We start from the raw sequence: 259,121 nt of genomic DNA, 5'->3' as shown, positions 1-259,121 counted from the left end.
CTTCCTCTGAGGGTGTTTACAAGGTCACGGGATGGTGGGGATGAGGAACGGTATGCTAAGGGTACTCAGCATGCCTTGTTCTTTATGTGCATTTCCCCACTTCATTTTCAGAGCACCCACTAGAAGAGAAAACAGTCATAGTACAGTGTTTCTCAGATTCTCCACCAACACACCCCCAAAGTTAGGGAGCAAAGAGAATATATGGGTCCTTTGGGATCTGGGGATGAAGTTTGAAGCTCTGTATTTTAGGTTAAAACTACATACGAATGTTGCCTTCTACTCCATCATACCTGTTCTCATCTAAAAATGGGGTTTTATACAACCAATTAAATCAGTCTTCAAAAAGTCTTTGAAGTTGCAGAAAGATGAGATGTGATAAGGCCTGTGTACCCCACTTTGAGAAGCAGGGATGGAGAGCTTCAGCTCTGGATGAGGTGGGGGGCAGAAACAGCTCCCACAAAGGGGCAGAAGAGGGACTTCCCACCGACACACCCTGAATTTGCAGGCCCCGTCCAAGCCCTTGGGGACCAGGATGCCCATGTCTTGGCTGGCTTTTGACCCACTGGGTCAGGAAGCACCCCAGCCTGCTGGTAGAGCAGGACTTGGCGTTGGCTAATGAGGGAAGCCATATGCACAGCCCAGCCAACTCACAGAAGAGGACACGCTGAGTGATAGATGAGAGCGCCAAAGGCTCTGAAAGCTTCTAAGTTTGGGGGCGATCCCCTTTGGTGCTAACCTGCCCTGAGGCTATTTACAGGCCTTGTTTATTGGGTGAAAAGTTCGAGGGTTCCTGCACAAAGATTGATGTGTTTGATATAGAGAATTGCCCCAGTCAGCCAACTGTAAAACACAGGAAGATTTATAAAATAGCATCATCAACCACCACCACCAATGATTAAGGTGTCATCTTCACATTACTGAGGTGAGACTGAGCTCCAGATCTGGTGCCAAGTAGAGCCTGCCTCCGGGGTGGCAATGTCGCGGCTGAGAGGCAACTCTGTCAAGAGGTGAGTTTGTTTAAGGTGGGTAGAGGGCCCTGTGCTGATGCAGTTCCCAGTTAAAGTTGGGGGCAGGGAGCGGGGACACGATTGGGGTTTAAAACAAAGGAGTCCAGAAAGTCAGGCAGCAAATAGGATGAGTAAACCGAGGCACTCAGTTTACATCCTCCTCCACGTGCCTGGTGAGCAATGGAGCCAAGGATCCCAACTCCTGTCTGCCTGACTTCCACAGGAGGCAAGTCTTCACCAGGCCTTCAGAAGGCCGGAGAACCCCCTTGAGCAATGGGAGCTCTCATGCCCTGCTGGTGGGAATGTTCAATGGTGCAGCCACTCCAGAAGAGAGCTGGGCAGTTTCTTGCCTAGTTAAATATACGCAGACCACGTGATCCAGCATTTCCCTGCCTAGGTATTTACTCAGGAGAAAGGAGGGGGTGTGTCTACTCAAAGACTTAACGCTGTTGTTCATAGCACTTTATTTACATTCACCAAAAACTGGGAACAACTCAAATATCCGTCAACAGGCCAACAGATAAACAGTCGTATATCCAATATAATGGAACGATTGATAAGCACAACAACATGGATGAATCTCAAAATAATTATGTCGAGTGCACAAAGCCAGACAAAAATGAGGGCATCCACTGTAATGCCACTTACATTGCTAGAATATGCAAGTCAGCATCTAATGACCGAAAATGAATGGTTATCTGGGATGGGGTGCGGTTAGAAAACTTTGGGTGATGATGAGTATTGTGGCAACAATTTTGGAGGTGCGTGCATATGTCAAAATTCATCCACTGGGCATTTTTCATATGCATGGTTTATTGTGCATCAATTATGACTCCATGTGGCCATTTTAAAAAAGATTTTTTAAAAGCTCCTTTTGGTCAGTCTGGTGTTATCGTGTTATAGCGCTCCTGCAAACAACCCTTTGCTTATGTGATTATTCTGGGTCCTGGTGGGGCATGGCCTTGCAGACCCCCACCAGCCCTGGTGATGGTGTCACCCTGGGTTGTGGGTTTGCTTGGCAGGTTTGGGGTCGCCAAGATCTAGCCATGGACCCACTTGCCTGCAAATGGACAGAAGCCACCAGGGGGTGCACTGTGACTCCTTTTTTCTGGAAGGAGCTTTAAGAAGTAAGGTTATCTACGAGAGATTAGGTGGCTTTCCCACATGAGTCTCCTTAAATCTTAACAAACCAGAATCAAAAACAGCCAAACAAACCACTGTCAAAAACCTTTGTAAAGGTCCATCTTCTGTGGACCAGCAGTGCCCTGAGGCCATGTCCAGGATCTGATGTAGAGAGATTCTGCTCCAGAGGAGTACACCGACAGCAACATACTCCGCAACCTTGGTTGTAACAGACAACCAAAATGCCCTTCAAGAAGTGTTATCAGGGAAGTTCTTCAAACTTTAATGTGCATAAAGTGGCCTGGGGATTTTGTTAAAATTCGGAGTCAGATTCCCCAAACACAGGGTGTGGTCCAGGTGATGCCCGTGCTGCTGGTTATAGGAGCACGTGTTGAAGGTACTCGTTCAGCAGCTGGATGACAGACCTCAAAGAGCAGTGGCTTCAACAAGGACCGTGTTACTGCAGCTCTGTGTCACTGAGTCGTCTGGCTGTATGGAGCCTGGGGATTATCAGCCCCAGGCTCCTTGCATCCTTGAGTTTCCTTCATCTTCATAGGCCTGGATATCTCCCTCCCACAGTCACATCCTAGCCAGTGAGAAGAGAAAGAAACAGTAGCATGGGAAAGGACGGCATACCCATTCCCTGTAAGGGCTTGACCCCAATGTCAGTGCATCTCTTACGCTCACCCCCCATTAGGCAGAAAATTACTCCAAGCTGGAAGGCTGCCCCCTATAGTCTTTATTCTGAATGTCATTTCCCCATCAAAATTGTGAGGGTTCTGTGATTACAGGAGGAGAGAGTGGACATTGGGCAAGAGCCAACAGTATTTGCTCCAAGAAGGGACCAGTTAAATAGTTCATCCAGAAGCTGGGCTATTCAGCCTCTCGGATGATGAGATAGAGCTACATAAACTGCTATAAAAAGGCATGTCTGACATAGTTAAGTGAAAATGTACAGTGGCAGAAAACCCTATTAGTGTGATCTCTTTTTTTTTTGTACAATTTATTTCTAGTTTTATACCTTTGTGATCTGAGAAGCTGGTTGGTAGAATTTCAGTCTTTCTGAATTTACTGAGGTTCTTTTTGTGGCCTAGTATGTGGTCTATTCTGGAAAATGTTCCATGTGCACTTGAGAAGAATGTGTATCCTGCTGCTTTTGGGTGTAGAGTTCTATAGATGTCTGTTAGGTCCATCAGTTCTAGTGTGTTGTTCGGTGCCTCTGTGTCCTTACTTATTTTCTGTCTGGTGGATCTGTCCTTTGGAGTAAGTGGTGTGCTAAAGTCTCCTAAAATGAATGCATTGCATTCTATTTCCTCCTTTAATTCTGTTAGTATTTGTTTCACATATGTTGACCCTCCTGTATTGGGTGCATATATGTTTATAATGGTTATATCCTCTTGTTGGACTGCCCCCTTTATCATTATGTAATGTCCTTCTTTATCTCTTGTTGCTTTCTTTGTTTTGGAGTCTATTTTGTCTGATACTAGTACTGCAACACCTGCTTTTTTTCTCCCCATTGTCTGCATGAAATATTTTTTTCCATCCCATGACTTTTAGTCTGTGTATGTCTTTGGGTTTGAGGTGAGTCTCTTGTAAGCAGCATATAGATGGGTCTTGCTTTTTTATCCATTCAGTGAGTCTGTGTCTTTTGATTGGTGCATTCAGTCCATTTACATTTAGGGTGATTATTGAAAGATATGTACTTGTTGCCATTGTAGGCTTTGGATCCATGGTTACCAAAGGTTCAAGAGTAGCTTCTTTACTATCTAACCATCTAACTTAACTCTCTTATTAAGCTATTATAAACACAGTCTGATGATTCTTTATTTCTCTCCCTTCTAATTCCTCCTCCTCCATTCTTTATATGTTGGTTGTTTTATTCTGTGCTCTTTTGTGTTTCCTTTAACTGCTTTTGGGGGTAGTTGATTTTATTTTTTGCCTTTAGTTAGTATTTGGTTGGTCTGCTTTCTTTGCTGTGATTTTATTTTCTCTGGTGACATCTATTTAGTCTTAGGAGTGCTCCCATCTAGAGCAGTCCCTCTAAAATACCCTGTAGAGGTGGTTTGTGGGAGGCAAATTCCCTCAACTTTTGCTTGTCTGGGAATTGTTTAATCCCTCCTTCATATTTAAATGATAATCGTGCTGGATACAGTATTCTTGGTTCAAGGCCCTTCTGTTTCATTGCATTAAATATATCATGCCATTCTCTTCTGGCCTGTAAGGTTTCTGTTGAGAAGTCTGATGATAGCCTGATGGGTTTCCTTTGTAGGTAATCTTTTTTCTGTCTCTGGCTGCCTTTAATACTCTGTCCTTTGATCTTTGCCATTTTAATTATTATATGTTTTTGTGTTGTCCTCCTTGGGTCCCATCTGTTGGGAGTTCTGTGGCTTCCGTGGTCTGAGAGACTATTTTCTTCCCTAGCTTGGGGAAGTTTTCAGCAATTACTTCCTCAAAGACATTTTCTATCCCTTTTTCTCCCTCTTGTTCTTCTGGTACCCCTATAATGTGAATATTGTTCCACTTGGATTGGTTACACAGTTCTCTTAATATTCTTTCATTCCTAGAGATCCTTTTCTCTCTCTGTCTCAGTTTCTCTGTATTCCTGCTCTCTAATTTCTATTCCATTAATGGCCTCTTGCACCTCATCCAGTCTGCTCTTAAGCCCTTCTATCGATTGTTTCATTTCTGTATTCTCCCTCCCAACTTCATTCCTTAGCTCTTGCATATTTCTCTGCAGGTCCATCAGCATGGTTATTACTTTATTTTGAATTCTTTTTCAGGAAGATTGGTTATATCTGTCTCACCGGGCCCTCTCTCTGGGGTTGTCTGAGTGATTTTTGACCGGACCAGATTCTTCGGCCTTTTCATGATGATAAGTCGCAGGCAGATGGCAGAACAAAGTCCCTTCCTGCTTGTTGGTCACCTTGCCCTTCTCTGCTGCCTGTGCCGGTTACCCACACCCCGGGAACAGACTCTGGGACAATCTCCTGAGCTGCTGTGGGCAGGGCTGCCCTCAGGCTAGCCTAGAGCACTGCGGGGGGTTGCAGCCGCACCGGGTGTGTTCTCCTGCGAGAACAGTGCCCCTTTGTGCCTTCCAGACCTTACTTCGGCTTCCGCTGCCTGTCCCAATTAGCTGCGCACTGGGAGGGAACTCTGGTTGCTGTGGGCGGGGCTGCTTTCTGGCTGCTCCACAACTGTGCGGGGTCGGCCAGTTTGCTTGTAGCACCAGCCGGGGGGAGCGAATGGCAGGCTGCTTATCGCCATGAGGAGCTTCAGGGCTGCTTTACCCCCCAGGGGGTTAGGGGGCCCAAAGTTCCTCAAGATTCCCAGCCTGCTGGGCTGAGTGTGCCGGGACAATTCCATCCAGCTGTTAAGTCCCTGTCCCTTTAAGACTTTTAAAAAACCCTGCTTTTCTTTTGTCCCAGGGGAGCCGGCTGTGCTGTGGGGACCCTCTCGCAGTCTCTGTCTCGGACCCTACCCTTCCATTTCTCTAATATCCAGCATACCATGCAGTGCGTGTCTGTGCTCCCAGTGCAGATTACGAGGGCTGGTTCTTCAGCAGTCCTGGGCTCCCACTCCCTCCCCACTCCTACTCCTCTCCTCCCGCCGCCAGTGAGCTGGGGTGGAGGGAGTGCTCGGGTCCCGCTGGGCCGCGGCTTGTATCTTACCCCCTTCGTGAGGTGCTGAGTTCTCACAGATGTAGATGTAGCCTGGCTGTTGTACTATATCTTCTGGTCTCTCTTTTAGAGTTGTGTTTGTTGTATTTTCAATAATACATATGGTTTTGGGAGGAGATTTCTGCCGCCCTACTCATGCCTCCATCTTGAGCTGGAAGTCCTAGTGTGATCTCATTTTTATTTTGGGGAAAATAAAACTGATGGTCACACATGCAGTCTATGACTACATTGCTTAGTTTAAGAAAGAGTCTGAAAGTCTGAAATGGTTCTCAGGAGGGGTATGGATCCAGGGGAGATTGTGTGATAGGAAAGGGTCATGGCAAGAAGATAAAGGACTGTCTCTGTTCCCAGGCACATCCACACTTCCATGGCAGGGGTTTGGGGGCATCCAATTTTCTGATGAGCAAAGACAGTGGATGTCCATTGGTTTCGTCTGTCCATTGTTTTGTCTTCCCCTTTCTAGAAAATACCAACCTGACTTTTTCAGGGACAACCCAAAGATTGCAGAGACAAAGAGCTTGCACTCCTTAGCCCAGGTATTTGGTTCAGGAATAGGCGTGTGACCCAGGACTGTTAAGACTGTTGTCGAATCTGTTGGGGAATCTCTGCTTCCTACTGGACTTGAACCTGAATGGATGTTAGCTGGAGCTTCTAAAGGCCATGGTGAAGAAAAAGTCTGCTTGAGAGGAAAGACAAGAAAGCCTAGCCAGAGAAACCAGGCCAGGATGACATGACCTGAGACACTGGATCCTGCCAGACCTGAAGCTTTGGACATTCCAGTCAAGTGAGCCAACATTTTTGCTCCAACTGGTTTGAGTTGGGTTTCTGTAGCTTGTATCCAAAAGAGTGTTTAATGATATAACTCCCTGCAGGAAAAAAAAGCAGGCAACTAGACCCCCAGAGCCTTTCTCCTTGGAAAATCTACTAAACTCATGCCAAAAAAGAAAGTAGAACTCCACACCCAAGGTCCAAGCAACCAAGGAGGGCAGTAAACATATGGGCAAATGATCCTAGTAGAGTGTACCATATGGAATTTATGCTACAGACAGTGGGAAGCCTTCTGAGTCAGGGCTCCCTCATGAAAGAGAGATATCACATGCAAAATAACTTAAAGACAATTTCATAAAGGGAGTGTTTACTGAGATTAGACAGGGTTAGGAGCACCAGCAAGGGCTGGTGAAACACTTGTCATCTAGCCATTATAGGGAGCAGTTATTCCCAGACTGGCAGGTGGAGAGAAGAGTGTTTTGGAGCTCTGCAGAGCTGTGGCCACAGAGGAAGTAGCTACTAGAACCACAGGGAGGCAGCAGGGAGGCAGGGGTGATGGGGAGCACACAGAGGGACCGGCTGCGCTCCTCCAGCCTCTGATCTCCTGCTGGTGCCTCTCACTGTCCAAATCTAATTGGATGCCAGAAAGCAAAGGCTTCCCGGTGGTACAACATGTCAGAATCAGCCTCCTGGGGCTCAGAGCCCAGAGGGAAGAGTAGAAAGGCGATCCTAGGTGGGCATGCGATTGAGCAGGGGCGATTAGCCATCTCATTCTGGAAGGTTGTGGAGGAAAAACTGGAAGCAGGTGGAACTTGAGGCTAGCTGGGAAACACATGGAGATTGAGGCAAGAAATTATAAAAGCCGGAACCAGGACTGTAGTGTAAAGATCCAGGGAAGAGAGGAACGCCTAAGGGAGGGCCACTGAGATTGATGCTGGGATTGTGGAGAGGCGTCCAGGATGATCCCCCCATTCCTGATTTTGTGAACTGCTACTAGCCAGGGGAGAGGATCCTAGAGGATAAGAGTGGGTTTCATCTGAAGAAACAAAACAGCAGCAGCCTCAAGAGACTCCAAGAAGGAACTAGTGGTCACCAAAGGGGAGGCGTGTGGGAGGGTGGGTGGGAGGGAGGGAGAAGGGGACTGAGGGGCATTATGTTTAGCACACATGGTGGGGGGGGGTCACGGGGAAAACAGTGTAGCACAGAGAAGGGACATAGTGGATCTGTGGCATCTTACTCCACTGATGGACAGTGACTGCATTGGGGTGTGGGTGGGCACTTGATAATATGGGTAAATGTAGTAACTACATTATTTTTTCATGTGAAACCTTCATAAGAGGTATCAATAATACCTTAATAAAAATAATTTTTAAAAAAGAGTGGGTTTCATGATGGAGAGGGTAGCAGAGAGTTTGGCTTGGCTCTTTGTGAGTCAAGGAGTCGAGGGAAGAGCCCAGTGGAGCTGTCCACGTGGCAGCTGGGTGTTAGTAAAGTGGACGCTGCATTTGCTCATCACTGTATCCTTAGCTCTTAGCACAGGGCCTGGCACATAGTAGGTACTGAGGAAATACTTGCTGGAAGGAAGGAAGGGAGGGAGGGAGGGAGGGAGGAAAGATAGGTGGATGGATAGATAGATGGTTGGATGGATGGATGGGTGGTTAGAGAGATTGCATGTATATATGTTTAAAGAAGAAGTTGTAAGTGGAAATACCAGTTTGGGTTTATCAGAAGCAGTGGCTGACACCGTGGAAATTGAAGTGGCTGTAGAATGAAGGTTCAGGTAACACCATCACCTGAGAAGAGGAAGGAGCCTGGGGGCCTGGGAAGGAAGGGTCAAAAGTTCAAAGAAAAAGAGGATGGGGGTGGGAGGGTGGCAGGAGAAAATGGAGATCTCAGAATCTGGGGAGGAGGAAATTTCAGGGGAAGAAAGCCCATTCTCCAATGTTGTCTGTCGAGAGATGAAATCTGGCGGGAAAAACTATGCGTGGATTTGAGACAGAGGGGACCATCCATCGCGTAGGAGCAAAAGCTGCTTCACAGAGGGGCGAGAGGCTAATGGAGTGGGCATGGTGCTGTGGGTCTGAGAGTCACGTTCTAAGAGGACATCTGTGCCCCCTTGTGAGAGAGGGAGGGGGGCGGGACTGGGCAGAGGGAGAAATCGAGTGATGATGGGGTGGCAACAGAGACCTCCACCCACCTCCAGGGACTGTGTAGCTGGGACGGCTGTCACAGTGGAAGGGCCTGGATCCCCCACGGACCCCTGCTGGGTCCAGGACAGTTCTTAGGGAGGGACTCACGTGGGAGGCACCAGCAGCTGTCCCCTCAGTGGGTGAAATGTCTGGGCCCTGTAAGGAGACCTGGTTACCCTCCAGAGCATCCACTGCAAGCGGCCAGTGTCGGCTCGTTTCCCAAGGAACTGGTCTACAGAGAAAAAGGGGGAGAGACTGGGGCAGCTAGAGGGAGACAAAGAGCCAGCAAAGCTTTTGCGTGTTTCTATATTGGATAACTCGGGGAAACACTGGGGTGTGGCTGTAAGCTGGGAGAATGCGGACAGGAGGATGGAGAACAGTGTTGGGAAGCCCGGTGAGCGCAGCTTTGTCATGCTTTCTGTTCATCCTCAGAGCTCAGAACGTGGCCTGGCACGTAGCTATACTTGGTAAATGGCTGAGCCCATGAATGAATGAATTCGACTTTTTAACACCAAACAGAAGAAACAGCACCAACATGTATCCTCTAAGAAATACACACCCATTTAAATATAGATACAGGAGGAACCAGGGCACCCACATGCCTCCGCACCTTTACAACCACACTCTGTGGAGTCCACGTGGACTCACAGAAACCCCTTAGAAGCCACGCAGGTCCCCTGATTCTCCCCCCTGGGCTTTAGTCCCACTGCTTCTCTTTCATGTTGGGATGGTCTACATTTCCGTGTAAGACCCCGTTTATAGAAAGGCTCTTATACCTCCCCAAAACAACTTTTGAGTATAAATGACATATGATAAACTGCACATATTTAAATGTACCATTGAAAGAGCTTTGATGTATGTGTAACTGATAAACCATTACAACAATCAAACTAATAAGCATGTCCATCACCTCTGAAAGTTTGCATGTCCCCCTTTATACTCCCCCTCTGTTCTTGTGCCCCCATCCTCAAATGAATGTTGATTTGTAGCCATAACAGATTCATTCATGTTTTCCAGAATTTTGTGTGAACGGAATCATGCAGGACGTACTCTTTTTCATCTGGCATCTTCCCCTTGGCATAATTATTTTGAAATTATATGTTTGGAAACATCTCACACAGAGATGTGTCTTTAGAGAATACTTTGTTCACAATCCTGTCCTGTTCAGTGCTTATCTCCGTGGCTTAGACAAAAATAGGAAAAGATTATATTTATATTGAAATCCTCAAACTAACCATGTTGATGGCAATGGTCTGTCTTTCAAACTGTAGGGCTTCTGAGGATGGCTCATCTTTGTTACCAGACAGCTGTTTGGACTACTTCCTCTCCCACCTACATTTCCCCCACCTCAAGCATTTTACTACCTTCTGAGAGGGAAAGAGGGGCACGTAAGTCTTCCCTGACAGTGTCCTGAACTCTGGGGACGTTAACTCCTGGGTGATTTTGTAGGTCTGGTGGTAGCAAAAGTTTTTAGTGAAGAGCCAGGCAGTAAATATTTTAGGCTCTGAAACCCATTCAGTCTCTGTTACAAATACTCAACTCTACGGATGTAGTACAAAGCAGCCAGAGACAATACATGAGCAAATGAACATGGTTGTGTTCCAATAAAGCTTTATTTACAAAGCAGGCAGGGGGCCATATGGCAGGGAAGTGGGGGAGGAGGCAGGAGGTGTAGTTTGCCGACCTCTGTCGGCCATGAATGCTGTGGAAGGGCTCCCCTCCTGCTGCTCACTGTGGGGTGTCAGTGTGATCGTGGAGGTTGCACAATTCATAGAATATTAGAGCTGTGACTTACGAAACATTTGGGACTGTTTGCTTTCTGGAGTCAGGCTTGGATTAAGGTGTCGACCATAACCATGGTGTCAACAGGCTCCTTGAGCACAGGGACATTTCCTAAGACATGGCTACTGGACCCCATTACCTGCTTCTCTGTTTTATTCCAGAATAAAACTCAACAGTTTGTATAGCTTATCTCACTAAAGCCACACCACTCCCCTGGGTGGGAGGTGCTATTATCTTGCCATTCTTTACCAGATGATGAAGTAGGTTTGGGGAGGGGACCTATGACACCCTTCCAAGTGCTTAGCACAAAGGTTTTAGGGTAGAAGACTGTGCTGTTGTGCAAAGACACCCAGCAATGACATGGCTTAAGGAAGGAAATCCTTTCTGTCTCTCTTCTGAGTCCCTGGGGGAGGCTCCCTCTGGCTTCTCTGCTGCCTCAGAGGCTGCAGTACCATCTTCCATCCGTGGACTCCAAGGCCATTCTGGTGGCCACCATCCTGACCAGTGGGAAGGCAGAAAAGAATGAAAGCTTGGGGTCTGGAGCTCCTTCTTGAGCAAGGGAGACAGATGTCACATAGACCACATCCTTCCTCGTTCATTGGCTGGCCGGTCTGGGAAAAAAAATCACAGATTTTGCGGGCCAGTCCCCAACTCAAATAATTCTTTTATTTAATTGTTAAAACAACAACCCTAACTATTTGACAAATGGAGAGACGGAAGCACAGAGAGGCAAGCTACAAAGGCAGTAGAGCCAGGACTAAACCCAACATGGAAAGCAGAGCCCAAGCACCTGAGTTTGTGCTACACAGCAGGCCCCACCCTGGACTCACATGATGCCAGCGACCACCAGTCGGTCAGACTGCCTCTCGTAACCCAGACTCATGCTCCTGGAGGTTCTGGCCCAGGGGGCTTCCATGGGGCCCTGTTCCACTCTAATAATCACCTAGTGTGTAGAAGTCACACTCCAAACTTCAGCTGTTAACTTGCTGTTAAAGTGTTTAGCGATTAATTTAAATAGAGTCCCTGTTGATTCATTAACAATCTGCTGCACATTGACCAGCAAGATCTGTAGAGTTGCAAAAACTTTCTCCCACCCATCCTATTCCCACAAATGGGCTTTCCAGAGAAGGGTTACTTTCAGCAGAACACACCTGCTAACACACTGTATGGCTTTGGGTTGAGAAAGGATATTTAAGAGGATTTTCCTAGATGCACAGGTTCATACAAGCCTGTCACAGAGCAGCAGTTCTCAAACTTATGATTTTAGGACCCCTCTACAAGGAACGACCCCAAAGAGCTTTCATTTATGTGACTTATACCTATAGCTATTTGCCAAATTAACATTTAAATGAAGAAACAATTTTAAATATTTAGTAATTCTAAAAGAACAATAAAAAACCATTGCATGTTAAATAAATACTTTTTAAAAGCGAAAAACAACCATATTTTCCCAAAATATTTAGCAAGAAGAGTGGCATTGTTTTACATATTTGCAAATCTCTTTAAAGTCTGGTTTAATAGAAGACAGCTGGATTCTGACATCTGCTTCTGCATTCTGTCTGTGGTGATTCCTCACATCATGCAGCCTCCAGAAAACTTCACTGGACATTAGTAAGATAAGGAGAGAAAAAGGAAAAATAACATCTTTTTGTTATGAAGATGTTATGTGTATTATCTCACTGTGTCTTTCTGATAAAATAATAAGCACTGTTATTAAGTCATCCCCTTTTGCAGATGAGAACATCTGGGCTCAGAGCACTTAAGTCATTTACACAAGAACACACAGCTGGGAGCAGAGAAGCAGGAATGAGGACTAGGGTGGGCCTGGCCCCCACCTCTGGGTTCTTAGCCCTCACTCTCCTGCGGCTGCGGTAGGTAAACAGCCACCCAGGGTTGTGAGAACCAGGACTCTGGGAGCAGAGAGTCAACCAAACCTAAAGAGAGAGAGAGAGAATGCAGTTTTTCCTTGTTGAGGCCACCACAGTAAAGACAAGAAATAAGGCTTTAGATTCTCAGTGGCAATTTAAATGCAAGGCAGGCAGCTCCAGTGTAAGTCAGGGGTGGCAACATGGTCCCTGCTATGCTTCATCCTCATTTACTGCCCTGTGAAGTGGGTGTCTGGAGCATCATTTGCCCTGGAGGAAACTGCTCAGAGAGGCTGCTGTGACACCCCCCAGGCCTCAACAGTTACTAAGTAATAAAAGGTATCTGGTTTTGAGACAGGAACCGTGGGTTTAGGCAGAGTAGGGTGAGGGCCTCCAGAAAAAAAGGCAATGGAAGATCATTACAGACAGAACAGTGCAACAATGTGCAAAGAAGTCCCTATGGAAACTCTGTGTTAAGCACTATGCAAAGTCAGAGTCACAGTGATTCTCTAGGATAAAGATACCAGACTAGGAATATAGACATTGTTCAGTGAAATCAGTTAAAGCTCAAAAGGACAAGGGCAACTTGGCCCGCAATGTTTGAGTGTTCCGCAGATAAAGAAAAGTATCTCAGCATAGCCCGTGACTTTATTGTATCCATTAGATCATGAAATTAAATCATAAAATTTATCTTAGCCTGCTAAAAGGCCCAGCCTATTTTTAAGTGTACCTATGTGCTATGTTTCCTTCTCTAATCCTAATCAAGTAATCTGCAACCTGGACAAAAGATTAATTTGGTAAGCAAGCCCAGCTATAATCATTCCAAAAAGTTAAGAAGTCAGATTCTTAACACACTCTAGCAAACAGGCAACAGTCCAGCCCTTGGGGACAGGGCAGGCAGTCTTAAAATTGATACGCTCTCAGAGGGAAACTGCTATCCTGAGAAAAATCAAAACAGCAAATTTCTTGTACTCATCAAAAATGAGCTTTCTGGGACCACTCAACAAATCTGCACACCTAGCCCTTTACCCCCATTCCTGAAAATCCTCAACCGCCTATAAATCCCCTAGACAACTCACCACCACGGACTCTCTTGTCCCCTCCTGGCCTGAGCCAGGAGCTCTGTCCTCTCACTTTATCTCTAAATAAAAGCCTGTCCCTTGCTCTCCCACCTCGAGTGTTTGTGAAGCTCATTCTTTGGCTTTGTGAACAAGAACCTTGATATCAGTTTTACTCCTGCTTTGACTTCACTTGGTTTTCTCTGGACAGCCCTTGCCTGCTGGTTAGGAAGGCTTAGCTGTTTCAGAGCTCAGGCTTTGCTCTTTTCAATTGTTAAAATAAGTAGCGATATTGGGTGGGTGGGTGGGTGAAAGGCTGTAGAAAATTCAGGAAGGAATCACACCTTAGAGCTCAGCCAGGATTCCAGACTAGGAGGGGGTGTGACTTGGGGTCTCAGGGTAAGATTCAGGGACCCTTCTGACACGTGGAGTTTTCCCACCACCATCAAGCAATTCTCTGACACCAGCAGGGTGTCCTACTCTTCAGCTCAGTTCTGACATGTACCCTGAGATGGCATCAGGTCCCCCAGGTCAGGGGCCAGCCCCACAAGACTGCCCCAACTTGCTGATGTAAATAGCAAGTCTAGGGTGTCACCTGTGCTCATGGCCCACGGGCTGTAGACTGGAGGTGCCAAAGCCTCCTTCCTCAGGTTCCTTTAGCTGAATCAGCTAAGTTTGCTGGGGTGGCTCTCAGAACTCAGAGAAACATTTTACTTCACTAGGTTACTGGTTTATTACAAAAGGATGTAACTCAGGAAGAGCAAGATGAAAGGGAAGCATGGGGCAAGATGGGGAGAGGGTGTGCGGCTTCCAGGCCAGCTCCGAATGGCCACTCTCCCTGAACCTCTACATGGTCACAAACCCAGAAGCTCTCCTATCCCTGCTTTTTCTTTCCTAATGGAGGTTGTCATTATATAGGCATGATTGATTACATTATTGACCATTGGCGATTGATTCAACCTCCAAACCCTCTCCCCTCCCTGGCAGTTGGGGGTGTGGGACTGAAAGTTCCAACTCTCTATAATCACACGGGTGGGCTCCCCTGCCAACCAGCCCCCATCCTTAGGTGGGGCCCCAAAGCCACTTCATTAACATAACAAAAGACCCATTTAGCATTCTCATCAGTTAGGAAATTCTGAGGGTGTGTGGAGCTCAGCATCAGAAACAGGGACAAAGACCAAATATACATATTTCTTCTTAAAAATTACAATATCACACAGGGTTACAAACCAAATGTCACATGCACTGCTTGACACAGCGTTTTAACTATACTTGTTAATTTAAAATTACTTGCCATACCACATAAATCAGAGTGTTTTGCATAAAAATCCCAACTTTGGGCTTCTCTTGAAAAATCGAGTGCATTGGCAACACTGGGACCTGCCTACTCCCATGGAGACAACAGGCGAGGACTAACCCCAGGGAGGTCAGATTTGGGTAAGGACCACCACAGCCTCAGCCATCAGAGGAGTGTGGGTAAAATTGTATTATTTCCAGAATATATCACCTAGCTTTAGTGCATCCTCACAGGTGGAGAAAAGTATGGCTTTGGTTCATCTGCATATCAGTAGGCGTTCCTCAGGGGTGGATAAAGGTTCATCTCCATATCAATGGGTAGTTACCTGGGCAACTGAGGGCTTATGTGAACCTGAGAGGGGAGGGCTGGTTGGCTTCTGCTGGAGCAGGAGAGAGAAATGGCCCTGGACTGCAGTTTGTAAGCAATAAATGGGTTTTAAACTTTATTTCTCCCTTTGACTGATTTCGGTTTTAGAAGTATTTTGCCTCTTCCTGGACTTATAAGGAGCAAGAACTCATTGCTGTTACATTCTCTCCCATTTTATTGAGATGTAATTTGCATTCAATCAAATGCACAAATCTTAATCATTCAGTCCAATGGGCTTGAACGATTGCATATACCCAAATGATTATCACCCAAGTTAAGATACAGACATTTCCATCATCCCAGAAAGTGCCCCTGGTCCCCTTCTTGTCATTTCCTATCTCCCATTCTGTGATTTGTCACCTGTCTCCTTTCTGGAACCTCACAGAAATGGAATTGTCAGGTATGTACTCCTTTGTGTCTGGCTTCTTTGGCTCAGCATGATGTTTCTGAGATTCATCCATGGCATTTGTTCCTCCTGAAGATTACTATACTTTCTGTGGGGTATGAAGGCAGCAGCAATGGTTTGTCTGTGCACCTGTCAATGGATGTGGGGTTGTTTCCACATTGGTGCTATGATGAGCAAGGCTGTGTGCAATGCACATTTGTGTACAAGTCTTGGGGGGAACATAAGTTTTCATTTCTCTTGATAAATACCTAAGAATGGAATTGATGGCCTGTAGTGTAGGAGTATGTTAACTTTGTAAGAAATCTTCAAAAAGTTCTCCAAAGTGGCTGTGCCATGCTCTCTCCTATTCTTCACAGCACTGAGGTAGGGCAGGGACCTGGGATGAACTTTTCCTGCCTATGATGAAAAGTGCTGAGATGTAAACAGTATGGTAAGAACAGGAGGGACCCCATCTTAAGGCTGAGATTCCATTTTAATAAGCAGAGAGTTGAGAAGTAAGATTCCTAACATAGTCTCTGGTAATCAGACAATAACCCAGCAGCCTACCTTCAGGCAGGGCAAGCAGCCTTAACTGATACATCCCCACTGCTTGAGGGTAGCCACTACCTTGGAGAAGAACAGGATAAACAAATCCCTTGTGTTGGGTTATCTAGCAGAATCAGCTGGAGGACTGACAATAAAGGAAAGGAGACACAGTGTCTTTCACCAAAGATAAGCACCTTGAGACCACAAGTACCTTGAGATAAGTCAAGCCTACGCCCAACAACTCCCTTCTGAAAGGCTGTTTTTTGCCCCATTCTTCAAAGCCTTAGAAGACAGGGTCCCCAGCCTTTCAGTGCGCCTCCTCTCTGAGGACGCTTCACTTTCCTTTCCTTAAGTGCATACTTTCAAATACAGCTGCCTCACTGCTCACATTATTTCAGTTTGTCTCTTTGTTATTTTGTTTCCAAGCTTTCACTCTGTCTCCACTTTGCTCCTAATAAGTAGGAAGGGGCTGCTAAGAGCTCAGATTTGGGCCTGAGTGTTTCCATTGCCTGGGTGACCCAGACAGAACTGCTGCTGTGTGTGTGATCTGCTCTTAGTAGCCTACCTGAAAATCTCCTTTCTTTGGGAAGTTCTCAGAACATAATCTCACTCCATCCTGTGCTCCGCGGCTCCCCCAAATCCTGGGGTGGCTGGGATTAGACCCCATGCTGTGCCTATCCAAGCAGACACCGGACAGACGCCAGGTGACCCTGGTGGTGAGAGGATCTGCCGGAGGCTGAGGACTTCCCCTCTTTCCCTCTGCACTCCTGCTCTCTGCTGCCTGCAGGGCAGCTGCCATTCCCCACTGCTCTCGCTTTAATGAATTCCTCCCTTACCTACACTCGTCTGACCTGCTCGAGAATTCTTTCTCACGCAGTCAAGAACCCTTCCCTGTACAGGCTGAGGTTTCTCCTAGTGCTTCACCTAGTGAGCGGGGAGAGACCCCGCAGATTCTGCCCAGCAACAGCACCATGAGGGTAGAAACCCCTGACAGAGAACCTGTCAGAGGTTATAAGCCAGTGGTCACTGGGCCACATCTGGCCCTCACAGATTAATAATCATGAGACTTTGTACAAAATTCTGGACTTCTTATTTTTCTAGAACAATTGGAAGGTCCAATCCCACTGGGCCTGTGTCCCCACGGTTAGAGCTGAGTCATGGCTGCCCCTTTCAGCTGGGACATGTGCACTCTAGTCACCCACAGCCCCACCTGCCTGTCTCACTCACCAACATGCCTCCTCTCCAAGCACTGTGACCCTGGAAACATGCCCGTGGCCCCCTGGACATGCCCCGAGCAGTCAGGCCCAGACCTCCAGTTGGCGGAACACTGTACCCTCCATGTCACCCTGCTGCCTCCCAGGTATCGTTGCAGTCTTGTGCCATCTGTTTCCTGACCCAAGGTCTGTCCCCCTTCTCCAATCCCAGCTACTCCTTCTGTACATCTATGCCCTCAACCCCGGCCCTGGGCAGGCCACTACCCTGTGGGCCCTTGTTCATGCTGTTATCAGTCCAAATGCTGGTCTTCCACATCTGGGCCCCCCTTCTTCCAGAGGGACGCATCTCTCAGCCACCCTCCATGGCTCCTCTGGGTTCTAATCCTGCCTTTGCCTCATACAGCTGGGTTGCTTGGGGCAGTTCCCCACCCTGTGTCCTCATCAGTAAAATGGGGATAGTCATAGCATCCGTCTTAGAGGTCCGTCAGGAAGACCAATGAGCTCAGACAGAAGTGGAAGCCCTCAGAGCAGAGTTTGGTACATATTCATTATCACTGTTTGGTGCCAAGGCTGCACCCCAGGGCCCAGGCTGACCGAATGAAGTAAAGACGTTGGGTCTGCAGTGAGAGGGGGTGGCCATGCCTCTGCTCCAGCCCTGGGCTGTCCTGTGGCCATGTGGGCCTGCTGTGGCCAGACTTTTAGAATGTTCTAGTAACTAAACAGTGTTTTGTGTGCTTTAAGCCTCCAGGGAAAGCCTTCCACTGTCTCCCACGCCTGCCCTGGGGTGGTGAGCCAGACTTGGCTCCTGGCTGTGGGTCGGTCACTCCTGACAGCTCCTCTGGGCTCCAGACCCTGGAGTCCACCTTGCCCTGCCATGGTCTGGAAGGCACACAGGAAAAGGGGCTGAACAAAGAGTGGTCACTATTCCTGCTGCAGCAGCGGCAAGGCCACGTCAGCCAGCGAGTGCCCTCCTGGGACTCTCCCTCTGCCCCTGCCTCCCTGCCAGTGTCTCCCCTCCCCCTTCCCCCAGCTCATCCCCAGCCCGCCCCGCTGGCACGGAGGCGGGCCAGTGGAGGAGTGGTGAGTGGAGTAGGACCGTGCCCCTGGCTCCTGAGGCCCCCTCTCCCTCCCTGCCATGGGCCTCTGAGCAGGTGAGGGCCCTGATGGGGGCCATGTGGGGGAGCTCAGGGCATGCCATCTGCCCCACAGGGGCATGCTCAGAGTTCAAGTTCAAGGGTTCAGGGCTGGGCTCAGCCTCTCTTCTGCTCCTGGGGAGATCATTCATGCTTCCTCTAATCCGTGCTGCAACCGAGACTGGAATTTGGAGTTTGACCAGTGAGGAGGCTGTCAGCACCATGCCGTGCAGGAGGTAGGGCCACCACCGTCCTCTGGCTGCGAGGCAAGAGGGGCCCAGGAGTCTCCCTTCTCCGAGCCATCTCTACCTACTGCTGCCTTGAAGCCATCGACGGGCTCCAGGGCAGGTAGGCCCTGTATCCAGGGGAAGGTAAGACTCCCTACCTCCACCCCAACCTGACACCCATTCTCCAAACTGGGAAAGCTGGTCTGGTGCCAGCAGGAAGGACTCCAGCTGTGAGCCATGGTGGGGGTCTAGGGTGACACCAGGCACATGGTGTGTTTTGGGGGGTTGGATACAGCCAGTGGCACCAGTGTGATCCCAGCTCTTCCACTTAGTAAGTTCAGGACATTGGCTGATCATTTTGCCTCCTTGAGCCTTAAGCTCCTTATCTGCCAAATGGGAACATGAATCTCAGCCCAGCCCAGCTCCCAGGTGTGGTGTACTCACATGGACCCAAAGAGATAACTTAATGAAAATATCTGTACAAACAGCAAAAAACTAGAGGGACATATCAGCATGACTGCAGTGGCTGTCACAACATGCAGGGGTATAGAGTAACAGTTCTGGAAGTGCCACATTTGTTATACAAATGTTTATTGAGTGCCTGCTTTGGGGACACTACATGAGCAAGATGGACATGGTCCCCACCTTCATGGAGCTTACAGTGTAGTGAAGACAGGCAGTAAGGGACTCGTACAAATCCAATGTCATGCTTCATTCAGTGGTGATGCAAAGTCGTGTTTGCTATGATGGCAGATGACTTAAGGACCCAATTTAGATTGAGGCCAAGAGAAAGCCCCTTAGGGGGTGTGGTACCAGGGTGACATCTGAGGGGTGAGGAGGAGTTCATCAAGCCAAGTGCATAGAAAAGCATTCTAGGCAGAGGGAATAGAGTGGCAAAGAACCTGAGTCCAAAAATAGTGCCCAAGGAACAGAAAGGTGGGTGCTGTGATGGCCCTGGGATTGCACCAGAGCACATGTGCACGGAAAGGGTCTGATCTGATCTCTGTTCAAAGATCTTTCTAGTTTCCGTGGGAGGGGTGGACTAGAAGGAACCAAGAGTGTCAGCGTGGCAATGTGGGAAGTTCTTCCTCTAATCTAGACAGAGGTGATGGTGGATTCGACAAAAGTGAAAGAATTAAGTGAGGGAAAATGGATAGTTTCAAGCTATGCTTTGGAAGTAGAATAGACTAGATCTAGGGGTCCATAGATTCTGGGAGCTGAGGAAGAAACACTATAGATTCTTTGGTGCATGTTTGCATGGCACAGCACCTGTGGTGTTGGGCACATAGTAGGTGCTCATAGATCACTTGATGAATGAGTGAATGAATGAATGCACGACTTAAGGCTGGCCCTCAGCTTTCTGGCACGAGCAGCAGGGTGGCTGCCGTTGCTATTTAGTGAAACAAGGAGGGCTGGAAGCTGTTGAAGTGTGGCCTCCGCTCTGTATTTGGTACATTTGACATGCCGCCCTGGCCTTTGGGCGCACAGATCTCAGGCTCCCATGGTGCTTTTGTGACATCTGTTCTCTCTAGAATCAGGAGGCAAGGTCATGACTGAAGGGTCAATTCGGGTGGAGAATCCTCCAGGTCAGCGAGTATTTACCTTTCATGCAGTGTTTGGGAAAAGCTGCCTTATGGTGCCTAGAATTTCTTCCCTCCTTACTAGGGCTGTGGCTCTTCCTAATGCGCTGGGGACAGTCCCGGCCTCTGCTTCAGCCCCAAGACCCCCAGAATCTGTCCTCTTGTCTCTTTTTCTAGAGACACACTCCTAAAGAACCCCAGAGTATCCACTGACCTTCCACAGTTCTGGGTTCTGATGGTGCCTCTCTGCCTTGCAGACCTGGCCGCCTCCGTCCGGTTGGGCGGCTTCCCCCAGCAGCGTCGGGCATCGTGAGCTTGAGCCAGCCCCAAGCCCGGCTTGTGGCTGTGGGCCGAGCCGTTTCCTCCACTGCAGGTGAGCTCAGAAGAGTGGCAGGAAAGAGGGTGAGTAGCTGCCATCCTGGAAGGTGTGGCCAGTGCCTGCCCTTGATGTCACCTCTGGAAATTTTCCCTGCCAAGGGTCCACTTGTGGAGCCGCATTAAGAGCTCATAGGTTAAGCCTGGGTTGGAGCCCTGGTTCAGTCATTTACCAGCAGAGTGACCTTGTGCTCAGGCCTCGGTTTTATTTTCCTCACCTCTTCAGTGGGGTTAATCAGAGACTGACCTATTAGGGGCACCATGTGTTTAAATTGAGATTCACACACACCCAGTATTTTGGGCCTAATCATGTTATGTAATGAGCTGGCTTTATGCTTTGAACAAACCTGTGCCATGAGTCTGATTATTGCCCCCACTTCACAGATGGGAAAATTGAGCCTCAGAAAGGCCACTTGCCCAAGATCCCAGAGCTAATAAGAGGTAGAGACAGGATTTGAACTGGGCAACACAGTTATAATGTCTTCACCCCTTTTATCCCGACACAGCCACTTCCTAGAGATTTGTTGCCTATAATTAAAATGTCTGAGCAGATGGTCACTGACATATTTGGTCATTGGGGTGTCCTTCCCTGGCCTGTCTGTCTGTGTGTGTCTCTCATTCTCTGTCCCCACTAATGTGTTTGATGCCACACAGTTGGTGCCTAAAGAAATGTTTATGGAAAAGAGGAGAGAAAGTGGGAGTGGGGGTGGTGAGGCAGGGGAGGCAGGAGGAGAGGGAGGGTGGGAGGGAGGAGAGGCAGCCTACTGTCCCCCGCCGTGGATGCGCACGCAGAAGCCAGCCTCAGGGACCAAGTGCAGCAGAGACAGTCAGAGCCCCCGCACCCCCTGCACACACGTTGCTCAGTCTTTTCCTCACACTGGGGCGTGGAAAATTCCCACATCTGCTGTGGCAAATTATGTAACCGGCCAAAAGGGAAGAAGAAAAAGGGTGAGCAGCCTCCCGATTGCTGAGCTGCCTTTGTTCCCTGGTCTGCGGCTGAGGGGCAGGGTGTTATTGCAAACAAAGCTGTTGTTATAGCGCCTGATTTGCACAGACTCCCGTTATTCCGGCACCCCTGCGCCCCACACAGGGAGGGTCCCTCACAGGAGGTGAAGTGGAGCCCACCCCCAGCTTGGCCCTCTTAGGGCAGTGCAAGGGGCAAAGGGTGCTTGGGGTCATTTCACTGAGCGGCCCTGCGCACATACAGCGCTGCAAAGGGCCAGTGCCAGGGAGCCGTAAGGATGGGACCAGGTCCACCTGGCTCATGGCTTTGTCCTCCACGTCTGGTACACAGGCCAGCACACAGCTGGTGCCCAAAGAAGTATTTATGGAAAAGAGGAGAGAAAGAGTGAGTGAAGTAGTGAAGCAGGGGAGGAGAAAGGAAAGGGCGGTTGGTGGGAGGAAAGACAGACGGACTAGCCAACACGGGCTGATACAAGGAGGTTCAGCGGGCTCAGCGCCGGCTTCAAATCCCATCTCTGGCATATATTGTGACCTGAAAGCAAGTGGCATGGCCAGGACTGGAACCGAGCTCCCTTCCACCTCTGTGCCAGTTTTCCACTTGTAAAATGGTCAGGTAATAGTGCTCATCTCACAGGGTGGACGAGGACGGAATAAGACAGCAAATGTAAAGCAAGTCCATGACAGGCACTTGAGTGAACAGGGCCCACACTGGAGGGCTCCGCCTGGGAGCGCATGGCTGAGGCAGCAGCTCTGGGGCTTCAGCACCTTCTCTGGTCCATGCTCCTTCTCCCGCCATGGACACGTGGCCAGTGCCTCCCAGCCCCTGGCAGGGCCCCCAGCTCCCTGGGACTCAGGAGGAGCCTGGAGTCGGCACCAGCCTGCCCAGAGTGGTGATGAATAACTTGTTTATCTGCTCCCACCCCTCTCGGTGCCTGGCAGGCAGAGGCCTGGAAAGGGTAACTAGCTGGGGGAGGGGCTGGGGACAGAGGAGGTCTGGCTCACCAGTCAGCCCAGGGCCCTTCCTCTCTCCGTCTTCCCGTCCGCCTTTTCAGACCTACTGTGTTCTAAAGCAATCCACCCCACTCCTCAATTCAGCATCCACCTCCACCTCGAACTGCATCCTGAGCTCCTTGCCCAAAGTACGTTGTTTTGGAAACCGCAGGTTGAAATGCAGGCTGTAAACTCAGGCAGATACGGGTTTGACTTCTGGCTTTGGACATGACACTAACCTGAGCCACAATGTCCCTGCTTGTGAAGTTCAGTTACACTGCCTACCTTCCTTCGCCCTTGGGATAACCTTAGGGACCATCTAGCACACCCCTCCCAAAGTCTCCAGAGTCTGCTTTCCTGCTTACACGCTCCTTTATGAGCCTTGCTCCACCCTAGAAGGGGTCTCCAGTCCCAGCTGGGTAAGTGTCTGAGCAGAGTTTGCCCAATACTGGCAAGTCTGCCCTCCTTTCCCATCATTCTTCCTCTCTTCCATCCATCTTTCGTCTCCATAAGTGCTGTAGCTCATAGTTGCTTGGGTCTTCTCTTCAGTGGAGAGGGCCGCCCTGTCCCAGGTCTGGGAAGCTGCGAAGCTCCTCCCAGCAGAACAGAAGCTAGGCCCAGCCCCAGGAAGAGTTCAAAGCTGTACTCAGCAAGGGAAGGGACTTCAAGATCATTGAGCGCTCCCCAAAGGCATCTTCTGTAAGTGAACATCCATCCTCTTGGGGTGCTTAAGGCAGTGGTGCTCAGCCCAGGGGACATTTGTATGATCACCTCTGAGGGGAGGGTGCTGCTGGCTCTAGTGGGTAACTCCCAGGAGTGATGACCAGCACCCTGCAGCCCGCACCCCAACAAAGGATTATCTGGAGCAAATGTCAGTAGTGCCAAGGATGAGAAACCCGCTCAAGAACAAGGAGCATGCTGCCCCAGGCTCTTAGGCTGTTCCATTTAGGGGCAGCTCTCATCAACTCAGGAAATTGTTCCTCAGTCCTCTTATCCAGTCAAGTAATCACCAAGTCCTATTGATTCCAACCCATATTATTTCTCTAATCCATTCTTTCTTACCCTTCCCCGTACTTCCTCTGGAGTCGGGTCATTACAGAATAACCTTCCTGTCCACCTTTTTGTTTCTGGCAAGCCACCCCCTTCACCCTATCTGATCATGCCACTTTCTCATTCAGATTTCTTCAACTGCCTCCCTTAACTTAAGCACAGGTGTAGGATGGAAGCATAGCTGCCCATCATGAGATATTCTAGAAACTTATGAGAGCATTTTTGGTTGTCACAATGATTTGGGGGTGCTACTGGCATTCAGTGTGTAAAGGCCAGAGACACTAGATACCTTGAAACTCACAAGTGTCCCAGGCAGCAAAGACCTTCAGACATTCCATCAGACATTCCAGTGGGCAGAAAACATACTGATCATTATCTGAGACAAGAACCTTCCAGTTTATGTAAAACACTAAGTGTTGGGGTTTTTTTTAAACATAATAATGTACCTGCTTTGATATTTTCACAACAGCTTCTCAACTATCTTTCAGGGGGCTCTGTCTTAAACTGAAAACGTGGTACCTCATGGCAATTGCTTGGATTTCTTCACATTTAAAATCACAAAGCATGTTTACAAATTTAAACATTTGGTGTATACACTAGTTTCAATGCCAGGGCTTGTGGGCACATCTGCTCTTTATTCTTTGCTTCTTGCATTGAATGGCTTCTGATTTCCTTATTTCTCTTAAAGTAAAAACTTAGTATCAAGTGAAAGTATCTGTGGTCCCTTTGTGTCTTCCACAGGCATCAGATGGAGAAGTTGGCTGGTGAAGCATCTGTCACTTTCTTATAAATTGCCTTCCTTTTATTTCTCTTTTATATTAGAGTTAGAGCACCCTATTGATTTTTTTAAATGCATGTAGGTAGGTAACATTAACTCTGTATTTCATTTCAGTATTCACTAAAAGTGGTATTACAAAATATTTTTTAAAAAAGCAGAAGATAATATCTGATAGGCTGAGAACTACTGACCTCATAAATTCTTTGAATAGCATCAAATGGTGGATACAATCACCTTCATTTCTGATTAGTCTCACTGTCCATCTATCTTTGCCAAATCTTAACACTCAGGCAAGAATCTGGTGGGTCCTTAAATATGGACTGCTTATTCACACCTCTGTGTCTGCAGATGGTATTGTCCTGGCCTCAAATGCTCCTCCATTCTTGCTCATAAATATAGGGCCACTTACTCATTCTTCAAAACTCAGCTTATATGCTGCCATGTGGATTCTCTTACGTAAAATTAGGTGGCCCTATCTCACTGTACCTGGTAGAACATAATAGTAATGATAACAGGAGCTACAATTTTTTTTTTGAGAGGGCATCTCTCATATTTATTGATCAAATGGTTGTTAACAACAATAAAATTCTGTATAGGGGACTCAATGCTCAATGCACAGTCATTAATCCACCCCAAGCCTAATTCTAGTCAGTCTCCAATCTTCTGAAGCATAGCGAACAAGTTCTTACATGGTGAACAAATTCTTACATAGTGAATAAGTTCTTACATGGTGAACAGTACAAGGGCATTCATCACAGAAACTTTCAGTTTTGATCACACATCATGAATTATAAACAATCAGATCAAATATGAATATTCGTTTGATTTTTATACTTGATTTATATGTGGATCCCACATTTCTCCCTTATTATTATTATTATTATTTTTTTAAAAATAAAATGTTGAAGCGGTAGGTAGGTGCAAGATAAAGGTAGAAAACATAGTTTAGTGTTGTAAGAGAGCAAAGGTAGATGATCAGGTGTGTGCCTGTAGACTAAGTGTTAATCCAAGCTAGACAAGGGCAATAAAACATCCACGGATGCAGAAGATTTCTCTCAAAACAGTGGGGGTGAGGTTCTAAGCCTCACCACTGTTGATCCCCAATTTCTCACCTGATGGCCCCCCTGCGACTGTGCCTGTCTTAGGTTGTTCCTCCCTTGAGGAAATGTACCCGTCTCTGGCTAACCAGTCATCTTCCGGGGCCATACAGGGAAATGTAAAGTTGGTAAGTGAGAGAGAAGCAATATTGTTTGAAAAGGTTAGCTTTTTACTTCTTTGCAGATTTATGTCCTGTGGCTTCTATGCCCAGCATTTGTCTTGAGGTATCTTTACTACTTGGAAGAATTATGATACTCGGTAAATTCGATATGAGGCACGAATTCTATTCAAGGGTTGTAATTAGGAAAGGAGCTACAATTTATTGAGCACATTCCTGCACAACACAACACTTCATAAGCATTAGCCCACAGCAACCCATGAAATACAAACTCTTATTGCTCCGTTTAGGGAATTTGTCCAATTTCACCACTCAGCATCAGTAAATGGTGGAACCAGCTGTGGGGCTCCTAAGCTTGAATCCTGAACCCACTGTCTCCACACACCGTCACCACGTGAAACATCATACTGTGTATTACCTTATGCGTGTGTTTTCCCATTACCGGGCTGCCCATCATGGCAGGCAGGGACTGAGTCTTTCCCTTCCCAAACCCCCAGAGAGGAGTCACATTATAACACAGGAAAAGGTCAATGCTCAAGTCACTTATACTCAAAATCACCCTTGGGAATTTTATTAGCTTCCAATTGTTGCTGTAACAAATAACCAGAAATTTAGTGCCTTGAAACAACATGAGTTTATTATCTTTGAGTCCTGGAGGTCAGAAGTTCTAAATGGTTCTTACTGCATGAAAACCAAGGTGACATCAGAGCTGAATTCCTTCTGGACTCTCTAGGGTACAATCTGCTCATTTGCTTTTTCCAGCTTGTAGGAAGCCACCTGCATTCGTTGGCTTGTGGCCCTATTATTCAATCATCAAAGCCAGCAACACTGGGCCAAATCCTTCTACACTGCCATCTCTCTGCTTCTCTCTTCTGATCCCCTCTTCTACTCTGAGGGACCCTTGTGATTGTATTAGGCTACCTCAGATTATCCAAGATAACCTCCCTATTTTTTTATTTTTTTTTATTTTGCTGTCATTAATCTACAGTTACATGAAGAACATTATGTTTACTAGGCTCCCCCCTTCACCAAGTCCCCCCCCAACAAACCACATTACAGTCACTGTCCATCAGTGTAGTAAGATGCTGTAGAATCACTGCTTGTCTTCTCTGTGTTGCACAGCCTTCCCCGTGCCCCCCACACATTACACATGCTAATCATAATGCCCCATTTCTTTTTCCCGCCCTTATCCATCCCTACCCTCCCATTCTCCCCAGCCCCTTTCCCTTTGGTAACTGTTAGTCCATTCTTGGGTTCTGTGATTCTGCTCCTGTTTTGTTCCTTCAGTTTTTCTTTGTTCTTATACTTCACATATGAGTGAAATCATTTGGTACTTGTCTTTCTCCGCCTGGCTTACTTCACTGAGCATAATACCCTCTAGCTCCATCCATGTTGTTGCAAATGGTAGGATTTGTTTTCTTCTTATGGCTGAATAATATTCCATTGTGTATATGTATCATATCTTCTTCATCCATTTATCTACTGATGGACATTTAGGTTGCTTCCATTTCTTGGCTATTGTAAATAGTGCTGCGATAAACATAGGGGTGCATCTGTCTTTTTCAAACTGGGCTGCTGCATTCTTAGGGTAAATTCCTAGAGGTAGAATTCCTGGGTCAAATGGTATTTTTATTTTGAGCTTTTTGACGAATCTCCATACTGCTTGCCAAAATGGTTGAACTAATTTACATTCCCACCAGCAGTGTAGGAAGGTTCCCTTTTCTCCACAACCTTGCCGACATTTCTTGTTGTTTGTCTTTTGGATGTTGGCCATCCTAACTGGTGTGAGGTGATATCTCATTGTGGTTTTAATTTGCATTTCTCTGATGATTAGCGATGTGGAGCATCTTTTCATGTGTCTGTTGGCCATCTGAATTTCTTCTTTAGAGAGCTGTCAATTCAGTTCCTCTGCCCATTTTTTAATCAGATTGTTTGCTTTTTGTTTGTTGAGGTGCGTGAGCTCTTTATAAATTTTGGATATCAACCCTTTATCGGATCTGTCATTTATGAATATATTCTCCCATACTGAAGGATACATTTTTGTTCTATTGATGGTGTCCTTTGCTGCACAAAAGCTTTTCAGCTTGATATATATATATATATATATAGTCCCACTTGTTCATTTTTGCTTTTGTTTCCCTTGCCTGGGGAAATATGTTCATGAAGAAGTCACTCATGTTTATGTCTAAGAGATTTTTGCCTATGTTTTTTTCTAAGAGTTTTATGGTTTCATGATTTACATTCAGGTCTTTGATTTCAAATTGACTTTTGTGTATGGGGTTAGACTGTGATCCAGTTTCATTCTCTTACATGTAGCTGTCCAGTTTTGCCAGCACAGTCTGTTGAAGAGACTGTCATTTCCCCATTGTATGTCCATGGCTCCTTTATTGAATATTAATTGACTATATATGTTTGGGTTAATGTTTGGAGTCTCTATTCTGTTCCACTGGTTTGTGGCTCTGTTCTTGTGCCAGTACCAAATTGTCTTGATCACTGTGGCTTTGCAGTAGAGCTTGAAGTTGGGAAGTGAGATCCCTGCCACTTTATTCTTCCTTCTCAGGATTGCTTTGGCTATTTGCGGTCTTTGGTGGCTCCATATGAATTTTAGAACTATTTGTTCCAGTTTGTTGAAGAATGCTGTTGGTAATTTGATAGGGATTGCATTAAATCTGTATATTGCTTTGGGCAGGATGGCCATTTTGACTATATTAATTCTTCCTAGCCAAGAGCATGGGATGAGTTTCCATTTATTAGTGTCCTCTTTAATTTCTCTTAAGAGTGTGTTGTACTTTTCAGGGTATAGGTCTTTCACTTCCTTGGTTAGGTTTATTCCTAAGTATTTTATTTGTTTTGATGCAATTGTGAATGGAATTGTTTTCCTGATTTGTCTGTCTATTAGTTCATTGTTAGTGTATAGGAAAGCCACAGATTTCTGTGTGTTAATTTTGTATCCTGCAACTTTGCTGAATTCCGATATTAGTTCTAATAGTTTTGGATTGGAGTCTTTAGGGTTTTTTAAGTACAATATCACGTCACCTGCAAATAGTGACAGTTTAACTTCTTCTTAACCAATCTGGATTCCTTGTATTTCTTTGTTTTATCTAATTGCCATGGCTAGGACCTCCAGTACTATGTTGAATAACAGTGGGAAGAGTGGGGATGCCTGTCTTCTACCCAATCTCAGAGGAAAAGCTTTCAGCTTCTCACTATTCAGTATGATGTTGGCTGTGGGTTTGTCATATATGGCCTTTATTATGTTGTGGTACTTGCCCTCTATGCCCATTTTGTTGAGAGTTTTTATCATGAATGGATGTTGAATTTTGTCGAATGCTTTTTCACCATCTATGGAGATGATCATGTGGTTTTTGTCCTTCTTTTTATTTATGTGGTGGATGATATTGATGGATTTTAGGATGTTGTACCATCCTTGCATCCCTGGGATGAATCCCACTTGATCATGGTATATGATTCTTTTGATGTGTTTTTGAATTCAGTTTGCTAATATTTTGTTGAGTATTTTTGCATCTACATTCATCAGGGATATTGGTCTGTAATTTTCTTTTTTGGCGGGGTCTTTGCCTGGTTTTGGTATTAGGGTGATGCTGGCTTCTTAGAAAGAGTTTGGGAGTATTCCCTCCTCTTCTATTTTTTGGAAAACTTTAAGAATAATGGGTATTATATCTTCTCTGTATGGCTGATAAAATTCCAAGGTAAATCCATCTGGTCCAGGCGTTTTGTTCTTGGGTAGTTTTTGATTACTGCTTCAATTTCGTTGCTGGTAATTGGTCTGTTTAGTTTTTCTGTTTCTTCCTTGGTCAGTCTTGGAAGGTTGTGGATATTGTTCTGTTTGGATTGGTCACACAGTTCTCTTAATATTCTTTCATTCCTGGAGATCCTTTTGTCTCTCTCTGCCTCAGCTTCTCTGTGTTCCTCTTGTCTGAATTCTCTTCCATTAATGGTCTCTTGCACATCATCCAGTCTGCTCCTAAGTTCTTCCAGAGATTGTTTTATTTTGGTATTCTCCCTCCTAACTTGATACTTTAGCTCTTGCATATTTCTCTGCAGGTCCATCAGCATGGTTATTACCTTTATTTTGAATTCTTTTTCAGGAAGATTTGTCATATCTGTTTCCCCAGGTCCTCTCTCAGGGGTTGTTTGGGTTATTCTGGACTGGACCAAATTCTTCTGCCTTTTCATGGTGATAGAGGTAGTCGTAGGCAGGTGGCACATGTGTCAGCTGGGAGAACAAAGTTCCTTCCTGCTTGCTAGTTGCCCTGCCCTTCTCTGCTGCCTGTGTCAGTCACCCTCACAGTGGGAGCAGTGTCCAGGTTAATCCTCTGAGCTGCCTCAGGTGGGGCAGCCCAGAGCCCTGTGGGAAGAGGCAGGCATGCCGGGTGTGCTCTCCTGCGAGAACAGCACCCTTTCTCACCCTGCCCCAGTTTCCTCTGCCTGTGCTGGGCAGCTGCATGCCAGTGGCAGCCCCAGGTCTGTCCTGGGTGGCTGCGCGTTGGAAGCAGGCTCTGGGCAGCTTCTGTGGGCGCTGCCGCTCTCAGGCTGCTCTGCCAGGGCCGCGCAGGAGGGGGAATGAATAGCAGGCTGTTTATTGCTGTGAGGGGCTTCAGAGTTGCACTGCCTCCCAGGGGCCTGGGGCATCTGAAGCTCCTCAGAATTCCTAGCCTGCTGGGCTGAGTGTGCTGGATGGTTCCGTCCAGCTGTGAAGCCCCTGTCCCTTTAAGACTTTCAAAAAGCACTCGTTTTTCTTTTGTCTCAGGGCAGCCAGCTGTGGGGACCTGCTTGCAGATTTTACTTTTCTGTTTCCCTAATATCCAGCACACCATGCAATGTGTGTCTGCACTCCCAGTGCAGATTACTAAGCTGTTTCTTTAGCAGTCCTGGGCTTTCACTCCCTCCCCACTCTGACTCCTTTCCTCCCACCAGGGAGCTGGGGTGGGGGGAGCCCCTGGGTCCCACCGGGCTGTGGCTTGTATCTTACCCCCTTCGTGAGATGCCAAGTTTTCACAGATGTAGATGTAGCCTGGCTGTTGTACTGTATCCTCTGGTTTCTCTTTTAGGAATAGTTGTGTTTGTTGTATTTTCAAAAATATATATGGTTTGGGGAGGAGATTTCTGCTTGCCCTACTCATGCTGCCATTTTGGCTCCTCCCTCTAACTTCCCTATTTTAAAGAGAGCTGACTAATAACCTTAATTCCATCTGCAAATTTAATGGTCCTTTACAATTTAACTTAACATATTCACAGGTTCTGAGGATTAAGATTAAACATCTTTGAGGGGGACATTATTTGGACTACCACAGAGGAACAGTATACTAAGAAAGAGCTTAGGATAATGGTTCAAGGCGTGGATTCTGGAGCAAGATTATTTGCCTTCAAATCACAGCTCTACCACTTGAGCTGTATTACCTTAGACAAGTTACTTAACTTTTCTGTGCTTCTGTTTTTACCCATCTTTAAAATGGAAGTGATAACAATGGTGCCCACTTTGCAGGTTTGTAAGTACTTAAATAATACCTGGCATGTAGTAGGTGCTATAGAGGTGTTTATTAAATATACACAATACACAATGTTATGGGCCTATGCAGCATTGGAACACAATTGTAGTGTCTGGCTGAGACTCAGACAAAACTGTTGGTTTGACCCTCACTCAACTGTGGGGATACCTTGCAAAAGGGGAATGACTCAGGTGTCTTGTTTTTCTCTCACTCCTGGACATGTGCTTGTTAAGTGAGAGAGGATAGTAAAACCATCCATACATTTTAAACAGTCGATTTTTCTTAATATTTGGCCAAGTGAGTGGTTGAATTGATAAAAAAAATTAGCTGTTGATTTGATGTGGTTTTCTTGTAAACATTTGTTGGATGAATGAGTGAACAGAGGGATAGATGGATCTGTGTCCCTGAAAGTCTGTCTCCACCCCACATTCCTCTGCGTGTGTCCACTCACATGGATGATCCAAGGAGGCAGTGATGGGCAGGGTGGGGACAGTGGCCCCAGGTTCTGGCATCTGACGAGCATTTGCCCTTCTGCAGGATTGAGAGTTTGTTCAGGACCATGGAGAGCAGCCCCAGCGGCCCTCAGCCCACGCAGTCGAATCCCCCGGAGACATTTCCCCAGAGGAGCATGGAGCCAGCTGACATCACAGTGTTGGTTCTGTACTTCCTCTTTGTCCTGGCTGTTGGACTGTGGGTGAGCCAGTCCAGGGAATGGGAGGGTAAGAAACCAGCTCAAGGTCAGAAAGTAATCTGAACTTTACAATGAACAAAAAATGCATTAAATGTTGACTGTGTGTCAAGAAAGTGTTAGGCGATTTCACTTAAATTATCTCACGTAATTTATACAGTTCCCTATGAGGAAGATACTATTACTATCCCTATTTTATAGATAAGGAAACCGAGGCTCAAAGAATTTAAGTCATTTATATCTTAATAAATTAGCAGAGCTGGAGTTAGAATCCGTATCTCCTTCACTTTGAAGCCCATGCTCTTTTTTTTTAAAGGCAATACAGTCATATAATTCAAAATAAAAAGAACTTAAAATGACTGACATACTGTGAAGTCTCACTAACCTTCCTTCCACAAGTAGCCACTGTTACTAACTTTTTAGTTCATTAGTGTATTATTCCAGAGTTTCTTTATGCAAATCTAAGCAAATACCACTGTGTGTATTTACCTCTCTCTTAAACAGAAGGTAGCTTATTACACATTGTTTTTTACCTCGCTATTTTTGACTCATCAGTGCCTCTTGGAAACTTTTTTCATGTCAGTACATAGAAACTTCCTCACCTTTTTAAAAGTTGCACAGTATTCCATTAGATGATTGCACTGTAACTTATTTAACCTGTCTCCTGCTGAGGTCATTTGGATTGTCTCCTATCTCTTACTATTACAAATTATGCTGCAATAAGCAAACCTTGTACACTCATTATTTTGGATGTGTGCAACTATAGCATAGGATAATTCTAACAACCTATGGAATTGTCAGATTAAAGGATATATGCATTTTTGATTATAATAACTTGTGCCAAATTGCCTTAAGTGCAGTACACATCATTCATATATGAGAGAAAATCTATTTAATCACATCCTCACTAACACTGTATTATCAAAGTTTTCTTTTGCCAAATTGACAGGGGAAACATAGTATCTCAATATATTGTTAAGATGTGTGTAACATAATAAGAGAGTCTGGACATTCTTACAATATGTTTAAGGACTATTTATTTCCATTCTGTAAAGTATGGTTTGATGTCTTTTTCCATTTCATTAGGTGCTTGCTCTTTTATTATCAATTTCTAGGAACTCTTTATATATTAAGGCGATTAGTGGGATGAGGATGGTGCAGAGGAGGTGCTACTATCTGGTTTTCAGGTCACTTGTTGCAAAGGCCTTGAAAACTATAACCCAAGGTGTCCCCACGTCAATCAACTCTTTGTAGATCATTTTTCTACTCTTACTCCTTAGCTTTCCATCCTCCAGTTCATGAAGGGGATAAAAGGGCTAGACATTCCAAAGATCCTAGATCTGACCTTTCTCTGTCTATCCCATCTTAGCAGGACATCTGAGACGGATGAGACATTTTTAAGGGGAAGAACTTTTGTGTCAGACAGCCTTGAGATCAGGGCCAAGGATAGGGTTATTGTTGCTGGGAATGTATATTTTCCTTGAGGTCAGCCTTGAGATCAAGGTCAGGGGTAGGGTTGGTGTTGCTGGGAATCTGTGTTTTCCTAGAAGAACCAGGAGACTCTGATGTGTTACTAGATTGAGAAGCCCTGGATTTAGATTACCCCTTTGGCGAAAGGAGTTCTTTGTTCTTAAAAAATACTTCCTGTATTCAGCAGGAATGAGCCACAGTCTGTTCTCTATGGTAAGATCATTTGCAAGGATAAAAAGGTACCATTTCATGTCACCTCATATCCAGTAAGAATTCAACATTCACACCCAGAGGCTCAAAACTCATATACTCAACTTACAACTCATCTTACAATGCATTAAAAACTTATGCAAGATCACACAAACTATGTAGAGGCCGAAATATCTCTATTAAAACACCTTTAATGTCACAAAGCTCATTCCTTCTAAAGATGGTTTTGTAGCCAGCTAGGAACACAGGCTCCAAAGTCAGGCTGATCTGTGTTTGAATTCCTGGCCCTTCTGCTGTCTAGAAATAGGACATTAGACAGATGACTACCCCTGAGTCTCAGTTTCTTCATCCATTATATTGACTAAAGACACCAACCCCAAAGTAGTTGGTAAGGATTAAAATGGAATAATGCTTTAAAGTGCTTAGCATGGTGTTTGACACTATGCTAGTATGACACTGTGCTAATACATTCAGTAAATGGTACCCATTATAAGCCATGGATTTAAAACTCAAATGCTTAGAAGGGCCAAGTAGGTTCATAAATGTGTGAAGCAGGGAGTTTAGGGGTTGTGTTACCCTGAATAGTTTGTGTCTCTGGTAGAGTCATTCAATTTAAAATCTTCTTAAAAACCATGGGCCAACAAAATATATTTGATGTCCAAATCTGGCCTGCTGGCTTCCCCATTCACACTCCATGGCCTAGATCATTTGGGGGTGCCTCTGACTGTTAACATCTTCCCTCACCCATCCCTCTTCTTTGTTCCAGTCCACAGTGAAGACCAAGAGAGACACAGTGAAAGGCTACTTCCTAGCCGGAGGGAACATGGTGTGGTGGCCAGTAAGTGGTCTTGGTGCTGATGTCTTCTAACCTTTGCTCTCTGGGGTCTCTTTGGTTGCATGATGTGTGGACGTCACAATCTGAACTAGAGAAGGCTTAGCTCCAACTCAAACTTGTTTTAAAAAAACGAGAGCTCATTTGTCTCTCTCTGTGTGTCTTCTTTATTATTTCAGCAGAGTGGCAGAGGTGGACCCGTAGCTGAACATGCTACTCTCCCTACCCCCAACCCCCTGCTATATACACACCTCCCTGGGTCATACAGCCCCAGTCTAAGAGACCAGCAGAGATGTCCTATTTCCAGATTCTCGGGAGAGAGAGGATGTGATTGGTCCAGCTTGGGCCAGGTGCCCGGGCCTTGTCTGCTCTAATCAACAGAGATCAGAGATTAGGGTCATTGGGTACAGTCTTGGCCACTTGGAGTTCTACTGTAAGGAAAGCTATCCACTTTGTTAAGTCAGAAGCAGAACTGGGGAATAACACAGGGGGCCTGATTCTCATCACGAAGCATTCTCTACAATACCTGTCCTCCCCCTACCCAGGTTTGCTGCATATGGTTGTTCAGGCTGTGCACTGCACAACCCTATGGGGCACAATTCACATTTTAGGCATAGATGTGCATATTTATCATGCCATCTCCTGATAGGTGGAAGTAAAAGAGTCTTGGGGAAGGAAAGTATTTTTCTAATTTGGAAAAAGGTGCCAGTTAGGCTAGGGATGGCCCTGCCTTCTCTACGTCTTCTGTCTTGGCCCCTTCAGAGTGTGGGAAGAACTGGTTGCAGGGGGAAGGTACTCCAGAACTGGGATCCGAGATCTTACCTGTTCATAACCCCACAGGTGGGTGCGTCCTTGTTTGCCAGCAACGTCGGAAGTGGACATTTTATCGGTCTGGCAGGGTCAGGTGCTGCTGCAGGCCTTTCTGTAACTGCTTATGAGTTAAATGTAAGTATTTTACCAGGGCACACACAGCTCACCGTCTGCCTCATAGGTAGATCCTGGGAGTCTGTTGTGCGATGCCCTGCACTTTTAAAAGTAGAGCTGTGCTTTATGAGAAAAAACACTGGGAAGCATCAATACCACCTCTGGTCAGCAAAAATCTGTTTGATCTGCAAGTGTCAAGTGGTCTCCTTGGGATTCCTTTAATGGGGGGATAATGAGGCCAGGACCCCAACAAATAGACGCATGGAGAAGGTGGCTCAGAATCTCTCCCTTGCAGATACAGGAGGAGGTATTGCGGGCCTGGAGGGTGTTGCTATTTATTAGATGTCAAGTGACCATCCCCAAAATTAGGTGGTTCAGTGGTTCCTGACCTTTTGGCCACCCTGCAGACACACAAGAGATAGGACACACTTTCCTGTGTAGCGGGGCTCATTCAGGATATGATTTTCACTGGTGCGGAAGGGGGTGCACTTGTTAATAGTGATATTCATCTTCGTAATGATGACCATTTTACAAGTGCTTGCTCTATGCTGCAGACGTAAGGACACTACATGCATGATCATATTATGGGATTCAGTTACAGGGTACAAGCAGACTGCCTGGGGTCACATCCTAGCTCCAACACTTACCAGCTGTGTGACCTTGGGCAAGTTACTTAACCTCTCTGTGCCTCATGTATAAAATCGGGATACTACAGGTACTGCTGCATAGAGTCATTGTGAGGATTACGTGAACTAATGTTTGTAAAGAGTGTCAGAGGAGGGCCTCGTATATAAGCTGCAGGTCACCTATTTCCTTACAACAACCCAGCAAGGCACTGTTACTTCCATTTCACAGGTGAGAAAAATGAGTCTCAGAGACCTGTGTAAAGCCTTCCAGCATCACCAGTACTCATTGGCATGGCCTCCCTGGCCTAACAGCCTGTTTTAACCACTCCAAGGAGGGCAGGGAACACAGCTGGAGGAAGGGGATGATGACCTGGGGTTTAGAGGACACTGAACTGGGAGTCGCAGAGAAGCTTCTGTTTCCACTGTTCTCTACTTCATCTCTTTCTCCTGTTTAAACATAGACATACGACAGCCAGGGAGGGTGAGCTACTCAGTAAGTAAGAGACTGAACCAGAGGTGGCACCAGGCCAGGCTAGCCCAGGATGCAGAGGGTAACCCAGATGGGCACCTTGATGTGTGGGGAGCCAGTCCTGACTGTTTTCTCTGGCAGGGCTTATTTTCCGTGCTGATGTTGGCTTGGCTCTTCCTGCCTATCTACATCGCTGGACAGGTAAGTCTGAGGGCCAGGGGGCTCTGGCACGCAGAGGTCTTTTGGGAAGGTGGAGCCCATCCTTTAGACAGTCCCTGAGAGGCCCCAGAGCTGGTGAGGGCTGATGCACATGTGAGACTATTAGGAACCCTGGCCTTTGCAGTTCCCACCTAGGAATCAACATTAAAGATACGGGGCTTTAGAAGCTAGAAAAAACATGGGCTCAAGAATAATTTTTTTAATGCCAAAATACAAATATAAAACTCACAGTGCCTTTTATATGTTTAAGTCATAACATGTTACTGCTTTCAACTTAAAAACAAAACAAAACATGATTCAATGGATTTTTTTCTTCCTTTGCACCAAACTATAAATAATTGAGTTATTTCTGGCTGATGTGAAATGTCAAATTCTTGTTACCAAATAATGATTTCACTTTTTGAAAAGGTAATTTTAAGAATCATTTCTTATCTTACTGCCCGCTGTATGTCATCCATACTATCCAGGCAGAATTTTATTTTGGATGTCCTACCAGAGAGGGCAAGACAATACAGTAGCATAGTGTTATTCTTAAAGCAATAACCTTAAGTTATTAAATAACTGGTTTTAACTTTTTATTATGGAAATTTAAAAAAAATACACAAAGTAGAACTGCTTAATGATCAGAGAAATCATTTAAAATCACTTTGCACCAGAAGTAGCACAGTCCTGTGTGAAGGGCAGTGAGGCAGGGATAAATCACCTCACTTGGTGATAATGCTGAGTGTGAATAAGCAAGGCCTTTGGTGAGTAGGGGCTGAGTTGGCCCAGTCCCACCTGGGACTAACCCCACAGAGACAGATGTCTGGGGCATAACAACGCTGAGCTGAGAGGGAGGGTTTCTATACCAAAGCATCAATATTCACTGAGCACCTACCATGGTAAGGCATAAGCATGGTGGAGATGCAGGTCAGTTCACAGGCAGGGTGGCTGGATGTTCTCAGCTGACAGTTTCCATTTTCTCTGACAAGTGGAAGATCCTGTCACCTGTTGAGTGAACGAGGAGCTTGTGGGCTGAAGATTGAGAAGAGTCATGCAGACTTGCAATGACTGCAGTAGCAAAGCCCAGGAGCAGCCACAAAGTCTATCAGTAGGGGTCTGAGCATCCACAGGAGGGAATGAATATTATGCCTTACAAGAGGGTGTAGTCGATAGAGGTATGCTGTCTGTCAAAGGCTCTCCAAGATATGTTAGTCCATCAAAAGTTCCCTGGACCTAGATGTTCTTTTGACATCTTACAAGTAGTCAAAGGAATGATTAAGCCCATACTAGATAATAAATGTCAGAGTGCTGAGAAATGATTAAAAACAAGACTACCTGATCCATTTTTATTGAGAAATAAAATAAAGCACAGAAAAGTGATAAAACACAAATATGCAGCCTAGTAAACTATTGTGAAATGAGCAACCAGATCACGTCATCAAACATAGAATCTTCCCGACGTGCCCTTTGCACATCACACCGCCTTCCTTTCTCCTTTAACCCACTTAGTTCCTTGCTTTTCTTTATAGTTTTAATTATGCATAACTAGACAGTATGGTTTTTAATTTTACTTTTTAAAAGGCTGTATGTGCCAGTGAAATCAGGGTAACATATTCTTTTGTTGCCTGTAGCTCATGTGTTCATTTCTACTGCTCTGTAGCATTCTGCAGCAGGACTACACCCCAATATATTCACCCATTCTTTTGCTCATGGGCATTAAGGTGCCTCCCAGTGTTAGGCTAGGATGGACACTGCTGTTATGATCCTTTTTATACAAGGTTCCTGATGTACATAAACACTTGTTCATGAGAGAACCTACATATAAATAGAATTGCTGGATTGTTGGATGTGCTTATCTAGTTTTATCTGACCTTATCTATTTATCTGGCTTTGGATACTGCCCAACTTTTCCCCAGAGTAGTTCTAACAATTTATACTCCCACCAACAGTGTATGCAAATTTCCTGTGCTCCATTGCTCCACATCCTTGCAAACACTTGGTGTTTTCCAACTTTAACATCCTTGATCATCTGATGGGTGTGTAGCAGTATCTCCCTGGGCTTTCAGTTGGCAACTCTGTCTACATATTTCCTGGCCAGTTGGATTTCCTCTTCTGGGAAGTTCCTTGTCTAAGACTTTAGCCAACCTTTTTGTTAGGTTATAACACTTCTCACTATTTTGTAGAAATTCTTTATATACTCTGGAAATTATCCCTTAGAGTGGTTATATGTGTTGCTAATATCATTTTTTCCTACTCTGTGGCTTGCCTTTTGACTCTTTTAATGGTGTTTTTGATAAACAGATCTCAAGTGTAATATAGTCGCATTTATCACCTTTTCCACCTCTCACGTCTTGCTTAAAAAATCTTCTACTCCGAAGTCATAAATATATTTTCCTATGTTATCGTCTAGAATATTTCACATTTATGTCAATTATCTGCCTAGAATTGATTTTTTTATTGAAGTATAGTTGACATATGGTATTGTATTAATTTCAAGTATATAACAGTGATTCAACAGTTACACATACTCTTTTATTAAAGTGTCATTGATATACAATCTTATGGTGGTTTCACATACAACACTGTGGTTTCAACATTCACCCATATTATCAAGTCCTCACCCCCTCTATTAGCAGTCACTGTCTATCAGCATAGTAAGACGCTATAGAGTCGTTACTTGTCTTCTCCATGCTGCAGTTACACACATTATTAAATGCTCACCCCAACTAGTACAGTTACTATCCATCAACATAAAAAGATACTACAGAATCAAAGGCTGTATTCTCCATGCTGCACTTCCACCCCCATGACCAACTTATATTATGATTGAGATTTTTGTGCTTTATCCCCTCACCCACCCAACCCACCCACCCCAACTCCTCCCCCATGGTAATCACCAGCCACTTCTCGGTGTTTATGAGACTGCTGCTCTTTTGTTCATTTTGTTTTGTTTTTAGATTTCATGTATCAGTGAAATCATATGGTATTTTTCTTTTTCCACCTTGCTTATTTCACTGAGCATAATACCCTCTAGGTCCATCCATGTTGTCAGAAATGACAGGGTTTCTTTTTTTGGTGGCAAGATAATATTCCATTGTTCTATGTACTGCATCTTCTTTATCCATTCATCTATGGATGGACACTTTGCTCCCATATCTTGGCTATTGCAAATAATGTGGCAATAAACATACGGGTGTGTGTGTCTTTTCAAATCAGAGATTTTGTTTTCTTCAGGTAAATTCCCAGGAATGCAGTTCCTGGGTCATATGCTTCTATTTTTAATTTTTTGACGACCCTTCATACTGCTTTCAGAGGTGGCTACACCAATTTACATCTTCACCAACAGTGCGGGAGGGTTCCCCTTCCTCCACCTCCTTGCCAGCACTTGTCATTTCTTGTCTTTCAGATAGTGGCCATTCTAACTGGTGTGAGGTGATATCTCATTGTGGCTTTGATTTTCATTTCCCTAATGAGTGATGTGGAATATCTTTTCACGTGCCTGTTGGTCATCTGTCTTTTTCACCTAGAACTGATTTTTGTCAACCACATTATAATGATAGGATAATGCTAAGAAAAGTAAAGATCAATTTACTTATGAATATGGAAAGTAAACCAAACTTCTTAGGGGGCCACCTGCTCTCTGTTCACAGTGTTCTTCTGTCAGTTCATTCATTGAAGAAGCATTTGTGGAGCTGAATGCCAGCTGTTATCCAGCTCCTCGCAGTGCCCCATCCTGGCCTGGCTCTCTGCGTCCTCAGGCCATGACAAGGCTTTCCCTTTTTGCTAGAAAGTTTTCCCTTTCCTTTGTCGGGTGGCTAACTCCTCTTCATCTTTCAAATCCCACTCTAAGCAACAATTCCTCTAGGAAGCCCTTTCTGGCCTCTCTGATTAGGTTAAATCTCCTCCTTCCCTGAATTTGCTAAGTTGCTGTTTTGCATTTGCTCGTGTGACTATTAATGTGTCTCCTATGAGACCAGGGTTTCTCAGCCTCAGCGCTGGAGACATTTTGTGCTGACTCATTCTTTTGCTGAGAGCACCCTCAGCCCCCAAACTGTGGCAGCTAAGATGTTTCCAGACATTGGCATATGTTCCCTGGGGAGGTACAAAATCTTCCTTAGTCAAGAACCACTATGCTAGATGTATGTCTCTCCCGTTAGACTACAAGCTCCAGGAGGTCGGGGCCCATCTGTTTTCTCCTGGAATAGTGCCTGGTACGTAGTAGTTGAGCAATAAATACTTGATGAAATGACTCAACAGCAGGGGTCTTATATGAATTCAGAAGGAATGAGGAGTGAGCCAACACCCAAAAGAAGAGGCACCAGTTAAGGACTGGAAGTCTCGGTCAAGTCCCAAAGCAGGGGTCATCAGAGCCAGCAAATGAGAGAGCTGCACTGATGGAAAGTCTGGGCATCAGGGGTGGATGAGGCCCTGCAGATGACAAGGGGCAGGTGCTGGTCGGAGAAATGGGCTGCTAACATGGAAATGCCCAATCATTGCTGGAGCTGATAAACTAAGATACTGTATAAGGTGTCGCCTGTGGGTTCTCGGCACTGTTCTTGAAGCTGCTCCAGACTGGAGAAAAGTCTAGAAAGAGAGGAAGTCAGCGAAGGATATGGAATCCCCATGGAAGTCTGGGTAGGGCTCTGGGGTAAGGCATGGGGTTTTACATGGGAGTGGAATGTGACTGGGAGAGTACACAGGTGCTGGAACACCCTCCCTGCCCTCCATCCCCAGGAAGAGAGGGGTGTGTGTGTGGAAGGGGGAAGCGTCCAGCAGCGAGGCCTCAGGAACAAGGGTGGTCATCTCTCAGGGCAGCTGTCATTTACTGCATTTATTTCCTGTTAACACCCCACGACAGCCCGAAGGTGGTTCCTGTGCTAACAGCTAGTCATTCCTCACCTCTTTATCTCTCTCTCTCAACCTTGCTTGCTGGCAAATTGCCTTCTTAGCTACTTTCCAACAGCCTAACCATTGTTGCCTGCCATCTGTCATCTAGCTTCATATTTCTCCCAAGAGTTTGATTTCTAGATACCAATGCAGCTCCCCTTCTGATGACTTTCCTCCCTCCTTCCTCTCTTAGCTCATTAGAAACTTCCCATGTGCAGAGACCGCACTGCTCTCTCTAGATTGAAACAAAGGTTGACCCATAATAAAGGCCATCAGGCAATGATAGGAGTCTAGCTCTCAAACAAGACCAGCTGGGAGTTGCCATTCACGGATGAGATAATGAATCTATCATAGGGAAATCCAATCCGGGGAGGTCTCTCTGAGAGCTAGGTGAGATCTCAGGAGTGGGTTCTTGATTCTTATAAGAAAGAAAGCACCAGTAGGTCGAGCAGGTCCAGCAAAGACTAGTTCAATAAAGCAAAAGTACACACTCCAGGGAGTGCAGGCATGCACGGTGGGGTTCGGGTTGGGTGGTTTCACAGCTGGAGTTTAAGCAGGGGGTGGAATTTTCTCAGAATAGGGAGGCTATTTCCAGGAAATAGGGTGATGCCCCCTTTTTGTCCTTAGATGGTCTGCTTGGAACTGTCCTGGTGCCAAGAGGTGGGATTTTGAGTACACTAATGGGTGTATAATGTATTTGGAGGTGAAGTCAGGGTCTACCTCTTCACCTGTGTTGGAACAGCCAATTTTGGGCAGGTCCTCACATCCCATGGGAACAGTTTACAGGGAATGTTTAGAATGTAAAGGAGCATCTAACCCAATGTAAACACCAGCCGAAGTCCCCAAGCCCCTCCCTGCTTGTCCCTGGCCATCTACCTACTGTAACAAATCCATTTGAAGAGCATGGTTCTCAGTCCACTTACCTGATTGGACTGAAGTTCTTATGCCTTCTCTCTAATTAGCTCTCATACCATCACCAAAGCTGTGTCCCTTCAAAACAGTTTGATTAGATCTCTCTCTGTGTTATTCCTTGATAGAGTTCAGTACGACGTGCTTTTCTGGAAAATCCCTTCTGTGTATGCCTTGCAGCAAATCAGAGGGTTCAGGCAAGACATTCATGAGGGTCAGAATCCCAAATTGCCCTTTTGGAGAAAGGGAAGAAAGAAAAGCTTTTCTCTTTTTTCCTATTTCAAAATGTCCATTCATTCCTGGAGCTCATTTTCTTTTCTTGGACAATGTTTATTATTAAAAATTTTTCAAACATACATCAAAGTAGAAATAATTTTGCACTGGACACCCCTGTATTCTTGAATACCCTTATTTTACCATTAACCATTTCCTCTTCTCGAATCAAGCCTGATCATCAAATGTCTCCCAATCTGCCCTCCCAGCTTCTTCTGCCTTCACAATCTGACTTTAGGATGGATGGCCTGCCATTCATGAGCTCCTGATTGAGACTTGTTAGTCTCCTCCTTACGTTACACTTGAGGACACCGAAGCAGCAAACAGCCTGGGGGAGGAGCTGCAAACATTTCTGCAGATATCATTACTCTGTGCTTCCCTATCCAAGATCTAGCACCTCATGGAAGAACAGTTGTTTGAAGTCCCAGAGTTGAGACAATCTCAACCCTAAGGCTGGGTGTGAGACCGGGAAAGGACACGGCAAACCCCAAGAAAAGTGTCACTCAAATAATGCTTCTCAGCACCACGGCCCAGTCCCCGGGGTGTCCCACATGGCTTTGGGTCACCCACCCTAGGGCATGAGGGAACTGCCATCGTTCAGGGCCTTCCTGGTGAAAGTGGTCTCTGGTCTCTGCTATCTCTGGGGTCTGCATATTTTGCTGTTAGAATTTCCGGGCTTTTCCTGATAAACTGACTAAGGGCTTATAGTAGAGTAAATAACTCAAAGTTTGGGACATGGACAAATGAAGATTCTTGAGATGATTTTAGGTGTTAGACATGGGACCAGCAACACTGGATCATGCGGGGAAGGTATTTCCCTTTCCACTGCCTTTCAGTTGTTTGAGGAACTCAGGGGAAAGTCTCATGTTAGCGCTAGCGTGCCTTTCACTCCTGTCCAACACTTCTCCTGCAACTCTTTATTTTATTTTTAAAGAAAGAATGAGTGGACTCTGGGCCCAGAGTCTTTGCTGTGCACCAGCAAGCTGCTAGAAAAGAACAGAAAATAAACAAATTGTTACGTTATGCATGTGTTTCTTTTTGCTAGTTCCTTTAAATTCAGGATCCATTTTCCATTAGAGTGGTGATTTGAAGGTCTCTTTTTAGGTAAACAAATATAAACAGCGAGTATGTTTAAAGAAAAACATTAAGCAATTAATAATACAGGAGATGGCAAAAATTGGGCTGGGGTTGATAGGCAGGTAGCTACCCCTGCTCAGAACCCTATTCCTCCACACCCCACCCCTTGTCCTCATTTTCTCCTCCTTTCTTAGGTCTGTGAGAATCCTTAGAAGACCCTCTGTACCTCCGAGGTCGGGGAGGAGGGAGTGTGTGTGGAAGGGTAGGTGCCCTGAGGCCATGTGCCCAGGGTCAGGTAGGTGTTAAAGCTCAGCTCTGGCCGCCAGGTCACCACGATGCCAGAGTACCTAAGGAAACGCTTTGGCGGCAACAGAATCCCGATCACCCTGGCTGTGCTCTACCTGTTCATCTACATCTTCACCAAGATCTCGGTAAGGCGGGGACGCCGCCCGGCCGCCCTCCTCCAGCGGCCGGGTGGGGCGGCCGGCCCGGGCACCACCGCCTCCCGCAGGCCGGTCGGAGGGGGACGCGGGCGGGCGCAGAGGGAGGCCGGAGAAGAGGCGGCAGGAGGCCTCGCCCACTCCTGCCACAGCTTCCTGGGCAGCATCTCCGGATGCCGAGTCACGGCCACCAGCCCTGAGGCAGGGCGGTTGTCTGCCTCCTGGGAAGGCGTGGTGATCAGCTGTTAATCAGACTTGCTGACGGGCCCGTTGAACCTGCGCAACCCTGACCTTCGAATGGGCAGATCTCTAGAAAGAGGCCAAGGGCAGATGCTTGCAATGTCCAGGGCCGCACTGCTCAGCTGGTCTGACTCGCAGAAGCGGTCTTCTCTTCCAGCGGGAACTCGGGCAGAAGCTTGTCCTCTGTGAGGGGGCTAAGGTGGGGCAGAGGAGTTCCATTCAGTCCAAACAATGACAGACTCTGCGCCAGCTTCAGCTGTGAATGCCAGACGTAGAATAACAACATCCTCTGGGCACTAGTCTGGAGGGAAGCTGCAGATGTGGGGAAGCCTTCATGAGGGAGGCTGCATCGGAGGAGTCTGCTGATTAGAGAAAGGGGGATTTGCATCCCTCATGGATGGACTAGAAGAGGCAAAAGGTCAGAGGAATGGGTGGACTGACTTGGGGGGAAACGGAGCATTTCCAAGGGTCTGGAGGACTGGAAGAAAGTAACAGGAAGGAGGCCGCGCGGCTGGCACACCACCAGGCCCTGGCATGCAGCCCTAACTTATTTAGACATTATCTTGGGAGTGATGCAGAGCCACTGGAGAGTTTTGATGGGGACCAGGATGTGACCGTGATGGTATTTGTGAAGGTTGCAGTGGGGCAGAGGGAGGGTAAGAAGACCAAGAGTAGAAGCAGGAAGACCACTGTGGAGCCGTTTCAGACGTAATTGCCCACAAGGCTCTAGTCTGAGACCCCTGATCTGGGAAGGGATGGCTGCCAAAGAGACAACATATGACTCTTCATTGGTGTACATGGTGTGTATGGGGTCACGGGGAAGACAGTGTAAGTTTGCTGGAATCTAGGCTAGGAGAACTTGTGCTGCAAATGTCTACTTATTCATTCACTCATTCATTTGTTTATTCATCCATTAACTTCATGCCTCTACAGGTGGACATGTATGCAGGCGCCATCTTTATTCAGCAGTCTTTGCACCTGGATCTGTACCTGGCCGTAGTGGGGCTGTTGGCCATCACTGCTCTATACACTGTTGCAGGTATGACTGAACAAGGGGTGATGTTGGGAGAGGTGGTGGGCATGAGCTGTGAGCCACCCCATCTTTTCCTGAGCCATGTTCAGATGATGCACTGTGTTAAAACCATTTATTCATCACACTTCAATCTGTTTCCCCAGAGGATATGATTTCTCTTGGCCTTTGTCCAAAGGAAGAGGGTGGCCTGATAAGAGGGAGGATTTAAAAATGCACCATAACTTAACATTACACAATGGAATACTATTCAGCCATAAGAAAAGAAATCCTACCATTTGCAACAACATGGATGGAGCTAGAGGGTATTATGCTCAGTGAAATAAGCCAGGCAGAGAAAGCCAAGTACCAAATGATTTCACTCATCTGTGGAGTATAAGAACAAAGAAAAAAACTGAAGGAACAAAACAGCAGCAGTCTCACAGAACCCAAGAATGGACTAACAGTTACCAAAGGGAAAGGGACTGGGGAGGATGGGTGGGAAGGGAGGGATAAGGGGTAAAAAAGAAAAGGGGGGGACATCACTATTAGCAGACATAATGTAGGGGGGGCATGGGGAGGGTTGTACAACACAGAGAGGACAAGTAATGATTCTATAGCATCTTACTATGATGATGGACAGTGACTGTAATGGGGTATTGGGAGGGACTTGGTGATGGGGGGAGTCTAGTAAACATAATGTTCCTCATGTAATTGTAGATTAATGATACCCCCAAAAAAAGCACCACAACTTACATATACACAGTGGAATACTATTCAGCCATAAGAAAAAAAAGAAATCCTACCATTTGCAACAACATGGATGGAGCTAGAGGGTATTATGCTCAGTGAAATAAGCCAGTCAGAGAAAGACAAGTACCAAATGATTTCCCTCATTTGTGGAGTGAGTGTGCAGCTGAGTGAGCAAATGGTTATTCAGGTTGCGTCCTGCCTCCAGGGGGCTGTGCACACAGACCAGAGTGAGCGGCACAAAGCAAATCAGAAGGAACAAAACAGCAGCAGACTCACAGACTCCGAGAAGGGACTAGTGGTTACAAAGGGGAGGGGCATGGGAGGGCGGGTGGGCAGGGAGGGAGAAGGGGATTGTGGAGTATCATGATTGGTGCACGTGGTATGTGTGGGGTCATGGAGAAGACAGTGTAGGTCAGAGAAGACAAATAGGGACTCTGTGACATCTTGCTATGCTGATGGACAGTGACTGCAATGGGGTATGGGGGGGACTTGACAATAAGGGTGAATGTAGTAACCACGTTGTTTTTCTTGTGAAACCTTCATAAGAGTGTATATCAATGACACCTTAATAATAAAAAAATAATAATAAATGCACCACAACTGCATACAGCTATTCCATTTATTTAAGAACTATTTATTGAGAATCTACATAGTGCTGAGCACATGTACTCTCATGCACTATACAAAGCTAGATCAAAGCTAGGCTGGGGCCTAGAAGAGTGGCTGGAGTACAGCAGCACCTTGACAATATCTGTTTCAAATATTCACCTTTTCATCTTCATCTGCTCTGGCTTCACCATTCTCTGCCTCCTCTTGGTATAATATAATTCATTCCACAAATATATCTATATACACACACAGACAAATATATATAGTATACACACACACACACATGTCCATGTATATGTATCACCTATGATATGCTAGATATCATGCTAGGCAATGGGATACAGCAGTAAACAAGATAGACAAAATCTCTACCCCAAAGGAAATTAGAGTGGCGATGGGGAGACAAGTAAGGCCTCTTTAAGGTGATATTTGGACCAGACTTAAATGATATGAAGGAATTAGCAAAGAGAGTCTCAGGGAAGAGAATTCCAGGCAGAGGAAAGGGCAAATGTAGAGACTGAGATGAGAACATGTTTTGCTTGTTTGAGGAGCAACGAGGAGGTCAGTGTGGCTGCAGCTGAGTGAGCAAATGGTTATTCAGGTTGCGTCCTGCCTCCAGGGGGCTGTGCACACAGACCAGAGTGAGCGGCACATCCATCATTGGGTGATGCTACAGCACCACTGGTGGGAGCGAGGCTTGGGTCCCTGAGCCTTGAAGTTAGTAAAATGAGCCTAGATTTTGTTCTGCGCACCATGGAACACCATTGGAGGCTCTACACAGCAGACACATGACAAAATCTAACATATGCAAAGGCCTCTGATGAAGGAGGATCTTGGCTGAGGTCCCAGCATTCATAGAAGCCATGTGCCTGGAGCCCAGGGAAAGGGAAGGCTTTGTGTTCCCTCGTCTGGGGTCTGTCACCCCAATTAGACTGTCATCTCTATGAGGATCAGGGACGTGAAGTTTTGCTTGCCAATGTATCCCTACCATGTAGAACTAGGTAGGGCACTCACCAGGTATTTGGTGAACAGTTAAATAAAACTCTAAACATCAATGCCATTATAGAAATGGTGGTGAGTGTAAGTGGTACCAAACTTCAGGATCTCACCTCACTCAGGATGGCTAATTTCATGGGAGAACAGTGGAGAATTGGGGCCAGAATCTAGGCCAGGTGTCTCCCCGTTTGTGCCAGGGCGTTATTCCTGCTGGTGAGGAAGGAGGAATCATAGGAGAACACCACGCCCATGCATATATTTTTTATTGCACTGTGACTTTGCCCGTTAGGAAACGTGTTCATATCAGATAAGTGTCCCTTCCCCTTCTGGAAAGAAAGGAGGGAGGTATGAGGAAGAGATTGGAATGACTGCCCTGCCCAGATGCTGATAGATTTGCTATCATTATTTTTATTACAAGGATTTCTGTAGGTGGCAAAACTAAGAATCCCCCAAGGCCAAGGAGCATAACCCCGTTCAGGAAGCTTACTAGGGCTTGGAATATGTCCTTTCCCAATACTAAAAATGAAGACTTTCAGAGCTTGGGACTGTGGCCCAAGCATCACTTTCTACCTAAGTTAGAAATTACTGTGTAACAAACCACCCACAGGCATAGGGCCTTAATATTATTCCTCACAATTCACTGCATGGGTCATCTGGGCGATTGTTCTGCTGGGCTCACCTGGCTCAGCTGAAGTGTAGTTGGAGAGCCCCTGGGGCAGCTGACTGGAACCCGACGACCTCACCCATGCGGCAGGCTGCTTGGGCTCAGCTGGCCTTTCCCTCCACGTGGGCCGTCATGGTCCTTGGGCTAGACTGGGCTTCTGAAAGAAGCATGGTGGTCTCAGGGCAACACAAGAGCAACAGCAGAAGCCGCAGGGCCTCTTGAGACCTGGACTTGGGGCTGCACAATATTATCTCCACCATGAAAGGAGCAAGAAAGCCACACTGCAAAGTGTGCCTGCCCACAGGAGGGAGATACTGTGGCCCTCCCTGCAAATGTCAGCGCTCAGGATCTCTCCAGTCAGGGGCTGAGCTTCCAGCTTCCTTCTGCCCCTCAGTTAACTCCTCCCCTTCAGAGTGCCTGACCTCACCTCAGTGCTCTCCGTCCCTTCCCTGCAGGTGGCCTGGCTGCTGTGATCTACACGGATGCTCTGCAGACTCTGATCATGCTTATAGGAGCGCTCACCCTGATGGGCTACAGTAAGTGGGGTCCCAGGGTCACTTGGGTGGATGACAGCACCTCCCTCAAGCAGGGACGTGTGCCCTCAGCACTGCGGATCAGCAGACTCAGCTGTCAGAAGCATACCACTTGGGTGTCCCCGGTGCTTTGGCTGAGAATTGTGCTGGAAGAAAACTGTGCTCATCATGGAAACACACTGTTTTTTTAAAAGTAAAAATTAATAGCTCTTTCTATATTGATATGGATGAATGATTAAATAACTACAAAGGGGAGGGGCACAGGGGCATCTCTTCCTTACCGAACAATTCCAATTAATAAATGCAGATGGAGTGAGGGAAATAGAAAATCACCATTAGGACACCACAGTAAAAATTGCTAGAGGCAAGATCCAGCAATAAATGCTAAAGGTAGTAGGTGAGAGTTTATGAAGAAACGAGATATTTGCAAGGTCTCAAAGTGTCACATCCAGTGAAGAACCCAGCACGTACCACTGTGACTAAGTGATCAAGGCTGACATTCACAATAATGAAGACACACTGACACTGTGTGTCTCCCGACACTGCACACCGAGGACACACTACCACCTCTGCGTCATTCTTGCCCAAAATATATAACCTCAACTTCATCACGGGTAAACATCAGACGTCCAAATTGAGGGACATTTCACAACATATCTAACCAGTATTCTTCAAAAGTGTCAAGGGCATGAAAAATAAGGAAAGACGGAGGACCCACACAGAGTAGAAGAAACCAAGGAGACACAGCAAATAAATGCGATGTGGGATTCTGGATGGGATCCCAGAAGAGAAGACAGAGAACATCAGTGGCGAAATCTGAACAGTCTGTATGTAGTTAACAGTGATGTACCGATGTTGACTGCTTCATTTTGAGAACTGTAGTGTGCTCATGTGAGGTGATAGCATGAGGTGGCTTATGGGAGAACTCTATACCCCTCAGACAGCTCTTCTATATGTCTAAGATTTTCTCAGAATAAAAAGTTTAAAAATTATTAACTATTAAAACACCTGTGAACCAGGGGTATTAGCTCATTTAATACTCATAACAACCTAATGATACTTGTCACTTTCTTGTTGGATAATTGTCACTTTCTTGTTGGATGAGAAAACCAAGGCCAACTGCTGAACAACATGCCCGAGGTCACAAAGCTAGCATTCAAAGCCAGGAACAAACCCAGGCAGACTGGCTTCAGACGTCCTACCCTTGATTGTCAGACTGCCTGGTAATAATAGTGGGGAGATAACCCAGTTGTAACCTTTGTGGGAAGAGTCTAGGGGCAGGGGTCAAAGAGTATAGGCAGGAATTTTACCTTAATATTGTGGCTTTATGCACCATTTGAACTTTGTTCCTGTGTTACTTGTATTTTTCAAAGATGGGAAGAAATAATCACAGGAAAATAGTTTCACAATACAAACAGCAAGAAAAATTGCTTATTATTAACTCTAACAAGAAATGTTTTGGACCTTCAGGAAGAAAAATGTCACTAGTACATATAAAGAGGAAGTACAAGTAAGTAATATATATATGAGGGACAAACGATTCAGCCTCACTAGATAAATGCTTGATGTGGATGCTAGCATCAATAGCAAAACTTTGACCCTCTCAGTGCACCAGGAATGACTCATGACATTTCAGATTTTGGAGGCAAGAGAGAATCAAAAGAAAAATCTTCATGTGATCTGTTATTCATAGCCACAACTCTAGATCTTTCTCCATGAGAGTATGGGGTCTCAATGGGGAAGTTCTGTTACCTAATACATTACATAATCAGTCAGGAGATTACAGAAGAACCCTTGACAATCTTCATCAATCTGCTGTATCTAGTAAACCTCCTCCCAAGGCATTTGCAGGTTTTCACATGTTGAAAATTAATTTGACTATATATATATATATACATATATATATGGGTTTATTTTTGTGCTCTCAATTCTGTTCCATTGATCTATGTGTCTTTTTATGGTGACACCATACTGTTTTGACTACTATAACTTTGTAATATAGTTTGAAATCAGGACATGTGGTTCAGTTTTCATATGATATATCTAGATGGAAATATATTTATCTTGCTTGAGATTTTCTGAGATTTTTGAATTGTGGTTTAACTACATTCATTTTGGATAATTTAGGGACATTATGTCTTCAAACTTTTCTTCTCCCCTCTTCTCTGTCTCTGGAATTCAAATGTCACAAATCCCAAAGGTCAGACCATCTGATACTGACCCACAGTTCTCTTTTCTCTTTGTATTTCAGTATGGTCAATTTGTATTTCAGTGTGATCACTTCCTTGGCTGTGCTGAGCGTATCAAGTCTACTGATAAGCCCATTGAAGGGATTTGTTATGTGTTACTGGGTGTTTTTCCCTCTAGCATTTCTATTTGACTTTCTTAGAGTTTCTATATCTGATGAAATTACCCATTTGTTCATGAATGTTGTCCACGTTTCCCACTTCAGCCTTTAGTCTATTAATTATAGTCATCTTTAATTCCCTGTCTGATGCTTCCAACACCTGGCTCATCTCTCAGTTTGTTCATTACTTTGTCTCTTGACAGTAGGTCATTTTTTTCCCATTTTGTGTTTGTCTCATGTATTTTTTGGAATGTTGGACATAATGTGTAGGACAGTAGACACTGGAGTAGATTGTATTTATGTTTGGAAATGTGCATGTTGCTTCTGCTGGGTCACTGATGGGGGAGCCACAGTGCTCGGGAGTTGAGCTGGGTTTAGATTTTTTGCTGTTGCTCTGGTTGCCTTCAGTGCACCATCAGCTTAGATTTCTTCTGGCACCTCCTGTGCTCAGGATGCGGGTCTGGCTTGCCGGGGTCCTTATCAATGTTCATGCTTCCAACCCCAGCTTCTGCCTTCCTGTGTATTTGTGATTTGGAGAGGTCTCTGTCCAGGCTCTCGCTCCTCTCTCAGACACAGATTGCTGCTGTGTACTCTCCAGTGCTTGCAGCCCTACTGTTGGGACACACGAAGGGTGCCACATTGTCGTGATCCTGCCTCAGTCACAGATAGGCCCTTTGTCCCCGGTCCCGGTAAGCAGTGGGGCTGTCTTCCTTCTCCCAGCAGGAGACTTGATCTGAGCCTAGGACAGTCTCCTGCATTTACCCTGAAGATAACTTTGCTTTCTCCTTTTCCTTCCCCATCATAGGTCTGCACCCTGGGGCAACAGTTTGCTGCCCTTCCTCCCACATTACTCCAGGATCTGTTTGAAAAGAACCCAAAATACAGTGGCAAATCAAATCAAGGAAAAGGGAGACAAACAAGCAGTGTAACTTGGAATGAGAAGAAGAACTAAACGCAGAGAGAAAAAAAACAGATGATAAGAATTTAATATGCAAGCTTTAGGCTCATAAATATGAAAACTTGCTTGAAATCCACTTTTTCTAGGAAAATCTAAATTACTAAATTTGACTCAAGAGAAAGTAGGAAACCTTAGCAGTCCAATAACTTAAAGAAGAAATTAGAACATTTGTTTAAAAAAAAAAAACTCAAAAAGTGGCCCCAAGAAACACTAGCTACAGTCCCATTGGAATCAGAATCAGAGTGCTAATTATTTATGCAGTGGGAAATAAAGCTCATAAGATACATGTATTGAAAAGAAAGAGACAAAATTATTGTTATTTGTAAATGTTATGTCTTGTTACCTAAGAGACACTGAAAAACTGACCTAAAAAGGAGGTTAGTAAAGTGGCTGAAATCAAGATTAGTATTCAAAATCACCGACTTTCCTTTATGCCAAGAGGACTCTGCATTTCATTTGGTACCCTGATGTCTCTGACATCGGTGCTACTCAAAGTGTGGTCCATGGACAAGCAGCATCAGTGTCAGCTGGGAGCTTTTTAGACAGGCAGAGTCTCAGGCCCCACGGGGTACCTGCTGAGTCAGAATCTGCATGTTAATGATTCCCAGGTGATTCATGTGCACACTGACGTGCACACCCTTGCAGGCGGTCCATTCCCAGTGCTTCCACCTGCTATGATCTATATGCTGGGTTAAGAGCACTCGGATGAGTGGATCCAATTATTGATAAAAACATTATCTGCCCTCCCACCCCCACCACCTCAACTACCACAAAAATCACTATTCAGGGAAATAAAACATGACAAAAATTTATCATCACAATAATTTTTTTGCCCCTGTAGCCATTGTCATCCACAATATGCAGCAAAGATAAACCAGGATGCAGGTTGCATATCACTCCTGCCCACGTGGGACCACCAACTGCCTCTTTTCCACACACACACAAAAAGTTTGCCAGAATATAATCCAGTGAGAGCAACATTATTTTAGGGATAACCTTGAATCCTTCCAATCAGTGAAATGAAGCAAATTATCTGCTGCCATAGTCCTTTATTATTTTTTAGAACAGCTCATGTTTGTGCCAGATGCTGGCATTTTATGTGCATGATGGCATTCAGTGCTTGCTCCAGCCCAGTAACATTGGTGCTGCATTGTTGCCCACTCACAGGAGAGGAAACCGAATCTCAGAGAGAGGGAGTGGCTTGCTGAAGGCCCTGAATTACTTGAACCATCTTGCAGTACTGTAAATTGAGTGCAGCTGAGAAGTTTAGCCATGAAAGCATGATTACTTAAAGGTGGGGTTTCTTAACCTGGGGTCCATGGATAGAATTCAGGGGGTCCATGGACTTGGCTGAGAAAAAAAATTCATCTCTATTTTCCTAAAGCTATATGTAAAATTTACCACTTCCCAGTGGTAAATGTAAGCACCAAACCGCAGGAATATCAGTGATACCTGTGACTTTGATATCACAAGATACCCCAGATGTTTTATATGATGATTTTATCCAGATGATTTTACAGTTGTTACAGAGGTATTGACATGCTATGGGTGCTCATGGCTACTTTGAAACTAAATTATGACAAGACCTACTGCTAAGTCTTAACGTTTAATGGTGCAAATCAAGTACTATGTCATGGTTTATGTTTTGATGTTTTGATGACTGCTTTCAATGCATCAGTTTCCTTTACAATCCCTTGCATTTTGTATTGTGCATTTAGCAATATTCTGAGAAGCAATCCATAGTTGCTACCAAAGGCATATATTTTAAAAAGGTTAAAAACCTTTAAGGGGACTTTCCTTGGTAAGCAGGATTTCACCACATCCAGCCATGCCCTCATCACTTGCTTGATGGGTCTGAGGTCCTGGCAAATCTGGGCTTCCTCTGATTTGTAGGTTTTGCTGCAGTTGGTGGGATGGAAGGCCTCAAGGAGAAGTACTTCTTGGCCCTGCCTAGCAACCGGAGTGGGAACAACAGCTGTGGGCTGCCCCGAGAAGACGCCTTCCATATATTCCGAGACCCGCTGACATCTGATCTCCCATGGCCCGGGATCCTATTTGGAATGTCCATCCCGTCCCTCTGGTACTGGTGCACGGATCAGGTACACAGCAGTGCCCTCTGGGATGCTTGTCTCCTCAGGGTGGCCGGAGGCTGGGGGTTTTCTCCTCTGTTTCTCTTCTCCCTTTTTCATCCACCTCCCCCACTGCACTGACTACTTCCTTTCTACTGCTGTACATGTTATTTTACCTCCTGCTCTTCCTCATATAATGGCAAATCCAGAGCTACTAATATTTGCAAAGGGGAAAGCTTAATACATCCCGCTGAATGTCTGCAAAGATCCAGTAAGCAAAGAGATGATCCATTTTAAACTGGAGGCTAAAACTGAGGTGGGATAGCATTTGCTCACCGAATAACCACTGGGTGTCCTCTGTGTACGAGGCACTTGGAAATCCTGCGGCAACAAATTAGACAGGATTCTTGTCCCTTGTGGACACCTTATAATGGGGGCAGAGAGGCAATAAATAAGTACATTGTGGGGAATGTTAAAAGGTGAGAAATGTCATTTAAAAACAAAGCAGAAGAGGGAAGCGGATTGAAAGCATGGGAATGCAATTTAAACAGGGCAGTGAGGGGAGGTGTGGTGGAGAAGTGACCTCTGAGCAGAGGCTTGGAGAGGAGAGAGCAGGTGGGCTTCCTTGGTGTGATTATTGGGGAAGAGAGAGCTCACTGTGAGGGAACACATATGGTGTGAAAAAAGAAACAAGATGAGCAAAAGGCACAACAGTGTGTCTAACAAGCCCTTTGTTAAAAGGGATGGCAGTGGATAGAATCAGTATTTGCATTTGCTGTGTATGTATAAAGAAACTAGATGGAGCGGATACCCATGGGTGGGGAGATGGGCATATCGGCCAGGATGGATGGCAGGTTGCAAACCCAACGATATCTCTCCAGTGGAAATGTGTTCTGTTACATTAAAAATCAGAGACTTGTGTGCCATTTTGGAAGCTGTATTGCTTAGCCATGGCTGATGAGAGTTTAATTAAGGGTCACGGAGTTGGACGACTGACTTGATATAGGGGACACTGCAGAGCATGAAGCCCAGGTCCCCTCTCGGGCTGCAATGCCACTGAGTGAAGAGTTCAACATGAGGCAGGGTCTGGTGCAGTGCATAGACCCTCCACTTGAAGAGAGAGACCCTGTGCTCCTTGTTAGCAAACCTCAGGTGGGACAGACCTTGGGAGGCAGTTCAGATCTAGGCTCACAGGTGGGCTTTAACCTTACTGGGCCTGAAGTCAGGTTCAGGTGACATAACCTTTTTAACACCTCTGAGCCTCTGTTTCGTCATCTGTTGAGTGGAGTCACTAATGGTTATTAGTGAGGAATTCGGTCACAGCTCTTTTCTGCAGTGACGTTTTAATAAACAGGCCATTAAAAGTGTTTATATTTTTGTTGTGGCTCATGTAACAGCTCTTGACACAGCTCACCGGCTTATGCTTATTCATTTGTACAAATATTTCCTGAGGATCCTCAAACCCTTATTAGCTGGGGTTCCAGTATGCACCCCTTGGAAGCCACCTCCAACCCATGCCACACTGTTCAAGAGCTTTGAAGCTTAGCCAAAGAGGACTCAGTCTCCTTCCAAACGCTAAGCAGAGCAAGAGAGAGGGTCCAGGGACCCTCACCCTCCTTGGCCCCCGATTCTGGTCTTGACCACACAGTGTTGCTGCTGAGCTGGATTCTGAAGAGTCCAAAGACTGTGTTGGTTCACTGAGCAGTACTGCCCTGGGAAGTGCACATCCTGGCCAGCCCTTTATCTAGGCTCATATCAGAACAGGAGGAAGGCAAAGCAACACACAGTGTTCACCAACTGAGAGCACATCCCAGATCTTCCTAGGCAGACAGAAGAGCTAAATAATAATTGATAAGAGTAACGATACTTCAACATTTATCAATGCTGTACCATTTGGCAGCCACTGATCTAACCATTTTCTATGTATAAGCTCTATTCATTTTCATAACATTCCTATGAGCTCTATTCCATTACGTGGTTCTGCATGTTGTCCTACAGAAGGACACCCTCCTCCCAGGGCTTGTGGGTTTTCAAGCAGTACAACTCTCTTGAAACTTACTCACCTGCCTCTTCAATTCATATTTGGAGGCTCCACATCATGGGGACAGGAACCAGAATTCTCTTCGGGCATGACTTTGGATCTGCAGCAGAAAGGGCTCTGCTCTCAAAGCTGTGAACTCTTTCCCCTCTGCTTCCAGGTGGACTGGCGAGGAGGGAAGCTTGCATGCCTCTTTCCACACTGTAGTAAAGCAACAAGAAGTATTCTACAGACTCTAATATCCTTACATTTTACTACCACATTCTTTTTTTTTATTAAAGTATCACTGATATATAATCTTATGATGGTTTCCCATAAACAGTGGTTTCAGCATTCACCCATATTGTCAGTATTGTCAAGCCCTCATCGCCTCTACTGCGGGTCACTGTTCATCAGCATAGTAAGATGTTATGGAGTCATTACTTGTCTCCCCTGTGCTGTATTGCCTTCCCCGTGACCTATATTTTGAGTGCAAATTATAGTGCCCCTTCATCCCCTTCTCCCTTCCTCACCACCCACCCTCCCCAGTCCCCCACCTTTGGTAACCACTAGTCCCTTCTCAGTGTCTATGGGTCCACTGTTATTGTATTTCTTCAGTTTTTCTTTGGTTTTATAGTCCGCAAATGAGTGAAACCATTTGAACTACCACATTCTTAAGTGCTCTAGAAAGTCTCAATAGGTATATGTTTGAGTCCTGAGCAATGACAGATAAGAGTCAAACCAACTTCTAAACAAGAAAAGCTAACTTCCCAGCTCTGAATTGAGGCTCCTCACTGCTCCCCACCTTTCCTCAAATAAGCCAATTCCACATTTTACAGTCTTTCCATTACAGTATCCGAACAAATATAGTTTGTGCATGTAAGGGTACACTTGGTTGCAAGGGCCAGAGTGCAAATCAGACTTAAACTAGCTCAGGAAAAGGGTGGGGAGCTTATTAGTGCATGGAGTCCAAACTGCAGGTGGTTGAATTTGCCTTCAGAAACTGCTAGAGCATATTCCAGTTTCCTTCTCCATCACCTTTCTCTCTTACCGATTGACTTCGTTATCTCCAACTGCAGACCAACAGGAAAGAAGCTGATAACTCCTTAGGTCCCAAATCCAAAAATCCTGCAGAAGGGCTCTGATTGGCCTAGCTTGGGTCATGTGCCTAACCCTGGATCAGCCAGCTGTATCTAAGACTATAGGGTGGCCATATGGAGAGGGGGTGGGTTTCAAAAGAAAGGACAGGACACTCCAGGAAGTCTGCCCCATTGATGTCTGCTATTAAAAAAACGGGGGCAATTCCAGCTTTGCCCTGCTCACCACAACATCACAATGTCAATGATGTGGCATTTCATTCCTTGTCCATGGTTCACTGAACCAGCTCATAAAAGCTCTGGTAACTCACCAAGGCCCCTGTAACTTTTCCAGAGGCTTCAAGACCCACAGCCTAAGAAAACAGTAGAGAAAGTTCTGAGCTAGATTCAATCTGATTCAAGTAGATTCGATCTGAAGGCTGCAGGAGGAGTTTTGGCGACCAACCTCATACTCAGAAAACACTCTGGAGCAAGTCATTCCCTTGGAGTGGATAAATCCTTTTCTTTTATTTGACATTTGTATATGTTGTAAAATGATCACTGTTAGAAGTCCAGTTGATGTCCATCACCATACATAGTTATAAAAATTTTTTTTCTTATGATGAGAACTTTTAAGATCTACTTTCTTAGCAACTTTCAAATATACAACATACTAGTCTTACCTTTAGTCGTGAGGCTGTACATTATATCCCATGTCCATTGTTTTTTTATAACTGGAAGTTTGTTTTATATCTTATACTATTTTATAACTGGAATTATTTTATTTAATTATTTTTTAACTGGAAGTTTGTACCTTTTGACCCCTTTCTCCCAGTTGCCCACCTACACTCCTCACCTCTGGTAACTACGAATCTGAGTGGATAAATCTTGACAAGAACTAGCCTCACCTTATTCAATGGACAGGCCTTAGTGAGGGGGTCAGAGTAAGACCTAGGCATGCTGTATACAGCAACGATAATACAGGCCAGACACTCCAGTGCTGTTGGGAGCAATATCTCAGACCTTCTCTCTGTCTGTCTCTTAATTTATCACTCCTGCAAAGACTTTATTATTTCCAGTTCTCCTCCATTATCCTTCCTGCTCTTGCTTTCTTTCCTTGGCCCTTTCAAGACACCAGGACAAAAATCATTCATAAAAACCAGCCATAGACAGTTACATCTACCCAGGTATTCCCCAAAGACCACCTTCCTGCTGCCTTTATTAGCTCAGTGTTAGCTGTTTTCATATTTCTGTACTGTAGACCTGTGGCTCTCTGGTCCAGTTTCCAAGATCTGATTCTTTCTTCCATTAGGGTGGGGGGGCCTGTTTGAACTTCTTTCTCTGGTTCTATCCAACACCAATAGCATCCGATGGTGATGACAATAATCACTGCTTTTTTCACATAAGAACTGCTAGGTGCTCCAAACAAGTGCTGTTATTACCCCCATTTTGCAGATGAGAAGACTGCACCCCCCCCCCATAAAGGTTGAGGGACTTACCCAAGCTCACAGAGAGCTGGTGGAGCGGGGACTCACAGTAAGACTGCACTTTTATCCACTGTGTTCATTTGCTCCAACTCACTTGATACAATCAACTTGCTTGTGAGTTTTATCCAGAGCTTTGTGCAGGAGACAGCCCGCCCACAGCTGCATTTCTGTGTAGAAGCCCACTGCCTGGTCATCAAGCCCACCACCAGAGCTCCCCCTGACAGCTCTGTCCGCCCCCTCTCCACCCCCATGAAGGGGCACTTTGTATACATTTGTTGGAGGAAGAGCAAATGAAGATAAGGTGGGCAATGACAGATGCCATGATGGATGCAGATACGGCTTGCTAACGCTCACTCCTCTCCACATATTTATATTACATGTTTGTTCTCTTTATTCACTTCTTAAAAATTTCAACTGAGATGGTACTTATAAAATGCCACTCAACTGCTATCCCTTTTAGGACAGTTATAGAAAACAGAGCCCTCAGTCTGGGCAACCAGCTCGTGACCATGGCTCCTCTGAGTTGGGACCGGCTGTCTGGGTCGTGTCCAGTGGGCACAGGTGCTGATCCTTGAAAATTGTCCACTGGCTTAGTTTGTGTCACTGTCATTACCAAAAGTTGCACATTTTACCTTGCTTCTGATAATTTGGATGCCCTCTAGCAATCGCCTGACAAGGTCCAGGTCCTCGGGTTCTGCAGAGCCCCCAAAGGTGCCAAAGGTGACATTTACCAAAGACATGTACACATTTGTACTGTGGGGCCTAAAAAGTTACTAAGAGTGTGGTGTGGGGTAGAGGGCAGGTCCTACCTCTTGACACTCTTCCCATTAAGGATTCTTTGCTGATTTAGTGAGGATTCTTAGTTGTTTGTAAGGGAAAAATAGTTTAAGCATAAAACAGCAGTTTTAAAAAACTTAGAAGACTGAGAAGCCAGAGATGGATAATGACAATGTTAACAAGTAAAGTTTACTCAGCAGTTGCAATGTGTCAGACACTATTATATTATTCTAAATATATTTACTTCATTTAATTGTCAAAGTTGCCCTGGTATTATCCCCTCCCCCATTTTATAGATGAAGAAACTGAGGCAAAGAGAGGGAAAGTTGCCCAAGGTCACATAGTCAGAAGTGGGGAGGTAGGATCTGAACCCAGGCTCTCTGTCTCCAGAGGGGGCACCATAAACCAGATCTGGCACAGCTCGATGGAGGGCTCATACTATGACGTTAGAAACTGTTTTTTTCTCTCTTCGATTCCTGGTTTGCTTTCCTCTAGGATGACTTCAGTCTCCGGGAAGCTTTCCCGCTATGATGGCTGAGATGCAGCCAGCAGTCTGTGCTGCCTTCACAGTTAGCAGTTCCAGGAGAGGCTGTAGTTGGTAGGGTGCCTCTTCTTCCCTTTGCCTCTGTTAGGAAGAAGTTCCATGGAGAGTTGTAATTGGCCTGCTTTGGATTCACTTTTCCTTAACCAATCATAATAGCAACAGAAGTGGAGTAATTTTATGGAGAAATCTTATTGGCCAGGTTTAACCCCAGCTGGACTATAGAGATTGAGAATAGGAAAGAGATGCTTTCCTTCTCTTTCCTCAAAGAGAAGCCAGGCAAGCCGAGATCCCCAGCCCACCATGCCTACCTCAAAGTTATGCACACTTAGTTTGCCTTAGGAGAAAGCCGTCTCAGCTTCAACTGGCCTGCTGTTTTCCAGGTGATTGTTCAGCGGACTCTGGCTGCCAAAAACCTATCCCATGCTAAAGGAGGCTCTCTGCTGGCTGCATACCTGAAGGTGCTGCCCCTTTTCATGATGGTGTTCCCTGGAATGGTCAGCCGTGTCCTCTTCCCAGGTGAGAAGAGGTTGGGAGGAGAGGTTACCTGCGTTTCAGTCTCAGACCAGTGAAGCATTCTGTACATATCACTGAATGCCTTCAGAGATACGACTGGAATCCCTACCTAGTGATGTGACAGAGGTGTCTCCACCTAGGCACCTCCTGACCCTGTGCTGTTGCCCAACATTGGTTCAATGGGAACATCCTATTGATGTCCCAGGCTCGTGGAGTGGAGACTCATCTGGGGCCTGGCTACAAAACTGTTTATTTGGAACTGAAAACTAGGTTAATATGTTGTGGTTGCAGATGTTCATCCCCTAAAGTCTCATATGAGAGGTCCTCTCATGCTTTAGTGTTTGAGCCCAGTGGTTGGTGAGTTTGGCCCAGTGGAACCCTCTGGGGGATGCTTAACAAAAATCAGGGATATCAAAGCCTCTAGGATATTTGCCTTTGAGTTTATTTTTTTAATTTGGTAAAGTGATGAAGTTTGTGCCAGGAGGATAAGCAGAACTGAGGTTGGTGATGTGACTGGGAGCCCCTGTGAAGTCAGGAACTAGTGATCTGTACAGAAGAAGGCTCTTTTCTGCCTCAAACGGTGAGCTTTCTCTCCCATATTCAACAAGGCTATTGTTAACTCAAAAGGAAGATAAGGTTGAAGGTTCACTCCCCTTGCCTTACCCTACATGATGTCATGAAGAGGTAAAGAAAGGGGAGGATGAAGTGATTAGTTAATTGGCCCAGAAGTTTTGTCAAAATAATTTAGGACAGTAAGTATTCAGAGGAAAGAGTTGGGGAAGGAAGTGGGGGAGGGGGGCGTTGTCAGTGGTGCTAGACTCTGGGCTCATGCTCCTCCAGCAAAGAGGGGATGAAGAATGCAGGGAGGCACTGGTCCTGTTTCCAGGGAGGGGGCACAAGGTGTGGAGAAACCAAGAGGAGAATAAGAAGTGGTACTTGGGGTTTCTGGTGACTTGATAGACAATGTGCAGCTTGTGGGCTTGACACATGAACAAAGAATGTGGCTTAAATCCACCAACCTTCTTTGTGCTGAGGTCTAGTCCCTGCATGAAGAGCTTCACCGTGCCGTGTGGTGCTGATGACTGTGGACTCTGATCTGAACTGCCTGGGCTTGAGTCTTGGCTCTGCCACTTACTACCTGTGTGACCTTGGATGAGTCACTTAATCTCTTAGCCTCCTTTTCCTCACTCTAAAGTGGGGATAATACTTCATTAAGGCTTAAAGCAGTTCCTGGCACATGGCAAGCACTATATAAGTGTTCACGCTTATGGTTTTATACCCGCATCATCTCATTTATTCCTCAAAACAGTCCTATGAATTAGGTACCATTATTGTTATTTTTATTTATAGGTGAGGAAATCAAAGCTTAGAGAAATTAATTCATCCTTTATTTATTCTTCCATGTATTCAACAAATACTTTGAGACCAATTATCTGCGAGGGCTTATTCTAGAGGACCCTGGGATCCATAAGTGAATAAGAGGAATCTGGATCCCTCCTAAGTTAAGTGACTCACTGAAGTTACTTGATCAGGGCTAAGTGAGCCTGGATTTGAACCCAGGTGCATTGCCTCCAAAACCTGACTCTTAATCATGGTACTGTTTCTCTTAGCAAATCACATCCCAAGCTTTGGATCAATGCCTTTAAAGGTCAACAGCAAGATCCCCTCATCACTCTTTACAGTCAGCTAATCAACAATCATTATTAAATGAAATAATATAATGTCATGTTCCATGCCCTTAAAGACTTTGTAATGTGACAGATATGTCTGGTAATTGTGAAGAAATAAGATAAAATATACATCAAAACACTCTTGCATATGGTACCAGCAACAAGTGCAAAGGAATCTAAGAGAGTGAAGGAGGGTAGAGAGGGAGGTGGGCATGGTGTATCTGGAGGCCTGGACAAGCACTTGTGTGGTCCCTCGCCCAGCAGCATCATTGTTGCCTTGGAACTTGTTGGAAATGCAAACTTCAGGCCCGTTCCAAGATCTGCTGAATCAGAATCTCTAAAAACATCATGAAGTTTTAACAAGCCTACCAGAAGACTGAGAAGCCCTGGTCTAAAGTGCCGGGCCTGGGGCCAAGCCCCTCTACCTGTCTATTTCCACTTCTCACTCCATCTCAGCCCCATCAGCTCCCCACTGAATCTTCAGCTGGGTCTGGAAATGCCTAAAAGTTTGCTCCAATCCTGAGCTTTCATGAGCCCAGACAACACCCTCTTCCACTTAATCTGACTGAGAAATGGCACCCTTTTCAAGGATCTCTAGTGGAAATTAAGAGAAAAACCAAACAATGCTCTAAATGATAAAATGCAAAGGTATAGAAATGTGCCTATTAATGCAGCCTATCTATGCGCCACCTGAGCTTTGGAATAAACCAAGGGTTTGAGCACTATCACGACACTTACTAGCTGTATGATTGGGAAGCTTTTTAATCTCTCTGGGCCTCAGTTTGCTTGTCTTTAAAATAGGTGTAATAACAATATCTTCCGCATGGAGGAAGATGTGAGGCATATGTGAGGCATATGTGAGGCATATGTACAGTGTTTATTTGCAGCATCTGAGTCATAGGTAGGCTCCAGTGAACACTGGCATTTGGAAGAAGGATGGTTTGTGCTGTTTGGATAAAGGAAGCTCTTGGCCGGAGGGTTCCTTATCTCAAGTATCAGAGGGTCTGACAAGAGAACGCCCTCCATGTATGAAATGGTTGATTAATTAACCCAAGACCGGTGGGAAGATGTTTCTGAATAGGGGGTTAAGGATCACAAGGCTGTTGACTCCATTTATAACTTAGATGAGTCATCTAATTTCCCTATGACGAACATATTCTTTAGACTGAATGGACAAACACAGCCGCATATACATTCTTTATGAACTGTGTCTGTCATGTGATAGCTGAAGGTTGCATTCCCAGAAGGTTAAACAAAAACTTTGTAGTTAATTAACTGTCTCAGGGAGAGTCCTGCTCCTTCTCAGTGTACCTTGACAGGAGGTTTTAGACAAGCAGCAGAGCCTGTAAGACTAGGGCACAAGCAAGATGTTTGCCCACCTGGGAGGTGCCTTATATATAGTACCCTGGCCACAGAAATGAAACTGTTTTCTGATCTCCTAAACTTTCTTGGAAGAGTCAGAAAAAGCCAAGAACTTCAACCTCCCAAAAGCATTTTTCTCAACAAGATGGTCCTTTTCAGCACTTCTTATCCAATGTCACTGTTGGTCTGAAGTCTTCATTTTGCCTAAGGATGAATCAGAGGTTTGGGAGCATCTACTTCTATCTTATAGCAATTGTTGCTGGTGTTATTAACGGGAGTCACAGCCCCCTTTCCTCTCTCATTGGTGGAGGGAAGGTCCAGCCTTGAGAAGACGGCACGACGATGGCCAGTGGGGAGATTCTACAAAGACCAGTGCCCTAGGGCTTCCCCGTGGACGAAAGGCCTGGGACTACTCGCACTTCATTTCTTAGGTTTTATGTTACCTTAAAAAAGAAAATAAAGATACAACAATAGTGGATTTTTTAAATTGTGGTATACTTTAAATGATTATATTGATTAAATTAAAAGTTTTAAGGCAGGTAGAAATGTAGAGACTAAGTATACGATCTCATTTGTAGATACTGTCAAACCTCTTCATTTGAGGCCACTTATGAATTCGAGGCTTCAGCTAACTAGTCATCATGACGTTGACATTGCATCAGAACCAGGGGGGAAACCAGCATGAGCAGTGAAGGGCTCCAAGTTCACCCCTAAACTGAGGTCCAGGGAAGTTTTCACTTGCCATGGAAGATGGGCTGGAAGGCACCTTGAATGAGGCAGGACCAAAGTCTCTAGACTGGACAGAGGGAGGGCCTCGGAGTGACCTATCAGAGTCTGTCCTAGGTCCCCCTGGAAGGAAACCTGACAAGTGCTAAGTGCTCTAGCTGGTAAGAGTGGTGCTGAGGGAGACAGAAGGTGACAGGAAAGGTGTCGTTCAGACTGAGGTGCCAAACCTTCAAGAGCACATGGAGAGTTCTCAAGGTCCTGGTGGGCAGGGTGAGGTCATGGGTGCGGTGACCCCTAGACTCATGAGGGACAGGAAAGCATCCACGCTCTTGGCCTTCCTTCTCTGCAGACCTGGATGGGGAGTCGGGAGGCCTGGGTTTTGTTTCTGCCTCTGACATGACCTTGCTTGGTGTTTATTGTAAGGTCCCCTCTGAGACTTTCTCTTCATCTGTGACATGGTAAAAGTAATCTCTTCTTTCCTCATACAGTTATGAAAAAGGGAACAAGAATACCGGGGGAGCTAGCCTTGATCTCCCAAACCTTAGGAGATCAAAAAAATTTACTGAGCACCTACTCTGTACCACACACTAGTATAATGTTTTTTTTTATTAAGGTATCATTGATAAACACTCTTGTGAAGGTTTCACAAGAAAAACATCGTGGTATCTACATTCATCCATATTATCAAGTTCCCCCCACACCCCATTGCAGTCACTATCCATCAGAATAGTAAGATGCCACAGAGTCACTACTTGCCTTCTCTGAGCTACACTGTCTTCCCCGTGACCCCACACACACCATGTGCAGCAATCATAATACTCCTCAATCCCCCTCTCCCTCCCTCCCCTCCTGTCCTCCCACACCCCTCCCCTTTGGTAACCACTAGTTCCTTCTTGGAGTCTGTGAGTCTGCTGCTGTTTTGTTCCTTCAGTTTTGCTTTGTTGTTATACTCCACAAATGAGGGAAATCATTTGGTACTTGTTTTTCTCTGCCTGGCTTATTTCACTGAGCATAATACCCACTAGCTCCACCCATGTTGTTGCAAATGGTAGTATTTGTTTTCCTCTAATGGCTGAACAGTATTCCATTGTTCATATGTACCACATCTTCTTTATCCATTCATCTACTGATGAACACTTAGGTTGCTTCCACTTCTTGGCTATTTCAAATAGTGCTGCGTTAAACATAGGGGTGCATCTGTCTTTTTCAAACTGGGCTGTTGCATTCTTAGGGTGAATTCCTAGAAGTGGAATTCCTGGGTCAAATGGTATTTCTATTTTGAGCTTTTTGAGGAACCTCCATATTGCTTTCCACAATGGTTGAACTAATTTACATTCCCACCAGCAGTGTGGGAGGGTTCCCCTTTCTCCACAACCTTGCCAACATTTGTTGTTGTTTGTCTTTTGGATGTTGGCCATCCTTACTGGTGTGAGGTGATATCTCATTGTGGTTTTAATTTGCATTTCTCTGATGACTAGCGATGTGGAGCATCTTTTCATGTGTCTGTTGGCCATCTGAATTTCTTCTTTGAAGAATTATCTGTTCAGCTCCTCTGCCCATTTCTTAATTGGATTATTTGTTTTTTGTTTGTTGAGGTGCGTGAGCTCTTTATGTATTTTGGATGTCAACCCTTTATCGGATCTGTCATTTATGAATATATTCTCCCAAACTGGAGGATGCCTTTTTTTTCTATTGATGGTGTCTTTTGCTGTACAGAAGCTTTTTAGTTTGATGTAGTCCCATGAGTTCATTTTTGCTTTTGTTTCCCTTGCCCAGGGAGATATGCTCATGAAGAAGTTGCTCATGTTTATGTCCAAAAGAATTTTGCCTATGTTTTTTTCTAAGAGTTTTATGGTTTCATGACTTACATTCAGGTCTTTGATCCATTTTGAGTTTACTTTTGTGTATGGGGTTAGACAGTGATCCAGTTTCATTCTCTTACATGTAGCTGTCCAGTTTTGCCAGCGCCGTCTGTTGAAGAGACTGTCATTTCCCCATTGTATATCCATGGCTCCTTTATCGTATATTACTTGACCATATATGTTTGGGTTAATATGTGGACTCTGTATTCTGTTCCACTGGTCTATGGGTCTGTTCTTGTGCCAGTACCAAATTGTCTTGATTACTGTGGCTTTGTAGTAGAGCTTGAAGTTGGGAAGTGAGATTCCCCCCTGCTCTATTCTTCCTTCTCAGGATTGCTTTGACTATTCAGGGTATTTTGTGGTTCCATATGAATTTTAGAACTATTTGTCCCAGTTTGTTGAAGAATGCTGTTGGTACTTTGATAGGGATTGCATTGAATCTTTAGATTGCTTTAGGCAGGATGGCCATTTTGGCAATATTAATTCTTCCTAACCATGAGCATGGAATGTGTTAATTTCTCTCATGAGTGTCTTGTAGTTTTTAGGGTATAGGTCTTTCACCTTATTGATTAGGTTTATTCTTAGGTATTTTATTCTTTTTGATGCAATTATGAATGGAATTGTTTTCTTGATTTCTCTTTTTGCTAGTTCATCATTACTAGCAAATATAGGAATGTGACATATTTCTGTGAATTGATTTTTATATCCTGCAACTGCTGAATTCAGTTGTTTGTTCTAGTAGTTTTGGGGTGGATTCTTTAGGGTTTTCTATGTACAATATCATGTCATCTGCAGTGACAGTTTAACTTCTTCCTTACCAATCTAGATGCCTTTTGTTTCTTTGTGCTGTCTCATTGCCATGGCTAGGACCTCCAGGACTATGTTGAATAAAAGTGGGGAGAGTGGGCATCCTTGTCTTGTTCCTGATCTTAGAGGAAAAGCTTTCAGCTTCTTTCTGTTAAGTATGATATTGGCTATAGATTTGTCATATATGGCCTTTATTGTGTTGAGGTACTTGCCCTCTATACTAGTATAATGTTTTTTAAATCCCCTCTCTGTCTTCTAAGCAGGAGGCCTAGGCTTGTATGTTTGTATCATCATAATAGGTAGAGATAAAGAACTAGAGATGCCAGGAAGGCTAGATGGATTTATGTTAAAAAATCATATTGCTACTCCGGAGAAAAATGAACTGATACAGAAATGCAGAAAGAGGAGAGAGAAATTCAGAGCCAGCAGAGTTATCAGGTTTTCATGAGTCTAAAATGAGGAACAGCTGTTGAACTATATGAACTATTGACAAGGAGGTAGGAAAAGGGATTAAAAAATGTTTGCCACGTGTCAAAGGATGGCATTCTCCTTTGCACCTCTGAGAAACTGCAGGGAAGATGTAAATTGTTTGTGTCCTGTTTTCGGGGCTCAGGGGTGGAGCCTGATGAAGACCATGTGCTGAGACTGGCCACCAGCGGTTGAGCTTTATGAGGTTACAGTGACAATAGCTGGAGTGTATTCGGCCCTTCCTGTGGATCAGACTCCATACTATGTGCCTATCATTGGTCAGTCCTCACTATAATCTTACAGAAAGTTATGCTATTGCCCCAATTTTAGATATGGCAACTGAAGTTCAGACAAGTTAATAAGAAGATTATAGTTGATGAAGTCTAGGCTGCTCTTTATTTCACTGAGCTGTAATCTTACGTATGATAATCCTGTCTCCTGGGGCTGCAGGCCTGGCTTGGGGCTCTGACGGTCTGTCTACTCAGGTCTGTGCCTTGCTTCCTCCGCAGATCAAGTGGCCTGTGCAGATCCAGAAATCTGCCAGAAGGTCTGTAGCAACCCCTCTGGCTGCTCTGACATCGCGTATCCCAAACTTGTGCTGGAACTCCTGCCCACGGGTAATGTCCCCTGGCCCCTTCATCGAGTCCCCTAGAGCACCCAGAGAGGAGAACATTGGCCGGCTCTGATCTGAGCAAGGGTTGAGATGGGAGGGTGGTGGAAGGGCATAGACTGAGGGACTGAGCCCCAGAGCAAGGGCCCCCAGATGAAGCGCAGGCCCTGGCTGTCCTCAGGGGGACACCACCCCTGAGTTCTGCCTCCTCAGAGTCGAACCTGCTGGGACCAGCTGGCTGTGGGCCTGGGGTAACAGGTCATGGGTAAAGATAGTAGCTGTTAGCAGAAGAAGCCCGAGGCCCACAGACCTCCCTTCTGCCCCCAGGCCTCCGTGGGCTCATGATGGCTGTGATGGTGGCGGCGCTCATGTCCTCCCTCACCTCCATCTTTAACAGTGCCAGCACCATCTTCACCATGGACCTCTGGAACCATGTCCGGCCCCGGGCATCTGAGAGGGAGCTCATGATCGTGGGCAGGTAAGGCCAGCCTGGATGGGGCCGGCAGGGGAATCCAAAGTCCAGATACTCAGGGAGGAGAAAGCTGAGCCCACCCATAGGCCAAGTCCAGCCAGCGTCTCCTCCAGGCCGGCTCAGCCTCCCCTGGTGGCAAAGGAGCAGTACATTAGGACTCCATGTATGAGTGTCATTCATGCATTCATTCAAGGGTTGCTCAGCGGGTGCTATGTGCTGGGTGGCAGGGCACATCGCAGTGAGAAACAAAGACTAGGTTTTTGCCTTCATGGAGCTAGAGCAAAAGAAGGATAAGTCGGCAAGGCTGTCACAATCCCAGTGAGCACTAAGACTGGGAGCCGGGGGACCTAGGGGTTCAGAGGAGGAGCCCACAACCTGGAGTGGGACCTGACAGATGAGCAGGAGCTGGCCAGGTGAAAGGGAGGGGGCTGTTCAGGGAACTGGGGGAAATGGTGTCTCTACCAAGGCTTCTGCAAGGTCTTGACATCTAATGGAGGGAATGGATAAGACCCAAAGGAGTGGCATGTAAATTTTATGTAAAACACATGCTGATAAGCTTTCAGGGGCTCTGCCCCTCAAGGTGCACCCTGAGGGCTGTATCAGGGCTTGGGAAAGAGTTCTTAGGTCGGACACCAAAAGCATAATCCATAAAAGAAAGATAAATCAAACTTCACCAAAATCTGTGTTTTCGAAAGACACCATTAAGTAAATGAGAAGACAAGCGGCAGATGGGGAGGAAATATTTGCAAGCCATATGTCTGACCAAGGACTTCTAACCTAGAAGAGTTTACAAAACAAGGTTGTGATCTAGAAAAGCAGCGTGAGCTACTGCCGCCCACCTCCCCCCCAGAGACTGTGATCAAAAAGACAGACAAGGAGGGGGAGAAATCGCCGCTGCTCATACACTGCAGGTGGGGCGTGAAATGGTTCAACTGTTTGAGACAGTTGGGCAGTTTCTTAAAAAGTTAAACATAAACTTACCATCCAACCCAGCAGTTGCATTCCTGGAAATGAAAATTTATGTCTCCACAAAGATGTATACACAGATGGCCATAGCAGCTTTTTAAACAATAGCCAAAATAATGGACATTCCGAATGCCCACTGGCCAGTGAAGGATAAACAATGCTATACCCACTCAATGGAATACTTTTCAGCAATAAGAAGGAATGAAATTCTGTGATACATGACACAAGGACAGACTCCACACACAGCTACATGAAAGACACCAGCTGTGAAAAAGGATAGGAATAATACCCATTTATTTGAAATGTCCAGAAATGGCAAACCTATAGAAATGGAAGCAGGTAAGTGGCTCCTTAGGGCAGGACCAGGAATAAGCTGTAAGTGGACATCAGGGAACTTTCTGGAGTGATGGGTGTTTTAAAACTTACTTGTGGTGATGGGTGCACAACTCTATACACATTTACCAGAAGTTACTTTTTTGTACACTTACAGTGGGTGAATCTTATGTATGTAAATTATACCTCAATGAAGCTGTAAAAAAAAAAGTGAGAAGTAAGTGTCCAGGAGAGAGAGTGCTAATGGGGGTCTCTCCCCGCCCGGCACCAGGGTGTTTGTGTTGCTCCTGGTGCTCGTCTCCATCCTCTGGATCCCGGTGGTCCAGGCCAGCCAGGGCGGCCAGCTCTTCATCTACATCCAGTCCATCAGCTCCTACCTGCAGCCACCTGTGGCTGTGGTCTTCATCATGGGGTGTTTCTGGAAGCAGACCAATGAAAAGGTAGCTCTGCATCAGCCCCCACTCTGCTGGAGCCAAGTGCTGCCCATGAGGAGGGGAGAGGAGGGGAGAGGAGCGGATTGGATGGGGGACTTAATGCCACGGGTGTCACTGGGGAGGCTGAGTTCTGTGGAGGGAGATACAGAGAGGGGAGCGTGTTACCTGGCCTTTGAAAAAAAAGCCATGGGGGTTCTGTTTTGATGCACTTTGTCATTAAACAGGAAGCTGATTTAACAGAGGGTGAGTAAGTTATGCATACTTCATTAGTTATATATGAAACACAAACAGATAAGTTACTCCAGCCCTTTCAAATCACTGACCCCTGCAGTGACCCTAGCTGCAAAGACAAGCTCTTGAGACAGGCGGTGGAGGTTTTGGGAGGCCAGAGCCAGCAGCCCTGCTGCCCTGGATGTCTCTAAGATGGCCTTGCTCTGATTTGCAGGGTGCCTTCTCAGGTCTGATCTCCGGCCTTCTCCTAGGCTTTATTCGGCTGGTCCTGGACTTTATTTATGTGCAGCCTCAGTGCGATCAGCCGGATGAGCGCCCAGCGGTGGTGAAGGATGTCCACTACTTGTACTTCTCCATGATTCTGTCTGCAGTCACCCTGATCACTGTGTCCATCGTGAGCTGGTTCACAGAGCCGCCCTCTAAGGAGATGGTACGTTTGGGTTTGATGCTCTATCCACTGGGAGCCTGCATTGCAAGTGACAGAAAGCAAACCCAAACTGGCTGAAGCCAAATGGGTTGATTGTTCAAAAAGCTGCAAAAATACAAGGTTGGGCTTCAGGGACAGATTGATTCTGAACACAGGAAAGAGCATCAGAATCCATCCCTCAGAATCCCCCATTCTCAGGCCCCATGCAGGGCCAGCAGCTTCTAGGGATTCATCCTCTTATTCTTGTTAAGCAAAAGGATAAACATTTTTGTCCCAGCATTTCCCGCCAAGTTTCTGGTTTCCATTGATGGAGTCAGCTCAAGACACATGTTCACCCATGAACCAATTCAGTCCCAGTGGCCAGAGAAATGGGTGAGCTGAATGGCTGACCTCTGGGTCCCACAACACCCCAGGGCTAGGGCTAGGCTCTGGGGACTAGAATGAGGGAGGGTGAGATCCCAACTAGGGCTGAAAAAGCAAGATGGGGGATGCATGGGTAAAATGTCCTTTGCTTCTGAAGTTTTGGTGGGGTGGAGTGAGAGGCCGAGGCTGGGAGCAGACTCAAACGTGAGGGCTGAACTTGGGGCTGGAGGTCCCCCTACCCCCCACAACCATCCCATGATTCCTCTCTGCTCCTTAGGTCAGTCACCTGACCTGGTTTACTCGTCATAACCTCATGATTCAGAAGGAACTGGGGCCACCAGCAGCTCCCCTCCCTCTTACCCTCCCCCAGAACGGGACACCGGAGGCCAGCAGCACCAACATTCAGCTGGAGACTATTCAAGAAAATGTGTCCAAAACCCACAGCTGTGAGTTGCCTCTCCTCAGTTACAGTAGGAACTTCAAGAAGCACTCTGTGTTCAAGGGGCGATTTTTCTATCAAATCGCAAGCCAGGAAAGGGGCCAGCTTGGAAGCCTGGCATCCCCTGACTTCCAGTTTCTGACGCAGCCATGGGGAGACAGTTCCTTAATAACTCTGAACCAAGTGGGCAATAACAGCAGACACTTGTTGAGCACTTTCTGAACATGGTTTGTATAATCCTCATGAAACCCCACAAGGTGGGCTGGAGTAGTACTGGCATTCTCTAAATTACACTGGTTTCAAACAGACATATTTTGGTTTAGCTCACCTACTATTCTAATAAAATGTGAGCTAACATTTTAACGTAGGAAGATTCCACATAAAATTCCAGATTTCCATCTTCTCTTGAAAAGTGGGATGATCTGGCAACACTGGGTCCACAGGTCTGCATGGCAGACATTGTCTGGATCCGAGAAGCAGATGCCCCTTAGACCCAGGGTGTGCCTTTCACGTAGCCAAGGTCGCTATTGTCTCCCTGTCCTTGAGGCTGTGGGTTGCTATTTATCATCACATGTGGCCTTTATTTATATGTATATGCATATATATAAAGTCTGAAAATAACAAAGAGTTTATGAAAATGCCCATCTTCCAGAATTCAAGTCTTCCAAAATTAGAGTATTAATTAATGCTTTCCAGAAAATGTGCTTGAAGTATTTATCACAGTGCATGGACACACACCCAGTTGGTCCCCTCTTCTGAGAGACACAGCCCTTCCTATGTCTTTTATATGGGTTTTTTTTAGGTGACATGACGCAAAAGCAGTCCAAAGTGGTGAAAGCCATGCTGTGGCTCTGTGGAATGGAGAGCAGGAGCAAGGAGGAGCCCCCAAGCAAAGCAGACCGGGTCATAGTGTCCTTGGAAGAAAACCCCTTCGTGAAAGCCCTCCTGGACGTCAGCCTCATTGTCTGCATTAGCTGCGCTATCTTTGTCTGGGGCTACTTTGCATAATGTGGGGTGACTGCAGGGGTCCAAACTCTCCATTTGTTTCCAATGCCCCATTTTTTTTTTAATGAAAGAAAAATCATAATAAAGCTTCATTTGTTTACTATGAGCCTTCAAAGGTGTTTACAGGCCATTTTCAACATGACATTTAACTCTTTTCTTCTTCGAAAGGAATGACGGTTAGAAACTGGAAAAGGAGAGAAGCATAAAAACTTCTTTTCCCCAAAAGGCTACTTCTTCACAATCCCTGTCCATCAGGCAATATCAAGAGCCAGCTTCAAACAGATAAATAAGCAAAGACCCACGAACCCTCCCAGCCCAACAGCAGCCCCATCTCCCGGGTGGGGAGTGTTAGCCCTTGAACTTTCACCAGCTCACCTTCAAAATGCAAGGAATGGGACTTGAATACTATCTCTTGCCTTCCACTCCTGCCGGCTTTGGGTGAAGGAATAGCTGGTCCCCAAAGGTTTCCTCATTGCAATCCTTGCTCCTTGATATTCTCTCTGGGAAATAGACCTGAGTCGGTTCCCTGGATTCTTGTGCTATAAGAAAACCAAGGAATTGTGTGCGCTTCCCAAGGTCTGGTGTAGACTGTTTCCCTGCTTGATTCTCCGCAGTGCTGCTTCCCGACAACAAGCATCCAGAAGGATGAGCACCTCCACGACGACTCTCTACTGGCTGAGGGCAGTGGGGCTTTTGACCAGAAGAGCAGCCACCTCTGTTCTGGATAGAGCCAGCCATCCTAGTTTCTCTATTCTGGGCCCTGATGGGATCTGATGGAATGACTTGTAGGGTCTGTGTTTGCAGCATACACAGCTGAGTTAGTTCTGAGACCATCTCTGGAGCAGCCCAGGGCCATGAGCTATTATTCTAGTCTTAGGATAAAGGGAGCTAATGGCGAGGATTGGAACAACTTGCTAGCCTGACAGAACTGGAGAATTGGAACAGTATCTCAATTTCCAGACTTCAAAGGAATATGGACAGGAATCCCTGGGCTAAGGAGCCACCAGCTCACCTGTCACTCAGTGCCATCTTTTGAATTCCTACTTGATGCTCTCAACACCTGGGACCAGCCTGGTCCAAAGGTAAATGTATTAGCTGGGGCCCTACCCTTTTGGAGGCCTGATCCAAATGGTAGCTGTGGGTTGGACTAAGGCACACTTCAGCCAGCCTAGAAAAGGTGTGTGTGATGACTGCTTCCTAATGTCGCTAGGATCCGGCCCCCCATAACTGGCTCCTGGCAGGAGCCTGAGATGGGTTTCTGAGGAACTGGGCTTGAGGGGAGGCTGAGCGTCCTCTCCAAGAGTGAAGCAGAGGAGTGGAGGCTCTAGAGGCTCCACTGGAGTCCAGAGCACCCTCCCCGAATCACCCCCCAGTCAAGCTCCAGTGGCTGCACTGGCCCGTCACACCCAGGCCTCTGCTGCCTCCGGCTGGGTCAGAAGTGTGTTTCAGTGGGAGTTATCAGTTTGGATGTTCAGCTCACTGCCACCTCGCTCCTGGTTCACTAACACCAGCCTCACACTGGCCTTCCTGCCTCTACTCTTGACCACTGACCAGTCATAGGGAGAGAGAGTGAATCTGATCAAGCCACTCCTCTGCTCCTTCAGTGACCTCCCTAAACTCCCAGGATGAAGTCCACATTCCTTACTAGGAATGACAAGCCCCCTGATGGCAAGGCCTCTCTCTGGTTTCAACTGATTGCTCTCCTTCCACAGACTAAGGTGGTATCATATTCATGCTTTCCCACTCCTGTGCCAAACACAGTGGCTGGCATACAGTGGGCCCTGAAACATATGAGTATAAATGTCCAATAAATGGGTTTTTGCCTCTGCTCTTCCCTTTGCCCATACTATCCCTCTTTCATCTTCTGGCTCATTCCTATTCTAGGTGCATCTTAAGCATCACTTCCTCCAGGAAGCCTTCCCTGATTATCCCATTCCTATTATGACATGTGCCTTCAAAGCAAGTATCACACTATATTATCAATTGCTTGACTGCCTTCCCAACTTCAGGGAAAGTTCCACAGTGGCAGTGTGTCACTCACACTTAGGCCTAGCACAGTGCCTGGTGAGGGAATGAACAACGACCTTCAGAACCCAGATACCCTCTCACCTCCACCAGCCACACCCCTCCCAGGCCCGGCTTCTGCCTATGACCAAGGAACACCCACTATTCCTGCCCCAGTTCAGCTCCCTGGGGTCTGAGCTCATGGGGGTGACCCACTGGCAGGACAGTTATCTTTGGAAACTATGCCACCTCAAAGCCCTCCTGGACAAGACAATGGCCTCTAGAGCTGCCCTTCTGATCAGTTCTCACCTTTGAGAAAGGCCCACAGTCAGCAAATCATGTGACTCTGCCTCCCTAACGACCATGAGCTGATCTGCCCCCTTCACTCCCTCCCTGCTGCCTCTATGTTAAGCTAGGCTGGTATCAGCTCTCTCCTAGAGACTTCCTGCCTCTAGTCCTGCTCCACACCAGTCTGTGTTCTGTATCAGAGCCACCGGGGTCTAAACTACTGACAGGGCTGCTGCTGCCTTCCAGCGGCCTGAGCAGCTCCCTAGCCTTGGACACCTCCTGGACATGAGCTCTGAGGCCCCTGGTATTCCAGTGCTTCCTGGCCTCACCAGCTTTGTTCCTTGCCTGCTGCCGCCTCCCACTCTGTTTTGTGCTGGCTCTCACCCCACAGCTGCTGCTCAAGCTCTTCCTTCTGTCTTAAGTGCACAGCTCCACCCTCCAATCAGCACCAGGAGCTTAGGCCTTCCTCTTGTGCTCCCTCGGCTTCTCCCTCTCCACAGCACTCTGTTTCCCGGGTGTGCCTTCTGCTTCCATGTCTGTAGGGTTCGCATTGGCTCCCCAGGGTCCCCAGGGTCTAGGCCAGTATATGGAAGAGCAAACCCTCAGTATTTACCTGGAGGACACACAGCAATTACTTAAAGACCTCACTTCAATTCTAAGGGTCTTTGTGTGAAAACAAAAATATTGACTTTCTACCATTAAAGGACATGCAAATGTTTTTCTGGTCAAATATAATTTATTGATGTGCATAAAAACTCAAATTAAATACAAGCAGGGTGAAAGTGGAACCCTGGTTAATTTTTTCATTCAAGAAAAAATGTGGCTCAAATATACCCCTCACTTGTGACGTAACTTGTGATGACATTTTGATGTGTGTGGTTGAGGGACCCTGAGGTGACCCTCAGTGATGCCCACCTGCTGGTGTTCATGTCCTGGTCTAATTCCCTCCCCAAGTGTGGATGCACCTGCTTCCAGCCAGTCGTATACGGCAGAACAGATGCACTGTCAGTCTGTGATTACATCACATCAGGTAAGACCATCTTGCTAGTCTGCTAGACTGTAAAGGATTGCAGGCTTGATGAGGTAGTGGCCACAGTGGAGAAGCCCATGTGTCCAGGAACTGCAGGCAGCCTTTAGGAGCTGAGGATGGCCTCCAGGTGATGGTCAGAAAGGAGCCAGGGCCCTCAGACCTTGTGCTTCCATGACTACGAGGACATGAATTCTGACAACCTGAGGTAACTTACACATCGATCTTTCCCTAGTCGAACCTCCAGATAAGACCCCAGCCCTGGCCGGCACCTTGATTGTCAGCCTGAGACTCTATGCAGAGGACCCAGCTAAGCTGGCCTGGACTCTTGACCCACAGAAACTGTAAGGTACTAGATGTGTGTTGTTTTAAGCTGCCATTTGTGGTCACTTGTCCAGTGGCCATAGGTAACTGACACAGTGTGTGTGGTTTGTGAACGTGTGTGCATATGGGATGGAGAGCATGTGGGCAGAGGAGAGTTCACCTGCAAAGCCACAAGAGGTCAGTAAAGCTGTGTAGCTGAGTGAGCAGGTGGGGACAGCCTTTTAGGAGAGCCTCTAGTAGGAGTCATTTGGTTGCAGGTAATAGAAACAAACCCAAGAAAGTTCATGCAAAAAAAAATAAAAAAGGCAATTTATTGTCAAGGGGTGAAGCCAGGAAACGCAGAACAGCCTCAAGGACCCAGATGGGGTGTGGGTGGGAGGACGGGCTGCAGAGACACCTCTAAAAGTGGCATCCAGAGACAGGTGCCCTGACTGCACCTTCCGCCTTGCTCCCCCCGAGCTGGCAGCTTAGGCGGCCCGGGTCATGTCACTTTGCCTTTTGGTTGCATCAGAGCAGGCAGAGTCACCATCCAGCAGGCCTTCCCTCCTCCCCAGCTCTGTCACTACAATATTAGAAAAATGGAAGCCTCTGGCTTAGAAATATCCGTCAGTGAGGTACCACCCAGCCCAACGCAAGACCCCTAGACTGTGAGTCAGAGATCACCTGCGATCCTGGACTGAAGACAAGGTAGAACGGGATCTGTGAACAGAGGGAGAAGTTTCTGGAATCCAGTCACTACCAGGCCCACAGTGCAGGTGGGAAAATGGGGGAATTGATCACAAGCAGAGAAGCCAGAAGGAGGGTTGATCTTAAGACCTTCAAGTACAAGCACTTGTGGGACTCACTGGACTCGGGGAAGCACTAGGAGCTGGAGTCCCAAGAAGGGGTCAAGGGTCCACCTACGGAGCCCCCAGGAAACCAGGTCCACCAAGAAGGCCCAGGGGTTCAGTCCCTCCACTCACCTGACTCTTGGGAATTCACAGGGTAGAACCCAGCACAATTAAGGCAGCCAGATGCCACCCATCCCCGACCCCCTGTGGTCTCCCAGTGGCAGGTGGACAGGCGCTGAATGCCGGGTATGGGGAGAGGAAGGGACCCTGCCCTGGGGTGGCTGGGTGTGGGCGGCGGGAACAGGGGCCTGAGCACACACGCTGGGCCCCCTGAAACAGCAGCTCTGCAGGGCAGGGAAGAAGCAGCCCAAGGGGCATGGAGCCGGCAGCACTTTCCTGGCTGCGGGGTGGCCCCGACTTCCCGCTGGACCCCACCTGACAGTGGGCTGGGTGAGAGGAGGTGACAGCGACGTGGCGACCTGGAGATGCCTCCACTGTGATGTACTGATGGCCCCAATTGCACCGAGCCCCACGACTGGGCTCACCCACCCAAGCCTGACAGGAGCCTCGATGCGGTATTTACCTTGATGCACATACAAAGTCAAATAATTATCTTTCTTTAAAAATCGGAGCTGTTGGGGCAGGGAGATTGCTATTAACAATGGGCGAGTGAAAACTGCCATTCTTAAATAATGAAGGTACAATCTGTAGTCATTCAGAATCAGTGGGAACAAAACCCATGCGACATGCTGGTCCCCAGACACCAACACCACTTCCTCAGCGAGCACAGTGTCCTGGCTGCCTCCTGAGCACTGGCAAGAAGCATCTCCAAGGTGCAGTGCCCAACTGGGGACAGCAGGCTGCTTGGAGAAGTGGCTCAGCACTGATGGGCCAATTGAGACCTCTGCTTTCCCCACAGGGTTTCCTGCAGCTTCTCTAGTTTCTTCCTTCTCTGTAGCTAAAGCAGGGTACAGAAAGATCACACATGGATGGGGCATGAGGAGGGGACCTTAAGCAAACATCAATTTACAACATGGAGCAAAATGGGTTTCTAGAGACATAGTTTCAATGTCATTAGAAAGTGTAGGAAGTACTTCAGGGCACAGGGAACTTTGAGGTAAGAGGAAAAAGTGATTTCCCTGTCCACTTTTCCCAAGTATTTCAATCCTGGGAAAGAGGTGATTTCCAGCCACTGGGAAAGGGAACCCCTTGGAAAGCAATGGCTCCTGACTCGTGCACTGGACCTGTGAGTTGGCCTCCCAGAGTCTACGTGTCCCGAGATGGAAGAGGAAGGGTGTCAGGACTGCTACGTTTGCTGAGGCATGGCCAGTACAGGAGGCGTCTGGGGCACCTGGCGGCTGGTGTCACTATGACGCTGTTGTTTGTTCACACCTGTACAGTCACAGTCAGACCCTCAGGTGTCCCAGTGACAACACGCATATACATACACACAATGCACAGTTCTGCCCCCAAGAATTATAAAGTTTTCATATAAACCACAGAATTTATTTAATTCAAATTAAACATGAAACTAGAATAATGTTCGGTCCTTATCAAGTAGCAATTACATCGTTTAAAAAAAAAAACCAGTACATTTCTTTCCATATCCTGGCAATCCACCAAGGCACAAGCAACATCGTTTGCTGAGGTGACAGATCCAGCAGTCACCATCAGCGCCCGTGGGGCTGAGGGGGTCGGGGACACACCGACCATACTTCATACAAAATGATTCTGCGGCGAGCCCGCGGACAGGATCCTCTCTCTTGACGTAAAATGAAAGTCCCAGTAGCAGGAAGTAGGCGGCTTGCACAGTGGGTGTATTTTCTTAAGTAGATAGTTGACGCAGAGCTTCTCACTCAGTCCAAATTGCCCCTGGTGCCGCCTGCATTAACTGCAGCGGCAGAAGCTTCCTATACATGTCTCGGCAATAATAATCTCTTCCACGCTACATATTTCTGTTCTTTTTAAAACCTTTTGGCGTGATTTCTGCCCCATGTAAAGAAAGCTGACTCCTTCAAGACACAGGTCATTCAGCTTTAAGTGTCGGCCTCCACTTGCTCCTCAGGCTGTGGGAAGGCCGCCTTGTGCCCTCCACTCAAAGCTTCTCACTGTTTGGTCTGCAAAGGGAAGTGTCTGCCTGCCCCCATCCCACTCAGTAGAGTGGGAGGGACGAGGGCTGGGGGTTGTCTTCACAGGGCGGTACTCTCAGTATCATTATCTATTTCCAGCAGAAGGTGTCCAGGCAGGTCTTTGCTTGCTGAGTCCGAATGCAGTTCAGGAAAGATGATGCGAAGCGGGTCTGAAATCCTAGAATTGGAGTCTGGACAAAAACATGAGACATGGTGTCAATATAAGGTGATGCCGTTGAGGCCACCCTAGAACACTCTAAGAGAAGCTGGAAGGTTCAAGAGTCAGCCCACGCACACACATTCCCCTATCAGAGGCACCATCTGCCCTCAGCAGTTTAGTCAAGCCTTTGAGACCCGAGGGGCAGCCACATGGCACAGTCCCACCTCCAGGTGCTGGTGGCCTTTCTGTGAGCCTGCAGCAGCCCTCAGAGACACACCCTTGCGGGATCTGACTGCTCTGACTGAGGAAAGGATGCCCCACTTTTACCAATGCCGCTAATGCACTAAGTGAAATGTCCTGACATCTGGGCGGCAGTAATAGATGAACTTCCCTGGGAAGAGCTTGTTCTCTGAGGCCAGTGAGTTCTTGCTCCTGTTGCTAATGCTATGCGCTCATCCTCGGCACTAGGGACATTTGGGGCTGGATCATCCTGGGCTGTGGGGGCCGTCCAGTGCCCTGTGGGATGGACATCAGGTCACATCCGTGGCCTCTACCATATGGACGGTATAGAGCTCTCTCCCCCAGCGTGGCAAGTAAAGATGTCCCCAGACACTGCCAAATAGCAGATGCTCAATAAATTTTGTGGCTGCTTGGCTGGTCAGTTGGCTGGCTGGCTGGACAGACAGGTGGATAGGATAGTCATCCAACCTAACCATCTTTCTAACCCTCCCCCCTATAGCCTCAGATAAAGAAGTAGCTGTGTCTGGAAGACAACAGTGGTACAAGAAATCCATTGAGAATTCAACCCCTTTACCATTATCCTAACCCAATAAGACAGGTGCAACCAGCCAGGATCTCTTCTGTGCCCAGAGAGTTTAGAAGAAACTGTGGAACTGCTGTGCCTGGTGGCAGATGCATGAGGCAGAGGCTTGTATAGACTAATCAGATTTCTGCTTGGTAATATCTGGGTTTACATGCAAACTAATACCTATCAGCCACAGATCCTTTTCAGAAGACAAACTTGCTATCCTTTTTTTCAATGTCACATATATAATTTATGGATTTGCACTTTTCTGAATTTCCCTATTTATGATGAACATACATGACTTAAATATTCAGGGGAAAAAAATGTGTGGTAGGAGCACAAGGAAGCCTACTTCCCCTGCCTCCTGCCTGCCCCTCTGCTTTATCTGAGGTTGGCAGGTACATTTCTCTCTCCAGCTCCTCTCTTATTCTTACACAAACCACTGCTTGAAGAAAACAACGGATCCATTTACACCCAAGAAGCAGTAAGAGTCACAGCATGTGTACAGAGCCAGCTTTCAGAATGGGGCTGACCTTCACACGATCGCTGACATCACTGAGCAGCCACCACCCAGACACGGTGCTGAGCACCCCACACAGGTCATGACATCAGCTCACCAACCCCCGTGAAAACACCCAAGGCAGCAGGAGTCACCACTGCAGAGGTACGAAAGGGGGCCTCTGGCACACTCAACTCTTCATGCAGGACCAAATTCTCAACCAGCATAAAGCTATCCCTCCTCTCCAAAGGAGTTTGTATGTCTTTGAGTGAGTGTCCTGGGAGGGAAGACAGTATCTGAGGAGATAATGGGTTGAGTCTCAAACACTCTGGTTCATTTTAGTTAAAAAGGAGGAAAAGGTTATTTTAGAAAGAGACCTGCAGGAACTCTTCTTTCTTTGTTTATTTTTTTTTCGAATGCCTCTAAAAAACTTTCTGGCTGTGAATTTACATAAGGCACCATTTTTCATTATATGCATTCCAAGGAGGGCTGGACTTTGACTATATTGCTTGGAGCTAAGTTCCTATGATTGATATTATATTTAAAACAACAAAAACAAAAAAAACCAAGAGAGGAGGCCCAGGACACAGCCTAAGCTCACAGCAGAGTGGGAGGAGGCTCACCACTGAGCTGGGGCTGGGACAAACATAACCAGCTTTCTTCCTTTTTTGAATATCTGAAAGGAAGACGCTCAAAGGAAGGTGGTGGACCCTCTGAGGGCCAGGACTGCCACTCTCTAATTTAGAGGATGGTCCTAGAAGTTTACGTGTCACTTCAACAATTCAGAATTTGTGCTTTAGGTTGTGAACCTACCCTTCAAAAAGCCCAAGGATACTGTGGATAGCCACTTTGCCAGGTAACAGATTTCAAATCCTTGAAATGAAACGTCTCAGGCACAGTTGCAGGGTGAATCAGCTCCTCCTCCGACCATTCTCTAACCCAGAGTCTGGGAGAATGACTTCCTCTATTCTAGGCTATAAGAGCCTTTCCAGTCTCTAAGAGACTTTGAGTCAACTTTTTATTATTCTTGTTCAAGAAAGATTCTGTTTACATCTCACTGGATGTTTACCTTGACATGATTCGGTTATTTATTTTAGAAATAAACTATAAGTAAAAGCCACTTAAATGTCCAACTGACATAATACATCTGCTTAATGAAATACTACTGAAATAATGAAGTAATTACCATCATGCACCCCGCTGGACTTTGAGGAAAAAAATAGACTATGAATAGTGTACTTCAATTGTAGAAGGGTGACGTACTGTTTCTAGTTCCCAAATTTTCTTCAACATCAATGTTTTTTTTTTAATGCATTACTTTCATGACATTACAGGGTTTACTTTTAAAAGGAACACTATGAGAAGCAGCAAAGTGTCGAGTTTTTAATGACTGCTATGAGAGTGACTTGGTTTACCATCGCACAATGGATGAATGACTCATGGGTATTCTCATGCTCACTAAATTAAGAAATACCTTCTACTCCTGAGTATTGTCTTTTTACCCAGTAAAGAACCAATATTAGGAAAAACAAGTAGTGCATCAGAATCAAAATGTGGATGCCTGGGCCCCAAACCTCCTGTGTCTAGATCCTGGAAGGCTGGGTCTGGGCAAACAAGCATTTAAAGTGTTGACATATGAATCTAATACATAACTCTGATCATTTTTTCAAAATAAAAGTGGTAATAAATAGCTACCATTTATTCAGACCCAGTGTATATTACAAACTGTAGATGCTCTTCTAATTTTATCTGATTTAATCTCTTGAACAAAAATTCTCACAAAATCACCATTTTACTGAACACCCAGGCTGCCCCTTGCCTGGTGTTACGGAGAGAGCTGAAATTCTAATTCAGGCATGTCCAACTCTGCAACGTGCCTTCTTTCTGCTACACCTCAAGCCTGCCCAGGATAGGAAAGGATGGAAATTAAAGAAGTAACAAGGTGACCACCTGTCAAACATCTGTGACCACACTTAGTACTCAGGGAAATTGACAACATGCATGAAGGAAGCCCAGCTCCTTTAGCACATGCACTATTAGTAGGGATGCAAGCAGGCGGGGTTATGGTGACCGGTTAGTAACAGGCATTAGTGCACGAATATGATCACAGAGTAGCAAAAATGCTTTGGCCAATCAGGTGCCTTTTCCTTACCATTAAATATTCCAATTTCAGTTCTTACTGAATATGGCAGCTCATACATCTAAATTATTTAATAAAATGTTTCAATTAGAACACTCTTGTCTAAAATCTATTACTTTAAAAACAGCAAGATGTAAACTCTTTTACTTGTGACACTAAAATCCTACTGCTTTGTAGAGTAACAACAAAAAAGAGACTCCAAATGAAGCCAGAATCCATCCATTCTCCGGTGCTGGATGCTAGGAGATGGCTGCTGAACCTGCTGGGCAGCAATAATCTACCCCTAGAGTTTATCTTAATCCCCAGGCTTTAATTCAACTTTTTAGGATTAAATGCTCCAAACAAATAACCTCTTTTGGGGAATTTGTCTGTTTAAAGTTTTCCAAGTGAAAACATGATGGCACAGTGAAGGACTGCCTGTCCAAGGAAATTACTTTTTCTCCTTCTTGAAATACCCCATGGCTATATCCAAGAATGGTCATTAGCAGCATGACCTACACTAACAGATTTATAAACTCTAAATGCTGGCCTCTTGTGCACTCCGAATGGCAGTCCAGGGGATTTTAAGAAATTGAAAGTTAATTCTGTAATACAAAGGTAATTGTGGTGACCTGGAATTTGAGTTAGGAGAATTCATAGCATTGGTTGTTTTTTAAATATTTAGCTACTATCTAAAGGAAAAGCATTTTTAATATAAAATTTCACTTAACTCATAAAGTATAGAGCATTACAGTATTGTAGCAGATCAATAAAATAGCTTTCTGGAATAAATACACCCCAGGTAACAACAGTTTTAAAGAACAGATATAATTCTGGTTTGTAGTTTTCCATCTAAATATAAGGAAAGATCTGGGAATAAAATCTGGTGTGTCACCAGTACGGGAGTTGTTAAAAGGCTCAGCCTTAATTAGGGCTTAGTCACTTCACTCATGTAAATAACCTCCACACCCAACTGGGCAACCCCAGTTCTGGGTTAGTCACCAAGGAGTCGGGAAGGCAGAGTCACGCCTGTGCTCGGCGACGTGTTTTAAAGGTTGCATTCTTGTTTTCCTCTCTGGCTCCTACAGAAAGTCTTACTCAGACCAAAGCTGTGAGCACTCTAAGTAGCCTACCAAAGGCTATAGGATCAGACCTGCCGATTAAGGCAAATGTCCATGTAATGAGAGCCTTCTGTCGCTCAGATGTGGACCAAGAGGCATGATTCACGTGAGCTCCCAGCGCCTTCTGAAAAGCTCATATGGTTTAAGAAAGCAAAATGGAAGCACGCTAGAATGCGAGGGGATTTAGTGTGGGATTTGTGCAGGAAGATGTTTTTTTGGTCCTGAGAATTTCAGACATCAAATTAAGAAGCTCCATGCAGTTAACTTGCACTTAGGATATAAAATAAAAAATTACAGCTCAAGACACAAGGGACACAATTTTTTGTGCTGACTGCAGCCGAGTCCTCTTTGGTTGGATGTGATGAGCCAGTCAGTGACAGGTGAATCATGCTGAGAAGAGCAGGACACTTGGGAAAGGCTTACCAAATAGGAGGAAGACATTCTCAGTATCTTAATGTAAGTGGCTTGAAATTGGGCTCCCAATCTACTGACAGCTACCTCTTGAATTTAGAGCACTGCAGCTCAAAATGCTTAGGATAAAAACAAAAGTGATGTCTATGGGCTTGGAACCGAGGGCCTGAGGTCAAATGGCTGCTCCTGAGCACAAAGCCAAAAGCACATATGCAAAACACGGCTAAGCAGGAGCATTGAGCTGTGGTGCCAGCTGCTGGGGGCGGTTACAGACCTTATTCCTGGAAACCTTCCCCACCTGTGAGAGCGCTAGGAAGGGCATCTATGGGGAAACAAACAAACAAACCAATGTGGCTCCGCTTTTTAAAAATTAAAGTGGAGGTGTCATCAGAAAGGTTATTACCCATTTATAACACATGCAAATTATGCATAACATTCCTGAAAAAAAATATTGTTGCAAGATAGAAGTCATTTAACCCTCATCCTTTGGAGTACCAGGCTGGGGTGTGCCCTTGGCTCATTTTCAGCCAAGAAGTCACTCAGTATGGCTGGAGAGCCCAGAGGCAGATTTCAGCTTCTCTAAAAACAGCTTCTCCACTTTGAAAATTTTAAACTAGGCTGTTGTAAGAAATAATTCAAAGCTCCCAATGACCATATTTGAAAACACATTAAAAGAAAAAAGTCTGTCCATCCCATCCTTAAATCAAACAGTATATTAGAGCACCTGGGATGGAATTTCTTTTTTAAATCATAAATGACAAATGTTCTAGACTGCCATTAGGTAGCCCACTAAAATCCCACTGAAATCCCATTGGGTAGCCCACTAAAATCTGTACAATCAGCACCACCTAAAACAGGTTTCCATGGCAATCACCGGACAATCCTTGGTTTTCCCCTCCCTTACCACTAGAGGCTGGCACTCCCGACATGATCAGGCCCTGAGGTCTCCCTTCCCAGAGCAGCTAATTTGGCACAAACCACGTTTTTAAAGGTACACCTGAAATGCTTCACTTACTGTGAATATCTTTACTCTCAGAAGGAAATGAGAATGAGGAATTCACTAAGAAATGAATTTCATGCTCATGTTGTATATAATACTGTCCACCTGCATCAGGTCATTAGACTTAGAAAAATAAAATTGTAGACAGGTCTTAAACACATGACAAACCTACAAAACAGGAGCCAGCAAACTTCAAGGGCCAGGTAGTAAATATTTTAGGCTCTGTGAGCCATATGGTCTCTGAAAGGACTACACAACTCTGCTATTTGAGCACAAAAGCAGCCAGAGACAATAATATGTAAACAAATGGGTGGGACTGTGTTCCAGTGAAAGTTTATCCACAGAAATAGACCAGGGGCCGGACTTAGCCTGTGGGTGTAGTTTGCTGACCCCTACTATCAATGGAAGCATACATGAAGAGGCGTACTAGGAAAAGCAATGTTGAGTGGACAGGAGAGATGTCTCAACCGACTTCGTACTTACCCGTTACTATTTTGGAAGCGGTGGGAGCTGCGCTGGTGAGGCCACCGTCCCCAGCTGAGTACGCACCAGGAGGCTGAGGGGGCGGGGGCACGCTGGGTCGGTTTCTGGGCTTCGGGACTGGTCTTGGCCTCGGCAAGGTGCCAGTATGTGCCTGTGCAGTCTCAGGGTTACTCGCCACCTGGGTCTGAGAAGCTGACAGGCTGGAGTTCTGTTTCCCTAGGGGTGGAGTACTGGGGGGCGTTGGAGTCTGGGGAGGGGTGTGAGATGGCTGCTCAAGTCCATGCTCACTGGGCAGAGCCCCGGGGGCAGGCTGGCCCTGGCCACTCGCTTTGGCATGCACCAGAGGCACGGCCTGCATCGGGGGCTGTGGCGGCGGGTGACTGGGCGCTTGTATGGGAGAGAGGCTGCTGGAGTATCTCCGGGGTGCTGAGAGCTGTGAGGGGGCAGAGGGCTGGCCTGGAGCCTGGCCTGGGTGCTGAGAAGGAGGAGAAGGGCTTCGGGCAGATGGCTTTGGTGACAGGCCGGGTGGATGCTGAGACGTTCCTGGAGAATTCTGGCTCCCAGGATGGCCAGGGGGTAGGTTTCCAGGTTTCGGAGGTGCTGGAGCAGGCTTTTTAATAGCTGCGGGGGGGAAAACACTTTTCAGTGAGAACAGCACAGCGATTGCCCGCACCATCTCCACCAGGCGGCCTGGCCAGCAGTGAGCCCGGCTGAAATCACGGGCCCACGGGGTGCAGTTGGGAAGGCACTCCCCAAAGCATGTGGCCCCAGCCCAGCCAGAACACCTGACAAGTGAAAACTGAGAGGTTCCTTCAAAATGCCTGAGCAGCACGACTGCCCAGTCCATCAGGGCAGTGGGAAAACAGGGAGACTGTGTGAGACTGTCAGACCAGAGGCAGCTAAGGGTGCACAGTGACTGAATGTGGCGGTCCCCTAGGTGAGAGCATGCCTGGAAGAGAAAACGGCTAGTCATAGAAAAACTGGTGAAATTCAAACAAAACTGGAGTGTAGTGGATAGTGATTAATGAACCACTGCTGGTTTCTTCTCTTATAAACCACGGTGATATAAGATGGTGACAATGGGGGACACTGGGCAAGAGGTATATGGGAACTCTCTGTTTTACCTTTGCAACTTTTCTGTAAATCTGAAATTGTTTCCAAGTAAAAAGCATGGTTTTAAGAAACACATTATATAATTATGGGCCTCTAAAGACCTGTCATTTTGAAAGTTCAATAATGATAAGAAAAATCAGTTAACAGAGGCCACCCCCCGTGGAGTTGTTGCACTAGCCCACTCATCAGCACCCTTGTTCCATGACCTGAGACGGTGGGAAGAAACGGAGAAAACCAAGAAGTGCTAAGGGGTCGGCCCCCAAGCACACTGATCTGTCTGGATACACCAAGGCCCCTTGTCCTGAGTCATCTTCTCCTACAGGACTTGTTTTTGTTTGTACTAACAGCATTTCTACCAATTCCAGAATAATGCGAGCTAAGAGATGTGTTCTGGATAAAAGTACAAATCAGTCTGGGAGGTTGTCTTGGAATTTTTTCTCTAAGGAGAGTTGAATCACATCCTTCTCTCCCAATGCCAGCTGAGATCAGCATCACCTAAGGGGTGGGAATTTGGAATAGAGGAGGGTGGGATGGAAAATAATGGGTCTGAAGACCTGATTTTTGGGCTGGGAGAGGCAGGTGGAAGGAAATACTTCAGCATTTTATAATTTCTGTTGAGATCCTACTAATCTTCCCAAAAAGGAAGTGGGAAGTGAAGGAAAGAAATTAACACATATCATTTACCTAACACATCACCAAGTTAGGCCCTGACATACATTGTTTCCTTTAAGTCTCATAAGCTCACTACAAGACAGGCATTCATATCCATTTCAAGGTGGAGAAAACTGAGGCTCAGAGAGGTCAAGTATTTATTTACAAAAGGTCACACAGCTAGTAACTAGCAGAACAGAGGATCACATCCATGTCCTGTGGACTCCTTGGGCTCTTTCCCCTCTTTCTCCTTCCTGTGCTGCCTGGTTCTCTGCTCATAGGGCCCAGAATTCAGGAATGACAAGGGTATACAGTCTCTCTGCTATGCTGGCCTAGAACTTGACCTTGGAACTTGGATGACCTTTTCCCACAGAAACAACCAACCAGCTGACAAAGGAAGGGATCTTTGGCATATTAGCTGTACTCTGGTTACCAAAAGCAATCTTAGAAAAATCTCTAGTATTCTAAGCAATATTGACTATAAATTCATATTGAATAAAAGCTCATTCCTGACATTTAAGGGTACAGAGGGGCTTAGGAGAGGAAGCACGAGAGTAGTGTGGTGGGGCCAGGCTGGGAGAAAGGCAGGCCTTGTCTAAGACCCCTAGGAAGGTGCTGGGAGGCTGAGGTGGGGGCCTTCGAGGAAGCCTGAGACCTGTGATTTCAGGAAGCAGGAAGCAGGAAAGACTCCTAGTGCGGCTAGCATGCAACAGCTCAATCTGAAAGGGTTATACCTGGAATACAGGACCTAATTTCCCTTAAGGATCAGCTGGGATGCAGATGAAGATGACGGTGGCTCAGAGGAGAGGATGGACTTAAGAAGAGACGGAATAAAGTGGGGGTCTGCAACTAAGCAGTGTACTCAAATTTGCCTCCCTGCCTGTAATTTATACAAATTTCACCTAAAACTTATGTAATGCTTCATAAAGACAGCACTTTCAAAGACATATCACATTTATTCCCTACAATGCACTCCTTAAGAAAGCATTTTTATTTCTACTTTATATTTGTAGGAATTAAGTTATAAAAGATTTAATTAGCAGCTTTTAACCAGCTATGTGACTTTAGGCAAAAGCTTTTGAGTCCAACACCTTTTCCCATTGATCACATTTGCCTCTCACCATGACCAGCATCCTGTGAGAATATCCAGCTTTGCTGACATTGTCCATTCCTGAGGCCACTACTATGCCCCTAGGTGAGACCTCACCCCTTTGCAGGCATTTCTGCCGGTGGCCTCCTCTATAGCCAGCCAACCTCTGAAAACGCTGCTTTGACACCCACTCCACTTCCCCTAGAACGGCCGTCTCCTGCTTAGCAGCCTTGTTTGTTCATGCTCCTTGGCACTGCAGGACACCCACCTCTGCTGCACCGGGCCTATCCATCTTTGTTTCTCACTAGGCCTTGGGGACAGTTGGCCCTGGGGGACAGGGACCAGTGTCCACTATTCCCCACTACAGTGCAGTTATCAGTGGCATGCATTAACACTCAAGACTTCAACAGTCGGAGCTCAGCCACAGAGTGGTAGGGAAAGACCAACATGTGAACGAGGGAGCAGGGCCGCTGCTGCTCCCTGGCCAGTCCCAGCCCACACACCTCCCTGAATGGGAGCATCTTCTATTCTGACATTATTTTTGATTCCTGCTGAGCACACACATTTTTTTTTCAAGAGCAGTATCGCCCCTAAACTTGAGTCAATGACTGAGGAATTGAGATCTAACATGGGGGAAAAAACTCACCTAGTACCCCGGGTTTATTGAGCCTCCAATGGGGCACCCTTACAGAGATTCTCGAGAGTGATCGTGCTCATAGCTGACTTCTGTCCTATGGCTGTAAGGCCCTGCCTCTGGAGTAAGAGGTGCGGCCTCTCAGTGCACGCTGCAGCTTGTCTCTGCCCAGTGGAATCCCTCTACTACCCGCCTCTCAGAAAGACCCACCCACATACCTCCTCAGCTTCCCTCAGCACTGTCACTCATCTATGCAATATTATTACAGACTTATATATGTGTGGCCTTCAAGTTTTTCCCCTAAGTATTTAGCATGTCTATTTATTTTCCCAAGTAACTAGAGGTTTCTCAATGGCAAAACTTATTCTATTTCCCTGGTCCTGGTTACAGAGAAGATGACAAAAAGATATAGACTCAGAATTATATTCCTTACCCATTTTTAAATTGCTTTTAAAGTGATTTTAAATCATTTCAAAGCAATTGAGTTGTATGTGTTCCTTATATATTTTGGATGTTAACACCTTGATTGGGGTAATCACTTCACAATATATAAATATATTAAATCATCACATTGTACACCTTAAAAAAACATAAAAGATGAAAAAATAAATGCAATGTGGGATTCTGGATTCATACTGGAACAGAAGGAAACCTTTACTGGAGAGATGGGAAAATATGGTTAAATTCTGAAGTTTTACTAATGGCACTGTGTCAATGCTAATTTTCTGATTTCAATAATTGTTCTATAAGATGTTAAAATTAAGAGAAGCTCAGTGAAGACTACATAGGGATTCTTTATACTATCTTTGCAACTCTCCTGTAAGTCTAAGATAGTACTGAATTCAAATTTTTTTTAATACAAAAATAAAAAATATATTCTTCACTATATACAAAATGCACTTGTCATAATAAACTGTTTCTTAGACTACCAAAAACACAATTCAGTTCACAGTGAGGAACATTCACATTCTAATAAATGAAGTTGGGAGTTAAGACATAAGACAGCCTAATTCACATGGAATTTAATTGGCTTTAGAAACATTTTCAATGAGTATGTCCCTTTCTAGACCAGAGTTTCTCAACCTCTGCAATACTGACATTTGGGGCTAGATAACTCTCTCTGAGTTGGTGGGGGGCATCCTGTGCACTGTAAGATGTTCACCAGCACCCTGGCCTCTACCTGTTAGATACCAGTAACACTACCCTCCCCAGTGTGACAACCAAAAACGTCTCTAGAAATTGCGAAATGTCCCAGGTCGGGGAGAGAAAATCATCCCAAGTTGTTCCAGAACTAAGAGGCAGATGGAGCTCCCAGACCACAGATATTTACTGAGTGCCCACTCCATGACAGGTACAGTACAAAGAGCTAGGGATACCAGACAGCATGAGCTGGGTGAGCTCCCAGCTCTAAGAGCTACAATGGGAGACTGGCAATAAGCTAAAAAAAAAACTTAAAAATGTTAGAGCAAGAAAAATACTCCAATAGAAATAGTGATATGACAGAGAATTACTTGTGTGTGTGGTGGGCACGGGGCTGCAAGCTGTCAAGGAGGGCTCTCAGAAGAAGTACTCTTTGAGCTAAGACCTGAATAGTAAGAAGGAACCATGTGTGGAACAGAATAGAGAGCCCAGAAAAAAATCCATGTATATGTGGTCCATTGATCTTGACAGGGTACTAAGAATACACAAAGGGGAAAGGATAGTTTCTTCAGCAAATGGTATTGGGAAAACTGGATATCCACGTGCAAAAGAATGAAATTGGATCCCTATCTTACATATTACACAAAAATCAACTCAAAATGGATTAAAGACTTAAGTGTAAGACCTGAAACTGTAAAACTCCTTGAAGAAAACACAGGGGCAAAGCTTCATGCATCAGTGCTGGCAGCAGTTCCATGGACACGAGACCAAGAGCACAGGCAACAAAAGAGAAAACAGATGTGTGGAACTACATCAAACTAAAACGCTCCTGCACAGCAAAATAAATGATCAACAGAATGAAAAGGTGACCTACAGAATGAGAGAAAACACTTGCAAACCATGTATCTGATAAGGGGTTAATTTCTAAAATAATAAGTAACACCTACAAGTCAATAGCAAAAAAACTAATAATCTGATTGCAAAATGGGCTAAAGACTTGAACAGATGTTTCTCCAAAGAAGATGTACAAATGAGCAATAGGCATATGGGAAGGTGCTCAATATCACTAACTATCAGGAAAACTCAAATCAAAACTACAAAGAGTTAACACCTCACACCTATTCAAATGGCTGTTGTCAGAAAACGAAGACAAAAAGTACTGGTGAGGATGTGGAGAAGGTAGAACCTTTATACACTCTTGGTGGGAATATAAATTGGTACAGCCATTATGGAAAACAGTACGGAAGTTCCACAAAAAAATTAAAAACAGAGCTAACATATGACCCAGCAAACCCCCCTCTGGTTATTTATCCAAAATAACTGAAATCAGAATCTCTCGGAGCTACTTTTGCATTCCCAAGTTCATTGTACTAGTCACAATAGCCACAATATTTATCCAGATGACTGGGTAAAAAACTGTGGCATATATATCCTATGGCATATTATTTAGCCTTAAAGAAGGAAATTCTACCATATATGACAACATAGATAAACCTTAAGAACATTATGCTCAATGAAATAAGCCAGTCACGAAGGACAACTACTGCATGATTCCATTCACATCTTGTGTGTAAAATGGTCAAACTCACAGAATCAGACAATGGAATGGTAATTACTAAGGCTGTGGGGAGGGAGGCATGGACAGGGGTGATGGCAAGCTGATCATCAACAGACATAAAGTTTTAATTTATGCAAGATGAGTAAGTTCTAGAGCTCTGCTATATACAACATTGTACCCACAGTACAATACTGTATCACACGGTTAAAAATTTAAGAGGGTAGGTCTCATGTTAAATGTTCCCACCCAATGAAATTAACAAAACAAAACAAAACAAAAAACCTACAGGAAGACGTAAGCCAGGATGTTCTGGAAGAGAAAACGAACGTGTAAACTCTGAACGGGGAATGAGCGTAGTGCAACCAAGGCACAGAGAGCAGACCAACATGACTGAAATGCAGTGAGACAGACAGAGAAGAAGTAAAGTGGCCCCAGGCCAGCCCACTTAGCGAGGTCTTCATGGAAGGCATTGGAGAATTCCAACCAAGAGATGACATATCTGCTTTGTGTTTTAAAGCAACTCCCCTGGCTGCTCGGCAGAGGACACAGGAAGCATGGGTGGGGACAAGTCAGAGTCTATGTCAATCAGAACCCAGAAAGCCCCTGACCCCAATTCAGAGGGCACAGAGGCTCACAGACCCATACAGCCTGGCTCATACAGAGGTGTGGCAGCTCCCAGAGTAAGGGCTCGGACTGCCCTGTTCCTGGGAAACTTGGAGTGTTTCTGGAGAAATGACTTTTTGGTTGTTAAACTTCATTGCTTAAACATATTCTTAAATGCCTGCTTTTCATGCTTCCCATTTTTTCATTTCTCTTTAATGATTTTTCTCTTAAATGACTGATTTTTCTGTTGCCTTTTTATAACAGGCATAGAAACGAACTGCTAGAAAGCCTTATGACCTGAATTCCTTCACTAGCACAAGGAGGTCTGCACATGTCTTCCCAAGCGCATGGAGAAAACGTGGCTACTTACCTCGGCGCAAAGCGTGGGGGCTGGGGCCAGCGGAATTGTGCACCTGGCCCACAGAGAGCTGATGGGAGCTGGCTACTGTCTGGGCCTGGTTTTGGCCAGCGGCCATTTGACTGTTGTTTCTCCCGGGTGCAGAAGCAGATGCAGCTGAAGAGTCCTTGGGTTTTGGAGGACTAAGAGGAGCAGAAGTCAAGTCAGATGTCAGGCATTCCCAGCTAGAAAGCTAAGCATGCTATAGAATATAAAACTCCAACCAGTTTTTACCTCAGGCAAGGAGGTGATCCAAAATTCTCAAGTTTACACTGGGCCTATGGAGCTAGAATTTGGTGCCACACAGCCTACACAGTTTATGAGAATCATTGCATTGAACTGTTTTCCAAGTATTCTGCCACTCAAATATCATGACAGAGACCATTTCACAGCAAACAACAGGAAATTTTAAGTTCCAGTTTTCTTGGACTTAAATTGGGCAATATTAAAAAACATGAAAGGGCTTTTGGACTTTAAAATAAGGAGATTTTGACATAAATATTGTAAAAAAACTAAGCAAAAGCTGTGCAAATACTAATGCCCTAGATTATAAAGTTCTTGGTTATTATCAATACTTGGGACTTGAGGAAAGAGAAACTCTATGAGGCTGAATGACTGCTCGAAGCCCAAAGCTGGTTAGTAGCAGGGTAGAGATCAGATCTCAGGCTTTCTAATTCCTGGCTCAGAATTTTTTATACTAAACTTAATAGCTACATTCTGTCAAGGTCACCAAAGAGTGAATGCCATGAGTGAAAGGTACACAAAAATATCTAGAGTATAAAAAACAAAGAGCAAATTGACAACAGGCATTCTATTTGTCCTGCCATGCAGACTAATTATTGTTTTTAATATATTTAGCCTTGATTAAACAAATTGAATGCCACAGGTAAGGGAAAATATGTGAATTTGCTAACATTTTTCTTAAAAAAATTTAAGCTGAAACAAATACATGTATGGAGCAGCAATTAATTTGCAAGACAACATAGAGCTTGTGATGTGCATATGAAGCCCTAGGAAGTTTGAGGCCTTAGTTATTTTTAACCAAAAAGTAAACTTCCCCAAATTATGTAAAACAGAATTCAGGAATACAAAAAGCATTCATAGTTCAGCTATGAGGATTTCACATGATTCGTGTCTTTCAAGCAGCTGGTTTCACACACCATGAGGCACTCCCCCTCCCACCCAAAGAAGCTGAGGTGAGGGAGTTCTCCCAAGGCAAATTCATCTCTGTGGGGGGAAAACTGCAAGGATAAACAGGCCATCCCTGCTTTAGGCACTTATTTTACTTTATATATGATCATTTAGTGCTTTCTGGATGGCCAAGGTAGAGCAAATGACAATAAAAATCTCAGCACATACTCTGTAGAAGGGCCCATCTTTCACAGCAGCTGCCAATTCTGAACCACCTGAAGTGGCCTCTGGTGGTCACCTGCCTTGGTCAGTGTGGAAAAAATGAATCCATGCAAATGAGGTAATAATCTCAAGTTTAAAGGTACTTTTTCTTAAAGTTGCTATATATTTGCACTCAACTCCAGGTTGCTAATCCAAACGTTAAGTCACAAGAGCCTTTGAAGAAAATCTACCTTCATATTTTCTACCTCATACTCATGTATCAACTGCCCTACAAAACTGAAAGCTGAGGGGTAAGGGGATCTTATTCACCTAGTATGCCTAGACGAGTGTCCAGCACACAATCAGTACTCAATTTCAGTACATGTGACCGAATGGGTAGGGAGGAGGAAGGGATGAGTAAGTGAGTGAGTGAATGAATGAGGAAATGAATGAATGAGTGAACGGATGAATGCCAGGAATACTCTAACCTATATTTAAATGTTTACTAGTTAGCACACCAGATGACAACAAGAAAATGAACACAGAGTAAACATCAAACAGGTAAGAGAGATTTATAACATTGTTAAGACACCTATTAGCTTAGCTTCCAGCACCAGAGCAGTACGGCAAAGAATGCAAACAAATGTTGCTTTCTTTTGAAAGCAGGGAGGAAGCAGGCAATTTGCAGTCTTTTCCCATCCTTCGCCATCCAGAAGAGTGAAGGTAAGCCTGGTTCACTCTATGCTGAGTGATTTTGGGGCCTGGAGGCCATGCCCACAGGCCCACACCTCAAGAAGGTTGGGGCACCGAGCACCCACTCAGAAGCCGGCCTCCTTACCTGTCGCCCGGGCTTGGCCCCTGCTCCAGTGTGCCCGCAGAGGAGGGGACAGTCCCACCCCCTGTGCTGCTTTCAGCCCTAGAGCTCTGGGGAGGGGGCTCTGGGCCCGCTGGAGCCAAGGTGCTGCCATCTGTGGGCGGGAGTGGTGGCTGGAAAGCAGGGGAAATGTGCTTTCTATTTAGGGTGCCACCCCGCCGGTGGGCCTGGAAGTCCATAAGCTTCACACCAAAGCTACATAGAGAGAAGAAACAGTCAACACACCATGCAAGCCGACTACTGAGAAAGAAGTCCATCGGTCCACACGTGTTAAAACCCACATAGGGGAAGGGATACCCAAGTTGCCCAGCATGCAGTGAAGTGGGAAGAACCAGATCAGTGGTCATTCTTATCACCCAAGCAAGCAATTCAACTTGGCTTTAAACCTGAGCAAACCAAATGAACCTGGAACCGATCAACGTCCTTTCTCAACTTCGGTGCAAGCAGCCAAAAGCACAAAGGCAGGCCTCATCTTGAGTGAGTGCCATCATGTCAGCATGTTTATTTGCACCTAATGCCCATCTCAAATCTGTGTGTTTGGGAACAAGGTGGAAACTGAGTGCAGAAGTCCTACCAGTGGCAATGTCAGGTTGTCACACCACATTGCCTCTTAAGTTGAGATGCAGAAACACTCAACTGTGCATATGCAAAGGATATAACACTGGAAAAAAACTAGTTGCTTTTGGGAAGGGGATGGTGGTTGGGGGATAGGGTAGAAGGAAGTTTCACTTAAGCCCACTGGTGTATGAACTTCAAAAATTTTTATTTCAACAAATAAAAAGACACATGGCTCTGTGAGTTCATGTTTACTTGGTCAGCTGGTGGGGGGAATCCACCCAAGCAGGTAACTGAGAATTGTTTATTGTGTGCCAACTGGATCCAGAACATTGCATTCTGTAACTTAAAATACAAGAAGGCTAATTTTGTTGTGGGCTGTCTGTCATTAGGAAGCGCTATCAAATGTGTGAATGGAGGCTCAGGTAAGTTAAAACTTCTGCACATAGTAAGTGTGGGTTTATTATGTGGGAACAGAATAGGAAAGTAAAGCATCTTCCTTTGCTATGGATTAAAACAAACAAAACAAAGCAAACAAAACAGAAAACAAACCTCACTACAAAACTGGGCAATTAAGATGAGAGCTTGTTTAGTTTTAATGTAGAACTACTTCTAGTAATATTATTACATGTATGCAAGAAAAGCACATTGCTTCACGCGGGCCTAACACTCAGCATTCCTGGGAACACAGTGGCATCTCATCACACATCCAGGATAGGTTGGCATCTGAAGGCAAAAATCACACATACCTTTCATAACTTTTGAAACCCCCCCCAAGATTGCCCATGGAGCCTAGTACAGAGACACACTGTCTCTCACTAGGTCTGACACAGCCATTTTCTTCCTTCCAGAATTGGCAAATACTGGCATTTCTCCAGCTGAACATCAGCTTTGGTGGTTGTCCTCCATTGAGGGACCAAGTTATACCAGGAATACGTTTCTTTAAACACCAAAACATACAACTCACCAGGAGAGATGGGTCATTCTCACATTCACTCCTGGACATATATCCACAATATTTAACTTTTTTCCCCTTTTCTCTTATATTCCCCTAGTCAAGTACACTTAGGTGAATTTTTAACATGTGCACAGTGCCATTCCACAGTAGGCTCATCACAGACCACCAAGCATATGGCACAGAAGTCAACTAACAAGCCACCTATCTGCTTTATGGTCAGATCAATGTATGGAATGAGCTAGAATAGAATCCCTGAAGCCACCTGGACACTAACAGTCATGGAAGCACAGTGGGTCAATGTCACATTCCAAGTCCACTGAGACAGTACCAGACACAGAGGGGCTGATTTCTCTACGTAACATCTACTGCTGCCCTGAGGGAACAGCTCTGAACATACCTCTCCTTCTTCACCAAGTCCCCTTCCATCACCGCCATGCTGGCAGGTCGCTTCCTTTCCAGGGACCCCGAGTCAGAGTCATTTCCAGTTTGGGTTGAGTGATTGGAATTTGGGGTGACGAGAGGTACAAAAGCTTCTGATACATTAAATTCCACCTCTGCAAGGAGAAAAGAAACAAGTGTACAGGCATACCTCATTTTACTGCTCTTTGCGTCTCTGTGCTTCACAAATATTGTGCTTTTTACACATTGAACGTTGGTGGCAACCCGGTGTCAAGAAAGTCTATTGACATCATTTTTCCAACAGCATTTGCTCACTTTGTGTGTCTGTGTCACATTTTGGCAACTCTCACGAGATTTCCAACTTTTCCATTATTATTATATTTGTTACAGTGATTTGTGGTCAGTGATTATGAGCTGCTGAAAGCTCCGAGATGGTTAGCACTTTTTAGCAATAAAATATTTTTGAATTAGATGTGAATGTTGCATTTTAGACATAATGCTATTGCACACTTGACTGATTATAGGATAGTGTAAACATAACTCTTATGTGCTTTGGGTGATCAAAATATTCATTTGACTTGCTTTATTGTGACACTTGCTTTATTGCAGTGGTCTGGAACCAAACCTGAAATATCTCTGAGGTCTGCCTGGACAGGAGACGCACAGCACACAGGCGGAGAGAGCTTTCAAACACCCCACCAGGGCAGAAGCCTCTTTCTCCCATCCGCACACCCTCCCTGTTTCACAAGTGGAAGCCCCAGGCAATCCATCTTCTGAGAATGGTTTATCAAACCAGGGAAGGTAAAACAGGAAAGCTAGAGACAGGGGAGGAGGGATGACTCAGAGGATAAGTTGACACTGCTTTCCTTTTTGTAAAAAAAGAAATCATGAATTATGGCAGAGGACAATGAGCATGGATTACTTATTTGATTCATAAAAAAAATCAGAGATACTTACAGTTTGATACAAAATGCTACATCAATGCCATACTGCCTATAGCAGCTTTGTAAGGCTCCTTTTCTCAAAGGAAGTCTTAGGCAAATGCCAATATCCATTAATTTGTTGAGTAAGCTACACAAGTGAGGCATGGTTCTTTCTTTTTAAATTAAGGTATCATTGATAAACAATCTTATCAAAGTTTCATATGAACCTTGTGGTTTCAACATTCACCCATATCAAGTCCTCACCCTACCACTGCAGTCACTGTCTATCAGCATAGTAAGATTCTATAGTCATTACTTGTCTTCTCTGTACTGGACTGCCTTCCCCGTCACCTACCTATATTGTGATTGCTAATTATAGTGCCCTTTAATCACCTTCTCCCTCCCCACCCACCCTCCTCTTTGGTAGCCACTAGTCCCTTCTCAGAGTCTGTGCTTTGTTCCTTCCGTTTTGCTTTGTTTTTTTTACTCCACAAATGAGTAAAATCATTTGGTACTTGTCTTTCTTCACCTGGCTTATTTCACTGAGCATAATACCCTCTAGCTCCATCCAAGTTGTTGCAGATGGTAGGATTTGTTTTCTTCTTTGGCTGAATAATATTCCATTGTGTATATGTACATCTTTTTTATCCATTCATCTATTGATTGACACTTATCTTGGCTATTGTAAATAGTGCTGAGATATACATAGGGGTGTATATGTCTTTTTTTAAGCAGGGATCTTGTTTTCTTCAGGTAAATTACTAGGAGTGGAATTATTCGGTCAAATGGTATTTCTATTTTTAGTTTTCTGAGGAACCTCCATATTGCTTTCCACAACAGTTGAACTAATTTGCATTCCCACCAGCAGTGTAGAAGGGTTCCCCTTTCTCTGCATCCTTGCCAGCATTTGTAGAGGGGTGATTCTTGATGGTGGGAAGATAGTGGTAAAGAAAAGATGAGGGTGCTCTGACATCATGGAACTTATACTCCAGTGGATGTGACAAAGGGCTGCTCTGGGCAAAGGAAGTGAGGGAGAGCCAGACTCCCAACACTTGCCCAACCAGTACCCCCAAAGTGGGCCATGGAATCTCTGAGGATACCGGGATTGTAATAAAACACAATTTGAATATCTGTCACCGATAAGATGAAATCCTCATTCTCTGACACAGCCAACTCTGATCTTCACAAACTGGCCCCAGTCAACATTTCTGGCTCTGATACTTTTGCATAAAGCCAGCTATCTGCCTCGTGAAACAAAAAGCCTTCTTCTAAGTGGAAAGCTAATATTCAATGTCACCTCTTCTATAAAACAACCCCTGGCTCTTTGTGCCTAACATCTGAATTTGTCAAATCATTCTCCATCCACCTATCCTTCTAATTTGCCATAGTTTCTCTGCTTATGTGGCCTGCTTCTCCAGTGGCCAAATTCCTCCAGGGAAGACAGCATGTCTTACCAGCAAACATATGGCACCTAGTGGGTATTCAATATACATTAGTTGAATGAATGACTCTAGTGTTAAGTGAAAACAAAGTGGAAGACAAAAATAACACGGTTACCATTATGTTAAAATATGAATGCAAACATTCTAAAAAGCAATATGAAAAAGTAAAACCAATTATGCCATCATGAAGGGATTACTTATGTATTTCCTTCTTTTTTAAATTTTTTATTACTTATTTATTATTATTATCTTTTAAAATTTTTAAGGTATTATTGATATACACTGTTATAAAGGTTTCACATGAAAAAACAATGTGGTTACTTCATTTACCCATGTTATCAAGTTCCCACCCATACCCCAATGCAGTCACTGTCCATCAGTGTAGTAAGATGCCACAGATTCACTATTTGCCTTCTGTGCTACACTGTTTTCTCTGTGATCCCCCACACCATGTGTACTAAACATAATACCCTCATCCTTTTTTTTTTAATTAAAGGATTATTGATACATAGTCTTATGGTGATTTCAAATACGTAACACAGGATTTCAGCACTCACCCAGATTATCAAGTCCCCTCCAGTGCGGTCACTATACATCAACACAGTAAGATGTTACAGAGTCATTAACTGCATTCTCCGTGCTGTACTACTGTCCCTGTGACCAACCTGTATTGTGATTGGGAATTACATGCCTTTTAATCCCCTCTCCCTGACCCAGTCTGCCCAACCACTCCCCCCACTTGGTAACCACTAGTCCCTTCTTGATGTCTATGAGTCTTATGTATTTCCTTCTTTAAAAAGTTTTTTTATACTATTATACAATTACTGTGTGGCTCTGGCAGTCAGTGAAGTGGAAAGGCTAGTTACCTTCAGGGAAGAACCAGTCAGCGTGCTGGATGATGGGCTCAATCACGGCAACCACGTGGACGGATGTGGCTGCTGCCATTTCAGCTAGTGTTCTGCAAAGAAGTTCACAGAGTTAAAATACTTCCCCTAGGCAGCCTCTAGTTTCTGCAGATGGTATTGGGGTGATTCAATTATCTTTGAACAATAAAATATTCAAGTACAAATAGAAAAATGAGATCCACAAGGCCTGGTCCATGACTGAGGCAATGATCATCCAATAGGAAAATTACCCTGACTCAGCTGTCACTCCTTAGTCTGCACGGCAAGGGCTGAGCTAGAAAAATGGTATGTCAAAATGCTGGCTTTCAACTGGTTTGGAACAGGGTTGCATTTTCCCAATGCAACAGTATTGTCATGGTAGTTAGCTTCTAATCTCAAGATTACCACAGACCAATTTTGCCTTTAATATAACCAAGAGCTATGGAAAACGGTATAGAAATTCCTCAAAAAATTAAAAATATAAATACCATATGATGCAGTAATTCTACATCTGGGTGTTTACCCAAAGAAAATAAAAACACTAATTCAAAAATATTTATGCTCTCCTATTTTACTGCAGCATTATTTATAATAAAAACTAAGATATGGAAGCAATCTAAGTGTCTATCAATAGATAAGGCAGTGGCACATATATACAATAGAATATTACTCAGCCACAAAATCTTGCCATTCACAACAAGGTATGGTCATAGATGATAACTACACTTATTTTCATGAGCATTCTGTAAAGCACATTGTAAAATCACTATTGTCTACCTGAATTAATATACTGTATACCAACAATTTCAATCAAAATTTAAAAATAGATATATATAACCATGAGGATGCATTGTTTCACTGTGCCTCTTATTATATCAGAAAACCTGAGCATCCATATTTACACACATTATTAAGCTTGTTATATCTATGGACTGGCCCCAAGCTGTGTGTTCAGAAGCATGTTCAGAAGTTAGAAATATCCAAATACAGAGCTCAAAAGGAAGAAAATAAATAGGAAACATCCCTGCTGTCAAGGAGCTCACATTCCAATTCAGAGTCAGAATACCAAAAAGCATGCAAGCTGCAAAGGCCTGACATTTATTGAGCACCTTCCATGCTTCAGGGCTTCAGCTTTTTCTGCTCATGTAGTTTTTATAGCATGGGGACTGTTACTGAGGCTTGTTTTATAAATGGGACACCGAGTTCCCAAGAGGTTGGATCTCTGTCTGGCTGCCCCAAACCTGTCTCCTCTCATCATCCCTCTGACCTCTCTTCCCACCAGGAAGACCATGTTCACCCCAATTTCCAAACAAGCAGAAGTCTAACTCCTTTCAAATTCCAGCTTAAAATGTAAGCTCTGCCTGCAATCTAGCCTCCCTTCCCATTCATTCTTCCCTTCCACCCATCTGGATCCTGACCACTCCCATCTTAGAACCTGTTGGATTGTGAAGAACTGCCCATTCATGTTCTTCATCAAGTCTTCTTTTTGAGGACTGAAAATCTGTCTACTGATTTGCAAGACCGTTTTATGTTTCCCAGATATTTTTGGAGGAATTGCCTAATTTGTGAATTCCCATTTGTTTAAGGAGCTTTCTGACATATAGAAGTTTCTAGCTGTTATAGACTCAAATATATCATTTTTTAATGTGTAATTTGCACTGCTTTTATGTACAGAATTTTTTTTCTATACCAAAAGCTAGAAAATACTTACCTACTATATTTACGACATCACTTTTTATATTTAACTCTTTGATCTACCAGGAATTTATTTGCTATAGATTATAATGTATGTAAGTCACCTTTGCATATGTATTTATTTTTAATTTTGCCTTACGATATTGGATCTTGGCAAATAATCATATAAATACTTTCTGAAACAAGACTGGTCATACGTAAATGAATGAATTAATTAAAGATAGAAAGATTTGATTCAGAAAGTCACCCAGCTGACAGCAGTGCTCCAAGAATGCTGGCTAAATGGAAAGACCAACTTCAGAAGTGCATCCTACACTAAATATGTATCTTGAGTTATATTACTATTCTTCCCATCAGGTGGAAAGAAGTTAAAATAACAGTATAGGGGAAAGATTACTTACCCTTCATTTTTGGCCCACAGTAAGTTAGGGCCTAACACGATTGCAATGTTGCTGGGAGTCATTTTATTAATGTCACTGGTCTGAGCAAGCTTTGCAAGGAACTTGATTAAATATCTGCAGAACAAAAGAGAAAGTGGACAAGCACACCTTCTGAAATATCTGCAGGAATAGTTATCTTCCTGCCCAGGTGCTCAGTCCTGGATTGCTCAGGTGCTAAATGCAGTGTGACTAAATCAGAATCTGGCTCTGGTTAAGCATTTAAAAAATTCCCTGTATTCTTTGTTTCAGAGAATAGTAGTTTGGAGCTTAGAAGAGGAAAACAACTTAAATGTAAACTTCAGTGATTTGATGTCTACTTGCTATAAATTTCGAATCCATTTCTCCTTTATGCCTTATCTGTCTACCCCTAAATAAATTATGAGTGACAATGGGCTCAATATATTTTTAAAGCAAACATAATAAAAAAGTACATTAATATAGGTATACTGCTTAAAGGAAACTATATTTGAAATGCTTTATAATTATGAAGATATCTAACCATTTAGATATTACTCTCTTATGTACAAGTGTAGCACTATAAAAGTAAAAAATTAAGAACCCATCTATCTATCAATAAGGGTTGATTAAAGAAGTCAGAATATATCCTTACAGTGGAGTACCATACAACCATAAAAATTATTATGTATTAAATGGAATGATATGGAAACATTTTCAGGATGTATAGTAAGCAAAGAAGGCAAGGAGGAGAATGATGTACACAATCTAAACTACCATTTGAGATGTGTGAGAGAGAACTGTATGTATATACAAAGTGTATGTACATTTGATAGTGTATGCATCAACTCCTGCTGAAAGAATATACAAGAAATGGAAAACACTGGCTGTGTCTCAGGAGAAGAGATAGTTAGTTGGGGCATAGGAAGAGGACAGGAACTTTCACTGTACACCTTCTGAATTTTGAACGATGGCAATGTATTCACTATTTAAAAAAACAATCAGTAAAACTTAAAAAGAGCAAAAATAAACAAAATAAAATGCTAAAACTCAAAGTACCAAGAACTGTAGTTTGGTTTCCATTGAATACAGTAAAAGCATCTGCAACTCAAGATGGGTATGTTAAATGAATCAATAAGGGATATTATAAGTATTAACATACAAGTATTTAACTTAGTAAGAGAACCTAAGACTGAAATTGAAGTTCTAGTAACATGCAAGTAATTTTACCAGAAAAGTACCTGTTGTTTTGGACCAAGTCCTCTCCCTATGCTTCTTCAAAGTTACATTTTCAGTCAAAGGGAAGACAGAGATCGAATTCTAGAAATTTACTCCAAAGTTAAGTTTTCTTAAAAACATAGTTATTCCATAAAGTAATATGTAATCTCCATTACTTGAAAATTTGTTTAGTAGGATGATTTATGTTCTATTTAAATTATGTGCCATACATGAAAGATAGTACAGAAAGTACAAGTATTGATTAATATTTGCTTTTTACATAATGGACAATTTAGACTCCAAATCCAACAAAGTCAACCAAACTTGTCACTTTAATTTTTTCCCAATAGCTGCAGTGGTAAAACGATCCAGGTAACTTACCTATTAATGCCAGACACGATGCTATGCTTCAGATGCAACACAATAATACACATCAATTCCATTCCCAGCAAACCCAAGTTACTCTCCACAGCATTTTTTTAATGTGCCAAGCACGCCTAAATTAAATGGCCTTCCTGCTGCAAATTAAATCTTTCTTCATTCCAGAATCACTGCAGCTTGGTGACTTAGAATGCCAATCATACATACCTAAAGTTAACAAAATTTTGTGGTGGCAACTTCTGACACGTTCTCCATAAATCTTGAAGTTTTTTGTCTTGATCCTGCACACTAATAAAAGAAAATTATTCATAGCCATTTATTAAAACACATTATTAGTAATACCTGTGTTAGTATGCTACATTAACAATGCCTTCATTAAGAGAGAAATCACAGTTGGAAAAAAGCACAGATTTTGGAAATACGCACATTTGGAGTCAAACAACAACGAACCATGAACAGTTAGTGAACCTCACCAAGACTCACTCTCCTAATGCACCCAACTGGGGGCAAGAATGTTCATTCCACCAAGTGACTGTGAGGGTTTGGGACATAACCACATGGAACCACCCAGACCAACGCTTGGCACACAGAAGACAAGATACCGCTGGTGATCTGTCTAGGAAATGAGCATATTCAGGTACAGCTTGGTGAAGCCCAGATCTCTCGTCCCAAGTGCGGCCCAGCCACTAAGCTCCTAAGCCCCAGAGCCCCGGGTTTTCCCTGCGCTCAGTAATGCTCAAACGCTCCAGGCCCAGAAGCATCCCTTTTCTTCTGGGGAGCAAATAGACAAGCTATCCTGCTATAGTTTCAATGTGGATACTTTCACAGACACAGAAAAGGAAGACAAGCCCGCCCACCACCAGTAGTAAAGACTGCTGGGAGTTGCCTACACAATGTCTCAATAAAACATCCTCCATAACTGAGCCATTCCTGAGTATTACAGGTAGGAGTTAAAACACAATTATACCCTAGAGGCCTGTTGATGTGTCACCAGGATGGTATGGTGGCCCATGTGGACATTTCTCAAGTATAGAATCAAATCAATATACCAGTAGACAAATAACTGCTTTTAAAAGTTTATTCCCTTACAGGAACAAGTCTGGGAGTCTCAGAACAGAGAGAAGAGTCCAGGTGTAAAAGGAGTAGAGAAAACTACCCAAGAAAAAGCGATCCCAGAACTCTTGCCTACCCGGCCCTGATTGTGGGGTTCCATTGATTAAGCCTCATGAACATGGATACTTACAGCAGGCTGGGCCCTGCAGTAGGTTCCCAGGCTATGACCATGACTGAGAACTTACTCTCACTTTAAAAACCTCACCATCTACCAGGGACAAAGTCTCTCATTCCACAGCCACAGAGGAAAAGCTCAAACGCAAATGCCTAGTTAAAGTGACAAGAGATGGATCATCCCACTGAAGTACAGTTGACCCTTTAACAATGCAGGGGTTAGGGACACTGGCCCCCCACGCAGTTGAAATTATTAATATTCTCTTGAGTATGACAAGGGGTAAAGCTGAGAATCCGTGCATAACTCAAAACTCCCTCCAAAATTAACTGCTAATAGCCTGATGACCAGCCTGATGAGCCAGCCTGATAAACAATTCTGACTGACACATATCTTATATGTTATACATATCATATACTATATTCTTACAATAAAATAAGCTAGAAGAAAATGTTTTTTCTTAAATTGTTAGCAATCTTCAAGAATTTTCCCAATATATTTATTGAAAGAAATCCACATGTAAATGAATCCTGCACAGATCCAACCTGTGTTGTTCAAGGGTAAACTACACAACTGATCAGAGCAAATGGCTTCTTTTAATCATGGCCTATGTCACCCAGGTGACAGTGTCTGGAGATGGAGGACAAGGTAGGAGGGGAGGGGAGATGAGTGAGTCAGAACCATGAGGGACAAGGAGGACAGGCCGGCTGGCCAAAGAAAAGCCTCTAGAACTATTTGAACAAGGCTCCCCTGCTTAAAACCAACTACTCCTAGACAGACCGAAGTGGGGAGGGAGGGTAAGGGATAAAGAACAGAAGCACCATCTTTGGGTCAGATGGGTCAGGGTCTGAATTCCAACTCTGCCAATTACTTGCTATTACTCTGACCCTGCTCCTCCTCAAGCCTCAGTTTCCTCATTTGTGAAGTGAGGATAACAACATCTGCCTTTTAAGTCACCAATTATGATTACAGCAGAAAATGGGTATGAAGATTAGTACAGTACTTAGTACACAGTAAATGCTCAGTAAGCATTAACCATTATTACTAACAACATCAACATTCTATCACTGCCCAGATGAGTTTCCACACAGCTCAACAAGAACACACTGCCATGGGCCAGGATGACACCTATCCCCAGTCATGGGGCTTTCTTCAACATAAAAGGGGTTTCTAATGAGGCAGTCCATTAATGCAGGTACCACTTAATGTCTCCAGCCACATAATCACACAAACTGAAGCCAATGTGTAAGTGGTGACCTTCCCTCTCTAATATTAATACTCAATATTTTTACCCTGAACTTAAGAACTCAGGTACATGTTACTTAACACATATGCTATTTGTGTGTTTTTTTATGATCCCCAAAAGTAAGATGATTTACAAATGGAAAACAATGTTATATCATTTCCTTTAACTCTTAAAACTCAGTGCTTAAACCTACCTTGCAACTTGTGTCCATTCTTCATACAGATTAAAAGTCATCAGGGGTTCAGGCAGTTCCCGTAAATAGGACTTTAAAGCACCTGAAATTATTAACACTCTCTTTTAAGTCTGATAAGTGGTAAGACTGGGAATTTCGGGACATATTATTTTGCAAATTGAAATTATCTCAGACACAATCTTCCAAGATATAGAGAACAAACTATGAATTGGCAAGAGTGGCTAGGGAATGAAATGCTCCTAAAACAAATGCTGTCTCTTGCAAGATATATATATTGAGAGATCAACAGAAAATAAAATTAGCTTCAAAATCATCTTCTTAATAGATGTCATTTCCCCAGGCAGATCGAGGTTTTGAAGGTGAAAAGGGAAGAAAATATAAGCAGGTCTCCAAATACTTGGATCATAAACTACATTTTTTACTCAGTAATCAGAAGGAAAAAAACAGGAATAGAAGAGATGTGTGTGTGTGTGTGTGTGTGTGTGTACACCCTTTTACAGTTTTATTTTTGTCATTTCAGTTTTGTCACTTAAACCTGAAAGGAGAGTTGGACTTTTAACTGCTGAGCTGTCTGAGATAAGACTTCCCCACCCCTAGGAGGGGGACCCCTTGGAGCTTACCCGCTACAGCGTGGGGGTCTGAACAGAACTCATCCAGGTGAGAAGTAGAACAGTCTAACGCAGCTTTCAGTTTCTTTAGCTTGGAGGCCCCAGCCCCAATTCGGAAAAGCCCCTAAAGACAATGAAAAGCCATTAGTATCAAGCTCAAGGTGTGAGCTATACACTGAGTGTCCGTATGTGGTGGAAGAGCCCTCTGCCCTGCACCGACTCCAGCACACCTTGTCTCGGAGCACAGCAACGTGGGCTGCCCTGCAGGGCTGCAGAGGGCTGGGACAAGGCAGGGGCAGAGTGACAGGCTGGCCAGCATTTAATGAATCGTCCAAGCCCCATTGCAAAAATATCCATGCCCCTTAGAAGTCTACTTAGAAGCTGTATTTTATACTTATACAAGGTTAATTATTATAGATTTTTTTAAACTTAGGAATATATATTTTTTAAATTGACATCTCAGGAACAATTGCCAGATGAGGTTATGGGTCACTTTCACTGCCCTGAATGTTAAATGTTACTTAGAAAAAGGACAGAAAACACATGAAGGCTCAACCAAGAGGCAGGACTTTGAAGACCCTGGACTAGGAGTTATAAGACTTGGGTTTTAAGGAAAATTAATCTAGACAGGGCTTCCCAGCCTCAGCAGTGCTGGCATTTGGGCCAGGTATTTCTTGTTCCAGGGGCCATCCTCGGTACTGCAGGATGTTGACCAGAAGCCCTGGTCTCTACCCGCCAGATGCCAGTAGCAACTCCTCCCTGCGCATCCCACCCCCACCCCAAGTTGTGACAATCAAAAATGTCTCCAGACTTTAAAGGTCTCCTGAAGGGGAAAAAATTGGCCCTGGATGAGAGTGCTGATCTAGGCTAGCAGAAGCTGGGGTCACATCGTGGGGGTGGGGAGAAGTAACTGGAAGTAAACACGGGAGGGCTTCTGGGTTATCTGGGTGATGATCACAGGCCAGCTCAGTTCGTGAAAATTTACCAAGCTGTTCACTTATGATACGTACACTTTTCTGTGTGTAAATTCTGCTTCAGTGAAAGGTTTTTAAAAGGATCAAAAAGACTTGTGTTTTGCTTCTGGCTCCACCCCAGTGTGAACTCTGCGCTGCACTCCTTGTCTACACAGGAGAAATGAGACCTGGCGGGCTTGGTGCACAGGTGTTTCTTGGGTAAAGATTCCATACAATAAAGTATGTAAATGCCCCCTCAAAATTGCACAGTACTACAAAAACGTAAGATTCTTGCTATAAAAAACTAAAGTTCACAGAAGCTCTGGTCCATTAGTGCATCATAAAATTCATTTTCATGTGTCACAACCAGAGTCTACAATGAAACGATCATATGACACACAAAAAAGTCCAAGTGTGCTCTCAGTAGGGAAGGGAAATATTATTCCATGAAGCCTGTTTCACTTACGGTGCGCCTACACTAGATGTAATGTATAGGGTCTCAGTTAAACTTTAAAATGTGGGTCACAGTAACAGAAGTTCGAAAGCCACTGGACTTCACGGTTCCAACAGTGGCTATGTGAGAAAGAAGGGTGCTGTGGGCACGGAGACTTGGCATGCAGGACCCTAAGGCCCCCTCACCTCCTCCTTCATGCCTGTCCCCAGCAGCAGCATGACACAGGCTTCAATGGGAAGTGCAATCTCACGCCCACTCCGCTTCAGGTGTTCTTCCAAAGGAGTCCCGAAGGCTGGCTTTTCCGCCCACTTATCTAGAGCAGCAAGCCACTCAGTAAGACACCCAACAACCTCATGGCATCACGGTTATTTTCTCCCCAAACTACCACAAGGAATTTTTTTAGCAGGCTGGTAGAGTTGAAGCTTTGGAAAAAGGGAAAACATCTGTTTGATTTGCTTTTGTTATTTACCATTTAACAGAGCAAAAATATATGCGAAGCTAGGAGGTTACTCGCAGCACAGAAGCCATGTTCATGCCTATGTGGCACCCAAGGTGAGTTGCCCCTAGATGTTGCAATGACACTCCTGCCCCCAGCATCCCGCCCTCATTACCAAGGACAGGAGGGTTGCTTCACACTAAAACCAAGGATTCATGAGTGCAGTGTTTTCACTGAAATTATTCTAGCTAGCAGAGCAGCACTGGCCTCCCACCTAGAGGACAAGAAATAGACTCCTTCAGTGTGAAAAAAGGAAAAAATTCCTTAAAATCTTAAACATAAGCCAAGTATCGTCATACAAGACTGGAGATGGTCAATGTGAACTTATTAAATGCAACATCTCTGTGACACGCAGTGCTTCCAAATCTGTATATGTACCCCCAAACAAGTCAAGAAAATGCTGAGTAGGAAAGAATGCAGTATCTGTGGTCCCATAGCAGCATAGGGGAAGGCTGTGCTGACAGCAGTAAAGCAATATTTTATATTATTTTTTGGGTCATATACTCACTCTGCTTCATTCCACAAAGGATTTGAGGCAGCTCAGCAGAAATACAACAGTGAAGCAGTAAAACAGAAACAGGAATTTGGACAATGGATGCATTAAATTAAAATAAGGAGTATTTGGGTTGGGTTTGGCCTGCCTGTGGGAGCTGCAGAGATCGAGAAGCACACAAAGCTAAAGAGGGAAAACTAATTGGTTGAAAAATGCTCCACTGAGGAACACTTAATTTTTCCCCAGAGACAGGCAGGGTGTCACATCCTTCTCAGCACCATTCACACACAGCTGTTCTTTAGCAGCTTTGCTGTTTAAATCTTGGATTCTGAGCAGGTGATACTCTAGTGTGTCCTTTTACACACTCCCCTGGTCAGAGCAGGAACAGGGCCATCACTTGATCTGCACGAAGGGTAGGGATGTCAAGTCCCACAAACCCACATCCTGAGAGCCTGTGAAAGTTACCAATGGATGGAAAGAGCAAGTGGGTAGAGGCTGAAGGAAGGGGTGAGGGAAAGTGAGGTGGTGGATGAAAGCAAGGAGCAGGCCACTCTCAGAACTGTCAGGCGCCCTCCTCACCTTGGCCAGGCCCCTGGCCAGTGTAATTCCTAATAGAAAATACCTCTGGGGATTTTGCCCTTCTCGGAAGACAGAGCTCTGCAGAGGTCCTCTCAGAGGCCAAATCTTACCTTGAATACTCTGTCCCTTTTATCTAAAGAATGATTCTGAAAAGAGGCAGACAATGGCCACATGACCCTTCCCACGGGGATACATCAGTCACCCAGGGGAGTTCTGCACACGCACCTGCCATCACCTCCACCACATTCCTGGTGCTGAGAGTCAGGCGGGATCCAAACCCCCGCTGAACTTTCCAGTACACACTGAATGGTGTGCCCCCCACCCCCTGCCTCAGTGTCACGTGGGCAGAGGGCAAATGGGAGAACCACTGACCCAGAGACAACTGCCGAGGCAGACTCCACCCAAGGTGCTGGCCTCTCAAACAACAGACCTACTAGGTGCCAGGCACTGCGGCGGGTACCCAGAGGCACACAGACGCCCCACTCTCGGGGTGAGAGCAATCTAATCGTGAGGAAAATACAGACATACATGTAAACACGACAGTAATTAACAAGACAGGACATGTTTGCTAAGTCAGAGCAAAAAATGGTGTAGACAAGGGTCGCAAATGCCATTGTCCACAGGGGCCAGACAGGCTCCTCAGGCGCTCACCAGCCAAGGGGGCATGTGGCCCACTATGGGCAGCAGCTGCTCCTCAGCACCAGACCACTGCTGCCATGGGGGAGGCAGGTCTGGTGCCACCAGGCTTTCTGAACTTTCAGGAAAAGCCAGAAATCAGGACTGCTATGTCAAAGAGTCTGGTTTTTAAGCTGGTTAAAAAGATTTTTTTAAATGAGACATGGCTGTTTGCGACTTCTGGTGTAGACCATAAATGCTAGAGCAGTTCAAGAGGCAAAGTGTTCACTGTCAACTTCAGTTGACAGAGAAGGCTTCTCAAGAGAGGGGCTTGAAGGGTTCTTAGAGGACAGACAGGAGTGAAACACACCAGGAAGACTGAGGCTGAGAAGAGTCGGGGACCCTGAGTGTCAGAATTCACAGTTTACTCCACAGCTGGGGCAAAAGGTGGTGAGGACATGGGGTGGACCGCGACAGCAGGAAGCTAGAGGAAGGCACAGCAGCGGGTATAATGGGCAGACCTGGTGACAGAGCGTGAGAAGGGAAGAAGACAGCTCCGAGGTCTCAAACCCGGATGGTCTGGAGGAAAATGTACCTGGGAGGCGAGGCCAGCTGGTGCAGGGGAAGCTCAGCTTGCCTTCTGAGATGCAGTGGGTTTCAGGTGACAGCCAGTCCTCAGAGGGAACTGACACAGAGGAGGACGCCAGGACTGAGGCACAGGGGAGACTGAGGCTGTCAAATGAGGGGTTCAGGCAGAAAGTGGAGACAAGCGGGGGGAAAACACAGGAGCAAGGGCTGGACCTCAGAAAGGCTGACTCTTGGGGTGGGAACAAAAATGGAGAAAACACAGCCCTAACAATGAAAGGAAACAATCAAGTGATATGAGGGCAAAAATTTAAACAAGGAAGAGATGCCCCAAGGCATGTCAAATGCCAAGATGCGACAATTAAGAGGCCGTCGGTCCACTAGAAATTGGAATATTTTTTATTTTTAATAGCAGTGATTGGAACTAGAAGCCAGACTGTGAAGTGCGATGGGAAATGAGTCATTCAAAGAGCCTACCAGAAAAATAGAGGAGGAGATTAAATGGGACACCATGCTGACCACAGGCAGGTAACCAGCTGGCCATGAGTATGAGTTCAGGGTGTGCAAGGGCACAGGAGGCAGAGGGGTCACGTGTGTTTAATTTTTTAAAATCGTAACAACCCTCTGAGTCTTCTGAGAACAGAGAATGAAAAGGAAGAGGAAGACAGCACCAAGATGAGAGGCAGACATAAGGACAGGCAGAGGTGGACAGGGTTGAATTTCAAGGCTCAGGTGAGGGCAGCTGCCTTAGAAAGAGAGATGCATCATATTTTCTTCACTGGATTTCCTCCCCAAGCACCAGCTTTCCTTGTTCCATCCTAGACCTCTTCCCTGCCCCCTTCCAGTTCCTCATAACTTTCTGATATATTTCTCTAGGGAAATATATCAACAGCCTTGGGAAGAGAATAGAATGAGAGTTAAAAAAAGAAAAAGGACTGCTAACAAAATCCAGTCTTTCTTTCATGCTTGTTAGTCACCTCTTTCACCTCTGAAACACCTCTTTAAGACTTTAAGCCACTTAAAGGCTAAGATGATGATGTTTACTATTTGGTTCTAGGCAGGGCCCAGCACGCAGTAGGTATCCCATGAATGCATGCTCTCAATGCTCTGAACTTGCCCAGCATGAGTCTGCCTCTTGCAGGACTGAATGTTCTCCAGCAGCTTTATTCCTCTGCATGGTGACTCAACCTCGTCATTGACAAGCCAGGAAACTGGATCACTTAGGAAAAGAAAGCAAGGGCAGCTCATCCTACAAGGAGTCGCTGAGTAAATCAGACACAGGGCACTCGCAATACTGAACATCTGGCTATGTGATCAGTCAAGATACTGAATTTTCTAATTCTGTTATCCAGAATCTTTGAGGCAAAGCCAGAACCTATCAAGACCTTCTTAAGCTGAGGGGAGAAGAGGCATTCTTGAGGGTGCCGGTGTGCGTGCACATCCATGAGCCTGCCCCCCACCCTCCGCCCCCAACAACACACACTTGCTCACGCTCTGTCACAATCAGAGTCACCCCACTCAGCACCTGGCTTGATCCTCTTCAAGACCAATGGTTCTGCAGGGGGAACCTGAGCTCCAAATGTTGGGTCTGAACCACAAGCAAAATAGTGTAATAGGCCTAAAGAAGACGGAGCAATTTTCTGCCTCTGTTTATGATCCCTGTTGGCAGATGCTCTGATGGCAAATCAGAGCAAATGAGAATCAAAGCTTTTAGTGTTCACTTAAAACTAAACATCCAGGGAAAATTCAGTTCACTCATGACTGGTGAGTCAAACTGCAGTGTGTTTGAGGATGGCAGGCAAAATATGAATGCTGGTAAGAGTAAGAGCCTTGTATACAAGACAAGGAAGAGGCCTGAAAGAAGTGGTCATGGGCTTACGATTCAGTGCCTGATGATGGGGGATCAAGAACTGGGCCTCTAAAATTTCTTCTGGAAACTCCAAAATATTTTCCCTAGAATATATGCTCTTGGAGTCAAAGGGCCAGAATTAAGCCCTGTGAAACAAATAACTGATTTGGAATAGGATAACTAGAGGTTAGAGTTTTGCGCCTATTTAGAAGACAGAAAAACATACAGGCACTCTCCTGAAGGGTCCAGCTTTCTCTTCAACTGAAGATTTCAGAAGAACTGCATACATTCCATTAGTATGTTAATTTGCATTTGGAAGAAATTATAGAGAATGCAGCCAGGAGAGATGAAATTATGCTGGGAAATAGTACTCTCCTAGGCAGAGACAGCTTTATCCAAAGGAAATGCATGCAAAGGAGTCAGGGTGAAGAACAGAGGGAGAGGTGGCAGACGGCAAGGAGAGGCATCAGCCAGCACGCAGGTTACATTACCTTGATGGGCTCGCATTTCGGGAAGGGCCTTTTCTAAGACTGCTAATGCCTTTCTATGGTAATCTGCTTGGGCTTCTAATAACTGAGAACAGACCCACATTCAAAAACAAAAGTAACGTTAGCATTGGATGGACACACACACAATGGCTGAGCAAAACCAAAAATGAAATATTTTGCAAAAAAGCTGAAATGACTCAACTTTTTACAATGTTTTAATATTTTGTCAAGGCAAAGTGCTTACCGTAACAAAGAATTTGCCGTACTCCCCTTCTTTGGCCATGAAGTTGTACATATCTGCTGCAAGTTGATCCTGGGTAAGTGGAAAAGAAGGTTTGTCACTGAAGAAAGAAGAGGTGAAAGAAAATGGCACCGGGGAATTAGTCTCCATGAGCTCCTAGGACAAAATGTGGTGGAAACAGCCCCAGGCTGAATGTCCACCAACTGGGTACACAGCCATACACTAGGACATCAGAAAGAACAGGAGCTTATGGAACAACGTGGAAAGATCTCCAAGATACAGTGCTAACAAACCTTGTGAACAAGTGAAGTACAGAGCTCTATTTACAGTAATGTTACCATCTAGGTAAAAATGGAAAGGAAAAAAGTCACATTTTTTATTGCCATATTTGTAAAAAATCATCTCTTGAAGAAAAAACAAGAAATTAGGAATGGTGATTACCTGCTGGCAGTGAGGAAATAAGGCAGGAGGAGGACAGGGGTGGAAGAAAGACTTCACTTACATTGCTTTATACTTTTGATATTTGAACTAATTGAAATGAATTACATAAAAATTAAATAATTCATTTTAAAGTGATAGATTAGGCAATTGGACACATTTTCAATTTGCATATATACATGAGAATATATATATATATATATATATATATATATTTTAATGAACTGCCTTGTTTTCAGCATCAAGGTGTTCAAATTAACACAAAGGCCCTCTCATTTATGAACAAACCTGGAAATGCTAATTAGGAGTAACAAACAACCTTTTAGAATAACAGGGAAAGTAACCAAGTAAACTCATGGAGTCTCACCCTCACCCCCCAAAATAGAGAGAAGAGAGAGGGAAAGAAGAGAAAGAAAAAGAGGAGGATAAAGAAAGACAAAGAGAGAAGAGAAGGGAAAGAAAAAGCCAGGCATAAGCAGAAGTTGGGTGTGGCCTGCGGTGAGTCTGCTGATCTCAGTTGCCAAGGTGTCCCAGTCTGGCAGTCACATGGGACGAGGGGACAGACTGCAAAGCCTCAGGCTGGTGAGATGAGGAACTGTACCCAAGGCAGGGACACACACAACACACAGAAAGCTACGGTTCCACAGATACTTAGTACACCCTCAATGAAAGGGTGGGTTAGAGAACATTTGCTCAGCAGCACATGGAAATAATCGAGAGTATGTCTGTTCTGCACTGGGCTCTGGGTCTGGGAAAGAACAAAACATTTCCCCGAGACTTCACAAACATAGACCTGCTTTCATGAAGGTTTGACATCTGAGTTTATTAGTCTATGTCAGGAATCCTCAAACTGAGAAAGTTTAGTTAAAAATGGCTCCAACTGGGGGGCAGAGCCAGGATGGCAGTGTGAGTAGAGCACTGGAAATCTTGTCCCAAAAACACATAGAGCTATGAAAATATAACAAAGAAAAATCTTCCTAAAACAGAGACCAGAGGACACAGGACAACATCCAGACCACATCCACACCTGCAAGAACCCAGCGCATTGTGAAGGGGGTAAGATACAAGCCCCGGCACGGCGGGACCTGAGCACCCCACCCCCCGGCTCCCGGCGGGTAGAAAGAAACTGGAGTGGTTTTTTTTTTTGGTGAGTGCTTTTTGGAAGCCTTAAAGGGACAGGGACCCCGTTGCTAGGGAGGCAGGGTGGCAGAACTGGTGAGCGGGTGCCTGGGACCGGCGCCTGAGGACAAAGAATATCGTGCATTTTTCCCTACGGGACCGGTGGGCGGGTGCCTGAGACCGGCGCCTGAGGACGGAGGAAATCGCACGTTTTTCCCCTTTTTTTTTCTCTTTTTGGCGAGTGCTTTTTGGAAGCCTTAAAGGGACAGGGACCCTGGTGCTAGGGAGGCAGAGCAGCAGGACTGGTGAGCGGGTGGCTGGGACTGGCGCCTGAGGACAAAGAATATCCCACGTTTTCCCTGCGGGACCGGAGGGCGGGTGCCTGAGACCAGCGCCTGAGATGGAGGAAATCGCGCGTTTTTCCCCCTTTCTTTTCTCTTTTTGGAAGCCTTAAAGGGACAGGGACCCTGGTGCTAGGGATGCAGAGCAGCAGGACCGGTGAGTGGGTGCCTGGGACCGGCGCCTGAGGACAAAGAATATCGTGCGTTTTTCCCTGCGGGACCAGAGGGCGGGTGCCTGAGACCGGCACCTGAGGACGGAGGAAATCGCGTGTTTTTCCCCCTTTCTTTTCTCTTTTTGGCGAGTGCTTTTTGGAAGCCTTAAAGGGACAGGGACCCCGTTGCAAGGGAGGCAGGGCGGCGGGACTGGTGAGCGGGTGCCTGGGACCGGCGCCTGAGGACAAAGAATATCGTGCGTTTTTCCCTGCGGGACCGGTGGGCGGATGCCTGAGACCGGCACCTGAGGACGGAGGAAATCGCGCGTTTTTCCCCCTTTCTTTTCTCTTTTTGGCGAGTGCTTTTTGGAAGCCTTAAAGGGACAGGGACCCCGTTGCAAGGGAGGCAGGGCGGCGGGACTGGTGAGCGGGTGCCTGGGACCGGCGCCTGAGGACAAAGAATATCACGCGTTTTTCCCTGCGGGACTGGTGGGCAGGTGCTTTTAGGAAGTCTTGAAGGGACAGGGACCCTGGTGCTAGGGAGGCTGGGCAGCAGGACCAGTGAGCGGGTGCCTGGGACTGGCGCCTGAGGACAAAAAAAAAATCGCGTGTTTTTTCCTTTTTTTTTTTTTCTGTTCCCTCTCTCATTGTTGCTGTTGTTGTTTTGGTTTGGAGAGTGCTTTTTGGAAGTCTTAAAGGGGCAGGACAGGTCACTTAGACCAGAGGCAGGGAATCTGGGGATCTCTGGGCACTCTAACCCCCTGGGCAGCAGGGAGCACAGAGGCCCCTTACGGAGATAAATAGCATCCCGGCCGCTCCCCCTCCAACGGGGCTCCACCATTTTGGAGGAGCAGCCCCAGCCAGGCCACACCCACGGCAACAGCAGAGATAAACCCCATAGCAACCGGGCAGGAAGCAGAAGCCCTGTCTGCGCACAGCTGCGCAGCACAAGCCACTAGAGGTCACTATTCTCCCAGGAGAGGAAGGCCACAAACCAACAAGAAGGGAAGCTCTTCCAGCGGTCACTTGTACCAGCTCTGCAAACTATCTCTATCACCATGAAAAGGCAAAACTACAGGCAGACAAAGATCACAGAGACAACACCTGAGAAGGAGACAGACCTAACCAGTCCTCCTGAAAAGGAATTCTAAATAAAAATCATGAACATCCTGACAGAGATGCAAAGAAAAATGCAAGAGCATGAGATGCAGAGAAAAATGCAAGAGCAGTGGGATGAAGTCCGGAGGGAGATCACAGGTGTCAGGAAGGAGATCACAGAAGTGAAACAATCCCTGGAAGGATTTATATGCAGAATGGATAAGATGCAAGAGGCCATTGAAGGAATAGAAGCCAGAGAACAGGAACGTATAGAAGCTGACATAGAGAGAGATAAAAGGATCTCCAGGAATGAAACAACACTAAGAGAACTATGTGACCAATCCAAAAGGAATAATATTCGTATTATAGGGATACCAGAAGAAGAAGAAAGAGGAAAAGGGATAGAAAGTCTCTTTGAAGAAATAATTGCTGAAAACTTCCCAAAACTGGGGGAGGAAATAATCGAACAAACCATGGAATTACACAGAACCCCCAACAGAAAGGATCCAAGGAGGACAACACCAAGACACATAGTAATTAAAATGGCAAGGATCAAGGAAAAGGAGTTTTAAAGGCAGCTAGAGAGAAAAAGGTCACCTATAAAGGAAAACCATCAGGCTAACATCAGACTTCTTGACAGAAACCCTACAGGCCAGAAGAGAATGGCATGATATACTTAATGCAATGAAACACAAGGGCCTTGAACCAAGGATACTGTATCCAGCACGACTATCATTTAAATATGACGGCGGTATTAAGCAATTCCCAGACAAGCAAAAGCTGAGGAAATTTGCTTCCCAAAAACCACCTCTACAGGGCATCATACAGGGACTGCTCTAGATGGGAGCACTCCTAAAAAGAGCACAGAACAAAACACACAACATATGAAGAATGGAGGAGGAGGAATAAGAAGGGAGAGAAGAAAAGAATCTCCAGACAGTGTATATAACAGCTCAATAAGCGAGCTAAGTTAGGCAGTAAGATACTAAAGAAGCTAACCTTGAACCTTTGGTAACCATGAATCAAAAGCCTGCAATAGCAATAAGTACATATCTCTCAATAGTCACCCTAAATGTAAATGGACTTAATGCACCAATCAAAAGACACAGAGTAATAGAATGGATAAAAAAGCAAGACCCATCTATATGCTGCTTACAAGAAACTCACCTTAAACCCAAAGACAAGAATAGACTAGAAGTCAAGGGATGGAAAAACATATTTCAGGCAAACAACAGTGAGAAGAAAGCAGGGGTTGCAGTACTAATATCAGACAAAATAGACTTCAAAACAAAGAAAGTAACAAGAGACAGAGAAGGATACTACATAATGAAAAAGGGCTCAGTCCAACAAGAGGATATTACCATTCTAAATATATATACACCCAATACAGGAGCACCAGCATATGTGAAGCAAATACTAACAGAACTAAAGAGGGAAATAGACTGCAATGCATTCATTTTAGGAGACTTCAACACACCACTCACCCCAAAGGATAGATCCATCGGTCAGAAAATAAGTAAGGACACACAGGCACTGAACAACACACTAGAACAGATGGACCTAATAGACATCTATAGAACTCTACATCCAAAAGCAACAGGATATACATTCTTCTCAAGTGCACATGGAACATTCTCCAGAATAGACCACATACTAGCCCACAAAAAGAGCCTCAGTAAACTCCAAAATACTGAAATTCTACCAACCAATTTTTCAGACCACAAAGGTATAAAAGTAGAAATAAATTCTACGAAGAAAAAAAAAGGCTCACAAACACATGGAGGCTTAACAACATGCTACTAAATAATCAATGGATCAATGAACAAATAAAAATAGAGATCAAGGAATATATAGAAAAAAATGACAACAACAACACTAAGCCCCAACTTCTGTGGGACGCAGCGAAAGCAGTCTTAAGAGGAAAGTATATAGCAATCCAGGCACACTTGAAGAAGGAAGAACAATCCCAAATGAATAGTCTAACATCACAATTATCAAAACTGGAAAAAGAAGAACAAATGAGGCCTAAAGTCAGCAGAAGGAGGGACATAATAAAGATCAGAGAAGAAATAAACAAAATTGAGAAGAATAAAACAATAGCAAAAATCAACGAAACCAAGAGCTGGTTCTTCAAGAAAATAAACAAAATAGATAAGCCTCTGGCCCAACTTATTAAGAGAAAAAGAGAATCAACACATATCAACATAATGAGAAATGAGAATGGAAAAATCACGACAGACTCCACAGAAATACAAAGAATTATTAAAGACTATTATGAAAACCTATATGCCAACAAGTTAGAAAACATAGAAGAAATGGACAACTTCCTAGAAAAATACAACCTCCCAAGACTGACCAAGGAAGAAACACAAAAGTTAAACAAACCAATTACGAGCAAAGAAATTGAAACGGTAATCAAAACACTACCCAACAACAAAACCCCGGAGCCGGATGGATTTACCTCGGAATTTTATCAGACACACAGAGAAGACATAATACCCATTTCTCTTAAAGTGTTCCAAAAAATAGAAGAAGAGGGAATACTCCCAAACTCATTCTATGAAGCCAACATCACCCTAATACCAAAACCAGGCAAAGACCCCACCAAAAAAGAAAATTACAGACCAATATCCCTGATGAATGTAGATGCAAAAATACTCAATAAAATATTAGCAAACAATTCAACTGTATATCAAAAGGATCATACACCATGTCCAAGTGGGATTCATCCCAGGGATGCAAGGATGGTACAACATTCGAAAATCCATCAACATCATCCACCACATCAACAAAAAGAAAGACAAAAACCACATGATCATCTCCATAGATGCTGAAAAAGCATTTGACAAAATTCAACATCCATTCATGATAAAAACTCTCAGCAAAATGGGAATAGAGGGCAAGTACCTCAACATAATAAAGGCCATATATGATAAACCCACAGCCAGCATTATACTGAACAGCGAGAAGCTGAAAGCATTTCCTCTGAGATCGGGAACTAGACAGGGATGCCCACTCTCCCCACTGTTATTTAACATAGTACTAGAGGTCCTAGCCACGGCAATCAGACAAAACAAAGAAATACAAGGAATCCAGATTGGACAAGAACAAGTTAAACTGTCACTATTTGCAGATGATATGATACTGTACATAAAAAACCCTAAAGACTCCACTCCAAAACTACAAGAACTGATATGGGAATACAGCAAAGTTGCAGGATACAAAATTAACACACAGAAATCTGTAGCTTTCCTATGCACTAACAATGAATCAATAGAAAGAGAACTCAGGAAAACAATTCCATTCACCATTGCATCAAAAAGAATAAAATACCTAGGAATAAACCTAACCAAAGAAATGAAAGACTTATACTCTGAAAACTACAAGTCACTCTTAAGAGAAATTAAAGGGGACACTAATAAATGGAAACTCATCCCATGCTCATGGCTAGGAAGAATTAATATCGTCAAAATGGCCATCCTGCCCAAAGCAATATACAGATTTGATGCAATCCCTCTCAAATTACCAGCAACATTCTTCAATGAATTGGAGCAAATAATTCAAAAATTCATATGGAAACACCAAAGACCCCGAATAGCCAAAGCAATCCTGAAAAAGAAGAATAAAGTAGGGGGGATCTCACTCCCCAACTTCAAGCTCTACTACAAAGCCATAGGAATCAAGACAATTTGGTACTGGCACAAGAACAGAGCCACAGACCAGTGGAACAGATTAGTGACTCCAGAAATTAACCCAAACGTATATTGTCAATTAATATTTGATAAAGGAGCCATGGACATACAATGGCAAAATGACAGTCTCTTCAACAGATGGTGCTGGCAAAACTGGACAGCTACATGTAGGAGAATGAAACTGGACCATTGTCTAACCCCATATACAAAGGTAAACTCAAAATGGATCAAAGACCTGAATGTAAGTCATGAAACCATTAACCTCTTGGAAAAAAACATAGGCAAAAACCTCTTAGACATAAACATGAGTGACCTCTTCTTGAACATATCTCCCTGGGCAAGGAAAACAACAGCAAAAATGAACAAGTGGGACTACATTAAGCTGAAAAGCTTCTGTACAGCGAAAGACACCATCAATAGAACAAAAAGGAACCCTACAGTATGGGAGAATATATTTGAAAATGACAGATCTGAAAAAGGCCTGATGTCCAGAATATATAAAGAGCTCACACGCCTCAACAAACAAAAAACAAATAACCCAATGAAAAAATGGGCAGAGGAACTGAACAGACAGTTCTCTAAAAAAGAAATACAGATGGCCAAGAGACACATGAAAAGATGCTCCACATCGCTAATTATCAGAGAAATGCAAATTAAAACTACAATGACGTATCACCTTACACCAGTAAGGATAGCTGCCATCCAAAAGACAAACAACAACAAATGTTGGCGAGGCTGTGGAGAAAGGGGAACCCTCCTACACTGCTGGTGGGAATGTAAATTAGTTCAACCATTGTGGAAAGCAGTATGGAGGTTCATCAAAATGCTCAAAACAGACCTACCATTTGACCCAGGAATTCCACTCCTAGGAATTTACCCTAAGAATGCAGCAATCAAGTTTGAGAAAGACAGATGCACCCCTATGTTTATCGCAGCACTATTTACAATAGCCAAGAATTGGAAGCAACCCAAATGTCCATCGGTAGATGAATGGATAAAGAAGATGTGGTACATATACAGAATGGAATACTACTAAGCCATAAGAAGTGGAAAAATCCAACCATTTGCAGCAACATGGATGGAGCTGGAGAGTATTATGCTCAGTGAAATAAGCCAAGCGGAGAAAGAGAAATACCAAATGATTTCACTCATCTGAGGAGTATAAGAACAAAGGAAAAACTGAAGGAACAAAACAGCAGCGGAATTACAGAACCCAAAAATGGACTAACAGGTACCAAAGGGAAAGGAACTGGGGAGGATGGGTGGGCAGGGAGGGATAAGGAGGGGGGAGAAGGAGGGGGGTATTAAGAATAGCATGCATGGGGGGGAGGGAGAAAGGGGAGGGTGGGCTGCACAACACAGAGAGGACAAGTAGTGACTCTACAACATTTTGCTAAGCTGATGGACAGTAACCATAATGTGGTTGTTAGGGGGGACCTGATATAGGGGAGAGCATAGTAAACATAGTATTCTTCATGTAAGTGTAGATTAAAAATTAAAAAAAAAAAAAAAGAAAGAAAGAAAGAAAGAAAAGGGGGATTACTCCTTGATAGGATAAAACTATTGGTAAATCAAAGATCAACGCATGCTTTAAATATCCTTAATGTTGATCACTTAAAGGGTGTCAGATGATCAGCTATGGAGGTACTCTTTTCTGATAATATTCCTTTCTCTTAATAAAAAAAAAAAAGCAGTTACTGTGTGCTGACCTCCAATGAGTTCTGCACAGTGGTATAGAGGGCATGTCAAAGTGTGGGCAAAGGGTCTGTTTGTTTCTATGCAGAAGATCAAGGCCTAGCTTGGATACCCAGAAAATGAACTAAGATACGATATGGTAGGAGCTTCCGGCATCAGCACTCTCTGGAGGACTTGTGCCGGGGGATGATCATCAAAAAGCCTCCACAGGGATCCGGACGATGCTGCAGTTGTGGCTGCATCCAGCCCACCGTCTCCTGGACTTGCCATTGGAATGAGGAGGGAGATGTCTAGGCTGGCATGTGCATACAGTGAGACAACGAATTTGACCGGATCTGTACTGACTGTTGGAACTCAACCAGGAGTTGGGAGGGGTGCAAGTTGTAGCACTCCAAAATCTTATGACTATAGACCATCTACGGTTAAAAGAACATATGGGATGTGAACAGATCCCAGAAATGGGCTGCTTTAATTTGTCTGATTTCTCTCAGACTGTTCAAGTACAGTTGGACAATATCCATCATATCATAGACTAATTTTCACAAATGCCTAGGGTGCCTAAATGGTTTTCTTGGCTTCACTGGAGATGGATGGTAATTATAGATTTGCTTTTTTTATGTCACCGTATTCCTATTATGTTAATATGTGTGTGCAAATTAGTTAGTAGTTTAAAACCTATACATGCTTATGTCACTCTACAAGAAGATATGTCAAAGAAATAATCAATCTTCCCATATTTTCTTCCGCCTGCTACTTCTATAGCTTTTCTTCTTCCTTCCTAATTACAACCCTTAAATAGAATTCGTGCCTCATATCGAATTTACCGAGTATCATAATTCCTCCAGGTGGTAAAGATACCTCGAGACAAGTGCTGGGCATAGAAGCCACAGGGCATAAATCTGCAAAGAAGTAAAAAGCTAACCTTTTCAAACAATATGGCTTCTCTCTCACTTACCAACTTTACATTTCCCTGTATGGCCCCGGAAGATGACTGGTTAGCCAGAGACGGGTAAGATTCCTCAAGGGAGGAACAACCTAAGACAGGCACAGTAGCAGGGGGGCCATCAGGTGAGAATTTGGGGATCAACAGAGGTGAGGCTCAGAACCTCACCGCCCCCTGCTTTGAGAGAAATCTTCTGCATCCGTGGATGTTTTGCTGCCCTTGTCTAGCTTGGATTAATACTTAGTCCATAGGCACACACCTGATTATCTACATTTGCCCTCTTATAGCACTAAACTATGTTTTCTACCTTTATCTTGCATCTACCTACCACTTCAGCATTTTATTAAAAATAATAATAATAATAATAATAAAGGGAGAAATGTAGGATCAACATATAAATCAAGTACAAAAATCAAACGAATATTCATATTTGACCTGATTGTTTATAGGTCATAATGCGTGATCAAAACCGAAAGTTTCTGTCATGAATGCCCTTGTACTGTTCACCATGTAAGAATTTATTCACTATGTAAGAATTCGTTCACCATGTAAGAACTTGTTCGTTATGCTTCAGAAGATTGGAGACTGACGAGAATTAGGCTTGAGATGGATTAATGATTGTACATTGAGCATTGACCCCCCTATACTGAATTTTATTGTTGTTAACAACCATTTGATCAATAAATATGAGATGCCCTCTCAAAAAAAAAAAAATGGCTCCAACTGATAATCTCTGGGGAGACTCACTCCCAAATCCCCAGGAGTCCCACAGATAAAATCCCTCTTAAAATGAGCTCACAGACAAAACTGTGAAACACACGAGGAAACAATCCACCACAGAGCGAATTTCCACCGCTCCCACAGAGAGCTCAGGACACAGAGCTACCAAAGACTGTCAAACTAAGTATGCAAAATGGCTAAAAACATTTTAGAAGAAATAAGCTCTAGAAAAGGATAATGCACTATCAGAAAAGGCAGACTTGAAGAATTAAAACCTTACAAATGAAACACAGACTAAATGAAGTTTAAAACTCAATGTTAGTTAGTGAAAGAGCAGATCACACAAAGTTAGAGAGAGAATCAGTAATGCAGAACTTAAACCTCAGGAAAGCACCTGGAGGTTGACATAAAGAGAGAAAGAAACAGAAAATACTTTCAAAAGTTTTCACCATTTGAAATGACAAGCCACAGTGTGGAAGTTGAGAGAAGAGACATCAGGCTAATGCATCAGTTCAGACTCCCCAAACCTCCAACCAAATTTATATCTAATAAGTAGCCAGGAGCCAAGATCTGGGTTAGACCAAACACAAAGACGACTGACTGTTGGGTAAATGACACTGGCAAACATACAACTCTTCTGAACAGGAAGAAGTCAGTGTGAGACTATTTTATCAGCAACATGTATCTTTTTTTCTTTTTCCCAGTACAGTTTATTTATTTATTTATTTCCCACTTTATTATTTATTTATTTATTTTGGTCTCATTAATATATAATCACATAAGCAACACGGGTTACTAGATTCCTCCCATTATCAAGTCCCCACCACATACCCCATTACAGTCATTGTCCATCAGTGTAGTAAGATGCTATAGAATTACTTGTCTTCTCTCTGCTATACTGTCTTCCCCGTGCCCCCCCCCCACATTATGTGTGCTAATCCTAATGCCCCTTATTCCCCTTCTCCCTCCCTCCTTTTCCCTTTGGTAATTGTTAGTCTGTTCTTGGGTTCTGTGAGTCTGCTGCTGTTTTGTTCCTTCAGTTTTTGCTTTGTTAGTATACTCCACATGTGAGTGAAATCATTTGGTACTTGTCTTTCTCCACCTGGCTTATTTCACAGAGCATAATACCCTCTAGCTCCATCCATGTTGTTGCAAATGGTAGGATTTGTTTTCTTCTTATGGCTGAATAATATTCCATTGTGTATATGTACCACATCTTCTTTATCCATTCATCTACTGATGGACACTTAGGTTGCTTCCATTTCTTGGCTATTATAAATAGCTCTGCAATAAACTTAAGGGTGCACATGTCTTTTTGAATCTGTGATCCTGTTTTCTTAGGGTAAATTCCTAGGAGCAGAATTCCTGGGTCAAATGGTATTTTTATTTTGAGTTTTTGAGGAACTTCCATATTGCTTCCACAATGGTTGAACTAATTTATATTCCCACCAGCAGGGTTCCCCTTTCTCCACATCCTCGCCAACATTTGTTGTTTTTCTTTTGGATGGTGGCCATCCTAACTGGTGTGAGGTGGTATCTCATTGTGGTTTTAATTTGCATTTCTCTGATGATTAGCGATGTGGAGCATCTTTTCATGTGCCTATTGGCCATCTGAATTTCTTCTTTGGAGAAGTGTCTGTTCAGATCCTCTGCCCAGTTTTTAACTGGATCCTTTGCTTTTTGTTCGTTGAGGTGTGTGAGCTCTTTATATATTTTGGATGTCAACCCCTTATCGGATACGTTATTTATGAATATATTTTCCCATACTGTAGGATGCCTTTTTGTTCTACTGATGGTGTCCTTTGCTGTACAGAAGCTTTTTAGTTTGATATAGTCCCACTTGCTCATTTTTGCTTTTGTTTCCCTTGCCCATGGAGAAACGTTCATGAAAAAGTTGCTCATATTTATATTCAAGAGATTTTTTCCAGTTTTCTTCTAAGAGTTTTATGGTTTCATGACTTACATTCAGGTCTTTGATCCACTTTGAGTTTACTTTTGTGTATGGGTTAGACAGTAATCCAGTTTCATTCTCTTACATGCAGCTGTCTAGTTTTGCCAGCACCATCTGTTGAAGAGGCTGTCATTTTCCCATTGTATACCTGGATGTCATGACATGGCTATGACATGACTTTGAGAGCTCTGTCTTAATCTTACCCACATTATTATTTTGCAAGTCATTTTATTGCGGTTAACTGATCAAGGTTTATTATCTTGAAGAGCAAATTATAGCATGACCTTACTAAACTAAAATATCTAATAAACTAAATCCTACCTAATAGGATAAACAGAACACTTTTGAAAAATGTTGAATTGTAGAGGAGGGAAAAGTCTAGGTTGATGATTCAAGACTCACCAAAGACCTGTTTCTTTACCACCTCAAATAATATTTGGAATAAACATCTATCTTCATATATAGATGCGTGGAGAATGAGATCACTCAACCATCTAATCTGGAATTTATTTTATGAAATGAAAATTTATATTTCTTCCAAGTTACAAACCAATTTTCCTAGCAAGATTTAAACAATAATCCTTCCCTTCTCTATGGATATATGATGACCCCTTTATTATATGTTCAACCTTTAAATAGCATTGATTCTAGAAAACCTATACTATTCCACAGATCTATTTTTATGCCTATTGTGCATTGTTTTAATCACTGTAACTTTATGATATGTTGTGCTACAGTTCTCTCTCCTTTTTTTCACACATTCTTTATTTTAAATAAGCTTGCACATTTTTGTAAAGTTTTAAAAAATATCGTTTTATTCTGACTATAAAGTCAGGTTTTGGAAAATAAATAGAGAAGAAAGAAGAAAATAAAAATCACTTTCACTATCATTCAGAGTGTTCTGATAGGAATTACAGAAAACACTGGTAATGTGCATTTATTTGACCTTTCAACCATTATTTGCAAAAACTAGACTGATGCAAGTACATATTTATGGAATTCTTGTACCTTGCACTGTTCTACTTTATTTCCAGCTTCATCCATCTCTTCCTTTAGGGTATCTATTTTTGATGGAAGCCCCTGGAAGTTGGTTCCTGAAGATTTGTGAGCCTGGTTCCACCTGCAAAACATGGGGATAGTCGGTCTCTGAGATCTAGCAGTACTACTCAACCTTATGGAGTCAAGGACATAAAGGAGACAGACCCTCTCCCCAAACCTGATTCTACCTGGGAGACTTATTCAGTACCTGAGATGCCAGCTTGTCTTGAGTTTGTCCTCTAAGAAATGGAAGCAGACAAAAAGAGACATTAGCCTCCCACAACACAGGACCTTGTTGTGCTGGGAGTAGCTGTCTGCTCCAAGCAAGATCTACCACGTTTTGTCTCATACATGCCCCGCTGCTGAAAAGTAAGCCATGAAACCCTTTTCCTATAGTGTCCAATTATGGAATCCTCGCTGTGAAACACTCCCGTGCTCTCCTGCTTTGATATGGAATGTTTCTGTGCCACTGGGAGTCAGTTCCTGCTCTTGAGGACCCTATGGCTCTTCCTGCTACCAATCCACCTGTGATTACTTTCAGCAAGTAAAAGAATGTCAGACACATAGGTAGCAATCGGTCACTATGAAAGCACTTTTAAGAATTAAAACCCTTGTAAGAATTAACATTCTAAAGACAATACCTACAGCAAATCTGAAAGATAATGTGGAATATTTATGTTCTTTTTATAGTAAGTCAAAAAGGCTAAAAAAAAAAAGAATTATACTGTTGCAAGAGTAGGGAAGTGTGTGGGGGGCAATATTCTAAAACAGTTTCCATTTGGTTTTCAAGTGTGCTTTAACTTCTGTTTGAATACAAATATGTCTGCTCTTGTGAAAAGTTCTAACACTTTAAATTTAAGCATGGATATTATATAGATGCAGCCTGAGAACCCATGTTAGCAAATGATTAAGCTTCCCAGACTGCTCCATTGCCCCCCAAATGCTATGCTCTGCCCACTTTCACATTCCTGATGGGATGTGCTCCTCCAGAGCAAGGCCTCAGCAAGTCTGCTGAAGCAGACCTGGAGATGCTATGTAGCAGACCACACAGGGACTTTGGAGTCTGACATGCTCAAGTTTGAAGCTCGGCTCTACCTTCAGCAACTGTGTGACTGTGGACAATGACCTCCCTTGCGCCTCAGTTGCTTCATCGGTAAAACTAAGATGATGAACACCCTCTGCCTTGAAGAACTGTCACAAGGTGAGAACAAATATGTGTGTGTGTGTGTGTGTGTGTGTGTGTGTGTGCAATGCCTGGCATATAATGGATTCCCACTTAGGAATTAAGTAGTAATTAGTAATTAGTTATTAAAATTTTCCTCTAGAGAAAATCCAGAAATAAGTAAAAGTAAAGAAGGAATATTCAACAGTGTCAGTTTCTCTTAATTCCTACTTGGATAAATTGAGTGAACGAGACCATGAGTGCAGGATCGAGAGTAAGTGTTGCAATCCCCCGTGGGACACACGCACTGTAGGTGTCAAATTTCTGGCGGAGAAGCATCTAAGCATTGCTCAACCCACTCCAGTGGGGGAGCATTCATGGCTTTGTTTAACCATTAAAACATTCTTCCTTATCTTGAGCAAAAATCTACCTCAGGGTAGCCTCCACCACAGTCCTGGCCTGCAGGATTCTAACCACATGGATACATGAGACAAGGAGAAATGGACTTTGCAGTCAGAATCCTAGCTCTGCCATTTATTATCTCTAAGGCATGAGGCAAGTGATACAGATACTCTGCACAGGCTCTTCCCTTATCTGTAAAACGTGCTTCCTCTCAAAAATAGGGGTGTCACATAACCATTCATGTGCCAGCTCTCATGGAGGGGCCTCTGCATCAAGTACCCAGCAGAGAGCCTGACATACAGTAAGCACCTGGTCAGTACCTACTAAAACACAAATGAGCCAACAAAGAGGGATTGGCAAAGAGAATCAGTGAGCTGACAGCTCATGTATGCAGCTCAATACCAGGCATGTGGCAATGTCCAGTAAATGGTGGCAATTATTTTTACCATGTTAATTCCTACATGTTCCTTTTATCATATTATCCTTTCTTAAATCAGGACATGTCTTAACAATTGATTTGCACATTTAATGGACAGGGGTTTCTTTTTTTTCCCCGAAAAAAAGCAGATATTAAACCAGTCAGTGGTGCAAGTGATACTCAACAGCATCTTAGGCACAAGGAAATGAAGCACTGTTACAGATTTTCTAAATCTGTGATAAAAGCCTCTGACACACAGAAACTCAGTGAATGACTGCTGTAGTTCTGTATATTTGCCAAACAGAAATAACCATATCTACATCACAGGACTGCAAGAAGGATTAAAAGACCTAACAAAGCAGGGGTTGGCAAAGCCACCTGTTTTTGTAAATAAAGTTTTATTGGAACAAGCCATGCTTTGATTTATGTACTGTCCAGGACTGTTTTCATGCTACTACTGTAGAGCTGAATAGTTGCAATGGGACCATCTGGGTCACAAAACTGAAAATGTTTACTATCTGGCCCTTTACAGAAAAGGCATGTCAATCTTTGTGATGGAGTAAGAGAAAGCACAGGGCTGGTGGTGGCTGCCTCCCAATCCCCACTCTCATATGCCTGAGGAGAAAGCTGGGTAAGTCACTGATACAAACGCTCAAGGACAGAGCTGAGCCTGGAGCCCTGCTGAGAAGCACCCCCAGACTGCTCTTCTGACATCAGCCCACAGGTGGGCAGCCTTCTTAGTCCTAGGTGAGTGCACGTGATGGTGAAGGTGATCATAGCCACATGGGGTTTTGACTTGGACCCTCAGGAGCTGCTAAGATCACAGATCTATTTATTCCTACACCCTATCTCACAAGCAACACTCTCAGAGCTGTCTGCCACTATCCCCTCTCCCCTAAACCCTTACTTAGGTTTCTTTTTTCTTTTGTCTCCTTTCACCATCAGTTCACTAAGAACAGGATGTTCTAAATTACCCCCACTGCCATGCATGAGGGAATGAGGCCTAAAAGCAGGTGTAAGGAGGCTGTGACTGGGTCTATAGGTCAAGTGCATGAATCTGTGACAAATTCCATTTTGTCCAACAAGTGTTCTTCCTCTCACCTGTGTGGGGATGAGGATGGTTGCTGGGGAAGTGACAGAATACTGCACTACTGCTTATTTTTATAGCTTTACCTTACCTGGCTCTGACCGAATCCCAGTCTAGCACCAATTTAGCAAGCTGCTTCCTCTGCTTTTGGATGTTGGGAATCTCCACCTAGAAAGAAGAACATGCCACATACCAAACAGGTTAAGCCTTGGGGGTTTTTGCTTAACATTTCAAAGTTGAAATATTTATTGCAATTTCTTTTCTTATAGACCAAGGCTTTTGTGCCCTCAATTTACTCCCTTTATTTCCAAAAGGAAGTGTATGCTGAAGCTAAAAACCTCGATTATTTTACAATGTCAGATACATATGAACCATTCACCTTGCAGCCTGCACCACTTCTACACCACACAGCAAAAACTCACCTCTGCTATGCTGCACAGTGGGTCCACAATCTCTTTCTCAACAAAGACTTCATGCTGAGAGAGTTCAAGAGCCAGCTGATTCTCAGCATCTCCACACATCTCCAGCATCTTCCTTTAAAAAGAAGACACCACACAAGCATATGTGTTCATTAAACTGGGGATCTGGTCGCCCTCCTGAGCCAGTTCCACTGTTTATGATGGAAACACAGTGGAGCAGCACACAACAGAGCATTAAAAGTATCATAAGTTGACTGCATCTTAAAATGTGAGCCCACAGATTGGTACTTTAAAATAGAAGACTACCTCTGGTATGTACTCTGTGTGTGTGTGTGGGCAGGGGGTGGGTGTGTAAACAATGAGGTCACAACTCATTCAAGGATCAGGTTCTAGATCATGTGAAAATGAGGTGTTCTCAAAAGCACCCTGAAAATCTTTAAAATTGTACATAAAGTTCAATGCATGTTACTTTATGACTGCTAGTGAGGTCAGCCCAGGCAGGGTCTCCTCCAGGGTTAACGCTAGGGCTGATTTTCTGCTGGGTGCATGACACAGCGGGCTGACATGTAAGGGCCACGTCAGATGAAATCCATGTTTCCTGTAAGCATACAGCTGATGTCACACAAAGTATACATGCAAAGGATATGGATGTTCTGTAACTGTTCCTCCTTCTTACTGCCCACCTCTCTCCTTTCCTTCTCAACCCTCCCCCTTTAACTCTCTGTGGGGTTCTTATGGAATGAGAAATGTGTGTGGTAGCCATGGTGCTCTAGTAAAGAACATGATCTGTGTGCCAAGCCACTTGAGTTTGAATATAGGCGTTGCTATTTACCAGCTGTGTGGTCTTGAGCAATTTATTTACCTTCTCAGTTTATTAATTTCCTCACCTATACAATGGGGATGTCACACTGCCTACCTCCTAGTGTTCTGAGGACTGAATGAGTTATCACTTAGAAGGCACACAGACCAGTATTAGCACATAGCAAGCACGCCACTAACAACTGTGGTGATGGTGACAGCAACAACATGAGGAAGAAAAAACATGGAAGCACATTCAGGCTGGAGGAATGTGCCCAGCATGCAGGCCCAGGGCCCCCAAGTACAGGAGCACACAAGGCACAAAGAAAGGGTGAACAGTGGGAGGAAACCATTATCCTTCAGAGAATGAAGAGAGACTTGTAGGGCACAGTGTATGGAAGACCCCAGGAAATGGACTGAGGAGACCAAAGGCCATGCCCAGCTGGGAAGCAGGGCCCCAGGTACAGCAGGAGAGGGCAGACAGGGTTAAAGGACGCTGGGCTCATAGAGAAGCAAGCAGAAGGAAGGGTCAACTTTTTCCTCTTAAATTGAAAAGATATATTATTAGATTTTTAAAATGTATGTGATACATGCCCAATGTAAAGAAAAAGCTCCAAATAATTCAGAAAATATGTGATCTGAGACAACCACCATTGACAATAGGGTGAACACCATTAAAGGAAGTGACTTTTAAGGACTGGAAGGGACTAGTCAGAGTTTATGAATCTGCGTCAACAGCTGGAACAGGGAAGGGCTGAGTTCTTTATTCCCAAGCTTAGTGGAATAAATATTGACCTATCAATTACTTTTGTTAGTGGCCCTTTCTACCACCCAACCCTTGCCTTGCTGGTAGTAAAGGAAGTTTCTCTAGCATCCAGTAGCCTAGACCCCACTTGTTCCCACAGAGCCTGTGCTGCTCTCCTGGCAGATGAGCCATGCCATCACATTCATGATCCTTCTGTCACAGAGATGGCTGCCACAGATACCACCCACCTATCCACTTCCACTGACCCACGGGGCACCTGGCTCTCTTCCTGAAAGTGGCCGACTCTTACCCCAGGAGAGACTCTTCCAGCTGGGTTGATGTTTCTTGCATGTTCTGAGCAAGAGCTGTCAGAGGGAGTTTTTTCTGGAAGAGAGAAGACAGTGTGTTTTTCTCATTATTATAGACACCCAGTCTCAATTACCTGCTTCAGATCACCATTCACTGATTTCTCCTCCAGGCAAACTGTACAAGAAAGAGAGAGCTTGTCTGGATTCAGGTTCTGGTGTAAAAAGTATGATTTGTGTGACTCCAACTGTGACAGTTTTGTCATGCCTGGAATAGAGGGATGATTACCGGGTGAGTGTCCCAGGACTGCCTATTGTCTAAAGGAGATATTCAACATCAAGTACCTAGCACCCCAGCACACACAAGTACTCAATAAGTCTTAGCTGCTATCATTATTGTTGTTGTTGTTGGTATTATTATTATTATTAATCAAGTGTGTGTTATGTCCAAGGCACTGCGGACATAAGACACTGACCTTGCTATCTGATTATCATAACAAATAAATGCAATAAAGTGCTCAATTTCAAAGTTTTGCTAGAATATTCATTCTTAAACTGGCTCTGCATTTGGCTATAATCATAAAGATTTACCTTTATTTAAATATCTAAAAATATCTAGCTAAGTATCCAAAAACTTTTTTTAAGGTTGGTAAGCACAAAACCACTCATTTTCCAAGCAGAGATTTCTTTTTCAGCTGGAAATAACCAGTTGAAATCATATGATTAATGTCTGATTGTACAGTCAAGGACCCTGAAGCCCAGGGGGGTGAGGTGGCCTGGGGGGGGCACCCTGGTGAAGGGCTGCAGAGGCAGCCCTCAGTGTGGTGGCCTGAGCCCCAGTTCAGTGTCTTTCCACCACCACCAGCTGATGGCTTATCTTAGAATATGCGTAGAAGAGGCCTAGAAAGTAACAAGTGGGTTGGTTATAACACCATAATCTGCTAACAAAAATTGTGTTTGATGTTGTAGCACCCCATGTCATTTTGCCTTCCCAGTAGAAAGGGCACTCATGTCAAGGACACAGCTTCCACACTGCTGCAGTATTGTTGTGCCTTGACCTCTGCATGTCCACCTGCCTTTCCTGCTTCTGAAGGGTTCCATTGATATACTTACACCTGCATTTGCTTGTATTGTAAAGGATATCTCTGGAAGGCTACCCAAGAAACTGCCTATAGTGGTGGTTCTGGTAAGGGGAATAGGGTGCCTGGGGAATAGGATGGGAAAAGACACTATGTTCTTTTATGTATTCTGGATTTTCACCACATAAATATAGAGCCTATTCAAAGCAGGACATTGGCATTTAAGAATATGTAACAACAAATATAGTTACCCATCTCCCCTCCCCCGACATTATTTTCTAATTAATAAATAAGGGGCTTCACCTGCCCCACAAGGAGATAGTCCCAGCTTCCATACTTTTAGACTAGGCAGATACCAGAAAATGGGCAGTGTGTTTTGATTCTGATAAAAGGATAATTTGTACATTTTAGTTATGCTTTTCTAAGGGAATTTAAGTCTAGGATAAAGGCAATAATCAAGAGAAATATACTTTGTGCAATTCTGGATCTCTATGGGTCGATGGGGAAAAAAATAATAAAGAAGGAGTCTGCTTTGATAAACTCTACTGGAGTAATCATTCAAGCTCCTAGCTATAAGTGCCCTATGCCCTGACCCCAAAGCCACAATAGTCCTATTTCCTGATGTCCATAAAGCATATTCTACTTATTTAACACCTGAGCTGGTAAATGAAGATGCTGCCTACTACTATCAAATTCCTCCACAGGTGAGGCTGAGCTCTTCCTAGGTGTGAATAGCTTTAGCACCAGAGTTTCCTTTAAAAGGCCCTAAAGTCATACTTTATAAAACAAATGCCAACTGAAGAGAAAGGAATCATTCGAGGTCTCCTATGGGCGACAGCACAGCTCTGCCATACTGATGGCCTGGGCTGAGAAGGCCACCTGCTCAGTCCGTCTTCCCTCCAATCCACACATGGGATTGGAGCCTCTGCGGGGCCTTTGGGGGGCTCTTTCCGTGTACTCTGGAGCCCCAGAGACTGCTGTGATATTCTCCATGTCACAGGTCCTCTGTGGTCACCTGTTCTTCTGTTATTTTCATGGTAACTACTCTTCCCACGTGCAGAGCGTAGACATCCTCAGAGCCCTGATTTAGCACTTTTGTTTGAGGTTGGAAAAGGAAGGCCAAGGCATTAGGCTTTAGAAATGAGAGCAGGCACCTCTGCCCCTGCTGCTTATAATGCCCATCATCTGCCATTCATTTACCTCCTTTATTCTGGGCCACCACCTCCTCCAGGAGGCCTCACCTGATTGCCTCTACTCTCCTGTGGTGCCCATTCTTGGTCCTCCCAAAATGCCCCATGAATATTTTGTTCAGCATGTTGTTTTATAATTATCCACTTGTGCGCATTTCTGTACCAGGCTGTGAGCACCTTTAAGGTGAAGACTATATCTTATCCATTTTATATCTCCAGGTATATGTACATATATTCACTTTACACTTACTTGTACATAGTAGGTGTTTGATAAATACTTGTTTTTTTTAAATGAATATATGTGACATCTGGGCTACGCTTAAAGCAGCCAAAAGTAACAAGAAGACACAACTATGTGAAGGACAATGGCAGATAGTATGAATGGGAAGAAATGGGAGATGATCAAACTGATAAGGAAAAATGCAATCAAATTATCAACGGCTTAACTCTGTTAGAGATCTTGGGCTTTATGCCAGGCAACAGGAACCAGCCAGTGCTCCTGGAAAGAAGCACCACGGGCATTACAGGACACTTCCAGCAAGGAACTATCCCTCCAGGTGCTGAAGAACATTAAGTCCTCTTGGTCCTCAAATATCAGTACTGTGTTCCAGTCCCTATGGCAACCAACAATGCCTCTACAGATTTTCAAATATCCTCAGGAGTGCATCTGGGTCCCTGCTGAGAACAACTAAGCTAAGCTTCTTTTTTTAGGGTCAATCTGTTTTTCAAGACACCAACTCTGGTGATCAGGTTGGAGATAGGCTGGAAAAGAAGGAAATTAGAGGCAGGAAACAGCTCAGAGGTGACTCAACAGTTCAGGTGCAAGGTAAACAAGTCTTGCTTTAAGGTAAAGGTGGTAGAGATGTAGCAGAGGTAAGGAATTAAAAAATATATTCACAGAGGATCACACGACTTGCTAAACAAGCAGCTATGGGAGGGTGAGGATAAAATAAAAGGGAATTTAAGATAACCATACATTCTCTAGCTTGCATAATACAGTGTGTGGAATTCAAGAATCAACACAGAAGGAAGCACTGGTTATGCTTGCTAAAGCAGACATTCAAGAGAGGAATTTTTTTGCTTGGTCGAAAATGATTCCAAGTTCCTGGCATAAACACATCAGTTAGAAGCCATGAGCATAGAGGAGGAGACTGTGGGAATAAGGAGGAGAGGGACAGAATCTTACGAAGCAATGTTAAAAGGGTAAGCAGAGCAGAAACCATGGCAACGGAATGAGGAAGAGCAGCAGGGGCAGAGCAGAACCAGTGCACTGGGTCTAGTTCTGATGGGCAGGACCTGCAGCGAGTATTCCTGTAATCACAGGTGTGTGCAAACTTCCACTCCTTTGATTATATTACTGCAGAAAATTAAGTATTGTGCAAGAGCAGAATAACTCTGCTGTCAAGATGTTGCATAAGTATCTGTTGGAAATATAAGAGTAGCATAGATCATCTGCATACCAGTTCTTCCTTTTGAGATATCAGACACAAACAAAATATAGCAACTCAGAGCTTCCTCGTATGCCACTGAAACTATCATCTTCATGTCATATGGGTTTCTGAGGGTTAGCATGTGCTCATACGGTAGGGACTTGTACAGCCCAGGACAAAAGGGACTAATGAACAAAAGCTGCTGTGCTCTGCTGGCTGCACATGGAGACCTTCTCTGAACAAATGTAGCCTGGAGTAGACATTTGATGGTCCTCCTTAGAGTCTACCCTTCTTTCTCTCTGTAACAGTATCCTGATTTCTCTTAGGAGTCTCCCCTGCTCTCAATAAAGCCTGTGATCTGAACACAGGACCACAGCCCATGCTCCGGGGCAAGCCCTGATTAGCTTAAGTCAACCAGTGCATCACTTCTCCTCGCCCAACCTCACCCACTAGCCACAGTACCTAGAAGGGCACAGGAAAGGTCAGGAATGAGAAATATGACTCAGTACAAATCAGTGCAATGGAGAGGATTTCTACTTGCCAAGGGCTTGGAAAAAAAGGTTTTCTTACTCCATTAAGAAAACTCTGGGAAGAGGCATTCCCTACTCCTGCTGGACATGTATAAGGAAGTAAGTTGCCCATGGAAGCTGCCGGTAGCTAACTTGCAACCATGAGGGATGCCCATCTGGGGATATAGCAGACAATAAAGGCAGCAGGAGGGAGAGAAGGAAAAAACTGGGATTCTGATCACATCATTGAAATGCTACACCATGACTTACCTCAAGTCCATCCCAACTTCTGGGCTTTTCAGTTAGAAGCCAATAAATTACTTCTGTTTTCTAAGTCAATTTAAGACAGATTTTCAGCTTTTTGCCATCAAAGCACTCCTAACTGACATGCCCGTTCTCTTATCAATGACAAATGGCTCACTGAGTCTTTAAAAGCACATGGAGAAAATCACTGTGAACAGGGCTTTCTGCTCAGCAATGTCTTAAGCACAAAAGAATGTTCTGGTCAGGCAGGTGTCATGAGTGTGAATGGCAATACAAGGTACAAATCTGCTGATGCTGCTTGGGAAAAACCAACCAATCAAAGGGTGAAAAGCCTCACAGAGACATGAGAACTATGGCTCTGAGTCACATCCAATACTCACATGTCTCCTCTCAGCATCAGTGCCATGCTGGCCCTGGAAGCATGCCATCAGGCGCTTGTGGGAATGGTGGCACATTGACCGCACTGTGTCCAGGCGCCGCTCAATCTAACCAACAGAGACAAATGAGCCATTTGTAGGTCTTAAGAACAAACTCAGCCTCTTCCTTATGTGACATTTGCATGTGGGCAAGAAAAGCATCCAACCATCTAATTTCTTGAGTGTAAATGGAAGTGGTTTGCACTCACCTACACCAGGGTTTCTCACTATGACATTTGGGGTCAGGTAATTCTGGGTTGTGGGGAGCTTTCCTGTGCTTCATGGTATGCTTAGCATTATCTCTGGCCCCTGCCCACTGGATACCAGTAACACCCTACTCTCCGAGCAGTGACAACCAAAAATGTCTCCACACATCGTCAAAGATGCCCCTCAAGGGCAAAACAGCCCCTGGTTGAGGACCACTGACCTCCCTTACACTGAGGGTTTTACACTCCCTTACACTCCCACAAGGCTGAATCCATGTGCAGGGAGAGGGGGCAGTCCTGAATAAAACTGCTATCAGAAAGAGTGGTGGCAGTCAAGTCATACATGGCAGCACAAACAAGGGCCCAGGTCCAGCCTGCAGAAGCACACATGAACAGCGCAGGCCCAGATCCACTGCCAAGTGGGGAAAGCCACAAGGGCATTCTGAAGCTGAAGCTATGCCCTGCACGTTGGCAGGGAGCCTCCTGCGCACAGGACATCAGACAGAAGGGTCAAAATGAATGCTGACAATTAATTTAAGATCAGTATTTTCAAAATTGTTCCTTATTGGGTTTGGGGTGGTTTTCTGTTTGTTTTTTTTTAAATAAACCTCTAAGGTAGAATGGACAGCCAGCAGTAAGAAACACTGACTTAGGGGACCCACGCATAATGATTAGCTTCCCAAAATGTTATTGCTAGGATATAGCTGTTTATGGCAAAGAGAGTTGCTTTTTACAGGAAGGAATGCCAAAAATGTGTATTCTGATGACTCATTAAGAATGAGTGCGGGCCCTTAGGGATGCTTTCTGTTTTAAAGAAAAATCAACAAATTCAAAGCAGAATACACTTTACCCAGTTATGTGGTTTTTTGTGCCTCTTTCTCAAAGGTCCTCAGCCCACCTCCAGTTTTTCTTTAGACCCAGGCTTGACATCACCTTCCCCAAATCTTGTAATGACTAGATTTTAAAACACTGGAAAACTAATACACACTCCTCATTTGCCACAAAAGGAGGCCAAGAAACAACCACCCAACTCCACTGTATTTTGATTCCAATTTCCACTAGAATGCAAAGGCTGCAGGGACAGGGGCCTTGGTCTGTTCTGTTTACTGATTTATTCCAAGTGCCTGGAATGCTGTGTGGCACATGAGTGGAAGGTATTTACTCAATATCTGTTGAAAGGACAAGTATATACTGAGTCCCTGTGCAAGGTATTAGAAATACAACGGTAAGTAAATTGTGGTTCTTGCCCTCCTGGGATTTACAGCCTCCTGGGGAAACTCCATAAAAGCAAAATGAAAAGGCAGCCTCTTGTACTGCTCAAACAGGGAGCTGAGCAAAGAGGAGGAATACAGAGCAAGTTCAGGGGAGTTTCAGGGCAGAAACAGACCAGAACAGCACAATCTCTGTGCTTTGCCGTCCACTTCCAGTGCTATCCTTGTCTACCTCATTAACTCCTGCTAACAACCCTATGGGGTGGTTGCAGCTGTTAGCCTCATTTTAGTGTTGGAAAATGAGGAACAGGGAGGTTAAGTTAAGCCCTGAGGCCACAAAGTTAGTCAGGGCAGACCTAGAATTCGAATCCAGGTAGCTAGGCACCAGAAGCTGCCCTTTTAAACATTACTCTCCTTCTTTATAATTAAAAAGAACCAAAACCAGAAGGGAAACACCTGCAGCAATTATGGCAGACACAGAGTACGTTACAAAATAAGGAGTTCCTAGAAACTAGCAAACTCTTCAGGTCCCAGTGGATGTCTGGGCAGAGGGACAGGAGCAGACAGGTGCGGCCTGAGTGCTGTGTGAGCTCTGCCTGCAAGGCCCCCAGGCGTCATCTCAGCATCAAGAATCCAGTGAGATAACGTGTATTACTGAAGTGGGATGTGGAAAGGACAATACTGACATGAAATCCTAGATTAGCCTTAACTAAACCAGGTATTTCTGAAAGTCTAAAGATGAATTTGAAGTTTATGATAAAAACCAATGAGGAAACACTAAGAATATGATTCTGTAATCTTTTTTTTTTTTAAAAAAACCCTTCTAATCCTTAATAAAAACTTCTAGCCCTCAGAAAGAAAAAACAGGTGCTGTTAATATATATGTTACCTGCAGAGGGCTGTCATAATCTAGAAGGATGTTTTGACATGGTGTGATGGAAGCAACACTTTTCTAAATTATGCCAGCTCCTTCTCTCCAAAGGAGTAAAGAGAAAGTCACCTGGGAGCAGATCTTGGTCTTCAGAGACTCACTTGAGCAGACCTGCTGTAGTCTAGGGAAATGAGGAGCAAAGAGGAGGTCTAACAGCAGCCCCGGGGTAGGAGGGGTGCAGTCCCTCCTGGTGCATTCTGGGGTAGGTGGGGCAGGGCGGGTTTGGGTGAAGGGGTGTGTAAGTCAGGGAAGCCTGCAGGGAGACAGAGTGGAGTGGCGCTGGCTGAGGTCCCTGGCAGGAAATACCCTTCCCTGGGATCGTAAAGAGAGTCTAGGCTGATGACAGACCACCCTAGGGCCTCAGGGTGGTTCTGACAGACCAGACTCTATGGCCCTCAGGAGCCCACTCAGCCCAGAGCCAGAGAACAACAGCATGAGAGGGGGCAGGAAGTTAAAAGAACTCTAGGCTGGAGCCGACAGGGCCTCTGCAGCGGCTGACAGGCCGGACCTATCAAGGGCACCTCACAGCCGTGAGCTAGCACCCCTTAGCCTGCCAGGGCCATGACCAGGCCACAGTGCCAGTGGGCTGGCCAGGTCAGCTGGGCTCCTTCCCCACCCCCGCCCTAACACCTGGCACTTGAAAGCAGGCTAGCCCCATATGAACTTCAAAACACGACACCTAAGTTTCAGATCTCCTTTTTATCATAATGCAACTCAACTGCTTTTCTTTCCTGCTCAAAACCATGCTAATCAATTTTATTGTTTCAGGTAAAAATAAATAAATAAGCTTTGGTTCTCAGCTATGGGTTTAAAGAGTACTTTAAAAAGATTTTATTTTGTTACCTGTAATAGATCTTCACTGAGAACTTCTGTTTTCTCGGCTCTGTAGAAAAAATTAAAAGCTCAAGAGTTAGAAATTCAGAAATGAAAAGCAACTCATGAAATTAGTAATTACTATCCTGGAGTTTAAAACAAAACAAGCAGAAATAAATGATAACAGGGGGAGACATTCCACCAGTTTTACATCAGAGGGCACCTTAAGCAAAACCAACAAAAAACAAACAGGAGTTTGCAGGGAATAGTGACCCAAGACAAGAACAAACAACCCAGACCCAGTGGTTCTCAGACTCACACATGCACTTACTGATTGAAAATGCCATTTTCCAAGTTTGGCCGCAAGAGAGCCTAATTGAGTAGGTCTGCAGCCAGACCCGACATTTTAAGAAGCCCCTCCTGCCCATAATTCCACGGCAGGAGGCCTTTTGACAGCCTTTGTGAAAAGACTGCACTAGAGAAGCTTAAACTTCAGTTCTTAAAATGACTGTTTCTGAGTTTCATAGCCTTATTCAAAGAAGCCTGCAATGATACATAATAATAATTGAGTATTTCTTTCTTCAGATACCTCATCTTTACTTTAAAAAGAAGCAGTATTTTCACAATTTCTCCTTATCTATGCTTCAGAACTACTGCTAACTTCACTGACTTTTCCAGAAAACCAACGTAACACCCAACAATCATCAGAAGAGCTTTCTGAGAGGCTGAGTCTCAGGTGCCAGATCCCAGTACCTTTTAAGAAGACTTTTCACTGCAATTCAAAAGGGCAGCATCATTGCTATACATAATACCCAGAATTACTACAATCAAAGCACCATTCTGGACTTCTGGTTTAAACAGTATTTAAGCTCAAACAGTGATTTAAGCCAAGTCATTTAGCATCCCTACCAAATTCCCACTGAAATGAATAGGAAATTATTACAGGGAAAAGAAAAAGTCTGTTTCAGCCCTGAACATTAAGGGAGGAGAGGGAGGGAAAGCCATCAATAAACCAGTAATGTTGAAGCCTTTTTATAAGATATAATGCAGAATGGAAGGTTGCATGATCTGGCCCATGAACCAATGCAAGAGAAGGAAAGGCTGGCCAGAACATGAATGGGACCCCCTAGAATGACCTGAACACACTGCTAAGCCCAGAGCAGCAGCAGCTGCAAGAAGTATGGTGGGGGCACCTCCAGCCTATGCTCGGGTCATAGCACAAGTAAGACTTGGGCCTTACCACAGAGGATTCAGATACCAATTGTCACAGTAGTGCCCCGGTTAATTTGGAGATGCCTACGGGAGTGGCTCACTCACTGGTTTCTGCACCTGACCTGCCTTGAATACCAACTGGGTTCAGAGGAGCAAAGCCTGGAGATAAGGTCAACGTTCTGGCTTCCAGAAGAGGCCAGCTCTCAACTCTATGAACAAGTTCTGCAGGCAGCTGGCCAAAATATGCCATCCCAGCCCTTGCTTGGCATGCATGGTGCCAGGCCTGCTGAGGTGCCAAGCACAGGTAGTCATGCCAGTTAGGGAAGTGGAGTAGGTGACTAGGAGCTCAAGCAACCAGCCTCAGAAAGAACTCTGACAGTTGGCCTAGCAGGGACATACATGGCATGAGACCACCATAGCTTCACCATTACTCCTGTTCACTGATAGCTTCCTCCCCCCTTAGCAAAACACCACCACTGGATTGTACAATTTTCACCTTGTCTTCTCTGGCCAGGACCCTGTACACCTCTGATGGAACTCTGAAACCTCCTTCTTCTCTATACAGACAAAAGTTCCCAAGGCCTATTAATATCAAAGTTCAAAAAGATAGATTCAGAGCCAGTATGTCTCCTTATGAACAAAAATATGTAAAAAAATATAGCAGAAGAGGAAAATTTAGTTTTAAAATCCCAATATGGACTATTAGCAGGTGTGAGAGAGTCAGTAATAGCTCAGTGGTACAGGAGAACCAATTGTGTACCTCTTTTCCTAGCTCCTTGTTCAGTGACCTCACACTGGTAGTTGAAATGAAAATCAAACACAGTACAAATGCAAACAATACAAATCAGGGCTTTTTTTTTTAAGTGAGACAGACATTTATGAGCACAGCACTGCAATAGCCACAAAGAAAATAAAACATGTAAAAACAAAGCAAATATTAACTTCAGAAAACACAAAGTCCACTGGAGAGAGTCCATTAGTCATAGTACACTACTATGCTCAGCTGCAGATAATTGATTAGATATAACAATGTAAATATCAAATGGTAATATATCAAAAAATTATAATACAACTATATTGGAAGAATGAGGGAGCAGAAGCAGAAAGGATGGTTATACAAAAGCCCATTTAAACTCTCATTTATCAAAATAAGAGTTAGGAAGTAATATCTAAAACTTGGTAACTTGAAGGACAGCAGCTTACATATTATTTATAAATATGGATATGAGTAAATGCCAGAATAAAAAGCTAAAATTCCAAAGTAGTTGCCTCTGGGGTTGATAAGTTGCAACTGGGAGAGTGGAGTTAGTAGAGACAACCCACTGTACTTTAGGATAAGCCTTTTACTATTATTTGACTTTTTAATAAATGTATACATTGTTTCAAATTTTAAAAAATAGCATGTTGGTTATATTTTTCAGTAACATGCCTGATATGGTTTCAAGTGATGCGTGACTTCAAGTGAAGCATAACTCTAAAGCGATGGGCCCAACCGCCAATCTGTACAAATGTACAACGGAACACATACTCAGAGTATCCAAAACATAAGGCAAATCAGTATATTTATTGTCCTTTTTTTCAAATTAATAACTAGACCCTTTGCTTTAAGTTTAGAAGTACTTTTACCTAAAAAGTATCCAGAGGCTAAAAAGTCTATGGAACATACTATATGAAAATGTTAACATACTATTTGAAAATAAGTTTACCCTATGTTTCCTGCCTTTGTAGACAGTTTATTGCACTAATGTTTGAAAATTAATTTTTGAAAGACATTCAATGCATCTTCTTAACTGAAATTAAAAATTACCTATAATCAGAAAAGATTACTTCCCCCACAGCTTTATAGAGGTATAACTGACAAAACTATACATATTTAAAGGGTACAATATGATAATTTGATTTACATATACTTTGTGAATTTATTACCCCAGTCAGGTTATGAACACATCTTCGGCTCCCATAGTTAGTTTTTTTGTAATAGCTGCTGTGAGAATACTCAAGATCTATTATCTTAGCAAATATCTAATAAAGTCTTACTAACTATAATCACGATGCTGTACATTAGATCCCCAGAACTTACTCATTTTCTAACTGAAAGTTCATACCCTTTGACTAGCATCTCCTCATTTCTCACCAACCTCTAGCTACCTTTGGCTTTTTTTTTTTAAGATCCCACATGTACATGAGATCATTACACTATTTATCATTCTCTGTCTGGCTTATTTCACTTAGCATAATGTCCTCCAGATTTATCCATGTTACTGCAAACTGCAAGAGTTCTTTCTTTTTCATGGCTGTTGAATATTTTGCCTTCATATAGCTATATATAATCACACACATACCCCTCACAGTTTCTTTATCCATTCATCTATCAACTGAAACTGAAGTTGTTTTCATATCTTAGCTACTGTGAATAATGCTGCAATGAACATGGGATACAGATATCTCTTTGAGGTTCTGATTTTATTTCCTTTAAATATATACCCAGAAGTGGGGCTGCTGGGTCATACGGTAGTTCTATTTTTAATTTTTTGAGGAACCTCCATGCTGTTTTCCATAATGACTATACCAATTTATATTCCCATCAACAGTACACAAGGGTTCCCTCTCTCTACATCTTGCCAGTGTATGTAGGCCCTTTGTCCATATTTTAATCAAGTTATTTGTTGTTTTACTATTGAGTTATATGAATTTCTTATGTATTTTGGATATTAACTCCTTATAGGATATATATTTGTGAATATTTTTTACCATTCTGTAGTTTGACTTTTCATTTTGGTGATTCTTTCACTGTGCAGAAGCTTTTTAGTTTGATAAAGTCCCACTTGTTTATTTTTGCTTTCGTTGACAGTGTTTTTAGTGTCATGTCCAAAAATCATTGCCACGACCAATGTCAAGGAGTTTTCTCTCTGTTTTCTTCTATGAGTTTTATGATATCAAGTGTTCCATTTCAGCCTTTAATCCATTTTGAGTTAATTTCTGTGAGTTGTGTAAGGCAGGGGTCCAGTTTCATTCTTTTGCATGAGGATATCATTTTTCCCAACAACATTTATTAAAGAGACTACCCTTTACCCATTGCATAGTCTTGGTGCCCTCATTAAAGATTAGATGACCATATGTGTGTAGATTTATTTTGGCCTTCTATTCTGTTCCACTGATCTGTGTGTCTGTTTGTATATCAATACCATACTGATTTGATTACTACAGCTTCATAATATAGCCAGAAATCAGGAAGTGTGATACCTCTAGCTTTGTTCTTGCTCAGGATTGCTTTGGCTATTCAGGGTCTTTTGTGGTTCCATATGAATTTTAAAACTGTTTTTTCTATTTCTGTGAAAAATGCCATTGCAATTTTGATAGGTACCCCACTCAAACAAGGCTTACACTAGGCAGGATTTTTAATTTTAGATAGCTTTAGTTAGCATGAATATTTTAATATTAAGTCTTCCAACTTATTAATATGGGATATCTAGGAGAGATTACTTTTAAGTGACAAATCATGATTCTGGAATGTAATATACAAATTGGGGTTGCTCTGTCCTACAAAGATTCCCCCTCTGGCCTATGCTATCCCCATCTCAGTTTTAGGGAACACCACTGGCCCCACTTCCCCCAATATGTGGCCCAATGCCCCGATCTCCCTCATCACTGTGACTGTCTGGGGCTCAGCCCTTCCTATCCCAAACTGCTTTGGAGTGCTCATCTTTGCCAGAGATATGGAATTTTTACCTAAGGGAAGTCCAGGAATTATTCAGGATACTGTCTAAGGTGCCTGTTCAAAGGCATTTACACTAGTCACAGAAACTTTATTTTTGCTAAAACCAAGAGTTATCTTTGATCCATTTTTTAAAAAATTCATTAACAAAGCAAAGAGAGGGAACAATATATTGAGCTTATCAAGGCACCCAGGGACAAAATGATCCAATAACAAAAATAATACTTGGTAAATCATATTATCTGAAATCAGACATTTTGCTGCATGGACCTAACTTTCTTTATATGAGTTTTTTCTGCTTTGTCAGAGCCTTCTTTGTGTTCAACATTCTGTGCTTGAAAACACACTTGAATGTTTCCTGTCTATAACTGGAAAAACAATGCGCAGCAGGAAGACACTTCCCACTCACCATTTTACTCTGGGATTTGTTTTTTCCTATGCAAGCCACTGTGTAATTTCATTAGTCATTCAAAAAAGGCTTAACACCAGGCAGGGTTTTTCATTTACTTATCACTTTTTGGTAAAGGATAGGATTTTCCCCCCATAATTCCCAAAGCCAAAAAGCAGCAGTGCTGTGCTTGGTATGCGCACTTATCCCCTGACTGGTTGTGGCAATGTCCCGCCTTCCAATCACCGGAACAGGATGCTTCACTCAGCCAACTTACCAGGCCAGGAGAAAGCAGAAGCATTCCTAGGCTGAAGTGTTCATCTTACCAAAAAAGACAGAAATGCTCCCAGTAGGAGACAAAGGTCAAAGGAAAATTTCCAATTGGCCTGACAATTTCCAATTTAATCGTGCAATGATTTCTGGAGTTTCTGTCAGCACTACACTCAAAGGCCAAACAACTCGATTGTGAACTGCCATTTTGTCTCTTGGGATACTGACTACTGCATTCAGGGCCTGTACATTTTTTTTTTTTGGTATCATTAATCTACAATTACATGAGGAACATTATGTTTACTAGGCTCCCCCCTTCACCAAGTTCCCCCCACAAACCCCATTACAGTCACTGTCCATCAGCATAGTAAGATGCTGTAGAGTCACTACTTGTCTTCTCTGTGTTGCATAGCCCTCCCGTGCCCACCCCCACATTATACATGCTAACCGTAAGGCAGGGCCTGTATATTTTTATAAAGTATATATTATGGGAGCCATGGAAATAAATGTTCAAGACCACACCTTCAATGCATGGTGTGATCTCCCAAGGGCTAAGCATTATTGACCTCATCCCTGCTAGCCAGAGAGTTCCATGGTGGCAGAGACCAAGTCTATCTTAGCTATACCCACACCCATAGCACCTTGCTTAGCACTTGCCTGCCACACAGGAAGTACTTAATAAATATACACTGAATGAATGAATGAATGAAAAAGTAAATGGCTGTCACAACAATAAAGGTTTAAAAAAAAATAACTTTCTGGGTTTCAAAAGAGGTAGCAGGAAAAAAATTCAGTAACACTAGTTAGAAAAGCAACCATCCACATGCAGAATCATCTTCCACAGTAAAATTCACAATGCCTAAAATTAAAAGACGATAATGCCTTCCAAAGTCAAAGTTATTTAAGAAAAAAAAACCAAAAAATAAAAAATAAGCCATCCTATTACCAGGGGTCAGCAAACCATGGGCTGCAGGCCAAATTCAGCTCATCCCCTGTTTTTGTACATCCAGCATGTTAAGAATAGTTTTTATTTTAAAATGGTTGAAAAAATCAAAAGAGGAATAAATGACACCTGAAATTATATGAAATTCATATTTCAGTGTACACAAATAAAAGATTTGCTTATGTATTATCTACGGCTGCTTTCACGTTTCAACAGCAGAGTTGAGTTGTTGGGCCAGAAACCATATGACCTGCAGAACTCAAAATATTTGCTACCTGAAAGTTTGTCAACTTCTGGTCTATACCACTGATTCCCACAGGGTGTTGTACAAACCTCACTAATAGGCTTTCCAGAATCACTATGAGGATTGGTATGTGAGGCTGGTCTGGAGGTATTATTTCCTCTTACTAGACATTCCACCTCATGTTTGAGAAGCAGCTGCCAAAATGAATGGGGGTGGCTGACTCTGATAATGCAGTCCAAATGTGGAGGCACAGCCCAGTGCTGGTGACGCTGGTGACAGAGAGAATCAGAAATCATGTCTCTCCTCCACCTATCCACCTCCACCCACTCATCTCCCAAACAAACAATGAAATATCGTAACTATTGTTTTCCTCCTGATTCCTACTTTCAAACATATTTGAAGACACGATCTAAATAAATACAATTGTTGTCAAACTTTTTCTGGGAAGGACAAATAATTCAGGCTTGCAGGCCATACTATCTCTGTTGCAATTACTCAGCTCCCCATGGTAACACAAAGGTGGCCATAGACAACATGTAAATGAATGAACCTGGTTATGTCCAATAATTAAAATTATTTATAGACACTGAAATTTCAATTCACATGACTTTCACATATCATGAAATAGTATTCTTTGTTTAAATTATTTTCAACCATTAAAAAATGTGAAAACCACTCTGAGCCTACCATGGCTAGATTTAGCTCACAGGCCAGTCTGCTGATCCCTGTTCTATGCACAAGTTAAGAGAGTTAAGTTAATATAAATGAAGCTCCAATCCTTCTAATCACTTCCAAGTTTTTCTTACTTTGAAAGGGGATTTCTGTGCTTTCCCCACTTGTGTTTTCCAAGTCAAGAGAAGGCTGGCTTTTCAAGACTTCACTAGGTTGCTCTTTTTCAATTTTTTTCAGCCTTTCTGGGGCCTTGAGAGCAGGAGCTCACCTTTCTACCACCCAGGACATCTCTACCCAAGGATGGCAAATGTGTTACCTGAGAGCCAGTACTAAACACCAAGCATCTACGTACGTCTTCCCATTGTCCCCAAGATCACAGTGCTGTTGGTTATGGTTTATCAATTCACCCAAGAGATCACAGGAATGCTGGTTTTTCACTTACACATTCACTCTGATGTACCAATGAAAATGAAAAACAGAAATGGGACATGGAATTTTGAATAAACCGATTTTAAATTCTGGTTATCTGCCTATATCTAAATGCATCTTTGATGCATAAAAGAAGCTATGAGCAATCTAATGAGGAATCTAAATATTGTACAAAGTGCAACGATGCAGGGTCACTGCATGTAAGGGAATTTGCATTCGCAGTGAAATTACAGTGGCCAGACCCATTGCTAAGTGATGTATTTCACTCTGCTGGGAACCAGATTCTGTGCAACACTCATCTCCTGTTACAAGTGTTTACAAAATCCTCTTGAGCCTTTGCCCTGAGTCTGGATGGGTTCATCTGATTTCACAGTGAGCCAGGGGACTGAGTTTTTCCTGTTTTATCTTATTAGATGAGCTGTCTTCTTAAATTTCTGGGAAGGGATCTAAAACCTACTTAATTGGATTTTAAAAATAAAGGAAGTCTCCAACACTTAATAAATGAAACAATTTGTTACACATTTCACAAAACAGTTTAAAAAGTCTTAGAATAGAGTTTACAGAACTCTTAAAGGGATAGTATGGGGAAAAATGACTCCCATAGATGACACTGGAAAGAAAAATGATACTTATCACAGAGAAAATGATCAAATAAAAAGCATTTTGGTAATAGTATGGGCAAAATACACCTAATAGTTTTAGACTGAATTATTTTCCCAAATGATGAAGTTTGACCTCATATTTATAGCTTCTCTAAGATAAATAACATTTATTTTTCACTTTAAACAATGACAATACCCTTAAGATTTTCAACTAAATCTCCATATCATTTGAATTCCAATCAATGGCTGAAGCAAACTGTTATACTGTGAAATAAACTGAATTGAGTTTTATTTTCCTGCACATGCAAACTTATCCTGCAGCTTTTTGTTTGATCAGTCGGCTTCTTTCCCCTGTGGCACATGAAATGGAACCTACTTGCTTCCCTGCTGTAACTACGTTAAGTCTAAAAGCCCCACCAGTGGTATCTGCTGATGGCAAAGTCGGAAAGAAACTTCACTGTCATCACCACACTTGTGGCTCCCTTCAATGGTCTCCCAGAGGACTCCAAGTGCCTCTCTCTCCAGGCTGCTCTAGTCATTTATAGTACGAGCTTGGACCTGGAGGTAGCTGAGTTTGAGATTTAAAAATTTATTTAAGCAGGCAAAATCCATGAGAAATATTTTGCGAAGTATCTCAATGCAGACAGTGCATGTGGAGCTAAAACCTATGGGGAGAGGGCTCAGGAGGGGCATCCAGTTTACTGTCAGCAACTCAAGAGGCCCGGAGGAGCTGAAAAGCCACACCAGAAAAAATCTAAAGCTAAAGTGCCAAAGGCAAGGCCACACAAAGACAAGGGCTCGGCTCTGACTCAGGCCTCGGCCACTGGTGGGGAGGTGCTCTGCATCTTAAGACAGGTTTTCAGGCTCTCTTTCCGAATGCTTCTTCCTAAATCGATGCAATTTGACTTTGAAAAGCATGTTCTCATAAGAAGCAGATTATAAAAGATCACTAAGTTCTCAGCCCAGCTTACAAGGACCCATTTCACTTATAGTTCATCTAAAAAACAGTCCTAGTAGGTACCTACTGATTTCTCTGAGCCCAGGGAACAACAGTAAAAAAATCTAGGTGGTAACAGTGGTTCTGAACCATGGCTACACATTTCAATCCTGGGGATGGGGGGGGGGGGGGCGGGATTTAAAAATTATACACATGATTTCATTTACATGAAATATCCAGAAAAAGCAATCTACAAAGGTAGAAGACTGGCAGTTAGCTGAGAATATGGGTGGGAAGGAGGATTAACTGTAAGGGGCCTGAGGGATCTTACTGGGTGATGAAGCTCTTCTCAGTAAGATTTTGGTGATGGGCAGACAACTCTATCCATTTACTAAGAATCACTCAACTGTACACCTAAGATGGCTGAATTTTATGATGTATAGATATCTCAATAAAGTTGTTAAAAAAACTGATCACTACCTGGCCTCCAACACAGAATGACTGAATCAGAACCTCTGCAGGTGGGGCTGGTCATACTTTCAAGCTCCCCCAGGCTGTTCCAAAGCACAGCCAGGGTAGAGGGGTCCTGCGTCAGATGAGTCAGGGGTACTGACAGCTGGGTGGTGTAACTACCAGGATACAGTGGAAAGAGGGTCCAAGCAGCAGCACAAAGCAGTCTGAGATGTCACTGTAGAACTGGCCAGAGACACACTCATTCTGGGTCAAGACTGCCTAGAGTATGTCCGGTGCATGCGGCTCACCACTGAGGTTACTCTCTTGCCTTCACAGGCAGAGTAAACTGAGCGAATAAGAAACTGATGGATAGCGGATTAAGTTTCATTTTAGGCAGAGGTTAAGGAGACAAAATATGGTAGGAGTTAAGAGTTAGGGCTCTGGAGTCAGACAGACCTGACTTTGAATTCCAGGGTTGTTGCCTGGTAAGCTTCAAATGTGAGTCCCCATCTCCTCCACTGTAAAATGAATCATCCTGACTAAAATAGGAATCACAATACAACTACTACCACAGGTAGTGCATGTTTAGAAATACCATTCATCTCATTTATCCCATTTATCTTATTTATCTGGTTAATATGGTTCCTGGCACCTAGTGAGGGTTCATGGAGTGTCAGCTGTTTGGAGAATCACAATTTATCTGGAGTTCTTTATTCAGAGAACTCCAGTTAAGTCCCAAGCAGTAAGTCTTATCTAAGAATGACCTTTCCACAGTTATCAAGCTGTTCTCGCTTCTCCTGGAAGAAGTTACGGTTAATTTGGGACCACACAAAGACAAAAGGGCTATGTCAAACTTACATCAGGAGCAGGGCAGGCTGTTCAATTAAAACAAAGGGTTGGTTGTGATAACACTGCGTGGGCTAGAGGCCACCAAACAGAATCACAGGCACACAATACACAGAAATTTAGAGACTGAGTATGTGGTGAGTTAGCAAAACCCTTCATCAAAGGATCAATGTCTTAAGCTGCTGTGTCTCTCATGGCTGGTAGTGAGTCTACGGAAATGCCAGCACTGGCAGTTCTCAGGTGCACATTTACAGAGCAGCCAAAGAACTCTCTAGATAGAAACCATCTTAGGATGGACTTAGATATTTAGATCTTCATCCATTCAGCCAGCATTCACGGAGTTCTCTATTTCAAGAACTGGGGAGGGAAAAATGGAGAGAAAGGAGCCACAGTCCCCACCTTGGGAGGACAGAAATGTAAACAACTTTGTTCAGAGTTCTGGGAGACAGAAGTGCCACAGACTGTGTGGCCAGGAATGGCTTCACAGGGAAGCAGTCCATGCAGATGAGACAGATGAGACAGAACGCCCCAAGTGCACAGGGGGAGAGACGTAGAGAAGGACCAGGAACTAGGAACAAGTGGCAATGGGGAGCCATTGATGGTTTCTCAACAATGGAGGTGCCAATCACATCTGAGTTTTAGAATGAAAAATCTGACAGCAGAGTACAGGATGAAGGCAGGAGAACATCTGGAGGCCTCTGCAGTCATTCAGTGACAAGAATGCAGACCCACAGCCCTAACAGCTCAATTATGGCCAATGACATTCCACTGTTTTAACAGAAACAGTGTGGCAGAATCACTGACTATAAACTATCAACTTGAAAAACACAAAGTTCAAGAAAAAATATTTATAAAATATGGAGCTCTTTGGTCAAGAAATAAATCAGACATAGAAACCAGAAGTCATAGATTATAACCTACTTAATCACCAGATTTCTAGAACTAAATTTTTTTTAAAAAATTAAAGTTTGCATTTGTACATTCTTTTATGAAAGCACTTTCACAAGAATTATTTCATTTAATTACAGTACATGAACCCTTATGGGGCAATTTTTATTATCCCTATTTCATGGGTGTAGAAACTGGGGCAGACACCCACTAAATAAAAGTCTCTGGGCCCTCAGAAAGTGTGCGATTTCAAGTTCATTGACTACACTCAATTAATTTCATTCTAGATTCTGGTTCTAGCTCTACAAACTGACCACATGCTCTAAAAATACCTTGCCCTTCCCATTCCTCACTTTACTTAGTATGTGCATTAGTAACCTCACACGACCTTTAAGGGACTACAGTAGAACAGCAAACAAGACTATTTTGAAACTTTCAAAACTGTACTTTGCAAATGTAGGACTGTATCTCTATAAACAATAATTAATGTTACATATTTTTTTAAAAAGGCATATGATGCTGAGAGTTTGGCTAACTGTGGACTAAGTTTCTACAAGGAATATATATCACAGATGTAGCCCAGAAGTTACACAATTAGCATGGCCCACAAAATGAGGGGAAAAATATTTCACCTGGACAACTGGGGCTGAGGCTGCTTTTAAGAGAAAACGGATAGATTCTGGGTGGGGAACAACATAAACCTTCACTTGCCCTTTTCTAAAGGCCAAAGATAAGAGTGTTCCAACCCCACAGCTTGATGCATGAAAGGATGCTGTAGATGACTCAAAACAGAAAACGGATGTTTTTTTTAAAGGCTTTTTCTCAAAAGGATATTCACAATAATGAAATGTTAACTGTGGGGAGCTATGCAGGCCATCACCAAATTCAACCACAGGCTGGTGTCATATATACTTTGCCATTAACCTTTTCATTTGGTTAGTCATTGCACAAATATTTGTTGGGTTCCTTTCCATGAGCCATCATGAGTAAGACATATGGCTCCTGCTCTGACAGGGCTTGAGGGCTATCGAGGAAAATAAGCGATTATTCTCCGGTGCAATGAGCACTTGACCAGGGAAGCACAGGACCCCTGGAGAGTAGCAGGTCATCATCACTGTTACCACAGCTAACACTGACTGAGCTCACAGCTGGTGCTGGCACTGTTCCGGGTGCTCAGCAAGACTCAATCCCGACAGTTCACAGTAACTCCATGGGGTAAGCATTATTACCTCCACATTACAGATGAGGAAGCTGAGGCATAGAAAAGTTAAGTGACTTGCCCAAAGTTTCACAGCAAGGCTCTGAATCTGGACAGTTTTGCTCCAGAGATTCTGCTCTTAACTTCTGTGTTCCAGATACTTTACATATAGTAATTCATTTGGTCCTCAAGATAACGATGGATCAGTGCTATGATCATACCCATTTTAGAGATGAGAAGCCTAGGCATAGAGAAGTTAGTTAACCTGCCAAGGGTTAGAGATGATGGGAGGTCATCGAATGCCAGAAAGGTGTTCTGAAACCACTGACAGCTTTGAGACCTAACAGAGGAGCTGGAGTTATAAGCTTGGGTATTGGATAGCAGAAAAGTACATTAAGACAGTAAGGACAGAGGTGAGAGAGAGCATGAGAGGAGTGGACACAGGGGATATGGCTGGGGGAGAACCCTTGCCTTCCCGTGAGCTCTGGTGCATGGCACCTGCTGCAGTCTGAAGGCCAAGCAGGAGAACTGAGAAATGTTCTAGTAGTCTGGGCCTCACACTGAGCACAGGTCCCCCACTGGAGGCAGGCTACGACACCCATCTCTGACGCCACCCAAAGCACAGGTGCGCAGAGCCTGCTGAAGAGCACTGGACACAACTGACAGAAACCCTGCAGGCCTCAGGCCTTAAAATGAGTGTCTCCACCATTCGGAAGGCAAGAGGGCTGAGGCGTTCTCCTGAGGCAGGCACACTAGTTCTACTAAGTTTAAGGGCAAGGCAGGGAACTGAGATAAACATGGCCTGCCAACGGGCAAATTTTAATACCACCCTCAAATAAGCAGACACCTATGGGAAGCAGAATCACTAGTATCAGAAGCACTAACAAAGCTCAAACTCATGGAACAGAGCAGACTGATTGAATCTCGCATGGATGACCTGGCAGAATATGCATGGCCCTCTCAGTTTCTACACACATTGGCATTCAATCAAAACTCACAACATTGGCATTCAATCAAAACTCACAACAGGATAAAAATATATATATTATGCATTATTAAGACAGAATACAGTCAACAGAACTACATCCAGAGAGAGCCAAGACACTGGAACTGTCTTGCAGGGTCTTTAAAACAATTATGATAAATACATTAAAAGATCCAGTGGAAAAGGTGGAGAGAATGCATATGTAGTTGAAGGATCTGAGCAGTTTGGAAATTGAAAAAAGTGACCCAAACTAAAATACACAGAGGAAAAACTGGAACAAATATCCAAGATCTGTGGAACAGTATCAGTCTGTCACACAATAATTTTAGTGCCAGAGGAAGAAGAGAAAGAACAAGGAGAAGAAATACTGAAGAAACAATGGCTGAGAAGTTTCCAAATTTAATGACCAGTACCAACCCACTGATTCAAGTTCAGACACCTCCAAGCAGGATAACCACAAAGAAAAACACACCTAAAAAGATGATGCTCTAATTGTTGAAAAACAAAAATAAAGATAAAATCTTGAAAGCAGACAGAAAACAAACAAGGCATGGCACTTTACATACAGTGGGGGCGACAATAAGGATGGCTGACATGTCATCGGAAACACAACCAGATGACAATGGACTGACATTTTTAAGGAACTAAAAGAAAATTATTTTATCAAATAAAGATATTCCTCAAGGATACATACAGCAAAATAAAAGGTGCTTTTAGAGAGACAAAGGTTAAAAGGACTTCATCTCTTGACGACGTCACCACAAGACTGTGGTGGGTAGGGGTGGAGGAGACGGAGAGAACTCAGGCGTATGACATCTATACTGGAAGAGTCCGAGGAGGGGAACCTCCTAGGGAAGGATGACAAACAGCTTTTACTTCCCAGGCCAATCCTGATTAGTCATGGCTGTCTGCGGCCCTGGTCAAAGGGCTGTGAGGCTGCGCCCAAGCTCCCTGGGAAAGAGAACCTGACAGACTGACAATGACAGAGTGGCAGAAAGATGTACCAATCACTCTTAACTATGGAAATTTTTGCCCCAGGCTAAATGTCATTTTTGCCGCCACACCTTAAATTTCACTGTGCAGGCAGATTAGGAACAATGAAATGGTAGTGATTCCATCTACTTTCTAGTAAAGCATTTGGAGAGTTTAACATAAAGAACACTCAATTTTCAGCTTTCAAGATTTTAACTTCTGTCTCTGAGATCTTGGGAGATAAAGGAAAAGTTGTGGCTGCAACTTTGCTAGGCAATTTGAAGTTACTATTTTTCAACTCTAATTAGACTTACTATTTCTCAGCACTATTGATATTTCAGTCTAGATAATTCTTTCTTGCAGGGGGCTGTCCAGAGCACTGTAGGATGTTAACAACATACCTGGCTCCTACCTGTTTAGAAGCTTGTGGCAACATGGCCCCCTCCCCCAGTGGTGACAACCAAAAACGTCTGCCAAATGGGGGTAGGGAGAGCAAAACCACCCCGAGTTAGGAGCCATCTGGTTACCGCAGAGAATCTTCATGGTTGCCAGAAAGGCAAAACTGTGGCAGTCTTTCTGGGTGTGAAGAACAATGTACTTATTTCCATGAATGGGATAGAGTTTTGGAGGAAGAGGAAGGATGCTCCTCTGATTCTATAATGACCTAGTAAAGAACTTGTTCGATTAGTGCTATTTCTGATGGTGTATATTTGGGGGAGTCCTATATCCTGGAAAATGAAAGAACACAGAAACTTGCTTTACTTCTTTTCTAAAGACTGCCTTTTTTCCCTCCCCTGAGACTTTTTATGAATTGGTGACAGTATTATATTCTTAATTTCCAAGAACTCTGTATTGTCTTTTAGTAGTCTACTGTTTTTATTTTAACAGATATAAGCCTTTCTCAGGATTTTCCATACATCCTACTGTCCAGCTTTGACCAATGAATGAACAATTACAACTACATTTGCTTTACTCACCCAAAGAGCGCTTCTTAGTAAGTCCCCTGGGACTTTTTATGAATGGCTTTCAATACCATATTTTTTAATTTCCAGGAACTTAAAAAATATCTTTTCTAACATTTCAATGGATTTTAGTGGGGGATAAGAAATAAACACATGTTCAATCATCTCTCATAAATGTCTCTAAACTAAACTAAAATGTCTCTCATAATATCTTAAGTTCCTCTCCTCATCAGAGAATCTTCCTACCATGAATAATTTCAGGAACCTGCCAATGGAGACAACAGTTCAATCTGTTGGGCTATAACCTGTTATTATGATAGTTGTGTTCCTAAGATTTTATCAAATATTCCAAATTATAAAATCAATTGCTACAATGGCAGCAGGGAGGGCTGTCAGAATATGGAGCATGTTAAACTGGCACTGGAATTTCCATGGCATTACTGGACAAATCCAGGATTTCATCATTTTTGGATATCGCCCAAACAGGATGCTGGTCTTTTCTTATCATTAGAAACACTCTCACTAGTGAGAACATCTTATAAAAGCATATCTCCTTTGCCACCCACAACTCTGAAAGCAGAACAGAAAAATACCCATTGAAGTGTGAGTTTAGAAGACACTACGTCCCCAATCCCAGTGCTGGCTCCTCGTGGGTGAGTGAACTGGTTAGGAGGGACAGCCTGCAGCAAGTCTGCTGTGGGCCCAAGCCCTGTCCACCATCTAAAAGCTGCGTAACTCTGAGCAGATTATTTAACATTTCTGTGCCTCTATTTCCTCACCGGCAAAATGGAGGTATTAAGAATTTCTAAGTCATAGAATTGAAAGGATTAAAAGTGATAATATATGCAAAGCACAAATTCCTAGAAGGCTCAAAAAATGTTTTTTGTTATGACATAAGCAGTTAAGAGTATAGACTCCAGAGACAGACTTCCTAGTTCTTACTAGTTCCTGTCAAGATAAGTTACTCAATTTCTCTGTGCCTCTGTTGGCCTGTAAAAGGCAATAAAACAGCCTTGGCATTAAATGAGTCAGTAGTAGATGACTAGCACTTGGAATAGTACCTGGTACACAGTAAGCATCCAAAGAGATGAAAGCTCTCAGTGCAATTATTTTTTTCTGGAAGGATCTTTCAGGCAAAAACATGGAAGATGTATGAGAGGGAAGACATACTGGAGGGCAGGGAAAACGAGGAAGAGAATACTCAGAGACCCAAAAACATGAGATCCAAGTGAGAAATGAGGAAGGCGCAGGGGGTAAGTAGAGGAGGTTAACAAAGAGTTATTACAAAGATACAAAAAACAGGTCTTAGTGAGATTGTGTGGATGGGAAGTGAGAAGAAAGAGCCAAGACTGATCACCAACTTCCTTTCTTTGAATGACTAGTTGGATAGTAAGGCTCTTCACCTGGAGAGAAAATCTGGGAAGATCTGAGGGTGAGGTCAAGGAGGTCAGCTCCCGAAAGGCTGAGCTTAGGGGATCTACTGAATGTTCCAGTGGAGTTGTCCAGTGTGTTTCTGCTCTGTGGTTCTGAAGTACAGAAGAGACATCTGGATGGGAAATTCAGAGCACGCTGTCAGTAGCAGCAGCAGACACAGATTTGGGGGAGTTCCCTCAGAATGCAGATCCTGCAGAGAAGGTGAAGGCTAAGGATGGGAGCCTTGGGAACATCATGGAAGGGCCAAGGCACAGAACAGAAACGGAGCCCCTGCAAGGGCAGGGAAGAAGCCGGGTGTGTACTGCCTGTGAAGCAAGGATGGGAGACTGCTTAAAAATGCGAACTGGAGAAATGCAGAGAGGACAGGGAAAGTGCAAGAAGAAATATCAGAAGCGGAGAAAGGAGGAAGCTGGGGACAGCAGCTGAGGAGAAGGAGCCAGACCGGAGGGGAGCTGAAAACGCAAAGAAGACTAGGGAGGGCCTGTGAGGGACAGCCCCCGGGAAGGGGGCACGCGGGGAGGACTGAGGCAGATGGGAAGCAAAGATGACCACAAAGACTCATAAACTTGAGCCTCCGGGACTGGGAAATGGTGGTAGTATCCAGTTTTCTCTGGAAATTAGGAGGCAGGTCATCCGAGGAGAGTGGGTATGTCTGGAGTAGGGTGGAGTAGGTTTGAAAAAAGTAAGTCTGGCAAAAGCACTTAGGAAAATGGGATAGGAAACTCAGCCAAGGATTGGAAGGCAGTTTTAAAAACCCAGCTGAACTTGGAGGTGGTAGATTTTGGGCAGCCCTGATCTGTACCACTGGGTGATCTTTCTGGGCCACACCCTACATCCCAGGTACAGGAGTGAAGAAGGCAAAAAGATAGATGAGTCAGGCTGGTATTCTGCAGAACAGGCAACAGAAAAGACCAGCCGGACAGAGATCTGAACGTGATGCCAAAGAGAGACAGATATGATTGCCTCAGGTCGGGGAAGGCAGACTGAATGAAGGGCATGAGGGACCATCTGGGGAAGCAACCTGGAGGGGTAAGAGACTGCAGTCAGGTAGTGGACAGAGAGTTGGGGGTAAGATCCTAGAGGCAGTGTTTAAAACGCAATGGCAAATTTCTTTCTGGGGAGAATGTAAACGCCAGTTTTCATTCCCACCAGCAGTGGGGGACACAGCCTTTCTCACGTCTCCCAAGATGGCACCCTATCATTACTTTGACCCTTGCCAATTTGGTAAGTGAAAAATGGAGTCTCAAGCTGTGTTTTTCTCTGATTACCTGTCATTTTGAAAAGAGTTTCCTGCATTTATTGGTCACCTGTATTTTATCTATGAAACTTTCTGTTCACAGTATTTGCTCAATAGAGTGCAGTTCTTTTAATCGATTGATAAGAGAGCTTTATACCTTACAGATATTAACCCTGTCCTGTGGCTGCTCTCATTTTTTCCAACTATTCCTTCACCATAATTTTAGTTTAACGATATATGACAAGAGTTTAATTATTATGTGGTTAAATCTACAGGTTATCTTTCATTGTGTGCTCTCTATACTTTTATGCCACAGCACAAAGTACTTCACATATTTTCTTCTATTTATTTTACAGCTTTATATTTTTACACAAAACTTTTAATCTGTTTGGAATTTTTTTTGGCATATGGTGGAGAGGTGAAATCTAACCTATTTTCCCCAATACTAACCTACTGTCTTACACTGTTTCCTCACTGTCTTATGATGCCTCGTTATCTCACACCAACTTCTTAAACATACCAGGCTGGTTCCTGTGTGGTATCAGGAGCCCTGTTTTACAGGTGTGGGAACACAGCAGGGAGTCTGATTTCACCAAGGTTAGAGAGAGACCTAGTGAACAGAAGGGACTTCAGCTCCTCAGACTCTGTCCAGTATACTGTTTACTATACCCCAACAGCCCTAAAGCAGAATTTGTTAGTTTTTTTTTTGAGAGGGCATCTCATATTTATTGATCAAATGGTTGTTAACAGTTAACAACAATAATGTTAGTTTTTTTAAGCCTAAAAGTTCTGAAAACATAACTGAATTAACTGCTAAAAAAAAAAGCTGATTATTAAGGAAAAGTAATTTGATGTGATCACCAAATCTCATCATCGAGAGAATCCCATGTCTGCTTTTTTGGGGAAGGCTCTCATACAGACCTCCAGTGTGCATTTTAGAAAACTGCAAAACAACGCAAACAGACATGGGAGCTGCACATCTGTAAACAGTGTTACTCTAGAGACCAATTCACAGTATGGGAACTGTAGCTCAGCATCTCTCCAATAACTAGCAGACTTCTTGAGCTGCCGACCACATAGATGGGTTTTCTTTAACAGTGGGGTTCTTGTCCACGGACTTGAATATACCTGTGATGTCCATACAACTATACGCAAATGTGTGCACGGATGACTTTTTTTCTAGGGAGAGGGTTGTTAGAACCTCCATCTATATCTATGAAGACTGCTCTAAGCTTCAAAGATTACAACTAAATCCATTGCTCTTTGACCTGCTAACCACTTCTTTAGAAGTTTATCTTAACATATTGCCACATATATACCATTTAAACTCTCACCATTTCTCAACTTTTTCCAATTCTTTCTTTAGTCTAAAGACATTCCAATTGTTTTCTCCATATGGGTGGACTACTACAAAGTCAGTATTCTGCCTTTAAGACCTCCTGCCAATCTTATGACTAAGGCACAGAATAAAGGCTCAAATATCAGACATGCTGAAATGTGTGTGGCTCAAAAAAGAAGAAAAACGGCTCAGAGATTTCTATTGGGAACCATTTGCTTGAGAACATTTGCATTTTATCAGGACATAAACAGTCCTTATCATGTTTCTGGAATGCCCAACAGAAGTGAAATCACATGTTCTTTATACAATATTGCTACAAACAATTATACAGCTACCATTATTTTGGGGAGTCTAACCCATTAAATCAGGGATGAAGAAATCACTGGAATATATAATAGTAAAAGAAAAAACAGAAGCATAACACAGATTATATTAAATACACAGGAATTCAAAGTAACAAAATTATCAGTTGTAACAAGTTTGGTAAATAAATACATACACAAACAATATCACCCATGTTTACCAACTAAACTAATTAGGCATTAACCCCAACAACAAGAACAAGAGAACACTTAGGAAGCATATAAAAGAGATGTGCCATGTTCAAGATATGAATCCTTCCCCCAAGGATTAGTTCATAGACATGCTAGACCAGAAATGCCTGTTTTATTTATTTTTGTATCCTCAGGACCTCAGCCCATAGCAGACACCCAATAAATAGGATTTGGATGAGTGACTTCCAAACCAATCAAAATCATAAATGAATTGTTCTAGTAATTAGAAAAGAAGTGATATCAAAATTCATTTTTATACAGAGCCAGGAGAAAAGAACTGAAAAAGAAAAGCTGAAGGAGACCAGCTCTACTAGATTTAAAACATGTTACAGATCAACAGTTATTCACACAGTGTGGGTATTAACAGATACAAGCACACCCAGACCCACAACATCAACGGAAAAGAAAGCCAAGAAAAAGTCAAGGCAGATAAAAGAATTACATGTTTTAAAAAGAGAAGCATTAGAAAACAATGGAAAAGTGAAGAATCATTTCTTCATGTGAAGAACCTATCTCAGTAAATAACAAGCACCCAAAACCTGCATCACCACAGCCCTTCCCTTCCTCTTATCTTCAGTCCAAGTGTTCTGGTGTTAAATGTTTTCAAATCCATCTCCAATGCCATTGTCTTAGCTCAGGCTACCACCACCTCTCACCTCGCCTGCTGCAATAGCTCCCTCATCAGTTTGCTTTTACCTTTTCCTCTTTCTCTTCCTTCATAACCCTAACTCCACCTGCCACCAGAGTCATCTTCCTAAAACACCAACTTATTTTCTCAACCGTCTGCATTTAAGGGCTCCCATATTCTACTGTAGCAGTCCTCAAACCATGATCCCCCCAAAACTGGGATAGAAGCTTTCCTAATGCTGGTCTTCCACAGGGGAGAACAAAGCCAATCAATGTGCCTGTCTCCAAAAGCTGGTCCTTCTATTGGATGGAAATGCATCAAGAGGTTTGGGAATTGAAATACCACAGTCACTCTATATCTACAAATGGCCATTAGGTCACTATCTAAATAATTTGAAAAATAAGGATTAGATAAAGTTTTTCTGCTAAGAATCAGATATGGCTGATTTTCTTCCAACTGATAGACAAAACACATCAAGTTAAAGGATAAAATTTTCAGTGTTAGGTTTCCCCTGAGAATTTTTCTCCCTCTTGGAATTCTCTACCATGTCATCTCATCAAGATTGCTCTAGTATAACACATCAGAGAAGACTTCGCTGACCCCAAGCACATCTGAGAGACCCCATGCCTGAGCCCATGTTCCATCTATTCTAGCACTCACTGTATCTAGTGAGGCCAAAATCCTTTGGTGTATTTCCCCAAGGTACAGCTGGCCATGGGTTCAAGTGGCCACTCCAGCCCATGCATCTCAAAGTATCCAATGACCACGTGAAATCCAAGCTAGTGGGTTTAAAAATGTTCACACTGACAGGTGACAGGTGACTGGGAGTTGTTGAGAGGAATTTCTGTGCAGTTCTGTACTTTCATTTATTTAAACATTTGTATTCATTTGAGCACATCCTAGTCTACAATTTATGGTTTAAACCCTTTAGGAGGCATAAATTTGGTGAACTCATGTAGAAGTATACTGAGAAACTATAGAAGAAATGCTAATGAAATATTAAAGGAGGGATCAAATTGACTACTAGACCAATACGTATCTCTGATAAGAAAGACACCTAAAAAGGAGTACTGTGAGAAAGGAGAGTTAGAGAGAAACATCTCAGGACTATTCAAAAAGAAGGAGCCAGGCAAATAAATGATCAATAAGCTATAATTAACATGAAATATCAAAACTTCGCCAACAAGTCTTACAACCTAGAAGGCCGAGATGAACTTTATATTGTTTTCATATCATTTGCCACAAATAGGCTCACCCTATTCAAAATCAATTCCTTATATAAAAATAACAGGGTCAGATTTTCAGCAGCATCTGCTTTATCTAATGAAATTGGTATTAAACTAGCACCTAATCATGAATGTGCTCCCTCAAGACTCCATCACTGCACTATGTATCTGAGAACGTGAATGTTAACTTGTTTATTAACCTACATGAATAAACATGATATGGCATTAGTATTCCCTTACTAACACCTATAGGTAAACTGGCTATATTCAAATTATCTGTCTGTATGTCCATCTCCCCACTCAAGTTCCTAGGAACTGGTTATATTTTTAACCCCAGGCCCTAGCATTTGACAGGTCTTCAGTAGACATTTGTTGAATTGGTCATTGAACAAAATTGACAACTGAATATTAACTCCATTAAATAAAGATCATATAGAAAACTCATAAGGCAATACAAATATGGAGACACATTCATTTCAACCTTAGTGGAAAAAATTAAAATAGGTAGCAAGTTGTTTAAAAGACAATATTTAGTGTTACTAAGGTGATACTGAAACATGACATTCATCATGTCATGCATTACAGTGTAACTTTATTTGGTACATGTAAACTAAATGACAGCACTACCATCCTAGAAGCCAATTTGGTAATACTATGACTACATAAATACTAATTTCCTACAAATGCAGTGATTCTAAACCCCAGAGAATTCAGCAGGAAAAAACAATTTAGAGGGGAATGGTTGTAACGTATATATATATATATATATATAAAACATATGTGTAAATTAAATCATGACTGGACATATCAAACCAACGTGGAGGCTGAGAGGTCCCACAAAAGGAATAAAATCCAGCTCAAGCCAGCAAAGCCAATTGGAAGACAATTTTTAGTCCAAGTGGAAAAAAATGAAAGCTTGAACTAAGGTACCAGGAAGAATGGCCATCGAGAGGCAGAGACCAAGTCAAAAGATACTAAGGAGGAGGCAGAATTGCCAGACTATGGTGAGAGCCTGGACATAAAGAACATGGAAGATAAAGACATGGACTGACAGGTGTCCAAGTAGGTGTAGTGGCATTCAATGCACTAGTGCAGGTGTCAGAAAACTCCTCTGTAAAGGGCCAGAGAGTAAACAGCATAGGCTCTGTGGGCCATATGATCACTGCTACAACTATTCAACTCTGCAGCAGCAATGTGTGGCTGTGTTCCAATAAACCTTTTTTATAAAACAGGCAGAAGGCAGGATCTGGTCTACAGGCCAAAGTGTGCTGACCCATGGACTAGGGAATACAGGAAAAGGAGGCCAATTTGAGAATGTAATGGTTCATGAGTTGAATTTTAGCAGGACATTTAAGGGGAAATGTTCCAGGCAAAGATCAGTGTAGGGATGAAGAGATGCCAGGGATAGAGGCGTAAAACTGAGTCATCAGTCGTGAGGTGGTAGTTGTAAGGCTGAGATCACCCAGGAGAATGGTCTGAGAAGAAAGGAGATGAAGGACCCTTCCATGTCCCAGTACAAGGGCAGATATGTGATATCACTTTGGATCACTGTGGCCCTGGAAAGGTAGGAACATTATGATCTAACCTTCCTCGACTCAAACTTTTTAAAGAGACTTATATTTTAACTTGGGGCTTTCATTCCATTTTCCAAGATAAATAACTTGAAAGCCTCAAATTCATAGGTGGAAAAAAAAATTTCCCTCTGGCTAGAAAATGAGACAATTCTAAAAGCATCTGTTAACTTTTTAACTTTATTATTAAATATTTTACACTCAAGATACATATAACACATATGTAAAGTACAATGGATATGAAACAAATGTCCTGTCCCCATCTCAAACAGAAGTTTATCACCAAAACACCACTGTCCAACTTTTCATACCAGAAGAATCAGCCTCTAACCTAGAGGTCAAAGTAGACAGCCCAGGGCCAGATAAAGCCTGCAGATATTTTTCTTTAACCTACAGTGTTTTTTTCATTTTAGTTGCCAACATTCAAATATCAAGAAACACCACATGGAAATCAGCATTCCGGAGTTATCATTAAAAATGGGAAGATGTGGCTACACTGCACCCACATTCACCATGGCAACAAGTGGCTCAAGGTGAGAGCAACTATTGCCTGTCAATAAAGGTGCTCAGGAGCTCACCACAGTCCTCACCATTCGCTATTGTCTTACGCCTGTTGCCACTTCACTTACTAGTTTTACTTGTCCTGACACTTGAATTTGTCACCCTACTTACAGAATGTAAATGTGGTTTCCAACTTTTTGGAGTATAAGAGATACTATATAAAGTCAGAAAAACTGGACTCTATCAATACAACATTACTAAAAGTAAGACAGGTCCATAATCTCTTATCCAACATTTTGAAATCTAAAAAGCAAGTTTTCTTATCACTCATTTAGTGATAAAATTTGCCCTCAACTAATATGACGCTATTTAGAATTGTTATGTATTCCATGTACTGTGACATACATTCCTATATTTCACTATAGAAACAGTAACGTGTTTAATTAAGGGCTGTTGCCCCAAACCCTGATGGAGATAGAATAGCATATGTGCATTATTACTTTTCTAAAATTTGAAAAATTCTGAATTCTGAAACTCATCTCACCCCAAGGGTTTTAGATAAAAGACTGTGGGCCTGTTGTACTTTTACTATCTAAGTTTAAAAAAATACACATACACACATATAAAGCAGATAGGAGTGTAATACTATTTTTAAATGGATTATACTTAATTACTATGGCATCTACCTCCCTTTGAGAAACAGAGATAGAATGACATTTGTAAAATATCTATTTTCTGACAAGAATGTGTGGTGCACATACTGATTCTGGGGCCCTATGCCAGAATGTCAAATCCCTGCGGGGACTGCTGTGTACACAGTGGGAACCACTGCCACAAAGGTAATTCCATATTAGAATAATATGCTGCCTTGACATGTAAAAATGATGCCATATGACCACATCCTTTCAGGGTTCTTTTTTTTTTAGTTTTTTCACTCATCTATAAATAACCCTGTTTGATGGTCTATGATGATTTCACAATATGTAAGGTACATAATGAGGCCACAGAAGAAGCTGCAAAGATAACCAGATTTCTTTGCTCTATGCAAAGGCTGGACAGAAACCACTCACACTGAAGCAAAGCACAGCTACCTTCCCTTTGTCAGAAATACTGTTCAGAGCTCCCCTAGAAAAGGCAGAGGAAATCAGCATGAGTAAAATGAAGCAGCAGAGGAGATGAGGGATGTAGGAAGTCACTGCTGGTAGAGTAAAGAAATGGTTTGTGATGTCAAATATACAAAGGGCCATTACGTGGAAGAGGGAGGAGACCAATTCATCCTCAGCTCTGGCCTGCTCCGGAATGCACAGGCAGGGATGCAATTTGACTTACCATGAGAACACGCAATGCCCAGTGGGATGGGCTACCTCAAGAGGTAGGGAGCATTCTACTCCTGGAGAAGAAGATCATTAGATTTCTGTAATCAGGGAGTGGACAGCAAGGAACGTAGCAGAGTGAAACAAGCCAGGTAGGGACTGACTGGGGTGAACTGGACAGCTAATGCCCCACCCAGATGGGAGAGCCACTGCTCAGCTACTGTCACTTATACTGGGGAGGAATGCCAGATATTGCCAGGTCTTCCAAGATTTTCATTTTAGAAGAAGCCAAAAATCTAGGTTTTCATGCAAAAACTCCTAATTTAAATATTGGCCAATGACTGAAATAAATAAATACATACCTATGTGCTAAATAGGTCAAACAGAATGAATTCACGCCCTACAAGCAAACACTAGACCTTTGATTTTGATAATTCACATACCCAGATCCTGGAAGGACTAGACCAGATTTTCTCATTTTTAACACTCTTGACATTTGGGACTGGATAATTCCGGGTTGCAAGGGTGTCCTGTGCATTGATGTTCAGCAGCAGCCCTGGCCTCTATCTATGAGCTTCCAGGAGCACCCCCACCCCCAACCAAGTCAAAATGTCTCCAGACATTGTCAAATGTCCACCAGGAGGCAAAACCATCCCTGATAAGAGCTACTACAGCAAAATCCAACTCCTAGCCTTCAGGATTTTATGAAAGCATCACCCTAACTCAAACAAGAGTTTTCTCATTCCAGATCCACATGAAGTATGGGTTTACAGCTGCTTTGGAAGCAGAAACCTGGGTTTAAATCTACAGCTCTGTCATTTACTAGCTTGATGACCTCTAAGTTCTGGTTCCCTCATTCAGTCAGCAACAAATAACATCACCTCTGAGAGGTGCTGTGAGAAAGCGGTGAGATAACTTGCATAAAGCACCTAGCCCAGCAGGTTTATAAGCACCAAAGCCATTTAACAAACATTAATCCTTTCCCAGTGAAAAGGCAGCCCAGTTTCTGTAGCTGGAAGCACCGGGGACCCAGAGTCAGAAGCCCTGGACCCAAATCCTGCCTCGGCCACTTGGTAGCTGTGCAAACTTGGCACAGCAACTTTCCTTTTTTATAAACTAGAAATGATCATCGCCGGTAGGCTAGAACCATGCCAGGTGGTTTGGTACTGTGCTTGGTAAACTAAACCACTACAACAGAAATGTTAATGATTATTACTATCAGATATTTTAAAGAGTCTGTAAAGGAAAGGATGAGGTCTTCAACAAATGAGGATGTAGTAATATCAGGGTAAGATACAGGAGAAAAAAAAAGAAAAGAGTAACAGATGCTTAGCTTCCAGGTCCTTCTAGATAAGCATTTGCCAACTGGTGACCCACAGGCCAAATTTGGCTGCTGATATATCTTGTTTAGCCCCACACAGAGTCATGGTGATTGCTTAGTTTGCATTAAATGTCATCTAATTTTCATGAGGATACAGATTTCAGGCTTTCCTCCAGAAATTCCAAAGGTTGGGCCACACTGGGCTCAGATTCCCACATACCACTTTGGTGAGACAAGCAGGGTCCAGGTCTCCCACAACCCTCACCTGGCCTAAGTCCCTCACTGATTTTACTAGCCTGGCCACTCCAGGCATTTGCATTTGTGCTTGTTTTGTCTAAAGACAACTATGGGGGAAAAGCATTCGGACCCCCAGGGAGCACTTCATCTCGGCAGAAAGCAACACCCAAGCCTCACTGCGGTGCCTTCTCCAGTTTGAGTTCATCCCTGAGACTCCTTTTCTCCTTGACACCCCTACCTCAGAAAACCTTCCTCCAGCTCCTCAGCCTGGTATTCACCTTCCTCGACTCAGGGCATCACCTCCCCAAAATCGACACCTGAATCTACTGGATTGATTATCTGCAACAAGGATTTTCAAAAGACAAAACACCTTCCTTTTTAAAAAGCAAGACTACAAAAGACTCAACTTGACATTTATTGTTTCCCGACCAGCATGCCTTCTCCCCTCTGCTAGTAACAGCACCCCAGTTTCCCTTGGTGGAGAGTCAGTGCTCCCCCACTCTTGGTCCATGTGGTTTGGGTGGGGCTGAGTCCATTTCCATTTCCAGGGACAGGCCTGTGACCTGGTTAGAAGCATTCAGAGCTGGCCACAATGACTGGGAGAAAAGTATTCCCTGTCCTCTGGGACAAAAACTAAGGATGATGGATCACTGGGGATCTCCTTGTGGATATGGCCTGTCTAAGCATGGAACCCCTGGATCCAGCACAGCCTGCAGCCAACACTACTTTTGGACACTTGGTCACAGCTGAGCCAATTAATTCCTATCTTTGTTTATGGCAGTTCAAATCAGATTTTCTTACAACTAAAAGAGACCTAATCAATACAAGAGAAATTTCAAAGAAGTGCCTCAAGATGGAAAAAAACATTGCTTTGCCCAAATTTTCTCCCTTTTTTTGCTGTTGTTTGTTTTTTGGTGGCTTTTTTTGTTGTTGATGTTGCTAAAACAGGATCCGGTCAGACCTGGGTTTTGCTCTGTACATGAGCTATCCCTTTATGAGCACTTACTTCATGGCATATAATTATTATTTTTGCTTGCCTATGTCTTCCACAAATCTATTGCACTCCTTTAGGGCAGAAACTGTCATATTCACTTTTGATTCCTTAATACCTTGAACAATGGCACACAGTCTGAGCTCAACAAGTGTCTGTTGAAGGGATGGATCATCAAAGGCAGGTGGACAAAAGGAACTATCCTAATTCTCTTCTTTGGGAAAACCCGTATCAGGAGACCACCTCATAAGCCTTGCCCCTGTGATACACAAACCATCTTCTGAAACAGACTCATCCACCCATTGTAAACAAACTGCATCAGGAGAACTCACTTCTTCTAGCCATTACTAATTCTCCCACATGTCCAGCCCAATGAAGCTCACTGTGGGGTTACTCACAAGGTCCTCATTCTGGGAAGAGAATACTTCCTTGCAAGATACCACCTAGAACTCTATGAAATATTAATATACACAATGGGTATGCTGTTCACACATGTAACTTCTCTCATGGGGGGTGGAGGGGTGCTGCTTTGCTTTCTAGCCTTCACCTTGACCAGATACACTCAGAACCCTGATTCCGATGCCCACCAGGCACCACCTGCTTCCATGCAAATAACAATTCTAGGCTCTCTCCAGCCTCAGCCTCTTTTCCTCCCTAGTCCCTTATAATTACTTAAGTGGGAAAAAAATACAAGTATCTTAGGAAGTCAACAGCAGTAAAGCAACACAGTTCCCCAGTAAAAACAGTTTTGACTTTGGGTACATAATTGCCACACCTTTAATAGCTCTGTAATAGCTGCAGCTTCCACTGGCATCTAGCAATAAAGATTTTCAAACACAGTCAAAGGTCAGGGCCAGAATTACAGTCCTAGCATGAATCACCATTTACTCTATGCAGTTTTTGTTTTCCCATACTTGGGCTCGCACCACCAGGGCGATCTAGTAAGAACTAGATTTACAACAGATTAACAAAATGTATTATCTTCCATGTGAAAGGAACCACAGTAGACCCTTAGAATCACAAGTGAAAGACACAGCAAGGGCGCTCAAGACATTCAGTCTAGTGGAGAATGCTGACAAAGAGGCAATTACATTATAGAAAAATAGGTGCAATGTGTATGAAAGAGCCCAGGAGAGACCTCCAATCTATGCTGGACATTAGATAAGGCCTTTCAGAGGCAGAGACCTTTACCAGGAAACCTAAAGAATGAGCAGGACGTAGGCATAGGGCAGGTGTGGTGAACAAAGCTTCCAAGAGTTCCAGGTAGAGGTGAATAGGTAAGAAAGCATAGCCTTCTCTGGAAACTGAAAGTAGGCAAGTAAGGCTGGAATTTAAAAGACTAAAGAAAGAAGCTGCTACAGAGGAAGCAAGGGCCAGAGACCCTGAATGGCTTTGTAGCTTTAAAAGCCTCGGCAAGTTGTAAAAGGAGAGCAAACATCCCTTGCCTGATATAATACACAAGCAGGCAAAATGACAATCTGACCAATGTATCCTGACACTAATATTGATTTCATGCTGCAGGTTACTAAGAACACTAAGGAGGTAGCAAATTCACAAGGAATTATCTTACAATTTGTTTACAGATCCTTGGTTGAAACGTTAGCCCTCACTACTACTCTGTCCCCTTCCTCTCAGCCTGATTTCTACCATTTTCCTACAAATAAAAGAAAAGTAGCCACATCTAGGCTTTAGGGGACAGAGGTTAACTCTGGCAGTAGGATAAATGCACACCAAGATAATAGGGTGGGGTTTTCCCCTCAAATTAAACAAAACTAAGCAGAATTTGAGGGAAATGAAACAGTAAAAGGCAAATTTAGAAAACTCAAGAGGAAGTAAAAGTATTCTCAGACACAAAAAAAGAAGTGCACCCACGTGCTTTGGCCAAACCAAACTCCCCTTTTTACTTAACTGTAGGGAAAAAAAGCAAAAGCTGTGAAAAACTCACTTCCATATCTCTTCAGAGAATAAGCAGTAAATCGGTGCAGTACAGTTAAATGCCTAGAAGACCTTGAAATATTTGCTCCAGATAATACAGCACATGACAATCACCTCAAGAAACTCTCAAAGCCACAAATCACTTGTTTCAACAGCCTGATCATTTACAAACTCTCCTCTGTCCTGTCATTTCACAAATCAATACGTCTTGTTGAGCATTAAAGCAACACCAAAGAAACATGGAGAGGTACCTGCCTCCAAATCCAAACAGAAAAAGGCTTTTTTTTTTTTTAATTGGTGCAAGGCGTTTCCTTAACCCTTTGCTCCCAATTTCAAATTTCTAAATGTCAGGAGCTTGCAGCAAACTAGTTCATATTAGCCCAGCGTGGAGACAGCACCACCTCTAAATTCCCTTAAAGGGCGTTCTGAAACTCACTAAGCAGACCCAACTGGCTTTCATCACCATTTACTGATTTATTGCTCTCATGCACTTTAAGGGTCTGCAACTGCCGGAGCAAAGTTGAGAATACCACCCCCAAAGCACAACGCCTGGCACAGCTCCAGGCACACCAGGTGTAGGAGTTTCAGCTCCAGGCAGCGAGCCCTGGCCGGTCCGATCTCGTGGGAGGAGAGGATAAGGGTCAGGTCCGGTGCCCAGAGGGCGATGCTCAACCTGCAGTGGGAACCCCGAGGGCTGTGCGCGGACGGAGGCGAGGCCGGCCCCAGCTGGCCTCTGGGGACCAGGCGGAGGCCCAGAGCTCCACGCCAGGCCGCAGCGTGGCGCAGCCCCCTGCCCCGGCCCTGCCGGCCTCGGCCGGGAAGCGGCCGGGCAGCGGCCGGCCGGGCCGCGGAGGAGCCGTCCCGCCCCCGCCCCGGGCGCCTCCTGGCCGGCCGGCCCGGCACACTCGCCTGCCCACAGTCTGGTTGGCCAGCTGCTTCATGCGGTTGAACTGCTTCTTCATGGCGGCGGCGGCCCGCGGGGCTCCGGCCGGGCAGGACGGGACGGCCTGGCTGCTCTTACATCGCTTGCCGGCCCAGGCGGCGGCGGCGGTGGCTCTCCTGGCCGGCGGCCCCGCCCTCTCGCGTCACTTCCAGCGGCGCCGCCCGCCGACGGCCGGGAGGAAAGCGCCAGGCCCAGGCGCGACGATCGGTGAGGCCCACGCCGCGCCGCGCCGCCCCCACAGGCCGGAGGCCGCCCGCCAGCCCGGCGGGTTCCCGCGGAGAGTCCCTGACGGGAGGGTCCTGTGGCGTCCTTGCCAGGGCCTTGCGGTCCGCTGTGACTTTATGGCTTGTTGCTTATGGCTGGATTGAGAGACTGACAACAGCCCTGAGTAAATCTCAAACGCTGGTGGGAAGCAGCAGACACACGCAGGCCCTGGGCCGCATCACAGCCCGTGTGGGGCACCCCGTGTGGGGCGTCCGCGAGCGGAAGGACACATCCCTGGGACCCCCCCCACACACACACACACCCCACAGCAGTGCTCCTAGAGATAACGGCGCTGGGAGCATGGAAAGGGCCGGTGAGGACTTTGGGGTGAAATGTTCCACGTCTTCATTAGCGTCGTGTTTATTTGTCAAAACGCACTGCTGTGTATACTCAGGATGGATGCGTGTCACAGTGTGCATGTTATTTCGGTTTTTAAAAAATGTATTGCGTGGAGACACAAGCTGCAGGGCAATACCTACTGAGTGATACCACTTAGTAAAAAGCCAAAGGCAGTCTGTAAGTCTTCACTACTACGCATGCACACAAACACGCAGGTGAAGGAGGTTGGAGACTGCTGCCTGCAGAGCAGCTGTCACGGCCCTAGGTGTGGAAGAGGCCAACGTGGCGCGTGGCACTGGGAGGGACACTTAAGTAGAGGGAGAAGGAGCCCCAGCCGCTGCAGTGGGAAGTCCTGGCAATGAGCGAGGCTCTGGAGGAGCTGGTCACCAGGGATGGGCCATTAGTAAGATCTCAGGGCCAGGCCTGCCGTTGCCCAGTGCCCGGCCAATAGCAGGCCCCCGAGCAGGCGTTGCCTAGGAACTCCTCATAGTGTTGCGATTCTTAGCCTCCACCGGACAGCCCTTCTGGGACACTTGGGGGGATTGTTCCGCTGAGCTGGACGCTTTTCACGAAGTAGACCAGGCCAGTTCTGTGGCCCACAGCTATATCCTCTTGGCTTGGTGGCCTTGCCTCTCTGGGTTAAGCCACTCCCCAGGACAAATGTCCCCAGGACAAATGGGAAGTGGTGTGGCTTCCTTCACTGGGCACATCCCTAACTTAAGGAGAGAAGTGCTGACGAAGGTAACGGAGAAGGTGGGTGAAGGGTCTGAATGTACTAAACCTGACAGTGAAGTCTCTCCCAGAAACCTAAAATCAGACAATGAGAGACTTAAAACTCATCGTAGTGATCTAGATGAGAAGTATGAAGCCTCAGAGCTTCAAATAAAGCAGCAAACTACTAGTTACTGACTTCAGCTACAACACAAAGAGGTAGAAACCACACTCCTTAAAGCAAGGCAGACAGGGCTAAAGGATGAGCTGCTGAAGCTACAGTCAGCCCCGGTGTCAGTAAGTCCCGAGCTGGTGGTGTCTGGTCAACCACCACATCACCTTTATTAGGTTATGATGTCAATGATGCTTCACCTCTCCATAGCAATGACATGGACTTTGCTGACCTCATTTGGTCACAGCAAGAAATAAACAGGTTGTCCAATGAACTTATAAGACTAGAGGCCGAAGTTAGTCATTGGAAGCATTTTGTCAAGCTTTTTACAGCAGGAGGGGCAAACTGCTTTCATGTCAGTGAAACCTACAAACAGCAAACTACCATCAAGGAACTTGAACACACTTGAAATAAGGAAATGGAGGACCATCAGCTAGAAAGGGCAATACTGCAGAATGTTCATCAACAGAAATTGGCAGAAATTAGTTTTAGGTTTCAAGTAAATGACTATGAAGAAAGAATCGAAGAACTGGAACATATGCTGTAATAGGGTGACCTGGTAGTCTCAGAAACTCGTGAACATAAAATTCATGAGATACAGAACACTCTTCATGTTCTACAAGCTGAAAAAGTAGATTCTACCAAGAAAATCGAAAAACTTCAAGAATGAAGAAGACATAAATAAGAAATTGTCTTCTGCAGAAAATGAGAGGGATGTTCTAAGGAGAGAAAAAGACCAGATAAGAAAGAAAAGAGAGAATTGGAGAATGTGAACTGCAGCCTTATGTTAAGAGGCAAAGTGACAGTGTGACAAATTCTCCCACGGAGTACATTGGTGAAAGAAGTGTTCAGACTGAAGCAAGCACTGTCTAGTGCTGAAAATGAAATAATATGACTGAGTAACTTAAGTCAGGGTAACAATGTCATTGAAGACAACCTGAAAGAAACTTCACGAATGAGTCCAGGTTTTAGAAGAGAATTCATTATTATGTCAAGAAAAGGAAGAACTGCAAGTGTCCCTTTTAAAATGGAACAAGGAGTGTGAAGTACTTGAACCTACAGTGACAAGAGACATGAATTTGGATTCAGAAGTAAACAAGTTAAGCTCTTTCTCAGAGACCAAGAAACAGAAATCTCATCAGTCTCACTGAAAAGGAATTACAGACAGCTGAGTTAGGAGGGTCAGGCCAACAGAACCAAGAAGCTACAAAGCACGTGGTTTTGATGAAAGATCGCCTATCAAAACAACAAAATGAAAGACACAGCATCATTAGTAAACTAAAACAAGAGTTAGATGATGAAAAAGGGAGAGTTTGTCAACCCATAATTGATAAAATGAACATGACCAAAGAGCTAGATGCACAAAAAGAGAAGATAATTCAAAGTGAATCGGCTGTTCATGATCTGCATTTAGTCCAGCAGAAGCTTGAGGTAAAAACAGAAGATTTAGTAGATCAGCTACATCAGGCACAGAAATATAATTTAAACCTCCAGAAGGAGAACTCTGCTTTTCAAGAACATACTAAATGGAACAAGCTTTCTGGAATCAAGAATGAGCTAACTCTGTCTCTTAATCAAAACTCTGGCAGTAATTTTACAGATTACATACTTAAAGAAAAGGAAGCTCAAGTTAGAAACTAAATAAAAACTATTCCAGAAATGTAAGAGGTCAGTGACAATTTAAACAAAGTTGATTTGGATCTCCAAACGGAAAATGAAAATTCGGTTTGGGAGCTTCAAGATGTAAGACATCGGTGGGCAGAAGTTATTGCTGCTCACAGAATTCTCTAGAAAAATACACTATTATGGAAGCTTTAAAAATGGAAAAAGGACAGTTATAGGCACAATTGTGTCAGACAGAAGAAACTGTTGGGAGAAACAAACAAGTATGAGCAAACTATTAAAGAATTGTCAAATACATGTAAGCTGGACAGCTCTCCCGTACAGCAGGAGCGTGAGTGCTTAATTAAACTCAGACAAGAGAAAGACTTTGAAATTTCAGAGCTCAAAAAGAATGTAGAGCAGATTGATGCTGACCACAAAGAAACTAAGGAAATTTTGTCATGTAGTTTAGAAGAGCAGAAGCAGTTAGCACAACTGCTAAAAGAGAAAGAAATTTTTGTTGAAGAATTAAATTCAGAGCTGCAGGAGCAATAAAATAAGTGTACCCCAACCTTAAGAAAAACTGAAATTTTACAGCAAATCACAGGGGAAAAGACACAAGTCTCACCTCCATAAAAGAAGAAAATAGTCATCTGAAAAAAGAATCGAAACAACTGAGAGAAAAGAGCTGAGGTGCCCCTAAAACACTGGACATTATTATGGAACTAGTACTGATACATCTCAGCTGAATGTGATAAAAGGTAACCATGGGGGAAAAAATGAAAAATCATCAAAACAAACTGAAGATCAAAACCAGAGTAAGATGCAACTCCTTCAGTCTTCACAAGGACAAAAACAGGACATGGATGATCTTAAACACCACCACAAGGACAAAAACAGGACATGGATGATCTTAAACACCACCATGGGCAAATGCATTCTAAACACACTCAGCTCTTCTCAGCAAAAGATGAGGAAATGAAGAATTTGCAAAACACAGGAGAACAAATCAAACCCCAATTGCCTGAAAAAAGCCAGCACATTCAAACAGAACATTCTGATGTTTTTCAAGTAACAAAAAGTCGAAGTATTAATATAGAAAATGGAAGTGAAAAGCACTATTCACCTAAAACTGAAACCAAAAGATTGGGAAAAGGAATAAAAGAACAAGAATTGGAAAATAAACTTTCAACTTTGGAAAGGATAAAGAATATTCCATTAACTGAACAGATAGATCAGCTGTCCAAACATGAGATTGCTAAACTCACTCAGATTATCTGGCAAAAAGATTTGGAGAATACAGGGTTTGCACACCAGAATATCTTCACCTTCCTACATGCAAGATACTGGGGGGCTTCAGCAGCAATTGGAACCATATGCTTTGTAAAGACAACAAGCCTTGGCTGTTTTAAATAAGAAGACGAGGGAAAATAGTCTAAAAAGATAGAAGCACAACATGATGGATATAATTGTTGCCAAAGAAGCAGAACTAATGAAGCTGCAAGATGAAAATAAAAAACTGTCCACTTGACTTGAACATTGTGACCAAGATGTGTTTAACGAAACAATACACAATTTATCACACATCATTCGAGAAAAAGACGTTGAAGTTCATGCACTGAGTCAGAAATGTCAGACTTTATTGACAATTTTGCAAACTTGCAACACTGGTAACGAGCTTAGAGGTGTTCATATGAATCAGTTTGGGGAACTTCTACAGGAACGTGATAAGTTCAAACAGCAAGTTAAGGGAACAGAGGAGTGGAAACAGCACATGCTGACCACGGCACGTAATCTGAAGAGTGAGTCAGCTCAATGTCAGAAGGACCTTGGAGAACTTCAGGCACACACTTTCCCTGAGAGTGATTATTCTAAACTACTGATGAGCGGCACTGACCTGGTCCAAAATGATGATGGGAATGCAAACTCTAGAATTTCAAGGTGGAATTATCACAAATTCAACTTGGCATAGGGCAGCTTTGTTATGCTAGTGATCTTCTCTTAGGTCAACTTGACATTCTTTCACTAGAGCACTCTACCAGATTGCTTTCTTCAGAGCCAACAGACTCCTTTAAGACCACTCACCTGATATATTGAGTGAGTCTTCTAAGTTGCCCCAAGAAAAGGTACAAGAGCCAAGAAAAATCAACATAGGAAAAAGAAGCAACAATTAGAGCTCTCCAGGAAGAGAATCAGAGATTGTCTGATTCAGTTGCTGCGACCTCTCAACTAGAAAGCCAACACCATGAGCAAAATGACTCAGAAATAAAGCAGCTCAAGGAGAAACAACATGTTTTGCAAAACTCACCTGAGGAAAAGGAGCCCCTAAGCAAAGCAAAAAGCGATGGGTTACTTTCTTTAAATGAATATTTAAATGAAAATTTCATCCACTAATGAAGTGGATGAAAATGAACTTTTGAGACAGGCAGTAAAAAACCTAAAGGAGAGAGTATCGGGTTTTGAAAATGATGTGTGTCAACTAAAAGAGGACAATGAAAAACTAGTAGAAACATCTCAGGAGAAGGAAACTGAAAATCAAGCACTACAGGAGACCAATATGCGGCTTTCTATGACGTGAGGAGACAAGGATTTCCAGTATGTTGCCATGAAGGAGGAGAAGGCTTTTGCTTGTGAGCAGCGATTGAAAGACAGAGAACAGGGCCAGACCAGGGAATTCAGTCAGCTTTTCAATGCAGTGACATCACTGCAGGGAAAGACGGTTCTGTTTCAGCAGGAGAGGCATGAAGTTACATTGGTACTGTGACAGAAACAAATGGAAAACTGTGCCTAATGGAATGAAGTTCAACGTTTTACGTGACAAAGAATCACACTTAACCCGGGAGCTGGAGAGATCGCGTACCTGCGGTTTAGAACTCGAAGATGCCCATGACAGAGAAGCTGTGGTGGCAGAACAGAAAGCCGCTAAACTAAGAACAAAAGTGACAGCATTGGAAGAAAAGTTACTGTCATCGGCTAGGGTGATGAAAAAGGTCAGCCAGAAAGCCGCTTTGCAGGTAGAGTTGAATGGACCGGTTGGATGCTGTCACCAAGCAGAAAGAGGAAACCATGTCCCAGCTTGCCACCTCACAAAAACGAGGAAAGCAGTATGCTCAAGACCTAGCCTACTCGAAGGTGGTACTGGCCGAGTGAATGGGAAAGGCAGACCGTCTCGAAGGAAACTGAGCTCATTACAAGGACTTTTGAATGAAGCGCATGGACAAGCAAGTCGAAGAGATGAAGAAACATAATGAGGTCCAGCAGGAAGTGCTGGATGACGTACAAAGGAACCCGACAAGAGTGCCAGAGTTGTGCTGATGAGACCTTTGAAGTCATAGATACGTTCTCAATCCAGAGACGTGACAGTACTTTAAAGAAAACCAAGGCACTGTGTGTGTGTGTGTGCACCTTACCACCAAATGGCCTTTTGCAAAAGGTCCTAATTTTATGCAGTTTAAAAGTGTTTGTCAAGGTGGATGCTTGTTGAGGAAGAAGCAGGCTTGGGTGGGACTGGAGGCTGTGGGCAAAGGACACTTCAAATGTTGTCTGTCAGGCTTTATGTTTTTACAAGGAGCAGGTACTTACTGTACCTTGGGTAAGAAAAACATCAGCTTGTGTTAATGTCCAAAAAGTGTAAAGGACGCAAGTGTACACTCCTTGTGTAAGATAAAAGGTGAACAGTATATAAGTACAAGATGCATTGTTTGATGCCTTGACATCCATTTATAACTTGCTGATGACCAAGACTTTTAGGGAGCAGGAAAAGTTCTTCCCTCAAAAGTGAAGTTGGTCCTTGACCAGGAGGGAGGGGTGGTAGTGAAAACCATAAAGTATATGAACTCCCACTGATGTTCCGTCAGTGGATCCCAAAGGCGTCCCCAGGTAGCCAAGGCGTTCAGTGGGGTGGGTGACATCTGCCAGTATCACGGCATCTGCAGATGGACAGATGACAGGAGAGGCCACCCTCACCTGCAGGTAGGACATGCCAAAGGGCCCAGATTTGACTCCATCCTGTAGCAAAGAGGCCTTGGTACCCATCTTGAGCTACTTCCATGACCCAAGTCATAAAGGACAGCTGGGTTCAGAGGCTTAGGGAGTGTGAAAGATACTATTTCCCGATGATGCCAGTGCATGCACTGCAGTTGCTGCTCTAACAGTATATAATGCAGGGCCAAGGAAGGCATTACTTGCACGAGAGGCCAGTGGACAGCTTACAGACATCATTTATGGTCCAGAGACTCCAGGAAGCATGAGAAGAGGTTGCTAAAACCTCTTTCCTGGGCAAGTGTCTGAGGGCACTACTAGGAGTGCCTGCTGATTTTCATTTGAACACATTCTAGAGCCTTCTGTCGGTGGGGCCACAGTCAAGGCTGGCTAATTTATAAGCATCACCATAAATGGGCTTAAGTAAAATTTGTAAAGAAGAAATATGTTTCCTGTAAAACCCAAAAAGTACTAGAACATACTGGACATTGGTGTACTTAACAAGTATATGAAACAAATGTCCTCAAAGGAGAATTTCATAAATGCAAAGTCATACCTGTATTCCTGAAGAAAGGCAGATGCAGTTGTGATCCTGTCTGCGAAGACTGTGTGAGAGCAGAAGAGTTTAGGTACGCTGTGGGTAAAAAGGTCAAATGTGTCCATTCAGAGGAGAAGGCACTGATGAGAAAAATGAAGAGTGGGGAGGGGAATGCAGTGTTCAACTTCCCTCCCCATCCAAACCCCCTCAGCACGTGGGCTTTGTGTAGCGTTGTTGCTTCCCATCACAGCAGAGGCCTAATTTTGGGACCTAGGGGTTTGAAACCCACTGCAGCCATGGACAAAGTGATCTTACTGGCTGTGGGCCTCAGCACTGGAGAAACCGACTGGCATCCCACAGATGCAGAGGAGAGTCGCCTCTGGGGCCTGCCACCTGTTCCCTGTCCCCACAGCCTTCCTGAGGGTCTGTACCACATATGATTGGGTAGGAACAGAAGCAAAACCCCATGGCTTCACGTGGCTGGGAACAAAATGTCCTGAGGGCATTTGTACAGAAAGCGGGCTGGGGAAACATTCACGCAGCGTAGAATGTGGGGCTGCAGGTAAAGATGGTTTTGATCCATCAACTTCTGGGTTACAGGCCCTGTGTCTTTCCTCTGCACCAACTGTGCTGTATTTATTGTGTGGCACAAAATCACAATCTTCAGGTTTCTGAGAAAGCACCCATGTCACCCCTTGTGCACAGTGAGGGTGTTTATTCACAGCTGACATAAGCCTGGGATCCCTAAACCATACAGCCATTGCCATGGGAGTGCCTATGCGTGATGGTACTGATTTGAGACTCTCTTGAGGAGAAAAAAGAGAAATACCAGCAGGGTGAAAAGATACTCCCATATCCCCCATGTATATCCAATGACGAACCAACCAAAATAAAGAGTACCTGGATATAGGGGGAGTAACTCCTGCACCCCTGCCTCAACTCTTAGGTGTCAGGTGAGCACAAGACATCACCAAGGAAAGCAGCTTCACAGGGGACAGGTGACTCAGTGCCTGGCTGCTGTCATCACAATGAGTGCAGAGGCAGCCAGGGAGACGATCTTAAATCTTCCTGGGGTTGTGGCCCTCTTTCTTAGCACAAAGAGAAGGAGTCATACTCAGGACTGGGCTGAGGGGCACACTTTTCCAAACAGTGGCTGCCTGGCTGCCCAAAGCAGCCAGTGATGGTCATCAGGTTAGACAAAGTGACCAAGAGCGTGAACCCGACACCCATGTGGGGAACTGAAGCGCCCACCAGTTAGGGAGGATATTGTATTGTCCCTGTCCTCAGTGGGAGTGCAGGGGCACCTTACTTCTGGATACAGTCAACAGTAATTCTTGCCATGTTGGTAAGAATGTGACCAGAGGGCAGCATCTGATGGGGACATCCATTTCAGATAAAATAACATGTGCTAATGCACAAACTGGTGATCCTCAGTTACATCCCAGATAGTAACTGCTGCCTAATGAAAGCAGTCAGTCAGCAAAGGAGCAGTTAGTTAAAGCCAAGCAGGTGTCCTCAGCTGAGCCTGGGCCATCCAGTTTGTGATGCTAATTGTTTTATTCACCTCAGGTTCACTCCCCTGATGAGATTACTGCTCCAGACATACAGGGACAGCTGAACACAGGACACTCATCACTGGACAGATGTGATTGACGACAGTTTATCAGTTTATCACATATTCTTACAGCCCATGGGAAGAGCATGCCACACATCATGCAGTGGTACACCAGGACTGCATTTGGAAAAAGGGTGAACAAACTAGCTTGGGAGGTGGACGTTGTAGTAACAAGAGGTTGCAGAAGCAACAGAGACCCTGCTATTGCTGCAGGAGTGTGCAATGAGCTTTCCTGAATAATTCACTTGGCTGATAGAGAACTGAAGCCTGCTACATGGGAAGAAGCAAGCACTGTGTCTGGTCTGTGATCAGAAGGGTTATTTGGCAAAGAGAACTTATTGGTGGGATAAGAAGGGGTAGGGAACATGCAGTTAGGCCATTTGAGGTGACTTGATTTTGCCAGATGCCACAGCAGCCTCTTAATATTGAATTTTAATTTCAGCCTTTTATACCATTAGAAGTTTTTCTTAGAACTTAATTGAATTTATCGATGTCACCGTATGCAAACTAAACATAAAAGTCAGTTGTATTCCTGCATATAAGTAGTCAACATGTGCACACCAAAGTTAAAAATACATTTACATTCAATAGGAAAACTAAAATACTCAGGGGCAAATCTAATAGAACATGTCCAGGATTTCTGTGCAGAAAAGTGCCCCACACTGATAATGGAAAGGAAGTTAGTGGAGAGATATACCATGTTCAACAATTGAAAGATCAAATGTAAGAAAGATGTCATGTAGAACAATGAACCCAGAAATAGTCTGAAGAAATACAGTTAATTGATTTTGAACAAGGTGCAAAAACAATTCAGTGGAGGAGAGGTAGCCTTTCCAAGAGAGTATAGCTATTTAAAGCCTGTGAGGAAACTACAGGTCAAATACTTGGAAAACAGGACCAGCAAAGAAGGAAGATAATGGTTTGACTGAAGTACTACAAGGTGGTGATGGGAGGGGAGGGATAGTTTGCACCCAGGGGAAGCTGCAAGCACCTGGTGACAGTTTCTTTCATTTTTCTGCGTTGAGTTGTTTCTGGCTGATTAGTTCCACAGGCTGTTCCTTCAGCCATCAGCTCCCACACTGCAAACTCACGTGACCCCTAACTGAGCATATAGTGCTCCAGACCCCATTAGCAGCATTTTCAGACTATAGGAGGTGGCAAGACCGCTCTCTGTAGCTCCAAAGTACATCCTCCCAGTTGAAATCTGGCAGAAAAGAGCTCTGCAGGACATAGCAACTCCTGTTCTACTCCTGGGATTCATTCTGATTTGACCAACCTGGTTACCACCACAAACCCCCACACACCTAAAGTATAGTGGTGGGGTGAGTAGTGTGTGATTGGCCAGGCCTTCATTAGGTTCCACCTCTGCTGTCTGGCATGGAGCCTCAAGTGATCCACATGATTTGAAATGTATTTTGGTTCTGCATAACAAGCACAAGGTATTGCTATCAAAATGATACCGCATAGTGAAAGCAACAAATGTCTACTCTAGCCCCATGTGGGGGACATTTTGTGGATAATGCCCAGCTTTTTGGCCCAAAATTAATATTCAGGCCGGTTTTAAATTTAGGTTTTGCTTAACATGTCAGAGGATGCAGATTAGTTGGCAATGACCTTTCTCTGGCTGGGACATCGTTCACTACTACTTCCCTGTAGTGTCATATTTGAAGGCATCATGCAGCCTGACATGACTACACTTGCCATATCCAGACTCCTTTTTTGTCATAAAGTCCTAGTCCCTTGACCAGGGGCTTAGTGTGGGGAAGTTGGTGTTCCTATGGCCTGGATCCTCACTGAACTTAAATCACCTAATGATGTAACTAGCCTGTTGCTAGGGTACCACTTCCATACCTTTAGGCAATAAGCTATTAATGCACTATATATAGAGCTTGGCCCAGTGCTCTGGGCAGATGCAGAGATGCTAGTGCTCAACCTACTGCTGGGAGAACAAGCGGGGTAATAAACCCTTTCACCCCAAAGAACGTTTTGCTGTCAATTTCTTTTGTCACATTGAATCCATAGTGAACTTGCCCAGGGTTGAAACCCATTGGCAAGATAATTGCCATAGTTGGCAGGGATTCATTGTTGACCAAGGAAAAGACAGGCTGCCTTTATGGGAGGGGTGCTTCATCGTGCTACCCCTGCAAATGGGGGGACAGTGGATTGTCCCCCAATGGGTATGTAGTCTTGAGGTGGCTTGCCTCCTAGAGGACTGGGCCCTACCCCAGGACTGGTGGCAAGTGGAGGTGATAACTGAGGCAGTAGGGGAAGCCCTTGGTATAGTAAGTAGGTCTTTTGAGAAACAGAGTGTTAGGCTGTGGGGACTGTGGGTTGGCTGCTTCTCACAGTATTAAAAAAGTCTACAAAGAGAAGGACATGCTTCTGAAAAAGACCCAAGAAATGGTGGCACAAGAATGTGAGCTGCAAACTTCTGTGGATTCCCTGAAGAAGGAAATGGCATTAATGCGAGAGGAGGCAACAGGGGAATGCCGGCAGTAAGGTGCCATTGAAGAGGTAAAAGATTCCTTACAGAATGAGAGAGCAGTGCTGCCAGGTGCTCTGAAGGAGGAAAAGGCCATCAACGAAAAAGATGAACTCCTGAGGGAAGTACAGGTGGAGGTGTCACTAGAACACCAGCTGCAAAGTATTGAGGTGAAGGTAAGAGAGCTGCTAAAGATTGAGCTAACATTGCTGCGAGGCTTACAGTAGAAAAGGTAAAAGTTGTAGCAGAAGAGGCACTTGGGGGAGGGGAGAGAAAGGCTCTCTAATTCAGCCCCAGAAGTGGAGGAGCTGGGGAAGGATGAAGGGGTGGTGCCAGAAGCACTGACCCCTCCTGTATTGAAAGCACGCCTAGTGGTTGTAAAGAAAATAAAGACCCAGCAGCTGAAAGTTCCCTAAGGAGAGGAGCAGCCCCCTCCCCAGGTCGTGGAGCACTCTATGATCTGCCCCTATACTCAGTTTGAGCTGGTGGATTTGGGCTCTTGGTTTAGGCAGAAGCCCTCGGAGTCAATATCAGCTTGGCTCCTGCATCTGTAGGACTTAGGGGTGGATGGAATTGTTCTGTCAGGATCAGAGATGGGAAAGCTGTCTTCCCTGACAGTGCAACCCACCTTGAGGCAGTGATTAAAAAATGCACATCAGATCCCACTCCTTCTTTGATTAGCTTATGGCTGCATTTTGTGCTGTATCCTCTCCTGTTAGATGGCAGACGTATGCTGAGCTCCAACAGGTGTTACTAGAGCTAGGCATAAGAAATGCCATCTGTAGTCCAGAGAATTATGGCCCAGATGAAGAGATTTTCACTACTGGGATGAGAAATATTGTGCTTCTAATGGCTCCTACATCCCTCTTTGGGTCTCATGTGGCCAATCTCTCCCCTCACTTAGGGCAGCCCATAAGCGAGGTGACACGTACAGTAGCAGACTTAGGAGAGGCTGAAGCAATGAGAACCCAGAAAGAAATAAGATCTGTTACTCACAAAAATAAATTACAGGGCCCCATGAAGGTTATGAGGACCCATATGTGGGTTGATTTAATATGGGCAGCACCAGATGGAAGGAAATTAGATGGGAAGTCAAATAGGATCTTACTAGAGCTATGGCAACAGCTGAAACCAGAGCAGCAGTTCCAGCCATTAAGACCAAAGAGGCAGAGGTCAGAGACAGAGCCACAAGTCCAGCCTGTGTGTTTGTAAGACTTCCTGCTGGAGAGCAAGCCAACCTCACTTGAACCCACACACAAAGATGACTGGGGAACATGGTTTGACTGAGGGAAAGGTTGCGGTATCTGCCCTGAGGGACTAGGGGGTACTGGAGGCCATATGTTGAAATAGCTATGCATTGGTCCCCGGTGAACATACAACATGTCCTGGCTCTGGTGGACACAGGGGCTGAATGTTCACTGATTCATGGTAAACCTGAATGGTCACTGGGACCCCCACTATCATAGATGGATATGGGGGTAAAGCTATCAGAGTGAAAAAAGCCCAAATCCCTTTGGGAATAGGACATCTACCCCCAAAAGAGTATACTCTGTATATATCTCCTATCCCTGAGTATATTTTGGGGATTAATATCCTGCAGGGTCTATGGTTGCAGACCACTGCAGGTGAGTTCAGACTAAGAGTATGTGTGGTGAAGGCAGTTCTGAGGGGACATGCTAGGCACCTACCCATAGCTTTGCCTGTGCCTCAGCGGGTAACTAATACCAAAAAATACAAACTACCTGGAGGTCATAAAGAGATTGGAGAAACTCTCCAGGAGTTGGAAAAGGTGGGTATTATAAAGCCCACCCATAGTCCTTTCAATTCCCCAGTGTGGCCAATAAAAAAGTCAGATGGCTCCTGGCGTATGACTGGATTACAGAGAATGGAATAAAGTCATACCCCCTATGCATGCTGCTGTTCCCTCTATTGCAGCCTTGATGGATACCTTCAGCCATGAACTAGGAACATACCATTATGTGGTAGACCTTGCTAATGCCTTCTCTTCTATTAACATTGAACAGGAAAGTCAGGAACAGTCTGCCTTCATGTGGGAAGGATGGCAATGGACTTTCACCGTCCTTCCACAGGGATACCTCCACAGCCCCGCCGTCTGTCACGGACTTGTAGCCCAGGATTTGACTACATGGGAGAAACCACCAATGGTGTGGCTATACCATTATATTGGTGATGTCATGCTCACGTCTGATTCTTTTTCAGGTCTAGAAGGTGCAGCACCTAGACTGCTGCAACATTTACAGGAGAAAGGATGAACTGTGAACAGTACTGAGGTTCAGGGACATGATTTGTCTGTCAAATTCCTGGGGGTCGTCTGGTCAGGTAAGACCAAAGTTACACCAGAAGCAGTTATAGATAAAGTCCAGGCCTTTCCTACCCGCACAACTGTAACATTGCTACAGGAGTTTCTGGGTCTTCTAGGCTACTGGAGAGTGTTTATCTTGCACTTGGCGCAAATTCTGAAACCCTTATACCGATGGTATGAAAGGGCATCAGGTAGGACTGGGATGAGACATGTGCATCTGCCTTTACCTACAGCAAAAGGGGCAGTCAAGGTCATGCAGGCCTTGAATGTGATAGACCCATCAAGGCCCTGTGAGCTGGACATTCGTGTGACTGAAGACAGTTATGTCTGGGGTCTCTGGCAGTGGCTTGAACAAACTCGCCAACCTATTGGATTCTGGTCACAACTCTGGAAAGGGGCAGAGGTACAATACATTTTGATAGAAAAACAACTGGCTGCCATGTATCACGCCTTGCTGGCTACAGAAGCCATCACTGGAATGGCCCCGATAAAGGTAATAACCACCTCTCCCATCTTGGGGTGGGTATGAGACTGGACCCGAAAGCCAAGGAGTTTTGTGGCACAAACGCCCACACTGGCCAAGTAGGGTGCTCACCTACAGCAGAATAGTGCCCTCTCTAGTAGCCCCTTGAGTGAAGAACTCCAACCCTTATTGGGGCTGGTGACATATACTAGTGAAAAGCAGGAAGAACTTGCTTTTGAACCATTAGTAGCAGAGAGTCCCTATTGGGAGGGAAGAGCCCCTATACCTGAAGATGCATGGTATACAGACGGCTCCAGCCATGGGCAGCCCCCAGAATGGAGTGCCATAGCTTTCCATCCTAAGACTGAGACCATATGGATGGAAGATGGTGAGGGGAAGAACAGCCATTGGGCAGAGTGGCAGGCTGTGTTGCTTGCGATCAGCCAGGAGCCCTCCCCTATAGTTGTCTGCACTGACAGCTGGGCCGTCTATTGGAGCTTGACCCTGTAGCTACCAACCTGGTACCATGCCAACTGGCTGGTTGGTCACTGACCCCTTTGGGGGCAAGAATTGTGGCAAGACTTATGGGCCTGTGGTCAGACTAAAACAATTACAGTATACCACATGAGAGGTCATTTGCCACTGGCGTCCCCAGGAAATGATGAAGCAGATAAATTGGCCCAGATATGTTAGTTAGAAGGAAAGCCTTCCTCTGATGTATCCCAGTGGTTACATCAGCATTTATTGCATGCGGGGCAAAAGACAATGTGGGCTATAGCCCATTGGTGGGGTTTGCCTTTGACCTTTGAAGAAGTTAGTAGAGCCTGGAAGGAGTGTGTCATGTGCTCCAATAGGAACTTACACTGAGTTCCACAGCAACATAGGACAATAGCTAAGGGGCCTATACCCCTTGTCAGGTGGCAGATAGACTATATTGGGCCTCTACCTGTGGCAGAAGGATATTGGTATGCTATGACTTGTATGTGGACACAGCTACTAGACTTCTGGTTGTTTTTCCTACCCGTTGTGCAGACCAGCAGATGACCAAAAGAGGCCTGGAGTGTCTCTTTGCCACCTATGGCCAACCACAGGTAATTGAGAGTGATCAGGGCACCCATTTTACTGGACATACACTGCAAGAATGTGTGTGACAGTTGGGAATCAAGTGGAAGTTTCATGTGCCATACAATCCTACCACAGCAGGCACAATAGAGAGGCACAATGGCTTGTTAAAATCCAGAGTAAAGTCAGATACCAGTTGTCTGCAGGGATGGTCAGTCCACTTATGGATCGTGCTATGGCATTTGAATGAGAGACCCCGAAAGGGAGCCCTGAGCTCCACAGACATGTTAACACATATGGCTGCCTCCCCTATACATCAGCAAGTACAAACCAAGGAAGAATCACTGAAGCTGAGGTTCGCCACCAGAATAGTATCTTGCTGCCAGCACCAGCTGCACTGAATCCCGGAGACTCCATTGAGTGGACGAGGCCTTGGACCTTTCGACACATGGACCAATGATGGCTGGCTCTCCTGGCTCCTTGGGGACAAGGCCTGGAAGCTGGCCTCCTGTGTATTCCTGGAATAACAGCAGAGTGGCCCCCAAAGGTCACAGTAGTATATCCTGAATGACAAGAAGGTAGGAGCCTCTTACTGGGGAGTTTTGTTTTATCATTATGGCCAGCGCATGCACCTCCAGTAGCACTATATATAGACCCTTCAGTAACCCCCATGGGGAAAGGAGTAAAAGTATGGTATACTAGACCTGGAAGGGACCCCCTTCCTGCTACAGTCCTATCACAGGAGCACTCTCGCATGCATCCTACCTGATGGACAAGATTTGCCTATGTTGATGTCATTAAAACATGATTCTTATTGCCCTAAGGTCTTTGTGGATTAGGAACTTTCTCTGGCTTGAGGATTATTATAATTTTTGTACCCTGTATCAAAATCTTGTTGTATCTTAATTTTTGTTATTATCTCTAAGTTGTTGCTATCCTCTGTTGCTGTTGTGGAATATGGTTACAGTGCTCCATCTTTCTCGCACAGGGACCATTGCAGAAGATTGAAAGCATGTAGATGGTAAGGCAAGAATCCTGGAGGGGTGGAGTGTGGGGAAGTTGGGGTTCCTATGGCCAGGATCCTCACTGAACTTAAACCACCTGACAGTGTAACTGGCCTGTTGCTAGGCTACTGCTTCCACACCTTTAGGCAATAAGCTATTATTGCACTATATAGAGAGTTTGGCCCAGTGCCCTGGGCAGAGGCCAGAGATGCTAGTGCTGGGAGAACAACCTGGGTAATAAAACCTTTCACCCCAAAGAATGGTTTGCTGTCCATTTTTTTGGTCACATTGAATCCATAGTGAACTTGTCCAGGGCTGAAACCCATTGGCAAGACAGATGGAATGAACTGGCTCTGCTCGCAGGAAGCCTTTGTAATGTCTCTCAGTGAAAAACTACCCAGAATCCTCTGAATCACCAGGTTTTTCTGAATCCCAGGCTCAGTAATGAACACATGAAATAACCTAGCTGTATCAATGTATGTGTCTCCAACTTTCGCCAGTCACCCTTGGCATCATTCTCACATCTATGGGATGAACACCTTACACTACTTGCTGTTGACATTTATTTCCCGCTAACACCCATGGATCGTGTACACTGCCAAGCTGAAAGACTCTGCTTGTTCCATAGTTTGCATTACCTTCTTGACAGAGGACCAAAGAAAGTGGTGTATTTCATCTTATCAACATTCCCCCTGGCAAAGCTCCCTAATTCAGCCTTTCCCAGTGTCATTTCTACTTGGGTATCAATGAATAGTTGTTCCTCCATTGAAAACTAAGCAAATATTTGATATCTGATCTTGCTCCAAAATATGTGTACTGGGTTTCTGTTACCACTGTGTGTGTGTGTGTGTGTGTGTGGTGTGTGTGATCCAAGGTTCTTAAAGTTTGAGTGTTTCTGTTCCCTGCTCCTGATAGATAATTAAATGGAATATACAAACACACTTGCCCATTTACCTAGAAAATGGTTTCTAAACAGTCCAGCTCCAATATATGTAATGAACATCTTGAATATACATAATAATGAGACAAGTATGTGTGAACCCACCCCAGCTTGGGGAGTATGGAGGTGTCGATGTATATCCTCCCCATTTCCTTCCCCTTTAGTGTTCTCCCCTCTCCACTCCCTAAAGGTCACAAATATCCTGATTCCTTCCCTATCCCGTATTCCTTTACGTTTTTGTATAATGTCTTACCATCTATTTATGGTTCTGTAAACATGAGTTTTGCTTGCTGTGACCTTTAAAAAAAGGTTTTATTTCCTTTACTGAATATTACGTTTCTGAAACGCAGTGGCTCTACTTCATGCATTATCAGTGCTACATAGTTTACCAGTGTAATCGTTTTCCACACATTTCTTTCACAACATTTCAAAGGCGATCATGTGTGCAAAGCCCTTAGCACAGCTCCCGGCGCAGTCGGCGCTTTGTTCAAATGTTGAATGAGGCTGAGCCCCGACTCACCCTAGCACTGACACTTGTTTTCCCGGCTGCATTGTCTACCCTTCGCCCCAGTGCTGAGGGTCCTGCTGCTCTTCCACCAGAAGTTAACCGTTACGAATTTTGCGAGCAGCTCTCTGGACTTCGGCGTCTCTGTGCGCACCTACGTCTACAATTCCCAGAGAACATTGCGGCGCGCCTTTGCGTCATTTCAGTTTCTTTCCTCGTCCCGCCCTCGGAGGCCCGGGTGTGTGGGCGGGGCCTCAGGAATTCTCCAATGAGCTCCTTAGTGAGAGGAGGGGGCGGGGCCTTTGTCCTGGGAGCGCCTCTGCAGAGGCTCCTGTAAGCTGGGGGGTTGCTGGGGCGCCGGCGTTCGCGGCGTCACTGAGCTGCGCCAGCGGTGCGGTGGAGCTGGGCACCTGTCCTGCGATCTCCGAAGCTCGATCGTTTCCATAACGGCGGTGAACCCCGCTCCCATGTCCTAGGTGCTTCCAGCACCCCGGATCCTCCACGCCCATGGCCACTAGCCTGAGGAGTCCCTCTCTCACCCAGTGTTCTTCGTCCCCCAGCAGCACAGACGACGAGGGCGTGCGTGGCACTTGCGAAGATGCTTCTCTATGCAAGAGGTGCCAGCGGGGCGTGGGGTTAGGGGCCGTCCTCCCGGGTCGGGGGCGTGCATGTGGTGGTGCCGGGGCCTAGGTGGGAGGCGAGCCTGTGTCTACGGAGTCCCCCGGTGCGCCGCCAAGTACCCGTCCGCTCGTAGACCCTCGCTGCCCACCTGTGAAGTACACAGAGCAGTAGTTCATTTATTTATGAAGTGATAGGTACCTAACCTCCGTGTGCCAGTGCACTACTGGGCGTCCGTGAGTGGGCGGAGTGCGCCGAAGCAGGCAGACGCGGTCGTGGCCTTCTTGGAATAAAGTCTTGGGGAAAGACATACGTGAAGGAAATAATAACTACAGTTTTGATGCATTAGGAGAAGTGCTGTTCTCTCTCTTTTATAGGCTGCGTTCCACTAGGAGTTGTCACGATCTCATTGTGTACCTGAAACTCAAGCGAATCATGGAGGGAACTGGACTGTCCAGGGCCACATAATATTTGTGTTCAGAGCCCGTGCTTCCCCAGAACTCTTGCTCCTATGCTACAGCAGTCAACACTATTAGAGGTGCAGTGAGGATTGGGAGCGGGTTCGGGCATTGGGAGCTAGGTATGTGTCACACGCCTGAAAGCATAAAAAAGAATGTGTGATGCTTGAGTGTACATCATTCGTGCATTCACTTAACACAATTTATTGAGAGCTTACTTTGTGCGGGGCCCTTCCTTTTGGCTGGTAGGTGGGTGCTCAGATTGAGAACACGTGATGAGTAAGACCCACAGGGTGTCTGACAGAGTGGAACTCACTTACTTTTTGGAAAAGACAGGAAGCAAATAATTACCCATGAAATAACATAAATACAATTTTTTGTTGAGTGCTGTGAGCGTTCTATTGGAGTTTGTAATTTAGTCAATAATGTGTAAAGGAGAACAAGTCTAAAAAAAAAAACAGGGATGTTGGAGAGTGCTCAGGCAGAGCAAGTTAGGATTGTGGACTGTTACATGAACTGGAAAAATGCCCTTGAACCTGGGGCCACATAGGGACTGTACAGTAGAGAAAAATCAAAATTTGGGGTTAAGGCTTATACTTTTTGTAGCTCCTGGAGACTAGGGCTTGTAATTGAGAACATGGACTCAACACAGAGTCTGTCAAACTGATTCTAGCTCTGCCACTTACTGGCTGTATAAACATGGGCCATTCTTTCAGTTTCCTGATCTGTAAATGGGGATAATATTAATACCCATTTCATAGGTGTTTGTGATGTTTAAGTGATATTTAATAGCAGCCAAGCACTTAGGAGCAGTTTCTGGCATAAAGTAGTTGTTAGTGTTGTTTGAGTAAATAAATAAATACATGCATGAGTATTAAAGACTTGGAGGCAGTCCCTGGTGAAATGTATGCCCTTAAATGAATTACACTGAATTTTATTTCTTCTTCAGTTTTCAGACACTACTGACCACATTTTTGCATTGTTGAATTAGAAATAATTTGCTAAGAGAATCTGCAGTACCATCAGAACTATCATAGGTAAATAAAATATTTTCAGTAGCACATTAGGCTTAGGTTTATAGAATATTTATGGATAATAGCTGTCTAGTATTCGTTAGTAACATTTTTTGTAACATTTAAAGTAATTAGGTATAAAATTCTTCAGACACAAGACCTAAATAAAAACTGTGTGACTAAGAGCATGCCTTTCCTTGACTCTCTGTTGGATAGTTTGTGTAATTTCAGTTCTCCTCTGCCTCAGGTTCCAATGCCCTGTATGTTTACAGACTTCCACACATCACAGGTGAGGTCTGAGTTAGAAACTGCAGAGAATCGTAAGCAGTAGTCCAATCTCAGTAGTGCCCATCAGGATAGCCTACGGGGCTTTAAACACAATGCAACACAACATTCAGGGCCTACTCTAAACCCACTGAATCAGAATCTTCTGGAATGGGTCCCAGTGTACGTAGACCAGATGTGTTTGCCATCTGGTTGCATTTCATCCAAAGCTTTTTTGCACTGGGTTGTTCCTCCTCTGAAAAAGCATGCCGACAGATTGGGAGAATACATAAGTGAGTGTTGAAGACGTTTTGCAGGACTCAGTGTCTTTCAGGTTCTGTGATACTGTGATCTGCTTTTTCGCTGTAGTGTGTGAAATCCTTAAATTTCATCCAGAAGGCCTTTCATTGAATATGGATTCCTTGCATGAATCATGGGTTAACTACTCTTTCTGCCTTGGGCTCCTTGTCTTTGAAATGGGGATCATAATGCTAACATACCTTTTGGATGTGAAAATTGAATGAGATAGTTGATGCTATCAGGAGTTCGTCTTTTTCCTTGATGGCCTCTTCCTCCTTCAGAACACCTGGCAGTACTGCCATCTCGTCTCCAATGGCACCTTGCTGCTGGTGCTCTCATGCTGCCTTCTCTTGCATCAATGCCATCTCCTTCCTCAGAGAATCCACAGAGGTTTGCAGCTCACATTCTCATGCTGCCATTTCTTGGGTCTCCTCTGTAGACTTTTTTAATACTGTGAGACGCAGCCAACCCACAGTCCCCACTGCCTCACGGGCACTCTGCTTCTCAAAGGATCTACTTATTATACCAAGGGTCACCCCTACTGCCTCAGCTGTCACCTCCACTTGCCTCCAGCCCTGGCTTGGGGCCCAGTCCTCTAGGAGGCAAGCCACCTCAGACCACATACTCATTGGGGGACAATCCACTGTTTCCCCATTCACAGGGGTAGCCCACTGAAGCACCCCTCCCATAAGGGCAGCCTGTCTTTTTCCTTGGTCAGCAATGAACCCTGCCGACTTTCGCCAATTGTCTTACCAATGGGTTTCAGCCCCGGGCAAGTTTGCTATGTATTCAATGTGACCAAAGAAATGACAGTAGAACATTCTTTGGGGTGAAAGGGTTATACCCAACTTTATTTCCAGATGGCAGGTCAGTCATTAAAATCCCATTCACTCAGAGCGAGTCTGCATGCAGGAAGCCAGTCTTTGCCTCTGCGCCCTCTGTCTGCACAGCTGTTCTCTGGGCCTCTCTGCCTGCACAGCCGTCCCACAGAACCGTCCTCTGGGCCTCTCTGCACAGTTGTCCCACAGAACCATCCTCTGGGCCTCTCTGCACAGTTGTCCCACAGAACCGTCCTCTGGGCATCTCTGCACAGTTGTCCCACAGAACCGTCCTCTGGGCCTTTCTGCACAGTTGTCCCACACAGCTGTCCTCTGGGCCTCTCTGCACAGCTGTCCTGCACAGCCATCCTCTGGGCCTCTGTCCTTGGCACTGCCACCACTCCAGCCTCTGCTCTGCTCTCCTGCAGCCTTGCAGCCCTGCCACCATATTGTGCCCAGAGCACTGGGCAGAGCTCTTTATATAGAGTCAACAGCCATGTATTGCCCACAGGTGTGCAGTGAGCTAGTCAACTAGGGCCAGCTAAGAATCCTGACCACAGGAACTCTCATTTTATCCACACCTTTCCATTGAGCTTAGATTTCACGGCCCATCATTCATCCTTGCCCTTCATCCTAGAGAATCCCAACCCTGGTAGAACCAAACTACCTTTGTTTGCCTTGAATACAGGTGGTAGAAATCACACAGCAGGACATTCATGTCAGCCAGCCTCACCTGTTCCTTTACAGAGCCTGACCATTGCAGTATGCTCCTCTGGCCAACTTACGTTCACACTGCCGAGAAACTTAAATCAGACGTTTTCCACTTAAACGTCTCATTTACTCCACCCTTCCTTCATTCTCAAGATAACATGGATGATGTTACAGGTACTGCTTAACATAAGAAATGTAAACCTCCAGACTGGAACTCCATTAATTTCCCTCTAAAAAATGTAACCATCTGTTCCTACTCTGACAGTTGTCAGTCCTCCAGCAAATACCTCCAGCAAATACTGGAAACACAACTAGTTAAGTTGGGTTAATTAGACATTGTAATGAAGGAACCTCACATCCTGGGGACCTCAGGACCGCATCATTAAGAGGGTGTTAGAGCTTAAAGGGTTTGGGCTTTGGTTGGATGATGATGGGCACTTGCTCGGTTTGGGTGCTGAGAAGAGGTGGGGATAGTCCTGCTGGGTGGTTCAATCAATCTTTTCTAGAAGGAGATGTGACTAAGACTAAGGCTGTAGTTCATGAAGAAGATGTAGTCACTCACATCTGCCAGGAGAGAGGGATGTTTGGTATTTAGTGCCTGGCACGGAGACCTTGTGTTTGTGTGTTTAGATAAAATTATGACGCACTGCTATCTTGTCTTGCCTCACTTCCGATTGTGGCCTGATCTGGTCTGGTGCTCTTTGGGAATAAGGCCTCTCGGTGAGCTGCAGGCCACCTTCTAACAGCTCTGAAGCCCGGCTCATGGTACCAGGTTAGCTCCTAGGTGTCAGCACTGCTTTCTTTTTTTCCCATGCAGGAGGTGAGTCTCAAAAAGAAAACGATGTGTTTGCCTGGCAGCAGAAAATAGCTTGAGCTTAACAGCACAGGGAGTAAAGTCCATGATGTGTCAGGGGAATCTGAGATTGGTTGGGAGTGGGTAGCAAGAGAATTAAGGATTGGTTGTCAGCCAAATGTGGAAGGCCCTATGAGTGTAAGTGGGGGAAATGACATGATCTGGGTTTGTGTTCTAGAACAATGCCCAGCAGCTGTGGGGAATCTGGGTTGGGCACACGGGGAGTCTGTTCCCTTTTCCTTGCCTGCTGCTGCAGCCCTTGCTGTGTCCTGCTCCCTGGAGCTCTAGTAACACACCCTTACTGTTCCTCCTGTTCTAGTGTAGCCGCCGCCCCACCCCAGTGTTGATGCTGTGGCCAGGGTGGTGTTTCAGAAACACAGATCTTATCCCATCACTTTGTCATGTAAAACCTTTTCTCTGCATCACCAACAAGGTACAAATCCACACCTTGTGCTGCCCTGCGTATCCCACTGCCAACTGGAAAACTCTCCTTAGGTCTTTCAGAATGATCTCAAATCCAGTATTTTGACAACTGTTTATTCCTCCTTGCCCTGCCCTTCCCCCTGCTGCCCGTGACTGGTGCCACTATTCATTTACTTCAAAGCACAAATGGTGAGAGTCATCTTGGAACTGCCCTCTCGCTTACCCCTTGTGTGATCAATCCCTCAGACCTTTGGTTTTATCTACTAAATATTTCTGGAATATTTTCTCTGCCTCTCCTTCTGCCCACTCAGGCCAAGTTAAGGTCACCTGTGGACTGAGCCATGTCACTAGTGTGAGCCCTCCACTCTCCGGTCCCCCTGATCCATATTGCACAGCAGATTTGGACTTTTCGTGGATGCAGCCCCTCAGGGAAGCCTTTCTCACCCCTGCAGACTAGACCTAGCTTGTTATATGTTCTCATAATGGTCTGTGCATTTCCTTTGTGGCCATCAGTGTGGTTGTAACTCTGACATGTTGTTTACTGTTTGTCTTTCCCCCTAGCATGGATGTGAAGCAGAGCAGAGGCATGGCTGCCTTAGTGCCGGGTGCAGTGCAGACACACGAGAACTGTTTGTCAGGTGGCTAAGTGATGAGGAAAGCAAATTCTCAACATTGTATTTCCTGATGAGGTCTTAAGATTTTGATTGTCTATTTCAGTGGTTTTGAATGGTTTGTATGTTTTAGAAACCAGGCTAGGTGCTGTAAGGCTGAAATTCCATTGTGACAATCTCAGGTGTATCTAAAAATGCCCCCCTTGACTTAGGCAAATGGTCCCAGGATCGCTTCACGGCCATGGCCTAGGCCTCCCGGGACACTGATGGCATCTTCGCAGCTATTCTCCAGAGAGCAGGGCTGAGATTTTGATGTTAAATATTTTGAATGCAGATGCTGTTGTTTCCATCCTCAGAGAAGACACGTCTCTTCAGAATTTAGAACTAGAACATTCAGTTGAGGATAAATGAGCTGCCACAATTGCCCATCAGGAATGTCAAAGAAATTGTGGACCCTTTCCTCCCACCGTTTTATAAAAAAAGGAATGGATTACATTTTGGAAAATATCTGTGGAAGATAATGATTTTCAATGTAGAGTTGAATTTTTTTTCCTCTCAAAGGCTGAATTTTTCAAATGATGAAAGGGAATCTCTTTGTGCCAGTCCCACTCAATAGCCTAATCTAAACCTATCGTACATGTAACTTCACACATGGTCACATCATTCTTTGTATTGTACACACTGTCCAGAATTTCATACTGTGGTGTTGCTATACTTTATCATTCTCTTCATAATTTGGGTATCTATGATTTTGCTATTAAAACAGTGCTGTGATGAGCATCTTTGCATGTGTGTTTGAGTTTTCCTAGGTGGTGGATTTCAGGGGAGAAGTGTGTACGAAATGGTCTTCCATTGAGGGAGCATCAGTTTCTGTTTGTACCATTGGGGAATGAGATGCTCATCACGGAATATTCTCTGTCTCTGAAATTGTTTATCAAGTGGCAGGTGGAAAAAATCCATCTTTGTAATTTGTATTTCTACAATCACTGGTAAGACTGGGCATTTGTAGTCTGCCCACTCTCACTGATACTTGATTTGAATCCTCTTTCCATATAATTTTCCTTCTGGGTTGTTTGGTGCTTTGTATTTTTATTATTGATTTATAAGAACTTTTTATATTGGAGATAGTAATCCTTTACTTCTGTATTTGTTTTCAGTATTTTCTCTCAATGTGATGCTTGTTTTTCTTTGTTTAGCTTGTACTATACATTTCATAATACAGAGATTGTGACTACAATCTAACTTCATGGCCTCTGGTTTATTGGTAATGTTTTGAAAGCCCATTCTAAGTCATTACAGCATTTCCTTTTCTGGTTTTGGCTTTTATGCTTGAATCATTCATCTATCTTTACTATTTTGTAAGTTATAAGATGACAGTTTTAACTTATCATTGTCACAAATTATTAGCCGGTTGTCCCTACAGCATCTGTTGAATGGTCTATATATCCCCATTGATTTGAAACATCACTTTCATTATATATTGAATTTTATATGCACTTTTATCCAGCAATATGTGCATCATTCTTGAGTTCCAGTTGAATTTGCTGTATTGTGATGCCTGTAAACTCTGACTCCCTATTACTGTGAATTGATTCAGAACTCCCATAGCTTCCTTTTCACAGTAGCAACAGGTTTGTCCCAGGGACACCATAGTTTTCCTAGTCCATTTCAGCACCTGTGCTCCAGGAGGAAAGACAGAGAAAGGGTACTAATGATAGGTATGTGTCTGAATGTGTTCCTTTTCATCAGGGAAGGAGTAGCTTTTCAGGAGGCCTTACTTCCCCTATAGTCTTCTGCGTACTTCTCATTGGCCAGAAAGAGGACATGTGGCCCCAGCCTTAGCTGCAGGAACTGTGGGGATGGAGTCCTTCTAATGTGGTTTTCTGATTGATACTTCCGACAACATTGGGGAACCCTTAGAAAGGAAGGAGGAGCGAGTGGGTATTGAAAGGGAAATTAGAGGGCCAGCTACATCTCTCATCTCCCACCCTATACCCCTCCCCACCCCTGAATTTCCTTAGGTCTCCTTAACAGAGAGGGAGGTAGGAAAGAAAATGTAGGTGGGAGGGAGGAGAGAGGGAGATAATTCATATAACAAAATGCTCAGGTCTTCATTGTTCCGTTTGATGAATGCTGACAGTCGTGTATATCTGTGTACCGCCACCAGAAACAAAATATGAAATATTTCTGAAACTCCAGAAAGTTCCCTTGTATCTCATTTCTAGTCTCCCTACCCCCACCTGACCAGTATTTTCTGATTTCAACCAGCTTAGGTTAGTTTTACCTATCCGTGAATATCACATAAATGTAATCATACAGTAGATATGCTCTTTTCAGTCACCTTGCACTCAATAGGTGCTTTCAGATTCATTCATGTTGAGCACATTGTCAACGATGAAGGCAGGTACTAGTTAAAGTGGTAAGGACACGTTTTAATTTGTAATAACTATTGCACTAAGGAAAAGAATCTGGTGTGAGCCAAACTCAACTTCAATTTGTACAGAGGGCATTTTAAAGGGAGAACGGGGGAGTAAGGAGGGGGTGAGTAGAGTCAGACAGGTGGAAAATTACAAAAGTGGGAAAGAGGAGTTGGTCCATGTGCAACCATCTGGATTTGCTAACTGGGAGATGGGGGTCCTGTCTATAATTGTCGGCTGAAATAAACAGTAAATGATTCTGGCAGCCCTGAGTTTTGTCAGGTACAGGGAGCTATAGTTCCCCTGGGGCTTCAGCTTTGAGCTGTTGGAAACTATGTTAGTATTTGTTCAAGTGTTTATACAATAAGCCAAGGTTGAAGCCTTTTCAGAAAGAGGGCTCAGAGGAGCCTGGCTAGAGCGTGGCCAGGGAGAGCATCTCTGTCGGTGTGAAGTAGTTCGCTCTGTGTTATGTTGTGTGAGTCTACCACGATTTGTTCATCCATCCCCCTGTTGATGGACATTTGCGTTATATCTATAATGGTTTTCAACCATTGTGAGTAGACTACAATGAATGTTCTTGTGTAAGTCTCCAATTTCTCTCCCATAAATATCTAGGAGTGGAATTTGCTTAGTCACAGGCTGGGTATGTATTTAGTTGCCAGACTAATTTTCAACATGGTTTATCAGTTTACCCTTCTCACCAGCAATGAATCCAAACTCCAGCAGTCCCGTATCCTTCTTAACATTGGGTATCATCAGTGCGTGCAAATGGCATCTCATGATAGTTTTAAATTGCATTTCCCTGATGACTAATGACATTAAGCATCTTTTTGTGAGCTTATTGGCCATCCCTTCACCTATTTTTGTGAACTCTCTGTTTAAGCTTTTTGTTTCTTTCTTGATGATGATGTTGGATTGGAATACTTGGAGTTCAGTGTGTCTTCTGGAAAGAAATCTTTTGTCAGATAGATATATTGCAAATACATATACCTGGATAGGGAAAGAAAAGTTTTAAATATCATTTATAATAGCATCAAAAAAACCCAGGCTGTCTGGGAACAAATCTAATGAAAGAGCTTAAATGCCTTTACTTAGAAGACTATAAAGGATTGCTGAGAGAAATTAAAGAAGACTTAAGTGGGAGACCTACAATTTTCAATAGATTTGATGGTGTTGAGATTTCCATTCTCCCCAAATTGAGCCATAGAAATTAGTGTAATCCCAATCAGAGTCCTAGACTTTTTTTTATAAGAAATTAATGAGTTTATTTTAAAATGTATGTGGAAATGCAAAAGGTCTAGAAGAGCCAAGGAAATATTCAAAAGAAGAACAAAGTAGAGAACTTAACACTGCCTAGTACCACTTAAATGAAAGATGTTTTCTTAAGCTAACAGTAATCAAATCAATGTAATGTTAGCATGAAGATGGATAGATTGATGAAATAGAATAGAGAATGCAGATATAGGCCTACACGAGTACTGTTGGTTGAGTTTTGTGCAGAGTGGCAAGTCAATTCAATGGGGGAAAGGGAAGTCTTCTTAACCAATAACTCTGGCTCAACTGGATATTCAAGTGGAGAAAATTCAGCCTCGACCCCTAGCTCATTCCGTACACATGTATTAATTTGCTAAATATAAACCTAAATATAGAAGCTTAAAACATTAAAAACACTAACTGTGAAGGAAAAATATTACACTAAGAGAATGAACAGACAAGCCACAGACTGGAGAAAATACACACAATACGAACGTTCTTATTTTTTTTTTCCCAGAACTTCAATATTATTCAGGTGCATGCATCCTGTTGTTATATTCTGTATTAACTATTTTTGTTGCTGTTGTTAAAGTTAGGTAGGGGACATTGCACCAAGGGAACTTTCTGATTGAATTCTCCTATTTACTGCACCATCTTTTGAATGTTGGTTCCTTTTCCAATTACCCCTTTTCCCCGACTATTCGATGACTAATTAACAGACACAGTAGCTTTTAGATCATATTAATCCTTGTAATGAGATATTAAATGAAGCCAAAAGGCAGCACCAGTAGTCTCCTTTGGGAGGATTCTGCAGGCCATGAGTCTTCTTGGTTGTTAAGGCCCAGTTTTTTAGGTGACTCAATACTTCAGGCCTTCCGGATGTAGTTAGGAGAGCAACAGAGCTCACAGGAAGGGAAACAAATCCAAGCTCTGTTTAGGTTTGAGTCTATGGCCCTTAAGACTTTGCTTCCTCTCTTCCCTTTATAACCAAAAATGAAACCAACAGGGAATACGAAAGAAAAAAATGAAACCAAAAGATGTAAAGGAATGATAAACTTAGAAATGAGAGAGAGAGCAATAAAGACCACAGTATGCAGTTAAAATCTCAATTTTGAAAAGTAATGTTAAAAATACTCAGTTAAAAAAAAGAACATTCGATTTATTTTGTAATGGTGTACATGTATACATACACACATACACAAACATATATGAAATGTATCTACATACATATACATACACACACATGCAGTGTATATACATATGTATACATACACGCACAGACAGATACACACCATTTAAGCAACTGCAGTGTTGGGCAAGACCTAAATCCAGGGGGTAAATAGGTTTGCAAAGCAATAGAATTAAGTTCCCCACAAGGTTCCACAGCCTGGGGAAACTACCTTGCCCTCTGTGTGTAAAGCCACGCCTTCTGTTTGTTAAGCATTTGGAACAATGCCTGGCACATAATAAGCTCTCAGTGAGTGTTAGAAGTAATGAACCATCCTCAGACTCGATCCACTTAGGATGGGAGAGCAGGGGGAGGCTCTCCCCATCCCCCCGAGGCCTCAGAGGAAGACATGCCTGTCGGAGGGCATGTCACACCTTTCATGGGCAGTGCCCGCTGTTACAGGTAGCATTCATCCAACAGGACAAAGAAAATGTTTCTTGAGTGAATAGCTGGTTGGACCAGATCAGTGTTTCCCATGGAAGGAATGTGAGATGATCTTAGGCGGTACCTAGATAGATGTGTTAAACTTTAATGGGTATTTATTACAGTATGTGTTCGAAGAAAATATTAGGTGTCACATCAGGCCTGAGTAATAAAAGAAGTGGATTGATACAAAGACATCTTGTTAAATTGGACAGGTGATAGGTGAATGACATGAAAATTTTGAAAGCAGTAGTGAATTGAATGAAGTGTGAGGAAAGTCTTTCCAAGCCTGAGATTTTTGATTCTTTGGGTTTTAAACATGAAATCAGAATATACAAACAGAAGGGATGTTCTCTGGCATTGGGGGCCAAGGCCTGTGTGGAAATGGACAGCACACCTGGATGCCCCGTACCATGGTGTGTGGGGATCACCACCACTAACATTTTGGTGTCCACTCTGGGCAGTCTTCGTATATGTGTGTATGTTCCTTCGGACAAAATCAGGAACGTTCTATACATAGGATTTTGTGGCCTGCTTTGTTTACCTGATGCTGTAACTCAAGATTCAGGGTTCATACATTAAAATCTTTGCATTCATTCTTGATTGTTCCCTGAGGACAACATTCCAGAAGTGGGATTCTTTGCTCATTGTATACATATGTTTTTCTGGCTACCTAATGCCAGCACGCCTAACAGCATGACTGTTCCGGTTTACACTTCTGACTCACTGTCCCCTCCTTCGTAGTCTCCTACGTCAGATCCTACTGTATCTGATATCCATTCTGTGCCTCACGTGTTCTTGGACTTTAACCTCTGCAAAATCAGATGTGGTTTATTCTCAGTGTGTCCTGCAGTCCCTGTGGAGTTGTGGCTGAGTTGCCATCAGCCAGGCAAGCAGACTTGGCCTTTACTCCTAAGTGCTGGGGCGGCTGCAGTGGCAGCCCCTGAATGCTTCAGTCCACGTACTGCATAGGGGCCCCTGGACAAAGGAGCAGAAGTCCAGACTGCTATTTGAAAACCAGCCATTGACACTTTCTGATGAACTGAAGAAGGAGCTGGTATGACAACTTAGAGCATGAGGGTCAGTGCCTCTGGAAGGAAATCTCATGGAGGATAGCAGACAGCTCTTAAGAACTGCAGCCCTCCCAGTGCCCTTGATCGTCAGTGATCAGGTGGAGATTCACATGCATCGTGAAAGTGAAGCCTTAACTAACTCACTGAAATCATTTTTTCCTTTTTGTGTGTGTCTGAGAGAGAGAATGATAATCTGTTTAAATAAGTCTAAAATAGCTTTTTCAGGAGTCACAAAATTAAAATTCTGAGCAATAAGGTAAACATTAACAATTGGCAATATTTCTTCTTTTCATAGATCTAACAGTTGATGGTGTTTTAGTAAGCTATATGGTTAGTGTAGAAAACTTTTAAAACAGATAAATAAAAAATTGAACATTAGAAACCTCAGAGATAATCACTGCTAATATTTTGGTCCAGTGCCCTAGTTCTTCCCTGTATACACACACACACACACACACACACACACACACACACACACACACACACACACACACACACACACACACACCTGTTTTGGGCACATGCACTTCACCCATTTTTGATGTAACCTTTTTCTCCCTAGTTCTTCCCTGTATACACACACACACACACAGACACACACACACAGACACACACACACACACACACCTGTTTTGGGCATATGCACTTCACCCATTTTTGATGTAACTTTTTTCTCCCTAGTTCTTCCCTGCACACACACACACACACACACCTGTTTTGGGCACATGCACTTCACCCATTTTTGATGTAACCTTTTTCTCTTAATACTGTATCTTGAACATCTTGCCATGTCTAATCCTACTAGTTTATATTTGAAAGTGTTTGGGTAGTATTTCATTGTACGGCTACCCTGTAACGTGTTCAGCAAATCTCCAAGTGCGGCCTGTAGGATCTCAAGCATGACGCTTATTTCCCCCATCAGCCCTGCCCAGTGCTTGCTTCCTATTCTTCCCAGCACTGTGTTGTAAATCTTTCTATCATGGCCACTGTGCTAGGCAAGGCTATGAGACCTATTTTGTTCAGAAGCTGGAAACTACTGCAGTCACATAGGTTTGGGGACTGGAAAGAAACACATTAGACACATTAGGAAGTAGAGTCAAGGGAACTAGTGATGGGAACCGTGTTACATCACATGGACCCACCTACCTTTTTGTACATGTGTGTCACTGACCGTGTCCACTGCACTGTTGCACTCCACCTCAAGCCCCCGCCTGCCTGTGACTGACCTGCTCCTCTCTTGAACCGCCTCTCAGGTTTCTCCTGTGTCTCTACCTGCTTCCGGCTCCTGGAACTCTCCAGGTGGTTCCCACACGAGAGCTTTTCTGTCTGCTCTCCCTAGTGTCTAGAATGCCTTTTGTGCAGCTGACTTTGTCTGGTTCTCAAGGGCTGAGCTCAGCCATCCTCTTTTCCAAGAGTCCTTCCCTTTTTCCTTCCCTAAAGTAGGTCCCTCCGTCTTTCTATGTGTGTACTGTTTTCTCCTTCAGTTGTCACCATTTGTTTATCTTTTTCTTCTCTGGTTTTGTTCAGCACTGTATCCCCACTGCCTGGCACTTAGCAGACTCTGCATAAATACTGCATAACTGGATGAATAATATTAAATCGTCTGATAATATGGAGTTGAGAGGAATAGAAACTGCTCCTTGTTATGCAGGAGGTTAGTAGTAAGTCCAAGAAAGAGTGCCTAGAGGGAGGCAGATTGATCAGGTTCTCCACAGGTAGAGTTGCTTAGGAGTGGAGTGAGTGCCTTCTTTGTGGGGAATAGTCAGGCAGTGGCTTGCTGTTGTTACAGGATTCCTGGACTGGGTATTGGGTGGACTAGCTCTTTCGAAGGCCCCTCCCAGCCCTTAGGCTGATGGGTGTTGTCATCACTGGCCGCCCATTCTGGCTTCAGCTGCAGATCTGGCTTACACCGCTAGATGGCACTAGATGATTCCTCTGAGATGAGTGTTCACGGAAGTGCCTCCAAAGGGAGAGCATTTCTCCTTGTACTTAATTCCCAAAACACGCTTGAAACAAAACTTCACGAACAGTCTGAACTCTTAGGATGTGTAATCCTTGCTGGTATTTCCTATTTTGCTCCATTCTGCTTCATTTTCTAAAATGGAGATTTGCAGACTCTTGCACTGATTTTATGATGTTAACGGGCCACAACTCATTGTTAGGAAAGCGCTCTTTAGACAACTGAGCATGTTTACTCTTGTGAAACCCTGTGGGCCTGCAGTGTTCCCTGGACAGCGTGGGCGTACAGCACATTGTGTCCCGCAGGGAGTTCTTTGTGCTTCTGTGTTGAGCTGCTGCCTTGAGTAGCTGAGCATAGGTGCTTGCTTATGGGTGTTAGCGGATGTGCGGATGTGGATGCTAGAGGCTGGGGGTGACATGTCCGCCCACATTTCAGCCCATGTTGCCATCCAGGCAGCAGTCGGCATTGTTGGTAGACAGAAAGAAGAGGTACAATATGTGCTTCTGGGAGCTCAGAGCCTAGCTGGGTGACATCCCACATACGCATATACATCTTAACTTAGAGCTTATTTACCAAGCAGCCTGGAAATGAGTGTTACTCAGGAAATCACTTAGGATGTTTCACGCTGCAGGTGACAAGCCCAAGTCAATTTGGCTTAAATGATAAAGACGTTTATTATCTCTCAATATACCCGATGACAGGCAGAGCTGGCTCCAGGCCCACAGTACCTGGCATGGCCTTAGGGGATCCTGATTCTTCCCGTTACCTCTTGGTTCTGAGGCTGGTCGTACGGTTGTCAGAAGCCTCCCACTGGTGATCCGGGCTTTAGCTTCCAGGCTTGGAGCACTAAAACTTTGTGTCCTTATAGTGTAGACCATGGTAAAGAGAGTTTAGGCTGCCGTAGCACTTTCCAAATTGTAGCTGTTCTGCTGATTTGTTCTGATTTTCCCACCATGACCCTCTTACAGAGTGAAATGACTGGTACTAATACAGAGTCAGGCAAAATACTTAGGTAGTTATGTGATATTTGCAAAATATTTCTGGGTCACCCTACCTCTGGATACAGAAATTATGCTTGAGCAGAGGTGATCAACTGGCTCAGTGAGTTTGCCAAGTGACTAAATGGTTGCAAGTCTGCTGCGTGAAGTGTGAGGTGACATCATTTGCTGTTTAGGGTCCAGGGAGAGGATTAGCGACTGAGGAAAGAAAGGTGGGAAATGCCCAGTGTGGGAAAGGTGACAGGCAGTGAGTATCAAGTGGGTGGATGAGTCTGTTTAAATTTGTAACAGAGCACCAAGTGTGCCTTTGTTGACCTTTCAAGGGAGATCATTTTCCTCTGGTCCTTGATCTGGTTTCTGGGAACTTGGCCGTGGAACCTTGGCCTGAACCTACTCGGCTCTGCTCACCTGCCTTCTTTTCCATCCCTTTCAGGTTTGCAGTAAGCATTGGCTACTGGCATGACCCTTACATCCAGCATTTTGTGAGACTGTCTGCAGAAAGGAAGGCCCCCGAAATTAACAGAGGCAAGTAACCATTTCCCTCCCAACAACTCGTCATCAGCTGAGAGGCCTGAGGTTTTAGGTGTTCGTTCTCAAAGTGGGAATTCCATTGGGTTCTCTCTCCAGGAGTGTAGGAAAGTGCTCATTTCCCGACATCCTTACCAACACAGTGGATTGTGAAACTTCCCATCTTTGTTAATCTGATACCTGGAAAATGGTACATTATAGTAATTTTATTTTACATGCGTCTTCTCTTGGGGATGAAGTTGAAGATCATTTTTTATGTTTACAAGCCATGTGTGTATCATTGATTGCAAACTGTTCACATAAGGGAATAGTTTTTGTTGATTTATTAAAGTGTTGGTACCACTATTAGGCTCTACAAGTAATTTCTATCGAGGAAGTCAAAGAATCTGAGACAGGAGGGTGACATGGTCTCTGCCAGATTGAGAAATTGAAGGAATGATCATAGTTCTTGTGCATAGGAAATGTTACTCTTAAAGGTGGATCCTGTAGGTAGGCTTTATAAGAAATGCAAATACATTTTAAAGTGGTGGTTCCTGCGAATAAGAACGGTATATACTTTGGGCCGAGGCTGAAACCAGACAGCAGTAAGAGGGGGCAAGTCCTGGCTAAGATGCCTTAGGCTTCCCACCCGTGCCCCTGATACAGATTTCCAGGCAGAGGCTGCAGAGGCAGGGGCTCACCATCGTGACTGTCCCAGGCAGCCTACTGGCCCTTCATCCTTCCTTTTTCCTGTCTGTGGGTTTGCAGCTCTTGATTGGGGCCTGCAGCCCAAAGACAGTGCTCCCCAAACAGTGTGTGGTGAGGATCTTTTGTTTTCTCCAATATCCATGCATGCGGATGGGAATTTACAAAATGCAATAAGGATGGTTTACTAGAATAATAAAATGAAAAGGACATGCAAAATACAAGCCCCAACTCTTTATTAGGAGATTCAACAGACATAAAGTTTGTCAACTTGCAGCACAAGTTTATAAATGCTGCTCTCCAAGTGTGTGCTTAAAACAAACTTGGAGCAACATAGGTTTAGAACACAGACTTTATCTTCCTTTTTCCCTCCCTTGCTACCCAGCTCCACCCCCACCTCCCCCCCACCAGCTTAACAAGTCAATTTATCAGGCCCTGTTTGTGTGTGCCCTCCCCTCGCTCAATCTGTGATGCCATTTGGTCTGCACATGGCTCTCCATACAGGGTGGAGATGGAGGGAACACTATAACGCATCGGGCTTTCTTAGTTTTGACATTCATCTGCCCAGGTTCCTGACCGAAAAACATTATCTTCCATATGATATAGAAAGTTTGAGTATTTTTTTTAAAGGTATGATTGATATACACTCTTATGAAGGTTTCACATTAAAAAACAATGTGGTTACTACATTTACCCATATTATCAATTCCCCACCCATACCGCAATGCAGTTACTGTCCATCAGTGCAGCAAGATGCTAGAGATCCACTGTGTGTCTTCTCTGTGCTACACTGTTCTCCCCGTGATCCCGCACACCATGTGTACTAAACATAATACCCCTCAGTCCCCTTCTCCCTCCCTCCCCACCTGCCCTCCCACACCCATCTCCTTTGAGAACCACTAGTTCATTCTTGGAGTCTGAGTCTGCCGCCGTTTTGTTCCTTCAGTTTTGCTTCATTGTCATACTCCATAAATGAGGGAAATCATTTGACATTTCTTTTTCTCCACCTGGCTTATTTCACTGAGCATAATGTCCTCCAGCTCCATCCATGTTGTTGCAAACAGCAGGATTTGTTTCTTTCTTATGGCTGAATAGTATTCCATTATATATACGTACCACATCTTCTTTATCCATTCATCTACAGATGGACACTTAGGTTGCTTCCATATCTTGGCTATTGTAAAAAGTACTGCGATAAACTTAGGGGTGCATATGTCTTTTTGAATCTGAGAAGCTGTATTCTTTGGGTATATTCCAAGGAGTGGGATTCCGGGGTCAAATGGTATTTCTATTTTTAGTTTTTTGAGGAAGCTCCATATTGCTTTCCACAATGGTTGAACTAGCTTACCTTCCCACCAGCAGTGTAAGAGGGTTCCCTTTCCTCCACATCCTTGCTAGCATTTGTTGTTCTTAGTCTTTTCGGTGCTGGCCATTCTTACTGGTGTGAGGTGATATCTCATTGTGGTTTTAATTTGCATTTCCCTGATGATTAGTGATGTGGAGCATCTTTTTATGCGTCTGTTGGCCATCTGAATTTCTTCTTTGGAGAACTGTCTCTTCATATCATCTGCCCATTTGTTAGTCAGGTTATTTGCTTTTTGGGTGTTGAGGTGTGTAAGTTCTTTATATATTTTTGATGTTAACCCCTTGTCGGATATGTCATTTACAAATATATTCTCCCATACTGTAGGATGCCTTTTTGTTTTGTTGATGATGTCCTTTGCCATACAAAAACTTCTTAGTTTGATGTAGTCCATGAGTTCATTTTTGCTTTTGTTTCCTTTTCTCGAGGAGATGGGTTCAAGAAGAAGGTGCTCATGCTTATATTCAGATGTTTGCCTATGATGTCTTCTAAGAGTTTTATGGTTTCATGACTCACATTCAAGTCTTTAATCCATTTCGAGTTTACTTTTGTGTATAGGATTAAACAATAATCCAGTTTCATTCTCTTGCATGTAGCTGTCAACTTTTGCCAACACCAGCTGTTGAAGAGCCTGTCACTTCCCCATTGTATGTCCATGGCTCCTTTATCATATATTAATTGACCATACATGGTTGGGTTTATATCAGGGCTCTCTAGTCTGTTCCATTGGTTCTATGGGTCTGTTCTTGTGCCAGTACCAAATTGTCTTGATTACTGTGGCTTTGTAGTAGAGCTTGAAGTTGAGGAGCGTAACTCCCCCTGCTTATTCTTCCTTCTCAGGATTGCTTTGGCTATTTGAGGTCTTATGTGGTTCTATATGAATTTTAGGACGATTTTCTCTAGTTCATTGAAGAATGCTGTTGGTATTTTGATAGGAATTGCATTGAATCTGTAGACTGCTTTAGGCAGGATGGCCATTTCGACAATATTAATTCTTCCTATCCATGAGCACGGGATGTGTTTCCATTTATTGGTATGTTCTTCTAATTTCTTTCATGAGTGTCTTGTAGTTTTCAGAGTATAGGTCTTTCACTTCCTTGGTTAGGTTTATTCCTATGTATTTTATTCTTTTTGCTGCAATTGTGGATGGAATTGTTTTCCTGATTTCTCTCTCTGCTCATTCATTGTTAGTGTATAGAAATGCCACAGATTTCTGTGTATTAATTTTGTATCCTGCAACTTCACTGAATTCAGATATTAGATCTAGTCATTTTGGAGTGGATTCTTTAGGGTTTTTTATGTACAATATTGTATCATCTGCAAACAGGGACAGTTTAACTTCTTCCTTGCCAGTCTGGATGCCTTTTATTTCTTTGTGTTGTCTGATTGCTGTGGCTAGGACCTCCAGTACTATGTTGAATAGAAGTGGGGAGAGTGGGCATCCTTGTCTTGTTCCTGATCTTAAACGAATAGCTTTCAGCTTCTCCCTGTTAAGTATACTGTTGGCTGTGGGTTTGTCATATATGGGTTTTATTATGTGCCCTCTATACCCATTTTGTTTAAAGTTTTTATCATGAATGGATATTGAATTTTGTCAAATATTTTTTCAGCATCTATGGAGGTGATTATGTGGTTTTTGTCCTTTTTGTTGATGTGGTGGATAATGGTGATGGATTTTTGAATGTTGTACAATCCTTGCACCCCTGGCATAAATCCTACTTGATCATGATGGATGATCTTTTTGATGTATTTTAGAATTCAGTTTGCTAATATGTTGTTGAGTATTTTTGCATCTATGTTCATCAGGGATATTGGTCTGTAATTTTCTTTTTCTGTCGTGTCTTTACCTGGTTTTGGTATTAGAGTGATGCTGGCCTCATAGAGTGAGTTTGGAAGTATTCCCTCTTCTTCTATTTTTTAGAAAACTTTAAGAAGAATGGGTATTAGGTCTTCACTAAATGTTTGATAAAATTCAGCAGTGAATACATTCACCCATATTATCAAGTCCCCCCCCATCATTGCAGGCACTGTCCATCAGTGTAGTAAAATGCCACAGAGTCACTACTTGTCTTCTCTGCATAGCAGCTTTATTTGTAATGTCCCAGATGTCCAACAACAAAGAAGTGAAGGAGCAAATTGTGCAAGACTATTTAGCCATAAAGAAGAGTGGTCTATTGCACACACCAATGTGGATAAATCTCAAAATAACTGTGCCAAGTGAAAGGAGCCAGACCCACTTCAAGAGAGTACATATTGTACAATGTTATTTATATAAGACTTGAGCAAATGCAAACTAATTTACAGCATCAGAAAGCAGGGCAGAGGTTGCTTGGGTCTGAGAGGATGAGAAAGGGCTGGAGGGAAGGATTTACAACGGGGCACAAGGAAACCATGGTGGATGATAGATATGTTTCGATTATGGTGATCAACTGGTTCACTTTCAATATATGGGGTCAATTATACCTCAATAAAGCTGTTTTTAAGAAAAAAAAATTCAGCAGTGAAGCCATCTGGTACAGGGATTTTGTTCTTAGGTAGGTTTTTGATTACCAGTTCAATTTTGTTGCTGGTAATTGGTTTGTTCAGATTTTCTGTTTCTTCCTTGGTCAGCCTTGGAAGATTGTATTTTTCTAGAAAGTTGCCCATTTCTTCTAGGTTATCCAGTTTGTTAGCATAAATTATTTTATAGTATTCTCTAATAATTCTTTGTATTTTGGTGGTGTTCATAGTGATATTTCCTTTCTCATTTCTGATTCTGTTAATGTGAGTAGGCGCTCTTATTTTCTTGGTAAGTCTGGCTGGGGGGTTTATCTATTTTGTTTATTTTCTCGAAGAACCAGCTCTTGCTTTTGTTTATTCTTTCTGTTGCTTTATTCTTTTCAATTTTATTTATTTCTGCTGTGATCTTTACTATGTCCCTCCTTCTACTGACTTTGGGCCTCATTTGTTGTTCATTTTCTAATTTCATTACTTGTGAGTTTAGACTGCTTATATGGGATTGTTCTTCTTTCTTGAGATAGGCCTGTATTGCAATATACTTTCCTCTTAGCACACCCTTCGCTGCGTCCCATACATTTTGCAGTGTTGAATTATTGTTGTCATTTGCCTCCATATATTGCTTGATCTCTGTTTTTATTTGGTCATTGATCCATTGGTATTTAGGAGCATGTTGTGAAGCCTCCATGTGTTTGTGGGATTTTTCATTTTCTTTGCATAATTTATTTCTAGTTTCATACCTTTGTGGTCTGAGGAACTGGTTGGTACAATTTCAATCTTTTTGAGTTTACTGAGGCTCTTTTTGTGGCCTAGTGTATGATCTACTCTTGAAAATGTTCCATGCGCAGTTGAGAAGGATATGTATTCTGTTCTTTTGGGTGTAGAGTTCTGTAGATGTCTGTTAGGTCCATCTGTTCTATTGTGTTGTACAGTGCCTCTGTCTCCTTACTTATCTTCTGTCTGGTTGATCTGTCCATCAGAGTGAGTGGAGTGTTGAGGTCTCCTAGAATGAATGCATTGTATTCTATTTCCCCTTTTAATTCTGTTAGTATTTGTTTCACATATGTGGGTGTTCCTGTGTTTGGAGCATAGATATTTATAATGGTTATATCTTCTTGTTGAATTGACCCCTTTATCATTATGTAATGTCCTTCTTTGTCTCTTGTGACTTTCTTTGTTTTGAAGTCTATTTTGTCTGATACAAGTAGTGCAACTCCTGATTTTTTCTCTCTGTTAGTTGCATAAAATACCTTTTTCCATCCCTTCACTTTTAGTCTGTTTATGTCTTTGGGTTTAAAGTGAGTCTCTTGTAGGCAGCATATAGATGGGTCCTGTTTTTTTATCCATTCAGTGACTCTGTGTCTTTTGCTTGGTGCATTCAGTCTATTTACATTTAGGGTAATTATCGATAGGTATGTACTTATTGCCATTGCAGGCTCTAGATTCGTGGTTACCAAAGGTTCAAGGTTAATTTCCTTACTATCTAATAAGAGTCTAGCTTAACTCACTTAATATGCTGTTACAAACACAATCTAAAGGTTCTTTTCTTTTTCTCCTCCTATTTCTTCCTCCTCCATTCTTTATATATTAGATATCATATTCTGTATTCTTTGTCTATCCCTTGATTGACTTTGGGGATAGTTAATTTAATTTCACATTTGCTTAGTAATTAGCTGTTCTACTTTCTTTACTGTGGTTTTATTACCTCTGGTGACAGCTATTAAACCTTAGGAACACTTCCATCTATAGCAGTCCCTCCAAAATAGACTGTAGAGATGGTTTGTGGGAGGTAAATTCTCTCAGCTTATGCTTATCTGGACATTATTTAATCCCTCCTTCAAATTTAAATGATAATCTTACCAGATAAAGTAATCTTGGTTCAAGGCCCTTCTGCTTCATTGCATTAAATACATCATGCCACTCCCTTCTGGCCTGTAAGGTTTCTGCTGAGAAGTCTGATGTTAGCCTGATGGGCTTTCCTTTGTATGTGCCTTATTTCTCTCTCTGGCTGCTTTTAATAGTCTGTCCTTATCCTGTTCTTTGCCCATTTTATTACTATATGTCTTGGTGTTGTCTTCCTTGGGCTCCTTGGGTCCCTGAGAGACTATATCCTTCCCCATATTGGGGAAGTTTTCAGCAGTTACCTCCTCAAAGATGCTTTCTATCTCTTTCTCTCTCTCTTATTCTTCTGGTATCCCTATAACGCGAATATTGTTTCGTTTGGATTGGTCACACAGTTCTCTCAATATTCTTTCACCCTTAGAGATTCTTTTTTTCTCTCTGTGCCTCAGCTTCTTTGTATTTCTCTTGTCTAGTTTCTATTTCATTTATCGTCTCCACTGTATCCAACCTGCTTTTAATACCATCCATTGTGCTCTTCAATGATTGGATCTCCAACCAGAATTCATTCTAAGTTCTTGGATATCTTTCCCTACCTCCATTAGCATGTTGATGATTTTTATTTTTAACTCCCTTTCAGGAAGAGTCATAAGGTCCATGTCATTTAAATCTTTCTCCAGAGTTATATTAGTATTACTCTGGACCCGGTTCCTTTTGCATTTCATATTTGTATATGGTGCCCTCTAGTGTCCAGAAGCCCTACTCTGGAGCTGCTCAGTCCCTGAAGCAATGTCGGGGGTCGCAGGGGAGTGGTATTGGTGCCTGGGGGGAGGAAAGAGCTGTTTCCTGCTTCCCGGCTGCTATGCCTATCTCCACTGACTGAACCAGTGGGCTGAGCACAGAGGTATAAGCTTTTGTCCCAGAGTAGCCAGATGTGGATCCCTGATTTCCACAAGTGGCTGGAATCTCAGTCTTTCCAGGAATTCTGCCTGTATTAGCTTTCCAACCCCATAATCACATGAGTATCATGAAAGCACCATGAAATGTAGGTTTTTGCTCCCAGAGCAGATCCTGGGAGCTAGGCATTCAGCAGTCCCAGGCCTTCCACTCCCTCCCTGCTCCATTTCTCTTCCTCCTGCCGGTGAGCTGGGTGGGGGAAGGGCTTGCAGGAAGTTCTGAGGGGCCACAGCTTTGGTATGTTAACTGTTCCACGAGGTCTGCTCTTTTCTCCAGGTGTATGTAGTCTGACGCAGCCCTCTTTCCTGTTGCTCTCTCAGGATTAGTTGTACCAACTTTATTTTCTAATTTTATATGATTTTAGGAGGAATATGATTCCCTCTGTCTCTCCTCTCACGCCGCCATCTTTAATCTTATCAAAAGTTTGAGTTTTACCAGAATATGCGGTAGCTTTCACTACAGCCATGAAAAACACTTTTCCAAGGGGAACATGTAGGTTAGATGTTTTGATGTAAAGTACTGTCTCTCTAAAGTAAAATCATTAGACATTTTAATTTTTTAAAGTAGTTAATTCCACCATTACATACACTGGACTTACTTTGGTTCAAGAGGCTTAAAAGAAAAAAAGAGTATTTTGAAGTTGCTGTTTCACCTGTAAAATCTACTGATAAGCCACTGAGCCTGAAGAAGAGCAAAAGGTTGTGGTTTGCTTTTCTGGCGTGAAGGGCTTTGCAGGGATTAATTCTGTTATCACTGAATAATAGCTTGTTTCTCTGTGTCTCTCTCAGGATATTTTGCTCGAGTCCATGGTGTTAACCAACTTATAAAGGCATTTCTACAGAAAACAAAATGTCATTGTCAGATTCTAAACCTTGGGGCTGGGATGGATACGACCTTCTGGAAATTAAAGGTAATTTAAAACTCCCCCTCTTCTATCCCCAATTGTTTATTTTTTTGATGATGTTCACGTGGGTCAAAATGTTTAAAAATATATTGAAAGGAAAGCTGTGACAGCCTGTCTTCCACCCCATGTCTGCCTGCCCTCCACAGCCACCATGTACCTTCCCATCAGGGCCCTAGTGAAGGCTGTGTGGGTGGGTTTCTCATTTTGTGCTTCTACACACAGGGTTGTCATAAAAATCTTTGTGTACATTTTCCCCTGCATGTGTGGAAATATATCAGGAGAAAAAATTCTGTCAGTGGAACTGCTGAGACAGCACACACATTTGTAACTTGGATGGTAACTAAGATTTTAGTGTCATGTTAACAGTGTCTTAGGTAAAGTTTGTGTGTTTTCAGGGATGGGTGATGATAATATGATGTAATGCCATTTTGTAGCCATTCTCTGCCCATTGGATTATTTGTTTTTTGCGTGTTGAGGCATATGAGTTCCTTATATATTTTGAATGTTAACCCTTTATCATATGAGTTGTTAATGAATATATTCCCCCACATTGGAGGGTTCCTTTTTGTTCTGTTGATGGTGTCCTTTGTTGGACAGAAGTCGATCCTTCAACTGTTCTGTTAGGGATCAAGAGCAGGTATAATTGTGCACATTCAGGAGAAGGAAATGTGGGTGTGGTTAGTGGCAGAACCAAGGCTGAAGTGCTGGGCTTTCCTTCCTCGCTGGAATTTTCCCACCCAGCCCGTTCCCTGCAAAGATCTCTCCTGACTTCACTTCCATTTTTGTTGGTTTGTACAGATTTTTCTTGGTCTTCTATCACATCAGCAGAAGACCTGATAGAAGTGGCAGTACTGGGTATGTGCATTTCTCTGGATCTCTTGCAGAGGCACCCCAGGTCAACTAGAGTGTGAGGGCACAATGCGACATGCGTATATGTTTTGTCCTTTATCAGCTCACCTGAAAGGATGCCGTTGGTCTTCAGCGCTCCCCCCTTTCTCTTACCCAAGTGAGAAATCAGTGGCCTCAACACGGCCTTAGTATTAATCGTTTGCCTCCGTATTCTTCATCCAGGATAAGACAACTGACATTTATGAAGCGCTTTCACACACATGACCTCCTAAGTTACCATGCGAGCTCTGAGGGGCATTTACACACCCTGGGAAGGCGGGGCACCAGTGGCTCTGGAGCGGATCCCCAGCACTGGACTCCAGCTCACCCAACTCTTTTCTGTACTACGCACCGTCCTCGGGTTGTTTTGGGGGTCTTTCCTGTAACGCAGTGACCATGGTGCGGTGGAAGGAACTGGAATGAATGTGGGGTGAGGGGTGTGCAGTGCCATTACAGGGGCTGCCGGAGAAAGCTTTTCTTTGGGCCTGACTCCCTTTTGACTTGGTCACGTGGTTTGGTTTTTCTCCTTATGATGTAGGTGGGTTAATAATTAATAAATCTGAGAGTTTTATTTTAAGCAAGGTACTCCAACGTTCATGTGTCCTTTCCAAGCAAAACGTGGTTTGTCAGTAGAGAGGCAGGACATTAGCACAGGGTAAGAAGTCCTTTGTGGAAGTTTTATGTTTGGGTTGGTAATTGTATTGTTCTGAGGAATTTTTTAAAATCTGAAGCTCCTTTAAAAAATATGTTGTGCTTGTTTGCTCTCTCAGAGCAGGGATTGCCCGAGCCAAATCCAGCCTGCCACCTATTTTTGTAAATAAAGTATTATTGGAACACAGCCACTGCCATTTATTTACATCATACCTATGGCTGCCTTAACCCTGTGCCAGCAGAGTTGAATAATTACAGCAGAGACCATGTGGCCTGCAGAGGCTGAAAGACTCATTTCCTGGCTCTTTGCAGAAAGGTTGCTCATCCCTGTTTTAGAAACACACATGCTTCTCTAACAGAGTAGGGGAAATCTTGTCCGTTGATTGAGTCGCATGCACCTTCCACCCAAATGGGCCCTGGGTGCACCAGCAGAGGCACAGCTCTATTGCAGGCTTTCTGCAGCCTCTGCTGCCTGAGCATTTCAGGGCACGGGCACCTTGTTTCTCGCTACGTCTTAGAGGTGTGAACAGCTGTGCATGCAGCATGAGGCATGTCGATGAAGAGACCAGAAAGGGTGTTGTGACAGTTGCTGCAGTTGGTGACAGCGCTGAGGAGGAGGGGATGCATTCATGTGCAGTCATCAGGGCTGAGTGACTGGACAGGGCGGAGATGGAGCGAACATAGGATGGTCAGTGGGTGACTGGATGGGGATGTAGGCACCAGCCAATCTCAGAAGAGCAGAGTGGGGAAGCAGAGTCGTGTGTGTGTGTGTGTGTGTGCTTACTAATTTTTTTACTGCAGCCAACCATCAAAAGAAATGTAAATGCCATTCAGGACTCACATCTTCATACCTATTTCTGTAAAAATGCAGGCATGCACGTGGTGCTTCCCAAGGTCAGTCCCCATGCCGACTGTCTCACTGTTTTCCTCATCGATCCTCACAGTGCCACGAGGTGTTACCAATTCCTCTGCTTTTCACATGAGGAAACCTTGGCCCAGGGAGTTCAGCGATTTACCCAAGACCTCACAGCAAAGAAGTGCTGGAACTGGGATTTGAACCCAGTCTCCTCAGGCTGCAGAGTGCCTGTTCATTACCACCCTGCTCTACTCTAATCATAGAAAGAAAATGTATACCAAAATAGTACTGACCCACTATGTGTGATGCTTTCTGATATTTGCTATTTTATTCCATTTTATGCAGAAATGCTACTGAAAACCTACTGTATTGATTTCCTGACCCTCTCTAAGCAGTGTCAAGCTGATTTTTGAAAAATACTGTCAGGTCTCACTTCCAAAGTAAATTCCAACTTGTTCTCACGTGCCCCAATGGTCATTTCCCCATTGTATCTCACCAGTATTACTTTTTTTTTTTTTGGAGTGTCTCTGTGATTTATTCGTTTATTATTAAGATATCATTAATATACATTCTTATGGTTTCAAATACACAACACAGGATTTCAGCATTCACCCATATTTTCAAGTCCTCAGCCCCTCCAGTGCAGTCACTATCCATCAATGTAATAAGATGTTCCAGAGTCATGAACTGTATTCTCTGTGTTGTACTACTGTCACTGTGACCGACATATACTGTGATTGTTAATGTGCCCCTTATCCCCTTCTCCTTCCACCCCACCCTCCCTAATCCCTTCTCTTTGGTAACCACTAGTCCCTTCTCAGTGCCTGTGAGTCCACTGGTATTTTGTTCTTTCTTTTTCCTTTGTTTTTATACTCCACAAATAAGTAAAATGATTTGGATTTGTCTTTCTTCACAAGGCTTATTTCACCGAGTATAATACCCTCTAGATCCACCCATGTTGTTGCAAATGGGAGGATTTCTTTTCTTTTTATGGCTGAATGGTATTCCATTGTGTATATGTAACACTTCTTTTATCTATTCATACATTCATGTTCACTTAGGTTGCTTCCATATCTTGGCTGTTGCAAATAGTGAAGTGATAAACATAAGGGTGTGTATGTCTTTTTGAGTCAGGGATTTTGCTTTCTTTGGGTACATTCTTTGGAGTGGAATTACTGGTTTAAATGGTATTTCTATTTTTAGTTTGCTGAGGAACTTCCATATTGGTTTCCACAATGGTTGCACCAGTTCACATTCTCACCAACAGTGTAGGAGTGTTTCCATTTCTCCACATTCTTACAAGGATTTGGTATATCCTCCTTTTAGACTAACTCCTTCATCATTTGTAATATCCTTCTTTGTCTTTTATTACTTTCTTTGTTTTGAAATCTATTTTCTCTGATATAACTACTGCTATTCCGGCTTTTCTCTCCCTATTATTTGCACAAACTATCTTTTTCCTTCCCTTCACTTTTAGTAGTCTGTGTATGTCCTTGCATCTGAGATTAGTCTCTTGTAGGCAGCATATAGATGGGTCTTGTTTTTTTATCTATTCTATGTCTTTTGATTGGTGTATTCAGTCCATTTACATTTAAGGTGACTATTGATACATATGTACTTATTGCTATTTTATTGTTTTCTTTGTGTTTTTATATCCCTTCTCTGTTCCTTTTTTTCCTCTCATATATTCTTTTCTTGTTATCTGATGGATTTCTTTAGTGTTTTCATTGGATCTTCCTCCCTCCCTCCCTCTCTCCATCCCATCTTCTATTGTGGGGTTTAGTTTTGTGGTTACCAAAGGTCAAGCATAGCTTCTATCTTAAATTGTTGATTACTCTGTTTCAAACAAGATTTAAAGGTACTTTTTTCTTCTCCTTCCTCCTCCACACTTTCTGTATTAGATGTCATAATCTGCACTTTTTTTGTATCCCTTGACTATTTTTGTGAGTAGTTGATTTTGCTTCTTTTGTTTTAATTTTGTACCTCCTTGGTAATTAATTGGTCTACTGCCTTTATTGTGGGTTTCTGTTTGCTGGTGACTGCTATTTAGCCTTGGGAACATTTCCATCTACAGCAGACCCTTTATCATACCCTGAAGGGCTGGCTTAGTGGTGGTGAATTGCTTCAGCTTTTGTTTATCTGAAAATTGTTTAATCCCTGCTTCAAATTTAAATGATAATCTTGCTGGGTAGCATATTCTTGGTTGGAGGTCCTTCTGTTTCATTACATTAAATATGTTATACCCCTCCCTTTGGCCTGTAGTTTCTGCTGAGAAGTCTGCTTATAGCCTGATGGGGTATCCTTTTATGGGGGTAAGTGATCTTTTATCTCTCTCTGGCTGCTTTCATATTCTGTCTTCATCCTTGATCTTTGCCCTTTCAATTAATATATGTCTTGGTGTTTTCTTCCTGGGGTTCCTTTTGTTAGTGGTTCTCTGTACTTCCATGACCTGAGTGTGTATTTCCTTTCCCAGATTGGGATGTTTTCATCAATTATTTCCTCAAAGAGACTTTCTATCCCTTTGTATCCCTCTTCACCTTCTGGCACCCCTATTCCTGCAGATAGTGTTTCATTTGGGTTGGACACATAGCTGTCTTATTTTTAATTTATTATTTTTTTAAATTAAGGTATCACTGGTAAGGTAATCTTTTCTTTTTGATTATTTCCCTTCATTTACTAGACTTAAATTTTTTTAGATTAAGTTATTGTTGATATGCAGTCTTATGAAGGTTTCACATGAACAACATTGCAGTTTCAACATTCACCTGTATTATCAAGTTTCCCCCCCAACCCAATTGCAGTCACTGTCAGCATACTAAGATGCTACAGAGTCATTAGTTGTCTTCTCTGTGCACACAGCTGTCTTACTATTCTTTCATTCCTAGAGATCCTTTTTTTTCTCTCTGTTTTTCAGCTTCATTATTTTCTTGTTTTCTAATTTCCATATTTACAACTTCTTCAATCTGTGATAATCTGCTATTAACTCCCTCCATTGTGTGTTTCATTTCAGATACTGTATTCTTCAACTCTGAGTGACTCTTTTGCACGTCTTCTATCTTTTTGTTGAAGTCCTCCCTGAGATCTTGAATATTTTTCTGTAGATCTGTGATCATGTTTATGACTTTTCTTTAAAGTCTTTATCAAGAAGACTGGTGATTTCTGTTTCATTCATCCCTCTTTCTGATCTTTTGTCTAGTAGTTATGTTTGGAACATGCTCCTCTGCCTCCTCATTTTGCCAGGTTTTCTGTGTTTCTTCCTTTGGAGTAATAGCTTTGTCAAGGAGCTGCCTTCTAGTGTCCAGAAGCTCTAGACTCTTTACTGTGCCTTTCTGATCAGCGCAGAAGTCTCTGCTGGACTTGTTGTGGGTGGGGCCACCCTCTGCCTGGCCTGCAGCAATGGTGGGGGCCCCAGGTAGGCAGGACCAGTACACCGCGAGGAGGAAGCAGCTCTTGGGGCTGACTCTTCCAGGTGCCTCTCCTGTTGGGCTGAAATGGAGCCAAGCAAGCTTGGAAAGTCTTCCTCTGCCTGCTAGGCAGCAAAGTCTGACACTACCACTGGGCTCAATGGTTGTCTGCCAGCCATGTGTACAGGGAGGAACCTCAAGGCTGTGTTGTCAGCAAGGGGGGTGGAGCGTAAGGCTCCCAAGAATTCCTAACCTGTTGGGCTGTGTACCAGCTGGAGAGGTATCATCCACCTGCCCTTTCTCATGAACAGAGAGCTCTGTCTAACCCTCAGCCCTCTGGCACCTGTCCAGCTGCTGGGAAGTCTTTCAAACTGTCCTGCCTTTGCTTTTGTCTCAGAGGAGCCAGTAGAGCATGCCTGTTCTCCACAGGTGGCTGGAATCTCAGCCTCCCCAAGTGTTCCACCTGTCTTTGTTGTCCAGCCCTGCTAATCACCAGAGCACCATGTAATGTGGGTTCATGTTCCCAGAGCAGATCTCCAGGGCCAGGTGCTCAGCAATCCTGGGCTCCTACTCCCTTCCCACTCCATTCCTCTTCCTCCTGCCTGTGGCCTGGGGTTGGGGGAGGACTTGGGTCTCACTGGATCTTGGCTTTGCCACTTTACCCTTTTCTGTGAAGTGTTCTCTTCTTCCCCAGATGTAAGTAGTCAGTTCTGCAGTCTTCAGGTCATTCATTTCCAGTTTAGTTGTATTTGCTCTATTTTTGTGTTTTATGTGTTTTGGGGAGGAGGTTTCCACCCTGCCTTCTTACTCTGCCACCTTTTTCTTCCCTCCTAGGCTCCCCATAATTTCTTCCCTGGACAGCTACAATGATCTAACATTTCTCCTCCACACACTACATGCTGAGACCAAAGGAACTTGAAAAATACATTTCTGACATACCATTCCCTGATTTAAAATTCTTAAATACCTCATTGCTCTTTAGGGCCTACTACTTGGTACATGAAGGTGATGAGGAAATGTCTGAGTGGGTAAATAATTATAAAGGTTACTCTGTTTTATCTCAGGATGAAGATCTTCTCCCAAGTAAATATTTTGAAGTCGACTTCCCAATGATAGTCACAAGAAAGTTGCACAGCATCAAGTAAGTGTGGCTTTGTCTGGGAGAGATAGCCAAGTGGAATTCAGAGCCAGCCTGACTATATCAGTCAGTGGGAGACAGGTCTGCATGCAGGAACCTCACTCTAGGAGGCTGCTTTCCTTTTACCTGCTCTCCACTTTCTTTCCAGTGCATTGTGCAGTCTTCCAAAGGAAATAAACCTTCTTTGTGGCTCTTTTGTCCATTATGGTAATTTCTCTAAACATTAAAAAAAAAGTAGACTTCAAGGAGTTCTCCTCTGAATTTTTATGTGTATTTTGTTTAATTCTGTATCCACAGGGTGTAGAAAGGTACCTGGCCCAGAGTAGATGCATAGTTAAAGTGTTTTGAATGAATGAGTGGGAAACTGAAATTAATCAGTTATTATATATGAGATTTTTATGGTGGCCATTCAGACTCCAGGCTTCAAGGGGTTTGAAAGATTGGCAGTGATGAGTTTGCTGGTCTTTGAGACTGAGCATTTTTCTTTGCTTATTAGCACCATGTTAAGTGCTTCAGTTGGATTGTGTCATTCAGTCCTCAGAGCAGACTCATGAATTATGTGCTGTCATTACCTACTGAGCCTGAAAGAAATTAATCTGGATAAGGTCACCTGTCAAGGAAGGGGTGGAGCCTGAGATTCAAAGCCTGACTTTAAACCCACAGTCAAGGTTTCTCCATAGTTTTAACCTACTCTCCTTCCCTCCTTTTTAAATTAGTCATTTAAATAAAATCCTTACTCATATATTTTTTAAAAATTTTACTCAACATTAAAGTTTCAGTTTGTCCTTTAAAGAGGCCTCATCCTCGCAAACTAGAAATGCTTTTCAAGCTCTGTTTTTTTCTAGTTTATCCTGTGAAAGCAAGTTTTTTGCCCTTTCCAAATATAAAATTGTATTTTATAGTAAATATGCATTTTAGATAATATATGGCAATTCTGACACTCAAAACTGTTAAGTATAGCTAAGCTTCTTAGAACACTGACTGAAGAAGTATGTGGGCTCTCAAAGCAGAGATGGTTTCCTGGGGTAAGCACTGCATTGGCTTTTTTTATGATTGTTTGGATATTGAATTTGGCTCTCCAATTTCTGGAGTTTTTTTTTTTTGCATATTCTGATTGGGAGAGTTATATAAATGTTACTGAACTTCAGGTCTGAGTAAGAGTCAATTTTTTTAGTTAGCTGTGAGAAATATAGCTATCTTAAAAGTTCTGTTTAATTGAGAAGAGGCAAGAGACTAGAGATGTCTTAAAAAACACTGGAACACTTGGAACATTCCTGCTTGCCTATCTTTAGTTGTTTCTAGGTATTTAATGATCCATTGTGATGTAACATCAGATCCTGAGTATACTGCTGAGCTGACCTAACACTAGCCCATATCCACTGACTGTACTGCATGTGCCCAGAGTCAGGGGTAATTAACCAGAAGTCCCTCTGGAGTGGCCCCTGCTTTGAAAATAGTGATGTATGTTTGCTATTCCTTTAGTGGGTGTCTGCATTTTTGTAGTAAATGAGCTATGGTGACCCATTTTCTCCTCTTTCCCATCTTCTCATAGATCCAAGCCTCTCCTATTTAAACCCATTGTAGAATTACATTCAAAGGACACACTTCAAATAGGCAAGTATCCTTAACCTATGTAATACAGTGTGGGCTGTATAACTGTTTTTACTTTCTTTCCTCTTTTCTCTTTAAAGATGGTGGGCAATGTGTGTGTGCACACATGTTTGTGTGTATACACTTGTGTGTGCGCACCTGATGTCGTGTCTACTTCTTCTGATACATTTATACTTGCATCACAGTTACCATGAACAAATTTAAAAAGTTTTTTGTATGAGCCTTCTTAAATGTCCATAAATCTTTTAAATCCTTAAAAAAATTTTTATTAGTTGCCAACATTTCAAAACCAGGAGATTTTTCCATGAAAATCTCAAATCAGCCCCTAACTCCTACACACTGTAACTGAGTGGCAGCTGCCACAATTGGAGGGACTGCAGACTCTGCTTCCGTCCTCAGCGTCTGTGCTGCTCTATACCTGAGCTCCTTCACTCCGTATGGTGTCTTGGCCCCTATAGTCAGTTTTTCCCTCAACTTTTAATTATGAATGTTTCCAACACTTTCCTTCAATTCTCAGTCTCTCAAATTAGGGTAAGCCTCTTCTGGAATCTTCCATCATTTTCAGTCTGTTTCTGGCTCAGAGGTGCAAGGGGCTTATTAATAATTTAGGTGAGAAACATGCTCATGGTCTTCTCAGATGGTCGACACAGTAACACAGCAAACAGAACTAGACAAGCCTCTTTTAACACACAGCCATGATGCTTTCGGCATCCTAATGGTCAGATTCCCAACAAGTTTCCACAGAAAATACACGTCCCTGTCCTTTGTTTCCCTCATATCCTTTGTTTCCAACTGTAAGAAGTACCTGTTTAAGCTCTTGCATTTGCTTTCTCTTGCATTTCCTTTGCTATCATAATTTTCTATATTTGGTTAATACTGTGTCAGAATGATTATCTGAGAAAGAGCTAGCATTACCTTTGATCCATCAACGTGGAAATATCTGAAGTAGAAAATAAAGGCTTTCTATAATCCGCCTCACCACCCAAGATAACCAGGGTTCAGACTGTTTCCTATTACAGATGCATAGTATACCTAGAGTTAAGTTAAAGTCACATATAATAAAATATATACAGAAATATAATCTAGTGCCTGGCACATAAAGGTCCAATAATTTTTTCTTGAATGAATGTATATACACATTAAATTAATATATGTTGTAGCTAAAGACATATTTGTTGAATGAATCTATATATTACTCTATATAAATATAGATTGATATGTAGTTTCAATAAAGTGAATAATTTATATATGCTGCTTTGTGACTTGTTCTTTTCATGTGCTAGTAAATCATGGCTGTCTTTCTAGTCAGCCTGTATAGGTCTCCCTCATTATTTCTAATGACTTTAAGGTACTTGTTTGCCTGAAAATTCCATTTTATTTAATCTGTACCCTACTGATGGTCATTTAGATTGCTGCCTTTTTTGTTTTTATATTAAACAGTGTTGTAGAAAACATATATATGTGCATATTTGTAGGAAGTGCTAACTCAAAGAATTGTGCATTATGAAATCTAATAGTTCCTGCCAAGCTGTTCTTCAAGACCCTTTTTACTAATTTGTATTTTCACTGGAGTGGATGAGGATTTTCTTGCCTTACACCCTCACTGACACTGGGTGTTATTCAAAAAAATTTCTACCAGTCTGGTAGGCTGAAATGGTTTCCTATTACTTTAAAATTTTATATAACTTTGAGTGCTAGTGAGATGGAGTATCCTTAGTTTTATTGGCCTTTGGGATTTCTTTTTTTTTTCAGTTGCATTAGTTCAATTCATAGGAACCCTTTATAACATGAAGATATATTTTTTTACAAAACTTAATTTTATTGCAATTTTTTCCTTGCCAACCTTTTTTTATTACAGATTATTTCTTAGTCTTTTGCTTTTTTTTAGCTTGATGTTTGTTTCTTTTGTAGGCAAATTTTCCATTCTTTTCCTTTATAGTGTTTGATCTTGCCATCATACTTAGAAAGGAGAATTTGAGTACAAAATAAATGAAATAAAAATATGAAAAAATTTTGAGAAAAATGATGTGATATTAAAAGTGATAAAAAATTTTATTACTAGTATATTTTATTGAAGGATAGTTGATATACAATATTATACTGGTTTCAAATATACAAAATGGTGATTTGACAGTTACCTCCATTATTAAATGCTCATCTCAACTAGTGTGGTTATTATCTGTCAACATTGAAAGATGTTACAGAACTGACTATATTTGCTATGCTGTACTTTCATCCCCATGACTAACTTATATTATGATTGAGATTTTGTGCCTATTTATTCCCTTCACCCATTTCACCCATCCAACCTCTTCCCCATGTGGTAGCCATCTATCACTTCTCAGTGTCTCTGAGTCTATTTCTGTTTAGTTTGTTTGTTTTGTTTTGTTCTAGTTTCCACATATAAGTGAAATCATATGGTATTTGTGTCTCTGCCTGGCTTATTTCACTGAGCATAACATTCCTCTAGGTCCATTCATGTTGTCACAAATGACAAGATTTATTTTTTATGGCTGAATCATATTCCATTGTTCTATATACCACATCTTCTTTATCCATTCATCTATTGATGGACACTTTGGTTGCTTCCATATCTTGGCTTTTGTAAATAATGGGGCAGTAAACATAGTGCATATATCTTTTCAAATCAGTGATTTTGTCTTCTTAGTGTAAATTCCCAGGAGTGGAATTAATGGATGACAAAAATTTCATTTAAAAATTAACCCATTTTGACTAGCAGTTACCAAAGGTAAGGGACTAGGGAGGGTGGATGGGGAGGGAGAAGGGGACTAAGGGACATTATAATTAGCACTCACAATATAGGACAGTCACAGAGAAGGCAGTAGAGCACGGAGAAGACAAGTAATAACTCTGTGGCATCTTACTACACTGATGGACAGTGACTGCAATGGGGTGAAGTGGGGGACTTGATAATATGCGTGAATGTTGAAACCACAATGTTGCTCATGTGGAACTTTCAGAAGATTGTGTATCAATGATACCTTAATTAAAAAATTAACCCATTTTATCAAAACTGTGAAACTGTAATTGTAAGAATCACCACTATTTATAAATAGGAAAAAAAATGTGCCAACAGATTAAATACATTTAAATACAAATTAAATGCATTTAATACAAATTAAATACTGATACATTATTGACATAATCGTATATGCATCCTCATTTCAGAAATGCAAAAATGTGAAAAAAACAATGCATCTTAAAATTAATGATATCTTTTTTAAGCTGAATTATGCACAGGGTAAAAACTGTAAGTATATAAATGGACACACAATGAAAAGGAAGTCAGGATGAGTTCCTAAAAAGTAAATCAGGTTCTGTTACTCCCCTGCTTAAATCCTTTCACTGGATAGGACCCAGGTTAATCACGCCTTTGTGTGCCTTCTGATTTTATTCATTCATTCATTCATTTCACTCATTCATTTAATCATTCAGTTCATTCATTCATTCACATACATCCTTCCTTTGTTCAATTTTGTTTTGGCCTAGCCACACTGTCCTCCTATGTCCTCTGAATGTGCTGTGCTTGCTCTCTTCAAACCTTTCCACCAGGCTAAAGACCAACCCCTGTCCCTCCTGAAATCATACTCTTCTTGTCACCCTGTTTTGTTTTCTGCATAGCACTTATACTCTGATATTCTCTTGAATCTTTATTTGTTTGATTGTCTCCTTCCCTCCTCTGGTGCTAAGCCTCATGAGAGCAGGGACCTCTTCTCACTCATTCATCACTGTCTCTCCAGCATCTAGAACAGTGCCTGGCACACAGAGATGGTTGATTGAATAAAAACACACCTGAATGCATGAATGAATGGATGTATTTTTATTTTAATAATACATCTCAACTGTTTTTTTTTGGTCAGGGATGAAAACTTCACTCTAGACATGCTTATTATTAATATGTATTTTATTTGCAAAAAGGCACACACAGGTATTTGGGAATTATATGGAAATTTAATGATAGGGCAGACAAATGCCTTCATATTCTCTACATTGTTTTCCTGACTCAGGCATTGTTTGGCCCTGGGGCTCACTTGGGGCTTCCCTGCCTGCCATTCAGAACTTCCTGGCATCTAACAGGTTCCTCAAAGGTATTTCTTGTAGTTTCTGGTGTGTGGCCTAATGTATTTGAATCAGCCAGATGGGGTTTTTGAGACCATAAGGGAGAACCTGCTTGCATGCTATATAGTACAGCTTTTTCAACATTTTTCACAGTGGGTCCTCAGAGCCAAGAAAAGCCTGAGTTATTAGCAGTGATATATGATGGCTATTGAATATTCTACTTCTTTCCATTATTTGTACCCTTGAGGAGGCTGAGCAAACAATGCTTTGGGTATAAACAGTCAAACAATATTCTCTTTTTATTATAATCCATTTTTTAAACTTTTAAAATTGAAAAATTTTAGGCATACATAAAAGTACTGTGACTGGATGGTTGAACCTCCATGTACCCAACACTTAACTTTGTCTATAGCTAGTTTAATCTATACAGTGATTCTAAAAGTACAGTCCCAGGCTAACAGCTTCAACACCATCAGGGCACTTAGAAATGCAAATGTGACCTTTTGAAAGAGCTACTGAATCAGAAACTCAGGTGTGGGGCCCATCCATCTGGTTCAATAAGCCTTCCAGGTGATTCTGATATATGCCAAATCTTGAGAAACAGTAGATATACCATTCCATTCAATCTCTGCTGGAATATTTTAAAGCAGATGTTATTATTTTATTTGTAAATACTTTAGTATATAAACTTTTCTTTTAAGCTACTTAGTATTTCACAAATTGGCACAGCAGCCAGCCAGTCAGCCCCAATATTTAAACAGATTTACCCTTTGATCTCCTAATTTCACTGACAGCAACCTACTTAACTGGACAAATGCTTCAATACAAGGATGCTCATTGCAGTGACTAAGGTGTAGAAAATCTGGAAATACCATGTCTAATAGTGAGGGATTAGGCTAAGCAAATTGTTTTATCCACTCAGAGAAATGCTTTGAAATTCTAGAAACTGATGTTCTTAATGTCAGTGTAAGTAGGTTGCTGTAACCAGGAAAAGCAGTGTGGATAAAATGAGAGTTCCTGTGGCCAGGATTCTCACCTGGCCATGGTTGACTAGCTCACTGCACACCTGTGGGCAATACATGGCTGTTGACTATAAAAAGAGCTCTGCCCAGTGCTCTGGGCACAACACGGTGGCAGGGCTACAAGGCTGCAGGAGAGCAGAGCAGAGGCTGGAGTGGTGGTAACGGTGAGAACAGAGGCCCAGAGGATGGCTGTGTGGGATGGCTGTGCGGACAGAGGGTCCCAGAGGACGGCTGTGCAGACAGAGGGGCCCACAGGATGGCTGTAAGGACAGAAGGACCCATAGGACGGCTGTGAGGACCGAGGGGCCCAGAGGCAGAGACTGGCTTGCTGCACGCAGACTCACTCTGAGTGAATGGGATTTAGTGACTGACCTGCTACCTGGAAATAAAGTTGGGTATAACCCTTTCACCCCAAGAACGTTTTGCTGTCATTTTCGTTGGTCACACACAATCCATAGCAAACTTGCCCGGGGCTGAAACCCATTGGCAAGACAAGCAGTTTTCAGAACAAGTATCAGGTGGTCCTATTTTCTTTTTCTTGCATGTGGTTGTGTGTGTGTGAGAGAAAGAGTGTGTTTATTTTGTGTACATGAGTTTAAGTACATGGAAAAAGACTGTAATGTTATACACCAAAGCACTGATACTTATCTTCGGGAGGTGTCATTTTAGTTAATTTTCACCCCCTTCATACCTGATTTATTTTTTATATAATGAGCATGTATTTTTATAGTGGAAAATAAATAATTTTGACAAAGCCATATTCTTTGTAATTACAATCTCCTGGTTCATTCCTGTTGAAACAATAATCTCTTCTTACGTTTGCAGATGGACACATGTTGGATTCAAAGAGATTTGCCATTATTGGAGCAGATCTCCGAGATTTACATGAACTGGAAGAGAAACTAAAGAAATGTAACATGAATACACAGTGAGCTTTTCTTTTTAATCCCCTATAAGTCAGTTGGTTGGAAATGCAGCATGATACCTGTGTCCCATTTTTTATTCTATTTTAAATATTTGTCATTTCATTGCTACTCAGAATAGTGTTTTGAAGATTTTTAGACGCAATGTTTCTCAAGTTTGTTTTCACATCAGAATCACCCACCTGCTTTTGTAACATTTTGCTGCCTAATATGAACAGAATTTGAGAGAACATGATTATATGCATAAAAACTAATTACAATAGGTAAATGATTAACATTCAGAATTTATAAAGAATAACTGGTTAAAAAAAAAAGTCCCATAGAAAAATGGGCAGAGAATAGATGACCAGGTAGCTTAAAGAAGGAACTAAATATCATATAAAAAGGGTATGGCATCTGAGTAGTAATCAGATTAAATTATATTTTATTCCCATTGACTTTCTGTAAGAATCTGACAATATTGTGTTGGCAAGGATATGGGGGAAAGGAATGGTCATAGAGATTTGGTGCAATTGAACTTGGTACAACCATTGTGAGGAACAATCTGGAAGCATCTAGTAAAATTGTAAATATGTGTACCATTTCATATAGCAGTTTTCCACCTTTGAGTGTGTCCATCTTGAGAAAGTCTGTACGTATACAAGGCCAATGTTCATTGCAGCTGCCATTTTAGTACCAGAAAACTGGAAATAATCCGACTGTCTATCAGGAGGAGAATGGATTAATAACATGGAAAATGCATGACCTAGATCATCATGGAGAGAGCTCAAGCACTTAATATCGAGTTGAGAAAGAATCAAGTTGTAGAATAATATGCACAGTGTGATACCAAATATGTAAAATCAACCCCCAAAATACTGTACTTTCATGATTACATGTATACATCACAGAAATATTTTTAAAATGGACCAGAGGGTTCACACCTAGTTCTTGAGAACGGGTCCCTTTGGGGAGCAGAGGAGGAGGGGAGTGAGATGTGTGGTCAGAATTAGATGGGAGTTAAAGAGAATGGTGGGTAAAGACTCCTACCCAGTCTACTGTAGGTGAAGATGACACTTTCAAGAATAAAGGACATGAGTAACTCAAGGGAGAGCTTTGAGGGGAAGGTAAAGTAAAGGGGCACTTACTTTAAAAAATAAATTGAAGGTAAAGAATCAGAGACAAGTGACCAAAGAAATTAGCAACTAGGGAAATCACTGATAGAGAGGGATGGGAGGATGTAGGCAGGGACTGAGGGTACTAGCCCTGGAGGTAAGGGAAAGATACCCTTCTGCGAGGGAAGGGAAGAGGACAAGCATATGCCCAGGTGAGCTCTGGGCAGGGGAGGGGAGAGAAGTATAGTGAGTAAAAGCTTTTTCTAATGCATATTTCACTAATGTGGCAATGGCTGGAAGTTTGGAAGTTCTTGTTTATGTGTTTAGCCAAAGCTAAACACATAACCTTGTTTATGTGACTAACCTACACTCAGTCAGGTTGTCATTGCTGGGAGTTACATAGTCACCTACCCAAATGTGGGGACAGCTCCAGCTGACCCAGTGCTGTCACTCCAGCTTGATTTCAGTCTTTGTCTCACTGAGTGTTCCGAGAACAAGGTCAATACACTGTAAATAATATTCATGCCTCTTTGGGGAGCCCTTTGTACAGTTCACAGCTTGTAGTATCTAGGGTATTCTTTTAGCCAAAGGGAAATCTTGATGTTCAGGGACACCATGATGGGCACAGGAGTAAATGAAGGTCTGTAGTAGCTTGCCTAGAGCTGACACTGGTAAGCCTGGAGCCCGCAGCATGAGGAGTTCCAGTCTGGGTTCTAGTCAGATTTTTGCTGCTTATTAGTTATTTAATAGGAGCTGTTTTTCTTGAAAATAAAACTCTTTGAGCCTTAGTTTCTTCATTTATGAACTGGGGTCAAAAACTACATCACGAGATGGTTTTGGAGATTAAGTAATGTGTGTAAAAATGAACAGAAATGGCACATAGTAGGCACTTAGTAAGTTGCATCTGACTGTAGCTGGTTAACTCTTATGGCAAATGTGCTGAAAGATCAGGGACATAATTGGTTATAAATTGGGCTGGCACTTGATAGGAAATTTTGCCTTGCTTTTGGAGATGTACAACACAGATGAAAAACAATCGCTATAACAAGTATTCAAATGACATATTTAGTTCTATGGGGCTTTGTGTTGTTTTTTCCTTTATTGGTTGTCTTTGCTTTCCTTTCACTTTTGTTTTGAAAAGCTTTAGTCCTATTAATACTGCTAGTGACTACCTCTTAAAAATGTACTGTAAAAATACTTAACATTTATTTTCAAATAGTTCAAATCTATCTACAAAAGTTGCAAAAATAATGCAAAAAAATCCTATATAGCTGTCTTCACCTGGCTTCCCCATGTGTTAATCTTATATAATAGTGGCTACCCATTTGCATCAAAAAGATTCTTGAAACTGTATTTCTCTATCAACCTACTGAGGTTTTGGAACTTTTTTACACTCATTCACATTTTCTAATAATTTCTGTTGATATAATCTGGGCTTTTAGATTTAAAATTACTGTTAATTAAAGAAAATCTTTTAAATGTTTTTTTCCTCTAATTTTCAACTTAGTTTGCAACTCAGATTTAATTCTCTTGCCTCTGGATTTATTGCCCTCCATTTCTTTGTTATCAGGATCCAGTTGGGTCCAGGGGGCATTTGAACATGTATTTTTAAGTAATTGAGTTGTATCACATTTCACTGTTTAAAAAGAAAGAAATCCAGGTGAGCAAAATGGGCAGGTCATTGGTACTGTCAGGTCAAAGCAACATTATGTGCTGGTGGCCTTTCTCTCTGATGGCACAGTGATCATGAACCTAGGCCATGAGTCCCCCTGCAGGGGTCTGCATTCTGACCACAACATACGCTAGACCATGGCCTTGGACAACTTACTTCTCATTTGGGAAATGAAATGATTAATAGAATGCAGCAATAAATGTTAGAAAGTAATCATGTTGATACTGTTTAAAAAAAAGTCTCGGAGCAGTCCCACTCATTTCCATAGGCTTAGCTGTTGCAAAGTTTGGGTTGTTCCTAGAAGAGCAGATAAAAATACTCCTAACCCAATACTCAGAGATAACCACCTTTATTTATGTCAACATTTGGAAATACATATTTTTCTTCAAAATATGATCATACTCTGCATACAGTTTTGGAACTTTTAAGAGAATTAAATGTATCCATATGTAGGTGTTTGCATATATCTGTATGTACAGATACATTCACTTATTACTCATTCATCTAGTAGTTGAGACTGTACTATGTTCAGTTTCTCACTATTGAACCATGAAAAAACAGCCTACTTTACCATGTGAGAAAAAGAGACATTAAACAAGTGACTACAATGGATTGTTTAATTGCTCTTGTGTTACTGTTTGAAGAAGTGTAGGGGAGCCACTTGAGTGTGGGGATCATGAATAGCTTTCATGTTAATAAATACAACTCTGAAACATCATACTGACAAGCTGTCTAACAGTCCATTGGGTGGATATACCATGTTCTTCTCAACTATTTTCTTGTTGGGCATTTGAGTTATGCAAGTTATTTGTTCTAAGATCCCCTACCAATAAAAACAGACAAAAATAACCCACTTGCTAAGTGGGAGAATTAGCAACTAGCCATGAAGAACATCACTATTTAGGGGCAGAGAGGGAAAAGAACCAGTGAAGGAGTCAGAGAAGGAGCAGTAAATGAGCCAGAAATAAACACAAGGAGCCTGCATAATTTGGGGCTGCCTCTGTTCCCTTTCAAAAATTAAGGCTTTTAGATATTTCTATAGGAGTTCCTTGTTTTTCCTATTTCATAATTTGTTCACTACTTTGGGTCTGATAAATCAGAGTGCCTACTAAGAATGTAATTTCTTGAGGACTTCATGTTGTTTTCAATTTTTGATGGTAAAAATTTACATAAGAAGAATTTGTCTTAAGAGTATCAGTATTTTCACATTGTATTTGTCAGCTTTTGATGTGTAACAAATCCCTCCAAGCTCAGTGGTTTAAAACAACTCACAATTTAGTTGCTCAGAGTATTCCATGAGTAGGCAGTTTGGGCTAGGCTTAGCTGGGTGGTCCTTCTGCTGGGGGCCAAGTGTAGTTGGGGTTCACTCCTGTGGGTATAGCAGGCATGTCAGATGCCTCATTCTCTTCCATGGGGCCTCCCCTCTCATAACAAGCTAGCTTGGATTCATTCACATAGTGGTTTCAAGTTTCCAGGCAGGAGAGCAAGCGCTAATGTGCAAGTGATTTTCAAGCATCTCCTTGCATGTTGCTACTGTTCCATTGGCCAAAGCAAGTTATATAACTAACACAGATTCCAGGGGAAGGGAAATAAACTCCACCTCTTGAATAGGAGAATCTGCAATGTCAGATTGCCACATGTGGGTGCACAAAAGGAGAATTTGTAGTCATTTTTACAGTCTACCACACACATTTAATGCATTTTCAACAGCCAGACAAATCACTGCTCCTTGCTCCCCTCTTTACAGTACACAGTTTGGGGTTTGGATGGTATTACACAGGTGTACCTGCATCGACTGCTGATGTGCATGACCATGTGGTTCTGCCAGGGTTTTCCTGCCCTGCTAGTACTGCAACATGTGTACAGGTGGAGAGTCCCAGTTTGATGAAAACATGCTGATGTGCCGTTTGTTCTTCTCTTAAGATTGCCAACACTCCTGATAACTGAATGTGTGCTGGTTTACATGACTCCGGAGCAGTCGGCAAACCTTCTTAAATGGGCAGCCAGCAGTTTTGACACTGCCATGTTCATAAACTACGAACAGGTAAAAGGAAGCACCAAAACTTTGCAACCTGCAGAGGTCTCCTGTGGTGGCTTTACCTTCTGAGCACCCACAGTTATGTTCCACTTACTCATTTCCTTCTGCTTTTCACATATCTTCAGCCACTCACATATCTCCTTTGTTAATCGAAACCAGTAATCCTAGTACTCATGATTTTTTGACCTCTTACAAACTTTTAGGCACAGTTTTTGGAACCTTTACAAAGTTTTTATTTTTATTTATTTATTTTTATTTTGGTATCATTAATCTACAGTTACATGAAGAACATTATGTTTACTAGGCTCCCCCCTTTCACCAAGTCCATCCCCCCCAACATGCCCCTTCACAGTCACTGTCCATCAGTGTAGTAAGATGCTGTAAAATCACTACTTGTCCTCTCTGTGTTGTAGAGCCCACCTCATACCCCACCCCCCGGACATTGTACATGTTAATTGTAATGCCCCCTTTCTTTTTCCCGCCCTTATCCCTCCCTTCCCACCCATCCTCCCCAGTCCCTTTCCCTTTGGTAACTGTTAGTCCTTTCTTGGGTTCTGTGATTCTGCTGCTGTTTTGTTCCTTCAGTTTTTCCTTTGTTCTTATACTCCACAAATGAGTGAAATCATTTGGTACTTGTCCTTCTCTGCATGGCTTATTTCATTGAGCATAATACCTTCTAGCTCCATCCATGTTGTTGCAAATGGTAGGATTTGTTTTCTTCTTAGGGCTGAATAATATTCCATTGTATATATGTACCACATCTTCTTTATCCATTCATCTACTGATGGACATTTAGGTTGCTTCCATTTCTTGGCTATTGTAAATAGTGCTGTGATAAACATAGGGGTGCATCTGTCTTTTTCAAACTGGGCTGCTGCATTCTTAGGGTAAATTCATAGAAGTGGAATTGCTCGGTCAAATGGTATTTCTATTTTAAGCATTTTGAGGAAACTCCATACTGCTTTCCACAATGATTGAACTAATTTACATTTCCACCAGCAGTGTAGGAGGGTTCCCCTTACTCCACAACCTCGCCAACATTTGTTGTTGTTTGTCTTTTGGATGGTGGCGATCCTTACTGGTGTGAGGTGATATCTCATTGTGGTTTTAATTTGCATTTCTCTGATGACAAACGATGTGGAGCATCTTTTCATGTGTCTGTTGGCCATCTGAATTTCTTCTTTAGAAAACTGTCTATTCAGCTCCTCTGCCCATTTTTTAATTGGATTATTTGCTTTTTGTTTGTTGAGGTGTGTGAGTTCTTTATATATTTTGGATGTCAACCCTTTATCAGATCTCTCATTTATGAATATATTCTCCCAAACTGTAGGATACCTTTTTGTTCTATTGATGGTGTCCTTTGCTGTACAGAAGCTTTTCAGCTTGATATAGTCCCACCTATTCATTTTTGCTTTTGTTTCCCTTGCCCGGGGAGATATGTTCATGAAGAAGTCGCTCATGTTTATGTCCAAGAGATTTTTGCCTATTTTTTTTTCTAAGAGTTTTATGGTTTCATGACTTACATTCAGGTCTTTGATCCATTTTGAATTTACTTTTGTGTGTGGGGTTAGACAGTGATCCAGTTTCATTCTCTTACATGTAGCTGTCCAGTTTTGCCAGCACCAGCTGTTGAAGAGGCTGTCATTTCCCCATTGTATGTCCATGGCTCCTTTATCATATATTAATTGACCATATATGTTTGGGTTAATATTTGGAGTCTCTATTCTGTTCCACTGGTCTGTGGCTCTGTTCTTGTGCTAGTACCAAATTGTCTTGATTACTGTGGCTTTGTGGTAGAGCTTGAAGTTGGGGAGCGAGATCTCCTCCACTTTATTTTTCCTTCTCAGGATTGCTTTGGCTATTCAGGGTCTTTGGTGGTTCCATATGAATTTTTGAACTATTTGTTCCAGTTCATGGAAGAATGCTGTTGGTAACTTGATAGGGATTGCATTGAATCTGTATATTGCTTTGGGTAGGATGGCCATTTTGACGATATTCTTCCTAGCCATGAGCATGGGATGAGTTTCCATTTGTTAGTGTCCCCTTTAATTTCTCTTAAGAGTGACTTGTTGTTTTCAGGGTATAGGTCTTTCGCTTCTTTGGTTAGGTTTATTCCTAGGTATTTTTTTTTTTTTTTGATGCAATTGTGAATGGAGTTGTTTTCCTGATTTCTCTTTCTGTTGGTTCACTGTTAGTGTATAGGAAAGCCACAGATTTCTGTGTGTTGATTTTGTATCCTGCAACTTTGCTGTATTCCGATATTAGTTCTAGTAGTTTTAGAGTGGAGTCTTTAGGGTTTTTTATGTACAATATCATGTCATCTGCAAATAGTGACAGTTTGACTTCTTCTTTACCAATCTGGATTCCATGTATTTCTTTGTTTTGTCTGATTGCCATGGCTAGGACCTCCAGTACTATGTTGAATAACAGTGGGGAGAGTGGGCATCCCTGTCTTGTTCCCGATCTGAGAGGAAAAGCTTTCAGCCTCTTGCTGTTCAGTATGATGTTAGCTGTGGGTTTATCATATATGGCCTTTATTATGTTGAGGTACTTACCCTCTATGCCCATTTTGTTGAGAGTTTTTATCATGAATGGATGTTGAATTTTGTCGAATGCTTTTTCAGCATCTATGGAGATGATCATGTGGTTTTTGTCCTTTTTGTTGATGTGGTGATGATGTTGATGGATTTTCAAATGTTGTACCATCCTTGCATTCCTGAAATGAATCCCACTTGGTCATGGTGCATGATCCTTTTGATGTATTTTTGAATTCGGTTTGCTAATATTTTGTTAAGTATTTTTGCATGTACGTTCATCAGGGATATTGGTCTGTACTTTTCATTTTTGGTGGGGTCTTTGCCTGGTTTTGGTATTAGGGTGATGTTGGCTTCATAGAATGAGTTTGCGAGTGTTCCCTCCTCTTCTATTTTTTGGAAAACCTTAAGGAGAATGGGTATTATGCCTTTTTTGTGTGTCTGATAAAATTCCGAGGTTAATCCATCTGGCCCAGGGGTTTTGTTCTTGGGCAGTTTTTTGATTACCTATTCCATTTCTTTGCTGGTAATTGGTCTGTTTAGATTTTGTGTTTCTTCCTTGGTCAGTCTTGAAAGGTTGTAATTTTCTAGGAAGTTGTCCATTTCTCCTAGGTTTTCCAGCTTGTTAGCATGTAGGTTTTCATAGTATTCTCTAATAATTCTTTGTATTTCTGTGGGGTCCATCATGATTTTTCCTTTCTCGTTTCTGATTCTGTTGATGTGTGTTGATTCTCTTTTTCTCTTAATAAGTCTAGCTAGAGGCTTGTCTGTTTTGTTTATTTTCTTGAAGAACCAGCTCTTGGTTTCATTGATTTTTTCTATTCTTCTCAATTTTATTTATTTCTTCTCTGATCTTTATTATGTCCCTCCTTCTGCTGACTTTAGGCCTCATTTGTTCTTTTTCCAATTTTGATAATTGTGACATTAGACTATCCGGGATTCTTCTTCCTTTTTTAAATATGCCTGGGTTGCTATATACTTTCCTCTTAAGACTGCTTTTGCTGTGTCCCACAGAAGTTGGAGCTTTGTGTTGTTGTTGTCATTTGTTTCCATATATTGCTGGATCTCCATTTTAATTTGGTCATTGATTCATTGATTATTTAGGAACATGTTAAGCCTCCATGTGTTTGTGAGCATTTTTGCTTTCTTTGTATAATTTATTTCTAGTTTTATACCTTTGTGGTCTGAAAAGTTGGTTGGTAGGATTTCAATCGTTTGGAATTTACTGAGGCTCTTTTTGTGGCCTAGATGTGGTCTATTCTGGAGAAAGTTCCATGTGCACTTGAGAAGAATGTGTATCCTGTTGCTTTTGGGTGTAGAGTTCTATAGATGTCTATTAGGTCCATCTGTTCTAGTGTGTTGTTCAGTGCCTCTGTGTCCTTACTTATTTTCTGTCTGGTGGATCTGTCCTTTAGAGTGAATGGTGTGTTGAGGTCTCCTAAAATGAATGCATTGCAGTCTATTTCCCTCTTTAGTTCTGTAAGTATTTGTTTCACATATGCTGGTGCTCTTGTGTTGGGTGCATATATATTTAGAATGGTTATATCCTCTTGTTGGACTGAGCCCTTTATCATTATGTAATGTCCTTCTTTGTCTCTTGTTACTTTCTTTGTTTTGAAGTCTATTTTGTCTGATATTAGTACTGCAACCCTTGCTTTCTTCTTGCTGTTGTTTGTCTGAAATACGTTTTTCCATCCCTTGACTTTTAGTCTGTCTATGTCTTTGGGTTTGAGGTGAGTTTCTTGTAAGCAGCATATAGATGGGTCTTGCTTTTTTATCCATTCTATTACTCTGTGTCTTTTGATTTGTGCATTAAGTCCATTTACATTTAGGGTGACTATTGAGAGATATGTACTTATTGCCATTGCAGGCTTTAAATTTGTGGTTACCAAAGGTTCAAGGTTAGCCTCTTTAGTATCTTACTGCCTAACTTAGCTCGCTTATTGAGCTGTTATATACACTGTCTGGAGTTTCTCTTCTTCTCTCCCTTCTTATTCCTCCTCCTCCATTCTTCATATGTTGTGTGTTTTTTTCTGTGCTCTTTTTAGGAGTGCTCCCATCTAGAGAAGTCCCTGTAAGATGCCCTGTACAGGTGGTTTGTGGGAAGCAAATTCCCTCAGCTTTTGCTTGTCTGGGAATTGTTTAATCCCTTCTTCATATTTAAATGATAGCCGTTCTGGATACAGTATCCTTGCTTCAAGGCCCTTCTGTTTCATTGCATTAAATATATCATGCCATTCTCTTCTGGCCTGTAAGGTTTCTGTTGAGAAGTCTGATGATAGCCTGATGGGTTTTCCTTTGTAGGTGACCTTTTTCTCTCTCTGGCTGCCTATAATACTCTGTCCTTGTCCTTGATCTTTCCCATTTTAATTATGTGTCTTGGTGTTGTCCTCTTTGGGTCCCTTGTGTTGGGAGTTCTGTGTGCTTCCGTGGTCTGAGCGAGTATTTCCTCCCCCAGTTTGGGGAAGTTTTCAGCAATTATTTCTTCAAAGACACTTTCTATCCCTTTTTCTCTCTCTTCTTCTTCTGGTACCCCTATAATGCAGATATTGTTCCTTTTGGATTGGTCACACAGTTCTCTTAATATTGTTTCATTTCTGGAGATCCTTTTATCTCTCTCTGCATGTGCTTCTGTGCATTCCTGTTCTCTGGTTTCTATTCCGTTAATGGTCTCTTGCATCCCATCCATTCTGCTTTTAAGTCCTTCCAGAGATTGTTTTATTCCTGTATTCTCCCTCTGTACTTGCTCCTTTAGGTCTTGCATATTTCTCTGCAGGTCCTTCAGCATATTTATGATTTTTATTTTGAATTCTTTTTCAGGGAGACTGGTTAGGTCTGTCTCTGCAGATCCTCTCTCAGGGGTTGTTTGGACTATTTTGGACTGGACTAAATTTTTCTGCCTTTTCATGGTGATAGTGGTGGCTGTAGGCAGGTTGCGGGTGTGTTAGCTGGGAGAAGAAAGGCCTTTCCTGCTTGCTGGATGCCTTGCCCTTCTCTGCTGCCTGTGTCGGTTACCCGCACTCCTGGAGCCACTGGGTTAGTTCCCTAAGCTGCTGTGGATGGGGTCTCCATCAGAGCAGCGCAGAGCCCTGCGGGGAGTGGCAGGCATTCCGCATGTGCCGTAAAGGGGTGTCATAGCTGTGCTGCCGCCCAGGGGATTAGGGCGCCTAAAGTTCCCCAGGATTCCCAGCTGCTGGCTAAGTGTGCCAGGACGATTTCTTTCAGCTGTGTGGTCCCTGTCTCTTTAAGACTTGCAAAAAAGCACTTGCTTTTCTTTTTTCTCAGGGGCGCCGGTTGTGGGGACCTGCCCGCAGGTTTTGCTTTTCCGTTTCTCTAATATCCAGCACCCCATGCACCTTGTGTCTGCACTCCAGGTACGGATTTCTAGAGCTGGTTGTTTAGCAGTCCTGGGCTTTCACTCCCTCCCTGTTCTGTCTCCTTTCTTCCGCTGGGTTCTGGTGTCAGGGGGTGTTCGGGTCCCACCTGGCTGCGGCTTGTATCTTACCCCTTTCATGTGATGCTGAGTTCTCACAGATGTAGATGTATCCTGGCTGTTGTACTGTATCCACTGGTGTCTCTTTTAGGAATAGTTGTATTTATTGTATTTTCATAAATATATATGTTTTTGGGAGGAGATTTCCACTGAACTACTCACACCGCCATCTTGGCTCCATCCCCCCCTCTTTTACAAAGTTTTATGAGTTCTTATTTTATCATTATATTAATTACAGTCGTAGACACTGATGAAGGGAATTATGCCTATCATCAGTGTAGGGGTAGCAAACTCATGCCTTCAGAGGCAGGCAGGTGATGCAGATGGAGGAAGTTCGCCAGGTGCAAGTAGTGTGGAGTGGTGGAGATTATGGTGAACTGAAGCACCCATGTCCCATTTCATGGGAGTGGCCATTACTCAGTGCAGCCATTTGTTACCATGTGGGCATGTGAGCATAGAGATGCCAGAACTCCCAATTTTTCCTAAGTTAGAAATGAAGGATTTTAATGTAAAATTTCTAAAATCACAGAGTTTGGTCCACTGGCTACATGTTTTTCTCTTCTGATCCAGTGCAGAAAGAGTTGTGTTGTAGAGCTTTGGAATTACCCAGCTTGGGTCCGAATCAGGGCCCTGGCTCTTACTATTGACTGTGTGACTTTAGGCAGAATTTCCTGGTGGTTAGGAGTCATGCTTTAGAGGTAAACTACCAAGCTGTGTGACCTGGGCAAGTTACATAACTTCTCTGTACCTGTTTCCCTTTCTGAAAAATGAGGATGATAATAGTCCTGACTTCATAGGGTTTTATGAGGAGTAAATGAACTAATTTGTACAAAAACATTTACAGTATTTTCCCAGCTGTTAAGTAGGCATTAGCTATTATTCAGACCTCACTGAGCCCCAGTTCTTTTGTTTTAAAGCAGTAAGAACACCTTCCTCTGTGGATTATAATGGGGATTCATGAGCTGTCCAGTGGTAGGTACATGATAAGCACTAAATACATGGTAGTTATTTTTATTGCTTATTATTTTAATTTTCCTGGGTTTTATTTAGTTTTTTATCTCATTTTATTTTGTGTTTATATTTTATTACAGATAAGAGCAGTAAAGAGCCTTGGGCCATGTCATATAGTTATGGACAGTTCTAGGGCTAGACCTTGGCCTCCTGACCTCCTCCCCACCTCCCACCCCAGGGCAGGGTCCTCTATAGGTGGTTCTTAGTTTATCTTCCTTCCCTCTCTTTGGATGGGGGTGTTGCTCAGACTCAGTCTTCAGTCCTGGTGAATGGATATAATGGTAGGTGGCCTCATCGGTCTTTCTCTGTATGTGAGGAAATCCCGGGAACCTGTCTTTGCTGTCAGGATACCATGCCTGGGGACAAGGAGCCCCACATTTCTGCATGTTTCAGAGGTGCACTGCTTTGTTCACCTTGCTTCATTTGTACATTCTTTTATTCAACAAGTGTTTATTCAATGTCATATGGAAATGGTGGATTAAGCAAATTTTGACCACAGACCTTGTCACTTTGGACCATGCCTGAGGATGTGCCAGTGTTCATTATGCTGTCCACAGCTCTTCCTAAGCTGGTTCAAATCCACCCACCACGCTTTGTGAACAATAAGCATTTAAATTAATTCAGTAATTTCCTAACAGATGCAAAACCATCAGCATCCTCACTGGTCTCATTTGCTCATGTTGCTTTACATTATTTCCTAATTAGGAGTTACAAAATGACAAACCACAAAATGATGAAAATTTTCATAGTGATAGTAGCAAATCTTTAGGTTTTCTTACTGTGTAATAGGCACTATTCTATGAGTTTTACATACGTTAACTTACCCACAAGGCAGATATCAGTACTTGTGTGGTTTCACAGGCAAGAGGACTGAAGCACAGAGAGGTTACACAGTTGCCCACAGCCTCATAGGTGTTAAGTGTCAAGCTAGGATTCAACCCAGAGAATAAAACAATGGAGTTTTGTGCTCACAGACACCGTCCTCTCCTGAATAATAGTGTGCAACCTGTTCATTAGGGTCACAGCAGCCTCAACCTCACACATCCACTAAATGAGAGTGATACTGGTTCTTGTCTTGCAAAATTGTCATGTGGGAGATAGAATTGATGTATTTTTGATACTTTGTATATGACAAAGTAACTGATTATGTACTGTAATAGTGTATGCTAATACTCAGTTTGTAGCATTTGTGCACATGTGTAGATTCGTAAAAAGTGGTTCTTTTTAAACTAGTTTCTGTATGAAAAAAGTAATACTACATGCAGAATAAAAAAAAAAAAATCAAATCGTGAAAAAGCCTAGTAGACAAGGAAAAGAAGTTTCTCTCCTACCCCAGACCTTAGCCCTCATTGCTAGATTCTAGAATTCTTCCAGAATTCTTCTATGCAGATATAAATGTAGTGAGATTTTTTCCTTAAAGACAGATAGCACACTACACATTTCTCTGTACCTTATTACTTTTTAAGAGTTTATTTTAGGGACCATTCCATATCTATATCTTCCTTTCCTGTTTTCATGGCTCTATCATATTTCATTATATGAACATGGCCACAATTTAACCCCAAATGATAGGTATTTCAGTTCTTACCAGTTTCTCCCTCTCTTACATGATATTCCAGTAAACATTTTTGCATCTTTGTGTGCACATCTGAGTATTCGGCAGAACAAATTGCTTGGTGGTAGCATTGTGGCTCTCAGGCTGAGCATATTCTGGGGGGGTGCCCTGCCCAGCTGCCCCTGGAGGGCCTGCACTGGTTAAGGCTCTCCTCAGTGCTGTGTGCGGCGCCGGCACCAGATTCCGTTACCTGCATCGTATTGACTAATGCCAACCTTGATGGCTTAGAAGTAGAATGTTGTTTTATTTTGCATATTTAAGAGCAAAGAAACCATTACGGCAATGCCCAGCCTCCTCTTTCCCTTCCCAGGTGAACATGGATGATCGGTTTGGGCAGATCATGATTGAAAACCTGCGGAGACGACAGTGTGACCTGGCGGGAGTAGAAACCTGCAAGTCGTTAGAGTCCCAGGTCAGAGGGTACTCTTGCACCTTTAGCCTACTACTTTAAATTTTGTTATGCAGTTTTCAGACCGATAAAAGTAGAAGGAATAAAAGTAGAAAGTTAACACCATGTCCCATCAGCCAGCTTTAATAATTGTTAATATTTTGTCAATATTGTTTTGTCTCCATTTTTGGTTAGTGTCCTTAAAATATTTTAAGGCAAATCACAGTCAGTGTATCATTTCCTCCATAAATACTTGAGTGTGAACCTCCTATCAATAAGGACTTTCTTCCCTTCCAGATAATGATAACACCATTATCACACCTCACAAATGGACAGTAACTCCTTCAGAGCATCTGCTACCCTGTCATGTTCAGTTTCCCCAGTTGTTTAAGAAGTTTTGTATAGTTGGTAAATTTGAATCAGGATCCAAATATGGTTCATACTTTGTACTAACTGATATGTCTCTTAAATCTCTGTAATCTGTAATAGTCCCCGTTCTCTTTTTAAAAACAAAGTGTCTTTTTTTTTCTGCTGGAGAGACACCTTCCACCGCTGCCTCCATTTAAATAGTTTATTTTTTACATATCTTATGGCACATCACCACTAGAATGCTTTTAAAAACTTGCTCATAGAAAAGTTTCAGTTTCTTCCTTAATTCCTCTTTAAATATACATTAGTGAGTTTTCTCCCATTATAACCATGTGTTCAGTAGGGAAAATTGGAAGATAAAAGGAAGAAAGATAATAGGGGTCAGAGTGGTCTTTGAAAGAGGGGTCATTTAAGAGAACTTTCCGTGTGCTTAAGGAGAATCTTGGATTCACGGACCATGCCTTGTAATTCTCCACTTCTCTCCACCCCACATTTAGAAAGAACGACTCCTGTCCAGCGGGTGGGAAACAGCATCCGCAGTGAACATGATGGAATTGTACAGCAGGATACCGCAAGCTGAAGTGAGCAGGTACGGGACTGGTAAGAATCAGCACAGCAGTTAGAAGCATTATGAATTAAAGGCAGAATTGCATATCCTTTCATGTAAAAACAGCCCCCAAGCCCTAACTGCACTTATTTTGAAACAAGTTGACCTGCTAATATAGAATAAACATTGATAGCACCTTGAGAGTAACTCATTAGCTATTAGCTGAGATACGGTTTATGCCAAAACAGATTATTTTAGTCAGAATAAGCAGTTACACCTGTAAAATTCCCAGAGCACCCTCTGCAGTGGAAATTTTGTACAACCCCTGTGTTCTGGAGGAGGAAAGTGTTTTCCAAGGGCTTCTGAGGGGGAGAAAGTCTGCTTACAGGTTTTTAAATGGACTTTTCCTCTCATTCTCTGTATCTCCCACCAAGATATAGATACTCATTGTTCCTAAACAATTTTCAAGGTCAGGTGCATGAAGTATAAAGTGGTTGTGTGCTCTGTAGCCATACCCTCCAGAGATAACTGTTAATAAGGTGGGGAGTGTATTTTTCTATATGTATCTAATGACACATATTTATTAACATGGCTTTCTATTTTTTGAATCAGTAGATTCATATTACATATATTGGTCTGTAAACCACCTTCCCTTTTTAAAAACAGTAGATTGTAGTTATATATGAGAACATTGAGGTTTATTGTATCCTGTTTAATGGTACATAGTATATATATTAATATGTGAATGTATCATATTGAGATTAATAATTTTAAAGTAAAAAGTAATGTTTGTAGCTGTGCATTTAGTTGTGGTATCTTGTTTTTTATTTTGTTTAGTTTTCATTGCCCTATTATAAACAACACTGGAGGGAACATCACCAAATACATCTCTGGGCAGTGTTAGCTCCAGCTTAATTCTTTTTTATAGTTGTACTTCCTGATTTGAGCTTCCTCTTGCCTTTGGGTATGCAGAGGCATAGGCCTCTTACAAGATAATCAGAAGAATTGTTTACCTTGCTTCTCCATAGAACTTAACTTTTAGAAGTATCACTACTTTTTCCAAGTACATCAAAGCCTTAAAGGTTTGTAAAAGTGCTATGCCCAAATCAGGTCATTCCTTCCTGAATTCTAAAATTTTCCTTTCCCACAATCTGGTTTTCATTTGCCACATGTCAGTGTGGCTGTTTTGAATAACCTTGGTTTGGCGTCTGTAGTGGACAAGCTGTGGCAGCTCTGCTGGCTACCCAGGGGAGGGGTCTGTAACTGGCATGAGCCCTGAGGGGAGCAGCTGAAGTCTAGGCAGCCGTTTGTCTCATGATGCCATGGCCCTTTGCTGACAGCAGCACCATCCCTATCAGAGGCCGTAATAAGGCGGGATGGACTTTGGTCTCTGCCTGAACAGCCCTCCAGAGCTCTGTGAATGCCTCATTTGCCAAGGGCTGTGTATAAACAGAAGTCTAAAACAGACCTATTGGTTAACAAATGCTGAGCATCTGCTGTGGGCCAGCCACTTTTCTAAGCCCACAGGATACAACAGTAATCAACAGGCCAGAAGATATGCCTGCCCTTGTGGAGTTCACAGTCTAGTGAACAGCTTCACGTCTGCTGTCTCCTGATAGTTGAGCTTGGTAATAACCATCCTAGACCTTCATTATGGTGCTGTTTTTTTCTAGAATGTGGTATTAGCAAATCTGCTTTCGAGGTCTTCTGGTAAGATCAGTTGTGAAGCAGCTAGATTGCTCTATGAATAGTCATTCTCACTTCAGATGTGACTCTTTGGCCAGTACACCAAGACAGGAAAGAATACACAAATATAGAAACATGTACAACAAATGCACATATGTGTGCATGCATGTGCACGTGCATGCACACACACACACACTCATACAGCTTGGTCAAATGGCAATACCTGAATGTGTATAATGGCTATTGTGAATAGTAGAAATATGGATTATCTTATTTTCTTCTTTGTACTTTTGCGAATTGCTTGCTTTTCTCCCATAATCCGATAGAAAAAAATTAAATCTATTTCCATATGTTTGTGCATATTTCTCTATATATGCATATATTCAAAAGCTTACATTTAAAATGCTTTTTTGAAAATACCGCACAAGCACATGAAAGGAAAAAAATAGAATAAATTAGTACAGGCATATCTCAGAGCTATTGTGGGTTCATATTCAGACTACTGCAATGAAGCAAATATTGCAGTTAAGTGAGTCAAATGAATTGTTTGGTTTCCCTGTGCAGATAAAAGTTAAGTTTACACTGTACTGTAGTCTGTTAAGTGTGCAGTAGCATTATGTCTAAAAAAACAGTGTGCAAACTTAAAGCCAACGTTCTTTTGCAAAAAATGCTAACCATCTGAGTTTTCAGTGAGTTGTAATAGCTGATCACAGATCACTATAATTAATACAATAATAATGAAAAAGTTTGAAATATTTGTAAGAATTACCAAAATGTGACCCAGAGACATGAAGTGAGCAAACGCTGTTGGAAAAATGGTGCCAACAGACTTGCTCAGTGCAGGGTGGCCACCAACCTTCAATTTGTAAAAGTGTGATATCTGCAAAGTGCCATAAAACAAGATGTGCCCTTTCAGAGTTAAAACAAAACCAAACCCTTCACTCACCCGTACTACTGGTCCACTACTTTCTCACTCAAGACAGAACACCATTATCAGTTTCTTCTGTATTTTCCAAAAGTAGTCTGTGCATATATACAAAAATATGTAGCCCCACTTTTTCTTTACATAGATAGTAGTATATTAAGCACATTATTTACAAAGTGACTTGCTTTTTAAATTCCATGACATGTCTTAGAGGCTGTTCCATGTCAATACATAGAGACCTATCCTATTCTTCTAAAAAGCTGCATAGGACTCTGTTGTATGAATGGACTTTAGTTATTCAACCCATCTCTTCTAGTTTCGTTTTTTGCTGTTACTGCATTTCAGCTATGATGCTGCAGTGAATATTCTTGAACACACATTTTTGTACATACATAGGGTAAATTCTCAAAAGCAGAATTGCTAAGTAAAAGGATATGCATTTTAAGCATTGATAGAGATTAACAAATTGCCCTCCAGAGAGGTTGTGCCATTTTGTAATCCTACTAGTAATGCAGGAAAGCACCTTTTTCTAATGTCCTTGCTGAAGTGTGTATCAGCCTTTTTGATCTTTGCCAATCCAATAGTTGAAAAAGTTATCCTGCATTTTAATTTACATTTCTTTTCTCATAAGTGGATTGAAAACCTCCTGTTTCTCTTTTGGTGAACTGGTCTTTTATGTGTCTTTTAAGTGAGTTTTCTTATTGAAGTATAACAGTTCTTTATACAGCAGGGGAATCTACCCTTTCTTATTTGTATTGCAGATTTTTTTGTGGTTTGTCATTTGTCTTTTGACTTTGTTTATGGCATTTTTTTTCTTCTTTTCAAAATAAAAATAAAATAGAACCACACCATACTTTGTAGCCTGCTTCTTTCCATTTACTATATTATGAACATCTTTCCATATCTGTAACTATGGGTCATACATTTCTTATTGCATAAATTTATATTGTTCTGTTTTCATTCTCTGCACAGGATCGAGTCACTTGAATTCCTGGATGAAATGGAGCTCCTTGAGCAGCTTATGCAGCATTACTGCCTGTGCTGGGCAACCAAAGGAGGAAGCAGGCTCGGTACATGACGTTGCTTTTGTTGATACAACCTAGAAATGGGGCCCATTTCATCTCCACAGAAAGTAAAACAAGCCTGGAATTTCCATCCCAGAAAGAACTAGAGGATCGAATACATGTGTTTGTGAGCATATCCAGAGAATTAGCTGTTATAGCCTCTGCATTTTTATAGCAGAGAAGCCAGGTAAATTGTTCAAATAAGTCGCATATACCAAAACAAACCCACAATTCTTTGTAGGGATCTGCTGTGGAATTACCTCAGTTGGAAGGTAAAAGACCTTGAGAGTTTAAAGTAATAGTCTTAATAAAAGTAACCAATGTTTGTCTTTTTGGTCAACTTTATAACCAGGCTTCCTAGAGGTTAAACACACAAATCATTGTATCTCTCCAACAAACCCATGCAGCCATGGGTTGAACTTCTCCCTCTTCTCTCTCACGGTTGAAGTGAAGCTCCCTCGCCTGGCCAACGAGGGCCGTGGGGAGAGCACGGATCCACGGCTCAGTGTCTTGCTCCCTCAGTTCTGGCCACTCCGCCTTTACACCTTCTCCGTGTGGATTTTGCTTCATGGGGGTCAGCTCTCGGGCATCTCTCCAGCCCTGTGGAGACCACTTTAGATCCTTGTTCTGTCCTTTAGTGTCACCCTGTCCTTGAAGCATCCTACAGATGTGTCTGAATGACATGTGGCCTTGGGCAGGTAGCTGGTGCATAACAGCTGGACAAAAGGAGGACTGCCTGCTGTGTGGGAGTTCCAGGTTGGCGTGGGGCTGTCAGCTGTCCTCCTGGGACTTACCATCCCACTAGTTCATAAATTCATCCAGCTGTACAGTAGAGCCCACAAAATCCTTTAAATTTTTTAAATTTAAAATCATTTATTAGTTGGTTTTTATATTATCCCTCCTCCCCAGTTTTGAAGACAGCATAATTTTTAGTGGACTTTGGAAGCTGTGAAAAGTATGGCAAAGAAAAGAAAAATCACCTGTGTGCCTGTCACTCAGAGATAACCTCTAATAACTCTCCCTCCACTCTTTCTAGCTATTTCATTTTTAGCAGAGTTGAATTTAGATATTTACAGAACTTTGATTCCCAGTTTTATCCAACTTAATATTATAACATGAACATTTCCCCTTGCTATTAAAAACTCTCAATGAACACAATTTTAATGGGTTTATAAAAATTCTGTCATGAGACTGTCTGAATTTACTTAACTTTCCCACACTTTTGAATACTATTTAGTTCTGTTTTTTCTTGAAGTAGTAACACATGAAACTTTTGCATGTAAGGGGCTTCTTTTGTCCCAACTTGCCACCGGGCTGCTCTGTGATAGCAGCGCTTGTATGTGTGTGGTGAAGAACTATCTGCATTTGCTCAAAGTTCAGCACTTGAGGGTAGATTTTTGGCATTAGTTGCCGAGAGCCCATAAACTGTTATAATGCTTTCTTAATCCCTTTAAAACCACCGTAAACACAGTCTCACCCAACCTCTTGCTTCCTTGTGAAGCCTGCCCTAGCTGCTGTGATCTGGCGTGTGGCCTGTGCCCCAGAGGCAGTCCCTTTGGGCCTCGGGTCCTGCAGGGCACATTCTTCCACCCCTTTCTGGTTTTTCTGCTCTACATTGTGAGTTTCCTAACAGCACTGTGTGTTTCCTCCTCAGGCTTGAAGGAAATCACTTACTGATCTGTTGAAGGCTCCTACTGAGCCAGAAGCTGAAGCCACTGACCTTCCCAGAGTTGATAAGCCAAGGTTCCTGAGTGCTGCCAGGCCTTGCCTACGAGTCTCACCCCACACTCAGAGCCCTCCGTTACTAGGGTCATCGCACCACTTCCTGTTCCTGTTGACTTATTGTTTAAATAAATCTCAGTTGCCAGTATTTGGTCCACACTGCTGCTTGTCTGCTGCTTGTCCTTTACACCCCTGGGTGGGCCATGGTTCACCTTGTCAGCGGAAACCAAACGTCCCAAATCCTGCTCTGCGTTGGGCTCTCACTCCCTGTGAATCAGCCTCAGCTCATGCCCTTGTGCTCATTCCAGGATTTACTCTCATGTGCCCTTGTTGGCAGCTCCTGACATTGTACCTGGCACCTTGACCCTCGGTCTGACTCTTCTCTGCTCTTTCTGCCCTTGCCAGACCAGCCTGCTCATGTCTTCCTTCGTCTTGGTTACTGGGCAGGCTGAATGATGGCCCTTAAAACGTCCACTCCTCATCCCTTGTAAGTGCGGGGAGAGGAAATCCCGGGGCAAAATACCTCTAAAAACCGAAATCAGTCAAAGGGAGAAACAAAGTTTAAAACCCATTTATTGCTTAACAAATTGCAGTCCAGGGCCGTCTTTCTCCTCTGCTCCGGAAGAAGCCAGCCAGCAAGCCGGCCCCTTCCCCTTAACCTCTCAGGTTCAGAGGCCTCAGTTGCCCAGGTAGTTACCCATCGACATGGAGATGACCTTCTCTCCACCCCTGAGGATATGCAAATGCACTAAAGCCAGGCGAGATATTCTGGAAATGTTACAATTTTACCCACATCTCTCAAACCTGTGAATATGTTACTTATATGGCAAAAGGAGCTTCTTAAAAGGTACAATTAAGTTGGGATCTTGAGCTGGAGGGGTTATCCAGGGGTGTCCAGGTGGGCCCAGTGTCATCACAAGGGTCTTTAGAAGGGGAGGCAGGAGAATCAGCATCAGAGGAGGAGGTGTGAGTGATGCCGGGGCTCCTGTTTGTGGAGTCAAAGAACAGTCAAGATAGGAGAGCCAGGGAGACTTTTATTGAGAGATACAGTGAGGGGACAGAGCTCCTGGCTCAGGCCAGGAGGGGACAAGAGAGCCTGTAGTGGTGTGTTGTCTAGGGGACCTATAGGCAGGTGAGAGACAAAGAGCTAGGGATGCAGATCCACCAGATGGTCTCTAAATGTTTATTTTTAAATAGACACTAAGTGTTTTTATCAGTTTTACGGACTATTTTGCAGAGTTAACATAAATTTACTGCTTTGATCTTTTCTCAGAGTAGCAGTTTCTTGGTTTGGGAGTATATCAGTGAAGGCTGCTTGTTTGGCTTTCAAGGTGAGCTGAGTTACTGACTTGATTAGGGCTGGAGGAGGAAAAGCAGCCTCTGGGTAAAGTTAAAGGGTCTGTACTGGAGGCAGCTGCTTCAGATGCAAGACAGGCCATTGTATACACCCCTCCTTAAACCCCAAGAACAGCTTTTCCTCATGGTATGAAATTCAACTCCTTCCCATGGCCTACAAGTCCCAGGGGCCTGCATGGTCTGGCCCAGCTGTTCCTATCCCACCTGGCCTTGTTACACTCCCACCCCTGACACTCCTTCCAGCCCTGCCTTCTTTTCCTTAACCCACCAAACTCTGCCTCTGCTGCGCTTTGCACCTGCTGCTCCCTTTCCTGACTCAGCCTTACCCTTAAAGCTTAAACATCACTGTTAGGGGGACTTTGTGTATTTTCCTCGGTTCTTATCCCCGCCACAACAGAGAATTGAAGGGCAGAGACAAGGTAGTGAAGCAGAGTAAAAGTTTTATTTAAAGTTACTTAAAGAGAGAGAAAGTATAGGTGACCTCAGGGAGGAGAGGGGCCCTGAAAGGTTGGAGGGAGAAAGTTTAAACTTCACACTTAGAAAGTGCAGGAGACCTCAGAGAGAGGAGCACCCTGAAAACTTGGAGAAAAAGTCCATGCACTTGAAGAGTGGGCGACCTCAGAGAGCGGTGCACACTGAAAGATTGGGGGTTCCCCTTTTAAGGATTTTTTCAGGAATGCGGTAAAGGGCTAGGGGTGTGGACTTGTTAAGTGGTCTCAAGATGTTTATCTTTGATGAAACATTAAGTTTCTTATCAGTCCTCTGGGTAATTCTGCAAATTTAGCTTGACACAAGAAATTTACTGCTCTGGTCTCCTGCCCAGGATAGCAGCTTCCTGGTCTGGGAGCCTATCAATCCAGACCGCCTGCCCTGCCTCCAAGGTGGGCTGAGTTATTGTCTGTTTGCTAAAGGGTAAGTTGAGAATCTTACTTCTTAACTTCCTGGGTTTTAAAATGCAATCTTATCTTTAAGATGGAATCCTTTCTGCCTTTTACTATGTTGTTTATAGGTGGGCCTTTTAGCAGGCTAAAGAAAATCTTACAATGGCATGATCTAATTGACACAGTGAAGACATGGGCTGTGCTCAGATACTTTTCTTTATCTGAGGAATATTCAAACATTCCAGGCTAAGTTGCTCCTGGCCTTTTGAGCTTTAACTGATTAACTTATTAACTCTGAGTCTTTTCTGGGTTTCTAGTTTTAACTGGTTAACTTTTTGATAACCCCTGTAGTGAACTTTACCAGCCTTAATTCTCTCTCTAACCTGCTCATATCTATTTTCCTGCCTAATATCACCTCCCTGGAAGGGCTTTTCCCCATTACCCAGTGTAAATGTCCCCTGTACTTGTAACTCAGCATCCTGCTTGTTGCCTTTGTAGTCCTTGACTGAACTTGTCATCCTTTTTATTCATTCACCAAGTTTCCATGAAGTACCTTCTATGCAGGCACTGAGACACAGTGAAGCAATTGAACCAATAAACAAACCAAATAGAGTGCTAATTAAGTGCTTTGGTGACTGAAGATAGTCATGGTGTGAAAGATGATGGATGCAATCCTACCTTTATCAAGATATTTGACTGATAGCTATTCTAGGAAAACATCCTTGGGATTCAGAGGTGGGGGACACAGGCACTGTTGTCAGCGATGGTCATGCCAGCAGGTTAGGACATGGTGACACATGTTGGGCTCTTGGTTAACATTTGTCAGCTTCAAGATCAGCACAAGAGGAAAAAAATGTCTCCAGTAGCAACAGCTCTTGCAATAAAACGACTCTTACAATGTTGTAATAATGCGGGAACTGTTTAAGTGAGGCACTTCTCAAGGCCAGACCACAGACACCTGTTGAACTCCTAGAGGGAAAGGCAAAGAACAAGATCCAAGATCTTGCTGAGCTCACTGCTGAGGAAATTGTCTTGCTTTGTCTGCAAATAAAACTTGCAAAACTCAGCAATTAAGTAATAAAGTGACCAGGGAGAGCTCTGGGAACTCAGATAAAATCCATTGTTCTGCTTTTATCCTCCAATTGTTTCCCAATCTATAATGAGTTTGAGTGCTGGAGATCTAAAGCCTGAGGGTGGATCAGAGTGTAGGGAACATGGAAGTTCCATGGCCAGGATCCTCACCTGGCCCTGGTCTGCTTGCCCACGTGTAATGCTCACAGGTGCAGGCTTGCATACATGCAGGCAATGGGCTCTCACTGACCCCATATAAAGAGCTCCACTTGGTTCTCTGGGACTGTGAAGTGCCCGAGAAGCCTGGAAGCAGAGACTGGTGTGCTGCATGCAGACTGCCCAGGGGCAGATGGGATTCTAGCGCCCCACCTGCCATTATGAGAATAACACCTCGGGTAAGACCTTTCATCCCCAAAACATTCCATTGTCATTTTTCAGCCTCACGGAATCCAGAGTGAACTTTCCCGGCACTTAAACCCTCAGGTGAAACACATGGCTTCCAGTGGGCAGAGGGGAGAGAACTTAGAGATACAAGAAGGTGAGATTCACTAGGGCAGTGAGGGGTGAGGGGTGGTCCTTGAGGAGTGGGAATCGGGGAATGGGCCCTGGGAATATCCTGGTGAAATCACCCTAAAAGGAACATCATGAGGGCAAAAGGGCAACTTCTCCCTTGGCGCTGGTGATGAGGTGTGGTAGATTGCAAAGAATGGCCATAACATCTTCCAGAATCCCTCTATTGGAGTGGGAGTGGCTGAGTGATTTGCTTTGGCCAATGAATCGATAGGAAATAAGACATGGGCAGCAACTTGGCAGGTGCTGGTGCACTGCGGTTGGCCTTCCGTTGCTGCTCTTGGGAACCTGGTGTGAATAACCTGGGCTTGCCCGTTGGATGAGGGACCACGTGGAGAGAGATGAGCTGTCCCAGATGAGGCCCTCCTAGACCCAGGGTGCAGCCAGCTCACCAGCTGAACACCAATGGACAGATGAGCCCAGACCAGAAGAACTGCTCATCCAACTTGCAGAATCGTGAGCTAAAGGAACTGGTTATTGTTTTAAGCGCACTATGTTTGGGGGTAGTTTTCCAGTACAGCTGGGGGTGTGAGTTGCAGGGAATAAGGCAGATTATTGGTTAATTTGTTCCTTCTTTAACACTTATTTTGTGCTGAGCTGTGTGCTAAGTGAAAAGACTTAACAATGGACGGGACAGATGGTGTCTATGCTCACACAGTACCACCCAGCAGTGGCCCCTAATGAAGAGCTTGGCCATTCAGTGGTGGGGGCAAGTCCAGGAGGGTGCCAGGGGAGGTGCTGGGGAGAGAGGGATGTGTAAGTTGTGATTGGAGGATGTGCCAAGTGAAATGGACCCAGGATGCAGGTGGTGAAAGAGGGAAGGAAGAGTTTCTGGCTTTCCAGGAGTCTGGGATGATGGAGGAAAGAGCAGTCTGACTTGGCTGGAGCCATGTGTTTCAAAGGGGCATGAATTTCCTCCAGGGAGTCATGAAGACTTCTCAGGGGGTACTTGAATGGCATCCATTCCCAATGGAGGGGATATTACCCCCAGTGGGGCAAAAATTGGTTCATGGAGGGCAGTTTGGAGCCCTGCAAAGTGCCACAGTATGTGAACATATACAAAATCTAACTGAGGTGTTAAGACGCCACGGAGGGGTGATTAGGAAAGTGCCTGAGGTCTCCATAGAGGGGCAATAAGGCAGAGAAGGCTGAGAAACTTCTTGAAGGGAATCCATGTCCAGATCCTCACCTGTGTGATTGGCTCCCTTTCACAGGCCCTCCTCCTACTTCACAAGAAGAGCATAGTTCTCACTCATCCCAAATCTTTCCAGATGTGCTGCCTTGGGAATTAAAAGCTGGGGTGGGAAACAATGAGAAATACTGGTGTGGGCATTGAGAAAGTGAATAATCACCACCATGTTTTGAATCCTATTTTAGTTTGAGAAAGATTCTTTGCTTTCAACAAAATTGAAGGGGGATATGATAGTGCTGTCAGCTTGATGAAATTTTAAAAAATAGTCACTGGGTTATTTTTGGCATATAACTCAATGTGTTCAAAGAAGTGTGTATTATGACTTTAGAAAACTTCTTACAATTCTCTTCTATTAAAAACTGAATAGATCTACATCTATAAAAACAAGAAATGGAAATTGAAGGGATGCTAAACCCTGTCTCATAGAAACAGATTGTAGTCATCTTGGGATAGATGAGTCAATTGAATAAATAAGTAAAACCTGCCCTATCCATCTCATTGAAAGATGCATTTCCAATAAAATTCAATTGTTTATGTTTAATAATTATCAACATTTGTAGTAGAGTCAGGTTATAGGGATCAGCTGTAAAGATAACTTGATCCAGAAGGGAACACAATGAGCATTTAGAGCCAGTGAGTGGTCACAGAAAATTAAAGAAGTATTAATTTCTCATACATACATAAAAATATGTATGCTATATATATGTACAATTTTGTTTGGGAGAGATAGGGTGATCAATAAAAAACTGAGCTTAAAAAAATCTGGGGTGGGGGGTTAAGTAGAACGAAAATAAAGTTTCAAGGAGTAACAGGAACCATGTAAAATTTCTAACCGCTTAAGATGAGCTTGTTTATCTTTAAAATATAGGTAGATATGAAAGTCACTATGGTATTTGCATCCCATTGTTTACCTCTAAAGAATGACGTGATGGTTTTACCTTAAAACTACAATATTTACAATATACCAGAAATTATATTCTCTCCAACTATAACAGACACACATACAAATACACTCATGTCCTGGACATTATACTTTGCCTTACTTTTTTCACTTAATAAAACATTTTCATTTAATAAATTTAATTAACTTTTTATAGTTGAATTTTATGACCAATTTCATATGGTCTTTCCATATGAATACATATGGATTTACCTGATTTTTATTAGCTGTATAGTATTTCTTGGTTTAGATAAAGCAGAATATATTTAACTGTTGGTGGTCATTTCAGTAATTTACAGTTTTTTCTTCTTTATACAACATTGCAATAATATCCTTGAACATCTATTATAAGACATTTTTATGCATTTACTTGAAGGGTAAATTTTTAGCAGTGGGATTGCTGGATCAGAGGGAGTATGCATTTTACATTTTACATTTTGAAAAATGCTCTCCAAATTTTCTCCTAAGAAGGCTATACTTTCTACCAATGGGGTTTGAAAGCATCAGTCTTCATGTTTCTGTCAGCCCAGAAAAAAAATCACATGTCCAGTTAGTAAAAAAAGAATACCTTGTTTTGATTTGCATTCCTGTAACTATGAGTAAGGTTAAGCTGTAATGAATGAGATGAAGCAATGTTTCATGTGCTCATTAGCCATTCCTTTATCAATATTCTGCCTGATTAAAAACTGGGCTGCCCTTTTCTTATTAATATGAGTACTTTTCCAATTAAGACATTAATTAGCCCTGTCTGCCATGTGTGGCAAGTATTTTCCTAGTTTACTCTTTGTCTTTTGTCCCTAGATGTTTTTGTCTATAGATGTTATGTTTTTTTGTGTGAAATCTTATGTACCTTTCTTAAACTTATTTTGAGATGATTTCAAATTCACATGCAGTTGTAAGAAAAGGTACAGAGTGACCCTATGTGCGATTTACCAGTTTTCCTCCAATATTAACATCTCACAAGCTAGTACAGTGGCACAACCAGGATATTGACATTGATACAATCAAGATACAGAAGAGTTCTTCCCAGGTGAAGATCCCTCAGGGTGCCCCTTCGTATTCCCTTCCCACCCTCACTCCTCCTTAAACTTTGACAGCCACTAAATTTTCTCCATTTCTGTAATTTTGCATTTCAATAATGTTTTATAAATAGAATCATACAATATGTAAACTTGTAGGTTTGGCTTTTTCTCACTCAGGGTAATTCCCTGGGAATTCATTCAAGTTGCATGTATCAGTAATTTTCATCACCTCATATCAAAGGTACATCCTATCAACATGACCTATCCTGTTGATGTTGACCTTGATCACCTAGATTCTCCACCACAGATTTCTTTCTTTCATTCCTCTTTTCCATACCATCCTTTTTGGGAGGAAGTCACCATGCATAGAGCCCATATAAAGAGTGGGGGGTTATGTTCTATCTCCTTAAGGGTAGAGTTTCTACAAAAATTAGTTGGAATTCTTCTGCACGAGAGGTGTTTCTTCTCCCTCATTTATTTATTCATTCAATCATATACATCAGTATGGAGTCATGGACATTTATGTCTTGCTTAGCACTAGTCAGACTTTTATATGACTCCAATCCAGTAATGGTATCAACAATATAATCCAATACTACTTTATTTTGTCATTTGTAGGTTTTTAAAAGGCTATCAAACTCTTTTCCAGTTTGACAATGGGCTAAACATGCCAACCAGTGATCCACTTTCTTTGCATTCTTGTCAGCATTTGGTGGTGTCTTTTTTTTTTTTCTTTAATGTTAGCCATTCTGATAGGTACGTAGGGATATCTGTCATGATTTGAATGTGCATTTTCCTAGTGCCTCATGACGTTCAACCCATCTTTATGGGCTTATTCTTCTGTGTACCCTCTTGGGCAGGTTGTTTATGTCTCTTGCCCATTTTCTAATTGGATTGTTCTTGTTTGCTTTTTCTATTGAGTTTTAAGAGCTTTTATGTAGTCTAGACATGGGTTCTTTGTCAGATTTGTGGCTTGAAAACATTTTCTCCCAGCCTACAGCTTGTTGTTTCATCCTCTTAACAGAGACTTTGGAGAGTGAAAGTTTTTGTTTTGATGAAGTTCAGCTTAGCAAGTTTTACTTTTATGGATCATACTAAGAACTCTGCTTTACCTGGCTGTAGATCCTGAAGATTTTCTATGCTCTCTTCTAAAAGTTTTGTAGTTTTAGAATTTACATTTAAGTCTGTGATCCATTTTGAGTCCATTTTGAGAACCAAATTTGGTTGAGGTTTATTTTCTTGCCTGTGGATGTCCAATTACTTCAATATAATTTGTTGAAAAGGCTCTTTTCTCCATTGTATTGCTTTTGCAACCCTGTCAAAGTTGTCTTTTTCTATATATTTTATGTATTTTGTGTCTTCCTTAGACAAGTCTTCCCCATTTCAATCAAAAAAATTAATCCATATTCTCATAAATTTTTCATTTAAATTTTTGCTGTATCTGAAAATATTTTCTTGTAAGAAAGAGATAATGATCTAGATTTCTTTTACTTCTCAAAAGTTTAGCCTATGGACCCACCCCACTATCCTTTTACTCTGGCTGATTTGAAACTCTACCATTATCATAAACTAAATTCCTAAAAAGATTTGGGGCTATTCCTAGCTCTTTGTTCAGTTCAGTGGCTTTTCTGTATCTTCTCCAGTTCTAAATGCTTAAATCTATTTTATTGTTGTTTTTGGTGCCTGGGAGGACTAGTTCCCTCTAATTCTCTTATTTCTCAGAGCTCCCTGGATATTCCCACATGTAAACTTTTCCTTAGGAAATTCGTTGACATATTTAGCTATCTAAAGATTCATTCTCTTCTTCCACAGTGCTGCAGGGCCCCGGGGTAGAGAATCTGCTGCCCAGTCTGAGACTACATTTCCCAGCGCCTGTGCAGCTAAGATGTGCTCACGTGACATTCTCACCAATGGATTGCCAGTGGAACTGACACAGGTCAGTCCGTCAGATGTGGCTAAGAAGTGGGTCAGCTCCTCTGCCTTTTCTGTTCACCTCCTGGGCAGCCAATCATTAAAAATCACAAGGAGACAAGATGGAAGCAGCTGGTCCCTGAATCACAGCATGGATGGCTCCCTGCTGAACCCTCAAGAGTGATAAAAAGAACAAATCATACATGTAATGTTTAGCCACTGAGATGAAGGGTTTTGTGTTACAGTGGCCAGTGTTATTTTAATGTGTATGTTTAATATCATTTTACCAAGTTCTCCCAGACTCCCGTTGTGTCTTAGGGTAGCACTAAATTTATAACTTAAAGAGAGAACATCATTACATCATTACAATGTAATATCATTACAATATTGAACATGACCTCTTTCCATTTAATTAAAGCTTCTTTTATGCCACCAGTAGATGTAAAATATATCTCTTGTAACATCCAAAGATAGTGACAATTAATATATTGGTAACCATATTTCAAGTATCTCTCCATGCAGTCACATATTGTATATGTACTTAATTTTCCTTAAATGGAATCTTATGATACATGCTATTTTATAAACTACCTTTTTTACTCCAAAAGTTCTACAACAATACGTAGAAATCTACAAGAGGCTGACAATATTTTTCTTAAAGGGCCAGAGAGTTAATATTTTCAACTTTATGGGTCAGGAGGATATTATGTAACTACTTAACCAATTAAAATGTAAACACTTTAGCTTTTAGTCAATAAAATAACAGGCACCTAGCCAGAGTGGGCCTACAGGGTATAGTTTGCCAACCTCGAATACACATCACCAATTTTAAAAAATACTTAGTTAAGTAGTCTTCTGTTAATATACATTTATGTGATTTCCATGTTAATTTTCTATCAAAAATAGTGTGGCAATGGGCATCCTTGTGTGTAAATTTTTTCGCAGATTTTTGTTTGCCCCCAAAAGGTAAATTCCTAGAAACACGATTGTAGGGTCAAAGCGAATGATATTTTACTCTGCATTTATATTTTTATTCTTATTGTACAAGATGTACAAGAAAGCCTGTTTTACCACACTCTTAGTAACACTGGATATTATCCATCTTTTAATTTGCTAGTCCAGTAAGTGAAAAAAATGACATCTCATTGATGTTTTTACACTCTCACATTACTGTGAATTTATCATTTATAAATTCCCTGTTTGTGTTTTTTGCCCATTTTTCTCTGTGATTTTTTTCATATTGATTTGTAAGAGCCCTTTACATAATAGGGATAGTAATACTTCATCATTTGTGTGTGATATTTTTTCCCAGTTTTTTATTTGTCTTGCTTCTGGTGATAATTTTTCTTTTCTGGTTCATAAGTTCTATATTTTATCTGGTTCAGGTTGATAGAAAC

At 43.3% G+C, this 259,121-nt stretch overlaps 3 protein-coding genes and 1 pseudogene across 19 annotated transcripts; 3 read left to right on the top strand and 1 right to left on the bottom strand.

The window, feature by feature from the left end:
- Positions 1 to 18,352: 18,352 nt before the first annotated feature.
- On the top strand, positions 18,353 to 78,722 carry SLC5A11 (solute carrier family 5 member 11). 6 transcript variants are annotated; one of them, XM_036992492.2, is made up of 17 exons: positions 18,353 to 18,780; positions 20,474 to 20,589; positions 31,636 to 31,749; positions 34,233 to 34,304; positions 35,139 to 35,243; positions 36,459 to 36,518; positions 43,991 to 44,095; positions 45,278 to 45,383; positions 48,831 to 48,911; positions 54,107 to 54,312; positions 60,564 to 60,699; positions 68,101 to 68,208; positions 68,529 to 68,679; positions 70,244 to 70,412; positions 70,852 to 71,067; positions 71,705 to 71,873; positions 72,669 to 78,722. In XM_036992492.2, the coding sequence occupies exons 4-17, from the start codon at positions 34,290 to 34,292 to the stop codon at positions 72,872 to 72,874; spliced, it is 1,833 nt and encodes a 610-aa protein (XP_036848387.2). In that variant the 5' UTR covers positions 18,353 to 18,780; positions 20,474 to 20,589; positions 31,636 to 31,749; positions 34,233 to 34,289; the 3' UTR covers positions 72,875 to 78,722. The 6 variants fall into 6 exon arrangements, with proteins under 6 accessions (XP_036848387.2, XP_036848384.2, XP_036848383.2 ...); XM_036992489.2 differs by having other exon boundaries at positions 31,636 to 31,792; XM_036992488.2 differs by having other exon boundaries at positions 20,474 to 20,618; positions 31,636 to 31,792.
- Positions 78,723 to 78,828: 106 nt separating this feature from the next.
- ARHGAP17 (Rho GTPase activating protein 17) lies at positions 78,829 to 190,005 on the bottom strand. Of its 11 annotated transcripts, XR_012122255.1 has the most exons (24): positions 189,873 to 190,005; positions 187,740 to 187,971; positions 179,482 to 179,559; positions 140,941 to 140,980; positions 137,714 to 137,818; positions 132,867 to 132,940; positions 131,017 to 131,128; positions 130,686 to 130,762; positions 127,496 to 127,607; positions 114,342 to 114,410; positions 114,101 to 114,182; positions 109,178 to 109,305; positions 107,598 to 107,709; positions 106,978 to 107,059; positions 104,521 to 104,601; positions 102,721 to 102,834; positions 100,607 to 100,698; positions 97,374 to 97,530; positions 95,428 to 95,658; positions 93,231 to 93,400; positions 86,072 to 86,692; positions 84,863 to 84,910; positions 83,090 to 83,138; positions 78,829 to 79,664 (listed from the first exon to the last, which is right to left on the bottom strand). XR_012122255.1 is itself a non-coding variant. In XM_073215386.1 (23 exons), exons 2-23 carry the CDS (start codon positions 187,856 to 187,858, stop codon positions 79,534 to 79,536), a joined length of 2,811 nt encoding a protein of 936 aa, XP_073071487.1. In that variant the 5' UTR covers positions 187,859 to 187,971; positions 189,873 to 190,005; the 3' UTR covers positions 78,829 to 79,533. The 11 variants fall into 11 exon arrangements, 10 of the variants coding, with proteins under 10 accessions (XP_073071487.1, XP_073071492.1, XP_073071494.1 ...); XM_073215386.1 differs by lacking the exon at positions 83,090 to 83,138 and having other exon boundaries at positions 84,887 to 84,910; XM_073215391.1 differs by lacking the exon at positions 83,090 to 83,138 and having other exon boundaries at positions 189,873 to 190,004.
- On the top strand, positions 172,130 to 178,907 carry LOC118967297 (thyroid receptor-interacting protein 11 pseudogene; annotated as a pseudogene).
- Positions 190,006 to 190,167: 162 nt separating the features above from the next.
- On the top strand, positions 190,168 to 248,942 carry LCMT1 (leucine carboxyl methyltransferase 1). 2 transcript variants are annotated; one of them, XM_017657493.2, is made up of 11 exons: positions 190,169 to 190,474; positions 205,713 to 205,804; positions 213,935 to 214,056; positions 220,914 to 220,990; positions 222,540 to 222,601; positions 228,526 to 228,628; positions 233,313 to 233,433; positions 242,391 to 242,492; positions 243,335 to 243,426; positions 246,968 to 247,065; positions 248,714 to 248,942. In XM_017657493.2, exons 1-11 carry the CDS (start codon positions 190,365 to 190,367, stop codon positions 248,734 to 248,736), a joined length of 1,002 nt encoding a protein of 333 aa, XP_017512982.2. In that variant the 5' UTR covers positions 190,169 to 190,364; the 3' UTR covers positions 248,737 to 248,942. The 2 variants fall into 2 exon arrangements, with proteins under 2 accessions (XP_073071486.1, XP_017512982.2); XM_073215385.1 differs by lacking the exon at positions 205,713 to 205,804 and having other exon boundaries at positions 190,168 to 190,474.
- Positions 248,943 to 259,121: the final 10,179 nt, after the last annotated feature.

Source organism: Manis javanica, chromosome 10, assembly GCF_040802235.1.
Source record: "Manis javanica isolate MJ-LG chromosome 10, MJ_LKY, whole genome shotgun sequence".
Taxonomy (NCBI): domain Eukaryota; kingdom Metazoa; phylum Chordata; class Mammalia; order Pholidota; family Manidae; genus Manis; species Manis javanica.
The sequence above is the reverse complement of the archived record's forward strand: the minus strand, read 5'-3'. Positions and strand labels throughout refer to the sequence as shown.

Bases quoted from the DNA above. Each gene is read 5' to 3' on its own strand.
- SLC5A11 (XM_036992489.2), top strand. From the start codon at position 31,658: ATGGAGAGCAGCCCCAGCGGCCCTCAGCCCACGCAGTCGAATCCCCCG. The intron at 35,244-36,458 runs GTAAGTATTTTA...TTTCTCTGGCAG, and splicing joins TAACTGCTTATGAGTTAAAT to GGCTTATTTTCCGTGCTGAT. The intron at 45,384-48,830 runs GTATGACTGAAC...CCTTCCCTGCAG, and splicing joins TGCTCTATACACTGTTGCAG to GTGGCCTGGCTGCTGTGATC.
- ARHGAP17 (XM_073215386.1), bottom strand. From the start codon at position 187,858: ATGTGTCGAAAGGTCCAAGGCCTCGTCCACTCAATGGAGTCTCCGGGA. The intron at 93,401-95,427 runs GTAAGGAGGCCG...TGCTCCTCTTAG, and splicing joins GGGCCAAGCCCGGGCGACAG to TCCTCCAAAACCCAAGGACT. The intron at 86,693-93,230 runs GTAAGTAGCCAC...TCCCCCCCGCAG, and splicing joins CCCCCACGCTTTGCGCCGAG to CTATTAAAAAGCCTGCTCCA.
- LCMT1 (XM_017657493.2), top strand. From the start codon at position 190,365: ATGGCCACTAGCCTGAGGAGTCCCTCTCTCACCCAGTGTTCTTCGTCC. The intron at 190,475-205,712 runs GTGCCAGCGGGG...CATCCCTTTCAG, and splicing joins GATGCTTCTCTATGCAAGAG to GTTTGCAGTAAGCATTGGCT. The intron at 233,434-242,390 runs GTAAAAGGAAGC...TTCCCTTCCCAG, and splicing joins TGTTCATAAACTACGAACAG to GTGAACATGGATGATCGGTT.